Raw genomic sequence first — 252896 nt, forward strand, 5'->3', positions numbered from 1 at the left:
TGCGCCTCTGGCAGGAAGTGATAGTCCTTTACTATAGCTAGCAGGAGAAAGAGCTTTTCTCTGCCTGGCAACAGTTTTGCCAATGAGAAACAGTCACACCTCAGCCAATGAACTCTCAGCTTCCTCCCATGGACTTTTAGTTTATAATAGCCCCTCCCAATTTTCCATGCTTCTCAAAAAGGAGTTTTCTCTCTTTCGCTTTATAGGGTTTTTCACAGTTGTATGTCCCAATTTGCAATTCTCTACTGCTCCCAAATAAACCAGTTTTGCTGATAAAATAACTGGGCATTTTTTGTTTTAGGTTAACACTATATATTTAATAAGGGGTTAATATCCAAAATATATAAAGAGCTCATTACAACTCAATAGCAAAAAGCCAAATAATCAGATTTTTTAAATGGACAGAGGGAAAATAGACATTTTTTTCCAAAGAAGACATTCAAATGGCCAATAGGTAATCAACTTCATTAATAAGGGAGATGCGAATTAAAATCACCATAAAGGATTTCCCTGATGGTCCAGTGGTTAAGACTCTGTACTTCTACTGCAGGGGGGCACAGGTTCAATCCCTGGTCAAGGATCTGAGATCCTACATGCAGGGTAGTGAGGCCAAATAAAACATAAATAAGTAGATAAATGATAGATAGATTAAAAATAAAGCCACCATGAGATATCACTGAACACCTGTTAAGATGGCTATTATCAAAAATACAAGAGATAAAAAATGTTGGTGAGGATGAGAAGGAAAGGGGACCCTTATCCATTGTTGGTTGGAATGTACAGCAATAGTGGAAAATAATATGTGGTTCCTGAAAAAATTAAGTGAACTACCAGACGACTCAACAATCCCACTCCTGGATGTATATCCAAAGGAAATAAGATCAAAATCTCAAAGGGCTATCTGCACATCCATGTTCATTGTGGCATTATTTACAGTGGCTAATATATGAAAACAGGCTACATATCCATTAATGGATGAATGGATAAAGATGTGATGAATATACAATGGAATATTATTCAGCCAGGAGAAAAAAAGGAAGTCCTGACATTTGCAACAGCATGGCTGAAACTGAAGGACATGATATGAGTGAAATAAGCAAGACAGAGAAAGACAAATACTGTATGACATCACTTACATGTGGAATTTTTTATTAAAAAGAGTCAAGCTCATAGGAATAGAAAGTAGAATGGTAGTAACCAGGACCTGGGGGTGGGGCAGGGGAGGGAGTATGGTGAAGAAATTGAGATATGTTGATAAAAGGGTACATGCCTTTGGTTATAACATGAAGAGTTTCTGAAGACTGAGGGTATAACATAGTGACTACAGTTAACACTGCTGCATTGTATAGGGCTTCCCAGGTGACACAGTGGTAAAGAATCCACCTGCCAATTCAGGAGATGCAAGACATGCAGGCTTGATCCCTGGGTTGGGAAGATCCCCCAGTGTAGTAAATGGCAACCCACTCCAGTATTCTTGCCTGGAAAATTCCTTGTACAGAGGATCCTGGCTGGTTACAGTCCATGGGGTCACAAAGAGCTGGACACAACTGAGCCACTGAGAGCACACACACTGTATTACATATTTGGAATTCAGTAATAAAGTAGATCTCAACTGTTCTCAGATGCACACACACACACACATGGTAGTTATGTGAGGTGGTGAATGTGTTAATTAAATCCATTGTGGTCATCATTGCATAATGCATACCAGTATCAAAGCATCATATTTTATAGCTAAGAAATGGAAGCAACCTAAACGTTCATCAACAAAGGAGTGGATAAGGAAGATGTGGTACATATATACAATGGAATAATACTCAGCCGTTAAAAAGCATGAAATAATGCCATTTGTAGCAACATGGATGGACCTAGAGATTATCATACTGAGTGAAGTAAGTCAGAGAACAAATATTGTATGACACCCCTTATACGGGAAATCTAAAAAGAAATGATACAAATGAACTTACAAACTAGAAAGAGACTCACAAACTTGGAGAACAAACTTATGACTGTTGAGGGGAAGGATAGGGAGACGGGATAGCTAGGAAGCATGGGATGGTCACGTCCACACAGCTACATTTAAAATGGATAACCAACAAGGATCTACTGTATAGCACATGGATCTCTGTTCAATGTTATGTGGCAGCCTTTTTTGAAGGAGAGTTTGGGGAAGAATTGATACATGTATGTGTATGGCTGAATCCCTTCACTGCTCATCTGAAACTATATTGTTAACCAAATACAAAATAAGAACCTTAAATTTAAAAAGACATCATATAATCCACCTTTAAATATATGCAATTTTTATTCGTCAACACAAATTTTTTAAATGAAAGAAACCATTTTGCTAAGTGTAAGAAGCCAGTCACAAAGATGATGTACTGTATGATTCCATCTATAGGAAATACCCAGGATAGGCAAATCCATAAAGACAGAAGGTCGATTACCGGTTTCTTAGGGCTCCGTGGTGTGGTAGTGGGGGTGTGGGATGGGTGGCTGTCACTGTGTACAGGATTCCTTTTGGAGTGATGAAAATGTTTTAAAATTGACTGCAGTGATGGCTGTACAACTCTGTGAATAGATTAAAAACCACTGAATTACACACTCTAAATAGGCAAATTGTATGATATGTGAATTATGTCTCAATAAAACATTTATTTAAGAAAGTTAAAAAGACAGTACAACAAATCATGTATGCAAACCAGTCTATCTGTGAGTTAATTTAACTCAGTTATCAACTCAGACTCTGTTTATTCCCATTTACTTAGAATGTGTCAAACCCAAACAAGCTAGAAGAAGGAACTTGAGAATTTCTCATTGGGGTGAAAGAGGCAAACTTGAAAATCAATTAAAAATACTTTTAATAAGAAACCACAGTTCTAAATTGCCAAGGACTGAAAAGCAGAGGCTCAAATATAGGTCACAATCTAATCTCTTGAAACAAAATAAACCTATTTTTAGCTAAAGCTACTTAATCTTACTCTACTAACCCTTCTCTAAGAAAGTCCTAATATTGTTTTTTTATTTAAAAAAAAGAAGAAAAATTGTTGTTGTTGTTTAGTTGTTAAGTCATATTTGACTCTTTTGTGATCCTGTGGACTATATAGTCCACCAGGCTCCTCTGTCCATGGGATTTCCCAGAAAAAAATGCCGCCATTTTCTTCTCCAGGGAATCTTCCCAACCCAGAGATCAAACACGTATCTCCTGCACTGAAGGCAGATTATTTATGCAAATTTATTCTATCAAATTTAAAAGTGCTCTTAAAAAAAAATTACTATTTATGTATTTGGCTGGGTCGGATCTTAGCTGTGGCACACAGGATCTTCAATCTTCATTGCAGCATATGGGATCTAGTTCCCTGACCAGAAATCCAGCCCAGGTCCCCTGTATTAGCAAGCACAGAGCCTTAGCCACTGGATCACCAGGGAAGTCCCAAAAGTGTTCTTGTTATAAAGCTACACATTTTTTAAATGTAGTACCAGACCCAGGTGGCTCAGTGGTAAAGAATCAGCCTGCCAGTGCAGGAGATAGAGGTTCCATCCCTGAATTGGAAAGATCCCCTGGAGAAGGAAATGGCAACCCACTCCAGTATTCTTGCCTAGGTAATCCCATGGACAAAAGAGCGTGTCAAGCTATAATCCATAAAGTCGCAAAGAGTTGGAAACTCCTGAAGCAACGGCATGCATGCACACCAGTTCAGGAAGAGATAAGTCAAAAAGAAAAAGTGAAAGTCGCGTCCGACTCTTTGTGACCCCATGGACTACACATACAATCCATGGAATTTTCCAGGCCAGAATACTGGAGTGGGAAGCCTTTTCCTTCTCCAAACGATCTTCCCAACCCGGGGATCAAACACAGGTCTCCAGCATTGCAGGTGAATTCTTTACCAGCTGAGCCATAATGGAAGCCCAAGAATATTGGAGTGGGTAGCCAGGGGATCTTCCCGAACCAGGAATCGATCTGGGGTCTCCTGCATTACAGGCGGATTCATTACCAGCTGTGCTATGACGGAAGCCCAAATCAAAAAGAACAGAAGAGAAAATTCTAGACACAAACTTTTGCTGTTCAGTTGCTAAGTTGTGTCCAACTTTTTGTGACCCCATGGAATGTAGCCCAGCCAGGTTCCTCTCTCCATGGGGTTTCTCAGGCAAGAATGCTGGAGAGGGTTGCCATTTCCTTCTCCAGGGGATCTTGCTGACCTAGGGATCAAACTCACATCTCCTGGCACATACACCATTGGCACATGTATTCTTTAACACTGAGTCACCTGGGAAGCCCCAGAAATAAGCTAGGTGGATATAAAGTTTTACTATATGTTAAAAGTGATATTTGAAATTAAATCATTTAACCAACTTACTAGCCAATGGAGCTACCTAGCTAAAAATATCAGGAGAAATACTCTTGGTTGATACCATTTACCAAAGTAAATTCTAAGTGAATGAATGAAGCTATGATAGCTCTAGGAGGGAATATTTTTCTTCTCTTAGAGTAGAGGAGACATTTCTAGGAATACATACAAATTCAAATTTTTAGGAAAAAGTAATATCTTTGGCTACACAAAATTCAGAAAATTCTACAGGTAGGAAATTCACAGGACTATCTCTTGCTAGTCTTTTATATGATACCATCTGATTAAAAATATACATATGTAATATAAAAGACAGTGTTTAGAATCTTAGTATGTAAAGAACTCTTACAAATCAATAAAAAAGATAAATGTTCTAAAAGACATGTAGGCAATTCATAAAAGAGAGCAAGGTTTTAGAAAAAAAGTATGAAAAAGAATTCAACATCACCAGTTTCTAAATATACAATTTTATGTAAACATTCAATTAAAAATAACAATGAAGTTGGAGTGGTTTTTTTTTCTGAACAAATTAGCAATTCTGTTAAAATATAAAGGCATATTTTTTAGGCAGGGGGCAGAGCATTCTCAAGAACTGCTGAGCAGGAAGACGCGTTGGCACCATGAAACATGTGTTTACTCTTCAACCCAACTTTGCACTTCTAGAAAAGCATCTTAAAGAGCTAATTAAGGATCTGTACAAAGACTGACTCCTCCCTCACATCCACACAGCTCTCTTTCTCATCTCCTTTAGGTCTGAACTCAGATGCCTTTTTCACAGTGAGGTCTATGTCACCCAATCTGACATTGCAAGGACCCACATACTACTTATACCCCTCCCCTTCTGTATTTTCCCCTATGGCACCTGTCATATCATGTATTTTGTTTTTATCTAGCTTTTAATTTTCTTTTCCCACTGAAATGTGAGTCCTATGTATGGCCAGAGATAGTCCTACATTTTACGGCTCCTGACACATGATTTGGGGGTTCTCCTTTTAAAAAAAAAGTGTTTTCCAAAAAAAACATCACATTTTAAGAATCTGATAAATAAAATAAATACTATAAAATCTAGAAAACTGATAATGCTGGTAAATTAAAGCTCAGCATTTGAGTTGTTTTATTATTGGCTGGATTTCTAAAGATATTCCTAAAGGCAAGTATGGGAATAACTGATGCACCTTCACTTTTCTGTAGTTCAAAAAGTTCATCCACTCATTCATTATGTTTTGTAGATTACTAAAATACAGTTCACACACCATAATATGCATTTCAAGAGTCCAGTTCAGTAGTTGATAGCATAGTCAACAAGGTGTTCAAACATCACCACAATCAATCTAGAATATCTTCATCACCCAAGGTAAGTCTGCAGCATACTTTTCAGGTGATAGACATTGAGGTTGCTTCCTCTTTTCATTTGTTTGTTTGACTTTTTGTTTTCTGTGTTTTCTTATTGAGATGAAATTTACCTTCTGCACAATTCACCTTTGCGAAGTGTGCAGTCCACTGGTTTCTAGTATATTCAAAAGCTGTGCAACTATCGCAACTAATTCCCCACCATTTTCATCACCCCAAAAAACAAGCCCATACCCATGAGCAATCATTCTTCATTTCCTCTTCCCTCAGCCCCTGGCAACTACATATCTACACTGTTTCTACGGCTTTGCTTATTCTGGATATTTCATACAGATAGAATTATATTTTATATGGGCTTTTGTGACTTTTTTCCCACTTAACATGATGCTTTCAAATTTTATCCATGTTGTAGCATTTATTGATACTTCCTCTCTTTTTATGGCTGAAAAATATTCCACTTTATGGATAGACCACTGTATCCATTGATCAGTTAATAGACATTTGGATTGTTTCCACTTTGGGGCTATTATGAATAATGCTGCTATGAGCATTTGTATACAAGTTTTTGTGTGATATATGTTTTCATCTGTCTTGATATATGCTTAGAAATGGGTTTGCTGGGTCAGATGGCAACTCAGTGTTTAACACCTTGAGGAACTTTCAAAATTTTCTATAGTGGCTACACCATTTTACATTCCCCCAGCAATTTACAAGGGCTCTGACTGTATCCTATCCTTGCCAACACTAGTTACTGCCTGTCTTTTTGTTTCTAGCCATTCTAGTGGATGTGAAATGAAAGCTCATACTGGTTTTCGATTTCCATTTCCCTGATGTCTAGTGATATTGAGCATCTTTTCATGTGCTTATTGGCCATCTGCACATCTTTGGAGAAATACCTATTCAGAAGCTTTGTCCATTTCTCAACTGGATTGTCATTTTACTATTGAAGTGAAGTCAGTGGACAGAGGGATAACTTGATCTGATTTACATTTTACAGGTTGACTCTTACGGCTCTGTTGAAACTAGTCTGAAGTGGGGTGGGGAAGGGCAAAAGCAGTGAGACCAGTTAGGAGGCCAGAGCAATAACCCAAATAAGACCATAGTGACTTGAACCTTTGGTAGTAGCAAGAATATAAGACATGTTTTGACGCAGGATACATGTTGAAGATAGAAGCAACATGATTCCCTGATGGAGTACCTGGGCGATATGCAGTAATGAGATGTTTTGAAATACTCCAGGTCTTTTGTTCTGGAGAAACAGGAATAATAGGAAGTGTCAGGAGCTTTGATTCTGGACATGCTAAATTTGAGATGCCTGTTAAGCATCCAAGTAGAGAGATGATATTGGCAGTCAGATGCACAGTTCTGGGATTTAGTGAAGTCTGGGCTAGAGAAACACACATGAGTTAGCTGCTTAGAAAGGTAACTAAAGCCAGGAAGTAGCATGAGATCATCAAGTCTGATACAGAATAGAAAAGATTTTTGTTGAACAAATGATGTTTACTATTTATCTATGATTTACATATATAGGTGTTATAAAAGCATCTAGCACTAGCAACCCACTCCAGTATTCTTGCCTGGGAAATCCCATGGACAGAGGAGACTGGTGGGCTATAGTCTCTGGGGTTGCAAAGAGTCAGACATGACTTAGCAAATAAATGATAAAGGCAACATAAATTTCACATTTGATTTGTGGGAAGTATATTAACCCTGTAGCTACTTATGCCTCTAATTAGCTTTCATAAATATGTTTTATGTGACATCTCACATTCATCTGTCAAAGGGGGGTCCAAATAGTCTCATCTTCACACAGCCTGTGTACCTGTCTTATAATCTCAATCTCCCCTTATTGATAAGCTACAGAAAAAGAGGAGATAAATATTGATGTTAGTTGTTTAGGGGGACCCTTGGTTTCAGAGCCTCTAACTAAATGGCCTCAGAATGACAGAAAACATCCATAAAAGAGGACACAGGCACAAGCAAAGTGAATAGATTACAGAGGTGTAATCTAAGGTGTAGATTAAGTTCATTCGACTCATTTTCATCAGCAGCAAGCGGATTTTAGCAAGAGCATCACCAAGAAAGCTCAAATGGTTAGGATGCAGCAATGATAGAACTGCTGGAGAATTCTGGATTTGTCAGCAGGACAAGCATAATTTTGGGGGCAGGGCAGTAAAGATCATTAAATTTTACAGAATGTGGTAGCAAAATTTGTTTTTCAACTGCAGATGACATTAAAGTATTGAGACAGAAGCATAGATGTACATTTATGCTTTAAATTATTAAATGAAATAATTATCCAGCTAAGATCAAATTGATAATCTTATTTAATTATTCTGAGGACAGAAAGGGAATGAGCAACTTTTAATAATATCTAGTAATTAATTTGTAAGTATACAAAACAGCTGTAACTATTCAATTTTAATAGATAAGTCAACAGTAGCTCATCACTATTGATTTATTTATGCCAAGTCTTTAAGTGTGTCCTTTTCCAAGTGAGTAATTTCAAAGATTAAGACCACTTTGCCTATATGCTCAGTATTGAAGATGAATCCTTATTCCAAAGTGAAAGTGAAAGCTGCTCTGTTGTGTCCAACTCTTTGCAACTCCATGGACTCCATGGAATTCTCCAGGCCAGAATACTGCAGTGGGTAGCCTTTCCCTTCTGCAGGGGATCTTCCCAATCCAGGGATTGAACCCAGGTCTCCCACATTGCAGGTGGATTGTTTATAGCTGAGCTACCAGGAAAGTGGTCATCTATTAATTCTGCACTGTGCTTCATAACTACAGGGAAATGAATTGAAATTTATTTTCTACCAAGTTACACTTTTTTAAAACGTGGGGAAATGCTTGAAATTTAAACTCTTTGTAACTTTCATTTGTTTTAAAGAACAAAGAGGTGTTTTCTACTTCTGCAAAAGCAAAGAAAAGATGAAATTTGACTGATAACCTAAATAGAGATTTCTGAGAGCCATTGTAGGAAGAAAAGAAAATAACTTACAAATTATAATTACTGGATACTGGATAAAACATTTTTATTTACATTTAACTGACAAAAATAATAGGCAGGCATTAAAAAAAAAAAATCTCAAGACAGAAGATACTATGTTTAAATAGCAGGTACATGATTTCTCAAGACACATCAATTCTCAGTCCCAGAGGAGGTCTCTCAACGCACCCAGCATGTTTTTTTGAATGAATATGCATGTGTTCAACCCCTTGAACCAGAAAGGCTTCCTTGGGAACTGTTTTTCTCTTACAGGCATTTTATAGTTATGTTGTATTACCCAATTTCTATTAAGAATTTAATTTCATGCTTAGTTTGACAATGCAATGAAATAGCTAGCTCAGTTTCTTTATAATCTAACTGCTTCAATCCACCTTGAAAACATCAGATCATCCCCAAATGCTTTGTGTATAAGGGGGACACATTACTCCTTAAGTGGTACTTAAGAATGTGTGCATTCTTTTATGCAGTGCACAAAACAACTCTATAGAATACGTACAGCACTATTTTCAAGTGTTGACTTTTTCTTTCTTTTTCAATACAGCAAATTCTTGATTAACCATGCCCCACATAACCCAGCTCCAACCCTGGAATGTTAGCAAAACTGTAAGTAGGAACTGGAGTTCTCCCAGTTACACGTTTCCTGAATAAATATAGGAACTACAATAAATATGGCTCAAAACTAGTCAAATTCTCCAAATTTGATTAAGATTATCCAAACAAAAAACTTGGAAAAGAAATCTGCTGGTCTCCTGTCCAAATATAATGCATCCCACGGTAGTAATACCATATAAGAATTTTTGTTTAATAATGTACACAAAAGTCTTTGTTCAACGGTAAATGACAAGCTTTATTTTAAAGGAAATCATCCTCGGGCAACCCTGCTGGAGGAAAGAGAAAAAGAGATTCATTCTCATCATATGTATATAACTGCATTCTAAAGCAGCCTCGGGGATTTTTCACATCAAGTCTGGGGTCATGTGTCATTGCTCTACTCCAGGAGCGTGGCCACATGAAAGCAGATTGCAACGCATGAGTCATTATACACTGGGATTTTTGCGAATAAGGTACTTCGTGAGGAAGAATGTCAAAAGAACATTTAAACACACAACTTATATTCATCTACAGAAATACTGATTTCCCAGTTGTGAGTTAATTACAATACTTGGAAAATGCTAAAATCCTCATAAATATTTTGAGTAAATTATGGTGCAAAATCTGAATTTTGAAAAGGCACATTTTCATGACATCTCCTAAGCATTTCTGAGAGCCTAAAGCTATTAACTTCATGAAAACTTTTCAATCTCTAGAAGGGTCTTCATCAAGAAGATACCCCAGAGGTAGATTTCTGGGGGACCATAAGAAAAATCTGCAGATTCCTAAGTGGAGGAAAAGAAACAACTATGAAATGTGGAACCAACTGAGAACTCACCGAGGAAGGGATGATGTGTGATGGGGTGGCTCAAAATATCACATGCTTCTATAAACTGCTGGAGTACTTTCTTCACTCTACTTTGAAACATTACCATCTCTGCGAATGGGTTCCAAGGCACACCCTTGTAACAACGCAGCTGCAGCCTTACGTGGTAACTGCACTGGGCAGGCATGGATGTGTTCCAGATGTCGGGAGAATAATCACCATCCTTCATTCTCTCTAGGGAAGAGCATGAGCAGGCCACTTTCCCCTTACACATCCCAAGATGTCAGCACTAAGAAACCTGATCAGTAGGAGTAGTACGGTGGGTGACTTTGGAATAAGAAGAACCTCAGGATATGGGGCAGACTAGGAGGATGCCTCTAAGCCAGGAGAGGAGGCCAGCAAACATCACAGGTTTAATGGACCCCAAGGGCATTAGGGGATGCAGAAGGCTGCAAAAACCAAAGTGAGAAAGACCTTGTTCTTGGGAAAGGAGGTGGAAATTCACACTTCCTTTCCTTCAAACTGCTCACACTGAGGCAGGAGATAGATGGGCCCCCGACTGAACAATCTCTTCCCTGTGGACGAAACTCCTTAATAGCAGAAGCTCCATAAAAGCAGGATGATGAAGGAGGCTGAGCCCTGCCCAGACAAGAGATAAAAAGACCACATACTTCTCATTCTTGAAGTGAAGGACACCTCCCTGACTACGCAAGTCTCCTTGGAGGTCAAAAAGGGAGAGGGCATCACCTCATAGTAAGTGATGCTGACTACCCATAGGCCTCTTCACTAGAATCTATCTTGACTAAGAGATGAGCTCACACACGTGGGAGGACCTGAGACATATCAACATGGACTAAAGAACTGGGCAAGTCAAAATGATTGGCACAGGAAAACCGGCAGAAATGCCCCATAAAAGTGATCCAAACCACCACCAGGGCATGACTCTCTGAGCCCACCTGTGTGTCTATCCACACGTGCTGGACTCTTTTTCCTAATAGATACTTTGTTTCACTACTTTCTATCTTTCTGGGAATTGTTTTTCTAAAAGCCAAAGGGCCAAGGCCTTGTCACTGAGCACTAGTCTAGTGACTAGGATTCCGTGTTCTCAACCTCCACAACCTGACCTCAATCTCTGGCCAGGAACCAAAGCCCTGCTTCAGGCTGCTGCAGACCAAGGCCACTCGAGATCAGCACGACCCCAGTGCCAAGACCCAAATCTCAGGCAGGTACCTTGAGTATTCAAGGTCAGCTATGTTAGGGTTTGGCATTTCTAATATTGTTTCTGTGGGAAAAGCGTTTCAAGATGTAAGCCAGTTGTTTGGAACATGATAGAAAATTTCTTTTCTGGGCAATTCTTTATGTGCATTCTCAGTTTTAGAATATTATTAATGTGCTTTGAATTTCCAAAATATATTATAATATATAAAGGGAGAAAAAATGAACTTTTTATGAGGATGAAAAGTGCCGAAGATTTGGGTTACCAAGGTGAAACTTTTGTACCATACATTCATATCAAGCAATACTTCTTACCGACATTTATTTCTTAAATAATACTGAAGTTTATTACTTACATGACACTTAGGTGCTGCAGAATAAATGCCCGTTTCAGACACTTAGCAAATCCAATAACCTATCATTTCGATAAACCATTCCATTAGTAGCCACATTAGTGTTTCCAACACATTAGTCTTTCCATTCCACAAATACTCTACATGAAGGACTTTATATCATCCTGGAAAAATAATCAAGAAGCAATGCTGGAAGACTACACATTAAAGCTACACTGGTTATTTAAAATGTGTACAAGCAACAAAGGAACTTTTGCAAAATGTAGTATTAACAGTATCTCCATCTTAGGAAAAGAAAAGCTATTACAAGCCAACTACACATCCAAAATGGTACCTTACAACTTATTGCTATTATTCTGATGCAGGACAGATTATTGCTTAAAACTGCACATTTCAGAACACCAAGAAATTTTCATTGTTTTGGTTACCATTTATGCAAATCAACATCAGAATAAAGACTTTCAGTTAAAACTTTTGTGTTAAAAGTGAAGTTTATTACAATACAGTAAGTGCAAATGTTATTAAAAATGCTGGTTAAAATCATAAAGTGTCTATACAATTTTTCTAGTATAAATATTGGAAATAACAACTTTAACAATTCTGTAAGTACACAGTACACTGAAAACATAAAATCACGCACAAAGCTAAGTATCACTGCACATTATCATTTTAGGTATCACTCTTCTGATCCCAACATCATTCCAGAATACGAAGGGGTTACAAACATCAAGGTTTCAGTGTTTTGAATGTATGTCAGTTATCACACATTAATAATGCTTTAAAATCATTGCTTATATTCTAATCAAGTGGTTCTAGTTCCAATAATCCCTTTTCTCAATAGGTCTTGGACAAAAAGTTGAGCTAGAAAAACTGAGATTACAGAACCTAGCATCACACTAATTCTCAATGATTCATTTAAAAGTAGCATAACGTGTTATTAAAAGTCCTATAGGACGTGGAAGACAGTAAGTACATCACATGGAAATACAATTAAGCAGCTCACCCTCTGCTTGCTTACTTGGCTCCATGTCTCTGTAGAAAGGAGAAGCCGAGCCATAAAGAAGTGTGGGCCAATCAGAACCGCTGGGAGTGTGTTTAGGGGGTTTAGGGGGACTGGTGAAGGTGGAGGGAAACAGCACAGGGAAATAACTGGGGAGAAATGTCAGACTATAAAGGGAAATTAAACAGTATTACTAGTCCACTCCTCCCCATCCTGCTGAAGCAAGGGACAGCTCCAGTCCAGCCTCCATCCACTGTCTCCCAGCAGGGGCTCTGTTCCCCTCCACTGTGAAGACAGCATTTGCTTTTCAGACAATGTGAAGCCATGGCTGTTCGCTATTCAGAACACTTCACAAACCTGAGGAACAGCCTATAAATTATAGGTTTGGACACTGCACAAACATCAAGGAGAATCTGAACTAGGCCTCAACATGAGGGGAAGGGGAAACAGCTTTTACAAGCCGCTAATGCCCACACAGGCTAAGTGGTTCCGCCAAGGGGACGGCAATGCTTATTTCTTCATGAACATGCTTCTCAAACTTTCATGTGCATTGGATTCACATGGGATCTCACCAAAGCGAGCTGGGTTGGGGCTGGGGCCACAGATTCTGCATTTGTAGTTAAGCTCCTATGGACCACACTTTGAGAAGCAAGAGTCTGCAACACAAAGAGGGGGCCACCTCCTTCTCTCTGGGCCACGAGTATATGTTGGAAGTCCTGAGGAGAGTTGAGATAACCCCAGTGTTATGGACCCACCCAAGCACATCCCTGGGCTGCAGCTGGAGATGTGGCACACTGAGTGGGCAATGCATGTTAACATATTTTCTGACAGCACCATACTATGACTATATGAACAGCTGAACAACATAACTCAACTTGAGTGAATGGAGAAGTCTACTCGTTGGGAATAAAACTAACCCTTTCCCCCATGTAGTCCTCCTTAAAGTGATTACATGATTACAAAGGTATAAAAAACCAGCGTATTAAATTTCATAGTAAAAGGCCACATGTGCACACATATACATACAACATGGATTCTAAGAAATTAAATGCATTTTTGTCAGGATAAAACACGGGCTACCACTGCTCCCAGCTAAAATCATCTCCTCTTCCAAATACAAGGAAGAAACCTTGAATTGTAAGGAAAATCACTGCATTGCCTGCCAGCACCAGGCCACAGGCTCCCCATTTGATCTGAAACACAAGAGGATTAAAAAGAGGATTAAATCTTTACTTTATACTGTACTCTTTGCAAACATTATTTTTTACATCAGAAACAGCTAATGAAATACTAAATAAAACTGCTAAAAGGCTTAACAATGTAATAGGAGACAGTTCAGTAATTAGTCCAATCACTTTGTGACGCTTGTTAATTAAGTCTGGTATCATCTTTAACATTTTCCCCATTAGACATACTTCTCTACGTGTTTTCATGAGACAATGACTGCCTTCAGTAAAATACACAAAGCAAGATTAGAAAGGGTCCAATTACAATATTGGTTACCGGAAGTCCTGGATAGATTGCCTTTTTTCATGAAAATAGGAATTGGAGAGTTACAGACTGATTTGTTTCTTTTCCAGGCAAAAGATTTTAAATAATACTCGGGATACAACTAAAAAGAGCTTTCCAGCGTGGCAGATGGTTTTCCAGAGGCACAGTTGGGGATGAGAGTACCCTCTAGTGGGCATATTTTGTTTTAACAAGCAGAGAACATCAGTGAAAATTTTTTCATAAAACATGATGCAGCATTTGAAAGGTAAAAATAGAAATCCTTAAAGAAAAATTTAAGAAGTACTAGTCTAAGGCACAAGAGGGATAAGATCATGACAATCTTACATTGAAAAACCTTCCATGCTTCTGTTATCTAAAAAGAGTTCACACTGGCCTGGCATTCCAGACCTTCCCCAGTCAGGCTTCCCCAGCCTTTCTAGCCTCAATCTCAACCTCTCCCTTTTTGCTCCATCATATTGGACTACTCTTTAGTCCATACATTTCATTTTTGCATTTGAGAACCATTCCATATGATTGTCTTTTCTACTTTAATCAAAATAGTATTTATCCATAGAAGCCACACCAAATACCAGAGGTAATTTCTCTCCTTGGTGCACCTATGGCATTCTGATCATGTTTTAATGACCACATATAGTACACTTATACTATACTTACCCATCAGGCTAATTTCTGTTCTTTTGAGAACAGAGACAGTATCTAGTTCTTATTCCGAGTGCCCTACAAATAGCATATGCTGTTTACTGTACGAACAAATAGCACTTGTGTAGGTCTGATATTCAACGTCCCAAATAGGAGTCTCATGAAATTGAAACAGTATGTAATTAGGGGAAATAAAAGCAAACAGTATGGAAGACAGTGAATATCAAAGAACTGAATAAATTATACCCATAATGTGTATTTTGGAGATAAAAACTTTATATTGGATACTGATTAAATAAAGTGCATATTTATGGCAAGACAAGAAAAACTTAAACATAAAATTTTCTCTTCTTGTTCAGGCCTCCTCCCTCCCCTTTGTGTACTTTGCATCTGTATTAACCAGACCTCCTTAGGAGATAACATTGCTTCCTAACACGCCTTCCTAATCTCATGAACGTCATAACTGCTTAGGAGATAATCTTTCTTCTTAATGATGTAGTGGGCCATGACGACCCACTGCTCACTTCATACATGTCAATCTGGATTGCGTAAATGGCCAATAGTATGCCATCTGACATATAACCATTTGTCTCTAAAACTTATGCAGCTGTGGTCTGATCTCTTACAGAAGGAACAGTCATCTCCCAGGGTATGATCCTCAGGTTAGGGGAAATAACATTTTCTATTTCTTTGATTGAGTGAGTGAGTCATTAATTTCCTCATTGACAATATGAAGATGTCATATTACTCACTGTATCTTCCAGTAGCTATATAGTTTTCCCTCAATATGTAACTATTGTGTTGAGAATTAGGTCCATGATCCTATTTGCAGAAGAATTGGGTATGATGTTGTGATTTATATTAAAAAATATATATTTGATCAGTCCCCATATTCTGCAAAGAGCTTCTAAAATCCTTGCAACTTCATAAGTGATGAGAGTGACTATTTTTATGGTGGAAACCTCTGATTTACAGCCAGTCAGTCAGAAGCATGAGACTTGTGATTGGCATCTGAAGAGGGAGGTAGTCTTGTGGGACTGAGCCCTGAACCAGTAGAATCTGCTGCTGTCTCCAGGTAGATGGAATCAGACTTGAGCTGAATTGTAGGATACTCACCTGGTGTGGAAGAACTGCTCCTTAATGGTGTAGGGAACAACCCGACCCCCACCCCCCGCCACCACACACACACATACACACACTGGAATTAGGTGACCAGGACCCCTTTTGATATTTATTTTGGAACTAGAAAAGTATTGCTACATGAGACTCTAGATTGCCCTACAAGAAGAGGCAAGGATTTCAGAATACTTCCAGAAAATAGCTTACAACAGAAAAAGCAAGAAATCACTTGGTCTGGCTAAAAATCACAAGAGGAACAAAGAAAGCATTCTGAAAGCATGCGCAAGATACTGATAGGTAGATCTAAATCAGGGGAATACAGAAACTAAAAACATGTCTGGCTTTGAGTATGACGTCTAAGCAGTGGAAATGAAACTGTGGTTCCAGACACAGGCCTGTGAAGTAACCTCAGCGATAGCTGGGCAGAACAATAGACAAGACTTACCACAGACACACGAGCAAGAATAACAGGAAATCCAAAGGCAGAGACAACAATTCCTGTAGTGAAAAAATAAGCCAGTTCCCGACAGGCGCTACTTGTTGCATCGGAGTCGTATGTTGCTCGTTTGGCAATGAAATGGGGGATGGGAGAGATGGCGTGGAAAATCAGGACAAACAAGGGCCAGTAAACGCTGTTGGTCGGACCCAGGAGAAACCCAAAAGGGAAAGTTAGTTACATCGTAATTAAAGATACACTCCTGTTTCAAAGTTTATATTATTCTAAATGTCTAGGTCAACAATTATTTATTCAGTTGTCAACATTAGTGCATGAGATGATTATTTTCCAGGAACAGCTGATGATTAAGTAGTGATGATTAAAAATTACCAGTACATTAATACGCAGACAGCTTATTCTGTGTTAAGAAACAATGACACAATGTAAAGTCTAGAATCTTCATGGTTTTCTGTGTTACTGAGCTGTAGTTTCTTTAGGGACAGAATCCTAACTTAGTCATCTTTGCTTTCCATATAGAACACAGCACAGTGCCTTGCACATGTTCATTCAGGAGAAATTATCTGAGTGTGCGCAGGTTGGAAAACTTTCAATTTCTTGGAGTAAAACTCAAGATTCCTTGCCCTGGACTACAAAGCCTCACATGATCTGGCCAACTTCTTCCATTCATTCTGTGCCATCTTCCCTCATTTGCTTCATCTGTAGCCACATTAGTTTTTCTATTTCTTAAATACTCCCTCTGCCTGGAATGCCCGCTCTTGACTCATTGACCTGATAAACTTATTTATCCACAAAGTCTCAGGTTAAGGACAACCTCTTCTATGCAGTTCTCCCTGACTTTACCAGGGAAATTCGGGTTCCCTTTCTGGACGCTCTCACTGTACTTTGTACACATCTCTCCTGACTGGACTGTCTGCCTGTCTCTTACTCATAGCTAGAACTGCAAGCTCCCTGAGGACAGGATTGTGTCTCATCATTCTTGTATCCTCAGCTGGTCTGGAGGAAGTCTTCAATAAATTCTCATTAAATGAACACATCAATTTTGAAAAGAGCTTTTCTCTGTACAAATACAACTAACTAAGGGACTGGCTTTGTAATTTGGGCTTCATTAATTCATTCATTAGAGCTTGGTGCTAAATTGACCAAATTCTCTAACACCCATACTAATAGTGACAAAGACATAAAAAGAATAGTTCTTTCTGAAATAACTTACCCATAATCCTCTAAGGCACATCCCAGCATCAGAAAAGTCAGCCCAATAGCCCCACTGAAAGATAAGGCCACAAGAGCTGGGAAAAATAAAATCAAGAGTTATAGGTTCCAATGGTTATCAGGGACTGGGGGAGGGGGAGAGGAATGGAGAAGGATTTTTCTGGGATGGATGAAATGTCCTGGAATTAGAAAGTAGTAATGGTTGTACAACCTTGTGTATATATTAAAAACCACTGAAAGAATTTTTAGAGTGTAAAGAATTTTACACTTGAAAAAGGCTAATTTTTGATATGTGAATGATAGCTCAATTTTAAATTTTTTAACAAAAAAATTGCTTATTTCATTGAAAGAGATTTACTTATTTCATTGGTTGATGTTACATTTGACTAGCAAATGACAGCCTATGTCTGTTACTCTTAAATCTTCAGGTGGAGAAAGAGCTCAAGCCTTTCCAGGACTCAGCCCCTGTCTAATGTATGAATTCCCTAACACCCATACTAAGAGGCCAGATAGTCAGTTGATACAATACCAGTGAAGGGAAACTCACTATCTCCTGAGGCAGATTATTTCATTCTGACAGTTTTCAAATGCTGAAAACCCTCTTTCCTTAAACTGTACCCCAAACTGTCTCCCTGTAATATAAACCCTTTGATCACTGTGCCTCCCCACACCACAGGGCTTCAAGTATTTGAAGATTACTTTCATGTCTTCCTAGAAAATTCTTCCCAACTAGTATCCCCTGAATATCGATTCCCTGCATCTGTTGGACACTAATCTTTGAGGAGGTAGAAATGTGTTTGCTTTGTCCACTGCTGAGTGAGAGAATAACAGAGTTGTTTAAAAACTCTTGCGCTGCTCTGGGTCGCCAACATGGGTTCATGTTGGTAACTCTGTCCCTGACTGGTTGTGTGACTGTGGTAGAAGCTGAACCTCCTTAAACCGGATTATGCAGCTGTAAAATGGGAATAACGAAGCCAACTTATTAGGGAGTTTATGGGACTCAAATGAGATAACCTATATAAAGTGACTGGCAAAGGCAGGAGCTCAGTAAGCAAATGCTGATATAAGTATATGCTCATTTTAGCAACGGTCTTCGGTAAAGGTAGCAATCACAAGCACCGGATACTGAATTATCCGAGTACTCCTCTGAAAAAAATCCATAATACTCAAAATTAGTCATTAGGTAAACCAATTAACATTTTGATTGCTTCCTTTTACTTTAAGAGGCAATCTGGGGAGACTTTTATGGGAAGATACCTAGGTGATTTTTAAAAACATCTGGGAGCATACAGATGTTAGAGGACAAGGAAGGACAGTCAGTTTTATATATTTTTCCATTTAGTACATGTCACTTTTGGGGGGAAAAAATGGACAAAAGTAACTTTTCCCATATTGTTTCACTACAGACGATCCTTTCCTCATCGGTTCTGTCCCCTGCCTGTGCCTAAGCACCTGCACCACTCTGTCCTACAGGAGACCATTCAGAGCTATGAACCATAGACCTCTTCCTTCTGTTCTGGGACACCAATCACTCAAAGTTCACAACTGTATCTCCAACTGATGCTCTTTACCTCCTTTTTCTTTTTCAGGAATTGCATCCTCGGCCATCTGTCAAACTTGGAGCTAACCAGAAATCCAAATTCACCTATCACTCCACACTCTTGCTGGGATACTGCATTCAACACAAAGCTCCCTGGTACCACAAGGACCCAGCTACATCTAATGCTGCAGTTTGAAGTAACTCCTAAGAACTCAGCCTGCACCTCCAACTCCAATCTGGATTTCTCTGGGTAGTCAACACAGAACTCAACTTCAACATGTGTAAAACTGAAACATCTCCCCTTATCCTCCCAAACACACACTTCTTCCTTTCCACGGTTCTATCTTGAAAGACTAACACCAGCCCTACACTCCACTTTCTAGAAAATCAGTAAGTCAGGGTGACTCAATCTCCCAGACCTCACTCAAACCCACTGCAAAAGACTAAGTGATTATGTCCCCACTCCCCAAATTCATCTATTAAATTTTCACATCCAGTGAGATGGTGGTAGGAGGTGATTAGATCACGACAGGATTAGGACCCTTATAAAGGGACTCCACAGAGCTTCCTAATCCCTTCTGTTGTGTGGGGACACAGCAAAAAGATACCTGTCCAGGAACCAGGAAGCAAGCCTTCACCAGACAACAAATCTGCTGGCACCTTGATTGTGGAGATCCCAGCCCCTCAAACTAAGAAATAAATGTATTTAAGCCACCCAGCTTATGGTATTTTTGTCCTGCAGCCTTAAAGGATTAAGACAACCACCTCTTCTCTCGTGCCCTCAGCTACTTATCATCTGTGTGCAGACCCTTATCATCTCAGGCCCGCCTTCACCTCATGACTCTTCCAATCTATCCTCCGCACAGCAGACGGTGACCTCTCGAATATACAAAGCTGGTGTCACCTGCACAGTTGCTTTCACAGCCTATGAGCTGTTCTAGCACTGGAGGCGCACCTCTGCCCCGTCTCACATGTTCTCTCCATTAGAATAAACTCTGCCCTCAACCCCAATCCTTTGCCAGGTAAAGTCTTATTGATCCTTTTAGATTCAGAGCAAGGAATGCCTCTTTTGGGAGACTGGTCCTCTTCCTCCCTGGAGCAGGGTTTGGTAATGCCATCTGTATTAGTTTCCTAGACCTGCTATTAAAAATGTATCACAAACTGGGTGGCTTAGAAGAACAGAAATTTACTCTCTCATATCTAGAAAGGACATCTGCTCCCTCTGAAGACTCTAAGGGAAGAATCCTTTCTTGCCTCTTTTTAACTAGTGGCAGTTGCCTGCCATCTCTGGTCCTCTCTAGCTCACAGTTGCATCATTCCAAGTTCTGCCTCTGTCCTCCTATGCTGTTCTCCCTATATTTATCCATGTCTAAATTTCCCTTTTCTTACAAGGACACTAGTCATTGGGTTGCTGCGGCTGCTGCTGCTAAGTCGCTTCAGTCATGTCCAACTCTGTGCGATCCCATAGACGGCAGCCCACCAGGCTCCCCCGTCCCTGGGATTCTCCAGGCAAGGACGCTGGAGTGGGTTGCCATTTCCTTCTCCAGTGCATGAAAGTGAAAGTGAAGTCACTCAGTCGTGTCGGACTCCTCGCGACCCCATGGACTGCAGCCTACCAGGCTCTTCCATCCATGGATTTTCCAGGCAAGAGTACTGGAGTGGGGTGCCATTGCCTTCTCCGAGTCATTGGGTTAGAGTCCAACTAATCCGATATCATCCTAACTTGATTATATCTGCAAAGACCCTATTTCCAAATAAGGTCAAATTCACAGACACTGGGGAGTTGGAACTTGAATGTATTTATTTGGGGGATACGGTCAGCCTGCAATACCATCTTGGTCCTCACACTGTATCTGAGCACACCTTAGACATTTAAACAGTAACACAATTATTTCCAGCCCTGTCACACAATAACTGATCATTTAACCTTTTATCCCAAGCCTCAGGCACACAGCAGTTCTTCTTTAAAAGTTATCTGCAAAACACTTCCTTAGTCCTTTTCCATTTCATAACCTATCTTCTTTTTTTTACTACAATGCAATTTCTAACACATTCACACATAAACATTATTATTTGATAGTTTCCGGACACGACTAAACAAAGCATAGTGGTGCTACTTCTTATCGGTTTTCTGCACTGGCTTCAGGTGGAATATTACAAAATGAACACTGTCCAAGTAAATCATGTTTACTATATTAATGCCAATTATAAAAGTCCGCCAGAAATAATTTTAAAATATGTCTGCTAACAGTTTACACACTCAGATAAATTTCATAGCAAACACATGCATGTGTACAAATATACCCGTATGCATGTTTACAGCATATGTTGATTAACCAGAGAAGGAAGATCTTTGTGTACAAATTTCAAGGGCAGGGGCTCCAACATGGAAACAGGTTATCCTACTCTATTCAAAAGATTAGACATCTAATGGGGTGGGTCCTACCACCTAAGGAAGCCTTCCAATAACCTCTCCCACTGCTGGCATTCCCCTTCACTCTGAAGGTGCACAGATGAGGGAACTGGTGTTCTTGGTACCCCCTTTTTAAAAATCAACTGTCCCATGCAAAAACACTCACTGCACGAAGTGAAGTTGCTCAGTCGTGTCCGACTCTTTGTGATCCCATGGACTGTACCCTACTAGCCTTCTCAGTCCATGGAATTTTTCAGACAAGAGTACTGGATTGCGTTGCCATTTCCTGCTCCAGAGGATCTTCCCGACCCAAGGATCGAACCCAGGTCTCACACATTGCAAGCAGACAGTTTACTGTCTGAGCCACCAGGAAAGCCCCACTGCACAAAGACCTACTGTATAGCATAGGGAACTATATTCAATATTTTGTAATAACCTATAAGGGAAGAGAATCTGAAGTATATATGTGTGTGTGTGTCTGAATTGTTGTGCTGTACACCTGAAATTAACACGATATTGTAAATAAACTACATTTGTTTTTTTTTTTTTTTTTAAGTACTATACAAACACCACCCTCCTGTCTGTCCATAAAGGAATAAACACTGATGAAAGTAACGATAAAATCCCACCTAATCTACTCTGTGCAATTAAGACAAATACAGCATTTCAGGGTGCTTTTCGCTGACACCCGCCTGCAGCCAACTCTGCCCAATTGTAAAAATCAATTTACACGACAGGACAGATGTAAGGGTTCTAATGCCGAGAACACTGGAGACAATGGCTCGTCTGGAAAAAGTGGGAAACTCGGCAAAGTGGCAGGAAAAGCAGGGCATTAGGGTGAACATGACGGGAAGTGAAAGCCCAGTCTAAAACTAGGCAGAGGAGGGGGTGGGAACTGCTTCCCGAAGAACTGGGAAGCAATCCGGGAGGTGATGCCCCACCCGGGCTAGCCGGTGATTCCCAGGGAAGGAATGCTCCCGGCGAGGGCTTCGCCTGCAGCGACCCGGACACGCCGGGTGAAAGAGTGAAGACTAGTAGCCTTGCAGAAAAAGGTTGAGGTTCCCCAAAACACGCCTCCACCCGTACCCCAAGGAGCGAAGAGAGCAGGGGAACTCCTTCCCACCAGGAAAGGAGAAAACGATGGCACATCTGGGGAGGCCGTTTCCAGCCCATGCGCTAAAGGCGCAGCTTCAGGATTAGCCCAGAGCCAAGGCGGCGACCCCACCGCAGGACTAGCGAGCTAGGAACCTAGGATGTACCTTTAACGCCAGCCATGTCTCCCGAGCTGGGGCCGCGGCTGCTTCCGGCTTCCTGCCACGGCCCCAGCCCCGCCCGAGGCCGGGTCCAGGGCCGTACCTAGGCTCGCGACCCCGCCCCGCCTCGCAGAGCCCCGCCCCTGACGGCTCCGATCTCCCCAGGCCTAGCCACTCAGGGCCCCGCCCCTGCCAGTCCCCGCCCCCACTACGCATAGCCACGCCCCTGCTCGTCTCTGCCCCTGACACTCAGAGCCCCGCCCCTGTCCCCGCCACTCAGAACCGTCCCAGACCAGACCGCATCTCCTCCCGCCCACCCAAGGAGATCCCCGCTCCTACCCACCCGTCACGCTGATGGGAGTGTACCGCAAACCCGCTTTCTCAGGATAGCGGCGACGATGCTCCCTTAGGTCCTGAGCTTCTGCATAATCCTCGAAATTGCCCCACGCTCCTCCTTTCCATCGGTTGGCCGGAATCCCGGCTCTGCCGAATCGCTGGGTCCACGGGCCCAGAGCTCCCCAACACAGCCCACTAGGGACGCGTCCACCATAGCACGGAAGGGCGGGAACCGCGATTCCTGGCTGCAAGGAATTTCTGCGTGAGGATAGCGAAAATAGAGAGGGGAGGGGGAAAATTATAGTCGGTAGAGCAGGGATACCTGCTTTCTCTGGCATTACTTTCTCTAAGGCCTAGACTGCGTTTGTGTGCCTGTCTGCGTTTACGTAGCTGTGGCGGAGGAAGGGATGGGGACACCGGAGAAGAGGCCCCAAGGAGCCTGGCCTGGCCTTGCTTAATAATACCAACTTGAGCGCTTTTCGGGCACTAGCGTTTTCTCCTTTACACTCAGGTGTATCTATAGAAACGAAAAACAAGCTATTTTGTGCTTGAGGCTTTCATGAACATTTAAATAAACAGCTATTATTTCTATATCATGGGCCTCGAGGTCTGCAGGTAGGCAAGGCTAGTTTAGACTTCACTGGACCACTTCGTAGTCTGCTCACAGGACAGAGTTTTGGCTTCGTGGGTACAATCTGGAAGAGATTAAAAACCATCTGGTCCAAAGGCTTCATTTTACCTCTACAGAAAGAGGCCCAGAAAGATTAGGACTTCCCTGCTCACACAACTCTTTGGGGAAGGTTGGATTATGGGTCACTTATCCCTCTTTCTAGCTGAGAACCCCTACACCTTATGATGCTGCTCCTTTTCTTTCGCTTTTTAAAATTTTTCAACAGGACTGAAAGCTAAAGGAGTTCTGGGGAATCCAGGTTCCCCTGACGATAGAAACACAAAATCTCACTACCACCACCTTTCAGGACCCCTGCTTGGTTTCCTTTTTTAAATTGTACACTGAGCATATTATTGTCTCAACACGTTTAATTACTTGTGAGTTTATGTTTCTAGATCCTCCCATTTCTCCTCCTAGATAGAAGGTATACTTATTAAAAACTTTGTTGCTAGTCCCTAGCTCACTGCACAACTTGCAGATCCAGAATTACACTGCATTCTTTACTTTGTAGCCTGTGATCTATCCAAGATCACTGAGAACTTCTCTTTCCCTATTCTGAGTTCCCTATATTGGGTGGCAGTGAAAACTGCCCACCACCCAAACTCTGGCAGCCTGGGTTTTTAGCTCGCTTGGTGGTGATGGTGGTTCAGCCACTAAGTCATGTCTGGCTCTTGCGACCCCATGGAATTGTAGCCAGGCTCCTCTGTCCATGGGATTTCTCAGGCAAGAATACTACAGAAGGTTGGCATTTCCTTCTCCAGGGGATCTTCCCAACCCAGGGATTGAATACACATCTGCATTGCAGACAGATTCTTTACCGCTGAGCTACCAGGGAAGCCCCTTTTTTAGCTCCCTTACTGAAGTGCAAAGCTGCACTCATGAGGAAAATTCTCCTTAATTGATGAGGATTTTCTATGGGGTCAAATCTCACATTTTCCCTTCGATTTCCAACCACCTGCCAAATGTGTGTGATTTCCCTGGTGGCACAAGATGGTAAAAGTCCACCTGCAATCCAGGAGACCTGGGTTTGATCCCTGGGTTGGGAAGATCTCCTGGAGGAGGAAATGGCAACCCACTTCTATATTCTTGCCTGGAGAATCCCATAGATAGAGGAATCTGGTAGGCTATGCAGTCTATGGGGTTGCACAGAGTTGGACATGACTGGGAGACTGAGCACAGCACCAGGTGTGTAGAAAACTATATATAAGGGCTTGCTGGAGCCTCCCATATCACCCTAAGGCTAGTCCCATAGGCAAAGCTTGGTTTGAGTGCCTTGGACTCAGCAGTAAGAAACTGGAAGATGGCAAAAAGATGAGGAGTTTGCCCCAGGGTGATGTCCAGAATCAGAAAAATGCAGAGACAGTATTTGTCTCCAGTTAACTTTCCTGTCCACACCAGCCGTTCTTCCCAGTTTATGCAACACTTTAAAGAGGAACTTAGCCATCTTACCAGAGGCTTTAACCATCTTCTGAGAAAATCTGCTTTCCTCTTACCAGAGGTTCACTGAAAAACTGTTCTTCTACTACCCCATTCTGTATTTCCTCAAGAATAAAGAAGACTTTCAATCAAAAACAGAAAGTAAAAACCTTAGAAGCCGAACCCTTTCCCAACTTGCTGTCAGTGTGTTACCTGGAAATATAAGATCCACGTCCTCTGTCAAACTGGCTAGGACTAAACAGGACCTCTTAGGGTAAATTTTTTATATTCTCTCCTTGCATTCAATTCTCACACTATGAACTAGGTTTTATTATCTTCACTTTACAGATGAGAAAACTGAGGCTCAGATGGTACCTACTGAGTAGGAAAGCTGAGATCAAACCTTAAACAGTTTAAATGTGAAGTCAGAAAATCAGCACTTGAATTGTTCCCCATTTTAAATCGTAGAACAACCAAAACCTGTCTACTTGACCTAAATTCCCCAGTAGATGTTGTCAGCAGGGAAACTGTCCTGTTGCTGTGATAACTGGCTCTGGAATTCAACTTGCATGTTCATTCCTTACACAGTGTTTTGTCAATAGTGTGCTAAGTTGCTTGAGTTGTGTCTGACTCTTTCTAACCCCATGGACTATAGTCCGCCAGGCTCCTCTGTCCACGGGATTTCCCAGGCAAGAATACTGGAGTGGTTTGCCATTTCCTACTCCAGGGAATCTTCTCCACCCAGGGACGGAACCCACCTCTCTTAAGTTTCGTGCATTGGCAGGAGCGTTATTTACCACTAGCGCCACCTAGGGTCCAACTTGAAGATTCTTCTAGACAGGGTACAGCAATGATAATTCAAATACTTTGGATTTGCAACATTTGTTTCCAAGTAAACATGCTGCTTCTCTTCTTAAAGAGCTAAATGATCTGTTTTATGCAACAAAGTCTCAGACTCCCAGGATCAAACCCTTTGCCTCAGCACAAAAATGCATTAATATCCTAGCTAGAGCCAGGATTCCTGTGCTGATTCTTTTAGGGACACAGCATTCATGCAGCATGATCAAAAGTGTGTCTGTATATGGAGGCAAGGGTGGTAAGGGGGGTGGTTAAAGTATAAATCAATAAATTCTATCAGATTATGTTTTGGTGCAAATGTATTATATGTGCAGCAGCAGCAGCATATTCTTTCCCCATAACTTTTCTTAAAAGTGAATCATGTCAGAAGGTGTAATTCAAGCTTGTTGTTGCATTCCTATGAGTGAAAAAATAACTTATGTTTCTACAAATATTTTTGAGCCTTTTAATATACATTACAAATATTTTAGACCAATCACATTTTGTTGAGTGTAACATATTTACAAAACAAAAATATATTACAGTAAATATGAATGAAACAGTGAATCCGATCAACAACAAGCTCTGTCACAACCAGATATTTAAAAGGAATGCGAAAACCTGTTGGTCTGTATATGTTAAGAGCTTTGAGATAAATAGGGGTCCAGAATTATAATGTATCCGGAAAAGAGACAGGGAGCATCCCAAATTTAAGTTAGATAAGATTCTTTCTCATTGCTAATTACATAATGTTTAATGATGTTTTAAACTGTGAACATGGATGAATTATCCAAACATGATACCAAGCTAATATAGTTCTATCATTTCAAAATGTACGTGACATTCACATAGTATCCTTTTAATTATTATTATATACTGTAGTTCACACAATATCTACAGATGTGAATGAGAAAAAAAGTCACAGCAACATGTCTCACATTCCAATTTTAAATAAGACAAGCACATACTGCAAACATTATTTTATAATATGTTAATAAATAACACCTAGTTTTTTATGGTTACTTTGAACAGTTTACAGCTGTATATTTAAAAAGAGAATATTTGAGGCGAGTTTCACATTGTCAGCAAAAGGTAAAATAAATAATGAACCTTTATAACAACAACAACAAAAAGAATGAAGGAAAGAAAGGAAGAAAGAGAGAAAGAAAGAAGAGAGTTGTATATAGAACATAAAGTATTTTTGACATGCTGCTTTTCCAGTACAGTTTGCCACAAGAAAATGAAAAACAGAAAGAAACAACAAAAAAGATTGTCTTTTAAAAACAATTTTTGAAAGCTTTTCACAATACTGAGCACAAACCTTTTAAGATTAGATCAAGATCTTTCTGCCCATCTGCCTTGTATGAATATCCTCTGCACACCGTGTACCTGCACACCCAAAGAGATCTACCAAAGTCATGGAAAACAATCACTTGCCCCTTAAAGTGAGAAACAGCCAAAATACTGAACTGAAATCCAACCAGTCTGAAGTCTGCAAAGGTTTCACTCCTGCTTTATTTTCACAGACGTTCCTGTGCAACTGTTATTCCTGTGGACCCCCAACAACTTTTAGAACAATAAACCCCACTGTAATAATCCAAGAGGTCCTATTTCATCAGGTGGGAAGAGGAACCTGGTTCCTCAGAGAAGCCAGTCTTGATAAGCCATGTGACTTGGTCTGAAGTGGCCTCTCTCTGTCTCTCGCTGCAATTGCCCCTGTCACTGTGGTCATCGATTTCCTTTCCCCAGCCAATCACAAACCTGGAGGACAGGGGATCCATACTAGACAGTCTTCCTGATCAACTGTGAACACGCCAAACTGCCTTACAATCTGTTCCCAGCTAAGAGCATTTTCTCTGCTAAGAAAGAGGAGGAGCATTAAGCCTTACAGGAAAAATTAGAAGTTTCATCAAATCAGGTTGTTGTTATGGCATTAAGACATTCTTCAAGCTACCACATCTTTCTAAAGGGAAAAGAAGATAGTAGCCCAACTCTCTGACCGGAATACAGATTTCTACAGCTTTAGCGTCCCTATTTTTCTTCAGTCAGCATTTTCACTAAATTTTAGCTTATCCAGGAAGGAAGTGTTGGTAGTAATCACTGGATTATAATAGAATTACTTCCCACAGTTCAGGTTCTTTTACATCTGTTAGTCCTCTTGACCAAAAGAAGTGTACAGTATTATACTATAGACCATAGTAAATTTCTGTTAAAACAAACAAACAAACAAAACTTAATGGTCATGTTCCTGAAGTCTACGTAAAGCCATGGCTCAAATTTTATCTTTCCAAGAAAATCTCAAAACTATTAGTTAAAATCCATCATGTAATCCTATTATTATAACTTTGGCTCATTATCCTATCCTCAGACAATGAGATGGGTGCTATGCCTTTGGTAGCCTTTATTTTCAATTTCCCCACAAATTGCTGAGTAGGCTCCCCACAGGGCAGGCTGGAATGTTGTAAAAATACTCTGCAAGGTCATCTGACTAAAAGTTCCTTTCCTGTTTTGGACTTTTTATGGTGGGGACTTGAGAAAACAAACATCCACATTCCTTATTAAAGAGGAATTAATTCACAAGTAACTTAACAGTTAAGTACTGGATACACATTGCTGGAGTTTTTGGTTCACCTGCAAAAACCTCAGAACTGTGACACACACTAAGCATTAGCACGGGTCTGCAGCAGAAATGGAAAAGCTCATAAGTTAATACAAGGGCTTTTGGCCTTGATTTTCAAATTCTGACCAGGCATCATTGAGCTCCATGAAAATCATCTTTGCATATTGTTCATAGGGTTGCCCAGTAGCCTACAGAAAAAAAAAAAAAAACAAAAATACACATTAGATACCACAGACCAAAATTTTATTTATATTAAAATTTTCATTGCTAATGTGGGCTCTGAGTAATTGAAATCTTTTTCTGTTAGACCATTTCTCTCTTTACAGCCCCATCTTGCTGCTGTTGCTGTTTGGTCACTAAGTCATGTCCAGTTCTTTGTGACTCCACAGAGCCCAACAGGCTCTTCTGTCCATGGGATTTCCCAGTTAAGAATACTGGATTGGGTTGCCATTTCTTTCTTCAGGGGATCTTCCTGACCCAGGGATTAAACCCGCATCTCCTGCATGGGCAGGCAGATTCTATACCGCTTGAGACACTAAGGAAGCCAATAGCCCCATCTACATGACCCTAATTACTATGACCTCTCCACAAAGCCCTCCCCCAGGAATTCACATATGGTAGTAGTGATCAGTCACTGAGTAGGTAACAGAATTTATTGGTCAGCACAAGATGTATCTCCATTCTCCAGAGTTACCTACCAAATGACAAAGACTGCATAGCTCTGATTAATGGACTGCATTTTGAAACACTCTTTATTCTATTTCTTAAAAAAATTTTCTTGGAGACCCATAACACAGGCATACAGTTTGTGGGTTTTTCTGGGCTCTTTCCCTTTCTCTTCAAGTCACTGAAATACATCATTTCTTTACTACTATCTGGATTGTCACCAAAAGTTTAGAGAGATGAAAATCTAAGACATCAAATTCAAGTGTGTGTTCTCAAGTAGGATTCAGTCACAGCCTCACACTGTAGGACTCACACGGTCCATATGATGGGGCTTCCCTGGTGGCTCAGCAGTAAAGAATCTGCCCACAATGCGTGTTCACTCCCTGGGTAGGGACGAACCCCTGGAGAAGGGAATGGCAACCCACTCTACTATCCTTGCCTAGGAAATCCCATGGACAGAGGAGGCTGGTGGGCTACAGTCCATGGGATCACAAAGAGTCAGAACCAGCTTAGTGACTAGTCAACAATAACAAAGTCCATATGATGGCAAGTGATCCAATTCTGTCAAGGAGGTTTCTGTGTGTTATGGTGATCTCAACCGGGCCATCCACTGGTTGAAGTCTCTGACAGTGCAGAGCATGTATGTGTGTGTGTGTGTGTGTGTGTACTTCAGTGAAAATAAACTGCCATAATCAATATAGTAATGAATTTAGCTCCATTTTCAATATTTTGTTGATTCTCACCAATTTTACCAACTACATTCTAAAGTTTTTTCACTGTATAATCCTGGCTGAATATACTGCCATATTACTGTAGGAGAAAATTTTCCTCTGTCCAACTCTGAGTTCATCCTTTAGTCAGGCACAACTTCTATCTGATCCCTGAAAATTAGTCAGTAATGAATCTCATACCTAAGTAAAGCCCTCATTCCGTTATTTGTAATGTATAGCTTGACTTCTTTGCTTCTGTGTCATAAAGTATAACTGTTTGTTTAAGTACCTTTTTGAGCCTATGAAATTTATTTTATCATATAAATGGCCTAATAAGAAGCAAGTTGAAAGTATGACTCCTTGACACACGCTTATAAACCAAGGACAGGAGGACCAGACACCCCCAGGGGTGCAGGAGGACAGGTTGTACTCACTTTATCCGGGTGCACCACTAGCACAGCCTTCCTGTACACCTTCTTCACCTGCTCCGGGGTGACCAGGTCTGCCATGCCAACAGGTTTCCACTTAGTCTCCCCAGCCCACAGCACAGTGTGCATTGTGGACAGAAGGGCTCTGATATTCCTCTCTTTGCCTTCAATCCATTCTAGAATCTGTAAACACAGGGGCAGTTAAGAAATTCAAATGCTTCTGAGTCCAGAGCATCTCCACTGTGACTCTGGAAACCCCTCCAGCTCCAGCAACATCAGGTACCTGCCTAGGTCATCCTTCCCACTACCAGGACGGCTCTTCTTCCTCCGCCCCCTACACCTCTTCTTTCTGGTTAACTCCTTATCAGCCTTCAAAAGCCTGCTCAGGAATTTCACACTGTTCCACCTTGGAAAGTCTAAACACCTTCCTTCCTCTCTGAGTTAATGACTTATGCCTAATGTATGAACTCCACGAGGGCACACATCATGTCTGTCTGGGTCCCTGCTATCTGCTATGTCTAGTAGAGTGTCTGACATGTGTACACACACACACACACACACACACACACACACACACAAATTCCTTGAAAAAAACAAAAACAAATTTCTCCAGGCTACCTTTTAAACATATTTCTATCATAAAATGTGCTATACTTCACCATAATAGTGCATTTGTTTTCCCCTCGCCATTAGGCAGACCTGTTTGAAGAAGGATAGTGTTTCTTACATATCATTCTAACTCAGAAACAGTATGCCTGGCAGGAAAAGAGCTTGAAAAGGTCTGTTAAATGAATCAATACATTTAGTCATTCATTCCAACTATGACCATTCATAGTTTGCATCACCATAGTTGGAACAAATGAGGTCACTAAATTGAAAGGTTTGTAACAATGAATCAGCAGTTAGCACTTAACAGAAGCTTAGTCAAAGTGAATGATGACTACTCTCCCAAGCAATTAAATACTCCATACCAACTAAACAACCAAGCATGGTTTAAAAGACATAAACCACTTTCTTTTCCAGAAAATTGTCAGAGTTTACCTAATACACAAAGGCTCTTGAGATGGAGCACAGTGTTTATGGCAGATAAAACCTTTATAACACTGCATGAAGTGAATAGCAAATGTAAACAGAGCATCATATATTGTACTGCAAATTGTATCGCTGCATCTTCAACAAATTATGGAAAACAACAGTGGTATGTTTTTCAACATGTGTAACATTGAGTGGTTGTGCCATTCTGGTTTTGGAGCACTAGATTAGACTCTCATCTTCCAGGCTGGAATAGTGTCAGTGTATTTTGTCACGTGGGAATTCAGCCTGTCTGTGACAAGCTTTCCAGTTCTCTTGATCTTCACAAACTGTTTCACTACCTCACACCATTCATCAACATAACCATCCTTTTGTCCCCCAACTAACCATTGTCCAGATAATATCTTCAGCTATGAAGTAACATGTCTGTTTTCTCATCTATGAAACAATGAAGTTATAGACACTGGTTTGCAAACCTTAGAAGAAAAGAATATGAAAACATTCTCTTTTTCCAAATAAAATCTTACCTAGACATCCAAGAATCAGAAACAGATAAAAGTAGAAATGCTCTGGTTAGAAGTGAAGTGAAGCAGTGTAAAAGCCAGAGACCCCACTTCCCTTAGCCTCCATCCCTTTCACGTTCCCAAACCTCTAGGTCTAACATTATGGGAGTGAGTAATTCTCAGGCACATCAATCAATAGCTCCCTCTCTATCAGCAAAGAAGAGATCCTGAGGGCATCAGCCAATCTAGTCCTATATAAAGCTACCAAAGCAGAAACAGAGAATATAAATAATGCATTCTTCTTACCACCAAATCATAATGACTTACCTACAGATTGCAATGCCATCTGAATAATAAGATCACATCTTAAAGAGTGCCATTGCTTATTTGAAAATGTGAATGAAGAAAATCTACACTATATATTATGGAATAAGTGCATTGTACTAAAGAAATGAAACAACATATACAGCACTCCCTGAAAGTATTTTTCTATTAAAGGACACAGCTATACTCAAATCAGAACTACAAGAACCAAATGAAATATGGTAGATGCTAGAAACTTAGCATGGCACCTTCTATAGGTTAGTCCCACACTGACGGTTCCACACAACACGATAGTCACTGCGGGCCTGGGGCTCACTCACCTTTAACTTCTCAGGATCCATCTCCTTAGCCATTTCCTCCTTTCTCATCTCAGCTATTGTTCGAGGTCCCTTTTTGTCTTTGTGAGCATTAAAACCTTGACCAGAGAGCAGGTCTTCAAAGTCAGCTGCTTTTTGTTTCCCCTCTGCAACATAGTATTTTTAAAATTATTATAGTGTTTACTCATAAACATAGTATCATAACACTTAGGCACACTGCATAGGGCTTTCACAGGCACCATGCCCCTTAATCCTCTCACTTAGCCTGTGAGTAGAGTATGAGACTGTCATGTCCATTTTATAGATGAGAAAGTGAAGTCTGGAAAACTTAAGAGATCTGTTCAGGATCACATGCAGTGTCCACGGCCAAGCTCAGACTCGAGGTTGGGTTGTTGCACTAACCTAATTCCATGATTCCATGTCCACCGTTCCAGCCTTTCACAGATGAGGACAGTCACGATTGTACCCACTGCTCCCTCCCCACCTCAGGCCCCAGTCATACAACTGGCAAGCAGCAGTGATTGGCCTATGACCTGGGTTTCGGTGCTTGAAATGCACGCACACTGCTGCTTTCCTGCCCACACTCGGGACACTTTTAGTCCATCACAGAACTCTTTTCCCCTAAGTCTGGTTTTGGCCTCACAATCTTTATCAATCTGCTTGGAAAAGCAGCCTAGCGTGGTAGTAGCAAATGGCAAGGGCTCTGGAGACAGACCCCCAGGTTTGAATTCCAGCTCTGCCTTTATTAGCAATGTGACCTTGGGACAAGTTCCTTACCATCTTCCTGCCTCAGTGTCCTCATCTGTCAACCAGGCGTGGTGTTAATAACATGACTTATCTCATAAGGTTGTTGTGAAAATTGGCGAGTTAAATATTTTTAAGTGCTCAAAACAGTGCCTGGCTATTAAATGTTTGCTGTTAAAACAGAACCACAACACAAGAGTCCATTCAGTCCATGCCTTCAACCAACACTGTTGTCTCACTTGAAACTTTCTGTCAGGCATCCTGAACATACACTGTCACACACACACACTCAAATGTGGGTGCTCTGAGATTAGGGGTTTTGTCTGTCTTGTTTGCAGCTGTATCCCCAATGTTTTCTACACTGAAGATACTCCGTAAGTGTTTATTGATTGACAACACTCACCCCATATCTACTCAGAATAAAAATGGAGGGGAAGCCAAATGACTCTACGGAATTACCAGAGAATATCCACTGCTAACCAAAGAACAAACACAATGTTACAAAGACCTAAAAAAGACTCCTTGCCATGTAAGTATCGTGAGAAGCAGGGTGTGGTGGTGAATGGTAGGGGCTCTGGAGTCACATTGCCCTGGTAGATCTTGGCTCTGTCACTTACAAGCTGTATGGACTAAGAAAACTATTGATCTCTGTCTACAACAAGGGTTTGGAGATTATATGAAATAATATGTGAAAACTGCTTAGAATAGCACCTGACATATAATAAGCCCTCAAAAGATGTCAGCTAAAGCTACTAGGAAAAGTAGAGGAATTTCCTTTAACATGTTCCATAGAAAGGTCCGTTTCCTCATCATGTCCCTATACATTCCATTCTTGGGTATAATGAAATCAACTGAGATGTAAAACATATCATTACAGGCCTTTTAGAAAATTCAAATGTAACCATCCCTTCTATGAAAAATATATTATTTTCCACTTGCTATCAAGAACCCCATTTGAAAAAAGAAAGAATCCCATCCAGAGTTATCCTCCAGCCTTAGCTTTTGGGCCACTTTGTGTTCTTTTAACTTTCTTCTCAGAAGAGAGGGAAAAACCATCACAGGAAACCCAAAGATCTCAGGAACATCCCCCAGCCAGAGCATAATCAAGACCAAATGTCCAAGACATGTACACTCCTCTAACTGGGAGCCAAGAGAAAACGTGAACACAGTGCTTGAAATGTTTCCAACTTTTGTCTTCCACCCCCTCTTTCAAAGGGATGGCAGTTTCAAGATCCATCCACCCATCCACTCACTTCCATTCAATACTCCTTTAGTGCCTCCTACCTGTCTAGTGTTCTGCTAGGTGCTAATGCTAATGAGTCAAAAAAAGACCCAGTCCCTGCCCACCATTTGGTCTCAGTGTGGAGAGAGGCAGACAGGTGAGCCAGCACTCACAAAACCACAGTGTGTGGGGAGAATGATAAACCTAGGAGCTCCAGGCACAGCACTGGGAGGGATCGTGCTGCGTCATTACAATTCAAAGACTGCCTCAGAAACTGCCAAATTCCCTGTGTCCTTCTTCAGACATGCATACCGCTGGGTACCCTCTAGCCAGGCCCCATACCATCATCCTTACCCAAATTAGCTGCTGCTTTCCCACGTTCGTTCTGGCCCCCAGGCATGGATGAGAAGCTCACGTTGTAGTTGGGCCGGTTCTGGGGAGAGGAGTGGGGCATGCTGGACTGTGGCTTGGACTGTGTCTGCTGCCAGCTGTAGCCCCCTCCCTGCTGCCACCCCCCACCCATGGGCTGGGGAGATGCTTTCTGTGGCGAGCTGAGAGGTGGAAATCCACCACCCAATCCAGTTGGTGTGGAAGGTTTGCTGGCAAATGAAGAACCACCTACAGGAAAAACAGAAAGAGAAAGAGAGAAAGAAGGTAATGCTATTGTGAGTAGCCTCTAACTCCTGTGTCCCAAGTCACTGCTTACAAAGACTTTAGTGGAACCTCCCTTGACTAGTGGCATAATTAGCCTTCCTACCCTGTCCATTCTAAAGGAGATCAGTCCTGGGTGTTCTTTGGAAGGAATGATGCTAAAGCTGAAACTCCAGTACTTTGGCCACCTCATGCGAAGAGTTGACCCATTGGAAAAGACTCTGATGCTGGGAAGGATTGGGGGCAGGAGGAGAAGGGGACAGCAGAGGATGAGATGGCTGGATGGCATCACCGACTCGATGGACGTGAGTTTGAGTAAACTCCAGGAGTTGGTGATGGACAGGGAGGCCTGGCATCCTGCAATTGATGGGGTCGCAAAGAGTCGCACCGACTGAGACTGAACTGAACTGAACTGAATAGCTAAATAAATTGCATTCATATATTTTCCTTTAATCCTCACAATGACATTTTTAGGTATTTACTAACAGTTCCATTTTTCCTTCTGATAAACAAACTGTAGCTCAGAATAGGTAAGCGATTTTCTGAAAGTTACACAGCCAGAAAGTGGCAGAACTGGGACCCGCGTCCAAGTCTGACTCCAAGCCAGACGAGCCCTGGCTCCTCCACAGTGCCATTGCAGCTCTCCCTCCCACCCTCTCAGAAGATTCTATTTCTTAACTTGAGCAAAATCTATCAAATGACAAGAACAGGGAATAAAACAAAAATACATTCACTGGTGAAGCTGCTACTTAAACATCAACGATCGGGATTATTCACTGTCTGTTATAAATACCAGCATGGTTAGTGCCCACGAGTAAACAAAGGTGTTTTAAAATTTCATAACTAGGTTTCAATTTCACACTACTTGCATTTCATTGCAGGAGAGTAAACACAGCTAACACTCTGACAACTCTGAATAGGGTAAAGAAACTTATTCAAGCTTTAAAAAATGATATTACTCTGTCCTGGGAATTTAAGTAGAATCCTGACTCTGTAACTCCTAACTCCTAAGTACTCACTGCATAAATGCTGGGCTTTTCCCAAAATATGAAGACTAGCTGTGACTCATGTTTGAAGAGGTGATCTCCAGGAACCCTTTCAGGCACCAATACCGAAGCAACAGTGATAATAAAATAGCATTTATATAGCTCTTTTAGAATTTACAAAATATGTTTATGACTATTACTGCCTTTAATCTACACACATCCTTAGGAAATAGGTAGTATTACTGGTTCCACTTTATTTATTTTTCTTTGTCAAAATTACCATTTATTTTTTCATTTTCATACAATTTTTAAAGGTTACTTTCCATTTAGTTATTACAAAATCTTAGCTATATTCCCAATGTTTTACAGTACATCCCTGAGCCTATCTTATACCCAATAATTTGTACCTCCCATTTCCTCACCCCTCTCTTGCCCTCCCCCTAATCCCCACTGGTAAGCTCTAACTTGTTTTCTATATCTGTGAGTCTGCTTCTTATCTGCTGTATTTCTTGTATTTTTCAGGTTCCACATATAAATGATATCATACAGTATTTGTCATTCTCTCTCTGACATACATCGCTTAGCATAATGCCCTCCAAATCCATCCATGTTGCTATTAACGGCAAAAATTTTTGTTCTTTTTATGACTGAATAGTATTCCACTGTGTATACTGCCATATGCCATATCCTCTTTAACCACTCCTCTGCTGACGGACACTTGGTCACTTCCATATCTTGGTAATTGTAAATAATGTTGCTATGAACATTGGGGTGCACATATCTTTTCAAATTAGTGGGGTTTTTTTCCAGATGTATACCCAAGAGTGGAATTGCTAGGTCATAAGTTAGTTCTATTTTCAGTTTTTTGAAAAATGTCCATACCATTTTCCACAGTTTGGCCCCACTTTAAAGATAAGGAAATAAAGGAGGTATACTTGGTATACTTACAGGCTTATGGTCACACATCTAGTTCATGGAGCTGGGACTTGACTATGAACTTCCCATCTCCACATGTCATGTTCATTTCCTGCATCCATAATCTCAAATTCCTCTCCAAATCTCTGAGTCTTTTACTACAAATCTCTGAGTAAGTGAGTCATCCCTCACTTACTGTCTCTTCTTTCTATCAGTATTGTTCCTCTGGTCTGATGTGGGTTCCTCTTCCCACTCCCACTGGGAATGCTGTGTTATGACCAGCAGACTTGGAACCAATCTGTCTCTGCTCCATCACACATTCATGCATTCATTCTTACATTCGTTTATTTATTCATTCATTCATATATTCATTCATCAGTATTTGTTGAGCATTACCAAGTACCAGAAAGCAAAAAGATTTTCTTAGGCTCCAAAATCACTGAGGATGATAAGTACAGCTAAGAAATTATAAAGAAATTAAAAGACACTTGCTCCTTGGAAGAACAGCTATGACAAACCTAGATAGTATATTAAAAAAGCAAGGACATCAGTTTGCCAACAAAGGTCCGTATAGTCAAAGCTATGTTTTTTTCCAGTAGTCATGTACATATGTGACAGTTGAACTATAAGGAAGGCTGAGTGCCAAAGAATTGATGCTTTTGAACTGTGGTGCTGGAGAAGGCTCTTAAGAGTCTCTTGGACTGCAAGGAGGTAAAACCAGTCAATCCTAAAAGAAATCAACCCTGAATATTCATTGGAAAGATGGATGCTGAAACTGAAGCTTCAACACTTTGGGTACCTGATGCAAAGAGCCAATTCGCTGGAAAAGACCCAGATCCTGGGAAAGATTGAGGGCAGGAGGGAAGGGGATGACAGAGGGTGAGATGGTTGGATGGCATCATTGTCTCAATGGACATGAGTTTGAGCAAACTCTGGGAGACAGTGAAAGACAGAAGAGCCTGGCATGCTGCAGTCCCTGAGGTCGCAAAGAGTCAGACACAACTTAGTAACTAAACAACAACAACTAGGTACCAGATACAGTGCCCCAGGAAAATAGCCGAAAACAGCCTACGGAGAATCCTCGCTTTTCTGAAGTTCAGTGAAAAACTTATCTCCTTGACCTCAGTGTTATCACCTGTAAAATCAGAACTATGTCTACATCGCAGAAAAAACATAAAGGCACAATGACTATGTGAAAGCTCTTCACAATTCCTGAACTAAGCAAATAAGAGGCACCATTTTAAAATAATGCAAATTCATATTCCCAGCATGTACCCATCCACCATAAAGGCTCAATAAATACTTGGTAATAGAAAAAGGGAATGGCACTGTTGCGCACTACAGGCTGGCATCGCCCCTGTCGTGAAGCCCTTCTTTGTGAGCCTCTGGGCCCCTCTGCCAACAGCACCTCAACATACCTGAGGTTGGGTAGACATTCCACACTGGAATTTCATCTTTTATTTTAAGGATGCTTACAATCTTCTTTCTGAATATATTACGTTTATTATTTAAAAAGTCAGTAACTACAGAAAGACCTGAAAAACTTAAAAAATTCTTCCATGTTCCCACCGCTTTGCCATTTATTTGTTCATTTATAATACACTATTGAGCGTCTTCTCCACATGAGGCTGCAGATACAGTGGTGAAATGGCAGATGCTGCCTCTGATCTCAAGCTGCTCATCAACATTGCAGGGCTTTCTGATGTTACCCTTTCAGAATTCTTTCCTAAATATTTTTTAGACTGGTTAGCAATTCTAATTTTTAAAGCCACTGAAGCAGAGAACTGACGGAAATATAGAGTAGTAGCTAAACCCAGAGCCCACAGCTATTCTCATTAAAAGCAAAAGCAGTGGTTGTCAAACTTGGCTGTGCATTAGACTCACTTGGGGAGCTTTAAAAATTCTCTATACCCAAGCCACAACCAAACTAATTAAATCGGAATCTATGGGAAAAACTATGGTGTTTGTATCAGAATTGTTCAATGTGAAAATACCTAAAGGAGAAGCATGCTATCTTTTTTTAATTGCAGCTATATAACTTAGAAGTTTAATTTTTACTCTAAAGCAATTGCCTAGGAGTCAAAAATTTTAGTGTGTAAGTAGCCCTTGCTTATATACTCATTTGCTGTACAGTTTCAGGAAAATCACTTACCTTTCCTAAATTATGTGACTCGAAAATGAGGCAAAAGGAAACTAGTTTCCCCAGCAGTTTTTAAGAATTATTGCATTTCAAAAACAAGTAACTCTTCAAAAAAATATTTTTGAATTTCCCTGGTGCCTAGTGGTTTGGATTCATGGGCTTTCACTGTGGTGGCCTGGATTCAATCCCTGGTTGGGAAAAGTCCTGCAAGCTATGAGGCGTGGCAAAAAAAAACAAAAATAACCACTACTCTTGAACTCCTCCAAGTAGGTATATTGTTGTAGTAATAAAGATGCAGCTATTCTAAAACTATTTTTGGTTGTCTATTAATGTTGTTGAGATCCAAGGAAATGCAAGACACAGATGTGGAACAGGGGAAGGCAAGGAAGACCCTGTGGCCGTGGATGGGAGTAAATTATGTGTTAATATCCACTGATCACCTATCTCCATCTCCTGGAAGGCAGAGCAGTGACACCCACCCCAGAGCAAAAAAAAACAAACTTATAGCAGAGATTTTGGTTTCTAAATACCATTCCCCACAAAAAGGAATGAGATTTCTCAGAAATGCTGGATTATAGGACAGGCATGTAAGAAGTTCAAGAGAAGCCTAGGAAACCTTGTGCCATAAAGAAAGCTCTCAAAAATGATGGAATCAAGTGAAAATAATATAGAAGTCAGAAGAAAGGAGCTTTCACAAATCAAATGTGGGACCATGTGAACATTAAATAATAACAGTAATAGATGATAACCAACTGAGTCAAAAAAGAATCCGTTAGCCATTATGATGTGAGAGATGGAGGGAGTCAGAAAGGAAGGAAGGGGATGGGAGAGGGAGAGACAGGAGATTCTTCCTTAGAATGAAATGCCAATTAATATATACAGAAAGAAGAAGGGAATCAGAAAAGCACAGTTTTGTAGATATCATGGCAATAACTGCTTTAGGCAAGAATCACCAATGAATGCTAAAACCAGCGGGTAAAGGTCAGATGGAGAATTGGATAATCTCAAATTCTCTCTCCAGCTTACTCATTAATTACTGAAGGGAAAAATGGTAACTTCATGGTGAAGCAAACCTGGCAGACATCACCTTAACCAAGTGATCAAAGTTAACAAATCAAGACTTTGGCAACTGGCCTGTACCCTTCAAATATCAATGTCATGAATGGTTGAGGAATGATTCCAGGTGAAAGGCGTCTAAAAGGACATGACAACTAGATGCAAGACATGATGCTGAATTTTTTAAAAGAACTTCTTATAAAGGTCACCTATTCAGTAAGGCCCTTCCCTAACCACTCGATATTTAAAATAACACCCTGGCCCATCCCCCACGCGCCATCACTTTCTGCCTGATTTTTTCACAGGACTCCTCATGGGGTCATAGTGCAAGCCACAGACCTAGAGTTCATGGTGCTGAAACCCTGTGATTTGGGCGTGTTCCTGAAACTTCCGTGTCCGTTTCTTCATCTGTAAAATGAGGATTATAATAGTTTCTACTTCAAAAAATATTGGGAAGATTAAATGAAATGATATATGTAATGCACTTAAAATAGACCCTGGTACAGAGTAAAATGTCCAGCTAAACATTAATTGCTTTTATTGGTTGACATTATATTGTATATTTATTCATTTAATGTTTATTTCCCCTTCTAGAATATCAACTTTAAGAAGAAGGAATTTAGTTTTGGTTTTGTTAGTTTGGCTGGTTGGTTTTCACTAAAACAATGTTAGAACACAGAAGGCACTTAATAATTAATTGTGGGATGAATAAATGGGTAAAAAATGAACACTGAAAAGATTGTACTTGAAATAGAACTTTGACTGTTTTATAGAATGTTATTATTCTAAAATTTGAACTTTAAGATACAAAAAAAGGGAAAATAATTTGAGAAATTCTTAAAAGGAAAGAAGATCTAAATTATATAAAAGGAAAGGTCAAGATTCTAACATAACTACTAAGAAAAATAAAACGGTAGCATGTTCTCATTCCCTGCAGATAATTCAGCTCTAAATGCTTCCGGAGGCCTTTTGGGGAAACTAAAATATCAAGTTGGCTTATTTAAACCTTTGTGTCAGAGCTACCTCATCCTTATTTAACAACTCTGCACTTCACGGGAGAGGATGGAAAAGGAGGAGGGAAAAAGTTTCAAAACACACTAGTCCAATCAACTACACCTTGAAGAGAGATTTCTTGGTAAAACAGAACCTTGCACACTGTACCCCTCTCTAGGGAGCATCAGCACGAGCACCGATGCAGGGAGGCCTGGCGTGCTGCGATTCATGGGGTCGCAAACAGTTGGACACGACTGAGTGACTGAACTGAACTGAACTGAAGTGCTTTATGAGCAAGTAATTTTGGAAACACTGGGTTCAGTGAACTTCAATTACGTGTTTTATGAGTGAGTAGTTTTGGAAACACCAGCTTCCGTGGACTTTGATTATTGCAGTCGTGTCCGACTCTTTGCGACCCCATGAATTGCAGCACGCCAGGCCTCCCTGTCCATCATCAACTCCCTGAGTTCACTCAAACCCACGTCCATCGAGTCAGTGATGCCATCCAGCCATCTCATCCTCTGTCGTCCCCTTCTCCTCCTGCCCCCAATCCCTCCCAGCATCAGAGTCTTTTCCAATGAGTCAACTCTTCGCATGAGGTGGCCTAAGTACTGGAGTTTCAGCTTCAGCCTCATTCCTTCCAAAGAAATCCCAGGGCTGATCTCCTTCAGAATGGACTGGTTGGATAAAACACTTATCCTATAATAATAATAATAATAATTAACATCTGATGAAAAAACTCTTTAGAAATACTCTCCAGAGGGTCTATTTTCTGTATGGAAGATTACAAACTGACCAGAGAGGACTGTGGCCCATGGAGAGAAGAGAGGCACAGTGTGAGGACCTCACTGGCAACTTCAGAATAAGACCTGCACACAGCAGGCCCCTCGTGGCACAGCTCTATTTGACCACCCTTGTCTCTCACTGTTTCCCTACATAGTCACTACTTTCGGTGCAAACTCTATTTTCAGATGCTCCCAGAAGTTCTAACTTTATTTACACTACTACTACTCCAAACTCAGGGATTGGAGAAATGCATTAATAGGGGTTAGCTCCAACCCAGTATTTGAAGCCTGTTTCCTTTTCTAAAAAGACAGCTTTAGGTTTTAGAATATAGCTTAAAAATACAGATTATTTTAGATCCCAGGTAAACACTACAGCTTATTTTTAACCCCAAAGATTTAGATTTGAGGCTTTGTAGCCAAAATAAGTATGTATCTTCATTTGTTATGTGTATACCTAATGTCCCAAGGTCAGCAAAAGGGTCCAGAGTCTGGGGTTTGTTTTGATGGGTGGGAGTACCATGCGAGGAGCCTGTTGGGCTGGTGGCAGCTGATTTGCTTCCCATTCCAAAACCTCCTGAAAAAAATAAGAAGGTCATTGCAAATGAATTAGTTGTCTGAGGCTGAATTCTGAAGTTCAGAAATCTAGAGCTACTGCTCACCTCATCTCTAAGGGCAAATTAGGACAAGGTTTGCAAATATGTTAGAAGTAGCTAGACCCCATTTCCCTAATTTAAGGGAGTAGTGACCTGGAGCAAGGACAGGGAACAGAAAAGGTATAAGTCATTACCAAGCAATGGCACCCCACTCCAGTACTCTTGCCTGGAAAACCCCATGGACGGAGGAGCCTGGTAGGCTGCAGTCCATGGGGTCGCTAACAGTCGGACACAACTGATCGACTTCACTTTCACTTTTCACTTTCATGCATTGGAGAAGGAAATGGCAACCCACTCCAGTGTTCTTGCCTGGAGAATCCCAGGGATGGGGGAGCCTGGTGGGCTGCCGTCTATGGGTCGCACACAGTCAGACACAACTGAAGTGACTTAGCAGTAGCAGCCACTCCTCTAAACCATTACATCTGGTGCTTACCTCATGTCACCTGACTCCATTCTTTCCTATGGGATTTCCTATGAGAGGAGTCAGAGTTGAATTCTGGTTCTGCCACTTCCTAGCTGAGTGACCTTTGACACGTTGCTTAACTTTTCTGAGTGTCGATATTTTCTCATTGGTTACATAAGGAAACAGCAACTGCTTTAGAAAGTTGCTGTGACAGACATAGTGTGTGTGTGTGTGTGTGTGTGTGTGTGTAACTTGCACAGTGTCAGAAAGATAATCACACAAGATGGCTCTCAAAAAATACAATACTAGCCATAAGAAAGAGAATTTATTTACTATAGACAAATTCAGATCTAAAACAAGTTCTCTGTAAGAGAGAAAACCATTCAGATTATGCAACACCTACTCTATACCAGAAAATTTCATGTAAGTAATTTCACTTAAACTGTGTGGGATAAGAATTGTGAATTCCATTTTACAGATAAGAAAACTGAAGTTCAGACTGGTAAAAAAAAATTCAAGAGCTTCTAAATGGTTGAGTTAGATGTATACCCAGATCTGTCTAACTCTATTGTCACGGCAAACATTTAGCAAATTGAGACTTAGAGAAATTATCATAAGACATGCAGCACTACCATGTCATCAAGGGCAATGTGAAAAGCTTTCTCAGATTGGGAACCTTTAGTAACTTCCATAAATGGGGCTAGCACTCTGCAAGTACTCACTTCACCTTGGGTGAAGGATTATGCTCCAGTGACCAATTATGTGGCACAAAATTCATCTGCTGATCTTTACCTGGTTTGGTATGCCAGTCCCAGGCTCCTGAAACATCTGGCTGAATGTTCACAGCAGGGGTACTAGAAGCTGCAAACGAGGAGAAGAAAAAGAATCAGGACAAAATAGCTCAGAATCCACTTTTCTGAGTTCACAAAAGAAAATGCTCTCCCTCTCATGATATGCCCATGTCTCACGTGATTCTACTCTCCCTCTGAGCTCTCTCCACATTCTGCAACATTGGTATTTTCTGCCTTCATCTGTACTTACTTATATGAGCACTGGTGGAAGCCATATACTGTTTGTCTCTGTTACTTCCTTGTTCGCCTTTATTTTACCTCCAAAGGTACACTCTGAATTGTAACTGTGCATATATCTGTCTCAAGTACGCTGTGAAAGCAAGAATTATCTTATCCATCTGCATGGGTCCCACCTCTACCCTTAACACAAAGTCAGTAGGCAATAGAAAAAAGGTGAAATGAAACTCAAACTCAATTTGCCTTAAGCTGGCATAAACTGCATGAGCAACTTAGAACAAAAATGTTGTTTTATCATTTGGGGGAGAATGGATCCATGTATATGTGTGGCTGAGTCCCTTCACTGTTCACCTGAAATTATTGCAACATTGTTGTATCCCAATAGGAAATGTATTTTGCATTAAAAAATGAATAAAAATTAAATTTTTTTTGTTTTTGTCTCCTCTGCTGGGACATTAACAGAGAATATGAGTCAATCAGAACACTTACTAGGAACTGACTAGATACCATCCACCCACCATGCTGCTGTCAGGGATGTATCTACTGTCACTAAAACAACAAACTCACTACAGCTTCAAAATAGATCATTCTGACCACTCTCAAGGGAGGTCAAGGGATTACATCTGATAGAGTGCTGGAAGAACTATGGACGGAGGTTCATGACATTGTACAGGAGGCAGTGATCAAGACTATTCCCAAGAAAAAGAAATGCAAAAAGGCAAAATGGTTGTCTTAGAAGGCATTACAAACAGCTAGCTGAGAAAAGAAGAGAAGTGAAAGGCAAAGGAGAAAAAGAAAGATATACCCATTTGAATGCAGAGTTCCAAAGAACAGCAAGGAGAGATAAGAAAGCCATCCAGTGATCAATGCAAAGAAATAGACGGAAACAATATAATGGGAAAGACTAGAGATCTCTTCAAGAAAATTAGAGATACCAAGGGGACATTTCATGCAAAGATGGGCTCAATAAAGGACAGAAAATGGTATGGACCTAACAGAAGCAGAAGATACTAAGAAGAGATGACAAGAATACACAGAAGAACTATACAAAAAAGATCTTCATGACCCAGATAACCATGATGGTGTGATCACCCACCTAGAGCCAGACATCCTGGAATGTGAAGTCAGGTGGGCCTTAGGAAATATCTCTATGAACAAAGCTAGTGGAGGTGATAAAATTCCAGTTGAGCTATTTCAAATCCTAAAAGATGATGCTGTGAAAGTACTGCACTCAATATGCCAGCAAGTTTGGAAAACTCAGCAGTGGCCACAGGACTGGAAAAGGTCAGTTTTCATTCCAATCCCAAAGAAAGGCAATGTCAAAGAATGTTCAAACTATTGCACAATTGCACTCATCTCACACACTAGCAAAGTTATGCTCAAAATTCTCCAAGCCAGGTTTCAACAGTACGTGAACTGTGAATTTCCAGATGTTCAAGCTGCATTTAGGCAGAGGAACCAGAGATAAAACTGCCCACATCCATTAGATCATCGAAAAAGCAAGAGAGTTCCAGAAAAACATCTACTTCTGCTTTATTGACTACGCCAAAATCTTTGACTGTGTGGCTCACAAAAAAACTGTGGAAAATTCTCAAACAGATGGGAATACCAGATCACCTTACCTGTCTCCTGAGAAATCTGCATGAAGGTCAAGAAGCAACAGTTAGAACTGGACATGGAATGACAGACAGACTGGCTCAAAATTGGGAAAAGAGTACATCAAGGCTGTATGTTTTCACCCTGCTTCTTTAACTTATATGCAGAGCACATCATGAGAAATGCTGGGCTGGACGAAGCACAAGCTAGAATCAAGATTGCCAGGAAAAATATCAATAACCTCAGATATGCAGATGACACCACTCTTATGGCAGAATGTGATAAACTGAAAGAGGAGAGTGAAAAAGCTGGCTCAAAACTCAACATTCAAAAAACTAAAATCATAGCATCTGGTCTCATCACTTCATGGCAAATAGATGGGGAAACAGTGGAATCAGTGACAGACTTTATCTTCTTGGGCTCCAAAATCACTGCAGATAGTGACTGCAGCCATGAAATTAAAAGATTCTTACTCCTTGGAGAAAAAGATATGACCAACCTAGACAGCATATTAAAAAGGAGAGACATTACCTCACCAACAAAGGTCCATCTAGTCAAAGCTATGATTTTTCCAGTGGTCATGTATGGATGTGAGAGTTGGACTGTAAAGAAAGCTGAGTGCAAAGAATTGATGCTTTTGAACTGTGGTGTTGGAGAAGACTCTTGAGAATCCCTTGGACTGCAAGGAGACCCAACCAGTCCATACTAAAGGAAATCAGTCCTGAATATTCATTGGAAGGACCAATGCTGAAGCTGAAACTCCAAAACTTTGGCCACCTGATGCAAAAATCTGACTTATTGGAAAAGACCCTGATGCTGGGAAAGGTTGAAGGCAGGCAGAGAAGGAAACAACAAAGGATGAGATGGTTGGATGGCATCACCGACTCAATGGACATGTATTTGAGCAAGCTCCAGGAGTTAGTGAAAGACAGGGAAGCCTGGCATGCTGCAGTCCATGGGGTAAGAAAGAGTCATACACAACTGAGCAACTGAACTGACTGACCCTTCTCAAAGTTTCAAGTGGAGAATTTAAAAGAAATGTTCAGTTAAATATAATCAGGTATATTAGAGTACACATTGGTAGAGTAAACTTTTTCTGCATCTGTAGAATGCAAATAAGAAACTGGATGCCATAAGAAAGAACTTCTTTCTAAGACTCTTCTAGGTTCTGTTCATTAAATCAAAGAATACAAAGCAAATACTAAAATAACACTGCAAGTAGGATTTAAGACACAGTACACATATCACCACCAAAAGGTTCATCAAGGCACCAAGCCATCCTTATCAAGCCTTATATTTACCTGTTTTATTTCCTTAGTACGAACCAAGACACTGTACGTTCCCATCATTGAATTAAATAGAATATAACATTATCAGAAATAACAGTTCTTTTCTTTCAGTTTTCCCTTCTCTTTTTCCACAGTAATCCATGAAAACTGAGGTGGAAACTAGATAATTTTGCTAACTTTTTCTGTTTGACTTCCTTTAAACTCTGACCTTAGTCTTACACCCAACTAGGATGCAGAACTAGGAATTAGTACTTCAACTGTATTACTAATCAAACCCACAAACCTACCACACACAAGTCACCATCAGGGAACAGAGAGCTAAAGGACAAGTGCCTATCCTCCAGAAATTTAAAATCTGCTGGAGAGAAAGGAATAAACAAATGAAAAGATAATACCCAGTATTTTAAACTTCTACTTAGCTTTTTATTATGGTTACTTGTTCAGTTTTTCTTCTCAGATTAAGCCCTAAATAATTATTCTCTTCAGAGAAAATGTTCAGTAAATATTCATAGAACTTGAAGGCAACATTTCTTGATTTTCACAAGTGATGGATAGTGCCTTGTAGAAACTAGAGGTGGGCAATCTGACCTCCCAAACTGATGCCTGAGTCTCATCTATATATGAAGAGGATGCAACTGACCCACTAACAATGGAATAATTCCCTTCTCAGCAAGGACAGTGGAACATTCTTTCACACACTAGCATCACACAGATCAAAATCAGCAGCACAGCCACGAAAGAAAAGAGTTCTAACTGGCTGAAACGGAGGGATAAACATCTAGCCAACTCACAAGGTAGAACCAAGTCCGTACTGCCATGCTCAAGTACAAACATCCATACCCACGGGACATAAAAGGTGGTACTCACATGAAAACAGTAAATTCAAAGTATTAAAGTCAGGACAATAGATAACCTTATTAATATTATCAGTATGCATCAAAGAGATTTATATAGGAAAAAATATAATTCATTTTATATGGAAAGACAGGTAGATAATACAACACATCATATAGATCTTGTAGGCACTAGGAAAGCATTCGTAAACAAAACTAACAAAAGTCTCTGCCTCTGAACTCATGTTCTAGTGGGGAAAGATAGACAGGAGGAGAAGTTTCCATGTGAAATAGAGCAGTCAGAGGAGACCCCACTGAGAAGCTGATTGCTGAGCAAAGATAAAAGAGGAGAAGGAATTAGCCATGCCATGGTCTGGGGAAGAGACGACGGCCAGTGCAACGGTGGAGAGCCATGTGACTGGAATGGAATGAGCAGAGGGAGCAAGTAGGGAAGGAGGTCACAGCCCTGGGTATTCGAGCACAGAGGGCCAACCAAGGCCATCCCAATGACTTTGGCTTCCATGCTGAGTGAAGGAGGGAGCCACTGCAGGGACAGCAATGACATAACCTACATTTTAAATAAGTGAACAAAAACAACAGCTTTAACCTATCACCCTGCATCTTTCCTCTTGGGGTAGCCAACTTCCAATCCAGAGATTCTTTTAAGTGGGCATGGCACAAGGGTCAGAGGTGAATTTCTTGCATATCGTCCTGTGGATCCACTTCATACAGTTTGAGATTTAAGAGCAATAGGAAATCACCCATAAAGTTTGTTCCTGGACTGCTTCCTCATTTTCTGTCATTGCAGTTTGACCAGAGTTGCACAACTCAACTCAGTGTTGCACAGTTTCCTTTTGCATTTGCATAGCTCCCATGAAGTCAAGCTGATCACTACACTGTGTTCCCCAGAGGGGCTCAGGGGGCCTTCAACTATAAATACATCGTCCTCTAAGTCTAGGCCACTTGGGTTCAGCATCCTTCAGCATCAAGAAGGAGCTTCATTTCTCCAGCTCAAAGCCATATATCCTTCACTGAAGACCTTCAGTTTTAATCAGTGTTACCTAAGTGATACCTTTTTGCTCTTACAAACAGATGTGATTATGATTCTTTCCACAAAGTTTGTCTCTAACTTAGAAATATAATGTGGGCCTTGTATAATTTAAAATTTTTCTAGTAGTCACATTAAAAAAGGTAAAAAGACACTGGCAAAATTAATATTAATATAACATTTTATTTAACCTAATATATTCAAAATATTATATTAAATGACTAATATAAATATATTAATGACATGTTACATTGCTTTTTTGTACTAAGTTTTGAATTCTGGTATGCACTTTACACTTAGTATGTTTCAAATCAGACTGGCACATTTTAAGTGCTCAACAGTCGAGTGTGGTTAGTGGCTTCATCTTAGAACTAGTTTAATATATCGGGATATTGTATTCTAAACTGCTCTGTGGAATACTAATTTTGTGGAATGCTTGTCATATTGCATTTTATTAACTCAAGACACATATTTTTTCATAATTCAAAGATTTCAACTAGTAGGCATCCTCCAATCAACTGAAAGTGACAGCACATAAAATAAAGATATGTCCTACAACTGGTGGTACCCTATGCATTTTGTGCATGTAGCTCTAATGCAAAAAAAATTTCCAAATTAAATTTTAGGGAAGCTGAGTAAAAGTTAAGCAGGCTTCTTTACTGTAAAACACTGCAGAACTTTTAATATGTTAACATGAATTGTTAATTTTTAAGAGATATGTAGCTTTTCAAAAACAAAAGCCAATATTGGAAATAAATGCAAAAATAAACAAATGGGACCTAATTAAACTTAAAAGCTTCCGCACAACAAAGGAAACTATTAGCAAGGTGAAAAGACAATGGGAGAAAATAATAGCAAATGAAGCAACGGACAAACAACTAATCTCAAAAATATACAAGCAACTCCTACAGCTCAACTCCAGAAAAATAAATGACCCAATCAAAAAATGGGCCAAAGAACTAAATAGACATTTCTCCAAGGAAGACATACAGATGGCTAACAAACACATGAAAAGATGCTCAACATCACTCATTATCAGAGAAATGCAAATCAAAACCACTATGAGGTACCATTTCACACCAGTCAGAATGGCTGCGATCCAAAAGTCTACAAGCAATAAATGCTGGAGAGGGTGTGGAGAAAAGGGAACTCTCTTACACTGTTGGTGGGAGTGCAAACTAGTACAGCCACTATGGAGAACAGTGTGGAGATTCTTTAAAAAACTGGAAATAGAACTGCCCTATGATCCAGCAATCCCACTGCTGGGCATACACACTGAGGAAACCAGAAGGGAAAGAGACACATGTACCCCAATGTTCATCGCAGCACTGTTTATAATAGCCAGGACATGGAAGCAACCTAGATGCCCATCAGCAGATGAATGGATAAGAAAGCTATGGTACATATACACAATGGAGTATTACTCAGCCATTAAAAAGAATACATTTGAATCAGTTCTAATGAGATGGATGAAACTGGAACCTATTATACAGAGTGAAGTAAGCCAGAAAGAAAAACACCAATACAGTATACTAACGCATATATATGGAATTTAGAAAGATGGTAACAATAACCCTGTGTACGAGACAGCAAAAGAGACACCAATGTATAGATCAGTCTTATGGACTCTGTGGGAGAGGGAGAGGGTGGGGAGATTTGGGAGAATAGCATTGAAACATGTATAATATCATGTATGAAACGAGTCGCCAGTCCAGGTTCGATGCATGGTACTGGATGCTTGGGGCTGGTGCACTGGGACGACCCAAAGGGAGGGTAGGGGAGGGAGGAGGGAGGAGGGTTCAGGATGGGGAACGCAGGTATACCTGTGGCGGATTCATTTCGATATTTGGCAAAACTAATACAATATTGTAAAGTTTAAAAATAAAATAAAATTTTAAAAAAATGTATGCAGATTCAAAGGAGAAAAAACAAAAACAAAAGCCAAAACAAAACCCTGCCTACAAGATGTTTTTATATCTGAACACCTACTGATGTCTTGTAGGGAACCCTGTTCCACTAAACACAGCATAAATACTTCCTTACCATGCACTGTAGGAGAAGGACTCCTCGTAGGCTGAAGAAAGGGGTCACTGGAAGCACTGGCTGTGTTCAAAAAAGAACCCAGCAAATCTTGACCTGATGGTTTAGAAGGTGCTCCAAATGGGTCAAAGGTGGCACCTAGAAAACAGGAAAAAGGTGTTTCTTTGTCCTATGGGTTCACTCATTCCATAAATATTGGACAGCTGTCACTCCAGTATTGGCCCTAGGCCAAATACTGGAAAAGTCAGGATGACACCTGCCTCATGGGCTGCTCCACAGGCCCATCCTATCCTTAAAACTTCCTTCAGGGTTAACAGTGAAGCCCAAGGATTTCTGACTACATGTGAATAACCCTTTCTTTGAGGACAAAGGAGAACTCCTGATTTACTTGTAGGATGATCCATAAACTCTATAAACAAGGGCCCTGTGGGCCTTTGGACATCTTAATAACATGAAATAAATCAAGCAAGTTTATAGACTAATAGATAAGTGGTGAAACCATGGCCTGGATCACAAGAGATGATCAATGAATGAACTGTGATCATGTTCAGTGAATTAGTGAACAAACGCCAGGCACGAGGAGCTTTGCTATTAAGGTGAACAGTAGAAAACCTCACTGACCAGGTTTTGCTTAGTTTTGTGTTTTTAGTGGTCCTGGCACATCAAAAGTTAAAAAGAAAAGAAAATGAGTGTGACAAAAACTGAGCTCTCATCACACCTTATGTTCTATGACACAAAATGCTTTCAAAACATTGCTTGCTTACAACTTGCTAGAAACCAGGTGCAGATGTAGTAAAATGCAAAAAAGTTTGTGAATGAACCAAGAAAACTACAACAAAGTGGCAGCTGAGGTTTCCAGCAACAACACAATAATAGTATTTTTAAATTTTATTTATTTATTTTGAGTATGTTGGATCTTCATTGCTGTGCAGGCTTTTCTCTTGTTATGGTGCCTGGGCTTCTCATTACAGTGGCTGCACTTGCTGTGGAGGGCATGTGGGCTTCAACAGTTGCAGCGTATGGGCTCAGTAGTTGCGATTCCTGGGCTCTAGAGCACAGGCTCAACAGTTGTGACACACGGGCTTAGTTGCTTTGTGGCATGTGGGATCTTCCCAGACCAGGGATCAAACCCATGTCTTCTGCATTGGCAGGAGAATTCGTAACCACTGAGCCATCAGGGAAGCCCAACAATGCCGTAACTTAGTATTGCATCATTTCTTTAGGGTTTATGTTGCCTTTCATAAAGAGTACATCAGATGATCCTGTTAGCTGTCAGACAGAAGTGATAGCATTTTCATTCTATAGACAATAAAACTGAGGTTCAGAGAGCCGAGTTTCTTGCCCAATATCAAGTAAATGATAAGACTGGACTCATGTTCAAGTTTTTGGACTTCAAATTCCAGGAATTTCCCAAAGGCATGTCACATTCTTCACAGACGTGAGATAAATGTGATGAAAATGACAGAGTGGCATATATATAACTGGACTTTAATTTTGCATTAATGGGCAAGGGAATTAGCTCCCTATAATGAGATGTCACTTCCTAATTTGTAAGCATCAAGCTAATGGGCTGACTGCTTCCTGGAGTAGGAGTGACCTATTCTAGGAATAGATAACTACAGTCAAACAAGTTAATGAATAAACCCCATTCTCAAAACCCAGGGAGGGATATGATTTAATATGTGTTCAGCTACAACTTCATTGGCATAGTGCTCTCCTAATGTCTGCCGGGCAGTAGATTAGCCTTACATAGCAGCAATGAATCAACTATACATCAGGCACTCTATTACATGATGTGTGTCATTTAGCTCATTTAATACTAACCAAACTTTATCCCTTCTATAAAATGAGAATACTGAGATTTATAGAATACCTGCAAGCAGACACCTAACTTTGATGTCCACCAGTAGAGAATGCTAAAATCTTCTCACTATTACTTGGGACACTTTTAATACCAACCTATGTTAAATTAGGCTTCCCTGGTGGCTCAGATGTTAAAGAGTCTGCCTGCAAACGTCAAAAAAATGTGGGTGGCCAGCCACAAGAAGGATTGAGTCTGTGGCAATGAGCGGAGTGAAGCTGACTGAGCCTCATGGGGCTCAAACTCTTCATCTGGCACCAACTGCTCCACTCCATCAGCTGTGCTGCTGGCAGGGGTCCCTTAAATATATCTTAAATTAATTAAGTGCTTCTCTGCACAGCAAAAACGTATTCAGAAAACTACAGTTTCAAGAAGCCATTACAGGAAAACTGAGGGAAAGCTCAGGAGTCAAATGACCTAGTTTTGGGCCCAGGGACTCGCTATATAAAAGTACATTACTAATTTGACTCTAAGCCTCTGTTTCCTCAACTAGAAAATGCAGATAACAATAGCACCTTATTTACTGTGTTTTTATAAAGACTGAATTCATGGCTGGTGTTAAATTCCATGTTTGGCAAATAGTGAGTACCCCACAAATAGTTGCTGTTATTATTAATAACAATTCATCAATCTATACCTCCAAGAAGAAATAAATAAGCAGCTGAGGGATTGAAGCCTTAAAAAAAAAGTAAGGGTGATGAACTCAAATATTCTTTCTTAGACTGTCCTACCAAAATGGACAGTATTTCTATTTCCTCTTGTGGTTCCCACTGACATGAAGATACAGACCTTCTGCAGACTTTTAGGGAGATCAGAAAAGGCTAGATTATGAGGAAAGTTCGATTCCACCTGCTTGGCCCAAAAGTTATAATTCAACACTGAGAAGTACACCACAATATGGAAACAATTACCTTCTCCTACTCTCAGTGTTGGAGATGCAGACGTGGAGGTGGCAGATCGGCGTGGTGTGGACTGGGTGGATGTAGGTCCACTCGGGTGAAACACGTCGTCCACCCCTGACTGTCCAGACTGGACGGGACCGGCTGCACCTCCGCCCCCGAACAGGTCACTCAGAAGTTCGGAATTGGAGGGAGGAGCTGCCGGCGAAGAGAAGTTCTTACTCACAGCAGACCCTTCTAGACCCAGAAGATCCACATCCTCAGGGGGTGCAGGGGCAGCTGGCTCCTGCTGCTTTTTGCTGGGCTTCCTGGCTGCGTGAGGTTTGTCACCATTGGCATTGCCATGTGGGCTGGACAGCGTCAGAAGCTCATCGTCTGACTGCTCACTCTCCTGATTCACTAGGGCAGCGTGGTCCTCCTCGCAGAATGACTTCTCCGATTTCTGATCTAAGGAAGGCCAGTATGCCAGAAACAGTCAGTCACCAGCCACAGAATTACTGCTTTTTGTTAGAGTCTACACACTTAAGTTCAGAAAGAGAGAAAGAGCAGCCTGGAAAAAACAATGCTTTTAGACTCTTACTGATGGAAAACTTGATGTATTTCACATAACATTCAATTACTATCTGATGAGCATTTGAGAGGAATATAGCATAGGCATGAAGACCAAAAACTCTAGAATCAGCCCAAGTTTGAATCTCATCTCTGCTACTTACTGGCTCTGTGCTGAGAAAGTGGCTTTACTTCTCTGTGCCTTGGTTTTCCCCTCTGCAAAACGGGAGTAGTAAATAGAACCTAGCTCCCATTGAGTGTTGTGAAAATTACATGAGATTCGATATGGAAAGTGCTCAGATCAATAGTAAGTAGTACTTAAGTGGTTTTTCTTATTTTTAAAATTACTACTACCACCATCCTCTTTTTCTTCCCAGCACTATGCTAGGTGCTTTGAAAAAAAACAAAACATCGTTTCCTAGTCCTTGCTGCCTCCTCTCATGGTCTTTTTCTTCTTCAAATGACCTGCAGCCAAAAGCAGGGCCTTTCTCCCACAGTCTGGAGCAGAAGTGAACCCCATGCCTAATAAGTGACCAGAGGAAATGGCTCTGGTGTTAGGATGGCCCTTTACACCAACTGGGAGGAGCTACTTTCAGCGTAAAATGGGCAGCCGGAAAGATTTGCAGCAGGAAATTCCTTTCTTCTGGGGAAGGAATGGAGAGGCTGGTGAGTGACATTCCAGGCCCTCCATGGGGCAGATGGCCCTATGGAACTTCATCTCCTGGCAGCTAGATCCCTGTTCCAAACCAAGTGCAGATCCACATCCCTCCTCCCCAGTTCTGAAAAGCAAAAAGCTGTGAAAAACTAAAGGTTTCCCTACGTTTGTGGGAAAATCTGACTAGAACTGATGTGAAAGTTACTTATAAATGTCTTCATTGATTTCACTCAGGGCTATGAGTTATGTTTCACTGCAGACATTTTTTTTTTCTTTTTCTTTTTTTATTGAAGGATAATTGCTTTACAGAATTCTGTTGTTTTCTGTCAAACTTCAACATGTATCAGCCATAGGTATACATATATCCCCTCCCTTTTGAACCTCCCTCCCATCTCCCTCCCCATCCCACCCCTCTAGGTTGATACAGAGCCTGTTTGAGTTTCCTGAGCCATACAGCAAATTCCCATTGGCTATCTATTTTACATATGGTAATGTAAGTTTCCATGTTACTCTTTCCATACATCTCACCCTCTCCTCCTCTCTCTCCATGTCCATAAGTCTATTCTCTATGTCTGTTTCTCCACTGCTGCCCTGTAAATAAATTCTTCAGTACCATTTTTCTAGATTCTGTACATGTGCATTAGAATATGATATTTATCTTTCTGACTCACTTCACTCTGTATAATAGGTTCTAGGTTCATCCACCTCATCAGAACTGACTCAAATGGGTTCCTTTTTATGGCCTGAGTAATATTCCGTTGTGTATATGTACCACAAATTTTATCTATTCATCTGTTGATGGGCATCTAGGTTGCTTCCATGTTCTAGCTATTGTAAATAGTGCTGCAATGAACATTAGGATACATGCATCTTTTCAATTTTGGTTTCCTCAGGGTATATGCCTAGGCATGGAATTTCTAGGTCATATGGTGGGTTTATTTCTAGTTTTTTAAGGAATCTCCATACCATCTTCTACAGTAGCTGTATCAATCTACATTCCCACTAACAGTGCAAGAGCATTCCTTCTCCATACCCTCTCCAGCATCTATTGTTTGTAGACTTTTTGATGATGGCCATTCTGACTGGTGTGAGGTGATATTTCATTGTAGTTTTGATTTGCATTTTCTAATAATGAGTGATGTTGAGCATCTTTTCATGTGTTTGTTAGTATGTCTTCTTTGGAGAAATGTCTGTTTAGATCTTTTTTCCACTTTTTAATTGGGTTGTTTTTCCTGGCATGAACTGCTTGTATATTTTGGAAATTAATCCTTTGTCAGTTGTTTCATTTGCTGTTATTTTCTCCCATTCTGAGGGCTGTCTTTTCACCTTGCTTATAATTTCCTTTGCTGTTCTAAAGCTTTTCAGTTTAATCGGTCCCACTTATTTACTTTGGTTTTTATTTCCATTACTCTAGGAGGTGGGTCATAGAGGATCTTGCTTTGATTTATGTCATCCAGCGTTCTGCCTATGTTTTCCTCCTAAGAGTTTTATAGTTTCTGGTCTTACATTCAGGTCTTTAGGAAGTGTTCTAATTTCATTCTTTTACATGCAGCTGTCCAGTTTTCCCAGCACCATTTATTAAAGAGGCTGTCTTTGCCCCATTGTATATTCCTACCTCCTTGTCAAAAATAAGGTACCCATAGGTGCATGGGTTTATTTCTGGGCTTTCTATCTTGTTCCATTGGTCTATATTTCTGTTTTTGTGCCAGTACCGTACTGTCTTGATGACTGTAAGTTTGTAGTATAATCTGAAGTCAGGAAGGTTGATTCCTCCAGCTCCATTCTTCTTTCTCAAGACTACTTTGGCTATTTGGGGTCTTTCGTGTTTCCATGTGAATTGTGAAATTTTTTGTTCCAGTTCTGTGAAAAATACCATTGGTAATTTGATAGGGATTACATTGAATCTGTCCGACTCTGTGTGACCCCATAGACAGCAGCCCAACAGGCTCCTCTGTCGCTGGGATTCTCCAGGCAAGAATACTGGAGTGGGTTGCCACTTCCTTCTCCAATGCATGAATGTGAAAAGTGAAAGTGAAGTCGCTCAGTCATGTCTAACCCTCAGCGACCCCATGGACTGTAGCCTACCAGGCTCCTCCATCCATGGGATTCTCCAGGCAAGAGTACTGGAGTGGGGTGCCATTGCCTGTAGATTGCATTTGGTAGTATTGTCATTTTCACAGTATTGATTCTTCCTACCCAGGAACATGGAATATCTCCCCATCTGTTTATATCATCTTTGATTTCTTTCATTAGTGTCTTATAATTTTCTGTGTATAGCTCTTTTGTCTCCTTAGGTAAGTTTAGTCCTAGATATTTAATTCTTTTTGTTGTAATGGTGAATGGGATTGACTCCTTCATTTACTCTTTCTGATTTTTCATTGTTAGTATACCGAAATACAAGTGATTTCTGTGTATTGATTTTGTATCCTGCAACTTTGCTAAATTCACTGATTAGCTCTAGTAATTTTCTGATACTATCTTTAAGGGTTTCTATGTACAGTATCATGTCATCTGCAAACAGTGAGACTTTACTTCTTTTCTGATCTGGATTCCTTTTATTTCTTTTTCTTCTCTGATTGTGGTAGCTAGGACTTGAATAATAGTGGTGAAAGTGGACTATTGAATAATAGTGGTGAAAGTGGACACCCTTGTCTTGTTTCTGATCTTAGGGGGAATGCTTTCAGTTTCCCAACATTGAGAATAATGTTTGCTGTAGGTTCATCATATATGCCCTTTACTATGTTGAGGTAGGTTCCTTCTATGCCCATTTTTTGAAGAGTTTAAACCATAAATGGGTGCTGAATTTTGTCAAAGGCTTTTTCTGCATTTATTGAGATTATCACATGATTTTTATCTTTCAATTTGTTAATATGGTGTAGAGTCCTTGCATTCTTGGAATAACTCAACTTGATCACAGTGTATGAGCTTTGTGTGTTACTGAATTCTGTTTGCTAAAATTTTGTTGAGGATTTTTGCATCTATGTTCTTCAGTGATATTGGCCTGTAGTTTTCATCTTTTGTGTTATCTTTGACTGGTTTTGGTATCAGGGTGATGGCAGCCTTGTAGAATGAGTTTGGAAGTGTTCTTTCCTCTGACATTTTTTGTAAGAGTTTTAGAAGGATAGGCATTAGCTCTTCTCTAAATATTTGACAGAATCTTCCTGTGAAGCCATCTGGTCCTGGGCTCTTGTTTTTTGGGAGATATTTGATCACAGCTTCAATTTCTGTACTTATAATTGGGTTGTTCATAATTTCTATTTCTTCCTGGTTCAGTCTTGGAAGATTGAACTTTTCTAATAATCTGTCCATTTCTTCCAGGTTATCCATTTTATTGCCATATAGTTGTTCATAATAGTCTCTTCTAATCCTTTGTATTTCTGCATTGTCTGTTGTAACCTCTCCTTTTTTATTTCTAATTTTATTGATTTGATTCTTCTCTCTTTTTTTTTTTTTTTTGATGAATCTGGCTAAAGGTTTGCTAATTTTATCTTCTCAAAGAACTAGCTTTTGGTTTTATTAATCTTTACTATTGTTTCTTTCATTTCTTTTTCATTTATTTCTGCTCAGATCTTTATGATTTCTTTCCTTCTACTAAGTTTTTTGGGGTTTTGTTCTTCCTTTTTCAGCTGTTTTAGGTATAAAGTTAGGTTGTCTATTCGATGAGCTTCTTATTTGTTGAGGTAGGATTGTATTGCTATAAACTTCCCTCTTAGAACTGGTTTTGCTGCATCCCACAGGTTTTGAGTTGTTGTGTTTTCATTGTCATTTGTCTCTCGCAATTTATTTCTTTTTTGATTTTTTCAGTAACCTGTTGGTTATTTAGAAATGTGTTGTTTAATTTCCATGTGTTTGTGTTTCTTTTCTTATAATTGATACCTAGTCTCATAGCTCTGTGATTGGAGAAGATGCTTGCTATGATTTCAATTTTCTTAAATTAATTGAGGTTTGATTTGGGACCCAAGATGTGGTCTATCCTGGAGAATGTTCCATGTGCACTTGAGAAGAAGGTGTATTCTTCTGCATTTGGATGCAAATGTCCTGAAGATATCAATGAGATCCATCTCATCTAATGTGTCATTTAAGACTTGTGTTTTCTTATTAATTTTCTGTTTTGATAATCTGTTCATTGGTGTGAGTGGAGTGTTAAAGTCTCCTACTATTATTGTTACTGTCAATTTCTCCTTTATGTCTGTTACTATTTGTCTTATGTATTGAGGTGCTCCTATGTTAGGTGCATAGATATTTATAATTGTTGTGTCTTCCTCTTGTATTGATCCCTTGATCATTAAAGAATGTCCTTCCTTATCTCTTGTAATATTCTTTATATTAAGGTCTATTTTTTTGGATAGGAGGATTGCTACTCCAGCTTTCTTTTGCTTCCCATTTGCATGGAACATATTTTTCCTTCCTCTCACTTTCAGTCTACATGTGTCTTTAGGTCTGAAGCAGGTTTCTTGTAGACAGCATATATATGGGTCTTGTTTTTGTATCCATTCAGCCAGTCTGTTTCTTTTTGTTGGAGCATTTAATCCATTTACATTTAAAGTAATTATCATGTTCCTATTGCCATTTTCTTGACTGTTTGGGGTTGATTTGTAGATCCTTTTTCTTCTCTTGTATTTCTTGACTATGTCAGTCACTTTAACATTTGTTGTAAAGCTGGTTTGGTGGTACTGAATTCTCTTAACTTTGGCTTGTCTGAAAAGCTTTTCATTTTTCCATCAATTTTGAGTGAGATCCTTGCTGGGTACAGTAATCTTGATTGTAGATTTTTCCCTTTCAGTACTTTAAATATACCCTGCCATTCCCTTCTGGCCTGCAGAGTTTCTGCTGAAAGATCAACTGTTAAGTGTATGGGGTTTCCCCTGTATGTTACTTGTTGCTTCTTCCTTGCTGCTTTTAATATTCTTTGTGTTTAGTCTTGCTAGTTTAATTAGTATGTGTCTTGGCATGTTTCTTCTTGGGTTTATCCTGTATGGGCTCTTTGTGCCTCTTAGACTTGATTGACTATTTCCTTTTCCATGTTGGGGAAATTTTCAACTATAATCTCTTCAAAATTTTTACCTTATTCTGCTCTTCAGAAGTTATTTCCACCATTTTATCTTCCAGCTCACTGATTCGTTCTTCTGTTTCAGATATTCTGCTATTGATTGCTTCTAGAGTTTTTTTAATTTCAGTAATTGTGTTGTTTGTCTCTGTATGTTTATTCTTTAATTCTCCTAGGTCTTTGTCAATTGATTCTTGCATTTTCTCCATTCTGTTTTCAAGTTTTTGATCATTTTTACTATCATTATTCTGAATTCTTTTTCATGTAGTTTGCTTATTTCCTCTTCATTAATTTGGACTTCTGTATTTCTAGTTTGTTCCTTCCTTTGCATAGTATTTCTCTCCCTTCTCATTATTATTTTTTTTAACTTATTGTGTTTGAGGTCTCCTTTTCCCAGGCTTGAAGGAAAGTTGAATTCTTTCCTTGAAGAAGGTTGAATTCTTTCTTCCTTTTTGTTTCTGCCCTCCTAAGGTTGGTCCAGTGGTCTGTGTAAGCTTCGTACAGGGTGAGAATTGTGCTGAGTTTTTGTTTGTTTGTTTTTCCTCTGATGGGCAAAGCTGAGTGAGGTGGTAATTCTGTCTGCTGATGATTGGGTTTTTATTTTTGTCTTTTTGTTGTTTATGTGAGGCATCCTGCACAGGGTACTACTGGTGGTTGGGTGATGCCAGGCCTTGTATTCAAGTAGTTTCCTTTGTGTGAATTCTCACTATTTGACACTCCCTAGGGTTAGTTCTCTGGTACTCTAGGTCTTGGAGTCAGTGCTCCCACTCCAAATGCTCAGGGCTTGATCTACAATGTTGCAAACTTTATGAGGGCAGTGAGGCCAACAGAGAGTACCAGGACCTCAGCGTTTGACTTTTCTACTTTTCTGATGTTTCACCTCCCCAAATTTCACAATATAGCCATTTCCTCGCAAACCAGAAGGGAAGATCCTTGAGGACTGGGGATATCCTTGTTTCTCTAGCCCCTATTACAATGCCTGGTCCATTGCAAAAGCTCAATGTGTGATCTGGTCTGCCTAAAGCTGGGACACCTACAGCAGCAACTTCTTCCAGCCCCTCACTGCAGACATTTTAACATATTTAATGACATGCTGTTGTCTGAGATACACTCAGGGGTGCTAAGTAATATGCAGTTTATTTATCATATTGACTTTCTAACGTGCAAAAAATTCTTCATTCCTAAATCCATCTGGCTCTGTGCAGTTCAGTTAAAAGACTGTGCATTTGTGCTAAACCTATTTTATAGCCTGATAAGAAGATTTCTCAAGTACTTACTAAAATAGCAGAGGAAAGTAAAAGTAAAGTCTTATTAAAAGCTCTTATGTGAAGAAGCAAGATGAAGGAAAAACCAAGAGGGGACTGGGAAATCTACCTGCTATCTAGATTTCATTGGGTTTTCCCATTTTTAAAATGTTTTTGATCCCAATTCTCAGTAGAAAATTCTGAAAGAATCTAAAAAGGGTGGATATATGTACAACAGATTCACTTTATAGTACACCTGAAAACACCACAACATTGTAAATCAACTATTTCCCAATAAAAATTTTAAAAAAAGAAAATTCTGAAAGTAAACCTTTCAATTCAAAGGAATTCTATAAACAACTTTTTCATCACACATGGAAAACTCTGTGTAGGCAATGGGAATAGTGTGTTATATTGACACGGAAAGGAAAGTCAACCAAGAGGATTTTAAGTACACTATTGCCAGAGGCAGGTTCCTACCCCTTTCTTAAGAAAGTCCTTACCATGGAATTCCGAATTCAATCTTGCAGTTAACCTCAGCAAACTCTAAAGCAAAGGGGTGTTGCTGCTGCTGCTGCTAAGTCGCGTCAGTCGTGTCCGACTCTGTGTGACCGCATAGACGGCAGCCCACCAGGCTCCTCCGTCCCTGGGATTCTCCAGGCAAGAACACTGGAATGGGTTGCCATTTCCTTCTCCAATGCACGAAAGTGAAAAGTGAAAGTGAGGTCGATCAGTTGTGTCCGACTCCTAGCGACCCACGGACTGAAGCACGCCAGGCTCCTCCGTCCATGGGATTTTCCAGGCAAGAGTACTGGAGTGGGGTGCCGTTGCCTTCTCCCAAGCAAAGGGGTATCAATCAGAATACCAATGCTAATCTACTGGGAGCTGTCCAGAGTTTTATGTTGGGAAAGATTCTAATATCTCCAGGTTCTGCAAAAAAGGATATTGCAATCAAGTCCAACCTCTGTCAAGGTTTTTAAAGCAAGTAGCAGACATATAAGAATCACAGGGATGGCAGAGCCTGGTGGGCTGCCATCTATGGGGTCGCGCAGAGTCAGACACAAATGAATCGACTTAGCAGCAGCCGCAGCAGCAGCAGAGATATGTAGGTAGTGTTTGCCTTCCCTGCACCAGGGAAGCTCAGCTCTGCTCTGCTAGTGGTCAAAGCCCTGGGCAGGGTGGAGGTGGGTGTTGCCAGATTTTTTATTTTTGGAGAATTTAGTTAAGGCCGTGAGATAGAGTTCTTTGCTAATTTTTTGTGTGTGTCAGCAGTGTAAATGGAGATCCTAGAAAATACCATGATTATTCATAAACCCAGTGCTGTGAGCCAAAACACCGCATAATAGAAAAGGTAGAGTTCAGCTTAAAATGGCCTTTTGCATCAGTCTAATAGCATCCATGGAGTTCAGAGTAGGAAAGTTGCCTCATATGGAAAAGGAATGAGCAGGAAGAATGTGAAATAACATGTTAGATAGATGACTTCTTAGTGTTGTTTTTACTTTAGACTGTTTCAAGGACTAATCATTTTTATAGAAGAACCATGTGATTTAACCATCTAACCATGTAACTTAAAGAAATGCTTGGAAATAAATACCTTGCCAGCAGAGAGTGGAAAAGAAGCCACCTTGCCCAAAATGTCTGGGATTATCTGGAGGGATATCTATTGGAGCCTGTCCTGCAAGACAAAAGATATCAAGGAAACACGGGAAATAAATCAATGAGATAAATAACACAGAGGCTTCATTCTGAAAACTAAACCACTGGATGACTCATACCTCCTAAGACCAGAGTATCTTGATGCTCCTGGTGAGAAGAGAAGAGGATGCTGGGGTTGACATCTTTTGTGCAGTAATGTTCCCACGGTGGGGTTAGCTCCATCACTTTGTCGTGAGGCTGTAGTTCTACATCCAGAGTTACCTGAAATAGCTGAGGATATTTTTCTGGTACATCACATGCATCCAACTCAGGCCTAAATAGGAATTTAGAAGAATAAGGTCAGTGAAAAACAATGGAACCAGTATGACGTTCAATGCAGAAACCATTGTAGATGGATTCTGAGGTTCAGACTGAGACTCATTTCTAAGGAAAAATCAACCATTACCACATAAGAGACTTTACTGTTCTGAGCCTCAGTTTCCTCATCGAGATAAAAGAGGAGAGGAATGCCTACTTGTAGAATTTAGATACTACTGCTTGTGAAAGCATTCCAGATAGCAGGGCAGATATATCCTGACGGTGTACACTGGCATGTCCAAATCAGTTGTTAAAATAGTGAAAAAGGCTCACAGCCACCATCCTGAGCTCCTGAATGTCTACTCCTAACCTGGCTCTAGCAATTCCCACCTATCACCCCAGTTTCAGCCACTCTCGTGGGTCCCCTAGACTGCACTATAATACAGCAACTAATATCTGATGCAGAGGTCCCAGGGGACTCTGCTTCAGTGCTACCGCCAGGCATCCATTCTGATGGGTCTTTGTTGATTCCATTTCCTTCCCTGTTGCAAAACACAAAGAAATACAGATGCAAAGGATGACCATACTGAAACTCTGTTCCTTCTCTGCTCACTTCTGTTCCCCCACAAGGTATTTCAGATCTTTTCATTTGAAGTCTGATCCATTTGTGTTTATGACAAATTATATCCAACTGAGAGTTGTAAAATGCAACCAGCCTCCAGTATGTTGCTAAGCCACAGGCACAGGATTTGGGGTGACGGGGAAGCTGTCACATGGGCACTAATTGCTGGCACTAACTGCCAGAATTTCACAGCTCCTTGGATTGAAAAGGCAGGTTGGCCCAAGTAGCACTTACTTGGTGAACTTTAAAACTGTTGTGTCCAGTGGAATGAATCCAGTATGAAACTGAAGCTGAAATATTTGAGTGTTGGTCACCTAAAAAATACAAAAGCAGCACATTACAATCAATCAGTGAAGAGGGAACCAGATCAAATGATTATATTTGGGGGAGTCATACATCATCAACTGCTTCTATATCTGCACTTTGAATTTTTAGTTTACTAGTTACTTTGAAGTTTACTATGAATATTAAACAACCTCATTTGGATCTAGCCCAGCTTCACTTCCAACCTCTCCTCTCCATAAACTCTTTTGTGGCAAGCCATTCCCTCATCTCTGAGACCCTATGTTCTTGCACCTTGCCATACTTTGACTCATCTCATTCCTTCTGTCCAGGATGCCCCTGTTCCAACCTGATGAACTTTCCTTCTGTCCAGGATGCCCCTATTCCAACCTGATGAACTAATCCTTCAAGATCCACCTTCACATCTTCTGTAGCCTTTCTGAGCCACCACTGGATAGAATAAACTGCTACCTTTATGCCATCTCATCCTACCTCTATAATGGTAGTGGATACTCATACATGTGTGAATTTCCCCTGAACTCCTAAAAGGCAGTCTTACTTTTGTCAATCCTAAACCCCTAGGCAATGACTGCCATAGAACATGTACTTAGAAAATACTTGGTGACTTAAAATACGAACATTTGCTATGAACATTAGGGTGCATATATATTTTCAAATTAGTGTTTTCATTTTCTTCAGACAGATACCCAAGTGTGAAATTGCAGGATCAGTTGGATAGTATCACTGACTCAATGAACATGAGTTTGAGCAAACTCCAGGAGATAGTGAAGGACAAGGAAGCCTGACATGCTGCAGTCCACGGAGTCACAAAGAGTCAGACACAACTTAGTGACCGAGCAACGACAACAACATGGTAGCTACTCTTCACTTGAGGGGGAGGGAAACGCTATATTGCTTTCCATATTGCTGTAGCAACTTACATCCCCACCAGCTGTGTATTAGGGTTCCCTTTCCTCCACATCACTGCCACAATAACACTTGATATTTCTTGTCTTTTTGACAATAGCCATTCTATTCTGATGGGTGTGAGGTGATATCTCAGCGTGGTTTTGAGTTGCATTTCCCTGATGATTAGTGATGTTGAGCATCTTTTCATGAGTCTGTTGGCCATCTGTATGTTTCTTTGGGGGAAAAAAAATGTCTGTTTAGGTCTTGTGCCCATTTTTAAATTGGATTGTTTGTTTTCTTAATATTGAGTTCATAGCAGTATTATTCACAATAGATATGGAAGAATCTGAGTGCCCATTGACAGATGAATGAATAATGTGATATATGTTAATCATATACATATATATGTGTATATATATACACACATACACATATACATATATATTTATGTAGCATAAAAAAAGAATAAAATCTTGCCATTTGTAGCACCATGCACGGACCTGAAGGGTATTATGCTTAGTGAGATAAGTCAGACAGAGAAAGAGAAATACTGTATGCTTTCACTTATATGTGGACTATAAAAAACAAACAAACAAAAATGAACAATAAAACAGGAACAGACTCACACACACATGGAACAAACCAGTGGTTGTCACAGGGGAGAAATGTGAAATAGGTGAAGGAGACTAAGAGATACAAGTTGCCAGTTACAAAATAAAGTCACAAGAATGTAGTATATGGCACACGAGGGAGCATAGTCAATATTTTATAACAACTCTGTATGGTGTATACTCTATAAAAATAACAAATCACTATGCTGGACACTTGAAATAATATAACATTTTAAGTCAACTGTACTTCAATACATAATTTTTTTTAATGCAATTACTTGTAGCGTCATTTGTGATATCCCAACAGTGGCAATAACTCAAATGTTCACCAAATGATGAAGGGATGAACAAAAGCTATATAATCATAAAACGGAACACTGTCTGGCTATGTAAAGTACTGATACAGCAAGGATGAACCTTGAAAACATTAGGCTAAGTGGAAGAAGCCAGCCACAAAAGAGCATACATTGTACGGTTCCATTTATATGAAATGTCTAAAATAGGCAAGTCCATAGAAATAGAAAGCAGATTCCTGGTTGCCTAGGGGATGGAAGAGGAGGAATGGACTGCTGCTAATTAGTGGCTGCTAATATACATAGAGTTTCCTTTGTGGGTGATGAAAACGTTTGGGAATCAGACCGCAGTCCTGTACAGCTCTTTGACAGTACTAAAGATAAGAGCGCTGCATACTTCAAAAGGGTGAATTTTATGTTATATCAAATGTATTCCAATTGAAAAATTGAAAAAATGTAATTACTTAATCCCACGTTCTTAACAGAGATATCTCCTCTCACAGTGATCCAAACAGGGCACTGTAAAGAAAGACAGGCTGCTACAGAGCAAGATTTGCTCTTCCGCTTCAGGGCTGCTGTCTCCCGGCAACACCACCTGGGCAGTCACAACTTCCAAGTCTTAGTTTTCTCCCCGGTAGAAAGAGGGCAATGGGCATAAGTTTTTTTTTTGTTTGTTTTCTTTTTTTTTTATTGAAGTATAGTTGATTTAGAAGGTTGTGTTAATTTCTGCTGCACAGCAAAGTGATTCAGTTATATATATATATGTATACGTATATTTATATATAAATATACACACATTCTTTTTTATATTCTTTCCCATTACAGTTTATCACAGGGTATTAAATATAGTTCCCTGTGGTATTCAGTGGGACACTGTTGTTCATCTATTCTATATACAATAGTTTGCATCTGTTAAGCGCAAACTCCCAATCCATCTCCCTCTCTGCCTTGACAACCACAAGTCTGTTCTCTCCATGAGTCTGTCTGTGTTTTGTGGATAAGCTCATTTGTATCATATTTTAGATTCCATATATAAGTGATGTGTGTGTGCATGCTAAGTCGCTTCAGTCATGTCTGACTCTTTGCGACTCTATCAACTGTAGCCCTCCAGGATCCTCTCTGTCCACGGGATTCTCCAGGCAAGAATACTGGAGTGGGTTGCCATGCCCTCCTCCAGGGGATCTTCCTGACCCAGGGATTGAACCCGAGTCTCCTATGTCTCCTGCACTGGCAGGCGGGTTCTTTACCACTAGTGCCACCTGGGAAGCCCAAATAAGTGACAGCACATGGTATTTGTCTTTCTCTTTCTGACTTACTTTATTTAGTATGATAATCTCTAATTCCATCCATGTTGCTGCAAATGCCATTATTTGACGGTTTTTATCTGAATAATACTCCATTGTATGTATGTATATATGTACATACAACATCTTCATCCATTCATCTATTGATGGACATATACGTCATTTCCGTAAGTAATCTTTAAATGTTTTTTCTAACTCTAAAACCAGAAGTTATTCAAGCCCAACGTGATACAGAAAAAATACTGAAATGCTCCTGTTAAAGGGTCAGCTGAGCTTAAGTCATGATTCTTTCTGAAACCATACCTTAGCCTGTAGCCTGCTTCCAATTGTTGACCTCAAGTGATACATGGAAACAACCACATCTCCTTGCACAGTGATGCTCAAAGGAATGAAGATTTTTCCATCTTGGACACGGTATTCCCTTTAAACAGAGACAAAAACATACTGAAAGGGAGTCTAATTTGGCACAATAACATAGATTTACAGGTATAGTCCTCTGTGACTCTGGTCAAAGCATCTGTTTGTGCAGGCCTGAGCCCAGGAACTATTTCCTAACTTAAGCACAGTTAGGAGAACAGTCTATGCCAACTGGATGCAAAGTGGTTCTGCCATGAGATGCCACTGGTCTTCTGCCAGGTCCTCCCTCTTCATCCCATCCTGATTTGTAGATCAATCAATTGCCCATTAGCAGAAATCACTCTCTTCAAATATGGGTAGTCTTAATGTATTTACCTTTCCCTAATTGTAATTTTATGGTAAGAACAGAGAGAGAGAACAAAAACTTCAATGGAGATCAATATAGAAACAGCAGTGAAATACTCTGTGAAGGTCTTGTATAGCAATCTTGAAATTCAATCTATTTCAAATTAACTTCACTTCCTGTTATCACACAGTCCCTTTTCTCCATATCCCCTACCACTTCCCACTGGCACCTGCTCTTTATAATAGGTTCTGAAACATTTTAGTTACATCACCATCCACCTAGTTGCTCACATAGAAACCTCATTCATTTCCAATTCCTCCACTGTCCTCACAAATTCTTATCAAGGTCATCTCCTTTAATGTCCAGGCCTTGTGCCCACACCACTTTCTTAACCCTCATTATAACTCATGTGAGTCCCTTAGCTTGTATCACCACTTGAAGGGGGCTACAGCATCCCTTGATTTCACTGTGCTTTTCTATGATTACCACCTATGTTGAACATTTTTTTTAAATTACCGGCCATTTCACAATGATATAGTCCTCAAAGGAAGAATAGGATCCAACTTACACAGGAATGGAGCAGTTCACAAGGAGAAATGAAGAAAGGCATCACGACTTACTTCATTCGTTCAAAATCTGCACAGGTTGTATATATTTTGGTTTCTCCAATCAGTACATCGCAGTAAGGGCGACATCCATTTCTCTGTTTGTTGAAAAAAGGAACTGGACTGACAGTGATCGACTTAATTGTGAGAGGCTTGAAGTGAGGGCGGTAGGGTTTGTCTGCTAGGAGGTCACACATGTAGCCCAGGTACCTAAAACACAAGACTGACATTCTGTTGGTGGCAACAACACCAGAAGAAATAAGCAATCGATTTGCTATAAAGTTTATTGTCATATGTTATTAACCTACAGTAAAAATTTACTGTGTTAGTCCCTTAGACATTAACTGGCAAAAGAGAAATGTTGCCAATGATTTAGGAAAGCTTTTATCTAATGACACTGCTGTACTTCCCTCCAAAGATCTCATAGTGAGATATTTATTAAATAAAAAAAGTTTACGGGAGCTTTACACTTTACTCAATATTTGATCTAGCAGGTTAAATTTGTTATCAGCTGAAGGCTGGCTTTGGGGGGGAAGTCAGAATTTATCATCAGAAGCAATTTTTTTAGTCTTTTGGCCATACTGCATGACATGTGGGATCTTATTCCCCTACCGGGGATCGAACCTGTGCCTCCTGCACTTGAGGCAGGGAGTCTTAACCAGTGAACCACCAGGGAAGTCTCCAGAAGCAATTTTTAATCCAAAAGGAAGCAAAAAGATACAATGTAAATAAGAGAAACAAGACACTCTGACTAAAGAAAAGATAATATGTCAGTTATTTAAAGATCTTTATCTTTTTTACGGACATGATACTAGTTAGACCATGCCTGTGCCAAGAGCTGACTTTACCTCCTGTGGGATGGTGAAAGTCCAATTCCTGGTCGCTTTGCGTAGAGCAATCGAACGGCTGGGCCAGGAGTAGAGTAGAGATTACAGAAAATGAACATAGCACCAACCAGAATCGATGATGCTGCCCGTCCATCCTATCAAAGAAAATGTATAAACTTGTCACAAATATGCGCCAGTCAGGCAACTCAGCACCTGCAGTGTGATTAAAAGAGACATGTCAGGGTGGGAAGTCTGGGGGCGGTGGGATGTGGAGGAGAGAAGACCTAATTGGAGGTACTCATCAATTCAAAAATTGTTCACTTGAAAACCAAAATCTGTTCCAATTATTTAAATCACAAAGCAGCAAGGGAAGGCTTGTTCTTAGGATATGATTGACTCTGCTAACCTAAGAAACCCAGCAATATAAATTTGATTTGTACTTACTTACTGAAAAATAATCTAGTCTTCAAAGTAACTTTGGACTGGAAGGATGAGAACAGTTGAGGTCTCTCAGTTTAGGGTGAAGGTAAAGAGTTCTCAGGTTAGGCAAATACTGCTTGTTGGACTATGCCTGGTGTACATTTTATCCAAAGTATGTTCTCAGATTGATATAAAATAAAGAAGTTTCACGTGATTCAACCATGTTTGGTAAAGGAATGCACGCAGTAACATTCCTGACAGATGGTAAGCCAGCTTCTTCTAGAATACTTTAAGTGACAGGGATCATCCTGTTTCAGGAAGAACTCCAAGTTCTTCCTTATACTGAGTATGTTGAAGTTGCAATGTATTCCACTCAATGATCCTCGTTCTTCCTTCTGTCAGGACAAAGAGGAAACCTACTCCTTTCTCCCAGGACAACCCTTCACATATTTGAAATACTCTCAATCAACTTTTCTATTTTCCAGGTTGAAAACACACCTGAACTGTGACGGTTAATTTTATGTGTCAACTGATTGGGCTAAGAGATGCCCAGAGAACTGGTAAGACATTATTTCTGTGTGTGCCCGGGGCGTTCGGTGTCGGGGGTGGGGCGGTGCGTTTCTGCAAGAGATCAGCATTGAATCAGTAGACTGAGTAGAGGTATATACCCTCACCACAGTGGGCTGGCATCACCCAATCTACCAAGGGCCCAAACAGAACAAAAAGGCAAAGGAAGGAAGAATTTTCTTTGTCGTCTTAAGCTGGGACCTCCATCTTCTGTTCTTGGACATCGGAACTCTTGGTTTTTGAGCCAACACCAGTGGCCTCCTCGGTTTTCGGGTCTTTGGACATAGACTAAATGTTACTACTCCCTTTCTTGATCCACCATCTTCCAGCAGGTGGACTGTGGGACTTCTAGGCTTCCAGAATCCCTTGAGCCAATTCCTATAATAAATCGCCTCTTGCATATGTATCTCTGTATCATCCCATCAGTTCTGAGAATCTTGACTACCACACCATTTCTTCGATTCTTCCTCATTTGATGTTTCATTTTAAGAGAGATCATCATTTGATGGACTTCCTCTGAACAGACTCCAGTTTAAAAACAACAGCCTTAAATGTGCTGCCCAGATGTGAAATGCAAGATATAAGATGTGTTCTGACCAAACTAGAGAGGAAATACCATTTTCCTTTGTGTGGTAAGAACACTATGCTTTTATTAACATAGCCCCACACTAAACTAAATGCAAGCTAAATCATACCATAAGCTTTTATTGATCTTTCTATCCAGTAGAACTGTGAGCCCTTTTTCAGATGATGTGATAATAGATAAATATACTTAATCTTTAAGAACCAGAATTCAGGACTTTACATTTATCCTGTATTTAATTTCACATTAGTGGTTTCTATTAACCTGTAAAAACTTCCAAGATCCAGATTCATTATGTGACCTTCCTAGCCTGAGAAAGCTGATAAGCTTATCTCCACATTTTCAAAGTTGTTAATTAAAAGGACAACCAAATGCAACGTTTTCCTGGGAAGATGCTGATCCATTAATCACCCTTCTTTGGAAGCAATATTCAGCCAATTTTTAACTAAATGTATAACAATTTAGCCCAAATTTTTCTATCTTGAATATAAGACATAGGGAAATACCTCTACTAATCTATTAGTCTTATTCCAAAAGTTCAGTTGCTTTGACATGTAGGTTTATAATGAATCAGCATGGACTTCTTTATTCTAAGAGTTTAAAATTATCTACGCAAAAATTGTATTAGAATTTCACCTTGAATCACCATCAGGCTCACCAGTCTGTAACTTTTCAAGGTCAACTCCTCTGTCTTTTGGGGAAAAAACCTCCTTTCCTTGCCTGCCTGGCACTCTTTTTCCTGTTTCCTGATAACATATAAGGAACCCATATTTTCTTCTCCAAGTGCTTTTAGCATTCTGTCACATAATTTAAGTCTAGAGAGAGGATTATTGTTAAGTACTGTGATGCGATTTACTATCTCACTACCTCTCAGCTTTGTTTTAATTATCATTGTCCCTCCCTTTCTAGCTTGACATCTGTTCCCCTGAGGAAGGAACAGAATAAAGGATTGACAGTTTTACTGTGTGCCTCAAGCATTTGTTGCTGTCCTTACTCCAAGGACAGTTTTTTTAAAAGACATACTTCTCAATCTTAATTCTAGAATTTTAGAATTTAGTCTTCCTGACACTCTTTTAACAGGTTCATGGCTCTTAGATATGTGTTCGCTCCCTTTATCTGCTATCCAGGTCTTTTAAAAGTTTTATTCGTTTTTTTTTTTTTTTTTTTAATTAAAAGACGAATATATGCTTTTAAATTTTATTTATTTATTTATTTATTTATTTTTGACCGTGCTGGGTCTTCACTGCTTTGCTCAGGCTTCCTCTAGTTGTGGCAAGAGGGCTTCTCATCGCAGTGGCTTCCCTTGTGGAGTGCACGCTTAGTAGTTTTGGTTCACGGGCTTAGCTGAACCAACTAAGTTCTGCGGCACGCAAGATCTTCCTGGGCTGGGGATGGAACCCATGTCCTCTGCATTGGCAGGCAGATTCTTATCCACTGTGTCACCAAGGAAGTCCATGTGCTTATTTTTAATAATAATAAAAAAAGGAGTATATAGAATAAAAATAAGTGCTCCCACCTCCAGCTTCAATTCCATTTCTGAAGACTTAGTGCAGACTTCCAACTCATACATGTCCAACACATGAAAGCCTGGAGAGCAGACTATAGGGTCTTAACTCTTTGTCTGCCTCTTTTTTTTTCTTCTTTCATTGGGTTTTTATTTGTCATGATTGTATCATCAGAACTGGGAGCCTCTGGTCTCTCTCAAGCCATCTCCTCTTACAAAGCCACCAGACCTAGGCTTGTTGAACTTTTAGAAAGTTTCTAAGTGAAGAGAAAAATCACCAAAGTGCCTAAAGGCTGCTTGGTCTCTAAAATAATCTGTCTTTTAAACAATCTGTTCTGCCTCTAAAAGGAAAACTCTTCGGCCTTTCACATTAAACTGCTATGAACACCAAGTGTTTTTCCTTTATTACCAAGACTTTGGGGATGTGAAATGGAAAGAAGAAAAAATGTTCTCAGCTTTCATCCCTTTTTTAGCCAACTGACTCTTAAGAAAGAGGGGAAAAGTCATCAACTAAGATTATAGCAAAATATATACCCTAAAGTTTATCAACATAATGAATAGTTCTAATACTTGAGCTCAGATTTCACTTTTGTGCTCCTTTCTTCACGTAGTCCATCACTTATTCTTATCTCTAGTACCTGGGATACAGAGGTAAAAAAGGCACAGTTCTTGCCCACAAGATGCTTGTAGTCTAGTGGGAAAACAGGCAGGTCACCAGGTCATGATGATGCGGTACATTAAATGCCACCAAAGATATTTAGATATATAATCGAATGTCCATATTGTGAAAAAGAAGACTTTACCTAAAGTTGAGTTTAAAGCAATATGCAAAAGCCCTCCAGAGGGAAGGTTGAGTAAAGGGACTCTAGGAGGTCAGTGGTCAGAAAAATCATCAGTCCCTCTAGAACTGCTATAAAATATCGTCAATCTATGTGACTGCATACAAGGGCATAAATGTCTTTTAATTTTGTTTTTATTCAAACATAAAGGTAAGAGAATAAAATATTCCAATATGCTTATGTCAATTCTATTCACCCAAAACTCTGGCATTTTTGCCTGGGCATCCATAGCTCTTGTTTCTACCTCTTTTATATTAGTAATAGCATATTTCAGAGGCTCTGTGCTATGGGGGTTGTATACATATCTGCCTCTCCCACTGGCATTCGAGTTTTAAGGCAAGAATAATGCGTTCCCCTCATTTATAACCCTTACATCATGTAATTTCTAAGGAGGTTCTTAATAAATGTTTATTCAATATAAGCATTACCTGCTCACTAGTCTATATAAGGCCATTTGTATTTGACCAAACCAAACCAGCAAACACGACAGCCACGTCAGCAACATGAAAAGGTTACTCACCAAGCAGTGGACAACACAGACGTTTTTGGGATTCTGTAGTAGCCAGTTATACATATTCCGACACACAGCAAAGAGGTTGTGCAGGCTGGGGGCCTGCCTGATGGGCCAACTGCATTCTGAGACCTAAAGGAACACAGCAGAAAGGAATGAATTCCCAAGCAACTCCCTCTCCATGAGCAGGTATCACACCAAACAACTTCTGGAAGTGACACAGTGGGAAGAGTTGGGAACAGGGTCCAAACACAGAAGAGTTTAATCTTGTAATTTTTTTTACTTTAAAAATTCTGTTTCAGTAAATGGTATGAAAACACAGTTTGAAATACATTTTAAATTAAACTGGATGATTTAAACTACCTATTTGGATTTTTAAAAATTCTGTGGGGTTACACTGAATTTAACTTCTATTTAGTACAAAATGTTTTGATCTGCCTACTAGATGCTTAATTATAGGGTTACATTATAAATCCTGCACTACCCTTAATTGTATCCAAGCTGATAAAAGTGAAAACATGAAAAAGTGCTGCTGAGTAAGCCAAAGATAAGCTTTTTCAGGGGTCTTATTTCTTTCTCTTTTAATGAAGGAACCCACAACTCCATGGGGTGATATCTGGCATTTTCATTCATTTAACACATACAATCATTTAGCACATTATAGAACACTGACTACATATGTAGAATTCTGCTTGGCTCTGATCTGAAAAATCATGTAAGATGGGTACTAATACGATTCCCATTTTGCAAATGAGAATACTGACTCTCAGAGGTCGTCTTATCTAAAGTCACACCACTGGTTAGCACCAGGATTGCAACCAAGGTCTTCTGAATGTAAGTCACTTTGCTGCAACAGTATACTGGCTGAGACTGTTATTTGCCTCAAAATTCTAGGTACGAGTCTCAGTAGGGAAAAGCTTAGATTTAGGCAAACTCATGAAAACAGAGAAGCCTGGAGGGCTCCAGTTCATGGGGTGGCAAAGAGTCAGACATGACCGAGCTACTTTCACTTTCACTTTTCTTCTCAATGAGCTCTCTGGTCTTTCCTGGTGGCTCAGATGGTAAAGGATCTGCCTGTAATGCAGGAGACCTGGGTTCAATCCCTGGGTCAGGAAGATCCCCTGGAGGAGGGCATGGCAACCCACTCCAGTATTCTTGCCTGTGGAGAACTCCATGGACTGAGGAGAGTCGGACATGACTCAATGACTAACACCTTCACTTTTCTTCAATGACCTCGCTAAGCCTTTCTCCATAAAATATTGTGAATGATAATCACCTACCTACCTTATAGGATTGTGGCTACCACATGAGACTGTATTTCAAAGGCTTAGCTCAGTATTTGACACACACAAAATGATCAACAAATACTGGCTATCACTATTATTATTTTTAATCAGGTAACTGTAGTGCAAATCCTTAAGGTCAGATAGAGGCAACTATGGTTGAAAAAAATGAATAAAACCCTTTTGGGCAAAAGTTTAGACTGAAGGATCAGATCATACAAGGCCTTGTTAAGAACTGAGAGAAATATTTAAGAAGGAAAGTAACTCTTATTAGATTTCAGTATGAAGAAAGGATATAGATGACAAAAGACAAAGTCAGAAAGAACAGTCAGATGGCTGTAAGTGGAATCTAAGTAAGAAACGATGGTGGCTTAGGCTAGATGAGTGGTAGTAGGACACACAAAGACTTGAGGAATTCAAAAAATAGACAGGAAGTGGAATGCCTGTATACAAGACTTAGTGATCAATCAGAGGGTGGCAGTGCATGAGTGTAGACGGGGATGTGCAGACAGAGGACACAAAAATGACTGCCAGATTTCCCGCCTGAATGGCTGGATAAAAGGATGGGAGGTGCCATTATTGAGACAGGGAATTCTGGTCAAAGGAACAGGCTTTTACAGACGCTGTCATTAAAAAGTGCTCTGCAACACTAACAATACTGGTCTAAGAAAACCCATATGTCCCCAGTTCTTTACATTTAACAGTAGGGAAAGAGAGGTAGGAATAATCTGTTTGGTTCACGCTTTTCTAGTAACCATATAGTAACTAGTCAAAATATGGGTGGGAAATTATCTGTGCTGTCTAGAGTTGACACCCGAAAGCAAACACAGAGTTTCTCTCTCTGTGGATGCCAAAAACCCCATTCTTTTTGGTTAGTTTGTAACTTTTTTTCCTGTAAAATGATCATAGGTGGCATCAGAAGACTTTCCAGGTTGTTAATTATCCTAGACCTTTGGGAATGACAGGTGCAATTTATCTTTATTAAACAAAATAGACAAAACACCTAATAAAGGTACCGAACAACTCAGGGTAGCCAGTGTTGAGCCTCTGTCAATTTAAACTCCATAAAGCTTGCCGCTGTCACCTAATATGATTTAAGGCTGTTTCTGGCCCATTCTTTATCCTCAAAGAGATTCCCCATTGATGTGCTCTCAAGGTATGGAAATAATGATTAAAAATAGAATAATTGGGAAGAAAAGATCTGCCATCAGAGGAATTGCAAAATGTACATTTATACAAACTGCTTCCTGTCTGTGATGTTTTTCCTTCCCTTGGTAAATTTCTATTCACAATACAAAGCCCAAGTTCAAGTGTTCTCCTGTCTCTGACAGTTTCTCTTAACACTCACAGGCAGAAATGCTTAGTCATCCTGATCATCAGAGCAACATGGTGAAGCCCACAGGTTGGATTTTCACCTTAGCTTTACCACTTACTACCTAATTAACTTTTGGCAAGGTGCTAACCTCTCCAAGCGGAGAAGGCAATGGCACCCCACTCCAGTACTCTTGCCTGGAAAACCCCATGGATGGAGGAGCCTCGTAGGCTGCAGTCCATGGGGTTGCTAAGAGTCAGACACAACTGAGTGACTTCACTTTCACTTTTCACTTTCATGCATTGGAGAAGGAAATGGCAACCCACTCCAGTGTTCTTGCCTGGAGAATCCCAGGGACGGGGGAGCCTGGTGGGCTGCCGTCTATGGGGTCGCACAGAGTCGGACACGACTGAAGCGACTTAGCAGCAGCAGCAGCAGCAACCTCTCCAAGACTCAAGTCTCTTGTGTGTGAAGTAAAAATGGGCATTACAAGGCAGCTGTAAGAATTAAGGAGCATGACATAAACACAGTAAGTGCCAGCTAACTGACAAGCCGTATTCAAATTAAGTGTTTATATCTATCTCCCCATTTAGACACTAAGCTCCAGGAGAAGAGAGACCATTTTTTGTTTTTGTAACCCAAGTACAGAACCCACACGCTAGTCCAATGGAAGGCACTCAGTAGGTATTTGCTGAGTGAATGAACGAATGAAAGAACCAAGGAAGGAACCCTATGTGGTAATCTCTTCTTATAATATGATTTATCTTTGTCTATGTGTAAAAGATCTTGAAGAAGCAATGGTGAATTAATTTTGTTGAATTTTTAGATTATGACTATGTAAAAGTGTAGAAAATTTATTTTCTCAGGTAGTATTCAGGCAGCATTTTTAAACCTTTTAGAAATTATATGTCACCCCTACAAATACTAAATGTCAGTATCTATAATGAGTCTCAGCTAAAAGCTGGCTAAATTGTTCTTAGCACAATACACCAATTGTTCAGAATCATTAAATAGATCAAGTAAATAATATTAATTTAAAGTACTCCATAATTACATATTTACTTGATATATAATTACACACCATTAGACAAACATACAATTAGAATTTTTTAAAAGCATGTGCTCTGTCTAAAGGGGAAAAACATTAAGGCGTAAAAAAAAATACAAAAAAATTTTTAAACAAAATCAATCACTGCAAGAGGTTTTTGTAGCTCTGTGAGGTTCACAGCTTTGTGCGATAAGCACAATCCTTGGGCAGGTGACACTTCATCATGCTGCCTCCAGTCTCTCTGAACCCCTCCCGGAGTAGCAGACAGCAGAAAACGCCATATGGATTACAGGCTGCCATGATACCACCCGGAGGGAAAGGAGGCCAAAGCAGCACAGGGCTGAATGCTATTCGGTTTTCATCTTTCTGTCTCCCCAGGCAAGAGAGGAGATGACAGAAGCATCCCATTTGCTGAGCATAAGAGCAAAAGATGCTATAGAGAATCAGACTGAAGAGTCATATCCAGTGTTTTAAGAATCTGATTCCATTTTTGGAGGACAGAGGTACTTCAGGCAATTGGGACTGCAGCCTACCAGGCTCCTCCATCCATGGGATTTTCCAGCCAAGAGTACTGGAGTGGGTTGCCATTGCCTTCTCCAAATGGTGATTATAGCTTCCCCTTACTGAAGGCTTACTCTAAGCCAGACACTGGTGTCAAATGTATTCCTTATAGCACACCCACAGAAAAATATTCTAAGTATTTGTGAGATAGAAATCCTTATTGTCATCTCCACTCACTACAGGAGGATGAGTTTTAGATGACATGAAGTGACTTACCCAAGAAGCGGAAGAGTTGAGATGTGAATCTAGGATAATTTTTGTGCACATCATATGAATTTCACCTCAGTAAAAAATAATAAAAATTTGTACACTGTCTGATGATTATTAACTACAATTCCATACATTTCTGAGGCAGTTATGGCACCACATGGGGGCTATTTTTTTTTTTTTACCAAGGTTAATAAGACAGTCAAGTCACTGAAGGCTGCAAAACTAGAATGTGGGACTTTGAGGTTCTCTGGCTCCCAGGCCAGGGGTATTTTTCTGCCCCATTATTTCCTACCCTTACATTGATGCACAGTGACAGAGGAGAGATGAAGATAATCTATAAAGTCATTCCTCTATGGCCAACTCCCCTCACCATCCAGAAAACCAGCAGAGAAACAACTAGGAGCTATGGTGACCTCTTTAGTGAGTTCTGGAAGGAAAAAGGAAAAAAACGGGACCTTCAAAAAAAATCACAAACCCTTTAAGAAACCCAACTTGATCATGTATTTTCCTAAAATTAAATTATTTGCAAAGAGGAAGAAATTCTATAAGATTATACAGTTTAGAAATACTGGAAATAAAATAAGATTCTAAAAGAACTAGCTGGGTTTATCTTTTCTATGTTACTAACTGGGCTCCTTCAGCTTGCTCCTTCCTGGTTGCACAGAGGGAGAAGCAGGCTCAAAGTGGCACTTACATTCACATTATCAGGATGTAAGAACTTTAGGGCAGCCTAGATTTGCTGGCCATTCATCCACTTTTCCATTTATTGCCAACAATAACACCAAGAAATGTGTAAAGCAGTGGTTCCTGAAACTAGGACATAGCTACAAAACTGTGCAGAAATGGAACCAGTACACACACACATACACTCACTCAGAGTGAATGAGTACAGTGTATATTTGGGGGACGATGAAAAAGGTTGGGTATAGATACTGGTGGTGATTATACACTATTATGAGTGTATTTAATGCTGCTGAATTGTACCCTTACAAATGTCTAAAATGGTATGTTTATGTTATATGTCTTCTATCATAATAAAGAAAAAATAGGAGTGAAAATACATGGTTAAACTCTGAAGTCCATGCATGAATCAAAATATACAATGGATTCATGTCTGTTTAACTTAGATTCAGAACATCTGGTTTAGATGATGCATCTCACTGGTCTCCAGGACTTCGCTGTCAATAGCATGACTTTTATTTCCTCAAGGAGGATACTGGCTAAGAAGAGGAAAAAAATTGACATTCAACACCTCCTCTTCAGTCCTGAATAGGAATTCTAACACTATGAACACAGGGCTATCAGCTATGCTTTGTTTTGAGTCAAGATCAGATCAGATCAGATCAGTCGCTCAGTCATGTCTGACTCTTTGCGACCCCATGAATCGCAGCATGCCAGGCCTCCCTGTCCATCACTAACTCCCGGAGTTCACTCAGACTCACGTCCATTGAGTCAGTGATGCCATCCAGCCATCTCATCCTCTGTTGTCCCCTTCTCCTCTTGCCCCCAATCCCTCCCAGCATCAGAGTCTTTTCCAATGAGTCAACTCTTCACATGAGGTGGCCAAAGTACTGGAATTTCAGCTTTAGCATCATTTCTTCCAAAGAAATCCCAGGGCTGATCTCCTTCAGAATGCACTGGTTGGATCTCCTTGCAGTCCAAGGGACTCTCAAGAGTCTTCTCCAACACCACACTTCAAAAGCATCAATTCTTCAGTGCTCAGCCTTCTTCACAGTCCAACTCTCACATCCATACATGACCACAGGAAAAACCATAGCCTTGACTAGACGAACCTTTGTTGGCAAAGTAATGTCTCTGCTTTTGAATATGCTATCTAGGTTGGTCATAACTTTCCTTCCAAGGAGTAAGCGTCTTTTAATTTCATGGCTGCAGTCACCATCTGCAGTGATTTTGGAGCTCAAAAAAAATAAAGTCTGACACTGTTTCCACTGTTTCCTCATCTATTTCCCATGAAGTGATGGGACCGGATGCCATGATCTTCATTTTCTGAATGTTGAGTTTTAAGCCAACTTTTTCACTCTCCTCTTTCACTTTCATCAAGAGGCTTTTTAGTTCCTCTTCACTTTCTGCCATAAGGGTGATGTCATCTGCATATCTGAGGTTATTGATATTTCTCCTGGCAATCTTGATTCCAGCTTGTGTTTCTTCCAGTCCAGCGTTTTTCATGATGTACTCTGCATATAAGTTAAATAAACAGGGTGACAATATACAGCCTTGATGAACTCCTTTTCCTATTTGTAACCAGTCTGTCCTTCCATGTCCAGTTCTAACTGCTGCTTCCTGACCTGCATACAGGTTTCTCAAGAGGCAGGTCAGGTGGTCTGGTATTCCCATTTCTTTCAGAATTTTCCACAATTTATTGTGATCCACATAGTCAAAGGCTTTGGCATAGTCAATAAAGCAGAAATAGATGTTTTTCTGGAACTCTCTTGCTTTATCCATGATCCAGCGGATGTTGGCAATTTGATCTCTGGTTCCTCTGCCTTTTCTAAAACCAGCTTGAACATCAGGAAGTTCACGGTTCACATATTGCTGAAGCCTGGCTTGGAGAATTTTGAGCATTACTTTACTAGCGTGTGAGATGAGTGCAATTGTGCGGATCCTCTGCTAAAACTGAAACTAAACACAGAGTCCTATTTTAATATTCTGTGCATGGGGTCACAAAGAGTCAGACACGGCTGAGCAACTAACACTTTCATACATACCTACATACGCAAATGCTAAGAAACTGCTATTTAATTATTTCATATGATTCCTGTCAACCCATGTGGTTTCTAAGCATAAAAGTTAATCAAAATAAAGAATGATGCCCGTCAGCAAAATAAGATCATCTTAGAAACAGCCTGTCTCTTGTCATCACCACCTTTATCTCCAAACACACATCACATAATAAAAAGGTAAAATGGCTGAGTTCAGGATTCAAGATACAGAGATATAGACAGAGCTCCATTCATGTGAGTCCCTACACAAAACTGGTCTTGTGTTTGGTCTCTTCCAGCAGTGGTATCCATGGAAGCCTTGGCCATCTACATTTATTAAAATAAGACTTAACTGCAGACCTAGTCCTCCACTGGTCTGGAAGGAGGAGAAAATGATTTCAGTCCTTGAAGACAGGAAGATGAGAACCAAGAACATGTTTCTAAGTCATGCAACAATATGATGCAAATCAGCTTGTAGTGTTAGTGTTGGGAAGAGAAAGGACTAGGGACTTGGAAAGATATGCAGTCTGATCAAAAGCAGAGCTATGCTGAAAATTCTAAGGCCGTGGGACTGTCTTCCTGAGATGCACCTAAGGGTTGAGTGAAGTCAGAGGGTCTAGTCCCATTCTGTGGAGTTCTGGGACCATCTGTAAAGGGCTAACGATGTAGTGCAGTTCTGTCTTTTAGGGGAAAGAATTGGAATTGGCACGCAGAAATCCTCGTGTTAGTGAAGCTAGGCGAACAAAGAAAGAGTGGGGCTGTGGAATGGGTGGCCTGTCAAGGAGTGGGAGCAGCTCATGGATGAGACAATGTGTCTCCCCTGGTGGGAGCATGGGTTCTCAGGACATGAAGAACAGTGAAAGATGAGCTAGAGAGCACAGAGGCCAGATCATGAAAAGACAGGTAAGATACCCTCTACAGTTTGCATGGAGAAGAAATAACCCCACCCCTTTCACCTAGATGAGATTTACTCATGCTTTGGGGTCCAGCTCTCACTACTGTCTCCCTTCACTAAACTTCCTCAGTATGTATTGTAAATATTATTTCCATTTGTCTTGAGAACATCCTGGCTTCTTTCTCCAGCTAGGCTGAGGTGCCTTGAGAACAAGAATCAAATTTTTATTCGATATCTACATATTCAACAATACTTGGCACATTTGATCATCTGAGAAACCTTTCCTAGCCAGGCCAGGCATCACTCTAGGCAGCAAATTAAAAAACGTGCTCTCTGCTCTTTGACCCAGATAACCACAATGGTGTGATCACTCACCTAGAACCAGACATCCTGGAGTCCGAAGTCAAGTGGGCCTTAAGAAGCATCACAATGAACAAAGCCAGTGGAGGTGGTGGAATTCCAGCTGAGCTATTTCAAGTCCTAAAAGATGATACTGTTAAAGTGCTACACTCAATATGCCAGCAAATTTGGAAAACTCAGCAGTGGCCACAGGATTGGAAAAGGTCAGTTTTCATTCCAATCCCAAAGAAAGACAATGCCAAAGAATGTTCAAACTACTGCACAATTGTACTCATCTCACACACTAGCAAAGTAATGCTCAAAATTCTCCAAGTGAGGCATGAACAGTACATGAACCAAGAACTTCTGGATGTACAAGCTGGATTTAGAAAAGGCAGAGGAGCCAGAGATCAAATTGCCAACATCCACTGGGTCATCAAAATAGCAAGAGAGTTCCAGAAAAACATCTACTTCTGCTTTACTGACTATGCCAAAGCCTTTGACTGTGTAGACAGGATAAAGCACGAGTTGGAATCAAGATTGCCGGGGGAAATATCAATAACCTCAGATACGCAGATGACACCACCTTTATGGCAGAAAGTGAAGAGGAACTGAGGAGGCTCTTGATGAAAGTGAAAGAGGAGAGTGAAAGAGCTGGCTTAAAACTCAACATTCAAAAGACGAAGATCATGGCATCTGGTCCCATTACTTCATGGCAAATAGATGAGGAAACAGTGAGAGACTTTATTCTGGGGGGCTCTAAAATCACTGCAGATGGTGACTGCAGCCATGAAATTAAAAGATGCTCCTTGGAAGAAAAGCTATGACAAACTTAGACAGCATATTAAAAAGCAGAGACATTACCTTGCCAACAAAGGTCCATCTAGTCAAAGCTATGGTTTTTCCAGTAATCAAGTATGGATGTGAGAGTTGGACTATAAAGAAAGCTGAGTGCCAAAGAATTGATGCTCTTGAACTGTTGTGTTGGAATAGACTCTTGAGAGTCCCTTGGTCTGCAAGGAGATCCAACCAGTCCATCCTAAAGGAAATCAGTCCTAAATATTCATTGGAAGGACTGATCTTGAAGCTGAAACTCCAATACTTTGGCCACCGATGCGAAGAACTGATTCATTGGAAAAGACCCTGATGCTGGAAAAGATTGAAGGCAGGGGGAGAAGGGGATGACAGAGGATGAGATGGTTGGATGGCATCACTAACTCGATGGACATGAGTTTGAGCAGGCTCCGGGAGTTGGTGATGGAAGGGGGACCTGGCATGCTGCAGTCCACGCGGTTGCAAAGAGTAGAACATGACTGAGCGACTGAACTGAACTGCTCTTTGAGGGCAGTGAGAACAGCCCAAGGCAGGTGGTCCATGTTCAGTTTCTTGTTCCTTTGGTAAGACTGCTAAGTCTGGTCACAAAATATGTGCTTATACTAATTGATGCCTTTCTTTAAATGTCTTTATAGAGATTGCTTTTATAAATCATATATGTATATATGCATAATCATATATGCATATGTTAATATGCATGAATACTTCTATAATGATATTATATCTTTATTTACTTCCAGAGGGAAAATTTTTCAGACGATCACAAATATTTCAAGATGAAATAAAATTTCTATGGAATATTATGCAGGATGTTTCATGGTCCTTCAATTATGAAAATAATGGCATTTTATGTATAACTGAGTCACTTTGCTATAAAGCAGAGACTGGCACAACACTGAAAATCAACTATACTTCAATAAAAACAAAGAAGAAAGAAAATGATGGCACTGAGTTTTTAAACCAAAAAGATCAATTCGAAAGATTTGTTGAATTATAAATAAAATATCTACCCACATTTTTGTGGATGCTAATTTACTTGCTCTCAATAAGGTAATAGATGGAATAAGAGTTGGAAGGGCAGTTAATTATAGTGAAATTTTAAAGAGCTGCATTTAAAATCTGTTATAGAATGGGAATTTAGAGCAAACCACTTGAGAACAGTTTTATCAGTGCTTCTCAGAAAGTGGTCCCCAGGGCAACAGCAGGAGTATCCAGGAAGTTGTGACCACAGCAGCTTGTCATCACACCCCTCTGCCAAAGCAGAAGGGCCAGGTCTGGGTGTTTAAAAGCCCTCTAGGAGATTCTGATGTATATTAAATCTTGAGAACCACTGGGTGACCTCTTGCCTTATTTGGAAACACTCTGAGAAAAGAGAATCCTTCACAAAATTCTCCCTTATCTTATTGAACATTAGGCTAGGAAGTGGTCTAAGAGAGCATACAGAATAATTTCTAGATTTTACAGATCAGGAAACTGAGGCCCAGAGATCATTAATGGCAACTAAAGTTTGGAGCAAAATGCTTTCTGGCATCAAAACTGAGATCCTTGATGCAGAGTAAACACAGCCAGGTATTATTTTGCATATTTGAAATCAAGTTTCACTTTTACAGGACTTCCCTGGTGGCTCAGACAGTAAAGAATCCATCTGCAATGCAGGAGACATGGGTTCGATCCTTGGATTGGGAAGATCCCCTGGAGAAGGAAATGGCAACCCACTCCAGTATTCTTGCTTGGAGAATCCCATGGACAGAGGAGCCTGGTGAGCTATAGTCCATGGTGTCACAAACAGTCAGACATGACCGAGTGACTAACACTTCACTTTTACAAGGTCCAATGTGTAAAAAACCCTTTCTATTTATTCAGAAATCCAGATGCAGCTGCAGAACCAATCATAGCTAAAGGCTAAGTTGAGATATTTGAAAATGTTCTTGAGAGAGAAAAAGCCTTATTATTTTAGTGAGTAAATTGAATTCAGTGGCCAGAAATATTAGACTTGGCATTAGATTCAAACCAAAGCCAGCTCGCATCACTCCTTAACCAGCCTGAAACTAGAACTCTTTCTGTGCCCAGTCCCAAAAGCTCCTTGAGAGGATAAATCTGTTTTCTAGGTAATACTCTCAGCCCAGAGCAATGGCTAAGTTACCTCACTTCTCTGTACCTCAGTTTTTCCATCTACTTCAGAGGACTGTTGAGAGAATTAATAATGTCTTGCATGTAAAGTTCCCGGCACACTGGAAATGCTCTAAAAATGTGCTGCCGGTGTCAGCACTATAAATACGAGCAATTGCATCACGAAACCCACAGTGTGGCTTTTACGTGCTACACCTCACCTATGAAAAATGTACCTCTACCAAAAGTCAGAAAGCTCTTTCCATTAAAACTGGTGTGTCTCTACTGGTCCCACCACACTGCTTCAACGTGATGCCAAAGCAGCAGTAAGGAAGGGTGAAAGGCGTCATTAGTGCTCCAGTAGGAGGGTCTCCAACTGCCCTACAGAGCAGTCCAGTCTTCACTGAGCCACACAGCAACGTGCCCTAACAACTGAGCAGCCAGTCACAGCTGATTTGAGGCCCCCAATTAGCCGGTACCTCACTGACACAGAAACTTTCCTGCAAACATCGTCACCCAAGGAAAAGCTTCAGAATATGTTATAGTAGCCTAGTAAGAATTTTACAGACAGAGAAGTATAGACAGTGCATAGTTTTTCAGCTCCATGTGCCTCGGGGCACAGGCTTTGAGAATAGCTCTTTAAGGGTAAAATACCCTGTTTTAACCTTGTGATCAGGTCTAAAATTCCTTACCCTGCTGTGAAACTTGGCAGTTCGATAAGACTTGGGCGACAGATTGTATACCGTGTAGTGGTCAAGATGTCTGGAATCCAAAAAGCTTCGAATATCATCAACCTGATTCCTGAATCCTATGTCAACACTGTCCAGAGGAAAGGACATCACTGGGAAGGTGAACACAGAAAGAAAATAGGTTAAACAGGTGTGCGGTCACAACGGGCAGCCGTTGAGAGCTGAGCCACTGAGCTGTTAATAAACGTGAGGAACTTACCAATAATTCTGGAGGTAACATAAGTGAAGTCTAAATCTCCTTTCGTGTAGCTAAAAGCAAGACAGGAAAGGGCATTCATTAAAATGATCCAAATATCCCAAGATCTCTCTCTCTCTCTCAGCCACCTGTGCATCACATCCCTGGACATTTCCATCCAGTAGCCACATTTTTATTTCCCTCAAGGCCGCCTTCTCTCTACCAAGGAAGCATTGTTGACAGAAGACAACCCGCACGCTCGGGAGCACACATCTACCCCTCCAAACAGGGCACCCCAAAATCCTTTGTAGATGCCACTTCATGAACAGAATCCATCTCAGAGGAGAAAACACTGCTAATTTATTAACACTGATTGTCTCAGCCTCTTCACCTACAGGAAGACAGCTCCCCTAAGTGTCCCCTAAGATTTCCTCTGGGATGGACTGGTTGGATCTCCTTGCAGTCCAAAAGACTCTCAAGAGTCTTCTCAAGCAGGTAGAAGAGGAAGTGATGGAGGAAAAACAGAGGACCCTTTGTTGAGGTCTATAAGGTGTTAGGTGGAGACTGAAGGTAAAGGATAAAATTATATGTGAACAAAAATTAAAATGCTGATTAATATACTGGACTACACACATGGATTTCTGCTTTAAAACCACATTTTGTAACTAAATGGCAACCCACTCCAGTATTCTTGCCTGGAAAATCCCATGGACAGAGGAGCCTGGAGGGCTTCAGTCCATAGCGTCACAAAGAATCAGACACAACTGAAGCGACTTAGCCTAGCACAGCACACTGTAACTTAAAAGGACCCTAGAACTTTCGAATTCCTAATGTTAAAAAAAATATATGGCCCGCTTGTAAAAGTTTCATACAGGAGAAAGGTAGGAAACTTCTCCCAGTAAATAAATGTTAAAGGGCTATTAAAATATAAAAACAAAATTCTGTTTTGAATACAATCCATAAGTACTGCTTACTTGGATTGCATGTGCATTATTACCTCACTTAATTCCTGAACCACTGAAGACATAAACCTTAGCAGAGTATAAAAGTAGAGCTCCAAGAGGTTAGTTAATGTGCCTTAGGTTAACAAGGGCAGGTACTGCGTTAAAATCCAGAATAATGGATTTGAAAGCCAGGGATGGCAACCACTATCCTCTAATGTACAGTGAGCCAAGTCCTCCTAGCCTGTGCCTGTAGCTTCTCAAAGACTCAATCTGATGACTTCAATGGCATTCCTCAATCAGACCCCATGTGACTGCATCACAAAATTGATAGTCTTTGAGGCAGATAAGCAGTTGGCAGGTAACCAGATCCTCTGGGGGCACAAAGTCCATTAACGTAAAGGGAAGAACGCACATACCTGGTAACAGATTGTATAACTCTGGAAGACGTGTCTTTGAGAGTGTCTTTCAAGTTGTCCTTTAGGTTGCTAAAGAGCCTCCCTGCCCCTCCTTTCACCATGTCAAAAAGACCTCCGCCATAGCTGGGCTCCATGTCTGGAGATGAGGCACCTGCCAACGGAAATCAGAAAAAGAAGTAATAGCAGAAAAAGAGGTAATGGGTTTCCCAGGTGGCTCGAAAGTAAGGAGAAAAAAAAAAAAATCTGCGTGCCAATGTAAGAAATGCAGAAGAACGCGGGTTCAACCTCTGGGTCTGGAAGATACCCTGGAGAAGGAAATGGCAACCCACTCCAGTATTCTTGCCTGGAGAATCCCATGGACAGAGGAGCCTGGTAGGCTATAGTCCATGGGGTCACAAAGAGTTGGACACGACTTAGCAACTAAGCGTGATGAATATGTGGCATGGATGAGGAATATCCCCTTATTATTAGAAGCTACCCACCAGTCCATTCTGAAGGAGATCAGCCCTGGGATTTCTTTGGAAGGAATGATGCTAAAGCTGAAACTCCAATACTTTGGCCACCTCATGCGAAGAGTTGACTCATTGGAAAAGACTCTGATGCTGGGAGGGATTGGGGGCAGGAGGAGAAGGGGACGACAGGATGAGATGGCTGGATGGCATCACTGACTCGATGGACGTGAGTCAGAGTGAACTCCGGGAGTTGGTGATGGACAGGGAGGCCTGGCATGGTGCGATTCATGGGGTTGCAAGGAGTCGGACACGACTGAGAGACTGAACTGAACTGAACTGAACCCTGTTCCCATTTGGGGACTGTTTCTTACCATAGCATAACTTAGCTTATCAAGATTGATACATGAAGCAAGTAGGAATCTGTGCTGCTAAGTCACTTCAGTCGTGTCCGACTCTGTGCAACCCCACAGTCGGCAGCCCACCAGGCTTCCCCGTCCCTGGGATTCTCCAGGTAAGAACACCGGAGTGGGTTGCCATTTCCTTCTCCAATGCATGAAAGTGAAAAGTGAAAGTGAAGTTGCTCAGTCGTGTCTGACTCTAGCGACCCCATGGACTGCAGCCTACCAGGCTCCTCCGTCCATGGGATTTTCCAGGCAAAAGTACTGGAGTAGGGTGCCATTGCCTTCTCCGAGGAATCTGTGCAGAGGAAGCTAATATAAACAACAGCCAGGCAGGTTGTACAGAACAGCAGGTATGAGTCTGAGTCCCTCTCACTGGGTTCTGGCCCAGCCTTGCTATTCCTAACTGTAAGAACTTGGGAAGCCTTTCTAAGCCTCTTTCTTGGTGTCTATAAAATTGGGATAAAAATAATGCCTACTTCATCAGAAAACCTTAAATAAGTGTATTTTAAGCTATTCGAATGCTGCTGCTGCTAAGTCACTTCAGTCGTGTCCGACTCTGTGCGACCCCACAGTCGGCGGCCCACCAAGGCTTCCCCGTCCCTGGGATTCTCCAGGCAAGAAAACTGGAGTGGGTTGCCATTTCCTTCTCCAATGCATGAAAGGGAAAAGTGAAAGTGAAGTCGCTCAGTCGTGTCCGACTCTTTGCGACCCCATGGACTGCAGCCTACCAGGTCCTCCATCCATGGGATTTTCTAGGCAAGAATAGTACCTACTATATTAAGGAGTCAACAGATTTGCAGCTATACTATTTCTATGCTGCACCCTGAAATTCCTATGTTGATATTTTTTCATCTTTGTTCACTTTTCAACTCTATGATGACAAAGGGCAAGAATGGCATCTCTAGTTTTTTATTTTTTAAATGCAGTATTTGTTGTATACTTCAAAATATGTTAAGAGGATAGATCTCTGGATCTCAGGTACAGTAGAACACAGGACCTTATTTAGCTTACAGGAGCAAACCTCTGTAACTCTGAATCTGTTGCTGACTGAGTTTCCCTTCATACCTCCCTCAGGACAGGGGGATGGATGCACATCTATGTTCCAACCTGATCAGTTATTTTAAGCGACAAGTAGATACATGCGTGTGGACAATGGCTAAATGTGTCTGTGCGAAGTCTGGAGAGAAAATTTAAAAAAACACAAACAAAAAAAGACGGATCTCATGTTAAGTGTTCTTACAAAACAAAAAGCAAGCCACACAAAAGAACACAGGAAAATTTTTGGAGGTTGTGGTAATAGTATCATGACTATATGCATATATCTAAACTCATCAAGATGTATACATTAAATATGGTGATGTTGTATATATCAATGATACCTCAATAAAGCTTAAAAATTAACTGCCAGAAAAAGGAAAGTTGGAGGAGGAATTTATAAATGAAAATGTCTTAAAAGACCAATCAACCAAGTACAATGCATGGAACTTAATCTGAACAAACCATAAAAAGTGAATGACAGTTCTCTAGTGGTCCAGTGATTGGGACTCTTGAGCTTCCACTGAAGCAGACACGGGTTGGAGCCCTCATCAGAGCCAAAAAAATTACATAAATAAATAAAAAGTTAATGACATTTATGGGCAATAAGGATTTGAACAATTAACTGGGTATTCAACATTAAGGATTTATTGTTAATTTTTAGGTATAATAATGATATTGTAGTTATATTACATGTAGTCCTTATCTTCTAGAATACTGAAATATTTATAAATTTTAAATTGCAGTGCTTTATATTTTAAAAAACAAATAGAGAATAATAAAATATTCATGTAATAAAACCCTGAATTGTTAACATATACAGCACTATTTGCTAGGTATTATTTTAAACATCTTACCTATGTTTACTCATCCCAAAAGCATACTTATGAGGTAGATAATATTATTTTTCCATTTCATACATCAAAAATACCAAGGCATAGAGGTTAAGCCACTTGTCTAAGTGTATATGGCTCATTGGCTAATAAGTCTTGGGCAGATTTTGGGATTTAAGCCCTATGCAACCTGGACAAAAGTATCCCTCTTTCTTCTCCTAATACTATCTTGAATTTAATATTTATCATTCCAAATAATTTCTTTAAACTTTTCTTACATATGTAGGTATCCACAGGTAATACATTAATATTATTTTTCATGTTTTCAAACTGCATTCTCCTTAGCACTTAGTATGGTCAGACTTTAACATTTTTACCAACCTGGTGAATGAGACAACATCTCCTTTTGGTCTTATTTGTGGTTTCCCTAATTATCAGAAGAGGAGGTATCTTTTCTTGTGTTTACTGGCCAGGTAGGTGTTCTTTAAACCATACTTCACTATATCTACTAAACTCCTCCGAGCTGTAGGAGTTCAAACACATACCTATAAATACATGCTGACTGTAATGTGCTTATCCCTTGATCACAAGAGCTTTTGATGGCCAAGTCACCATTAGCCATCTATTTGAAAACAAGGCTCTATTAGAAATTGCAAAGAGCAATCAATGAATAGACACACGAATAAACACTTATAAAGTCTACCACTTACCAAGTTCTCTCAAGCACTAGACTCCACTTGGACTTTTATGTTAGTACAGTTTCATGTTGTGGGAGATAAGGAGGGTGTTTATTATCCCCATTTTAAAGGCAAAGAAACAGAGGCTCAAACAGGGTAGCAACTCACCTAAGATCTCAGCTAATGAGCAATAGAGCCAGGGATTCAAGCTCAAGTCTGTACCCTTCCGAAGTCTATGCCACCCCTACCATTGCACACTCCTCCACAGCTCCATTCCAGTCCACAGTTTCAACAGCTGTATTCAGGAGGATCCTCAGCTGCCTCACACACAGCCATCCCTCTCCAACTCTTTGCTCCTCTCCACCTCCCACATGTCTGCCTTTATCTGGCTGCTCTCGGCAGCAGCTGTCCTCCCAACAAGCTCTCTCACAAATCACTGCATCTGTCAGACCAACCAAACCAATCTCATTACTCCGGCAGCTAAGCCTCTGTCACCCTCACTGCTTCACAGCCCTACATAATTGCCAGGAGCCAGCCCAATGAGCAGCTCCTCCTAGGCGAGGGCTAGGGCCACAGATCTAAGAATGTTCTCTTGTGTTCTGCTTCTGTGAGAAAAAGGGCATATTATTTCCCTTTAAACACACTCACACATAAAAGGCTGTATCGTGTTTTCATTTTAAATACAATAAGGATAGGGCAACATATGCTTATAAATCCTCATTTCCACCCCAAGTTCCCATTCCAGCCTGAATACCATTCTCATATATGATTGTTCCAAGAGATGACACCAAATTGATTATTCAGACCTCTCTCTGACTCTCGATTTCCTGCTGGAATAGAACTCCAAGACACCAACCTATTAAAAGATATAAATACCCTTGATTATCTAAAAATCAGGCTCTTATCATCACTCAGGCTGCATGCTCTGTTCATTAGAGCCTTGGAACCCTGCAGAAACCAGAACCATTTGGCAGAGCTACAACGTCTGTAACCTCTATATACCCAACTTATATGTCAAACTAACCAGGACACAAAAAAGAAAAGAAAGACACTATCTGACATTACAGGGCTTTGAGGAGTGTATTTTGGCTTTCCTTAATCAGCTATATGAGTGTCAGAAGCACAGAATCTAAAAAGGATTTTGGAGACTCAGCTTGTTAAGAGGAAAAGCAGAAAGTCTTCGAAAAGTGACATAACAGAGAGAGAAACAGTGACATGCAGGAGGAAGACAGTGACTAATAGATCAGGGGTCGACAAACCACAGCCCACAGGCCAAACCCAGTCTGCTGTCTGTTTTTACACAGTCTGTGAAATAAGTATGGCTTTTACCACTTTTAAATGATTGGAAAAAAAAGTCAAAAGAAGAATAATGTTAAACACACTTAAAAACTACATGAAGGTCAAACTCCAACGTTTATAAGTATAGTCTTAGTAGAAAACACCTATACTCATTCATTTACACACTGTCTATGGCTTCTCTCATGCTACGATGGCCAAGATGAAGAGCTGTGATGGAGACCTTATGGCTCATAAAATCCAATGTACTTACTATCTGGTCCTTTATAGAAAAAGTTTTTTAATCCCTGCACTAAATGGCTGAAAGATTCTGCATTCTTAGGAATCCAGATCTTGCCACCTCTAACACTTTTCTAAATGCTTCATGTGAAAAACACACACCCTGGGCTTAGAAAGAGTCTTTGGAGATTTGAAGGTCTAAGAGGGTGGGAGCGGGGACGTCAGAGTTGAGACAGCATGAGAGTGCCACCCAAGGAGAAAGAGTCCAGGTCTGTGCCCCTAAGCCTCCAGGTAGAATCCTGTCTTGTGATGTCTTTTCATTTTAAAATCTAATCCCACCTAAGATAAGCACAAGAGAACTACACTTTGCTCCCTGTGTCATTTCTAAGATGTGATAAACAAGTTTTTCTTGGGATTCCTAATGTTTAGGAAACTAGAAACAGCATCCTATCTCTCCCAAGTCATGAGAACTCACCATGGCTATGACTTGACCTGTTCTTACTCCCAGAGTGACACCAAATTTATCTCTCCTAGGAGAGAGTCTCTTCCCATGGGTCTATTAGTCAGCTGTTTGCTCATTTACTTATACTAAGCATCAGTCCAAAAAAGATTTGAGATGATCTGATAGTTATTTAGAATTTAAAAAATAAATGTATTTTTCAGTCCAGTTCAGTCACTCAGTCATGTCCAACTCTTTGTGACCCCATGAACAGCAGCACACCAGGCCTCCTTGTCCATCACCAACTCCTGGAGTTTACCCAAACTTATGTCCATTGAGTCAGTGATGCCATCCAACCATCTTATCCTCTGTCGTCCCCTTCTCCTCCTGCCCTCAATCTTTCCCAGCATCAGGGTCTTTTCAAATGAGTCAATTCTTCGCATCAGGTGGACAAAGCATTGGAGTTTCAGCTTCAACATCAGTCCTTCCAATGAACACCCAGGACTGGTCTCCTTTAGGATGGACTGCTTGGATCTCCTTGCAGTCCAAGGGACTCTCAAGAGTCTTCTCCAACACCACAGTTCAAAAGCATCAATTCTTCTGCACTCAGCTTTCTTTATAGTCCAACTCTCACATCCATACATGACTACTAAGAAGACCAAAAAAATGTTAAGATTGGTCTTAACTGCCTTAACGTAACTAGAAATAAAAGAAAAGTAAGTGTGGGTATTTTTCATAAACATCTAATTGATTTTTCAGCTGTGGGCAAAACACCCTGAGAAACACTGTGAAATAAGAAGGCAGATGTTGACAGAGGCCTTATCTTGGAAAGTCCATAATGGACGGTGGGCATTCCCCATATATGCTTTCACTGCTAATGCAATATATATATATGCTTATGACACTCTAGGCTGCGTATATTTTCACTTGGTAACCCCTAAGAAAGGATGTTCCTCCATAAAGTACTGTCACCAAAAGAAAAAGAAGGTATGCAAATATTTATGCATAAAGATGTTCACTGAGACTTCAGTGGTTAAAAATCTGCCTTCCCACGCAGGGGACGTTGGTTTGATCCCTGGTGAGGGAACTAAGATCCCACAAGCCATGGGGCAACTAAGCCCACCTGCTGCGAGACAGCCTGAGCGCTGCAACTAGAGAAGCCTGCAAGCTGCAGGCTGCAGTGAAGACCCAGTGCAGCCAAAAAAAAAAGATGTTCACTGAGGTACTGCCTACAATGGCAAGAGACAATAAAGGATGTATTGTCCCACAGTAAGAGATTGATTGAGTATCTCTAAGAATGCAACTAGCTCCTAGTTATTAAATTAGCTATTAATATCACTTTGTAGAAGAGTACAGATGCTCATGACAAAAGGCTAAGTGAGAGATAAAGAGGATACAAAAACGCACAGTACAATCTAATTTTTACAAAAGAAAAATATTTGAGTTCAGAGAAAGAATTCAGATGATTTATTAAACACAAATAGTAAACAGAAAATAAAAATTCAAACTTTCTGAATTGCTGGCACCAATCTAAACTCTTTATGCAGTGTGTGTGCTCAGTCGTGTCTGACTCTTTGTGACTCCATAGACTGTAGTCTGCCAGGCTCTTGTGTCCATGGGATTTCCCAGGCATGAATACTGGAGTGGGTTGCCATTTCCTACTCCAGGGGATCTTCCTGACCCAGGGATTGAACCCACGTCTCCTGTGTCTCCTGCACTGGCAGATAGATTCTTTACCACTGTGCCACCTGGGAAGCTCAAATTCTTTATACTGTGCTGTGCTTAGTTGCTCAGTTGTGTCTGACTCTTTGCAACCCCATGGACAGTAGCCTGCCAGGCTCCTCTGCCCATGGGGATTCTCCAGGCAAGAATACTGGATTGGGTAGCCTATCCCTTCTCCAGGGAATCTTCCTGACTCAGGATTCAAACCAGGGGTCTCCTGCATTGCAGACGGATTCTTTACCAGCTGTACTACCAGGGGAGCCCCAAATTCTTTATAGAGAGTATTTAATCTTCACAATTATCCTATGAAGGAGATACCAGACTATCTCAATTTTCCACAGGAGGAAACTGAAGCAAAGACACATCAGTGACTTAACCCAGGTCCCACAGTTAGTAAACCAGGATTTTACTCAGGCAGGCTGCTCCAGAGTCTAGGCTCTTAGTGGCAACATTTTCAATTTTATTTTAATACATTTATTTTTGGGCTATGCTTCAAGGCATGTGGGATCTTAGCTCCCCAACCAGGGATGGAACCCAGGCCCCCTGCAATGGAAGCACTGGACCACCAGAAAGCCCAAGCTGCTACATTTTCAAAATAGTTACAGCAATTATATCTAAGTGGGAGAATGATAAGTGATTTTTTGTTGCTAGACTATAACTTCTAAGCTTTCTATATTTTATATTCATTAGGTTTATAATTTAAAATGTTATATAAAATAAAGACAACAGCCAAGTGATCCAATGTTAAAATTCAGTTTGTCCTTCAATAGAGACCTCCCTCCTCTGCATGTAATTCATATTAGTTCACAGTCACACAGGAGTTTCTCATCCCAGCCTGTGAGATATAAGCAAATGTTGCCCATAAGCCCTTGAGTATTTGCAGGCAGATTCTTTACCGTCTGAGCCACCAAGGAAACCCCTGAGCAGCCCTATATAGATCTTTAACTCCAATCAGGCTGGGAACCTACCACAAACATTTTTCAGTACTTGACTCTATTTCTAAGACCTAAGACCCACTCCATCATGGTAGTAGCTGTCTCAGCTCTGGTAAGATAATCCAGTACATTAAGAACAAGGAAAAGATGGCAAAGGACTCTTGGCAACAGTTAAAGTTCTTGGGACACCAGCCTTCCCCAGTGGGTTCTTTGGGCCTCCACAAAGACATTTCTACACAGCATCGCCTTTCCCACCTCTGGAAGTCTTTGTCATTCAGTTCTAGTAATTATGAATTATTCCATAGTGTTCAGGATCAGCCAGTATGAGGGATAACTGATAATCCAAATTCTGACATGTTTATCTTTTCATATTCCCATTCTTTTGCACCAACAGGGCATTTTCCTCTGTACTTATTTAAGTGCCATCAAACTACAAATGTCCTTTCCTGGCTTCTACAAAGTTGGGATAGAAATTCCCAAAACTAAAGGGACCTTGAAGAGATGCACCATTAGCCCTTATGCTAGGATATTACTATTTCTTCTCCTCAATACTTGGCAAAGGGGCAAAGAACCAGTGTCATCACCACAGAAGGCTTTATCATCCCTGTTTTATAGTAGATTCTTCAAATTCTTGGCTTCCATCATTCAAGAAATGGATCACATGGGGATAACAACTAGATATATCATGAAAAATCCTGCTACCTTGGCTTCTAAAATCAAAGGCTGCTTAAACCTCATTCCCAATTCATCTCAGTTCAAAGAATCTTAAAGAAAACAGGATGGACTTTGGGCAGAGAGATCTTAGACTGAAGACTTAATTTTTTCACTTAAATCTGTGTGACTCTACACATGATTTTTCACTCTTTTAAAGCTGCTTCTGCCTTTGCAAATTGGAACAAATTAAGAAAAAAAGCTTGCCTACATGTCTCATGGTGTCAAAAAGATCAAATGTGATCATGTATGTCAAAGTGATTTTTAAATAATAAGATTTTCTAAAGCAATCAGGAATTTTTATTTTAATTCTTATAAATTCAGTTCTTATACAAATGAGTCAGTGGACTGGATTCAGTTCATTCCAGTCACTCAGTTGTGTCCGACTCTTTGCAACCCCATGGACTGCAGCATGCCAGGCTTCCCTGTCCATCACCAACTCCTGGAGTTTACTCAAACTCATGTCCTTTGAGTCAGTGATGCCATCCAACTATCTCATCCTCTGTCGTCCCCTTCTTCTCCTGCCTTCAATCTTTCCCAGCATCAGGGTCTTTTAAGATGAGTCAGTTCTTTGCATCAGGTGGCCAAAGTATTGGAGTTTCAGCTTCACCATCAGTTCTTCCAATGAACACCCAGGACTGATCTCCTTTAGGATGGACTGGTTGTATCTCCTTGCAGTCCAAGGGACTCTCAAGAGTCTTCTCCAACACCACCATTCAAAGGCATAAATTCTGCTGCACTCAGCCTTCTTTATAGTCCAACTCTCACATCCATACATGACTACTGGAAAACCCAAAGCTTTGACTAGACGGACCTTTGTTGGACAAGTAATGTCTCTGCTTTCTAATATGCTGTCTAGGTTAGTTATAACTTTTTTCCCAAGGAGGAAGCATCTTTTAATTTCATGGCTGCAGTAACCAGAGGGCTCAGACACACCTTTTGCACACAAGGACCCAGAGACCCCACAGAGACTGAGACAGAACTGTGTTTGAGTGTCTCCTGCGGAGGTATGGGTCAGCAGTGGACTGCTGCAGGGGCAGGGGCTCTGGGTACAGTAGACCAGGGGATGGCATAAGCCCTCTTGGAGGAGGTCACCATTAAGCCCACCATAGAGCCACCAGAACTTAAACAGGACTGGGGAAACAGACTCATGGAGGATACAAACAAAACCTGTGTGTGCCAGGATTCAGGAGAAAGGAGCAGTAACCCCACAAGAGACTGACCCAGACTTGCCATGAGTGTCCAGGAGTCTCCAGTGGAGGCGTGGGTCGGTGGTGGCCTGCTGCAAGGTTGGGGGCACTGAAAGAAGCAGTGGACCTTTGGAAGGAGGTCACCATTATCTTCATTACAGCCACCATAGTTTGGTCAAATAACGGGGAGGGAACACAGCCCCACCCATCAATAGAAAATTGGATTAAAGATTTACTGAGCATGGCCCCACCCATCAGAACAAGACCCAGTTTCACCCACAGTCAGTCTCTCCCATCAGGAAGCTTCCATAAGCCTCTTGTCCTTCTCCATCAGAGGGCAGACAGACTGAAAACCACAATCACAGAAAACTAACCAATCTGATCACACAGACCACAACCTTGTCTAACTGAATGAAACTATGAGCCACGCCGTGTGGGGCCACCCAAGATGGATGGGTCATGGTGGAGAGTTCTGACAAAACGTGGTCCACTGGAGAAGAAAATGGCAAACCACTTCAGTATTCTTGCCTTGAGAACCCCATGAACAGTATGAAAAGGCAAAAAGGTAGGACTGGATTAGAGATAACAAATTTCATAGAAAAAAAAGTAAGTGAAAAAACTGACACACCCTATGCCAAACAAAGTTTTAAGAGTCAAAGCCACCACACTCAAAATATGGTGCTTAAGTCAAAACAGGGATAGGAGTCAACTTCTGCTACTAGCTGGATATATAGCCTATTGAAGTTAAACAATTTATCAGGATCTTGATATCCTTATCTGCAAACTGGAAGCTTTAATAGAATCTCACACAGGATCTCAGTGAGGATTATATAAGTCAAAGTTCTACAAACTCTCAGCACAGTGCCTGGAGTGCTGTGCACACTTATTAAATGATAGCTACAAGGTGGCTCTGGGGAATGAAAAGAATAAAGCCATGAAAATGCTGTCTCCAGCAGAGTTAAGCAGCCTCAGAAATTAAAAAAAAAAAGGCCACACTCTTCAGTTTCAGGTTTGATGAAGACAGACAGTAGGGACATGTGCGACAAGGACAGCATCTCTTTCTAAAGCTTCTGCTACAGCACATGTTAATTCTTCACATTTGATGGTCCAGAATCATGAGTGTTTAACAGAGGTGAACCTCTTTATAGTTCTGGTGTTTCTTCTTCCCACCCTGAAATAATCTGGTATGTAATATGGGGAACAATTATATGCTGTTTGCACGACTAATATTCAAGTTCACACAGAATCAAAAATACTGCTTTTGAAATACTGAAATACTTCTGTACTACTTGGCACATAACATGAGCTACGAAACTATAAGGCACTTGATGACATTGCACAGCGGTGGCCCTAGATGTGGACCAGTCTGGCAGCTGCTCGACAGACCAAGAGGGCAGAAGGCCTCGGTGTGTGCGGCATTCACCAGCAGTTCTAAAGGAACTCAGCACTGGCAGGCACAGGTCACAGAGCAGGTGAAGTCAATGATGCTGGCTTTGAGCATCCAAACCAGGAAGGGCCCTCAAAGTGCAGCACAGTCCTGACATGTCAGCAGCACACTCAGGCCTTCTTGTACTGAAATAATGTGCCCCTTTGACAGTCAATTTATCAGGGATGTTGCAGAAAGGACCCGATGCCATTCCCTACATCTAGTCAACACTTGTAAATGGGATCATTTAGCTAGTGAAAAAGATACTCCAGAGAATGTCCCAAATCAACACAAAAGATGGACATTTGAATGATAAATAATGTGTGCTATAAACACTATCACATAGTAAACAGTTATATGTGCACATGTATATTTACTTGTTTAGAGAATATACTTCATACTATATATTTATATTTTATATTTATATTTCATACTTTATATTTTAGAGAATATATTATATATTTATTTATATATTAACTTATCTCATCATGACAGTTATTAAAGATTTTACTATCACTTCTGATACCATCAAACCAGTATATACAATATTTCTGCACCCACTTTCAGGACTTCGATAGGAGGGGCAACCCCAGCTCCTCACGGAGCTAACAGGCCATAACAGAATCATAGACTCAAGGTCTCAAAGAAGATGGAAATGGATGATTCGTTAAGTCTCTTTCAGTTGTAAAATTCTTGGAGACTATCATCATTGTAAAAAGGTCATCTGTGAAGCACATGCCTTAGACAAGGCACACTGCTAAGCAGTTTCCATACACTACTAGATTAGGCCTTCACAGTAAGCCTGATGGTCCTTGGGAGTCCCACTGAGGAAACTGAGGCTTTGGTAAAGTTTAGTAACCATGGTGGCAGAACGAAAGTGAATCTAGGTTTAGCTGGATTCAAAGCCTCTGCTTTTTTATTTATTTGGCTGCACTGGTCTTTGTGGCAGCATATAGGTTTAAACAAAAATTTAAAATTTATATATATATATTTTGTTGCTGTTATTAGTTGAATTATTCAGGATCTAGTTTCCTGACCAAGGCTTGAATCTGGGCCCTCTGCATTGTGGCCCAGAGTCTTAGCCACTAGACCACTACAGAAGTCCCCAAAGCCTCTGCCCTTAGCCCCCTTCCCATTCTGAAGTCTTGCATAAGGACTCTGTCCCTACTCTTGCACCTCACTTTGCACCTCCATCCTAAGATGTGGAGTAGTTTGAACAACACAAAATTATTTGTGAATGAGTCTGACCCACGCACCTTAATCCCAGCACTTTGGGTCTTCAGTAACAGGGAAAATGTTCCACACTTCCTCATACCTTCCTAAAATCTTAGCACGATACCTGGCACACAGTAAACACTCAATAAATAGACATGAAACTGGGCTGCTGCAGAATGCAAGAATCAGAGAGAAGATGGCAGAGGTGGCAAGGAAGACCAAACAGATCAACCTTGGGAAAGACTTTGTCTTGGCATTATTGTAGGCTGCAAATATAACCAGATGCTTTCATTGTCTCCTCGTATTTCTCTAATTTCTGATTGTAGCACTGTATCATCCAGCACCCACTCAGCATGCTTGCCTAAAAGATGAAGATTTCATGAAACTTAACAAGAGCTGGTTGTATTTGCTGCCTACAGTTTTTATATTCAGATAAAATAAGCTAATTAAGTAACCATCTCTAGCTCCTCTTTCCTGAAAGGATCCAAGATATTAAAAAAGGATGATAAGAGTGCAAAGAATGAGAAATAGAGTCAAAGTGAAGACCACAGTGAGACTGAAATTGACTCTGCTGTAGAAAAAGGCAAGGCACAGTGATCACAAACTGGTTGGTAATGCTAGGAAAACCCCAGTAAAATGGATGTAACATTTTGTTCATTCAGGGACTGATTGTCAGAGTCAGGCTACATTTGTCAATCCAAATTCTACACAGTAAATTCTCATAAAAACAATGCATGGATATTGCTTACTTTGATTCAACAAATATTTTAAGCACTCATGGTATACCAGGGGAACAGATCTGTCTAGGAGATCTTTACTCTCCAAAACTTGGGCCAAATAGAGGTTCCCCTTTATGAAACAATAATGATCAAATCTAATGAGATCAGAACTCTCAGTGGAATTCTGAAGAAACAGAAAATGTTCTGCCCACCACAAGGCCTCTCAACTCCAGGAAGTGAGGGACCATCACATTTTTACCTCTTTAACAAAAGGTCAAGGCTTAAATTGCATTAAATGGACTATGACATTTCCCTTCTAATGACTAGTCCTGTTGCCTGGAACAGAGAAAACAACACTGTCCATGACAGAGTCCAGAGAAAGCAAAAGACTGATGGCCTGCTGAAAGTATACTGCCAAGAAAAAAAATCAAGCAAAATCTTCTTTTCATCATGTGGGTTCCATTTAATGTGGAAAGGGGAGGCAATAGAGTCCTCAAAGGGTGACTAAGAACCCAACTTTCCTCCCAAACAACTCCCGTGTTGAGTCATTCAGTCATGTCCAACTCTTTGTGACCCTATGGACTGCAGCCCACCAGGCTCCTCTGCCCATGGGATTCTCCAGGCAAGAATACTGGAGTGGGTTGTCATTTCCTCCTCCAGGAGATCTTCCCGACCCAGGGATCAAACCCACATCTCCTGCATCTCCAGCACTGCAGACGGATTCTTTATCAGCTGAGCCGTTTTCCCAGATACACCAAGAATCTTAGGAAAGTGCTGTCTATTATGCAGATGAAGTTCTAAGAGGACTCTCTCAACCCTCCTCCTTCCAATAAGACTGTCCTCTCTTAGCTCCTCATTGATGGAAATTCTAAAACTATCACTATAAGCAGACTTCTGAGAGAATGCTCCCACCACTGCTCTCCAAAGGTGCAGCACTATTGTGGACAGATCTTATTTGTTGTTTACAAACTCAGAGCAGATGCACACATACTACACACAACACAGATGCTGCACATACACCAAAGGAGCCTCACTACATGCAAAGCATCATGTGAGGAAGATGCAGTACCCCACACAATAGACTGACTGATGTTGTTGCTCTTATTTTTCAGATAAGGCAAGTGGGTCTCAAGGAGGCAGATTAAGTCATGCAAGGAATATATTTCATAGGAAATATATAATGCCTATGTGATGCCAAGACCCATGCTTTCTTCATTTCATCAGTCACGTCAGTACATTCAACCACAGGGGTTGAAGTTCTGCTTGAACCATGAGAGGAAGCAGTACAGATTCATAACATTTCAAAACTCAACAGGATATCAGTGACATATTCTTATGCTTCATACAGATACACCGCAAAGACAAAATTATTCTCCACAAAGTATTAATATTAAAAAGAACAGCTCTACTGACGCATACAAAACTGACATACAATAAACTATACATATTTAAAATGTAAACATTCAGTAAGTATTCACACATGTATGTATGGATACATCATAACCATACACACACACACAGTACTAACTCCAAAGCCTGGGTCTCTCTCTTTCAATACCTTCCAACAGAGTCCAGACTGATTGGAGAGAAGATGAGACAACACATGAATCACCACAAATTACCATCCTTGGTCCCTCAAAGTCGTCCCAATTGTCATGGCCATTCTCTGCTAAACCTCTGTGCTGTGCTAAGAACTAGGAGCCTAGATCAATTGCTTGGGACAATTCAAAGAAAAGGCCATGCACAGCCATGTATGTATCTCAGAGCTCAAGGGAGGCATTAACCAACAGATGCACCATTGTTAACTGCTTTTTCTTTTGCTTAGACTTGTCCACTATTACATACATATATTATATAATATAAATGGTGCAGTTCTATAAGGGATGTTAGAGAAAAAAATAGCCATGACTTTGAAGACTACTTTTTAGTGTAAATTGGAAAAAAATGGCAAATCCAAACTATGTCATATGGCAAATCCAAACTATTTCGTAGTATGACCCTTTTCTTGTGTAACTGTACATAGAACACATAATATATATGCATGCACGCCCAAAAAACACAGAACTAAAAAATGCAAAGATGTACATTTCTCCAAAAATGTAAACAGTGGTCACCCCTGTTTGTTTTCTTGCTTATTTTATTCTCTGTTTTCACTCCATTTTCTTTGGTTTTAGAGGACCTCAGATATAGAGAAGTAACTTAATCATACTACACTGCACAGGCCCCTCTCTGGTTTTATCCTAGATTTTCTTTTTTTCTCCTTTCATCTCCCATCCTGGTGATATAGAGTAAACAGGAGTTCAGAGGAGCTTACTTCCAGCTTGAGGAGAGGGATGCAGGTTGCTGGAAGCAGCAAAGAAGACAGGTTTATGGAAGAAGGAGTATTTGAATTGCAGCTTAGGTAGAAATGGACATTTCAGGTGGAGGGAGGACAGAAAGCTCAGACCAAGAGAACACCAAGTCAAGGATATACACAAGAAGGGAAAGGACCATACCTGAGTACCAGTTATAACTGTACTGGGGACCATATTCCATACTAAGAACACTGAGTGATGGGTTTTTAGTTGCTGTTGCTGCTGTTCAGTCGCTAAGTTATGCCTGACTCTTTGCCACCCAGGGACTACAGCATGCCAGGCTTCCCTGTCCTTCACTATCTCCCAGAGTTTGCTCAAACTCATGCCCACTGAGTCTGTGATGCCATCCAACCATCTCATCCCCTGTCGTCCCCTTCTCCTGCCCTCAATCTTTCCCAGCATCAGGGTCTTTTCCAATGAGTCAGCTCTTAATGGCCAAAGTACTGGAGCTTCAGCTTCAGCATCAGTCCTTCCAATGAATATTCAGGGTAGACTTCCTTTAGGATTGACTGGTTTGATTTCCTTGCTGTCCAAGAGACTTTCAAGAAATTTCACAGTTTTTAGGTTTTTAGAGTCTCCACTAAATGGAGAGGGAGGAGGGGGATGTTGAGGTGGTCCGTCATTTGTCGAAGGGACCAAGTACAGTGCACACTGCAGCAGAATATCACGCTGTTTCCTCAGGGAACTGGGAGGAGGCAGAAGGTGTGTTGGGGCTTCCCTGGTAGCTCAGTGGTAAAGAATCCGCCTACAATGCAGGAGACCCAGGTTCAATCCCTGGAATTGGGAAGATCCCATGGAGAAGGGTATGGACACCCACTCCAGCATTCTCTTTATTTTTTTATTATTTTTTATTTTTTCCACTTCAACATTCTTGCCTGGAGGATTCCATAGACAGAGGAGCCTGGTGGGTTACAGTTCATAGGGCTGCACAGAGTCAGATATGAATGAAGCAACTAAGGAGCAACGGAGGGTGTGTTACAAAAAGGAGGGGGGTGAGCTCGGGAAGGTGAGAGGGCCTCAGAACCCAGGAGGACTGAAGGTCAAGCGAAAGACCAAGAACTTTTGCCTGTTCTCTATACAACTGCCTGTGGGATTTGGTCCTCACACTGACATAACAAATGACAAAAAAGCAGTTATCAGCAGATTTCAAAGAAGCAGATTTCTAATGACTTCTTAGGAAAAAAATCTGCAGAGCAGATTAATGCTGCCTCAGACCAGTGGAATTCCCCAGGGCTAGCACACACACTTTAGGACACATTTCAAAAAGCCAGAATTCCATCTGAGGGCACCTGAAGGAAATTTCAAGGCAGTACCTTCAGCATCTAATCATCAGATAAATGTATTAGTAGGAGTCTGTGATGGGCAGCCTCTGGAGTAAGCCGTGCCCAGCATAAAAATGCTCAGTGAGGCTCAGTGAACTCAGAGTGAGGATACATCTAAATGCTAACTCAACAGGGAACGTGGAAATGCTTTGAAAGTGAATCCTGGGACAAAAAAAAAAACAGCAAAACAAAACCCCACAGCAAGCTATCGGAGGAAAATCTGCTAGTTAAGTGCAAAGAGAACCGACGACTCCTCATTTCACTGGTCCCAGGACAAAACTGGCATGGACTTGTCTAGGAGACATTCTCATAAAGGCCTCACCCCTACCCTCTCCTTTGGGAAAACCAAACACTGAGCAAATTCAATCAAAGGTAATGATGGGAGATACCTAGATCTGGCCTCAGCATGCAGCAGATGTGAGCTGGAGCTCAAGGACACCTTTACCTGATGAGTATAGTTTGTTTTCCAGTATTTCTTCAGATCCCTCCCCAACTCAAAAAATGCCTGTCCACATCTTGCTTGTCCAGAGAGTCTCAACAATAAGCACTCCCAGAAAATCAGGAAAAGAGAAGCATTTGGTACCAGCATAATGTAATTGAAAGGACCAAGGCTTTGCAAATACGCAGACCTGGCTTCGTGACACTCACCTTCCTTTCTTATCACCTGTGTAACAGGCGGCCTTATTAATCTAAGCCTCAGTTTCCTCAACTGTAAAATGGGGACAGAGAATATCTTCCTCCCATGTATGTGGTGGAGTTTAAACAACATAATGACGGACAAACATCTGTCACTGGGAAGGCAATCATAATCAGTATTTTCCTATGCATGCCTGTCTTCTTATCCCCTGTGGGAAACTGGAAGAGATCCTCCTGAGCAGAACCACCATGAGAAAGGGAAGGAAACAGGACTTAGAAATGGTCTATATCTAGGAACTGCGACATTCTTCCATCCATTCAGTGACCTTTGCCTATCTGTATGATCTCATGCAAAGAGAAAGCCTATGACACCTTCCTCATAGAATGATAAAGATTAAATCCTTCATCTATAAAAAACACACTGTTACATTTACAACTTAGCAAATGGCAACTTAAGGTGGAGGTGCATAAGGTGGTACTGAATTAACTAGAACACTGTTCACAATGGATCACCAATGGGGGCTCTGAAATCCTTTGTCTGGAGTTTTTTCTTATTGTATGAGGATTTGAACTGCAGAGATCAGACATGCAGGAGAATTGTCCTCAGATAAAATCCTCACATGTGGCCCCATGCTGCCTGAGGCAGGCTTACCAAGCAAAGGGAAGGGGCCCTCCCTGGCTCCCATATTAACTAGTTGCTCTGGCTGTCTTTCAGGCTCAATTATGCACCGATAATCCTGACAAGACTGGCGGGGCTGCATTGTAAATCACGACGGTGGAAATTCTAAAATAAAAGCAAGATTAATGATATGACCTCAATCTTAGCATGAGGGCCCATTAATTAGAAATCATGGACTTAATTGAATTCTGGGCATAGCACAGCCAGCTGGATCAAATTTTATGAGACCTGTTTCTTCAAGCACATGAAGATAACTGAAATGCACCAATGATAGCAAAGTCAAACATCGGGTGTTGCTGAGGAGACAGACAGTTGATTATTTCCCTGGCATAGAGCTCCCAATTCTGTCATGCTTTGAAGGGACCATCACCACCATTTCAGCCACCTCCCTGTCTTCTACACGCTTAAGCATGCTGTGTACCCTCTTTGAGTCTCTGTTTTGCAATCACTGTGAATGCACACACACATAGCTCAATAAGAAGTAGTCATTATCATCATCCCATGTTTATCATCATCTGCTATCATAAGCGGGGCTTGCCAGGTGGCTCAGTGGTAAAGAATCCACCTGCCAATGCAAGAGACCCAGGTTTTATCCTTAGGTCAGGAAGAGACTCTGGAGAAGGAAATGACAACCCACTCCAGTATTCTTGTCTGGGAAATTCCACAGATAGAGGAGCTTGACAGGCTACAGTCCATGGTGTCCGAAAAGAGTTGGACACGAACTAGCAACTCAACAACTCTTATAAGGAGCCTGGAGGTGCAGAAGGGAACAAGAAAGAGTTGTGTGGCTTTTCTTCTCAGGTTGCAGAAGTGGAACCACAAATGACCAGACGAATCACTGTACATTCAGAGCCTCCCTACACTCGAGGCAGCTTCTACCTCTCCTTGGCATCTGACATAGCAGATTCCAGCATGTCTCTTCTACTTCCTTCGCTCTAGTCTGTGTGAGGCTACCTGCTCTCGGGACAAAGATTACAGGCATGAATCCCCACCCAACACTGAGATGGGTATCACACTCTCCTCTACAGAGAAGGAAGGAGGGAACTCTTGAGATGCTGGGTAATGTGTCTAAGGCTTGCCTACAGAACATTCTGGAACCAGGATATCATGCTGTTTCCTCAGGGAATTGTGAGGATGTAGACAGTGTGTTACAGAGGATGGAAGACAAGATGAATAAAGTAAATGGTCCTCAAATTCCAAAAGGCTTGAGGGTCAAACTAACCTTCCACAGAACAGAGTGATTTAGTTACTGGGAGAGAGGTGAGAATGCTTTTGCTGGAAGCTGCAAACAGACAAATTAATGTGCAAGAAAAGCTTAGTGAGAACAGAGATGGTGCTTCATTTGTGTCTGTAGGAAACACCCAGCAGGAGGCCTACCAAGGTAAACAGTTCAAGATAGGATGCCGAATCTAATGGAATCAAATCTGTCAAGAAACCAAGAGCGCCACTTGGCTCTTATACCAACTGCAAATTGCTTTGAAGTGCTGCATGGTGACAATGGCAGGGGTTATCATTTATCACTCACCTTCTGATGGCTGGGAACTGGGACTCCATTATCTCATTTAATCCTTACAACGACGTTGCCAAGTTAGCTCTATCGTCCCCCTTCTTCAGATGGGCAAAGTGAGGACCCAAGACATAGATACAGTTACACAGCCAGGGTTCTTCCCCAGATGTGTCTCCCTCCAAAGCCCATGTTCTTCTCATGACACTTTATATATTAGTTAAAAGCTTAAAACATAAAGGGAAACACTCAAACCAGCAAGTGTTGTAGGAGCGGAGAAGCCAGGTCCTGTGATGTCAGCTCTGTAGATGATCTAAGGATATTCTTAGGACCAGATGTTAAGGAGGGGAAACCTCTAAACATCACTTGCTGGGAAGGCACAAATGAATGAAAACTACATGCTGAGTCTTTAGCAGGCAGGAGAGGAAAGCTGAGGCCAGCTCAGCTCGTGGTCCTTCGTGCAGAGTGAGTGATCACACACTGGGGTGGGGGCAGTGCCTTCAGAGGCTCTTTATATACAGACTGTAAAAAAGCCAAACTTGTAAAAAAAGAGAGTGAAACGGTGGTTACCAGGGTCTGGAGGGTGGGGAGACAGGACTGAGATTTTAAGGGTACAAACTTACAATGAGCTGAAAATAAGTCCTAGTGATCCAATATGAACAAAGCGAGTGGAGGTGATGGAATTCCAGTTGAGCTCTTTCAAATCCTGAAAGATGATGCTGTGAAAGTGCTGCACTCAATACGCCAGCAAATTTGGAAAACTCAGCAGTGGCCACAGGACTGGAAAAGGTCCGTTTTCATTCCAATCCCAAAGAAAAGCAATCAAAGAATGCTCAAACTACTGCACAATTGTACTCATCTCATACGCTAGTAAAGTAATGCTCAAAATTCTCTAAGCCAGCCTTCAGCAATATGTGAACCGTGAACTTCCAAATGTTCAAGCAGGTTTTAGAAAAGGCAGAGGAACCAGAGGTCAAATTGCCAATATCTGCTAGATCATCGAAAAAGCAAGAGCGTTATAGAAAAACATCTATTTCTGCTTTATTGACTATGCCAAAGCCTTTGACTGTGTGGATCACAATAAACTATGGAAAATTCTGAAAGAGATGGGAATACCAGATCACCTGATCTGCCTCTTGAGAAACCTGTATGCAGGTCAGGAAGCAACAGTTAGAACTGGACATGGAATGACAGACTGGTTCCAAATAGGAAAAGGAGTATGTCAAGGCTATATATTGTCAACCTGCTTATTTAACTTATATACAGAGTACATCATGAGAAATGCTGGGCTGGAAGAAGCACAAGCTGGAATCAAGATTGCCAGGAGAAGTATCAATAACCTCAGATACGCAGATGACATCACCCTTATGGCAGAAAGTGAAGAAGAACTAAAGAGCCTCTTGATGAAAGTGAAAGAGGAGAGTGAAAAAGTTGGCTTAAAGCTCAACATTCAGAAAACTAAGATCACAGCATCCAGTCCCATCACTTCATGGCAAATAGACAGGGAAACAGTGGACACAGTGGCTGACTTTATTTTTGGGGGCTCCAAAATCACTGCAGATGGTGACTGCAGCCATGAAATTAAAAGACGCTTACTCCTTGGAAGGAAAGTTATGTCCAACCTAGATAGCATATTCAAAAGCAGAGACATTACTTTGCCAACAAAAGTCTGTCTAGTCAAGGCTATGGTTTTTCTAGTGGTCATGTATGGATGTGAGAGTTGGACTATAAAGAAAGCTGAGCACTGAAGAATTGATGCTTTTGAACTGTGGTGTTGGAGAAGACTCTGGAGAGTCCCTTGGACTGCAAGGAGATCCAACCAGTCCATCCTCCAAGCAGATCAGTCCTGGGTGTTCATTGGAGGGACTGATGTTGAAGCTGAAACTCCAATACTTTGACCACCTGATGAGAAGAGCTGACTCATTTGAAAAGACCCTGAGGCTGGGAAAGATTGAGGGCAGGAGGAGAAGGGGATGACAAAGGATGAGATGGTTAGATGGCATCACTGACTCAATGGACATCTATTTCTGCTTTATTGACTATGCCAAAGCCTTTGACTGCGTGGATCACAATAAACTATGGAAAATTCTGAAAGAGATGGGAATACCAGACCACCTGACCTGCAGCAGGGAAAGCTGCCTGCTTCAGGACACACTAGTGTGGACTCTGGGAGTTGGTGATGGACAAGGAGGCCTGGCGTGCTGTGATTCATGGGGTCGCAAACAGTCGGACACAACTGAGTGACTCAACTGAACTGATCTAATGCACAAAAGAGTGAACACAAACAACATAATTGTCAAACCTGCTATGATACTATATCTTCATTATTTTAACAACAAAAAAAGAAATAATAATTATGTGATGTGATAGAGGTGCTAACGAATGCTATAATGGCAATCATATGACAGCATAGAAACATATCTAATTAACATGTTGTACACTTTACAGTTATATAATGTTATATGTTAAATATATTTCAATTTAAAAAAGATGTTCTTTCCTAAATTGGTCTCTTCATGCTGCCCAATCCCACCCACCCTTACAGGCAGAGGCACTCTTTAGGGTCAGCAGCTGCTCAGATTTTAATCCTCCCATTCACTAGTATGTGTACAAGTGTCCCCAGCAATGGCATCAGAGGTCACATATGTAACAAACAGCAGGGTGAAACATGAAGCGGATCTGCCTGGTTCTAAACCTCACGCCCTCTCATCATCACATTCTTCATTTCCCACTAGAGAGAAGAGCAGGGGTCTCAGTGTAATCGCCAACAGGGCATGGGTGGATGTACCTCTGAAAAAGCCCCAAGATGACCGCGCCCAATATAAATCGGACATCAGAACTGCCTAGGACCAAGATGCCCAACTCTTCCCCTAGCAGCCACTGTCACTGCGCCTCCCACGAGAGCAGGTGCCTGGACTCACTGAGGACAGTGGGGGGCACCACATGAGTACGACCAGTGGCTCTCCTCCCCACACACCTACACGTTTGAGCCCACTTCCGCACGTGAGTCCAGGCCTTCTGGAATCTGCATTATCTGACCCATGAGAGTAATCAAAGGAGTTCAGTTTCAAACACCAGTATGTCCTGAAGCAGGAGGCTTTCCCTCCACAGGCAAAGCCACTTCCTCTGTAAAATGCTGCTCCCTTAGGTTCCAAGACACAGGAGACTCCATGATTCACAGACTCTCTAAAACATGAGTGTTAAACTGTCATTTATGCAAACTGCTATAAGACAAGGCACTGGTAGGAACCCCACCAAACTGGACAGGGAGCTGAAGTCTTAACTGCCACTAAAGCTTGTGGGGGGTGAAGGGGGGGTGCAGGGGGCACTGCTCAGTCATGTCTGACTCTTTGCAATCCCATGGACTGGAGCCCACCAGGCTCCTCTGTCTGTGGAATTTTCCAGGCAAGAATACTGGAGTGGGTTGCCATTTCCTACTTCACAGCACTGGTCAAACAAAAAACATCCCTATCTCCACCATGCCTTCCGTTTTCTATTTCTGTCCGGGAAGACCTGGAGTGGGCTGTTATGTAATAGGCTGGCCAGCTGCAAGCTACTTCTGTCCTTTTTTCTCTGCCTTGGCATTAATCTCAAAGGGACTGATCTCTACCAGGGTGCCCTTCTTTGTAACCTTTAAACATTTGCATCTTACCTTGACAACTGTAAGCTCCTGGAAGGCAAGTTGGGTGGGTTAGATGAGACTGAATACGCAGTGCAGAGCACAGAGCTGTGGACACAGCAGTGGTAAGAAGATTCTAGTATTCCACTACTAAAAATAACAAACAGTAACTAAAGTAGGCTAATATCTGAGAACCTATTCTGTACCAGACATTGTTCTAAATGCTTTACAACTCTATGAGATATTACCGCTATCCTATATTTTATTTGTGTGGAAACAGATAGAGCCTCTCTCACCTGCTGAGGTCACAGAGTTAATAAAAGCCAAATGTGGACAGTCTCCCACAGCCATCTCCTGAATGAAATTACACAGACCACAGTTGGGACTGTGTTCCTTTGGCATCAGACAGACAGACCTGGGTCCAAACTCTAGCTCAGCCATTTATTGGCTATTTCTTTGGATAAGCTGCTTAAACCTTTCTGAACCTCAGTAACTTCATCTGTAAAATGGGATAACAGTATCTATTTTATGGGGTTATTCTGAAGATCAGAGGCAAATTCCTATAAAAGAACCCTGGCCTACTCATCTACTCATATATTTACTAAGCTCCTACTGTGTAAAAGGCTCTGTGGCAGGTGGTAGGAAAACAGAAGAAACCACAATCCCTGCCCTCAAGCTGCTCAGGCAAACATACACAAAACAGTATACACCAGGAGGGAAAGATGGTGCGATGCACTGGATCCCACTGGAAACAGCGGGAAGCGCCTGAGGGCAAGGAGAGCTGACCAGAATCCGCAAGGATGAGTGAGGCTAGCCAGGCGCACTTGGATAGATGATTTCATTCCCAGCTGATGAGGGTACTGACCTTGACCCTGTTCTCACATCTCACACTCAGTCTTTCAGAAAACACTCACTGTGCTGCCTTCGAATTCTTCTAGAATCCAAACCATGTGCAGAGCTTCCACTTATCTAAGAGAAAATGGAGGAGACTTGGCAGTGGGGATATATTTTATTACATACACATATACTTACATATACAAGGTGAAAAGATAAACCCAAAGCCACCTATGAGGCAGGAAACAGGATATAGGGGGCAGGGATAGAAGTTGAATTTTTTTTAATACAACTTGTTTTATAGATTTGAATTTGAAACTATGTAAATATTCTTTGTAATTGGAAACATAAAAGTAACCCGTAAAAAGTGAAAGCAAAATGAAGCAAATTAACCCAACTAAGTACCAAACTGATGAGATAACCACATATTATGCTATGCTATATGCTAAGTCACTTCAGTCGTGTCCGACTCTGTGCGACCCCATAGACGGCAGCCCACCAGGCTCCCCCATCCCTGGGATTCTCCAGGCAAGAACACTGGAGTGGGTTGCCATTTCCTTCTCCAATGCATGAAAGTGAAAAGTGAAAGTGAAGTCGCTCAGTCGTGTCTGACTCTTAGCAACCCCATGGATTGCAGCCTAACAGGCTCCTCCATCCATGGGATTTTCCAAGCAAGAGTACTGGAGTGGGGTGCCATTGCCTTCTCCGAACCACATATTAAAGTAACCTTAAAACACAAAGTAATTATCTTAAAGTGAAATCTATCCAAACCCTCCCCCGCCTGCCAAAAACTTAAAAAACCCAACAATTTTACATCCTTAAACTGGTTTTGGTGGTAGTGCTGGTATTATTGTTCTGTGATTATTATTATGGCATAAAGCGAATAAGAAATTATATTTGTATAATTGAGAACCAGGGTTTTGGGCATGGGAGAAAAGGAAAAACAGACATAAGAGGTACTGATATTTAAAAATTAATCAAATGAAGTTTAAAAAAGAAACCCATGTCCCTGAATCTGAGTTTAAATTAGCATTATGAATCCATGTTATATTCTATTTTTTAATTGTTTCTAGCTCTGGCTAATGAAAAGAGCTAGACAGAGACCAACCCAGTAGCAAAGAGAACCTATCACACACAGACTTGACACAATACTCCCTGCTGAAAATAATTAGGGCCCTTTGAAAAGTGCCTGATTCTAAGACTGAGGCAGAAAATATACAAGATGAGCCCAGTTTGTGATACCAGAAACCAAGGAAAGAGAAAATGAATATTGAGATGTGTGAAAAGGACTCAGATGCCAACTGAAGGGGCTCCCACTGGCCAAGGATGGGTCCATTTGAACATCAGTAAGAATAATATAATAACTGCAATGGATTGAAACATAAATATATGTTTACAAACATGAGTTTATAATAAGATAATAAAGAAAAGAGAGAAAAACTTCATTAGTCACCTTTGGAGAAGGATAGGGAACCAATATGGCTTCCCTAGTGGCTTAGAGGTTAAAGCGTCTGCCTCCAATGTGGGAGACCCAGGTTCGATCCCTGGGTCGGGAAGATCCCCTGGAGAAGGAAATGGTAACCCACTCCAATATTCTTGCCTGGAGAATCCCATGGACCGAGAAGCCTGGTAGGCTACAGTCCATGGGGTCACAAAGAGTCGGGCACGGCTGAGCGACTTCACTTTCACTTTCACAAAAGAGAAGAATCTGCTTTTTTCCTGACTTAGCTATATGAACTATACTTCAAGATAAGGATTTCTCTCTTCATGGAAGTATTTCGAGCTAACAAAGCAAGAATGAAAAGAATGAAATTTACCCTTTGCAAGTCCTGATAGCATAATGTAACAAGGTAGTGATCACAAAAACAGAAGCAACCATGTATTACGTACCCCTATGGAAATATAAAACAAAATCTAATCTGAATCTAAATCTCATCAAGCTTCTACATCTAAGTATCAGGGAACATAGGGGACATGGGAATGGATTAAGTGCCACCACGTTGATACAGTCAGCAAAATCCAGACTTCGGGGAAAACATACAGTGCAAATTACCTGATTTATGTCAACATACATATGCAAGGGGACAAAAAAACAGATGGAAAGAAAGCTTTGAAAAATAAAGAGAATTAAGAGACATGTCAACCAACTTCAATGTATGAATATTATATTAAAATGGATCTTTCTTCAAGCAAACTGTAGAAAGGAAAAAAAAAATAAGACCCTCACTTTAAAAACTGGAAAATTTTAAACAGACTAGATATTTTATAATATTAAGGAATTAACAATATTTTAGATAACATGAAGTATTGTGATCACATTTTTAAAAGAAGCCCTTCTATCTTAGAGACACCTTGGATGAACTGATTATTATGGTTGAGATTTACTTCATAATAATCCAGAGGGGCAGGTAGATACAAAAGAAATGAGACTGTTCATGGGCAGATAATTGCTGAAGTTAGGTGACAAGGACATGGGTTTCCACTCTTTACTTATGTTGTCTCCCCTTCCTACCTTTATATATATTTGAAATTTAAAATCATGTATTTTTATATATCATACACATTATAGGTCACAATATATAACGTATATATTTTTATATACACACATTTAGATATAACTCACCTTTCCTCACTACCTGTGGTACAACCAGCCGTGAATCTAAGTCATCACCATTTATCACCTGAATTATGGCAACAGTCTCTTAACTGGTGCTTTTGCCTCCACTCTTACGTCCCTGTAGTCTGGTATATAAAGAGCAATAAAAGTGTTCTTTTAAGAAATAAGGCGGGTCGTGTTACTCTTCTGCTTAAAATCTTCCAATGGATTCCCATCTTGCCTGGAGTAAAAAGCAAAGTTCTCACTATGGCCTAAAGTAGGGCCACAGAGCAGTCTGGGTCCTGGACACAAGGACACACAGCAAGAGATGAGTAGCAGGCAAGCAAGTGAAGATCCATCTGTGTTTCTAGCCACTCCCCATCCCTCACATCACCACAGTGTCACAATATAACAATAACAGAAATAAAGTGCACAGTAAGCGTAATGTCGGAGAAGGCAATGGCACCCTACTCCAGTACTCTTGCTTGGAAAATCCCATGGATGGAGGAGCCTGGTAGGCTGCAGTCCATGGGGTCGAGAAGCGACTTCACTTTCACTTTTCACTTTCATGCATTGGAGAAGGAGATGGCAACCCACTCCAGTGTTCTTGCCTGGAGAATCCCAGGGACGGCAGAGCCTGATGGGCTGCCATCTATGGGGTCGCACAGAGTCGGACACGACTGAAGCGACATAGCAGCAGCAGCAGCAAGCGTAATGTGCTTGAACTATTCTGAAACCACCCCCCCCACCACTGGTTCATGGAAAAAAAATGTGATCCAAGAAACCAGTCCCTGGTGCCAAAGAGGTTGGGGACCGCTGGCCTAAAGGCTCTATAGGAGCTGACCTCTGTACTCATCTCTGGCTTATATCTCACACCTCTCTTTCCCCGTCTCTTTGCTGTAGACAAACTATTCATTCTTCTATTCAACACATACCTGCCTCAGGGCCTTGACATTTACTATCCCACTGTCCCCTCAGATATCCACATGGCTTACTTCCTCACTTCCTACAGGTCTCTGCTTAAATGCTTTTTCAGAGTTTTCCAGATCACCCTATATAAAGTGGCATCCCCAGTCCTCTTATTTTAGTTTATTTGTCCTCATGGTACTCTTGATTTTTTCTTCCACCTACTAAAAAGGAAGCTCTATAAAAGAATGTATATAGTTTGCTTGGGCACTGTTATTTCCCATAGTGTCTGGCTCATTACATATTGTTGACTTTGACCTTAAATTCTGAACTGAAGGGAATTACCTGGAGACCCAGAGGTTAGGACTCAGTGCTCTTACTGCCAAGGGCCTGGGTTCAATCCCTAGTTGGGGAACTAAAATCCCACAAGCCACTAGGTGTAATCAAAAGCAAAACAAAACAAAATTCTGAACTATAAACTAGCCACCAACACTGCACAGGGAGTGCTGAGCAAGGAGTAGTGCAGGAGGTAGGAATCGCAGCTTGAAAGGCTGTGAGCCTTTTTAAGACACGGAGTTTTGTCTTGCAGGTGATTGTTGTTGTTGTTCGGTTGCTCAGTCGTGTCCAACTCTTTGCAACCCCATGGACTACAACACGCCAGGCTTCCCTGTCCATCACCATCTCCTGGAGCTTGCTCAAACTCAGGTCCATTGAATCAGAGACGCCATCCAACCATCACATCCTCTGTCGTCCCCTTCTCCTTCTGCCTTCAATCTTTCCCAGCATCAGTGACTTTTCTAATAGTTGGCTCTTCGCATCAGGTGGCCAAAGTATTGGAGCTTCAATTTCAGCATCAGTTCTTCAGAGAATACCAGGGACAGGGGAGCCTGGTGGGCTGCAGTCTATGGGGTCGCACAGAGTTGGACACGACTGACGCGACTTAGCAGCAGCAGCAACAGCCTTCTAATGAATATTCAGGACTGATTTCCTTTAGGATTGACTGGTTTGATCTCTTTGTAGTCCAAGGGACTCACTCTTAAGAGTCTTCTCCAACACCATAGTTCAAAAGCATCAATTCTTCAGCACTCGGCTTTCTTTATGGTTCAACTCTCACATCCATACATGACCACTGGAAAAATCATAGCTTTGACCAGATGGACCTTTGTCAGCAAAGTAACATCTGTAGCTTTTTAATACACTGTCTAAGTTTGTCATAGCTTTTCTTCCAAGGAGTAAATGTGTTTTAATTGCATGGCTGCAGTCACCATCTGCAGTGATTTGGAAAACCAAGAAAATAAAGTCTGTCACTGCTTCCATTGTTTCCCCATCTATTTTCCATGAAGCGATGGGACTGGATGTCAGGATCTTAGTTTTCTGAATGTTGAGTTTTAAGCCAGCTTTTTCACTCTTGTCTTTCATCTTCATAAAGAGGTTCTTTAGTTTCTTTTCACTTCCTGACATAAGGGTGGTGTCATCTGCACATCTAAGGTTATTGATATTTCTTCCAACAATCTTGATTCCAGCTTGTGCTTCATCCTGCGTGGCATTTCACATGATGTACTCTGCATAGAAGTTAAATAAGCAGGATGACAATATACAGCCTTGACGTACTCCATTCCCAATTTGGAACCAGTCTGTTGTTCCATGTTCAGTTCTAACTGGTGCCTCTTGACCTGCATACAGACGATGGGGAGTCTAAAACCATAGACAACAAGCCCTCAAATTTTAATTACAGGGCTTCCCCTGGTGATCTAGTGGTTAAAAATATGCCTTGTGATGCAAGGGACATCTGTTCAATCCCTGGTCTGGGAAGATCCCCTGGGCCACAGGACAACTGAGGCCATGGGCCACAACTAATGAGCCCGAGCCCTGCGGCCTAGGAGCTGCAACTACTGAGCCCACACACCACCACCACTGAAACGTGCACGCCGAGAGCCTGCGCTCCACCGAAGTGAGACGCACCCACAGGCCACAGCTAGACGGTGGTCCCCACTCCCGGCAACTAGAGAAACTCCACATGCAGCAATGAAGACCCAGCACAGCCAAAAATATATAACTTTTAAAAAATTTTAATTATAGTCATTCTTGCCACCATCATTATTACATTAAAGGAAATAAATGTGTTTTGAGTCTTTATATGGTTTATACATTACAAGGTTTATCATCTTCCAATTAAAAAAGCTGAATCACCATACTTGTGGTTAGCTACTTAAAACAACTGGATCCTCCTGAATTAGAATTAAATGCCCCCAGACAAAGAGATATGGGCATGTAAAAAAGAGACAATCATTTGCCTGCAAGATTTTTTGAATAAAAAGGTCCCAAGGACATTAGCAACTTAGGGTATAAGGGGTTATTTGGGAGCAAACTGTTTAAGAAACAAAACTCTCACTCTGTGTGTGTGTGTGTGTGTGTGTGTGTGTATGTTAGTCACTCAGTCGTGTCTCTTTGTGACCCCACAGATTAAAGCCCACCAGGCTCCTTGTCCATGGAATTTTCCAGGCAAGAATACTGGAGTGGGTTGCCATTCCCTTCTCCAGGGGATCTTCCTGACCCAGGGATTGAACCCAGGTCTCCCACATTGCAGGCAGATTCTTTACTATCTGAGCAACCAAGGAAGCCTTGATCGGCCACAAAAGCCCTTGTACCCTTGTGACTTTATAGCATAGAAAGTTATGAGGTAAGAAAGAGTGGATACAAAGAAATCTAAGAGTCACCTTGTCTCCTCCTGCCCCCGGCCCCTGTTCCCACAGGCAGGCACCAAACGCATCCATCCTGTCTAAGTACCCACTACTAGCTAGCACCTTGGTTCAGGTCCCTTTCATCTCTAGTCTCCTGATTTCCTGTAACTGATCTTCCTACCACCAGGCTTGAATCTCTTTGATTCCCTCCAGAGGGATGTTGTTATTAATAATATGCAAATTTAATCTTATCACTCCACTTCTAAAAAACATTTAGGTGCTTCAGGTAACAGGGTTTACAAGCCTTGAATGATGGGAGCCGCTTGCCTCTACAGTCTCATCTCCCACGTTCCCTCATTCATCCTGGATTCTCTGGCTCTTTGTTCCAGCCCCAGGGAACCACCTGCAGCTCTCCCAACAGCCTATGTTCTCACTTACCGGAACTCTGCATAAGCTTTCCTAGGTATCCTTTGCTGTCTCAAGAGTATTTTTCTATCTCTTCTCCAGCAACAATTCTGCATGTGTTAGATGTACTACATTTGGTGTGCTATATCCCCCCAAGAAACTACTCTAAAAAACCTCATATTATTTACCACCTTGCCAGAGGCTGTCAGGCTTCAGCGTTTGAAGTCTATGTTCTCCTAGTTCTTGCATTAAACATGATTGCATCTTATACTTGCAGTTTTCATGTAAGCCTAGAAAATTTTGCAAGTATAATCTCAACTGGGAGCCCTTTTTTTCATTTGCTATTATGTTTTGTTATTGCCTTCTCCTAAAGCAGGGATAGTTAAAAGTAACATAACTGCCACCTTTCTTTCAATTATCTAGTCCAAGAGATTCAAAATATATCTTCAGAAGAATTTCTTATAATAAATAGATCAGATATGAACATGGCTAAAGCCTTGGTTACTTTGCAAAATAATTTTTATTTATATTCATAACTATGTTTCTTCCTTTAAAAAAAAAAAAGTCCCTTAAACAACCTACAAATCCTTGATGATTGTCCAGGCTCTGCCTTCAATATGGTATAATCAAACACAAGGTGATAGTAAAGACTGAAGCTTGGGGAAAAAAATAGTCCTGAAGAATTCTGGACTCAAGGATGTTATAGAATGCATTATTAGGGTTAGTATAAAATAGAATTTGCAGTTATTTCCCAAAAGTATTTACAATAATATTCAAGGAGAAAAAATCCCTAAGTTATTATCCTACAGATGGCACCAATGCTTTTTAAGATTTTAAAGCTACTGTATTTTTCAGGAACTCTGACTATACATACAACAATATCTGGGTTGGAGTCCTGGTTCTGTCACCTGCCAGCTATGTTGTGATCTTGGGCAAGTTACCCCTTTTGAGCCTCAGACTCCTCAGCCATAAAACCAAGATAATTAAACTCAGCTCAAAGGCAGTTGTAAAAAGGGAGTAAAATTATGCCTGTGGAAGCGCTTTGTAAACTAAAAATAAGGCATTGATGGCGTGTACTGATGGCCAATGCCGAAGAGTAATGTGATTAAAAGATAATGCTCTTCCAAGAACTTCAGTTCTCCACCTAACAGTCTGCTGCTTATTTCTCCAAGCTATTATTTTTATTGTTATTGGAAGTACATCAGAAGGATCTCTTCTAAGCCTGGGCAAATACCAAACAAGTCCAGAATGTACTATTAAGTTCCCACAATTAATTACTGAGCTTGTGTTCTTTTCCTTTCTTTAAAGAACCTCTTAGTATATTACAAACCTTAACATGAATAGATGAATTAGCACTAGATTAAGACCCAAGTGCCCAAACTGGAACCATGTGCAAATCTGCTAGTTCTGTTAGTGATGGATGGATTGCTGCCAGTGGATGCACATCTGTGAGGCTCTAGTCACTGTAAATCAAAGAATCTGTCATTGTTTCCAGAGCAGCTCAGCCCCTCTGCCAACAGAATACCCTTTGAGTACCCTCCAATTTTCTATAAATTCCAGGTTTCAGGTTCTGATGTAATCATCTGATTTTCAACCATTTAAGTGCTTGAATGGGTTTTAAGAGGAAAGAGTGATCTAAATATCTTTATAAATCACTGCTAACATCAAAAACATCAGTGCTTTCTTATGTTCAAAGCCCCTGGGAGATCTCAAAAGATTTCTGAAGGAATACTGTCAGTGTAACCACTTCTAAAAGTTAGGTTAATGAAGCCAAAAAAAAAAAACCACTTCATCAAGGAAGTTGTTGATCTCTCTTCCAAAGGTACCTAGGCAAGGTAGGGTCTGACAAGCATGAAGGTGTTTGCCCCAGCATCATTGAAGATTGTCCAAAAATAAGCCATTGATTCTCCATGATGGGGTGGGATAGGCAACACTGACAATGAGCTTCTGACTCCCCTTTGGTAACAAACTCTAAAGTATACAAGGCTCTGAATGGGAGGGGAGTCTAGGGGAGAATGGACACATAGATGTGTATGGCTGAGTCCTTTTCTGCCTACCTAAAATTATCACATTGTTAATCAGCTACATTCCAATACAAAATAAAAAGTTACAAAATATATATAAAGTATACAAGGCTCAAACATACTAGTTTATTTCTTGCCTCTTTCCCACTTCCCCACTCAGGGCATTTGCCTTTACTATTCCTTCCACTAGGAAGCTCTTCCTGGCTCTTTGTATGGTTGATTCCTTCTCATTCTCCAGGAGATCCTACTACAAATGCTACCCATTCAGACAGGTGCCCTCTCCTATCAGTTCTAAAGCAGCCCCTATCACTACCCCACAAGTCACCAAATATTTGTGATTCTGAAATATCCAGGTTACAAGGGCCCCCCTCCTGTTGTCTACATATGCTGATTTGGGGGTGAAAAAGAAGTTTAACCACAGACACATGGATTCCTCATGGAGTGCCCTATTGTTAATATGTACACATATAAACCATCTGCGATACTGTTAAGAGGGAAAAAATAAATGATAAAAGGCAAGACTATCCCCAATAAAGACCTGGAAACATCTGTGTTAAATCAGAGCCTACAATCTCTAACCAAGTACAACAAAGCTAGCAAACTGAGGCTTGGTACCAGGTCCTAAGATACATTGAGACGCTCCAGAACATAAGGAAGCAGGGTTCATGCTCACCAAAGCAATGAACACGAGGCAGAAGACAAATTCAGAGTTCCTGCTTGGCATCAGACCCACATGGAGGCAAATCCCAACTCTACCACATGTCGTAAGCTCTGTGATATTTCTGTGCATCTGCTTCCTCAGGCAAAAGAAAATACCCTAAGGAGCACTGATGATGGCAAGATGGCACACAAGGACAACAGCTTGTGCCAATGTGGTGACCAAATATTTCTCTGTGATCCAAGCTCATACTCAGCCAGCAAGATGTTGAACCTGTCCTGTCAACTTGGGGCTCATAACCTACTTACAACAACTCTTCCTGCTCAGGTTATAATTAGGAATGTCTGACTATTATGAGGAACATGAGAGAACTTCATAAAGTGTTAATGAGCATCCTTGATTTGTCTGGCATCAGAGTGAAGGGACAATGACCTCAGGCCACCAGCATACTAACATAAACAGGTGGCAGTTTCATTACGTGTGACCTTAGGAAAGTGAATTCATCTCTCTGGAAAATTTGATCTGTAAATTGGGGATTAATAATAGTACTTGCCTCCTAGAAATCTTCTCAACATTAAATAATACAATTAATATTAAATATTTAAAACCTGCATGGCAGATAAATAGTAAGTCGTAAACAATGACAGCTATTTGTACTAGTGTGACCTTCTCATCAAGGATTCTGAACTTGTCTTTCACGAAATTCTGAAATTTCTCTTGTCCACAGTAGGAGGTCCTGCTTTGCCATATTTCCTTGAAATGGAACTTCATAAGCCTGGGAGGACAGTCGCTATAGAGTACCAAACTGGGACTTCTTTTTTTGGAGCTGGAATACAAAGAGGGATATGACAGAGACTGCTATTTGTCACACTAATATCAGTTTTCCCCTTCTTCCTTGGGAATACTTTTTATCTGGTCACATGGCCTCCCAGAATAAAAGATTACATTCCCAGGCTCCCCTTCAGCAAATTGTGACCATGTGACTAAGTTCTGACCAATGAGATGTGAGTGGCAGTGAGTGCAGTTTCTAGGGTATGTCTTAGAGAGAAGAGGTATGCTGGAACATAACAGTGTTAGTTGGTCATCTTAGGCAATGAAGAAGAGCGTAAAACCCTAGGAGCATAAAGCAGCCAGATAGAAGGGACCTGAGACCCTAGTTATTCCAAAGAGTAAAGCTGCCATTGCAGATCAGGCTTTATGAGTAAGAGATAAGCTTCCATCTATTGAAGCCATTGTTATGACGGCCTTTGTTACCTGCAGCCAAACCTGTACTTCCACAAATATTGTAGACAATGTGGAGAAAGGAATAAAGACGGCAGAACGTGATGGAGGCCTACAACATGCCCCTGCCATACAGAATGCTCTCGTATTTACTTGCAGAACTAAACACTCTCTCCAGAGCTCCAGGCAATCAAATCAAATTTGGAATATTGAGATCAATTCCAAAATCAAGAGGGACAGTGGCCAGCTGAAAAGTATTCATGGGAGAATGACTAGGGCAAAGGAAGGCTGAAAGAATCTGTCTCACAAGGAAAGACTATAAGCTAGGAGAAAAAAGATAAACCAGAGCATTAGGATTAGGCTTTAAGCAACTTGGGAGTAGTTGAGCAGGGCTCCACTCTTTCAGAGAGGGTGGTTAATTCTGCAAGTAAATATTAGAGCCTACTATGTGCCAGGGACAGGTTGTAACACTCCATCACATTCTGCCTTAACTGCCTTAATACATTGTACTAAAAGAGAATAATACATATCAAGCATGTAGCACAGTGCTAGGCTCATAGATACTTATAAAGGTCATTAACATCATATTAACTGTAGATACGGAGAAGGAAAAGAGAAAAGTTCCTCCTTTTGTGAGGAGCTAAGAAGATGAGAGTTATTTATCCTGGTGACAGCATCAGCAGGTAGAAGCCTGGAATTTGTGGACTGGGCAAGTAGTTGCACGGCCAAAATAAACTAGGGCTTGCCGTATAAATGCTGCAAAGTGCAGCAGGATCAAACATCACTGAAAGAGTAGGAGAGGAAGGAGAGCTGGCAGATAGAGTCTCATCAGAACCTGGGGAAGGACCCATCCAGACATCATGTACTTATCCAACATTTATTGATTATCTATGAGCAATTATAATGTGAGAAAAGTACTCCAATGAGGAAAATACAGAGAATAATCAGGGCACAGAGGAGAAGCATCTGACCCAGAGTTAGAGGGTCAGATGAGGGTTTCCAGAGAAAATGAGAGATAACCTAAGACTTACACTTCTGAGGCAAAGGTGTCTGGAGTGAAGGGTGGGGAGAGAGCTCAAGCTCATATGTGTTTGAAGGAGGCCAGAGGATCATAAACCTCTTCACCATTCCTCTAAGATCACTGCATGCTGAGTAACCAATCAGATGGCCAAGTCACTTCCAATCCTAAAGTTCTACAATGAAGAAGCAAAATTAAATAAATTTCCCTACACATCAGAGCTGACTACATTTTTAAAAGAATAGTGGGGGGTGTGGATATGATTATAAAAGGACAATATGAGGGCTTCTGGTGGTATGTTGTAACTGTTCAGTATCTTGACTATGGTGGTTGATTTCAGAACCCACTCAGGTGACAAATAGTATAGAACTTATACTCCCCCATACACACACACACACACACACGCACACACACACACACACACACACACATGCACACACACGCACACGCACACACACGCGCACACGCACATGCACACGCACACGCACACGCACACACACACACACACACACACGCACGCACACACACACGCACACAATGTACAGATAATACCAGGAAATTATGTCAGTATCTTGGCTGTGATAAAATACTCCAGTATTGCAAAATATTGGGAGAAATAGGCAAAGTCTACAAAGACCTCTCTCTACTGTTTCTTACAACTGCATGTCAATCTATAATTACTTAAATAAAAATTTAGCCACAAAATTAGCTACAGAAAAAGAACACAGTTATATAAAATTGTAGTTATGAAATGCAAATTTATTGCTAAAACTATAGCAAAACCCTTAAAAATGATATGTTAAAATTACTAGTACCCTACAATCCAAATATCCTTTTATAACATTTAAATCTAGTTCCTTCACTTTTAGCCTATTACATAAACTTATAATGATTTTTCTGTGTGTATATAAATATATATTTGTGTTTTTATATAGTTTAATTCAGCATATAGTTTTACTTATTCCATGAATTTTATATTTTAAAGACCTTCTCATTACATTAAAATTCTTTGAACAATTATTTTAATGGCTGTTTAGAAATATCATATAGTCACATCATAACAATCTGAACCAATCTTCTTAATGGAACATTTTAGGTAGCTTTAAATTTTTTCCTATTATAAGTAATTTTGCAATAAATTAAGTCTAACTGGTTGCCAACATTACTGAGATGAAGGAGAGCCAGCCCCTGAACACTGAAATATTAGAGTTAGAAAAGATCTTAGAAATTATATGCCCAAACAATCCCCTGAAACAAACAGATCAGATCAGATCAGTCACTCAGTCGTGTCCGACTCTTTGCGACCCCATGAATCGCAGCACGCCAGGCCTCCCTGTCCATCACCAACTCCCGGAGTTCACTCAGACTCACGTCCATCGAGTCAGTGATGCCATCCAGCCCTCTCATCCTCTGTCTTCCCCTTCTCCTCCTGCCCACAATCCCTCCCAGCATCAGAGTCTTTTCCAATGAGTCAACTCTTCGCATGAGGTGGCCAAAGTACTGGAGTTTCAGCTTTTAGCATCATTCCTTCCCCACGTTTAATAGTTATAGAAATTATGTGCCTATTCCCACTTTAAAAAGAAAAGGACAATGCACAATTTCAACAGCTATCCTTTTTTTAAAAAAGCATGAGCAGCCAACCTTGCTCCAAGTCATTTTTGACCTTGTAGGAATAAGTAGAAAAATCATAAATGAAGAAAACTATAGAGGAAAAAATTTTTAAGATTAAAATATTCTAGATATGGTTCATATTCTCATTCTCTATGACACTGGGGAAGCAATTTAAGTATTTTAATTTTGTTTCTTCATCCATTAACATAAACTCCTTCTAGCAAGTCCTCAATAAATATTTGCCATGTAAATGAATGACTGAACTTACTGATGCATATATAGTTACTCAACGCTCACTATTCCTCAAATACTCCATATTCTTCTACCTTTCCAGTCAGCTCCTATGCAGAATGTCTTCCTCAGCTCCTTCTCGCCAACACTTCAGAGCCGGCACTATGGTCCCTCCTCAGAAAAGCCTTCATTAACCCCCCTTAACTTGCTTTGTGCCCATATTCTTTACCTCATACTTTGTTATAGATACGCAGACGTCTGTCCACAGTGATGTAAAGGAGAAACTTGTGGGTCAAGCTGTTTCTTTTTCAAGTTTGAGTAGGGCTTTGCCAAACGTGTTGACATAAAACAGGTTCATCACATCTCCTACTTTAGTTATAGCTACTGGATGAGAGGTACACAGGTAACACCTATTAAGCCAACAGGATCCTCTCCTTCTGAAACTTAGGATTTGGGGTTCAGAGACAGACGATCAGCAAAGACTGAATGCTTGAATCAGCAACAGGTACATTGGGAACTCTGGGGAAGCCACACACACAGAGAAGACAAGAAATCTGATCTACAGAGAGAACAAAGGAAAAGCAAAGGCACAAAAGGAAGCAAAACAAGAACCATGAGGCACTAGACAGAGTGGCTGCCAGGAATCTCTCAGCTCTGGAGTTCCAGGCACCAATGAAGCAGGGCTCCACTCTGACCCTGGGACTTTATAACAACTTCCTTCCCTTTGGTTTTAATTACTTGCAACCAAAGATAATTCAGCAAGACATGGAGCCTTCACTAAAGACTCTAATAATGATTTTTCCTCCTTCCCTTTATCACCTACTTCTTCCTCTGAAAATGTTCTTTCCAACTTGATCTGAAACGTTCAAAGTCTACCCATCCTTCAAGACCAGACCTAAGTACAACCTAACCACAGAGAAGTCTGTCTCTGCCTTCTCAAAAAGCCCCTCCTAGAGCACAACAGTGCTTGGCACATGCTCATCACAGTGATGCCTGTACTTACCTTATCCGCCCTTTAAGTCACTTCCTCTCTCCAGGTCTCAATGTCCTCACTCTTAAAAGGAGTGGACTAGATGAGCTTAGTGGTTGTCAACTGAATTCTACTCAGCCCCAGGTTCTTCAGTTATGCACAAGAAACCACTTCTGGGCAGGAGAGGCAAGTGGTCCCAAGGAAGCAGTGTGCCAGCCCCCCATCCTTACTTGAACCAGAGTTGCTCTGTTCTCATGTATTTCATATAGTAGGATTCTGGGTAAGGCTTTATTGAAAAAGGAACATAGTGCTAATTTGAAAAGCCTAAACAAGATAACCCATGCTGCTGCTGTTGCTGCTGCTGCTGCTAAGTCGCTTCAGTCGTGTCTGACTCTGTGTGACCCCATAGACAACAGCCAACCAGGCTCCCCCATCCCTGGGATTCTCCAGGCAAGAACACTGGAGTGGGTTGCCATTTCCTTCTCCAATGCATGAAAGTGAAGAGTGAAAGTGAAGTCGCTCAGTCATGTCCGACTCTTAGCAACCCCATGGACTGCAGCCCACCAGGCTCCTCCATCCATGGGATTTTCCAGGCAAGAGTACTGGAGTGGGGTGCCATTGCCTCCTCCGAAGATAACCCATAGGGCTCCAAAATTCCAATGATAGTGAAAGAAAAATAAAATGTTATTGAGTGAGACACTGTTCTAAACATCCTATGTTTGTCAACATTTTGATCATCACAATATTCCTGTGAGGTAGATATTACTAACTCCATCCAAAAATGATGACCAGAGTCACATAAATCACAAGTGGCAGAGGCAGGATTTGAGCCCAGAACACAATCCAGATCCAGACCCAAGTTCTGAACCACAATACTGTCTTCTATGCTCCCCCAGGGTAGACACTGTGACTTCTGTTCCTTTCTCTCTTTGATTTCACACCAGTTACTTGGCTGGTAGTTATTTAATAGTGTTTGATGAATGAATAAATGCTTGAATGAACAAAGGAAGTTTCTCGTGGATTCCATGGAAACTGAGACACAAACTTGAGCTTTCTAGGACTTCGGCTGCCTCTAGGTAATGTGTATGTGTGTGTTAAGTAGCTCAGTCATGTCTCTCTTTGTGACCTCATGGACCATAGCCCACCAGGCTCCTCTGTCCATTGGATTCTCCAGACAAGAATACTCGAGCGGATTGCCATTCTCTTCTCCAGGAGATCTTCCCAACCCAGGGATTGAACCCGAGTCTCCTACATTGCTGACGGATTCTTTACCATCTGAGGCAACAGGGACGCCTTCCAGGTAATAACCGTAGCCGAAGAGAACCATTTTATAACTTAGGCCTTTCCCACAACATCTTCCTGAAAAGCAAAGAACCTTTTTGCATCCAGGAAGAAATTCCTTTCAGGTACAGCTTCATCTGTAGCCTAGCACTGACCAGTTTGATGAATCCATGAATGCACACCTCACCACATTCGCTAACTTTAACTCATAAACAAATATATTCATCCCATTAATATCAGAGCTTCTCAGCCTTCAAACTATTGATATTTTAGGTCAGATAATTCTTCACTGTGTAGAGCTGTCTGGTGCATTGTAAGATGTTTAGCAGTATCCTGGCCTCTATCCACTTGATGCCAGGAACAACCCCTCCCCCAACACTGTGACACCAAAAATGTCTCCAAACATTGCCAAGTGTCAGGGGCAGAGGCAGTGGGACACAGAGTCACTGGGAACCAGCTTTACATGAACTAGCTTCGATAGCAACACAGAAAAAAAAATAAACAAAAATAAGCATTGACTAATCATGATTAGAACCTAAATAGTAGATCCCTTTCATCCTTGGAAAGTTCCTGGGTTTCATCCTTCACCCTGAAAATTCTCCTTAGACTAGGCTGTCCTGAGCACCGGATAATGTCTCAAACCTGCTGATAGCCTCGTCCAAGAGTTCTGCTGATAACCCCACATACTTATAAGTACTACATGCTAACCACACATTGTCCTTAAAAAAAAATGCTCAGAACATTGTAAAATGAAAAAACTCAAGATAATAAAACATGCCCAACACGGACTCACTTAGCTTAAACCTCTTAACGTAGCCAACACTTAGCAAGAACCTACTATCAGGCTGGGAAGGCACTAGGCACTTTTATATACCATATACCATTTCGCTCTCCTAACAATTGGATGAGAAAAGCACTGTCCGAAGTCCCAAAGATAGTCAGTGATTTCAAAACTTGACTCTAGAACAACCACTAGCTCCAACACCAGGGCTCTCTCCACGATGCACTGCAGTATCTACGGGAAAACTAGAAGCCACAGTTGATGGAGAGCCAAGAAGGTAACTTGTCATTCATATTTTCACATAAGAGACAAAAGGGCAAATTCAAAAATGCTAACAATGGCCATCCACGGAAAATAACTTTACCAGCTATTCTCTGTGTATGTCTGTTTGTATGCATGCACTTTTCTGCATTTCTAAACTGTTTTGCCCTAAATATGTATTATCTGGGCTTCCCTGGTAGCTCAGCTGGTAAAGAATCCACCCACAATGAAGGAGACCCTGGTTCAATTCCTGGGTCAGGAGGATCCCCTGGAGAAAGGATAGGCTACCCACTCCAGTATTCTTGGGCTTCCCTGGTGGCTCAGACAGTAAAGAATCCTCCTGCAAAGGGGAGACCTGGGTTTGACCCCTGGATTGGGAAGATCCCTTGGAGCAGGGCATGGCAACCCACTCCAATATTCTGGCCTGGAGACTCCCATGGACAGAGGGGTCCGGCAAGCTACAGTCCATGGGGTCAGAAAAGAATGAGATATGGCTGAACGACTAAGCACAGCGCAGCACAGAATGTATTACCTATGAAATAAAAAAGTAATCACATCCCATTTCAAAAACCAAAAATAACTTATGGAAGTATCAAGATGCAATGCTAGTTTTAAACAAACAACTATCACTATTTCTCATTTATGAGATTGCCAAAAATTAAAATGTTTGATAATACTTAGACTTGACAAGGATGTGGGGAAAAAAGTAATCTCACACATTGTTAGTAGAAATCTAAGTTGGTACAAGGTTCTTAGAAAGCACTCTGGCAAGATCTACCATAATGTGAAATTAATATGCTCTTTCTTAGAAATTGCCATTTCTAAGAATTTACCCCATAAGTATACCACACGTACACAAAAATATATATTCAAAGATATTTACTACCTATCACTTGAGGACCTTGCACAGTGGAATTCAAAGCAGTCATTACAGAAAATGAGTTACATCTCTAAGTACCAACGTATAAAGTTATCCAAGACATAGTATTAAATAAAAATCAAGTTTCCTAAGAGCAGGAATAGAAGGATTCCAGAATATACAGGTGTACATTGTATATGAATATGTGTATACGTGTGTGTGGGTATGTAGGAATCTGCATGTGTCTATGTGGTTGTATATAAACTTGCATATGCGTGAATCTTCTATAAGTATATGCAGGAAATTATTAAATATTCATTATACCTGGAAAGTAAGACTATACAAGCTGAAAGAAAATGGACTTTTGATTTCATTTTTCTACCACTCTCTGAATTGCTTTAAATTTTCTTTTCACAAACATGTATTACTGCTATACACAAGAACAGGGGCTTTTATTTTGGTTTGGTTTTGGTTTTTAAGAGACAAGAAGCACAGCTCTCATGCAAAGGCTTGAAAACAAAGCAACATATGAAATAGAACTGTCTTCTGTTACGACTGCAAATGCTCACAAAACAAGACAGTGTGAAAGCCTGCCAGGCTCTGTGTGCCAGTGAGAGGCATAATGGAGACAGTTCTCTCCTGGCACACTGAGAGACAAAGCCAGCCTCCTACCATGGGAGGGGATTTAATGGCTGGATTTTAAGACCAAAAATTAAAATGAAATCCTGCTATATACTTTTTTGAGGCAACCTAAGCCAATTTCCCTAACAGCTAAAATCCAATTTTTCCTCTTCTCTCCCTCCAGCTTGTCTCCAGCCTGTCTAGGATGTAAAGTAGCTGATACATCTTGGCCCTCACAGCCCTCCCCCTTTGCAATCTCGGTCACACTCCGATATGTCAGAAGACCTGGACCCTGCTGCTGGCTTGGCTGTGTATCAGCTCACTGAACATAGCATCATCTCTAAAACATTTTATAAATGCCGCCTACTCCAGTGGATAATTATAAACATTATAAAAATAAATATGAGAGGGTATTTTTAAAAAACATGTAGTCAACACTAGGATGCTGTGAACATGTCACTTGAACCTGGAAAAGAAAAAAAGGCTGGCTATTAATGTTGAACAGATAGTTACTGACCTCACCTATGGTGAATAGGCTGGGCTTACAGTCTGGAATACTTATGAAGCCACCTCAAATTCTTTCTCAACACAAGCAGACAAACAGTTTCTCAGAAACACAACTCAGATTTCATTCGCTGTCACTCCCTCCTGGCTCCCTAAGTACCAGTCACACCACTACTCCTCTCTGCAGAGCTTTCTCCCCCTTCCACATCTTTTGCATTTGCTGTATGCTGTACTAAAATCTCTTTATCCAGCTCTCCATTTTTTTTTTTTTTTGGCCATGTCACGCAGTATGTGGGATCTCAGTTCCCCACCCACGGACTGAATCTGCATTCCCTACATTGGAAACAGAGGGTCTTAACCACTAGACTGCCAGGGAAGTCCCAGTTCTTCTTATTTTTTTCCTGCTTGCATCTGTTTCTTCAGGTGTCAGCTCAAATGTCATCTCCTCAGAAAGGCATTCCTGGTCATGCTCTGTAAGACAGGCCTCCACCACCCGAAGTTCTCTCTTCCCACTCTGGTCCTTCCATGGCATTTGACACACCATATAATCCTTTCTCTTTGCTTACTGGATGGTGGTATGTCTTCTGCAATATAATATAAGTTTATAAGTGTTGAGGTCTTAGCTGTCTCATCCTATGCCTAGAATAGTGCCAGCACATAGCAGGCAGTCTGGAGACACTGGTGAAGTGAATAAATGAAGGGTTATTCACGACATGGTGCTTTCATCTACATGCCACTGTGCCTGTGAAACAGCCAGGGTCAGTATGACTTTTCTCACTTGGATTACCTGCCCAAGGTCACAGCTTGTAATGGCAGAGCCAGAGCATAAATCTGGGGTTTCTGTGTCATGACTCCCTAATACCCCCACTGCTCAACAGCACTGACAAACTGAATTTGGAAATAATGAAAACAGAGCAATTTATCTAGGCTTCAGCATCAGGGGAAGGGAAGGGCCGAAGTAGGAGAGAGGGGCAGGGGGAAACGGCAAGGTATGATCTTGTACTCCCTCCCTGCGAATTACTAAGTAAAATTCTTTCCTTCATCTGAATGAAATAAAGTTACCTTTGGGATGGAGGCTTCTGAAACCTCTCATCACCAAGTCACAGCATGGAATACGTTGCTAATTGAAACAGTAAGTGAAATTTTAGGTAGGTCAGATGCATTTACCCAAACTGGAAAGTGACACCACTGTTCACACCTATTGGACAACATGCAGCAGGCTGGATCTAAGTCACACACATACACACACACACACACACACACACACACACACACACACACACAAAACTACAGTCATCCACACACTTCCTATGGCATGGGGCTCCAAGTTTCCCGACCATGCTGACTCACTGACTGGGAAGAAGGGAGGAGATCCAGACAGAAAAGGGGAAAGGAGAGAGAATGGAACAGAAGTATAGCAGAGGCAAAGAAGGAAAGAGGGAGCTGAAGAAGTTGAAGATGGAAGGAAAGGAGAAAGACAAAGGAAGAAGCAAAAAGAGGGAAGGAGGACTGCAGAGGAGGAGAGAGGAGGAGAAACGGGGGTTTCTGTGCTGCGAGAACTCGTGCTGCAATGCTCAAGTGGCCCAGTGCTGGTACACGGCAGGCCTGGAGAACTACCAGGGTCAGGTTTTTTTCAGGTCCTTGTCTGTTTCCATAGAGACCAAGAGTTCCTGCTGTGGTAACATCTTCCAAGCTTCTCTGGTATCTGAACTTTCTTCCTGGGCCTCCATCACACAGCAATGAACCAGAGTCGAGGGCTCTGCAGGTGAGAAGGGGCATAAGGGCAGGCTGGCTACCCTACACCATCCTGGCCTCCAGCCTGGGTCCTGGACTCCGCCCAGTGGCATAGAGCTACAGTTCTAGCATTTCCAGTGAGTACCTTACTCCTCCCCCAGGTAAACATGGGTTCTGCTCCTGCCTCCTGTCCTCTCCCCTCCATAGTACTCCCCTGGAGATCTGCAGAGCCCAATGGGCAGCCTACCGAAATGCTGAGAGCCTGGTGAAAGCTTGTGCCAAGCTGACAGTAGATTCAGCCCTTCCACAAGCGTACCCACGGGGCATCTACAGCAGAGAAAACCAGTTGGTCGTATTTGCCACTTTTGCCCAAGACCAGAAGTACTACCTCCTCCCCTCCTGCCATCTGTGCCTCCAACCCCACATCTCATCAGAGTCCATTCTTTTTCTTTTTTTTTTAAACTTGGCTGCATCAGGTCTTAGTTACAGCAGGTGGGATCTTTCATTCCAGCACATGCACTTACCTAGTTGTGGCACTCGGGCTTAGCTACTCCATGGCATGTGGGATTTAAATCCCCAACCAGGGATCAAACCTGAGTCCCTTGCATTGCAAGGCAAATTCTTAACCACAGGGACCATCAGGAAAGTCCCTGTCCATTTTTCTGTGTAATACTTTTGGGAGCGGCCTCTTCCTTCCAGTTTCATTGGCACTGCCCTGACTTGGGCCTTAGTTATTTCTCAGGTCATCAACTAAACTGCCCCGTAACTGTTCTCCCAGTCCTCCAGGTGTATGCTTGCTCTCAGTGCACCCCCTCCCTCCCTTTAGTAATTCCTTACTAAATCAGGAATTCCTGGAGCCTAGGAACCAGTGCTTTCAACCAGCACTCCAGGAACATCTGATGCAGCCAGGACACAGGTAGGAACCATGTACACAGATGCAAATTCTCCCAGCTTCCACACATTACACTCCTCTCTGGAGCTGCAGGAGACTCTGTGGGCCCTTTGCCTTCCTGCACCCACTCCTCCATTTTTAAAAAAGTTTATGTATTTTTTAACCGCACTGATACCAAGATGAACTGCTTACTTACATACTCATTTATTTTATGCTAGGTTTTTAAAAGAAATTGAAATCAAGATATTTTTATGGGCCTTCAAATTATTGTAGTCTCCAGGCACAATGCCTGTTGGATAAGTCAGGCTTGCCTCAGCCAGATTCCCAAATCTTCAGCACCCTCTTACAGCCTACAAAGTAAAGTCCAACCTCGTCAGCAGGCTCAGTTGGAACTCTCTTCCAGCACCATCCACTAGAGCATCTTCCACCCACTTGGGCTTCAGCTTCCAGGTCTAAATGCAGGTCTCTCAACACACCGTGCACGATGGTACCACTGTGTCTTGGGCCTCAGCTCCAACCAATTTTCCTTTCCTTCTCCACCTGCTGACTTCAGGCTCAGACATCACTTTCCACTGTGGCCTTAGTCCTCCTGGCTCAAATTATGGCTCCTTCTTCTGCACCCCCTTCACACTTTCTCCATCTCTTATTATACCACCTATACGCCTGGTTCCAACGTGCACATCTTTCACAGCATAATATTTGTAAAATCATGAAAAGACTAACAACATATGCCAAACAAACCTGCAAGCCACCAGGTAGAGTACTCTAGTTGTAACATGCCAACAGTCATTTTCCACAAATACCAACCCAACACTACACAGAAGATACTGGGTCATCTGATTGCTTCCATGGTGGGGTTATCTGCATTGTTAACAGCTCATACAGTTGAACTTTAATATTTATCCCCAGCACCTAAAATATTATGCTTTGATGCATTAATGAAATAAGAAGATATCTGGATCTACACTATAGCCTGTGACATGTCAGGTAAAGTAATTAAAGGTAATAGAGACTGCCAGATCTCTTAACATGTCATGACATTTCCTAATTCCTTTGACTGTGAGGGACTAATTCTCATACACTGAGCTGCTCTGTCGAAAGCTTCCAAGTAGATTTTAAGAGAAATTATTTAATATACACTAACTGTAATTTAGTTTTTTCCTGAGTTACAAGTTTTGCCAACAAGAAAATGCACAATCTGAACTACAGGATTCTTTAAGTTACCTCAAAAGTATAGATTCTTTCCAAAAGGAGTTCAAGATGATGAATACAGGTTATAAAAAGCAGTAAGTCACCATAAAGTTTGTCTATTACTATTAACACACATGGTCAAAGGTGATACCAAAAACGTATTTAACACTAAACCTGAAAATGGCAAATATTCAAACCTTGGGATACTGATGAAGAAACATGCAGGTCTACAGAAAACAGTTGTCTAGTGTTAGTCTATTTTTTTTAATTATATATGTTTAATGTTTCTGTTTTTCTGCTGAAAAAGATACCTTGAGGAATCATACAATACATTATATTTTTTGGTCAAGAAAGCAGTCTTTTGTAAAGCTATTAATCTCCACATTAGAAAATTCTTGGGAGTCTGAGAAATGTATTTAATCATCTTTCTCCCTGGTCTGATTTCCTTGCATATGAAAAATGCTCATTATTGAATTAGTCTAGCTTTTTGCCAACAGTTTAATTTTTTTCAAGTCTGGCCTCATTTCTGTGAAAATCTAGCTGTTTGCTTATTTTTAGGTTTAGATGGGCATATTTCATTATAAATGCCCTTTTTAAAAATTCAAATCCGTTCATGCTTTCAGTCATTCAAAGAATATCTATCAAGCTCCTAATAAATGCCAAGCAGTGACAAGAGTACAAAGGTGAATAAGACACAGGCTTGTTCTGAACTTTACTTAGTGTCTAGAGGGACAGACAGACTAGGCAACATATCACAATTCAATGTGATGAGAGCTATGACAGGGATGTGCGAGCCACTGAAGGAGCATGGAGATTGCTTCAACTCATGTAGCCTATCAGTTCAGTTTACTCGATCAGTCGTATCTGACTCATTGCGACCCCATGGACTGCAGCATGCCAGTCTTCCCTGTCCATCACCAACTCCCAAAGTTTGCTCAAACTCATGTCCATCGACTCAGTGATGCCATCCAACCACTGCATTCTCTGTCATCCCCTTCTTCTCTGCCTTTAATCTTTCCCAGCATCAGCATCTTTTCTAATGAGTCAGTTTTTTGCAACAGGTGGCCAAAGCATTGGAACTTCAGCTTCAGCATCAGTCCTTCCAATGAATATTCAGGACTGATCTCCTCTAGGATTGACTGCTTTGATCTCCTTGTAGTCCAACGGACTCTCAAGAGTCTTTTCCAACACCACAGTTCAAAGGCATCAGTTCTTCAGTGCTCAGCTTTCTTTATGGTCCAACTCTCACATCCATATATGACTACTGGAAAAACCACAGCTTTGACTAGATGAACCATTGTTGGCAAAGTAATGTCTCTGTTTTTTAATATGCTATCTAGGTTTGTTTTCTACCAAGGAGTAAGGGTCTTTTAATTTCATGGCTGTAGTCACCATCTGCAGTGATTTTGGAGCCCAAGAAAATAAAGTCTGTGGCTGTTTCCATTGTTTCCCCACCTATTTGTCATGAAGTGATGGAACTGGAAGCCATGATCTTCATTTTTTGAATCTTGAGTTAAGCCAGCTTTTTCACTCTCCTCTTTTACCTTCTTCAAGAGGCTCTTTTGTTTCTCTTCACTTTCTGCCATAAGGGTGATGTCATCTGCATATCTGAGATTATTGATATTTCTCCCAGCAATCTTGATTCCAGCTTATGCTTTATCCAGCCCAGCATTTCATATGATGTACTTTGCATATAAGTTAAATAAGCAGGGTGACAATATACACCCTTAGGCAGTACATCAACTGCCTTGATGTACTTCTTTCCCAATTTGGAACCATACAGCCTATAGGGTTTTAAAATATGGAAGCCATGTCTTGAAGAATGAGTAGAAGATAAAATGGAAAAGTAGATATCTAGATGGCTTTGGGATAAGCTAGCCAAAGCTGAGTGAACAGTATATGCAGAAACAGAGATGGAGGTGGGAGGCAGGGGACCTACCAGTAGAGAAAGGAAACAAAGCTCTACTGGGATGGCTTTCTGACGTACTACAATGGGCTTCTGATGTCCAGTTGAGAACACTCTGGACCTAATTCCCAGAGCAGTAAAGACTCATATCCATTGACAAGATTTTGCTGTTCAGTCACTCAGTCGTGGCCAACTCTTTTTGACCCCATGGACTGCAGCATGCCAGGCTTCCCTGTCCTTCACCATCTCCCGTATTTGCTCAAACTCATGTCCATCAAGTTGGTGATGCCATCCAACCATCTCGTCCTCTGTTGCTCCCTTCTCCTCCTGCCCTCAATCTTTCCCAGCATCAGAGTCTTTTCCAATGAGTTGGCTCTTTGCATCAGGTGGCCAAAGTATTGGGGCTTCAATTGACAAGATATTGTTCCATAAATTTATGAAGCTCCACCAATTACACTCTTTTTCAGTGTTATATCAGGATTTAATAACCCTTCTCCAATACTCCTTTTGTTCTATCTCCTTTGTTTCCAGCATTTAAAAATTCCTTATATTTAATACAAAAGGAGACATTTGTCTTGTTTCACGAGGTTCAACGTGAAAAAAAATACACTCATTTCAGCTCTCTCAGATACTTTTATTCCTTCTTACCTCAGGAAAAGAAGCAGATAGAAACATTTACTAATAAATTCTTCATTTCCAGTCTTATAGGCATTCCTCTATGGAATTTTACACAATATACTATGAGGAGAGCTTGTGTAACCTCAGGTAACTTGCTTGAGCTCTCTGTGCCTCAGTTTAACCAACTATAAGAGGAAAATAACCATCAACCACCTTAAAGAATTCATATGAGCGTTAAACAAGATGGCATATGCACAATGCTTAGCACAATGCCTGGATTATAATCGCTAAATTGTAGCTATTTTATCATTAAGAGTTATTAAACAATTTTATATAAAGTATATGGTTACAACTTTTAATTTGTATTACAAATTATTATTATAATTTTAATCTTATATAGGCACACATGGTGGTGGTGATTTAGTTGCTAAGTCATGTCTGATTCTTGTGACCCCCTGGACTGTACCCACCAGGCTTCCCTGTCCATGGGATTTCCCAAATAAGAATAACGAAGTAGGTTGCCATCTCCTTCTCCAATATGCATACATATATACACACAATATATATTTATTTACATAAACTTTCAATAGGGATTATCTCCGGAGCAAGGGCCTATCCGAGAGGGGGAGATGGTACATTTCTACATTTTTCATTTTGTTCCTTAATGAAATCTTTTATTCTTTTTTAGTCAAGGGCATGGAAAACTTTTATAATAAAAACTGATGGAAAAAAAATCTTTGGAAGGAGGTTGGATTTATTTTGAAATGTAAAAGGCAGATAGGCTGAGTTTTGCCCAGATAAGAGAAAGGACGCTGTACCAAGGAGAACAGTCCAAAGGTACTCTCTCAGGAGGCAGTGAACGCTTCCTCACAGAAAGCCTACATCATAGGCTACATGGCTTCCCCTTCTAAGTCTATGAAACATAGCAGTCTCTAAGCATTTGAAATTTGACACAGATGCATCGTTAAATGGTTATCCAGAGTCACTCAAACTTTAGCCACAACTAAATAAGTTGGATGAATCAATTGTGCCTTCAACCTTCAAAACCCTTAAATGGGCAGGTATTCCTAAGTAAGTACTATCAGTACCTATATGTTGATGATATTTCAGTAATGAATTATGAAGTTATCCAAGTAAATATTTCATAAAGTTAAAGCCAGATTCAAATTGTGAATCCTGGGTTTGCTGCTGCTGCTGCTAAGTCGCTTCAGTCGTGTCCGACTCTGTGTGATCCCATAGATGGCAGCCCACCAGGCTCCCCCGTCCCTGGGGTTCTCCAGGCAAGAACACTGGAGTGGGTTGCCATTTCCTTCTCCAATGCATGAAAGTGAAAAGTGAAAGTGAAGTAGCTCAGTCGTGTCCGACTCTTAGCAACCCCATGGACTACAGCCTACCAGGCTCCTCCGTCCATGGGATTTTTCAGGCTGGAGTGGGGTGCCATTGCCTTCTCCGGAATCCTGGGTTTAAACACTACCTAAAACAGTATTTGTTGAAAGTAACTTCTATTTTCAAGTCAGATTCATATAAAGCAAGAAAACATTTTAGCATTCTTCATCATCCTTATACTTCATTAAATCATTGTAGCAGTTCTCATTATCCTTATACTTTTAAATCCCATTAAAATCTGGATTTTAATTGGTCTGTTTTATGACTTATCATTATGAATTTTTTAAGTAAAGCCTAATGTTGGAACATTTTTGTGGATTCTACTTTCCATGGAAGGTAAAATACACATAAGAGAAATATGGAGTTTCTGAGATAATGAGTTGGGATAGCTGCAATGCCATTTGGGATATGAGAGGATGACCTTTGAATGACAATCTTCTAGAGAATAATTTAAATGAAGAGAAAGTGAGCCAGGACAGACAGAGAGCTCTGCAGAACAAACCCAGCAAGGAGACTGCTCTGGAATCTACCTGGAGTCTGTTAACTTAGAAAGTCATTACACTTCTCTGAACATCTATCGGTCTTTCATCTAAGAACAGAGGGGAAAATCAAAGTAGACAAGGTTGCTTCCATTTCAACAATGATAGTATGCCTACATAGAAAGACAGCTTGGTTCAATGGGGAAACACTTAGACCTTAGAGTCAGAAGACGTGAATCTAGCTGTCACTAACTTGCTATTTTACCTTGAGCAAGTCTCCTGCCATCTGTAGGAGTATTTCCTCATCTCATAAATTGGAAGGGCACAGATAGTAAAAAGAAGAAAAACTGCAAAACTATTCTTACATTGTTTCAAGTCTCAGACTTAAGCTCTATGGTCAGAACTCTATGAGGATTCTCCTTTTGTAAATGGAGAACAAGTTTAAAGCATTTCTATATTTTCCATCTAGTAACAATAGTGCAGAGGTTTGATCCCAAATCTCTAGACATGGACACATGCTGCTTACCCTATCTAACAGAATTCTGGGGAAATAAAATAAGTGTACAAGTATTCTATTATAAATAGCTATAAAAGTGTAAGGCATTATTAAGACTAAGCTTTACATTCTCTAAGGGATCTTGACATATTTTTTTTTCATTCTTAAACATTTTCATTAAAGCAAAAGCCCCATGAACCACATATCCTATTCAGCACGTCAGTACAATCAGTTGAATAAATGGGCAAACTATTGCTAGTTTAGAAGTGATCCATAAGTTTAATTAAATACCTTAAACAAATGGACATATTTATACTGCACAAGGCCACTCTTCGAAAATCTTAGATGCTAGAACTATAATTAGATAAACAGGTATAGTTTCCCTGGTAAATGAAACTTCCTACCCACTACAGGAAAGCCCATTCTCAGAGACCAATCCCTCACCAAACAGCACTCTCCTGAAATGAATGCTAAAACAAAGCCACAATATTCTCCTAGCCTAAAGTGGGTGGGTGTAGATCTAGCAACCTCTTCATATAGTGCTAGTTTGATCAAGTTGAACAATCAACTCCTAGCAATAGCACTTTAGAAATTACAGTATTCTTAATAAAAATGGTTTTTCATTACAATAATTTATCAAAGCAATTCATTATTTTTCTCTAAAGCTATTAAAAAATCTGATTTCATAATGATAGGGGGAAAAAATCCTCAAAAATCCAGAATTTAGCAGAATTTAGTAACTGTGTCCAAGTTACTGCCCCTATTGTAGGATGGCGCCCTAGAGATCAGAGGTGTCTCATTTACTACTGCATTCCATACAGTGCTTCCCTGGTGGCCCAGGCGGAAAAGCATCTGTCTACAATGTGGGAGACCTGGGTTCGTACAATGTGGGATCCCCTGAAGAAGGAAATGGAGATCCATTCCAGTACTATTGCCTGGAAAATCCCATGGACAGAGGAGCCTGGTAGGCTACAGTCCACGGGGTCGCAAAGAGTCAAACACGACTGAGCAACTTCACTTTCACTTTCCTTTTCCCTACAGTGCTTACTTAGCACAGTGCCTAGCACATATACAACCAGGCTCAGAAAATACATGTAGAATTTATTCTAGAAGGTAATATACTTTCAAAAACAAATTCCAATTTTAAAATGAAAATCTCTATAAAAATTAAATTACTTGGAATTTCATATTTCATTTCCTTGAAGTGAGGCTCCTCTGAACACATTTGGAAATGTTCATTTTCATTGCATTTATCTGTTATATGTACATTATGTTCCAAAAGAATTATAGTAGCATCATTTAGAGTATGGATCTTTTTTTAAGATTTAAAAGACACTACATCCTGTCAAAAGGTAGTTTGTACCTTGATATAACACAGATTTGGAAAAACATAAATCAAATAATCATGTAAAACATCATACCAAAGCCCTTGAAACCATCAGTCCCTTAGGGATAATTTTAGCTTTAGTTTAAAACTGTCATGAAACAACATCCCATCAATACCTTATTTAACGTCAATAAGAACTTATATGGATAAAATCAGTTCTCAGCCTGGACACTTGAACACCTGTGGACAATATTTCATCACGCTATTAGGATGAAGAAAATAGAAAATGGTAGCCCAAGAAGAGTCATTACACAATTAAAAGAAAAGAAGCTTTTTTTTTTGCAAAGTGCTGGAATTAAATTCAGCTTGGTTTCATTATCTCCCAAACAACTCAACACAAATCTTTCCTCCCAGAGTTCTCAGTTGTCCAGTATTAAAGTTACCAATATAGAACAAACCAAAGAGCACCTCAATTATACATTATCTTTACGTACACAGTCGTCCTATTTTGGCTCCTTGAAAAGGTAAGCAAACCACTATAATGACATTCCAGGTCAAATGTGGATATATTAAATAACTGTTCTACTATGGAAATCGCTAAAAGAGCATCTCCAAGAGAAAATCCAACTTGCTAAAACGCTTTCTAAAAGACGGCTGCAAGCCCAGATGCAAAGTTTAGAGACATTTCCATTTTCTTTACATGTAGAGGTTCATGAAATATTAATAAACTCACTGCAAAAGTATAAAGATAAACAAGATCAAAGCCAACAACAGATGAAAACATTTTCATTGTGCAAAACGGCTCTAGATCCCAGGTAAAATTTGCTCAAGAAAGGTAACAGCATTAACCTTGGCACACAGCAGAGTGCAGAAGAGGCAGAGCTTTACAGAATTGTAAATAAGATCAGCACTGCAAGAATAATAATTGGAATAAATACCTTCGGCAGGCTGCAAAAGCAATCAGCACACTCGGCCCTTCACCTCTCCCCCTCATCCAGCTGGAGAGTGAAAGCCGCTGCCACTCCCCGCCTTCTTCCCAACCGCTCCTCGCGCCACCCCTCCCCAATCCTGTCCACCCTTACGCTCCCCTTTCCCCTTCTCTCCCCGCCCCCCAGCTGGTGTATCCAGCAGCCTAGAGAGATTAAGAGGCGCTCGCTACGGTCACCGGGCCTCCGGACTGATCTAACGTTTCCTAGCTCCCTGGACTAGAGAAATTAGAGACGCGACACCCTAGTGGTATTAGGTGCCTTCGCCTTCATCCTGTCCTCTCCCAAGCCCGGACTGGGTTGAGAGCTAGTGAACCGGGCCGCAACTGGAGGACCCTGCAGAGTTCAGCGGGGCGCTGCCCTCCCGCGGCGCTACCTGAGCTGTCCATGGTGCTGGCGCGGTCCTGAGGCTGCCGGGCGGGACTCCGCGCCGCTGCCGCCCCGGCGTTCACTCTCTGTTTGCCGCCGCCCCCGCCGCTCCCCGCACTTAGGTCCCCGTTACTGTCCACCAGCTGCAAGGATTCATAACCATCGTTGCTGGTCTTTTTCCGGTAGCTTCCGAGAAGGCTCATGAGCAAGCTCAGAGAAGGGGGGGGCGGGGGGGAAATCAACCTGAGAAGACGAAGGGGTGGGGGTGGAAGGTGGAAAGGGCTAAAGGAGGAATTTTTTTTTTAAAGGGGGAAAAAAAAAATCAAGTGTCCCACATGACGCAAATAGGAAGGAAAGGGGGAGCGGCCGGCGGAGAGGAGCTTTGCGGGGCCCGGCGAAGCCACCGCCCTGGGCAGAGCGCGGCTCTGGGCGCCGGGCGCGAGGGCGCAGGGGAGGAGGGACGCGGGCGGGCGGGCGGGCGGGTGCGCGCGTCCCTGGTGCAGCCGCGGTGGAGCCGCCGGCCCTGCCGAGCTCCCGACCCGGGCCAGCCACCCTCTGTCTGGGGAGTGCCCGGAAGCAGTCCTATAGGTGTCGCCGCGTCGCCCCGCGCCGCGCGGCAGGGCAACTCCAAGCGCGGCTGGCCTGCGGGGAGGGAAGGAAAGAGAGAGTAAGGGAGGAGAGATTCTCGGGGAGGGGGCTGTTGAAGGCGGAAAATGGGGCGGGGTGGGAGGGGGAGGGGACTACTACGACTAGAGAGAAGGGTGTTTTCGCGCACGTGAGGTGAAGAAGAAAGGGGCTGGGTGTCTCAGCCTGGTAAGCTTTGGGGAGGAGAGGTTCTCTTGGTAAGATCCAGACACGCCCATTTTGTATAACTTAACCTATATTTGCTGGAAGATTCGGCGAGTCAAAGCCATCCCAACAGTTGCCCTCCGGGAGGACTGACTTAACTCAACTGAACAGAAAAAGAACGCATGTTATGCCAGGATAGAAAGAAACAGCAGTATTTTGCACATTTCCCGGAATGGGTAAAATCCCTAAGGGAGACAGCAAAGACCTGGCTATTCTAACGCTAGGAGGCAGTTACAGCCTATTCCACCTAGGGAGGAGATGTGACTGTTTAGTAACTCTTTGTTGAACGAAAATATTGGCGGGGTGAGGCGGAGAGGGGACAAGGTTCAATCAGGTGCAGTTTCAGTTCTGACATCATTTACCTTGGGACCTAGAGCTAAGGAGTCTGCACCACTCAGCTATCGTGAGGGGATGGGTGGGAAGAAAGCTAGACAAGGATTTTCTTCCTAGTCTCTAGCTCCTCCCCCTTTTTTCTCTCATAGTGCGGAACACAAAGGGTAGTCACTAATTAATCAGAGGAGAATTAAGAAGCTAATGAAACCTAAGAGTCAGGACTCATTTTTTGGAGAAGCCCCTTTCAGGACTAATGCACCTAATTTTATATCCGTGATTTTGTTTTCTTATTCTTAAACAGGGCCTCAACATTATATATTTCAAGCCTTATGAAACCAAGGCTTAACTCTGTTAAGTCTCAAAATGCAATTACCAAATGCTCACTTTCACCTGGAATAAGATTGCAGAAGTATCCCCTTCATTCTCATCGGTTTAGGTGAAGACCAGGTGAAAATCTTGGCTTAAAATTATTTTTCCCTATTAAGATTTGGGATTACTGAGGTGTCTTCAAGTCATCTGATGGACTTTCATCACCAAAACAACAAGAAAAAAGTTCATGCGTGTAAAACTTGCTTAACCCCATACACAAACCTAAATTTGCCATCTCACTTTTCATGACTTTCTCTTGCTGTTATTATTTTGATATCTTTAACAACACAAAGTCAAACTGTAGCATCTAAGAGACTTCAGTCTAAATTATTTGGGATCCAAGGAGTTTCCTGGGAGCTCTAGCTCTACACGTCTACATAAAATAAATTAATTGGATTGAAACAAATTTTCCTCTTCAAGGATTACTCAAATGCAAATTCCTGTAGGAAGGGGATAAATCAGTAAAAGCCAAGAGTGTTTGCTGTCTTCTAGACCCTTCCAGTCCCTCTGGGAAAAGGTGGATTATCAGCCAGTTGCTTTCCTAACTGCATTATCTAATGAACATGTGTTCTTACCCAAATCACAAATCACAGTTAATGCTCATTTACAGGATCAAACAATTTGAGTGGTGACAGTTAAAACTGTAATAAAATTTAAACACAAGTTTTATACTTTCAATTTTCCCAATCTGTCAGTTTGACATTATTTTAGATACTTGACTAGTACTCCCTAAAGTTTAGGAAGTAAATCTTTTCCAATAACATTTTAGATCATCTTTTTCTGCACCCTTCCTCGTCTTTTAATTTATTACTGACCCACAGGGAGAGGAAAATACTTAATATCTGTCATATGCCTTGACAAATTCTGGATTTATACCCTGGATTAAGAGAATTTAGAAAATACCATTTTGAAAAGTGAGAATTATTATTTTCCAAAAAAAGCACTCAGTTATTTTCACTCAACTTTTCAAAGTTGCAGATATACTGCTGGAATAAATTATAAACACATGCCTTGTATTTTGTGACATCTATTTAATCACTTTGTAAATTTAAAGAAAAACATGAATGGAATACAGGGGGCATTTTATTTTTATATTTACACTTAATTTAACATAATTACAACCAATCAGAATAGTTATTAATAAATAACCCTACAAAATTCAGAATATAAAGAACGTAAAAGGCAGGAAAATACAGTAACTAGATTAATTTACAACAGCTTAAAAGTTAGTTTAGGGCTTAAATTAGAATATACACAAATTTCATCACTAAAATTTTCTTTACTATCCTAAAGATCAAATTCACAGAGTTCACATAAAGTTTGCATAAAGATACCACTTTTGTATTCTATAAAATAAAGCATAATAAAACTACCATCGTTATACAGTTGAATTAAGAATTAAATTAGTACCTAACACATATAGAGAAAGTTCTTAACAAATGTTCTCTATTATTACTCTTAGTGATATGGCTTGGGCACAACTCTATCCTTAGTGCTAATTGTCTAACTTCCTCTCATGATAGGAGCTCAGTAAAGGCTAAGTATTATTTTCTCCAGGACTATACTCATGGAAACTTGTCTATGTGATTTTGAATGCAGGCTTGGGCTTAAGGAAGAAAGGTGGTACTGGTAAAATCCAAGGTGAACATTTACAATCAAACTCTGTTTTTCCAAAATGATTGTTTCATAATTTATTTTATCTCAAGAATATCACACTATTTGCAATAGCCAAAACATGGAAACAACCTAAATGTCCATCAACAGATGACTGGATAAAGATGTAGTACATACATACAATGGAGTATTACTCAGCCATAAGAAAATAACAAAACAATGCCATTTGCAGCAACATAGGTGCATTTAAAGATTATTATACTGAGTCGGAAAGGAAAAACAAATACTATATGACATCACTTGCATGTACAATCTAAAATATGGCACAAATGCACCTATCTACCAGACAGATCACAGAAGTAGAGAACAGACAGGCATGGGGAGGGAGAGGGATGGCTGGGAGCTGGGGCTGGCAACTGCATACTGGGACATTTAGAACGGATAAACTACAAGGTCCTAAAGTATACCACAGGGAACTAGATTCAATACCATGTGATAAGTCATAATGGAAAAGAATATAAAAAAGAATGCTCATATATAAATAATTGAGTCACTTTGCTGTACAGCAGAGACTGGCATAACACTGTAAATCAACTATACTTCAATACAAAATACATTTAAAAAAGAAAAAAAGAATATCACACCCCATACGGGGCAGAGCCAAAGGATTAGATGCCCTTTGGGAGAGAGTTCTCTTCACCTTTTCTGTTGCTGACTTCAGTCAGTTTTATTAACTTGATGAAGATGATCCATACTGAGGAATGTTTGAGAAGCAGACTCTATTCTCCATCATCCCCCAAATGCTCTCTTAACACAGCAGATGTCACACAACTTTTGTGTGATACAACCTATCTGGGATTATGATCTATACCAAGAACTAGAAAATCTGTTTCCAGGAACTAGACAACATTGCTTATGACTGAGATTCTAGCACCATATTTCCCAGGACTGAATCCTAGTTCCATGGACTGTTAGCTCTACAAGCTTGCGCAAGTTACTTACTCTTTCTGCCTCACTTTTCTCATCCATATATAGTGAATAGTGAATAGTGAAAACAGAATAATAGTGTCATCATAATAAAATTGTAGTGAGAAATAAATTAGTACATAACATATAGTAAGAGCTTAGCAAATACCATTATCAGTATCATCAATGTATTTTTATAAGTCACTTTTTTCAAAAACATAATTTCCTATCTGTAAAATTAAGTTAAAATAGGTCTTGCATACTTAAGAGATTGATTGTCATTATGATTTATGATAATATAAAAGCATTATGTATAATGTGAAGTGATTATTCTGCCTTGAGTTTTTAGATAATTTAATGCATGTCTATCCTGTTAGATTTTGGACTCCTTAAACACAAACATCCATATTTTGCTCATGTCTGTACCCTCATGACACCAAAGAGAATTTCATACTCATTAGATATTAAGTACCTGCTGAATTTTAAAACTAGTGAATAAATAAAAATGTATTATTATCACCTAGCCTAGTGATTTTTTAAACTACATATTGTGGCCTACTAGTGGACTATAAAATAAACAGCAATTTATGACTATTATTTTCATAAAAATGAAGTAGGTTGGAAAATATCAGTTTTTACCACATGGTAAGATGTTATCTTTTTGAAATATTGTTTTGGGCTTATAACACAAAACCTCCAGTATTGAGACTGGTGAATTCCCAGCTGTGACTGTCCTACACACTGTAACATCTGAATTCACCTGGATAATCAGACAACAAAGAATTCTAGCTAACCAAACTGTATCGAGGGCAGAGCTTCTGCCTTCTGTTAAAGATGTATTATGATTTGGTTTCTGAAATAAACTTCTTCAGTATTCAACTAACATAAATCAACGAACAGCACTAAAACTTTCTTTGGCAGCATGCCTCAGCTACATGACTCGATTATCTTCCTAGTGAATATGGCCTACGGATACAAACACTGCAAGGCATTCAAACTGGGGACCAGGAGGCCACATTTAGCCCCAGATATTTTGTTTGTCCTGTCGTTTAAAAAAAAAAATTCAGCTTAGATGCCTTTACAAAAGATACACAGGCTCCAGTTGGAGTGTGGCTGTTGACCACCACTTCCCCGTGTATGATCCCCAGCCTGCCCAACTCTTCACCACTGACACCCCTGCGGGCAGACATATTTGAGACCTGTCATGTAGCAGCACACCTGGAAGATTAACATTAAGAGGGATGCTAAGGTCACATCTTCAAGCCACAGTCCAGAATAAAAACCAACAGACTGGGAATTCTCTTCCAACTCTGTAACTATCTGACTGAGTAATGAATCGATAGCATCACCAACTCAATGGACGTGAATTTGAGAAAACTCCGGGAGATAGTGGAGGACAGAGGAACCTGGCATGCTGCATCCATGGGGTCACAGAATCAGACACGACTTAGGGACTGAACAACAACAACAAATTATGAGTCAGAAGAGAGGCCTTGGTTGCTTCTCCTTCTCTCAGCAGTAAAATGAAGGTGCTGAATTACAAGATTCTCTCTAGTTCTTAAATGTTCCTATTTTTCTCAACACTTGGATTGTCATTTCTTCTTTCTCCTCCAAATGAAGCCCAGAGGGAAAAACCATGGCCATTGAAATGTTCCAGTTGCCAAGTCCCATTTAATTAAGGTTTTACCATAGAATGCATCCATAAATAATGGCAGCTGTCAGGAGCTACACTTAGAGCAATACTCAAGAGAAAAGAGGAAGTATGCTGGGGAAAAAAGTATGCTGAGAAGAAAATCTCAGTTATCCCCGTGAAATTCTTCAGGAATGAGGTGGTCTGTTGTTGGTGCTTGGTGGAATGCTGGAGCTCCTAGAAAATACGACAATTTTTCCAGGAAGGGCATATTTTTAAAGATAACTCAATATCCTAAGGCCTGTTCCTCCTTGAAGCTCTAGTCTAGTCCTAATAAAAATAACTGCCATTGATTACTTGTGCTGCTATGCTGTGCTCAGTCACTCAGTTGTGACTGACTCTTATGTACTGCAGCCCACCAGGCTCCTCAGTCCAAGGGATTTTCTAGGCAAGAATCCTGAGTGGGTTGCCATCTTCTCCTCCAGGGGGTCTTCCCAACCCAGGAATCTAACCTGCATTTCCTTTGTCTCTTCTGTCTCCTGCACTGGCAGGCAGATTTATTACCATTGAGCCACCAGGAAGCTCCACTGATTACTTACCATTTGCCATTTATCTAACCCACCTTAACTCTCACCTTCCCAACATCCCTGCAAAGGTGTTATCCTTATTTTCAGGCAAGCCTGGCAATGGTAAATAACTTGCCAAAACTCACACAGCTAGCTACTGATTGAGATTAAAATTCATCAAGAAGAATCATGCTTTGGCCCCTGTTCTAGTCACAGCTGACTCATTGGAAAAGTCCCTGATGCTGGGAAAGATTGAGGGCAGGGGAAGAGGGCATCAGAGGATGAGATGTCTGGATGGCATCACTGATGCAATGGACATGAACTTGGGCAAATTTTGGGAGATGGTGAGGGACAGAGAGGTCTGACATGCTGCGGTCCATGGGTTCACAAAGAGTCGGACATGACTGGGCGGCTGAACAACAACAACCAGTCAGAAGAGGTAATTTTAGAGGTCAAAGTGAAAGCTGGAAGACATTTAGGTCATTCCTTGGCTCTGACCTGCCTTACAAAGTGTGGTCAGTGAAAATGGATTGGGTACCTTATTGAAACCTGCTGCTAAGTCGCTTCAGTCATGTCCGACTCTGTGCGACCCCGTAGACGGCAGCCCACTAGGCTTCCCCGTCCCTGGGATTCTCCAGGCAAGAACACTGGAGTGGGTTGCCATTTCCTTCTCCAATGCATGAAAGTGAAAAGTGAAAGTGAAGTTGCTCAGTCGTGTCTGACCCTCAGCGACCCCATGGACTGCAGCCTACCAGGCTCCTCTATCCATGGGATTTTCCAGGCAAGAATACTGGAGTGGGGTGCCATTGCCTTCTCCGCAATGAAACCTGAAAGGTTTTAATTAATGTGTCTTCACAACAAGCAAGCTTGTTTTGTAACCATCTGAGTTAGAAAGACTTTTTATGTTGTGTTCCTGAAAATTGATATGTGGCTATTGTTTGGCCTAGTTTTAAACCACTAGAAGGAAAAAAAAAACACTTTGTTTTCATTAAAAGCAAGCTCCATACTTTAAAAGAAGCTTGACTTTCACTGTGTTCACACATGTGTATGTGTATACGTATATGTATTTGCAGATTAAAGAGACATCACATATGGTTGAAAACCACTAGCTTTGGGAGAAAAAAAAATACAACCTATGTTTGAGTCCTAGACTTGCCACAAGTTTTCCTCAGTCTCATAGCCATATTCCCTTTCTATGAAGTGGACCACTCACCCTTTCTCACAGGAAAAAAATAAAATGAAATAAGGCACATAAAAGCACACAATAAACACAAAAGCCCTACTTACCAAATCTATGAAATCATCCAGCTTAAGTTGCAGCATTAAAATACATTTATTACTGGTGAAGTATGACACACAATATACTATCAATTTAGAGAGCTTCGAGGTTTTATACATGTTTATGTATTTTTAAACAGTTTTAGAATTGATGAAACAAACACTATTATTTGACTATAAGTTAGCCTGAGAGTACTATTTGTCAGTTTATAATTGAGCAACCCTGGTAGGTAAAGGCAATATTCACCGTGTTTTGCCAGGTCTAGCACAGTGCCTACCAAGCAGTACATGCTTAATAAGTATTTGCTAACTGAATGAAAGAAAATGCAAAAACTTGTTTGGGAGGCCATCTTTAACTTACAGGAAAATTCACCAAAGGTTCTCCTTTAGTAAGCTCACTGAAAATATAGTTCCATTTGCTAACATTCAACTTACCCTTGACTTTGCAAGGGCATGGTCATGGTATAATAATGTTACACATTCATTACCATTTCAAGAGTAATTCATGGAAGCACCAGCCCCTTTTATCTGTCACTTTACAAGCTGGAAAACTTCAGCTTCCTGGACAGACCCTGACAGACTACCACGAGCTGGCCCTGTGATCAGTTACTCTCAGTCTTAGGGAAAACAGACTGAAAAATTCTGTGTGGTAAAGAGTTCCCCAAAGTCAGGTGAAAATCTACACTGAAGTAAACCAGTGAACCAGTGAAGTTGCTCAGTCGTGTCTGACTCTTTGCGATCCCTGTAGCCTACCAGGCTCCTCCGTCCATGGGATTTTCCAGGCAAGAATGTTGGAGTGGGTTGCCATTTCCTTCTCCAGGGGATCTTCCCAACCCAGGGATTGAACCCAGGTCCCCTGCATTGCAGGCAGATGCTTTACCATCTGAACCACCAGGGAAGCTACACTGAAGTAAAAGTTTCCCTAAATCCTAGATATCCCCATATTTGGCTCTGAGCTCCTTATATATGATTTTATGCTCAAGATCATTGAAATATGGAGGCTTATTCTTTGTAATCCCATTGTGCCTAAAGGTTGTTGGCCCTAGAGTATGTGGCAAATCCTCTGTGATGGTGAAGCGGAAGGCAGTGACCACAGAAGATGCAGGTAAAGCCCACTCTCAGGGTGCTGAATCTCCAGGCAGAATCTCCTTGGCACCCAACCACTGCTGCCCACTTGACCAAATCTACCTGGAGGAAACAAACTAGCATTTTCTAAGCTCTAAATTAAGTGCCTGGGTTTTTTCATTTATTTACCCATTTAAATGTGAAAGGTCTTTTGATAAGAATTACCATGTCCATTTAATACCCAAGGAGACCAGAGCTCTGAAATGCAGCTGAGTAAGAGCTAAGCAGTGATTGTGAGTCGTCCTCAATATTCATTATCCTCTTTTATGCTAACAGAACCCCTGAGCGTCAGCTGGGCACAGGGTTACAGTTTTATAAAGAATATATTTCTCAGTCTTCTTTCATGTCTTGGGCCTGCCATATGCAAGGTTTCTATAATCTACTAGGTATGTACATGGGACTAAGTAAAGGTCATTATAATATAGGCAGAAATGATGTGTGTAATTTCTGGTATTTATCCTTAAAAAGGAAGATTGATGGTATGCCCTTCTTCCATTCCTTTTCCCTTTCTTCTGGTTGGAATATGGCATTCCAGTAGGTATCTTGGACCATGAAGTGACCTTGAGGATGGGAGACTTTCACAGGGAAACAACAGGATAGAAGGACTGTGATCCCCAAAGAACCATGGCAGCCTGAAGCGATTTTCTCTAGACTTTTTCAAGGTGAGAAACAAACTATTAAAAGTCATTGATTTTTTTTTCTGTTATGTTCATCAAAACCTAATCCTCACTGGGATACCAACTACAACCTAACCACTGGATTTCAATTTTTATTTATCATAACATTTACTGGGAATTACATAAAATCTCTATGATCATGGACAAATCATATAACTTCTTTATGCCTCAATTCCTAGTCTGTAAAATAGTGGCACTGAACTAACAGGATAGCTATTAAAATTCTATGATATAAAAAGCACACAGAGCTTGATACAGCACCTAGCATAAAGTGAGAGTTCAATGAACATAGTTATCTATTTTCTTTTTTGTCATTGTCCTTCAAGTGATAATTTCGCTGAGTCTATTATGTTGTTGTTGCTGTTCAGTTGCTAAGTCATGTCCAGCTCTTTGCAACCCCATGAACTGCAGCACTCCAGGCTGCCCTGTCTTTCACTATCACCTGGAGTTTGCTGTAAGTCATGCCCATTGAGTCGGTGATGCCATCCAACCATCTCATCCTCTGTCACCCCCTTCTCCTCCTGCCCTCAATCCTTCAGGGTCTTTTTCAATGAGTCAGCTCTTCACATCAGGTGGCCAAAGTATTGGAGCTTGGAGTCTATTACGCCTGACTTCAAAACGAGTAACCTCTCCACCTCACCCTGCTATCCAGAGACTGCCTTCCTGGGTAGATCAAGCCCAGAGCAGCAGAGCCCTTGCCTATGTCATCAACAAAATCCCTAAAAGAGTCACCCCTGTCCTTAGAGTATAATTCTCTTTCTTTGATCTGCCTACAGAAACTCAATGCAGTCTGGAATATTTTAAGCCACCGAAGTTGATACAAAACTTAAAGCAAAGTGTCAGTATTTATGACACAGCAGTTCTAAGTCTATTTATTTCAATATGGCCAAAATGAGAGTCTGACTGTTTCTCCATTTGTGCTAAAAGTAAATAAAGAACTTGAGTAATAAATTGGAGCACTTTTATATTGTTATTGTATCTTTAATTTCCTGTTATGAAATTTTTCAAACATATACAAAATTAAATTATATAATGGACCTTTGATAGCCATCATTCAGCATTTACAATAACTAAGTTACAGCCAACCATGTTTTATATGTATAAACCCCTAATTTAAGCAAATTCCAGATTTCATCAGCAAATATCATTTTATCAGTAAATATCTCAGTATGTAGCACTTTGATTTTTGGAGAACAACTATCAGATTTCATCTGTAGTAGAAGTAGGGCAAGGTGCCATTCCATCTGTCTGCTGAGAGGCTAAAGTCCACTAGCTCCCTCTCAGGAGACTGACAGAGGAATCTGCATAACCTTCCCGTTTCCTTATTTCTCAGTGGAAATGATGTATTATTCATTCAGCTTTCTGCCTGCCCTCTCACCCACCCCTATTCCCACAAAATCACCCCTTTAAGCACTAGTTGTAATCTCACTACCCAAGAGTTCTAAAAGTCAGCATGGAATTAAATTTTTTCATAACAGCTGAAATTTTTGTAATATTAAACCTGGAAGGAGCTGTAAAGAGGAGACTATCCATTTCAATTTAGAGATAAGAAAACTGAGAAACAGGAGTGAACTGATTCATGTTAGAGCTTTCTAAAATGCAGATCCAATTATGTGACTCAGATGCTTAAAAACCATCCAAGGATTTCCCACTGCCCTCAGTCTAAGGTATTCAGCACAATGGAACCTCCACATTCCAATACCAGCTACTTTCCTCTGGAGAGAAGCATCACCATTTCCGCTTTCCCCATCCTCTAAGTCCAAACACTGAGCTTCTTTAAGAAAACCTGCCTGAGTCACCAGCTACATGTGGCTTGGAGCATGTGAAATATGGCAATTATGACTAAGGAGCTAAGTTTCAAATTTAATTTAAAATCATTTACATTTAAAAATCTGTATTGACTAGGGCTTCCCTGGTGCCTCAGACAGTAAAGCATCCGCCTGCAATGCAGGAGACCTGGGATCAATCCCTGGGTTGGAAAACCCCCTGGATAAGGGCATGGCAACGAATCCCCATGGACAGAGGAGCCTGGCAGGCTACAGTCCATGGGGTCGCAAAGAGTCAGACACAACTGAGTGACTAAGCACATATGTGACTGACTGCTGCTGCTGCTGCTGCTAAGTCGCTTCAGTCGTGTCCAACTCTGTGCGACCCCATAGACAGCAGCCCACCAGGCTTCCCCGTCCCTGGGATTCTCCAGGCCAGAACACTGGAGTGGGTTGCCATTTCCTTCTCTAATGCATGAAAGTAAAAAGTGAAAGTGAAGTCTCTCAGTCATGTCCGACTCTTAGCGACCCCATGGACTGCAGCCTACCAGGCTCCTCCATCCATGGGATTTTCCAGGCAAGAGTACTGGAGTGGGGTGCCATTGACTGACTGCTGCTGCTGCTGCTAAGTTGCTTCAGTCATGTCCGACTCTGTGCGACCCCATAGACGGCAGCCCACCAGGCTCCCCCATCCCTGGGATTCTCCAGGCAAGAACACTGGAGTGGGTTGCCATTTCCTCCTCCAATGCTTGAAAGTGAAAAGTCAAAGTGAAGTCACTCAGTCGTGTCCAACTCTTCTCGACCCCATGGACCCCACGTCCAACTCTTCGCAGCCCACCAGGCTCCTCCATGCATGGGATTTTCCAGGCAAGAGTACTGGAGTGGGGTGCCGTTGCAGCTCCCAAATGACAACATCATTTAAAATTCACACATGTGCATGGTAAACCATCAATGAAGGATTGCATTCAAATGTGGAGATACATCACATGAGCATATTCCTATATTACTTGTCTCACTGGAAATATAATGTTTAAAGAGCAAAATAAAAGAAATAGCTTCTCAAAAACAGCCAAAAAGAAAAAAACCCTGCCTGAACAACCTTGCTGGTCCTTCAGACCCCCTACATAGAAAGCACTTCCCCCAGAAAACCATCAAAGTTCTTAAAACCAAGTTAGATATAATCCCATGTAGTCCCACAGAACATCATATGTCTTCTAACATAACACTTGCAACACATTACATGAAATTTCCTGTTACATGTACGATTTCTCATATCAGATTGTAAGCTCCATGATGGCAGGATCATGCTTGGTACCTAACTCTGTGCCTGACACAACGCAGACCCCTGGTAAATACTGAATGACTACTGGCACTAGGAAGAGTCCATGAAAGACTTAAGGGAAGAGGGTTCTAAATACTGTTTAGCACCCAACAAAGATTAGCCATTACATTTATTCTTGCCTAAGGCCACACAGCTGCATATAAGAAACCGGTTTCCTGACCAGTCCAGGGCAGAGATCTTAGTATTCCATCACTGCACTAATATGAATTCAGCCGTTAACACTGTCACTTATTTCTCTTTTCCTATGTAAATGAAACCATATCTACTGGATTAAGAAAAACAGACTTAGACTTGTAGCCTTTTGAAGTCATTTTTGTTTGACAGTATTTACTTTTTGACCTAAGCAAGAGATTAATATACTCTGGATAATCTTTTTCTGAAAGACTTATAGATCATTATTTCTAAAGAATATTTCCTTTGGGACAGATACTGTTTATGAATCATAGAAAACAACTCTTTCATCTTTGCCTCTGAAATCACTATGCCCATGTGGTATAAAAAAAATGGAACCATATGTTGATGACAAATGAGATAGAGAAGTTTTTAAAAGAAGGTAGATGATCACAAATTACAAAACAAAATGCCCAAGTGGTGGTAAGTACGTTTTAAGCTTATTACTGCAAAGATAATTACGGTAAAGTTTTTCTATCACCTTTAAAGTTTTGGCTGAAAGATCAAAAAGCATAAATATGTTGGTTTTCAATTCAAGAAAGATTTACTGAGTGGGTGTTACCATGAGACCAGTTTCCTTACACTTATTCCCATCATAAGTTTCAAGGGGAAGCAATCTGGAACAGGGTAAAAAAACAGCAAATTGTATAATTTGGGAAAACTTAACTCTGTTTTCAGAACCTGGGCTTTAGAGATAGATCTGTGCTTCCAGCTGGATGTTTGTACTTGGACAAAATATGTAACTTCTTTTTAGTTAATTGGGGTATTACCCCGCACAGAGTGGCTGTACCTACTAAATTAGTTAGGGTAGGTATGGTGTATATTTATTCTCTTATCAGACAAGAGCAGCACTTCCTTTTTCTGAGATATCCTCTCTGTGGTTGACATTAGAGCTGCCATGGCCCAGGGGTGGGTACCTGAAACCAAACTAGGCCAACCATGGCCTTTTCAGAGGATGTTTCCATTTAAAACCAGACACAGAGTAAGTCCATCCCTAGAGCAAGGAGAGCTGTAGAAGACCTGCTTTCTGACAAGGGGAGATACATAATCTAAGAGAAAAACGCTGCCAAGGAGAGAGAAATACGTATGGGAGAGGAGGAGAGAGAGCAAGAGAAAATAGCATTTATATCCTAGGAATTCAGGAAACTCAGATGCGCTTCTCCCCTTTCCATGGTGACAAGATTCCCCTTTTTTAAGTTCAGTTAATTCAAACTGGTTCCTGTCATTTGTAACCAAAGGAATCCTACATACTGCAGTACCTAGCACAACCCTGTGTCACCTTAACTCAATGCACTGAAATTATTTGCTTACGTAATTGGATTCTAACAATTCTCGTCTACTCCCCTACTACACTTACAGAGGAAATATTAATACGTCTAAACAAAAGCTTGCTTGGAAACCTAGTAAAAATAATAAGCTCCCTGCTATTAGAATCATCCATTCAATTAAACCTTCTACATTTTCTGGCTATAACTAACATTTTTTCTATATGTATGCTATGTTCTGCAAAGAACTGCCATGTAGTGTAGCACTGCCCAACAAAAACATAATGCAAGCCACAAATATATGTAATTTTAAATTTTCTAGTAGACACATTCTAAAAAACTAATAAGAAACAAGTAAATTAACTTTAATAATGTATTTTGTTTAATTCAATGAATACAAAATACTGCCATTTCAACATGCAGTCAATGGGAAAAAAAAGTAATCAATGAGCTATTTTATACTTTTCAAATGAAATCTTCAAAATCCAGTGTGTGATTTACACTTACAGCACATGTCATTTTGGACTAGGCACATTTTAAGTACTCAAAGGCTACTTATAGTAGTGGTGACTATATTAGACAGTGCAGATGAAAAAACGTCTCAATCTTTACAACAACTCTAAAAAGACTAAGGCTTCTGTCATTGAAACGCAAAGAAATCAAGTACAGTTGACCCTAGAACAACAATCCCCAACACAGTCGAGAAGCCACATATAACTTTATAGTGAGCCCTCCACATAGGCAGTTCCTGCACTGCCTGTGGGTTCAACCAACCACGAATCCTGTAGTACTGCAGCATGTATTTATTTATTAAAATCTCTGTATAAGTGGACCTGCCCAGTTCACACCCACGTTGTTGAAGGGTCAACTGTAATTTGTTCGTAGTCAACAGCTAGACAGTGCAAAACCAGACACAAACCTTGAACTTTGGCCTCCCAATTTTATTCTCCTTATCACATTATGCTGACTGTACAATAAGAACACAATCCCATTTTTCAAATACAGCCAGATCAATCAAATAAATTAAGAGTGATGTGGCTTCACCTATAAAATGGAAGGTTTGGACAGGTGGTCTCTACATATAAGGGTTATATTTTGTGATTCACCACTAGGACAGAGAGTCTACCAAGGGGACAGAGGAGGTCAAATGGGAGGAATAGCCCCAAATCCACCGTTCTCTATATCAACTGGTTCATAAGATTCTTACTGTCACAAATCACTGAGTTTCCTCCGTCACGCCTTCTTCTCTAGCAAGCTATTACTCTATTCACAAAATCAAAATCAAAATCATTGCAAATAAAACTGTTCACTGAAACAGCTGTTTAACAGTCTTCAGTGGAGCTTTAACATGAGAGCTAGTCCAGCAAAACCATTTCTTTAAGCAACAGGGAGAAACAGAAAGCACACAGCCTCATCTACTGCCAATGGCCCAACCCTCCCATTATTGACAACAGGGAGACAGCTATTTCCTTAACAGCTAGAGCTGACAGGTCAGGATCTCAAGACAAAAAGAGGCATTTGTTGATGTATCTTAACCATTATAATTTTCTCTGGATCTTTTCATACAAAACCTATTGCTTTTTTTTTTGCAGCAACAAATGGATTCTTTGTTTGGTAGTAGAATGTCAATCCTGCAAATTAACAAGAAACTTGTTTTACAGTGAAGATAACTGTGTGAAAATGTTCAATATTGTGCCTGGAACATAGCAATTTATGTTGGTTTCCTCTACATCACAGAGTAAATGACATTGTCAACGAATACTTAATGTCTGAGAAAATACCTACAATATAATGTTAAGAGAAATGAACAAATACAAACCTGATTCTAAAATGCGAATCACATTCTTAAAAAAAAAAGAAAAAGTCTACCTCTATATGTGCATAGACAAAATGATGGAGGAAATTAACATATTTAACAATGGTTATCTCTTGATGGTGATATTAGGGATGATTTAAAGCTTTGCATGTTCTGGAAGACTGTTTATAAAAATGGCTCCAGTCATTCACCTCCCCCACCTCCCACCCCTTGCCATCCACATTACTTTGTAATATTACTTCACATTTGCTCTCATCAAGAAATCGTTTACTTCCACATTCCTAGATTCTGGGCTGGTCTTGTAACTTGCTTTGAACAACAGAGTGTTATGGACTGAATGTTTGTGTCCCTCCCCACAATCCATATTTGTAGCCCTAAACCCTAATGTTACAGGAGATGGGGGATTTGCAAGATAATTAGATACCTGAAATTAGGAGGGTGAGGCCCCGGGGACTAGTGTCCTTATAAGACAAAGACATTCTCTCTGTGTCGTGTGAAGATGCAGCAAGATGGTAGCCACCTGCAAGCCAGGAAGAGGGCCCTCACCAGGAATGGAATCAGCAGGCACCTTGTTCTTAAAATTCTCAGTCTCCCAAACTGTGAGAAATGCATGTCTGTTATTTAAGCCACCCAATCTATGGCTGGACTAAGACGGAGGGAAAGTGACACTGTACCAGCTCCAAGCGCAGGCCCAGACCTTGTGGAATTCTGCTTGCTCTCTTGGCTTCCTTTTCCTTCCCTAGGTTATCCTGCCACAGGATGGGAGACCACAGGGAGAACCTGGTTCAGTCACTCTAGATATGTGAGCAAACTTCACCGACAACAGCAGATTTTTTGGCCCAGATCAGAACTGCCCAGCTGAGCCCACTCACTAACCAAAATAATTGTGAGCTGAATAAATGTATACTGTCTTAAGCCACTAAGTCTGGGGTTGGTTTACTATGTAGCAAACCTAATTGATAAATTTTTATTTTCCAGAGTTTCTACAACTAAAAGCATAACATTCATTTAAAGGACAAAAAGCAACCTTTTTGGACAAATCAGTCATAGTCATTGACAGGAGGAGCTTACAGTCTAAGAACAAAAGAGTGGATCGATACTCTGATGGAAGTATCTTTTGGGTACACTGGAGGTCCACAGAACAGAGCTGTCAAATCATGGGGGTGGGGGAGGCTAGCATACTTGATTTGGATACTAGTTTCAAGAATGTGTTAACTTTATAAAAATTCATCAACTGTATACTTAGAAATTGTGTGTACTTTTCCATATATTTAAAAGCTTAAAAATTCAATTATTTTTAGGGCTTTATCATACTCACAAATCAATATGAAGAATTCTGATGCCAAAGTTTACCAGTTTATCTCCTGAGAACACTCTAAGTTTCCTATTCATGTAATGTTCTTACTTTTATATATTGCCAATTTGGCCTTTTCCCAATGTTGTCATTAGTTATAAATTTCTCATGTTGGAGTTAAGCTTTTTAAAAAATGATATGTTTCAGTTGTACAACACTATAATTTGATATCTATACACACTACATAGGAATAACTCCCCAAAATCTAGTTCCCATCCATCACCATACAGTTAACTCTCTGCACCCCTTTCACCCACACATCAGTTCTCTGTATTTATCTTTGTTTTTGCTTTGTTTTATTTGTACATCTTTTTGCTTTTTGTTCCACATGAGTGAAATCATATTTGTCTTTTTCTTTCTGACTGATTTCACTTAGCAAAATACCCATAAGTACATCCTTACTGTCACAAATGGCAAAGATTTTATTGTTTTTATAACTGAGTAGTATTCCTGTGTTTGTGTGTGTGTGAGTGTGTGTGTGTGTGTGTGTGTGTGTGTGTGTGTACACACACCATATTTTCCTTATCCATTTATCCATGAATGAAAACTTAGGTTATTTTCATATTTTGGCTATAGTAAATAATGCTGCTATGTACATAGGGATAGAAGAATCTTATTGAATTAGTATTTTCCTATTCTTTGAAGAAATACCCCAAAGTAGATTCGCTGGATCATATGATAATTCTATTCTTGATTTTTCAAGGTCTCTCCATAATGTTTTACATAGCGGCTGCACCAATTCAAAATCCCACAAACAGTATACAAGTTCCCTTTTCTCTACATCTTCTCCAATATTTGTTATTGTCTTTTTGATAATAGCCATTCTAACCGGTGTAAGGTGATATACCCTTGTGGTTTTACTAGAACTTTATTAATATTTACTAATGTTGAACATACTTATTGTGCTTATTGGCCAGCTCTATGTCTTCTTTGGAAAAATGTCTATACAGAGCCTCCACTAATTTTTCAATCAGGTTGTTTGGTATTTTGTTGTGGAGGTGTATGAGTTCTTTATATTAGATATTAAGTACAAATCAGGTATATGATTGAAAATATATTCACTCATTGAGTAGGTTGCCGTCTCACTTTGATGATGGTTGCTTTTGCTGTGCAGGAGCTTTTCATACTTTGATGTACTCTCATTTGTTTATTTTTGCCCTTGGTTCCCTTGCCTTTAGAGGCAGATCCACAGAAACATCACTAAGACTAATGTCAATGAGGTTACTACCTATGTTTTCTTCCATCACTTTTATGATTTCAGGTCTTACATTTGAGTCAATCCATTTTGAATTATTTTTTGTGTGATATAGTTTTAGTCTTTTGCATGTGGCTGTCCAGTTTTCACGCCATTTATTGAAGAGACTTCCCTTTCTCCATTTTATATTCTTGGCTCTTCTGTAAAATAATTGTCAGTATACATATGGCTTTAGTCCTGGGCTCTCAACTTGGTTCCATTGATCTGTGAGTCCATTTTTGTGTCAAACCTATACTGTTTTGATTACTATAGCTTTGTAATATAGTTTGAAATCAGAGCGCATGATACCTCCAGGTTTGTTCTTTTTTCTCAATATTGCTTTGAATATTTGGGATCTTTTATGGTTCCATACAGTTTTGTGAAATATGCCATGGAATTTTGATATGGATTTCTTTCAACCTGTGGATTGTTTTGGGTAGTATGGACATTTTAACAACATTAATTCTTCCAATCCATGAAGACAAAATATCTGCCCATTTATTTGTGTCTTCTTCTATTCCTTTCACCAATGTACAAGTGTTCCACCGCTGTGGTTAGATTTATAGCCAACTATTTTATTCCTGTCAATGCAATTGTAAATGTAAATGCCTAATTTTTCTTTCTGATAGTATATTATTGGCATATAGAAATATCACATATTTCTACATATTAAATTTGTATCCTGCAACTTTACTGATTCATTGATAAGTTCTAATGGCTCTTTGGTGGAGTCTTTAATGTATAATATCATGTAATCTACAAATAGTAACAGTTTTACTTCTTTTCTGATTTGCATGCCTTCTATTTCTTTTTCTTGCCTAACTGCTGTAACTAGGTCTTCCAAAACTATGTTGAATAAAAGCGATGAGAGTGGGCATATTTGCCTTATTCCTGATTTTAGAAAAAATCCTTGACTATGATATGATGTTAGCTGTCTGTTTCTTATATATGGCTTTTATTATGTTGAGGAACATTTCCTCTATGCCTACTTTATTGAGAATTTTTATCATTAATGGTTGAATTTTATCAAATGCTTTTTTCTTCTTCTACTGAGATAATCATTTGATTTTTATCCTTCATTTTGTTAATGTAGTGTATCATGTTGATTTGCAAATGTTGAACCATCCCTGCACTCCTGGAATAAGTTCCATCTGAGCACAGTATATGACACTTCCAATGTATTGTTGAAATTGGTTTACTGATATTCTTTTGAAGATTTACATCTATGTTCATCAAGAATATTGACCTGTAATTTTCTTTTGTGGTGTCCTTGTCCAGTTTTGATATCAGGATAATGCTGGCCTCATAAAATGTGTTTTGAAGCATTCCCTTCTCTTCAATTTTTTTTTCAGAGTTTGAGAAGGATAGTTGTTAAATTCTTTGAATATCTGTCTGGTGACAGATTTCTGCTTTTTGGGAAGTTTTTGATTACTGATTCAAATTCCTTACTCCTTACTAGTAATTGGTCTATTCAGGTTTTCTATTTCCTTATTTCAGTTTGGGTAGACTACAAGTTTCTAGGAATTTGTCCATTTCTTTTTATCCAATTTGTTGGCGTTTAATTGTTCACAGTACTCTTATGATCCTTTATATTTCTGTGGTATCAGCTGTAACTTACACTCTTTCATTCCGATTTTATTTATCTGAGCACTCTCTTTTTTTTTTCTTGGTTAGTCTAAATAAAGCCTTGTCTATTTTGTTTATCTTTTCAAAGAACCAGCTCTTACTTTCATGGATCTTTTCTACCTTCTTTCTAGGCTCCATTTTATTTCTGCTTTGATTTTTATTTCCACTCTGATCCCTCCTTCTACTATTAGTAACTTTGGGCTTCATTTGTTCTTCTAGTTCCTTGAGGTGTACAAATTGTTTATTTGAGATTTTTCTTGTTTCTTGAGGTAAGCCTTTATTGCTGTGAACTTCTCTCTCAGAACTGCTCTTGCTGTATCCTGTATAATTTAGTATGTCATATTTCTGTTGTCATTTGTCACTATGCCTAGATATTTTTTCTCTTTTAATCTGCATACTTTTGTGGGTTTTCCAGTTTTCTTCTTGTATTTCATTTTTAGTTTCATACCACTTTGGAAGGAAAAAATGTTTGAAATTATTTCAGTTTTCTTGAATGTATTGACATTTGTTCTTGGGGTGAAACTGTGATCTATCCTGGAGAACATTCTAGGTGCACTTGAGAAGAATGTGTATTCTGATGTTCTATACATATCTATTAAGTCAATCTAGTCTAATGTGTCATTTAAGGCTGATGTTTCTTTATTGATTTTCTGTCAGAATGATCTATCCATTACTGTAAGTGGGTTTAAACTCCCCTACCAATATTATGCTGTTTTCAATTTCTCCCTTTAAGCCTGTTAATGTTTGCTTTATATATTTTGGTCCTTCTATGTAGGGTACATATATTTTTATATATGGTACATTTTCTTGCTGAGTCCCCTAATTATTGTAATTTTAGTTAATCTTACTACTTTGTCTTTTAATGTTCATACTTGCTTTATAAGTGATTGATCCAATACCTTTACTATATATTTACCTTTCAAAAGAGATTTCTACTTTTGTATATTTTCTTACTAGTATTTCTAATACTATTATTAGAAAATTAGTATTTCTAATACTATTATTAGAAGAGTAGTATTTCTAATACTACTTAGAAACTTTAGTATTAGAAATACTAAGTAGTATTAGAGTATTAGAGTAGTACTATTAGAAATACTAAGTAGTATTAGAAATACTAAGTATTTCTAATAGTAGTAGTAGTACTAATACTTAGTAGTAGTATTAGAAATACTAATTAGTATTAGAAATACTAAGTATTAGAAATACTAATTAGCATTAGAAATACTAAGTATTTCTAATATTTAGTAGTAGTAGTACTAATACTTAGTAGTAGTATTAGAAATACTAAGTAGTATTTCTAATACTACTTAGAAATACTAAGTAGTATTTCTAATACTACTTAGAAATTACTACTTAGAAATACTTTTAAGAAATACTTAAAAGTATTTCTAATACTATTATTAAAAAAGTAGAAATTAATATTTCTACTTTTGTATATCTTCTTCTTTCAGCTTAGAGAAGCTGGAATTTCATGTCAGACCAATTTAGTGGTAATGAACTCCTTCAGGTTTTGCTTATCTGTAACTCATCTTTCCTTCAATTCCAGATGATAATGCTTCCAGGTAGAAAATTCTTGGTTGGAATTTTTCTTCCTTTCTTCCCTTTGAATATGTTATGCTACTCCCTTGTGACCTGTAAAGATTCTGCTAAAATATCTGAGAAGCCTTATGGAATTTCCCTTGTATATAAGTTGTTTTTCTCTTGCTGTTTTTAAAATTCTCTCTTTACCCTTTATTTTTATCATTGTAATTATAAAGTATCTTGATGTAGTTCTCTTTGGGTTCATCTTATTTGGAACTTTCTGGGTTTCCTGGAGCTGGATGTCTGTTTCTTTCCTCAAATTAAGGAAGTTTACAACCATTATTTCTTCAATTAATTTTTCTCCCTTTTTCTGTCTTCTCCTTCTGGGACTCCTATAATGCAAATGTTACTCTGCTTGATGTTGTTCCAGAGGTCTCTTAAGGAGCCTTCTTTTTAAATTGTTTTTTCAATTTGCAGCTCTGTCCGAGTGATTTCCATTGATTTGTCTCACTGATTCATTCTTCCACTTCATCCAGTCTGCTGTTAAACACTTAAAGTGTATTTTCCAGTTCAGTTATGACTTCTGTTTGATGCCTCCTTATATTTTCCATCTCTTTGTTGAAGTTCTCACTATGTTCAACCATTTGTCTCCCAAAGTTGGTGAGCATCTTTATAATCATTATTTTGAACTCTTCATCAGATAGGCCGCTTATCTTCCCATTTCTGCAGTGGCAGTTCCCTTTCTGTTTGAAAATCAGTCTGCAGACCCCAGTTTGTTGATTACTGCTGGTATATTAATGTGCCCAAGAGGTAAAGGATATTGCTAATGGGCATCTCACAGGTCAAAAAGCTGTAATATTGGTGGGCACAGATTAAGCATTTAGAAGCTGTTAGGGCACTCACCCCCTAACCCAAAGACTCCCATTCTAGAATAAGTTGGTCATGGAATGGGTTAGATTGACACTAGGTCACCCTCCAACTTGAGAAGATTTCTGTGCAATGAGGTACACTGTAAAATACCACACAATCCCCAACCACATGGCACATCACTCTCATGTATTAATTTGGCTCCAAAAGACCCAAACTTGGCTAAAAGATATGAGATCCTTAAAAATCCAAAGAGTTAAATATACCATCTTTCAGCACAACTGCTTATTTTATTTCTAAGAATTATATGGTCTCAGAAACTCAAGATATCTACAAAAATAGCAAAATCTTACTTAAAACAACCTAGAGTTACAATAGCCACTATGAGGACTGTTACATTTAGACAAGATCATTCATTTACGATGTACACTTGACAGTAAGGATTCCCATATCAAGCAAACACAATGGAATTCCTAGTTTAATCTGGTATGTGAAGTGAAAGTGACAGTGAAGTTGCTCAGTCGTGTCTGACTCTTTGCGACCCCATGGACTACCAGGCTCCTCCCTCCATGGGATTCTCCAGGCAAGAGTACTGGAGTGGGTTGCCATTTCCTTCTCCAGGGGATCTTCCCGATCCAGGGATCAAACCCGGGTGTCCTGCATTCCAGGCAGACGCTTTAACCTCTCAGCCACCAGGGAAGCCACCAGGGAATCTGGTATGTAGAGAATTCTAAAAAGCTCCAAGATTCAAAATAGCTTCATTGAAAGTGTTAGTCACTCGGTCGTGCCCAACTCTTTGCGACCCCATGGACTGCAGCCCACCAGGCTCCTCTGTCCATGAGATTTTCCAGGCAAGGATGCTGGAGTGGGTTGCCATTTCCTTCTCCAGGGGATCTTCCCAACCCAGGGATCAAACCCTGGTCTCCTGCATGGCAGGCAGATTCTTTACCGAGTGAGCTACAAGGGAAGCCCATTGAAAGGTCTGTCGCAAAAAGGTAATGAAAAATTAAAGATATAAAAGATACCCAAAGTAAAATAATCTAATACTGAGATAAACTCCTACTGCTCCCCTCTATCCTTTTTTGAGTACTCATTCTAGTAATCCTTTGTCTGAATTGCCTTTCACTTTAAAGAGACTGTAAAACAGTTACTTTTTAATCCCTGGTCAAATACAAAACTCAGGGCTACAGTTAAAGAATTTCCAAAACCCAAGGAGGACACTCAAAAGTTTTTGTAAATGGATTATATTCAGAGTCTGATATTAAAAAAAAAAAAAAAATGAGGCCTTCTCCCTTAAGCTAAAATAAAACTATGTACCCAGAGAGGAATTTTTTTCCCCTAAAGCCCTTGTGAACCAACCTATGATGTCTTTCAAGTTGCAAAAGATTTCTTTAAGAAATTAAAAGCGACTATCCTTGTCTTATGAATCAAGTCTTTATAAGACCCAAGATGGAACTCCAGAAACAACTAAAAAATCTTCAACCTTCCCCTGTGTATCTCAAAAGGTTATTGTGGTAAGCATTGTTAAAATTCTGGTCTTAGTGAATAAAAGTCCTTCTTGAAAGAGTCTGCTTTCTTTCCCTGAGCTTTTGAGATATAAATGTTCTACTTGGTATTCTCAGAAAACTCTTATATTCCTATCTAGGTCATTTGTTTAAAATGCAGACTTCAAGGAGGTAATTCTTATCAGAAGAAAAACAAAAAGGAGGGAAGGTTATTTGGAAGTTGGGCAAAAGAAAAATCTTTAATTTCTACTCCACAAATATTAGTAGAAAGCTGTAGCTCTGAGCAAGTGAACTTAACTTATTCCAACTGCCAAACATAATTTGGATCCAACTGTTCTTTTATAAACTAAGTTTTGTAAGTTTTGTATTATCATACCTGTCTTATGTCTAAAATTTTAAAACAAAGGCTATATGGTCACTATTTGCATTTGTGTCTATATGTTAATATGTTTATAGATGTGTGATATTTTTCTACCTCTGAATGGTATTGCCAAAATTGATCTGCTAAAGAGCTCTATTTAGTTGGGTTGAAGGTCAAGCACTTTTAAGGATTGAGTACTTGAAAACTCTCAGAAATACAAAAACAAACCAAAACGTTTTTCAAGTTCACATGATTTGGAATAATCTTGGTTAAATAAAAACTAGTTTTTCTGCTGCATTAATTAAAATAAGTATATATTCAGAATTATCAGCATTAAAAACAACACAGGTTAATGCTCAATATCACTCATTATTAGAGAAATGCAAATCAAAACTACAATGAGATATCACCTCACACTGGTCAGAATGACCATCATCAAAAAAATCTACAAACCATAAATGCTGGAGAGGGTATGGAGAAAAGGGAACCCTCTTGTACTGTTGGTGGGAATGTAAATTGATACAGCCACTATGGAAAACAGTAGAGATTCCTTAAAAAACTAGGAATAAAACCACCATATGATCCAACAACCCCACTACTAGGCATATACACTAAGGAAACCAAAACTGAAAAAGACACATGTACCACAGTGTTTGTTGCAGCTCTGTTTACAACTGCTGGGACATGGAAGCAACCTCGATGTCCATCAACAGACGAACAGATAAAGAGGCTGTGGTACATATGTACAATGGAATATTACTCAGCCGTAAAAAGGAATGCATTTGAGTCAGAACTAATGAGGTGGATGAATCTAGAGCCTATTATACACAGTGAAGTAAGTCAGAAAGAGAAAAACAAATATCATATACTAATGCATTGGAAACTTAAAACTTCAGAATTTCACTAAGTTAAATGATGGAAATTTATTGAGTATCAAGGTCATTTCCAAACAAGACAAACTAATAAAAAATTAACTACTAAACAGTAGTTATGTCTTGGCTTTCTACTGTAGAGAAACTAAAACTACATTTGAGTTTATTAGTAAACATGTCTCAAGCCACATTAAAAGCTGCATATGAGGAAACATATGTTTCTAGAAATTACAAAATGTACGCATAAGTTTGCCAATGTAAATGATGTTGGCATAACATACAGTTCATAATTGTCTACTTATTTGTTTTCAGTAAAAAAAAAAAAAAAAAGCTTTTTAAGGTTAAAATGGGGAAGGAAATGGAAACCCACTCCAGTTATTCTTGCCCAGATAATCCCATGAACAGAGGAACCTGGCAATCTACAATCCATGGGGTCGCAAAAGAGTTGGACACAACTTAGTGACGAAACAACAAACAAGGGTTAAAATTTCTAGTATATGTATTTAAAACTACTAAAAATAATATGAAAACCACTTCCATATACAAGGAAAGTAGGATGTGTGTTTTCAGTAGGAGAAGGTATGAGAAGTAGAGATGTACTTTTTGTTAAAGAAAAAAAAGTTAAGGAAATCTCTTCTCTTAAGCTATCTATGATTTATCTCAGTTTAGTTAAGTGCATCTTTGCTCATGGGCTTCCCAGGTGGTGCCAGGGGTAAATGAAGGAGACACACAAGATGCAGGTTCAGTCCCTGGGTCGGCAGGATCCCCTGGAGGAGGGCATAGCAACACACTCCAGTATTCTTGCCTGGAGAAGCCCATGGACAGAGAAACCTGGCAAGCTGCAGTCCACAGCGTTGCAAAGAGTCAGACATGACTGAAGTGACTTAGCATGCATGCATGCATAGTTGCTGTGTGGGCTTTGGGCCTATAAATGCCTTGACGGCTGGTGCATAATGAGCAATGCCTCTTAGGTCATCTAACTGTGCCCTAACTGTTCACAAACTGGAACACCTCCCTGGTCAACTCCCCTGAATTTACACTGCCAAGTTAGAAAGGACCTCATGATTCAGAATTAGCTCCCATTTGCAGGGCCCCAATGCCTCAGTTAGGAATAAATAAAAATAAGGCTATAATTAGGAATATCTCCTTAACTCCTGAAACCACTGCAGAATCCTATGCTAAAGCAATAACTGCCCCCAAAACTCCTTAGACTCTCTGGCCAAAGTTGTTCCTGATAACTGGATAGTCCTTGATTGCCTGGACTTAGGGAAACTTCATAATCAAATACAGACCCTGGAACACTCTCAACTGGATTTTACCGCCGCTGGAGCAGCTAATGACTTTTTTCACACTTTCTGTAACTTCATTTCAGGAAAAAACATTCTGTCTAATCTGTTGGTGCTTTAATTTTGCTTCTCATGATCATTCTTCCTTGTATTGTCAAGATTCTTTGGCAGAACATTCAGAAGCTCGCAACTGAGCTGCATCTGGCTGTTTTAAGAAATAAAAAAGGGGGAGATGCCAGGAGCAGGAGCTCCGCCCATGGCAAAGGTCATGAGGAAGGAGGCTCGGCATACACAAAGGCTGGATGGAGCCTCAGGAGTCCCCCTGGAAATTCTCGAGCATCTACCCCCAAAACCAGAGTCTGCCTACTTTCTGCTTTGTGCTCTCACCTACACCTCTGACTTTACAGGGGGCTGTCCCCCACTACCTCTCTGTGAAAAAAAGACTTAACTTACAGCTCCAGTTAATAAAGTTCCCGGGTGTGATAGTGTTTCAACCTACAAACTCCTTTGGAAGTCCTCTAGCCTGCCTGAATATGTTTTTCCGGCCGGCCACATGTGATTGTTCAGAGGCTCCCAACTGTGAGAGGCATGAGATGTTCTAAACTGTCTAAATACAGATTCCTTTGAGCAGTTAAAAGATTGATTAGAAATTGTATTGGTGAGGGGTTTTTCACTTGTTGGGCCAATGTTTGCTGCTCAATTTCCATATCCCCTACCTGCTGTGTCCCTGGCAGTGTATTGATTAATATAATTGGTGTAAGTAGTAGCTTTAATGTTTGTAACCTTGGACCCTTGAGTTAATTCTTTTTCTTGTTATAGCCCACCACACCTTTGCCCTGTAGGAATGCAACTTTATCTAATGCTTTTGGAGGGTGGCGCCTGACTAATCACCTTTAGAGAAAAATAAGTTTTCTGAAGAAAGGGTCTTAAAATGTTAACAGGCCTCTGGGCCAGAAGATGATGCAAACCACCTAAACTTTTGCATATGATAAGTTTGCAGGAAGAAAGCCTGGCTTACTGCTTGACTCTACCCCTTCCCCCATTATCCTCTATGCATAACTTAAGGTATAAAAACTACTTTGGAAAATAAAGTGCGGGCCTTGTTCACCAAAGCTTGGTCTCCCCATGTCGTTCTTTCTCTCACCTTCTGGCTGAATTATTCAGCCTCTTTTCTCCACTGAATTTCCTCACTGAGCTATCCTTATTTAACCACTCTTTTTATCTTTAATTCTCATTTAAATAAGCTGTTGTTTCCTGATCGCAGATGCCATCTCCCCTTCAAATTCCCTGGATCCACCGGGGCTGGACCCCGGCACTTGATTATCTTTCAGCTGAGCAAAGAGATATCTGTGCTATGGTCAACACCACCTGTTGTACCTGGATTAACACTTCTGTGGAAACTGAAACTCAGTTACTATGGATCACTGAGCAAGCCACCTGGCTTAGAAAGGTAACTCCTTCGATGAGATCTTTCTTTAACTTAATTAATTTTGATTGATTTATGTCTTGGGGACCATGGCTCCAAAGGGCATCCAGACATTGGGAATTACCCTGCTTATAATAGTGGTATCAGTCCTCCTGGTATGCTGTATTCTTTCAAAATCTTTAAAGGCATGTTTGCAGCCTGGCGCTAGTAGTAAAGAACCTACCTGTCAATACAGGAGACGCATAAGACACTGGTTCAATCACCAGGTCAGGAAGACCCCTCGGACTACTCCAAGTAGGAAATGGCAACCTCATCAGTATTCTTGCCTGGAAGATCAATGGGCAGAGGAGCCTGGCAGACTATAGTCCATGGGGCTGCAAAGAGTTAGACAGAATTGAGTACCACCACCACCACTCTAGGAGCTGCTGACCACCAAGCAAATGGTCTTCATAAGACTAGAACATCAGAAAAGGAACAAAGAAAATGACTGACTTTAAAAATGTAAACCTGAAATCATGACCTGTGAATACCACAGAAATTCAGCAAAAAACAGTTATGACCTGTGAATATCACACAGAGGATCAAATAAGCTATGAGAACCACAGAGCAGTGACTAAGAGTGGTGCTTTGAATTTTGATCTCATCTTTCAGGCTAAGAGTCTGAACAAAAAGGTGAAATCATTAAAAAGAAACAACACGCCCAAAATGGAATCACTTATGCTAAGCCCCATGTCAACAAACTAAGATGATATCTAACCTGATGGCAGCTTCGGCCTCTCCCAGGAATGTGACCTTTAATCAATCAATCTGGGATTACCTGGTTGGCAATAGGGAGGTAATCTGCCAGACAGATCCCACCTTTCCCCAAAGAAAGGTGACCCTGCCTGAAATAACCTGCTCTTTAGAAACTTCCTTTTTCCATCCCCTTCTGCCTATAAAAGTCTTTCATTTTGTACAGCTCCTCCGAGCTCCTTTCCAATTGTTAGACGGAGTACTTCCCGATTCATGAATCACTGAATAAAGCCAAATAGAGCTTCAAATTTACTCAGATGGATTTTGGTGTTTTTTAAAAAACAAAGTCAATTTATACCCTAGTCACTATATTATTTATTTTCTTCAGATTTGAATTATCGTCCTAAATCATAAACACTGCCCAGTTAAAGGTAAAGTTGAAATTGTTGAAATGTCAGTTTCTAGATCTTTTTTTGTTTTGGCTGTACCACACGGTTTGTGAGACCTCAGTCCCCCAAACAGGGACTGAACCCAGATCACGGCAGTGAGAGCACAGTATTCTAACTACCAGATCACCAGGGAACTCCCCTAGATCTTCTTTTAATAGCTGAAGGCCTGGTTATTATTATGAAATATTATGACTATACCAGTATTTCACAAACACTAAAAAATATGGAAAGCAGGCAGTCACGTGTGAAAAAGAAAATATGACCTCAGCAAGGTAAAGCACATACATGGAAAAATAAAGATACAGAAAAGGAATACACTTTCTGTTGTCACTGTTGTTTAGTTGCCCAGCCATGTCTGACTCTGTGACCCCCTGGACAGCAGCACATCAGGCCTCCCTGACCTCACCATCTCCTGAAGTTTGCCCAAGTTCATGCCCATTGCATTGGTGATGCCATCCAGCCATCTCATCCTCTGACACCCTCTTCTCCTTCTGCCCTCAATCTTTCCCAGCATCAGGGACTTTTCCAATGAGTCGTCTGTTTGCATCAGATGACCAAAATACTGGCTCTTCAGCTTCAGCATCAGTCCTTCCAATGAATATTCAGGGTTGATTTCCTTTAAGATTGACTGGCTTGATCTCCATACTGTCCTATGGACTCTCAGGCGTCTTCTCCAGCACCACAGTTGGAAGGCATCAATTATTTGGTGCTCTGCTTTCTTCATGGTCCAGCTCTCACAACTGTACATGACCGCTGGGAAGACCATAGCCTTGACTATATGGACCTTTGTTGGCAGAGAAATGTCTCTGCTTTTCAACACACTGTCTAGGTTTGTCATAGCTTTCCTGCCAAGAAGCAATTGTCTTCTGATTTCAAGCCTGCAGTCACCATCCACAGTGATTTTAGAGCCCAAGAAGAGGAAATCTGTCACTACTTCCACCTTTTCCCCTTCTATTTGCCATTAAGTAATGGGGCCAGATGCCATGATCTTAGTTTTTCTAATATTTAGTTTCAAGCCAGCTCTTTCACTCTCCTCCTCCACCCTCATCAAGAGGCTCTTTAGTTCCTCTTCTCTTTCTGACATTAGAGTGGTATCACCATACCACTCTATATACATACATAGAAAGTGTATACCACTTTCTACGGGGATACAATTATTTTAAGAAAACTTATCTCTAAAGCATGGGTTAATGAACATATTACAGGCTTCCTCTGTGCTTTCCCTAACTTCTTTGGGGGAGCATATACTCTTTTTAGTTACACAGTACTGAGTACCTCTATGTGTCAGGCACAATACTAGGTGCTTTGTACACACTATTTCTAATCTCACAATAACCCTTTGAGTTGACTATAGGCATACCTCAGAGATGTCACAGGTGTGGCTCCAGGATGACTCCAATAAAGTGAATATCAAAATAAAGCAAGTCATACAATTTTCACATAAAAGTTGTATTTACACTATACCATAACCTATTAAGTGTACAATAGCAGTATGTCTTAAAAAACAATGTAGTTTAAAAGGTACTTTATTGCTAAAACAAAAAATGCTAATCACCATCTGAGCCTTCAGCATGTTGTAATACTTTTGCAAGAGCAACATCAAAGATCATTGACCACATAGTACCATAGCAAATACAATAAAAATGAAAAAAGTTCAAAATATTGCAAAATGTGACACAAAAACACAAAGTGAGCAAATGCTGCTGGGAAAATGCTGCTCAACCCAGGGTTGCTGCCAACTTTCAACTTGAAAAAAAAAAAAATACACAGTATCTGCATAGTGCAATAAAATGAAGCATACCTGAATTACTCTTTCAGTTTTGAAAATGAGAAGACTGAGACTCAGAGACTCAAACTGCCCATCTTGCCAGTCTCTGAGAGGAGGGATGCAAACACGGCTGTCTTCTTTCACCTCTATCCCTCCTTTCTTCTCTTCTTTCCTTTTTTCTTCTCCTTTCCTGCTTTTTACAGTATATTTTGAAGGTCTGTGATCTGCCTGAATTTAATATAGTAATTTAAAGTATTGGAAGTGACATGAAAGGGAAAACAGAACGCTCTGAGGGCACGTTATAAGGCAGGGCATGGGGAGGGGCCTAGGGTGAGAGAAACTCTTCCTGAGGAAGCTATTACTTAAAAGAGGAGCAGAAGAACGGATGGCTGGGCAAGAGGAAGGTAAGTAGATTCCAGGCAGAAGGAACAGCATTTGGGGAACTCAAGATTTAGCCTTTAAGAAAGTAAAATGCATCCGTGACTTAATGATTCACTACCAAGTCCAAGGTGTATGTGTCTGAGTGTACGCCTGTGTGTGTGTGTGTGTATACATAAAATACCCTCACCACATCCTCAGTAGGCCAAGTCTTGTAGAAGCAGGAGGGGAAACGGAGATATCTCCCACTGCTTCTTTCTTCTTACCGGTCCACCCGACCCCAATTAAGGCAAGTACCCTGCCCTGCCACCTTCTTTCTTGAGTCCTCTTTTTTAAACATGAGTTCCCAGATTTTCCCCCATTCATTTCACAGCAGAACTCACAGCTGGGTTCAATCTCTGCACCATCACCCCCAGTTTGAAAAAAAAAAAAGTATTCTAAATTTAAACTATACAGCATCAAACTAAAAATGGCTTAGAAATGGGAACAGATGTACCTTGTGCTGGGCCCTTGTTAGATTTCACAGGCACAAATTACCCTCTTTCCTAAGCATACATAGTCAAATGATTCTTAGGTGATAAAATAACCATCTCCAAGTATGCCTGAGATAAAAGGATCTGTTTTTAAATGACCAGAGACGAGGGTAGAAAAAGAGTAGGAAGTGCTGACTCACACAAGCTGCATTTGGGGTTCTGAGAATATCATCAAGCTCCAATGTTGCTGCATGCTGAGTTTCTCTTCCTTCTGCTTTTCCTGAACCAACCAGTTAGAAAAGTAAGACAGAACTAGGACTCAGAGCCTGAGTGTCCATCTTTGTTCCATGAGACACTCCCTTTACTAAGTTTCAGTCTTCTCTTCCCTTATCACCCTAGGGATTAGATTGATAAACTAGATCAATGGTTTTCAAGCTTTCTTGTCTTTGGCACTTTCTTTAGATGTGACATTACAGTATTCAGTTCAATCGCTCAGCGGTGTCCAACTCTTTGCAACCCCATGAACAGCAGCAGGCCAGGCCTCCCTGTCCATCACTAACTCCCGGAGTTTACCCAAACTCATGTCCATTGGGTCAGTGATGCCATCCAACCATCTTATCCTCCATCGTCCCCTTCTCCTCCTGCCCTCAATCTTTCCCAGAATCACGGTCTTTTCAAATTAGTCAGCTCTTCTCATCGGGTGGCCAAAGTATTGGAGTTTCAGCTTCAACATCAGTCCTTCCAATGAACACCTAGGACTGATCTCCTTTGGGATGCACTGTTTGGATCTCCTTGCAGTCCAAGGGACTCTCAAGAGTCTTCTCCAACACCCAGTTCAAAAGCACCAATTCTTCGGTGCTCAGCTTTCTTTACAGTCCAACTCACATCCATACACGACCACTGGAAAAACCATAGCCTTGACTAGACGGACCTTTGTTGACAAAGTAATGTCTCTGCTTTTTAATATGCTGTTTAGGTTGGTCGTAACTTTCCTTCCAAGGAGTAAGTGTCTTTTAACTTCATGGCTGCAACCACTATCTGCAGTGATTTTGGAGCCCCCCAAAAGAAAGTCAGCCACTGTTTCCACTGTTTCCCCATCTATTTCCCATGAAGTGATGGGACCAGATGCCATGATCTTAGTTTCCTGAATGTTGAGCTTTAAGCCAACTTTTTCACTCTCCTCTTTCACTTTCATCAAGAGGCTTTTTAGTTCTTCCTCACTTTCTGTCATAAGGGTGGTGTCATCTGCATATCTGAGGTTATTGATATTTCTCCCGGCAATCTTGATTCCAGCTTATGTTTCTTCCAGCCCAGTGTTTCTCATGATATACTCTGCATATAAGTTAATAAGCAGGGTGACAATATATAGCCTTGATGTACCCCTTCTCCTATTTGGAACCAGTCTGTTGTTCCATGTCCAGTTCTAACTGTTGCTTCTTGACCTGCATACAGGTTTCTCAAGAGGCAGGTCAGGTGGTCTGGTATTCCAATTGCTTTCAGAATTTTCCAGTTTATTGTGATCCACACAGTCAAAGGCTTTGGCATAATCAATAAAGCAGAAATAGATGTTTTTCTGGAACTCTCTTGCTTTTTCGATGATCCAGTGGATGTTGGCAATTTGATCTCTGGTTCCTCTCCCTTTTCTAAAACCAGCTTGAACATCTGGAATTTCACAGTTCACATATTGCCAAAGCCTGGCTTGGAGAACTTTGAGCATTACTAGTGCGTGAGATGAGTGCAACTGTGCAGTAGTTTGTGCATTCTTTGGCATTGCCTTTCTTTGGGATTGGAATGAAAACTGACCTTTTCCAGTCCTGTGGCCACTGCTGAGTTTTCCAGATTTGCTGACATATTGAGTGCAGCACTTTCACAGTTCGTTCTTTTTAAAATTTTTACTGAAGTACAAAAATGATAATACTAAAAACTGATCAAATTATGTGTTGAGCCCAGTGAATTTTCACAAACTGAATATATCTAAAAAACCAGCAGCCAGATTTAGTAACAGAACACTACCAGCAATTGAGTAGGAAAACACTGCAAAGACTGAAAAATAAGCACTATTTTGTTTCATTTTAAAAGAAAATTTGGAAACACATAGAAAACATTTCCACAAGTGAGTAATGCACCAATCATCTGGTCACCTTTTTGTTTTATGTCACATGTGAGTAGAATTATTTATTGCCCTACTTAACTCCTAAAACTATAGGAAAGTCTAGTACATAAGTGCTCAAAAAGTATGAGATTATCAAGTGAATGAACTGAACTTGTCCTTGAAAGACTAAGGACACAGCAAAATTAAATCATGGGTGCAACTACACTATAAATAACCTGCATCCTGGGAAGGATGTTGGGAAAAAAAAAAAGTACTCATCTACAGTACAAAGGTTTGAATCAAGTGTTCTAAAATTTATTGTAATTCAATAATTCAAATTACTTTGTAAATTTCAGAATTATATCTGAACTTAGGAAGTGAGAGTTGACAATTTCAAGTCATAAAAATCACAAAAGTAGTAAACAATTGGATGGAGGGCCAGACTTAGGAAAATGAAAAAGTCATTTAGTAATACATTTTCTCTAGAACAAAGCAACAACAAAAAACATGTAGGTGTTCCAGAGAAATATGAGGAAAGAAGACACAAGCTTTTAATAAGCAAGAAACAGAATAACTAGAATAAAAAGCAGTAACTAGAAATCAACTGCACATATCTCTTATACTTTGTATAAGATGTTTAATATCGTCTACACTAAAAAGAAAAAAGATCTGGTTCAATGTCTAGCTAAAATAGAGTAGAATGTAGAAGACTAATATGTCTGCTGAGGGCAATTAAAAAAGCCAGATAAAATCCAAAAACATCTGTTGACGTAACCAGAGAGTTGCTGAGTAGTCAGGATTTGAGGAGCCAGATCCTGGAGAAATAGAAAGCTCACTAAGGTTAAGTCCAACTTTCTGAAAGCTCATTTTTCCCTCAAGTGTTATTTGCTGATTCTTGGCATGGGGAAAGAAGTTGAGAAGCCAGGAAGAGAGCAGATGCTAAGAGACAGAAAAGACTGCAGGACTTTAGCCACTCTTGTGGGGCTGTAAAAACACAAGTGGAGTTCAGAACTGAAAAGGCACATCCTGCAGGGGCCCAGAGAAGTGAGTCTGATATAAACTTTTTCCCAGGAGTATTGCTAACTCAGCTGTACAAGGCTAAGGGCTCAGAGCCAAGGAGGAAGGAAATGAAAAGCAGAATGAGCATTTTTGCAGAGTAGAGCTTCCAATGGACTCACAGTATAGGAACACAAAAACTGTAGTTTAGGACCTGCTGAGGTTCTCATCTCAGGTGCTCAGTCAGCATTCCTGGGGATCTAGAATTGGGTAAACCCAAAACAGACCAAATTTTGCATGTCTGCAAAACATCCTTAACTGAACTGAGTGTCTGACTGGACTGAGGCAATTTCCTTTCTACTGTGGGCAAGTGAGTGTGTTAGTCACCCAGTCGTGTCTGACACTTTGCAACCCCATGAACTGTACCCTGTCAGGTAAGAATATTGAAGTGGGTTGCCATTTCCTTCTCCAGGGGATCTTCCGACCCAGGGATCAAACCCAGGTCTCCTGCACTGTAGGCATATTCGTTACCATCTTAGCCATGAAAGGGTAGCAGAAATACTCTCATAAAACAGAAGATATCATTCAGATCATCTTTATACATTAATGCTCAACATTCAATAAAATATTGTCAGGCATATGAAGAAAGAAGTCAAGAAGGAAAAACAGAAAAGGTAAACATACAAGTGACCCATACACCGGAGTTGTATTAAAGATGGTCTTTAATAAAGTTGTATTAAACATGGTCTTTAAAATGACTGTGATTATATATTTGAGAAAATAGATTACAAGATGGTGAACCTACTTTTTAATAACAAAAACTTTAAAACTGAAAAATATAAAATGAAATTAATAAATTGCATAATAATACATTAGACACAACAAAGAGAGCTAGTTAGTAAACCTTAAAACAGCAAAAAATAATCAAACTGAAAAAGAGAAAGAGTAAGAATACAGATAATAAAGTAAGGAATACATTAAAGAGAGTAAAAATTTCTAACATAAAAGAACCCAAAAGAGAGGAAAAAAGGAGCAAAAATAATATTTGAAAATATAATAGCAGAGAATTACAAAAAACATCATCTCACAAATTAAAGAAAGGTCGAAAATTCCAAGTTGGATAAACAGAAGGAAAAAAATCATGCCTAAAAAAGCTACCACAAATGAAATACATAAACTCTTAAAAGTAGGCAGAGAAAAAAGACATCACATCAAATAGCAATAAGACTGACAGCCAACATTGCCAAGAAAAGATAAAAGCCAAAGACAATGGAATGGCATCTTTAAAGTGTGTATTGGGGGGTGAAAGGGGGTGTACTGCATCCTCCATTCATCCAACGAAATTATCGTCAAAAGCAAAGGTAAAGATAATTCATTTCCAGAAAAAAAAAAAAAACACAGAATATTCTTTCATAGAAAATATGTATTACAAGTAATACAAAGGAAGTCTTTTTTTTTTTTTTTAATTAGGAAAGGAAGATCCCTAGAGAAAAACACATAAATTCAGAAAATAGCAAAAAGCAAGGGATAGGGAAAATATGTGAGTACATCTAAGTGAAAATTGATTGTAAAAAACAATGATGCTGCATGGGGGAGAGGGTGGTGGTGACAGGGAGGCTCAAGAGGGAGAGGATATGTGGATATTTATAGTTGATTTATGTTATAAGCAGAAACCAACACAACATTGTAAAGTATTTATACTCCAGTTTAAAAAACTTTAATGAAACAATGATGCTAGTGTCTCATGGGGGCTCAAATAAAATTTAACTGAATAATAATAATGACACAAGAGGCAGAAGGTGGGGGAGGGAGGATGGGTAAGGGGAGGACACAGGATGAAGTAAAAGTGTTGCCAGAGTCTAATGTTGTCTGAGTGTGATAAGTAGAACTGGGATAATCACATATACACAAAATGAAAAGTAAAATGAGAAAAAATATGCAACATGCTCATAGTGAAAAAAAGGGAAAGTTAAAAATAATGCTTGATTAGTCCAAAAAACAGCAAAAAAGAAGAAAGTGGTGCAAAAAACAGAACACAAAGAGGAAACAAACATGAATAATTATAATAAAAGCTTTAAATACTCAAACTGAAGACCAGAACTGTCAGACTGGATTTTTTAAAACTTTATATGTTTCTCAAGAAGATTCATATTAAAACATAAGAGCATAGAAAAACTTAAATATAAATATGAAAAAAGATATACCATGTACATATTAGCCCATAGAAAGCTGATATGGTTCTATTAGTTTCAGAAAGGTAGACTTTAAAGTAGGAAGCATTACTTGAGAAAAGAAGAAACATTTCATAATACAGATATATCAACTCTATATGGCAGGCACCTAAAAACAGAGTCTCAAAGTTAATAAAAGCAAAACTTAGCAAATATAAAAAGAGAAACAGGAAATCTAAAGTCATAATGGGAGTTTAATCCCCTCTCAGTAACAAATAGATGGGAAAAAAGTTAGTGGGGATACAGAAGACTTGCAGTATAAGATTTTAAAAACTGACATGATGGCATATATATAGAATGTGAAACAATCTCAGAATGTGCATTCTTTGAAAGTATACATATATTAACATATAAATTGACAATACGCAGGACCCTAAAGTAAGTTAGCAACACATTCTAAGAACTAAATCATCCAAAGTATATTCTCTGGAAAAAGAAATAAAGGGAATCCAAATTAGAAAAGTAGTAAAACTGTCACTGTTTGCACATGATATGATACTATACATAGAAAATCCTACCAGAAAAGAAGCTACTAGAGAAGTACTAAAGATCATCAACAAATTCAGTAAAGTTGAAGGATACAAAATAAATACACAAAAATCTGCTGCACTTTTACACACTAACAGTGAAAGATCAGAAAGAGATGTTAAAAAAACAATCCCATTTTCAGTTCAGTTCAGTTCAGTCGCTCAGTTGTGTCCCACTCTTTGTGACCACATGGACTACAGCACGCCAGGCATCCTTGTCCATCACCAACTCCCAAAGTTTACTCAAACTCATGTATATTGAGTCAGTGATGCCACGCAACCATCTCATCCTCTGTCGTCCCCTTCTTTCACCCTCAATCTTTCCCAGCATCAGGGTTATTCAAATGAGTCAGTTCTTTGCATCAGGTGGCCAAAGTATTGGAGTTGCAGCTTCAACGTCAGTCCTTTCAATGAATATTCAGGACTGACTTCATTTAGGATGGACTGGTTGGATCTCCTTGCAGTCCAAGGGACTCTCAAGAGTCTTCTCCAACACCACAGTTCAAAAACATTAATTCTTCGGCGCTCAGCTTTCTTTACAGTCCAACTCTCACATCCATACGTGACTACTAGAAAAACCATAGCCTTGACTAGATGGACCTTTGTTGACAATGTCTCTGCTTTTTAATAGCATCTAGGTTGGTTATAACTCTTCTTCAAGGAGCAAGCATCTTTTAATTTCATGGCTGCAATCACCATCTGCAGTGATTTTGGAGCCCCCCAAAATAAATTCTCTCACTGTTCACATTGTTTCCCCAACTATTTGCCATGAAGTGATGGGACCAGATGACATGATCTTCATTTTTTGAATGTTGAGTTTTAAGCCAGCTTTTTCACTCTCCTCTTTCACTTTCATCAAGAGGCTCTTCAGTTCCTCTTCACTTTCTGCCATAAAGGTGATGTCATCTGCATATCTGAGGTTATTTATATTTTTCCCAGAAATCTTGATTCCAGCTTGTGCTTCTTCCAGCCCAGCGTTTCTCATGATGTATTCTGCATACAAGTTAAATAAGCACGGTGAAAATATATAGCCTTGACATACTCCTTTCCCAATATGGAACCAGTCTGTTGTTCCATGTTCAGTTCTAACTGTTGCTTCTTGACCTGCATACAGATTTCTCAGGAGGCAGATCAGGTGGTCTGATATTCCCATCTATTTCAGAATTTTCCACAGTTTATTGTGACCCACACAGTCTAAGGTTTTGGCATAGTCAATAAAGCAGAAGTAGATGTTTTTCTGGATTTCTCTTGCTTTTTTGATGATCCAATAGATGCTGGCAATTTGATCTCTGGTTCCTCTGCCTTCTCTAAATGCAGCCTGAACATCTGGAAGTTCACGGTTCATGCGGTTCACATACTGTTGAAGCCTGGCTTGGAGAATTTTAGCATTACTTTGCTAGTGTGTGAGATGAGTGCAATTGTGTGGTAGTTTGAGCATTCTTTGGCATTGCCTTTTTTTGGGGATTGGAAGGAAAACCAACCTTTCCAGTCCTGTGGCCACTGTTGAGTTTTCCAAATTTGCTGGCATATTGAGTGCAGCACTTTCACAGCATCATCTTTTAGGATTTGAAATAGCTCAAGTAGAATTAGCTCAAGTAGCTAATTAGAATTTAGCTCAAGTAGAATTTAGCTCAAGTAGAATTCCATCACCTCCACTAGCTTTGTTCATAATGATGCTTCCTAAAGCCCACTTGACTTCACATTCTAGGATGTCTGGCTCTAGGTGAGTCATCACACCATTGTGATTATCAGGGTTGTAAAAGATCTTTTTTGTATAGTTCTTCTGTGTATTCTTGCCACCTTTTCTAAATATCTCTGCTTCTGTTCGGTCCATACCATTTCTGTCCTTTATTGAGTCCATCTTTGCATGAAAATTTCCCTCGGTATCTCTAATTTTCTTGAAAAGATCTCTAGTCTTTCCCATTCTATTGTTTTCCTCTATTTCTTTGCATTGATCACTTAGGAAAGTTTTCTTATCTCTCCTTGCCATTCTTTGGAATGCTGCATATATCTTTCCTTTTCTCCTTTGTCTTTTGCTTCTCTTCTTTTCATAGCTGTTTGTAAGACCTCTTCAGACAATCATTTTGCCTTTTTGCATTTCTTTTTCTTGGGGATGGTCTTGATCACTGCCTCCTGTATAATGACACAAATCTCTGTCGATAGTTCATCAGGCTCTCTGTCTATCAGATCTAATCCCTTGAATCTATTTCTCACTCCCACTGTATAATCGTAAGGGATTTGATTTAGGTCATACCTGAATAGTCTAGTTGTTTTCCCTACTTTCTTCAATTGAAGTCTGAATTCGGCAATAAGGAGTTCATGATCTGAGCCACAGTCAGCTCCCAGTCTTGTTTTTGCTGACTGTATACAGCTTCTCCTTCTTTGGCTGCAAAGAATATAATCAATCTGATTTCGGTATTGACCATCTGGTGATGTCCATGTGTAGAGTCTTCTCCTATGTTGTTGGAAGAGGGTGTTTGCTATGACCAGTGTGTTCTCTTGGCAAAGCTCTATTAGACTTTGCCCTGCTTCATTCTGTACTCAAAGGCCAAATTTTCCTGTTACTCCCGGTATTTCTTGATTTCCTACTTTTTCACTCCAGTCCCCTATAGTGAAAAGGATATCTTTTTTGGGTGTGAATTCTAGAAGGTCTTGTAGGTCTTCATAGGAACTGTTAAGCTTCTTTAGCAGTATTCATTGGGGCATAGACTTGGATTACTGTGATATTGAATGGTTTACCTTGGAAACAGAGACCATTCTGTCATTTTTGAGATTGCCTCCAAGTACTGCATTTTGGACTCTCTTGTTGACTATGATGGCTACTCCATTTCTTCTAAGGGATTCTTGCTCAGAGTAGTCGATATAATGGTCATTTGAGTTAAAACCCATTCCAATCCATTTTATTTCGCTGATTCCTAAATTGTTGATGTTCACTCTTGCCATCTCCTGTCTGACCACTTCCAATTTGCCTTGATTCATGGACCTAACATTCCAGGTTCCTATGGAATATTGTTCTTTACAGCATCAGACTTTACTTCCATCACCAGTCACATCCACAACTGGATGTTGTTTTTGCTTTGGCTCCATCTCTTCATTCTTTCTGGAGTTAGTTCTCCACTGATCTCCAGGAGCATACTGGGCACCTACCAATCTGGGGCGTTCATCTTTCAGTGTCCTATCTTTTTGCCTTTTCTTTCTGTTCATGGGGTTCTCAAGGCAAGGATGCTGAAGTGGTTTGCCATTCCCTTCTCCAGTGGACCACGTTTTGTCAGAACTCTCCACCATGGCCCGTCTGTCTTGGGCAACCCTACACAGCATGGCTCATAGTTTCATTGAGTTAGACAAGGCTGTGGACCATGTGACAATCCCATTTACCATCACATTAAAAAGAATAAAATACCTAGGAATAAACTTACCTAAGGAGGCAAAAGACCTGAACTACAAAAACTATAAGATGCTGATGGAAGAAAGCAAAGGTGACACAAACAGATGGGAAGATATACCATGTTCTTGGATTTGAAGAACTGATATTGTTAAAATGACTATACCATCCAAAACAATCTACAGATTCAATGCAAAATGGCATTTTTCACAGAACTAAAACAAAAAAAATCTTTAAATTTCTATGGAGACACAAAAGACCCTGAAGAGCCAAAGCAAATTTGAAAAAAGAAAAATGGAGCTGGAGGAATCAGGCTCCCTGATTTTAGGCTATGTGCTGCGATGCATGGGGTCGCAAAGAGTCGGTCACGACTGAGCGACTGATCTGATCTGATCTGATAAAGATACAATCATCAAAAAGTAGGATACTGGCACAAAAACAAACATTTAAATCCACAGAACATGATAGAAAGCCCAGAAATAAACGCACACACTTATCGTGAATTAATCTATGAAAGAGGAGGCAAGACTATACAATAGAGAAAAGACAGTCTCTTCAACAAGTGGTACCGGGAAAACTGGACATTTACATGTGAAAAAAAAATGGAATTAGAACATTCTTTAAGGGATGTTATGTATATCACACATATCACACATATGTATCACATCATATGATCATATGATGTGACATCATATGTATCATATGTAACATCATATGTATCACACGTAAGGGATGTTATGTGTAACACACACCGTATATGTGTGTTAAGTCTCTCAGTTGTATCCAACTTTTTGTGACCCCACAGACCTGCCAGGCTCTTCTCTCCATGGAATTCTCTAGGCAAGAATACTGGAATAGGTTGCCATTTCCTCCTCCAGGGGATCTTCCCCACCCAGGGGTCGAACCCAGGTTGCAGGCAGATTCTTTACTGTCTGAGCTACCAGGGAAGCCCCCTTTAACACCATACACAAAAATAAACTCAAAATGGATTAAAGAATTAAATGTAAGACCAGATACTCAAAGATCTTAGAGGAAAACATAGGCAGAATACTCAACATAAATCTCAGCAATATCTTTTTTAATGTCTCCTAGCAAAATGGACAGAGAAGGCAATGGCACCCCACTCCAGTACTCTTGCCTGGAAAATCCATGGATGGAGAAGCCTGGTAGGCTGCAGTCCATGGGGTCACTAAGAGTCAGACACAACTGAAGCGACTTAGCAGCACCAGCATCAGCAGCAGCATAATGGAAATAAATACAAAAATGAACAAATGGGACCTATTAAAGCTCAAAAGTTTTTCACAGCAAAGGAAACCATAAACAAACAAAAGACAACTCAGAGTGGGAAAAAATATTTGTAAACGATGCTACCAACAAGAGATTCACCTCCAAAATTTATAAACAGCTCACGTGGCTCAATATCAAAACAAACAACCCAAACAAAAAATGGGCAGAAGACCTAAAGAGACATTTCTTCAGCCAAGAGGCACATGAAAAGATGCTCAACATCACTAATTATTCAGTTCAGTTCAGTTCAGTTCAGTCACTCAGTCGTGTCTGACTCTTTGCAACCCCATGAATCGCAGCACGCCAGGCCTCCCTGTCCATCACCAACTCCCGGAGTTCACTCAGACTCACATCCATCAAGTCAGTGATGCCATCCAGCCATCTCATCCTCTGTCGTCCCCTTCTCCTCCTGACCCCAATCCCTCCCAGCATCAGAGTCTTTTCCAATGAGTCAACTCTTCGCATGAGGTGGCCAAAGGACTGGAGTTTCAGCTTTAGCATCATTCCTTCCAAAGAAATCCCAGGGCTGATCTCCTTCAGAATGGAATGGTTGGATCTCCTTGCAGTCCAAGGGACTCTCAAGAGTCTTCTCCAACACCACACTTCAAAAGCATCAATTCTTCGGCGCTCAGCCTTCTTCACAGTCCAACTCTCACATCCATACATGACCACAGGAAAAACTATAGCCTTGACTAGACGGACCTTTGTTAGCAAAGTAATGTCTCTGCTTTTGAATATGCTATCTAGGTTGGTCATAACTTTCCTTCCAAGGAGTAAGCGTCTTTTAATTTCATGGCTGCAGTCACCCTCTGCAGTGATTTTGGAGCCCAGAAAAATAAAGTCTGACACTGTTTCCACTGTTTCCCCGTCTATTTCCCATGAAGTGATGGGACCAGGTGCCATGATCTTCGTTTTCTGAATGTTGAGCTTTAAGCCAACTTTTTCACTCTCCATTTTCACTTTCATCAAGAGGCTTTTGAGTTCCTCTTCACTTTCTGCCATAAGGGTGGTGTCATCTGCATATCTGAGGTTATTGAGATTTCTCCCGGCAATCTTGATTCTAGCTTGTGTTTCTTCCAGTCCAGCGTTTCTCATGATGTGCTCTGCATATAAGTTAAATAAGCAGGGTGACAATATACAGCCTTGACGGACTCCTTTTCCTATTTGGAACCAGTCTGTTGTTCCATGTCCAGTTCTAACTGTTGCTTCCTGACCTGCATACAGATTTCTCAAGAGGCAGGTCAGGTGGTCTGATATTCCCATCTCTTTCAGAATTTCCCACAGTTTATTGTGATCCACACAGTCAAAGGCTTTGGCATAGTCAATAAAGCAGAAATAGATGTTTTTCTGGAACTCTTGCTTTTTCCATGATCCAGCGGATGTTGGCAATTTGATCTCTGGTTCCTCTGCCTTTTCTAAAACCAGCTTGAACATCAGGAAGTTCACCGTTCACATATTGCTGAACCCTGGCTTGGAGAATTTTGAGCATTACTTTACTAGCATGTGAGATGAGTGCAATTGTGCAGTAGTTTGAGCATTCTTTGGCATTGCCTTTCTTTGGGATTGGAATGAAAACTGGCCTTTTCCAGTCCTGTGGCCACTGCTGAGTTTTCCAAATTTGCTGGCATATTGAATGCAGCACTTTCACAGCATCATCTTTCAGGATTTGAAATAGCTCAACTGGAATTCCATCACCTCCACTAGCTTTGTTCATAGTGATGCTATCTAAGGCCCACTTGACTTCACATTCCAGGATGTCTGGCTCTAGGTGAGTGATCACATCATTGTGATTATCTGGGTCATGAAGATCTTTTTTGTACAGTTCTGTGTATTCTTGCCACCTCTTCTTAATATCTTTTGCTTTATTAGGTCCATACCATTTCTGTCCTTTATTGAGCCCATCTATAATTATTAGGGAAATGCAAATCAAAAGTACAATCAGATATCACCTCACACCAGTCAGAACGGCCATCACCAAAAGTCTACAAACAATAAATGTTGGCAAGCAAATGGAGAAAAGGGAACTCTTCTACACTGCTGGTGGGAATGTAAGTTGGTACAGCCACTATAGAGAACAGTGTGGAGGTTCCTTAAGAAACTAAAACCAGAACACATGTATGATTCAGCAATCCCACTCCTGGGCATACAGTCAGGGACAAATGTGGTTCAAAAGAATACATGCACCCCAATGTTCTCTGCAGCACTATTCACAATAGCCAAGAACCAGAAGCAACCTGAGTGTCCACAGACAGATGAATGGACAAAGAAGCTGTGGTACGTATATACAATGAAATAGTACTCAGTCATTAAAAAGAATGAAATAATGCCAATTGCAGCAACATGAATGGACCTGGAGATTATCATAGTAAATGAAGAAAATCAGATTGAGAGAGACAAATATCATATGATATCACTTATAAGTGGAATAAAAAAAAAAGATACAAATGAACTTATTACAAAACAGAAACAGACTCACAGACTTAAAGAAATTTACGATTATGGGGGAGGGAGCAGGAGTGGGGGTAGGGATAGATTAGGAGTTTGGAACAAACATGTACACACTGTTACATTTAAAATAGAAAACCAACATGGGCCGACTGTATAGCACATGGATCTCTGCTCAATACTCTGTAACAACCTAAATGCAAAAAGAATTTTTAGAAGAACAGATGCATAATACGTATAACAATCACTCCACTGTACACCTGCAACTAACACAACACTGTTAATCAAATCTACTCCAATATAAAATTTAAAATTTTTAAATAATAAAAGTACAAGAAATAAACAAAGTGCATTCTCTGACCACAGTAAAAGTAAGCTAGAAACAAAGAGCAAGGGACTTTGCTGGCAGTCCAGTGTTTAGGACTCCCTGCTTCCACTGCAGGGGGAGAGTGTTTGATCCCTGCTCAGGAAACTAAGATCCTGCAAGCCATGGGGCCCATCCAAAAACACCAGCTCTTTGCAAAGAATTAATACAATTTATAAAATCTTTGTAATATGCATGCAAAAACTGAGAACTACCAGTATAAAAAATACAAAATCAATATCAGGAATAAAAGTAGGGAAAATACCAGGCAACCTACAGGTATTAGAAAGATCATAAGAGGATGTAAAGAAAACCTTATGCCAATAAATTTGAAAGTTCAGGTAAAATGGACAAATTCTTAGAAAAACACTTACTAAAAAAACACCAATACAGTATACTAACGCATATATATGGAATTTAGAAAGATGGTAACAATAACCCTGTGTACGAGACAGCAAAAGAGACACCGATGTATAGATCAGTCTTATGGACTCTGTGGGAGAGGAAGAGGGTGGGGAGATTTGGGAGAATGGCATTGAAACATGTATAATATCATGTATGAAACGAGTCGCCAGTCCAGGTTCGATGCACAATACTGGATGCTTGGGGCTGGTGCACTGGGACGACCCAGAGGGAGGGTACGGGGAGGGAGGAGGGAGGAGGGTTCAGGATGGGGAACACAGGTATACCTGTGGCGGATTCATTTCGATATTTGGCAAAACTAATACAATATTGTAAAGTTTAAAAATAAAATAAAATTTAAAAAATAAATAAATAAATAAAACATATATATACACACACACAAAAAAAAAACACTAAAAAAAACTTCCTAAAACACAAAAAGAAATAAGAAATCTAAATAAATCTATACCTATTACAATAAATGAATCCATATTTTAAAGCTTTCCCACAACAAAATTTCCAGACACAAATGGTTTCCACCAGTGAATTTTTAGAGAATAACTCTAAAAAGGAGTCAGAACTCTCACAGAACTCTTCAGGAGAACAGACTGAAGAATTACTTCTTAACTTGTTTTATAAGTTCAGCAAAACCTTCACGTCCAAACCAGGCAAGGACACCACCACAATAGAAAATTACAGGTTAATCTCTCTTGTGAACAAAAACACTCCACCACAAAACATTAGCAAGTGAAATCCAGCAAATATATGCAAAGGATAATATGCCACAACTAAAGTGAGTTTATTAAGTAATGCAAAGTTAGTTTAACCCTCAAAATATAAATGTAAAAGTAAAACAAACAAATAAATATAACAAAACAGATTCACAGATACAGAGAACAAACTAGCAGTTACCAGTGGGGAGAGGGAAGAAGAGAGGAGGAAGATAGGAGTAGGGGGATTAAGAGGTGCAAACACTGTGGATAAAAAGCTCTAAGTATAAGTGTTACATTGTACAGCACTGGAAATATAGCCAACATTTTATAACAAGTATAAACGGGGTATAATCTATACTCTACAAAAATTTTGAAACACTATGCTATACATCTTTATCATATAATATTGTAAACCAGCTATACTTCAAACTTTAAAAAGATCGTTCAAAAAGAAAAAATCAATGTAATTATCATATTAACAGAATAAATATAGAACAGTCATATGATCATCACAAAACAGGGAAACATTTTTATCTTTTTTTTTAATTGGAGGATAATTTCTTTACAATGTTGTGTTGGTTTCTGCTGTTCAACAATAGGAATCAGTCATCAGTTTATATATATAAAATTTCCCCTCCCTCTGAAGTCTCCCTCCTTCCTCCCATCCCACCCCTCTAGGTCATCATAGAGCACAAGGCTGGGCTCCCCAAAACAGGAAAGCATTTGATAAAACTCAGCACCAAGTCATGATAACAACCTGGCACACTAGGAACAGAAGTTAACTTTCTTAATCTGATATAAAAATGTCTATGTAAGCCCTACATCAAATAATGTATTTAGTGGTGAAAGATAGCTTTTTCTCTGAGATTAAGGAACAAGATAAGGATGCTCACCATCACCACTTCTATTAAACATTTTAAGAGAACATAGCCAGTGCAATAATACTGGCTATTAAAGGGATAAAAAGTATAAGGACTGGAAAGTAAGAAATACAACGTCTTTATTCATAGAAAACCTACTATCTACAAAAATCTAAAAACTATTTTATAAATGAATTTAGCAAGGTCACGGAAATAAAGTCAACAATAAAAATCAACTATATTTTTACATCCTAACAGCAAACAATTACAAAGTGAAATTTTAAAATTCCAGTTACAGTAACACAACTATATATTACCAGTGACATTATTTTTCAGAAGATTTATAATGCCTATATCTCAGTATTTCTGCCCTTAAAGAGGTCAGTTAATGCTCAGCTCAAACTCATTGTTGTAGACTACTCTAATTTTTTTTAAGAATAAGAAAAGTAAAATTGAATATACGGTATCCAAAAGTTTTAATGTTTGCTGAAATTCTTTTAAATTATTAAAGAGGTAAAAATAAAGTCATTTGTACACTCTAACATGTGTGTGTGTGTGTCAGTTGCTCAATCATGTCTGACTCTTTGCAACCCCATGGACTATAGTCTGCCAGGCTGCTCTGTCCATGGGATTCTCCAGGCAAGAATACTGGAGTGAGTAGCCATTCCCTTTTTCCAGGGTATCCTCCTAACCCAGGGATCAGACCGGGTCTCCTGAATTGCACGCAGATTCTTTACCATCTGAGCCACCAGGGAAGCCCTACACTCTAACATACATATATACAAATATAAAAATATCCTATATTTCCTTGTTTAGCATCTCAAGATAAAATTTAAAGATAAAATAATCTACCCAACACAATTAAACAATAACTATATGTATATATCAACAATAACATAAAAGAGAATAACAAAACAATATGGATTTCAATATACAAATACTCAAGCAAGATATAATATTCATACCCATACAGGTACATATACTGAATGAGACGGGTATGTTGTATTGATGTCTCAAACCAATTGGTGCTTTGGACAAGTGATTTTTCTAAACACAATTAAGTACTAAATAAAATCTTTCCTTGCTTTACACAGCATTTTTAATCCTGGAAATTTCAGTGCAAATGTAAAACCAATAAATATGTTCTAGGCTCAGAAAAGTATAGAGAGTTTTTCAACTTACCTCTTCAGCAAAACATCTGAAAATTGCACAGGACCCAGGAATAATTCATCATTAAACGGAACAATCAGGAACATTGCCAGCCATCGAGCAGTTCCAGTTTCTGCCCAGGGAATGCTGCTAGAGCCCCTTGCATATTTCTAGTATGTTCTACAGGAAGCACATAACGACTGGAAGCAGTATCGTGTGCATTTGAGAACCACTGACATAGTCCAGGCTCTAAACCCAGCTTTATCTCATGCTAGCCATGAAAGCTGAAAATTCATTCAACCATGTATAGATCACCCCAACCAACATACATCATTTGCCTAACCTACACAGTCCCAAGTAGCAAGGACAAAAATCTTGAAAGAATTGAGTTTTCTCTAAAAGTATCACTTTTTCTAAAAATAGTCATGGTTGTTAAAACACACACACACACACACACACACACACAACATTAAGGGGGTTTCCCTGGTAGCTCAGCTGGTAAAGAATCCACCTGCAGTGCAGGAGATCCTGGTTCGATTACTGGGTCAGGAAGTTCCCCTGGAGAAGAGACAGGCTACCCACTCCAATATTCTTGGGCTTTCCTGGTGGCTCAGATGGTAAAGAATCTGCCTACAATGTGGGAGACCTGGGTTCAGTCCCTGGGTTAGGAAGATCCCCTGGAGGAGGGCATGGCAACCCACTCCAGTATTCTTGCCTGGAGAATCCCTATGGACAGAGAAGCCTGGCAGGCTACCTTCTATGGGGTCACAAAGAGTCGGATATGACTTGAGTGACTAAGCACAGCACTGATTTCATTTTGAACTGCTGATTGGGGAATGAACACCATAGTCTTTTAAATATTTAGGGTTTAGAAGTCTGGATCTGACAATATTCAAACTCCCAATCAGATTCTGTAATAACTTTCAGTAAAAAATCAAAATCTGTCAGGAAAGAGTGTGCTCTAATCCTAGTCTTACCGTGTTACAATGTCACGCATAATTTTATTTGCTCACAAAATGTCATGCTTGTTATTTTGAAATAAAACATAGAAAAAAAAAAATGAAAAAAGAACTACTTACCCTAAACTGTTGTAGGAAAAAAAATGTTTCCACTCAAATTTTCAAACTCTGCACTATTCTTTTTTATTTCTGTTTCTAAAATCTTGTTGTACAAAATACTCAGAGAACTTAAAAGGAAAATTTGTAGCTGAACTTAAGAGTTAAAATGGTGCCTGAGGATGCACATACATGAATGACTGCCGTTCTTGTATATAATAGTTTTCCAAAATAGATTCTTGTTGGGAGGGAGAATTAAACAGCCAGAGAGATGAACATTACTTTTACAAGTGTTCTACAAAGTGTTTGCTTCCTTCAGAGTTCTCCTGAATTCTTTTTACTATTGCAGTCACTTTAACTTTTAAAAATTTATAATTCCATTAGAAAAGATTGTTACAATAAACAACCATGTGTGACGTCAGTTTTGCATGATGTGTGTAATCAAGAAAGTTTTAAGTGTGTGCTTACCAATAAAGAATGTTTTCACTGGAAAAAAAAAAAAGAGTTAAAATGCCTATTTTCCAAATAAACACAGTCTAGAAAATTATGCAAAAGCCAGCATTTTCTACAGTTCACATTTCCCTTTTTATAATAAGTAAATTAATCCAGCAATAAATAATGCTAAAAATTTTATTAAAAATTCTATTTTCCCATGCTACTTACTCTCAAGCCCTTGCACACCATGTGAATGATTCTGAAGATAAAATGAAGATAAAAGGTCTGCCACTTACTAGCTATGTGTCCCTGCACAAATTCTTAATTCAGTTCTTTACACATAAAATACCTCCAGCCTTGCAGTGTTGTGACAATGTGTAAAGCACCTTGCAGAGAGCTTTTCACATATTACTTGTTCATTAAATAGGAGCTATGGTTGTTATTATTATAATTAGCTGTCATGTTTGCCAATACCTAGTCATTAACTCATTCAACTATTTTCTTCTGAGTTGCCCCATACAAAGTTTTTTCCTGGCTTGCAGAGCATTTTGAGATGTTGGGTAAATGCTATACAATGCTGTTTGTGTTTAAAAGTCTCATCAGACTGTCTTAAGATGTACTTAAAAGAGGAAAAAGAAAGCATTTATTAAACCACAGCTCAACATTTAGAGAACACTAGTCACGTGATGGCAGCTTATAAAAATTCTGTTTCTGCCTACCAACATTCTGATGATTTATTTGTCCCTGTCAGTTTCTTGAGATTTTACCTGGTTCTTGTTTTCAATCTTTTCAAGGAGAGCTAACTTCCAAACAAAGCACAACATTTTGATGGTTTTCCTGTGGTACTTTTCAGCACAAAGACTAATTTTTAGATATTTATGTTTCATATTTAGGTCACCAACTGGCACTTTGGAATCTACAAATAGCTCTCGTGGTCTGGTTACCATGGTCACAGTTTCTCTTTAACATGCTCACACAGTCCATCTCACATCTCACATTTAACTGGTCCTGTCAACACACACCCATCTCCCAGCCCTGAAAGGATTCTTTGATCTCTAAGAAGTTAGCTTGTGAGGGACTTAGTGGAAACAGAATGATTCATAACCTATTTGGGATCTCAAACCCCTTCAAAATTTTGAGGAAAAACTACTGACATTCTCATCATACACAAACAAAAGTGGACATGCATATAAAACCACATTTCACAGACTTCTTGACAAACTAGGAAGCTATGATTGATTTCAGTGTTTCTCAAACTCTTTTGAGTAAGATTTGCAATAAGAAACAGATCTGACATTAATACAGCCCATATCTACATAAACATAGATACCTAAAACAGAAGTTACAGGAAACAATTATTTACACTTAGCATACACAATGGTTTCTGATATTTTCTATCCTATTACATTTTTCTACAAGGTTGCTTGAGATTCACTAAATTGCTTTCTTATGACCCACAACCTGAAGAACAGTGCTCTGATCTAACATCACTCCGTTTTCGATATAAGAAAATAGATCCAAAATGTTTTGTGCTAGGTCACTAATGAGTTAAGTGACAAAACAAGCAAGAACCTAACCATTCTCACTTCCAACCAAGGCTTTTTCCAAAATAAAGTGGAACAAAATTCTAAATACCATTGAAGTTTAAAGCATCCCGATACACTTGAGAAACTGAGAGTGTTTCCTTTCCAAATGATGGTAAATATTAACCTAACCTGAGCCTCCAGCTCAGTCTTAATTTTTTCTAAACCATGCCTCTGGCCTAGCATGACAGGGCATATAAGCACATTTTTTTTCTTTCCAGAAACCTTTCTCCAGCTACTGAAAACAACACATGAAAGGCCACCATTCTCCTGAGTTCATTTAAAATATTTTAAACAAACACACACATGTTTTATTTGTCCATGAGAGCCTGGCTTACAAATAGCAGTGGGCAGGTCCTCTTTGATTTACCAGGGACATGCAAATCTCCCCTCTCAGGCTGTTTAGTTAAAATTTAAACATCAAAACCAGAGATCGATATGTGGACATGAATGATCCAGAGCCTATTAGACCTAAATCTACAAACACCAGCTACCCCGGCTCCTTTTAAAGCCTCAATAAGACAAAGTGAGATGGTTTAAGAGCCTTCCTTACAAACAGTGTGATAGATTAAAATACCAGCCCCCCTACCCGCATCAGGCTGTGTGTTTTTGATTTGTTCGGTTGGTAGGTTTTTGTTTATTTTTAATATGGAACAAACATCACTGTCCATTACAAGTAAGACTGCACGCCAGAAAGTGTTGCCGAGAACTGGGCTGAAGAAGGCCAAGCAAGCAGTCCTGCGCACGGTAGAGTCAGGAGGATTGGGGCCTGTGCGGGTCTCACTGATCACGCAAACAACTCATCTCGGGCGTTGGGGAGGGTCGGTGGTTTCGAGTAACCCGCCCGGAGTTGCGTGCCACGCATCAGCTGGGCATCCAAGCCCTGTGCCCAGAGGCAAAGTGCTGCGGTGTACTTAAAGCACTCGCTCTTGGAGGAGAGAGTGGAGTGCAAATTGCTGCGCAGAGGCTTGGGGTGAGATCAGCGAACGCCTGCTGCGGGCGGAGGGCGGTGGGGGGCGCCGCGATGCAGCAGGCAAACCCTAAAATTAGCGCTGGGGAGGCTGGGGCTGGCCCAGGTGGCGCGATGATGGCGCGGCGGCTGTCCTGGAGCTTTACCCGGGAGCCTTGCTGCCTGCATACCCTGCACCTTCCTCCTGCACCCAACCGGGAGCAGCACCTACGCAGCACCAAGGACGGGCTTCCTTCCTGGGAACAGGATTGGGGTACGCCCTGTAGCCTCCCGAGCCTTGAGTTCTAGAGCTCCTCCCCCGTTTGCGGATGAAAATGTAAGGAGCCTCGGAATTCAAAACCTCAGTATGCTCCAGAATCGTTGTTGAGCTTAATATTTGTCTGGCTCACTTTAGAGACCCCGGTCCTTTCCTGAATTTTCCTTTAAATCCGTTCTGTCTTCCCCCATGCCTCAACAGAATTGGGGGATGTAGGGGGAAGGTGCTGGGGGAGGGCCCAGGGATCTAGGGACAGAGGCTAGGGTTGGGGTGGGGGGAGAGTTTGCATCTGAAAATCTCTCTGCAAGATAAACACTTCTGAAGGTCAGTGACAGCTCCCCGTTGGATCCTCCTGAAAAGGTGAATCTTCATTAAAGGATTCTTGGCCCACATTTTTCTTGAGAACCCAGACTGTAAAAAGTCTTCAGTATTTCAGATATTGCAATTCCAATAATGTATTGAAGACCTATATATTAAGTACTGTGAACACTCTTGAAATAAAAGCAAGCTATTATAAGGAAATTTGTGAAATGTAAATATGTGTTTCTCAGCCAGGATTAAATGAAGAATGCAAAAATGTTGTTATATTTAGTAGCACAAAAATGGATAACTGAATGACACAGTATTTGGAAACCAGAAACCAGTTAATTTTAAAAGTCATGTTTATTATATAACTAGACTTTTTAAATAATATATGCACACTACTTTTAAACCAGCCATTTAATATACACTCAGCATGTCCATGGAGTGACCTCTTAACCCTAGCATCTTTTAGCCTTCCCTCTGCAGTCAGCCTCTTACCTTTATTTTCAGAATCTTTCATTCTCTCCCTCCTGCCTCTGCTGCAAAGGAGCAGGAAAGTCCGGCTGATTCTGCAACTCTGACTTTAGATCTGTCATTCAGACAGTCAGCAGTCTCGGGGACAAAGTCCCCCAACGGAGGAGCACCAGGGCTCTGATAATTGCATGCAAGTCAGTGTGTTGGGTTATAATTTTGCTTATACTGAAGCGGAAAGGATGGAGATGAAGGCAGACGTAAACACAAATTCCAAAACATGGCATGGAACTGGATCTGGAGCCTAGGCTTGCCATTCCTTGCAGTAGGTTAGGGCACTGTTTAGTGCCTCCTTCTCTCCAGAGAGATTTGATTCAAATTGAAAGGGGAATGTGTGTGCCATGCAGCAAGCTTATCCTCAAATGGAGACCTTCATTTTGGAGGTGGATTAAGAGCCCTGTGCCATTTCTTCTTACATATTCTTTCATTCAGCAAACATTTCTTTTACCTTTCTGTGGACCAGGCTCTGTGCCAAGTACTGGGGATAAAACAGTAACAGAACCAGCCCCAGTCTTCAGGCCACTCACCAGCTGTTACAATGCAGCATACAGTGCCATACAATGACCTATATCTGCTGTATGGACCTAGATTATTGAACCCATTTCACCCAGGCGTAAGTTGGTACTCAAGGCTTTAAAGCCACTGGATGGCTGAGACAGAAATGATCTGTGGAAAGCCAGACCCAAGACCCCTCTGTTAGATAGCCAGGAATACTCAAGCAAACCTTTCAATCATCCAGTTCCAGCTTACTTTCAATCATTACATAGCTCCAATTCATCCCTTCATTCATTCACTCAACAAATGGTTATCAGTGCCAGGCACAACTCCACCTGCTAGTGACTCAGGAGTGCAGGAAAACAGACCAAGTACCTGCTCTCCTGGCTGTCACATTTGGGTGGGAGGCTTCAGACAGGTCATAAACAAATAAATACAAACATATAATTAATGGCAGTGAATGCTGTGAATAAAACTGAAGCATGATAATAAGGTAAAAGAGGTGCTTTTTAGATAGCGTGGCCAGGGGAGGTGCCACTTAGCATACTTTTGTGGGAAATGGATCAGAGTTAACACAGTCCCTTCCAAAAGTCTTCACTCAGAAATTGTTTTAAAAGTTCTGAACTCTCACAACCTCCTTAGCTCCAAGTGCACTCACTAATGGGCAGTATTTATTCCCCATTATACAGATTGGTAAACTGAATTTCAGAAAGATTAACTGACCCAATCCAGGCCCTCACTAAGTTGGAAGAACAACAAAAAGAAAGACACCCTTTGCCATACAGCAGAAACTAACACATCTTTGTATATCAACTATAGTCCAATAAAAAATTATTAAAAAAAATAAACCAACCCATTGCTTTCATCCCCAGTACAATACTGACATGGAAGTTTTGCTGGAGGGAGGAGAGGTAAGAAGGTGAAGGCCTATCTCTACCACTATTACCTGAGTTGTGTAGGGCAGGTGATTTAACCTCTCTGTCATCAGTTTACTCATCTGTAAAGTGGGGCTAATCATTCCAGCCCTGTGTATATTCCAGGCTGTTCAGGAGATCAAAAGAGAGAATAGACATGCCACTTTGTAAACCAAGTTCTATATAAATATAAAGTATAATTATCAACATACTTGGGCACTTTAAGAGAACTAATTACTAGTATTTACCTGCTCATTACTGCAGCCCAAGTTAAACACAGCTATGGAGCAAAAGCTTGTCATGGCCACTAGGGGTCCTGGAGTTCACTGCTGCTGCTACTGCTGCTGCTAAGTCGCGTTAGTCGTGTCCGACTCTGTGTGACCCCATAGATGGCAGCCCACCAGGCTCACCCATCCCTGGGATTCTCCAGGCAAGAATTCTGGAGTGGGTTGCCATTTCCTTCTCCAATGCATGAAAGTGAAAGTGAAGTCACTCAGTCGTGTCTGACCCTCAGCGACCCCATGGACTGCAGCCTACCAGGCTCCTCCGTCCATGGGATTTTTCAGGCAACAGTACTGGAGTGGGGTGCCATTGCCTTCTCCAAGAGTTGACTGCTAGCCGCCACAATTTAAAGACTCCTCCAAAGTGTGGGGTAATTTTATTTTTTTTTCCATCCTTCCTTGACAGCGCATAATAACTTTATGCTCATCTTTGAAAAAAAGGCCAATGAGAAAAATCTGCCTTCACTGGAATTCCTCACTGCCCACCAAATGGGCCAGGCTGGCCCATAAATCACCTCAAAGAAACAGGCATCTCCATCTCCAAGGACCAAGGCCAGGGCAGCCAAAAAGTGCCCAGTTCAGAGCTCCTTTAGGGGCAGATAGGGTGAAGAAGGAGGTGCTAAGAGCCACCATCCAGGTACTCTTTCATCCAATAATATTCATTATGCCAGACACTGCTCTGAACACAAAGAATAACACAGTGTTGAACAGAACATTCTGTTCTTAAAGAGCCTGTGGTCTCAGAACAAGAGCTTTCCACAAGGCTTGCTGATTTACTCCATTAGGCCAAGGCTTGGGTTTGAATAGGACAGCAGAAGAGGCTGGGTCCAAACACAAGCTCTACCATTTCCTGGCTCCTGAGGTAGCTGGGATACGTTCCTGCGCCTCTCTCAGTCTCTATTGCCTGATCTGTAAGATGCAGACAATAAGGCACCTACTTCCTAGGGCAGGATGAGGCTCAAGTGTGCCTCTTTCTTCCATTTCCTTCCTTTTATTTTTATTATTATTATTTTTTTAAGAAAAACGCTGTTATCAGTTCGGACGTAGGCAGCAACCCAGGACTGGGGGGTTGAGACCCTCCTCCTCTCAAGGGAGCACAAAAAAAAAAAGAAAAAAGAAAAAAAAAAAGCCCCTCCCCTACAGAACCCACAACGAGCATCCTCAGCCTTGTAAAATGCAAAAATGTCTAAGAATATTTATATATGTACCATTTTTTATAAATAAAGCTGGTCACTCAAGTAAGTCAGTGCATGTCAAGTACATAGCACAAAACTATGACGCATAAAGGGAGGGCTCCATAAATGCTGTTAAGACTAGTATTATCACCTACTGATCTGGATCAAGCATACCCCTCAGCACCTCAGTTTCCTCTTAAAATGAAGAAAATAATAAACAGCTAATATGGCTATTGTGAGAGTTACATATCAGGAAAACTATATAGCCCTGGCATACAGGATCAGCTCAAGCCCTGCCAGGCTCACTTCAGGCCCCTTTTAATCAAGCAGGTTTTCCAAGAAAAAAAAAAACTAAAGCTGGGAGGATTGAGGAAGAGGGAGAGGGGCTGGGATTCATATTAACAAGGAAACAATTTTCTTCCCAAGAGTGTGGTCTTTTCTAGGGTTACATGCATTTTACTCAACACTGTATTTTGAAAAGTTTCAAAATACAAAAAGTTGAAAGAATTGCATGGCAAACATTTTCAAGTATATTTACTAAATTTGCTTTATCACATATATGCTTATCTTTCTATTCATCCTTACTTGATTTTTTAAATTAAGTCAAAAGAGATCTGGTCTTCTTCAGATAAAACAAGTCTTTATTTTCCCTCATGATACAGATTTTACAGAAGCATTAGACTGTTTGATTCTGTGGCCATTCTAAGCAGTGTTTGGTAATTCTCAGAAGTCTTATCTGGCCTGCAGTAAACAAGGATGTGGCCACATCAAGGCCACACACAGTTGAGGAACAAGGATGAACTCAAGTCTTGGAGCTTTCCAGAACAAGGCAGTGTCTCTGGCAGATCCTACGCTCCTATTAAACTGGTACCAACAACCATTAATGGAAATGACGCTCCATCTCAATAACCAAGTTTAGGGAAAGCGTCAGGCAGGCTCCACTGGCCACAAGTCCCTTCACAGCTCTGCCCAGTCCTTGTCTTCTCAGATGCCACTTCTGAGTCATTAGACTGGTGAGTCATCCCCAGGGAGGGAGGCCATCTTGAGAGCAAAACCAAAAAGAATTTTCAAGAACAATGAGTGACACCCTGAATTGAAAGAGAATAAGGCTTTTCATTGTCCTAGCAAAATAACAATGAAAAAAAAAAACAAACATGCTGCTGTTAACACTGTGGGTTCAACTGCCCAGCTGTAAATTGTACTGAGAAGAAAAACTCAGCAAAAAAAGCTTTCACATTCCCTTGGAAATCTGAGAGCAAAAGAGACTTGGAGGCTATGTCTCAAATTAGGCAAACCTAATGATCTTTCAGTAACTTGCCTGGACCTCTTCTGGCTTAGTCATTCATTTCCCAAACATGGCAGGGTAGGGTGACAGGAGGGTGACTTCACCTGCACCACCACATTTTGTCCTCCCCCAGCCAAGCCTCTGTTTGGTTTGCTCAGCCGCGAGAGAGATGTCTAGAGTGAGAAAACTGCTGCCTGGGAGTGGGTTTGTGATTAGGGGCACCGCAGAGGAAGGCAGCATGACTATAAGAAAAGCTGGGTGGGCTCTGATGAAGCCAAGCCACAAGGCAAGGGGAAGAGAATTCACACATGCAGTGCCTACTGTGTGCCAAGCACTCTTCTCATCAGCAGCACCATACATTTGAAGAGAACTTATTTGCCAAGCATGGCCTTTAAAGCAAGGACTTTCACAGCACACTGCCTAGGTTTGAATCCAAGCTTACTAGTTGTGTAACTTTGAATACGTTACTTACCCTTTTTGTGCTGCAGTTTTCTCATTCATAAAATAGACTGTAAAACAGGGTTATTGTAAGAACTAAACAAAATTAAAATATTCACATGTTTAGGACAAGAGCTGGCACACAATAAGCTGTGCAGCATGCATGTTAACACTTGCTGGTCCATCTCTTTTTTGTAATTTTTTTTTCTGGACATGCCGCAAGACGTGCAGGATCTTTGTTCCCAGACCAGGAATTGAACCTGTGCCTCCTGCAGTGGAAGCAAGGAGCCTTAACCACTGGACCACCAGGGAAGTCCCAGCCCATCTTTTTCAGATGAGAAAACTGAGGCAGAAAGAAGAAAGGAGACTTGCTGAAGGACACACAGCTACATGGTGGCAGAACCTGGATACTGCCTGTCATTGACTTCTCACAAACCCTGGGAGGGAAGTGACATCCTCTTCCTTCTATCAGTGAGAGCCTGGAAGGCAGACAGCTTAGTAACCTGCTCATCACACAAGCTGGCAAATAGGAGAGTTAAGATTGAAAATCCCACATTCGCTGTCTTTAAAGCCTTTGCACATCCCACTAGGCTGTTCTCAAGCATTAGCGTACATCAGAATGACTGCTGGGGTTGGTTAAGCATAGGCCGCTGGGCCCTACCTCCAGAGTTTCTGATTGGGTAGCTCTGTGGTGGGGGGCCAGGGATTGGCATTTCTGACAAGTTCTGGAGAGACTGTTGCTGCTAGTCTGGAGCCTGCATTGCCTACAATCAGGCACCTGTATGCAGAACAGAGAGTAGAAGGGATGGGGCCCAAAGGTTATGGGTCCCACCCCAGCAAAGGCTTGGTTACTCTCCTGGGCCTAGCAAACATACTTTGCATTTACATGGTCCTTTGATAGTTATGATCTCATCTGATCTTTCCAACATCCCTACGTAGTGATCATTATCCCCATTCATTGTGATTTGTTTGTAGGGACATATGGTTAAGAAAATGGCAGTGAGAGCATAAACCACAGGTCACCTGACAAGTGTTCTGTTCTTCCCTCCAAGTAACTGATCCTGGAAACACTACCTGCTGATGGAGACTGACTCCAGTTCCAACTTGTGACTTTACAAAGAATAACTTCAATTCAGGCAAGGGCACTTCGGCCCACCACAGTTTGTGGGAGGTAATTTCTGGTGGGAAGAGCATAAGACCCATTTTCTACCATCATTTCAAGGACTAGGAAAGTCTACTGCTCACAAAATACTTCCACCAACTATTTGCTCCCTGCTTGATAGCCTAAAAGCTTTGATATTTGACTAAAATGTGATTCTCTATAAAAGATGAAAGCAATTTGGGGGGTTAATTTCTACTGGAGCACAGCTTGTTCATTTAGAACAGCTTGCATGGTTAGTATAGTTTTTAAAGTTGCTTGGACATATAAGCCAATAACTCATTAGTATCTAGAATATTTCAAGAACTTCTATAAGTAGATAAGAAAAAAACAAACCCCCAAGAAAAAAATGGGAAAAGACATAAACAGGCATTCACACATGTCTTAGTCACATATGGCCAATATTCATATGAAAAAATCCTCAGCTTCATTATTTGTCAATATAATGAATTTGTCAAATTCAATATAAAACAACCAGGCAGTACACTTCATACCCATCAAAAAGGCAGACATCACTGAGTGTTAGCAAGGAAGTAAGGAATCGATATATATATATATCCTAGAGGATTCAATTATTACTTATCCATTCATGTATTGTTACCCAATAAATAAATAAACATATTTACATTCATCTTCTACATTCAGGATACAATGTTAAGCTGAAAAGATGCCAGGGATTCACAGAAGCTATGCTACTTCTCACCTGTAATCTCCTGGTGGAAAAAAAGGGGGTAAGGGGAGAGAAGGATACTGACATGGAAGGCCTTCCAGTTGGCCCAGAAGGGACTGCTGCCCCTAAGGAGCTTCCAGTCATGTTTCACCCCACCACCCACTGAACTTCCCATATTTGGGGTGTGATCATATGGTTGAATATCTGGACTAAAATTAATAAAAATAACCACCACCTGTGAGCTACTATGTACCAAGCACTTTATATACATTAACCCATTTAATCATCACAGTAACCTAAGACAGGAATATCATTCCTACCTTACATATGATAGATAAATGAGCTTTAGAAAGATTCAGCACCCGGCCCAAGATCACACCATTTATTAGTGTGCCACTCATCAGTGGCAGCTTTAAATCACAGTCTGTCTGGCACCAAACCATATGATTATAGATGCCCTAAGTGATGTTGACATCATCATGAGAAATTCAGGCCACCTTTAAGGAAAATTTAATAAAGTTTGGATATGGATTTCACTCATTGCATAATATTCATTCATTTTACTTCTTCCTTCTATGAGTATAGATATTGGAACATGTTTATTTTGTCTGACGTGGAAGAAAGGAAGCTGTGTGGATAACCAGGCCTAAAACAGCCACATACCAGTCCTATGAACTTCTGCAAGTTACCCAGTCTCTTGCTTCACTTTCCTCATCTCTAAAATGGGGGAAATAAATACCATCCATCCTCCTTCTTTCCAAGGTTTGTTAACATCTAAACAAGACCTCATAGTTGAGCTATTCTGTAAACTGTAAAGTATCATATAAGACATTTTAATGGCCTCATCTCCAGGTTGGGGTGGGGGGAAATAGGGAAATACAGTGATCAGCCAAGATCCTACTGAAGAAGAGAGGTGTGGCATGGCAGTGGGCCCTGGGAATCCACGGGTGAAGTCTAGGGTGGGAACAGAGAAGAGGAGAGGGTGGCTGTGTACACAGTATACACCTGGGTTTAAAAACTGTAAAACTAGAAAACTTATCCTCACCCAATTCACTGCAGTGGGAATATCGGTTTATTCCTCTTTTGTAAAACATTCACACAATACCCGGAGTAACATTATGCATGTAAGTATCACTAAAGCAATACTTGTTGCAATTCCCAATCTATTCAACTACTCAGGCAAGCTAAAAAAAAAAGGGGGGGGGTCAGCTTTCAGACCTACTAAGTTTCAGCAACCGTTTGATGCAAGGGGAAAGGAATTTAATTGGCATACTGACTAAAAGTAAGAATACATCCTTTGAAAGCTCGCAAGATGACAATGCCAAGCCACAGAGTCTCCCTAACTTGAAAAGCTTGTTTCTAACACAATAAATAAATATTTGAAAATTGTTTTTGCCCTTTGTCAAATTTCTCTTTAGAATGCTTACTATGTGCCCGCACTTTACAATTATTAACTCATTAATTCATTTAATCTTCCAAACAACCCTGGGGTGGAGGGGGGTGGTGACGCCAACACCAGTGACAGGGCCCTGGTGCAGCCTGCCTCTGGCCCTGGTCGGCCATTTTAGAGCTCAAGGCATGTTAGCCTCGGAAGAAGAATGCTCACATGATGGAAACAGATGAAAAGGACAAGACAGGACACACACACACACAAGCAAACAGGTATCTTAAAAGTACCAAATCCTGACTTAGCTTGGTGGGAGATGCAAAGATGAAGCGGATGAGAACTTGCCTACATGGAACCTATAACAGCAGATGAACAGTGACGAATGCCCTATGGATGACAAAATTCCAAAAGAGAGGCTACAGGTGGCATGAACCCCAGGAAAGGCTTCCCAGAGGAGATGGCATTTGTGCTAGTCCTGAGGGATGGGTAGGAACTGGCCAGGCTGAGAGACCAACGCATGGCCACTGCAGATAGAGAGAACGCAGTGAGCCAGCATATCGGATCAGGCCCCTGTGCTCAGAACATGCCGGCAACGTGCAGTGCCTTCCCAGCTCACTTGGAATAAAATCCCAACTCCTTGTCACATCCTACTCAGACCCTGAACAGGCCCTGTCGCCCTTACTTTCCCCTTGCTAAGCTCAGGCACTGGGATGCTTTCCACCTGTTATTGCCTCTGGCAGGATGCTCTAACCCTGGCTCCATGCTGGAGTAACTCCGGATCAGTCTTCAGGCTCCACTGCAATGGCACCGCCTCAGAGACCCTCCCTGGCCACCTTCCATGTAAGCCAGGGCCCCTCTACCTTTTTGCCTCTCCCAGCAGATGATCTGATTCCTGCCAAGTACACACGGCAATTTGTAATGGGGATTTTTACCGGTCTGACGTGTGTAATGTCGGTTCCCCCTCTGGAAGTAGTTCCATGAGCTGCGGCCTTGTCTATTTGGTTCTCTCCCGGCCCTGACACACTGGAGAGCTCAATAAACATTTTGGAATGAATGAAAGCAGTAAGTCAGTGATTGAATACATGTGAGTGAAGGCCTAGTTGAGGACAAGGTAGAATGTGTTTGGGAAATAGGTAATCGTTACTAGAGTGTACATGATAACAGGTTGGAAAGGGGGTGGGTCCAGATAGGGAGGACCTCAAACGCAGACCTGGATCGGATTAATTCCCCCAAAGGGTACTGCATTGCAGGTGCGGGCCAGGTGTTCGGGGGTGGGGGATACAAACTGTTTCTCCGAGGCACCCCGGATTCTCTCTGCTCAGAGCCAAACGGACACACAGGGACTTCTTCGGGAAATAAACAAGCTGCAACCACCTGAGCCAAGGGGAGATGCTCAGGGGTGGAGGGGGATGGAGGGGCGTGAAGAGGACTGTCTTTGAGCGACCCCGGGGGAGCTCCGGTACTGGTCTAGTCCCTGCGGCCAAGGATCAGGGTGGAGGGTCGCCCAGGCAGGGCCAGACATCCAGGCGGCGTCGCCCCCGCCCGTGGGCCCCGGGGAGTTCAGGGGGGTGAGTTGGGGGCCGAGAACCCAGCGGGAGATGCCACCTACGGCCTTCGGGGCCACCACAGCCCCCCAGCAGTCGAAGGCCGGCGCCCGCAGAGCGCAGTAACAGGTCCGGCGGCCGCGCCCACACTCACCCTGCGCAGCCTTGGAAGCCGAGCGCGTCCGCCAGAGCCGCCGGGTCGCCTTCCACGGCCGCAGCGAAGAAAACAGCCTCCGGCTCTTCTTGCCGCTCTTCTCAGTTGCTCCCATCTGTGCGCCCGCACCCCTCCCCCGCCGCCCGCCGCCCGCCGCCGCCCGAGGGTCGCCTCCCGCTTCCCCGGCTGCCGCGCGTCTGCCAGGTGCCTGGCCGTCGCGGGGGAGGACGCGGCCGCGGGGGGAGGAGCTTGCGGTCGGGTTGGGGACGGGGGCGGGGGATCGGGTGGGGGGGGCACCGCGCTCGCGCCGAGCCTGAGGGCGCTGTCGGCCGAGGCGGGGGCGCTGTCGGGATGCGCCAGCCGGGGGAAGCGCTCAGCAGCTCACGGCTCAATGCTTGTCATTCGTCCTTGATTCCGGAGGTGTCGACAGATTGCCCGACTACAGCTCGGCATTATTAATTAACACAAAAACCCCTGGAATATGCGCTGATTTTTATCCCCAGATTACAAATGAGAAGATTGAAGCTCCGAAAGGTCAGGTAATTGACCGGGAGATCACAGTCTCTAAACCATGCAGATTCCTAAGTCCTCGGCTCTAACTGCATTTGTTCATTCCTTTCTACTTCCTCAGGATGATTCCACGTTATGTTCGAATTTTTTTTTTAAGTGTGATAGATATTCCTGTTTTCTTCATATAACAGATTAAGAATCACCTGTTTCTCTCTCTCTTTTTTAAGAACCTAGTCTATGTCCAGGGACTTTTACACACATGCCATTAAACCTCATAGTACCGCTGTGGGTAGGAAGCATTTACCCATTTGCCAGATGAGGAAACTGAAATGTCAGAGCTGAGGTCGCCCAGCCTTCTCACCACTTTGTCTCTGGAGTGATTTTGCTTGCAGTTGGGGGAGTCCAAGAGAAGAAGAGCAAAACCAAGATTACTTAACAGGGCCTGGCTGCAATAGTAATAGCTCATGTGTATAGAATGCCTTTCATGTGTCGGGTTTTGCATACTTTATTTAACTCTCCCAATGATACTCATGGGAGAGAAATTATTAATATCTATGCTTAACAGAGGGCTTCCCAGGTGGAGCTAGTGGTAAAGAATCCACCTGCCAGTGCTGGAGACACAAGAGTCAGTGTTTGGTCCCTGGGTGGGGAAGATCCTCTGGAGTAGGGAATGGCAACCTATACCAGTATTCTTGCCTCAAAAATTCCATGGGCAGAGGAGCCTGGCAGGCTACAGTCCCTGGGGTGGCAAACAACTGGACAGGACCGAGCACATATATCCATATATACACTTAACAGATGGGGGAAACTGAGCATCAGAGAGGTCAGGTTACATATATAAAGCCTTAATAAAGTTTCTATGTTAGGCTGAATCATGCCATTTTTGTAGGTTCAAACAAAAAGCTCAATTTATTATAGGATAGTTTCACCAAATGATCAAAATTTAAATAACCAAAGGAGGCAACTGATAACTCAATGCATCTAGATGATACACTGAGAAACATATATATATATACATATATATATATATATGTTTCAGGACTTCCCTGGTGGCCACCTTCCATCCCTGAGTTGGGAAGATTCCCCTGGAGAAGGGTATGGCAACCTACTCCAGTATTATTGCCTGGAGAATTCCATGGACAAAGGGGCCTAATGGGCTACAGTCCATGGGGATTGCAAAGAGTAAGACACAACTAAGCAACTAACGCTTTCATTTTTTTCATATATGTTTAAGAGTCTTTGTCAGTGATAAACTGTTGAAGTTGATTTTATATTGGTAAGAAAATATCCAAGTTTTAGAAAATACATACTAAGATATTTATGAGTAAATAGTCATGATACATTTAATTTTCCTTCAAGTGCTTTACCAAAGAAGTTTCATATATATGTTTGCGGAGAGGGGAGAAGCAAATGATAAGGCAAATACAGGAAAATCATAATAATACATGAATCTGTATAAAGAGTATATGGGTGTGCTTTGTACTATTCTTTATTCTTGCAACTTTTCTGTAAGATTTCGATTTATTCCCAGGTGAAAGGGTAAAACAACCTTTGTTGCATAGAAAAAGAAAATAAAGTGGGAAGACTCACTGTACCTGATATTAAGGCCTACTATAAGGCTATATTTATCAAAACAATGTGGTCTTGCCAGAGGGATAGATGCATAGATCAGTAAATAACTCGAAAAACAGGCCTATACATGTATACCCAACAGATTTTTGACAAGGATGCAAAAGCAGTGCAATGGAGGACAAACAGCTGTTTCAACAAATAAGGCTGAAGCAAATGGACATGTGTTGGCAAAAAAAAAAAAAATTACCTTGACGTAACCTCACACCTTATATGAAAGTCTAGAAAATGGATTATAGACTTAAATGTAGAATTATAAAACTTCTAGGGACAAATAAGAGTAAATCATCTGTGATCTGGAATACAACAGAGAGGTATCACCAAATGCATGATCCATACAAGAAAAGGCTGATAAATTGGATTCTATAAAAATTAAATACTTTTGCTCTGTGAAAGACCCTTTTAAGAGGATGAAAATACAAGCTACAAAATGGACAAAAAATCCTTATCCAACAAAGGACTAGTATTTATAATATATAAAGAATCTCAAAACTCAGCATTAAAAAATCCAATTAGAAAACATGCGGGACTTACTTTCCTCATAGTTCAGAGGTTAACAATCCACCTGCCAAAGCAGGGGACACAGGTTTAATACTTGGTCCAGGAAGATCCCGCATGTCACGGGGCAACAAAGTCCATGTTCCATAACTACTGAACTTGCACTCTAGAGCCCATGCTCTGCAACAGGAGAAGCCACCACAATGAGAAGCATGCATACCACATTGAAAAATACCCCTGCTGGCTACAACTACGGAAAGCCCGTGCAACAGTGAAGATCCAGCACAGTCAAATATAAATAAATTTTTAAAAAATTTAATTGGAAATGTGCAAAAGACTTGAGCAGATATTTCAGTAGAGAGGATGGACATACAAATGTCAAATAAGCACATGAAAAGCTACCCAGAACCATTAGCTATTAAGGAAATACAAATTAAAACCACAATGATATATTAGTGCATACATGAAGATCTTTTTTCTACAGTTCTTCTGTGTATTCTTGCCACCTCTTCTTGATATCTTCTGCTTCTGTTAGGTCCATACAATTTCTGTCCTTTATCGAGCCCATCTTTGCATGAAATGTTCCCTTGATATCTCTGATTTTCTTGAAGAGATCTCTAGTCTTTCCCATTCTGTTGTTTTCCTCTATTTCTTTGCATTGATTGCTGAGGAAGGCTTTCTTATCTCTTCTTGCTATTCTTTGGAACTCTGCATTCAGATGCTTATATCTTTCCTTTTCTCCTTTGCTTTTCGCTTCTCTTCTTTTCACAGCTATTTGTAAGGCGTCCCCAGACAGCCATTTTGCTTTTTTGCATTTCTTTTCCATGGGAATGGTCTTGATCCCTGTCTCCTGTACAATGTCACGAATCTCATTCCATAGTTCATCAGGTACTCTATCAGATCTAGGCCCTTAAATCTATTTCTCACTTCTACTGTATAATCATAAGGGATTTGTTTAGGTCATACCTGAATGGTCTAGTGGTTTTCCCTACTTTCTTCAATTAAAGTCTGAATTTGGTAATAAGGAGTTCATGATCTGAGCCACAGTCAGCTCCTGGTCTTATTTTTACTGACTGTATAGAGCTTCTCCATCTTTGGCTGCAAAGAATATAATCAGTCTGATTTTGGTGTTGACCATCTGGTGATGTCCATGTGTAGAGTCTTCTCTTGTGTTGTTAGAAGAGGGTGTTTGCTATGACCAGTGTGTTCTCTTGGCAAAACTCTATTAGTCTTTGCCCTGCTTCATTCCGTATTCCAAGGCCAAATTTGCCTGTTACTCCAGGTGTTTCTTGACTTCCTACTTTTGCATTCCAGTCACCTATAATACAAAAAAGATCTTCATGTCCCAGATAATCACGATGCTGTGATCACTGACCTAGAGCCAGACATCCTGGAATGTGAAGTCAAGTGGGCCTTAGAAAGCATCACTACGAACAAAGCTAGTGGAGGTGATGGAATTCCAGTTGAGCTATTTCAAATCCTGAAAGATGATGCTGTGAAAGTGCTGCACTCAACATGCCAGCAAATTTGGAAAACTCAGCAGTGGCCACAGGACTGGAAAAGGTCGGTTTTCATTCCAATCCCAAAGAAAGGCAATGCCAAAGAATGCTCAAACTACCGCACAATTGCACTCATCTCACATGCTAGTAAAGTAATGCTCAAAATTCTCCAAGCCAGGCTTCAGCAACATGTGAACCATGAATTTCCTGATGTTCAAGCTGGTTTTAGAAAAGGCAGAGGAACCAGAGATCAAATTGCCAACATCTGCTGGATCATGAAAAAAGCAAGAGAGTTCCAGAAAAACATCTAGTTCTGCTTATTGACTATGCCAAAGCCTTTGTGTGGATCACAATAAACTGTGGGAAATTCTGAAAGAGATGGGAATACCAGACCACCTGACCTGCCTCTTGAGAAATCTGTATGCAGGTCAGTTAGAACTGGACATGGAACAACAGACTGGTTCCAAATAGGAAAAGGAGTACGTCAAGGCTGTATATTGTCACCCTGCTTGTTTAACTTATATGCAGAGTACACCATGAGAAACGCTAGACTGGAAGAAACACAAGCTGGAATCAAGATTGCCAGGAGAAATATCAATAACCTCAGATATACAGATGACACCACCCTTATGGCAGAAAGTGAAGAGGAACTCAAAAGCCTCTTGATGAAAGTGAAAGTGGAGAGTGAAAAAGTTGGCTTAAAGCTCAACATTCAGAAAACGAAGATCATGGCATCTGGTACCATCACTTCATGGGCAATAGACGGGGAAACAGTGGAAACAGTGTCAGACTTTATTTTTCTGGGCTCCAAAATCACTGCAGATGGTGACTGCAGCCATAAAATTAAAAGACTCTTACTCCTTGGAAGGAAAGTTATGTCCAACCTAGATAGCATATTCAAAAGCAGAGACATTACTTTGCCAACAAATGTCCGTCTAGTCAAGGCTATGGTTTTTCCAGTGGTCATGTATGGAAGTAAGAGTTGGACTGTGAAGAAGGCTGAGTGCCGAAGAATTGATGCTTTTGAACTGTGGTGTTGGAGAAGACTCTTGAGAGTCCCTTGGACTGCAAGGAGATCCAACCAGTCCATTCTGAAGGAGATCAGCCCTGGGATTTCTTTGGAAGGAATGATGCTAAAGCTGAAACTCCAGTCCTTTGGCCACCTCATGCGAAGAGTTGACTCATTGGAAAAGACTCTGATGCTGGGAGGGATTGGGGGCAAGAGGAAAAGGGGACGACAGAGGATGAGATGGCTGGATGGCATCACTGACTCGATGGACGTGAGTCTGAATGAACTCCGGGAGTTGGTGATGGACAGGGAGGCCTGGCGTGCTGCAATTCATGGGGTCACAAAGAGTCAGACACGACTGAGCAACTGAACTCAACTGATTAGAATAGCTAAAATGAAAAATAATGATAACACCAAATGCTGGTGAGGATGCAGAGGGAGAAACTGGATCATTTATACATTGCTGGTAGGAATATAAATGGCACAGCCACTTTGGAAAATAATTTGGCAATTTCTTATAAAACTAAACTTGGGCTCTAAAATCACTGCCGACTGTGACTGCAACCATGAAGTTAAAAGACACTTGCTTCTTTGAAGAAAAACTATGACAAACCTAGACAGCATATTAAAAAGCAGAGATATCACTTTGCCAACAAAGGTCCACATAGTCACAGCTATGGTTTGTCCAGAAGTCATGTACATATGTGAGAGGTGAACTGTAAAGAAGGCCAAGCACCAAAGAATTGATGCTTTCAAACTGTGTGCTGAAGACTCAAGTCTTGAGAGTCCCTTGGACAACAAGGAGATCAAACCAGTCAATCCTGAAGGAAATCAACCCTGAATATTCATTGCAAGGACTGATGCTGAAACTCTAATACTTTGGCCACGTGATGTGAAGAGCCGACTCATTGGAAAAGGCCATGATGCTTGGAAAGATTGAGGGCAAGAGGAGAAGGAGGCAACAGAGGATGAAATGATTGGATGGCATCACCAATTCAATGGACTTGAGTTTGAGCAAACTCAGGGAAATAGCGAAGGACAGAGAAATCTGGCGGTTCATGCGGTTGCAAAAAGTGAGACATGACTTGGCAACTGAACAACAGCAACAAATAAAACTAAACACAACTACCATAAGACCCGACAATTACACTCTTGGGTACTTATCCCAGAAAAAAGTGAAAACTTATGTTCACACAAAAACATATACAACAATGTTTATAGTAGCTTTATTTGTAATAGCCCCAAACTAGAAACAACCCAGATATCAGATATCCTTTGATGGGTAAATGGTTAAACAAACTGTGGTATATCCCTGGCAAGGAATGCTAAGCAATAAAAAGTAACAAAGCTAGTGCTACAGGCAATAAGCTAAATGAATCTCCAGGGAATTATGCTGAGTGACTAAAACCAATCCCCAAAGTTACATACTATATGGTTCCATTTATGTAGTATTCTTGAAATGGCAAAAATTATGTAAATCAGAGACAGATCATGGTTGCCAGGGATGAGGGAGGTGAGTATGGCTATGAAAGTACAACAAGAGGGACTTTGCTGGTGGTCCAGTGGCTAAGACTCTGGGTTCCAAATGCAGGGACCCTGAGTTCAATCCCTGGTCAGGGAGCTAGATCCCACAGATGCTGCAACTCAGAGTTTGTGTGCTACACCTAAGACCCAGCACAGCTAAATAAATTTAAAAAGAAAATTTTTTTAAGTACAGCAGGAGAGAGAGACCTGTGGTGATGGAACTGTTCTGTATCTTGTCTATATCAGTGTCTATACTGTGATATTAGACTACAGTTTTGCACAATGTTCCCACTAGGGGCAATGCATAAAGCTGTACATAGAATCTCTGTATTATTTTTTACAACTGCATGTGAATCTACAATATTTTTAAATTAAAAGTTTCATTTTTAAAAAATGACAGGTCTGCAATTCATATAGTTCACTCTAATGTCTAAATCGTGATTGAACCAAGATTCCACCAAGGTCCACACCTTCATGGCCACACTAGGCTTTCTCTTGACTGCTGGCTCACTGTGAAAGGCCAAGGATCTGCTGCTAGGTTCCAGGGAGGAGGGAAGGAGGACTCAGAAAGGTCACAGGAGCATGGAGACCCAGGTCAGTCAGGGAGTGTTAAACGACTCTCTTGGGTTTGTTTTTATTTAACGTATTTATTTGGCTACGCCACGTCTTAGCTGTGACACATGGGATCTTCCTTGTGTTAACTCAGAATCTTTCCTTGTGGTGCTCAGGCTACTTTCTAGTCGTGGCACGCTGGCTCCAGAGCACAGGCTCCGTAGTTGTGGTGCATAGGCTTAGTTTCCCTGACATATGTGGGATCTTAGTTCCCTGACCTGGAATCACTGGAAGGCAGATTCTTAACCACTGGAGCACCAGGGAACAAACAGGATTCTCCTGTTTGAAATGAGTTCCTTGGAGGTAAGCGACACTGTGAAAGTAATTATGGGCCAGATCTATTCTGTTCTTTCTTGAATCCAAAAAGAGTAGGAAGATATAAATATGAAATAAAGAAGGGAGGTGGGAGAAACCACGAAGAGGGTAGAAATCAAGAGGTATCCTCTCTCTTAGCAATGAGCTGCATTTTTCTGTACATCAGCCTTCATTCTCCATAGCACCTAAAGTCTAAACAAATAATTCCTTAGAAGAAATGATCTAATGAACAAAGCTACTTAGAAATAGCAGACACGTGCCAGCAACTCACACCCTAGAGAAGGGTTACCTCTGCTCCTAGGACTTCTTACTTGCCTTGGGGTTCAGTTCAGTTCAGTTCAGTCGCTCAGTCATGTCCAGCTCTTCGCAACCCCATGAATCGCAGCACGCCAGGCCTCCCTGTCCATCACCAACTCCCGGAGTTCACTCAGACTCATGTCCATCGAGTCAGTGATGCCATCGAGCCATCTCATCCTCTGCTGTCCCCTTCTCCTTCTGCCCTCAATCCCTCCCAGCATCAGAGTCTTTTCCAATGAGTCAACTCTTCGCATGAGGTGGCCAAAGGACTGGAGTTTCAGCTTTAGCATCATTCCTTCCAAAGAAATCCCAGGGCTGATCTCCTTCAGAATGGACTGGTTGAATCTCCTTGCAGTCCAAGAGACTCTCAAGAGTCTTCTCCAACACCACACTTCAAAAGCATCAATTCTTCGGCACTCAGCCTTCTTCACAGTCCAACTCTGACTTCCATACATGACCACTGGAAAAACCATAGCCTTGACTAGACGGACCTTTGTTGGCAAAGTAATGTCTCTGCTTTTGAATATGCTATCTAGGTTGGTCATAACTTGCCTTCCAAGGAGTAAGCGTGTTTTAATTTCATGGCTGCAGTCACCATCTGCAGTGATTTTGGAGCCCAGAAAAATAAAGTCTGACCCTGTTTCCACTGTTTCCCCATCTATTTCCCATGAAGTGATGGGACCGGATGCCATGATCTTCGTTTTCTGAAAGTTCAGCTTTAAGCCAACTTTTTCACTCTCCACTTTCACTTTCATCAAGAGGCTTTTTAGTTCCTCTTCACTTTCTGCCATAAGGGTTGTGTCATCTGCATATCTGAGGTTATTGATATTTCTCCCGGCAATCTTGATTCCAGTTGTGCTTCTTCCAGCCCAGCGTTTCTCATGATGTACTCTGCATAGAAGTTAAATAAGCAGGGTGATAATATACAGCCTTGACGAACTCCTTTTCCTATTTGGAACCAGTCTGTTGTTTCATGTCCAGTTCTAACTGTTGCTTCCTGATCTGCATACAGATTTCTCAAGAGGCAGGTCAGGTGGTCTGGTATTCCCATCTCTTTCAGAATTTTCCACAGTTTATTGTGATCCACACAGTCAAAGGTTTTGGCATAGTCAATAAAGCAGAACTAGATGTTTTTCTGGAACTCTCTTGCTTTTTCCATGATCCAGCAGATGTTGGCAATTTGATCTCTGGTTCCTCTGCCTTTTCTAAAACCAGCTTGAACATTAGGAAATTCACGGTTCACATGTTGCTGAAGCCTGGCTTGGAGAATTTTGAGCATTACTTTACTAGCATGTGAGATGAGTGCAATTGTGTGGTAGTTTGAGCATTCTTTGGCATTACCTTTCTTTGGGATTGGAATGAAAACTGACCTTTTCCAGTCCTGTGGCCACTGCTGAGTTTTCCAAATTTGCTGGCATATTGAGTGCAGCACTTTCACAGCATCATCTTTCAGGATTTGAAATAGCTCAACTGGAATTCCATCACCTCCACTAGCTTTGTTCATAGTGATGCTTTCTAAGGCCCACTTGACTTCACATTCCAGGGTGTCTGGCTCTAGATGAGTGATCACACCACTGTGATTATCTGGGTCGTGAAGATCTTTATTGTACAGTTCTTCTGTGTATTTTTGGGGTAAGGACACTTAAATCTAATCCTGAATACTCGAACCATCTGCAAAATACTAGTTATGTCCCTCCCCCTCATGGCTTACTATTTTAATCACCACCACATCCACCCCCATTCATTAATGGAATTTAACCAGACGACCTAGAAGTTTCCTTCCAGGGCTTCTCACCATCCTTCCCTGCACGTGTCCCACTGGTCTTAGAATACTGCTAAGCATCAGTAACCCAAGTTGGCCTGGCTTGGAGACTTACCTTTTCTTCTGTTCTTTGGCATATCCAGTGGATTATAGTTGCTCCTTGGAGGGGTACATTTGCTCGCTGCTTAGATTCACAAGTCAGGACAGCATGAGGGAGACATTCTTCAGCTTGCCCTTTTAGTCCAAATGTCATGTGATTTCATGACACCCCTCCAGCTTGGAGCTGGAACCAGGTCAAAAGTCTCTGGCTCCCAAAGTCACAGACTGCTTCAGGCAGATCCAGTGGGAAGCCTTATCTGCAGTCCCTGGAGCCCATGGGGAAAGAATTTAGTCTGGGAGAAGATCTTCCACCCTAGTAGAAACACTCAAGTGCCCTGGGCACATTCATGAGCACTAGCAACATAGAATTTCTTTTCAAATGTCAAAAGTGCAAAACAAATGTTGGGCATAGGACAGAAAGAAAAGAACCTCCCCCAAAGCCTGAATTTCATTCATGTCATTGGATTTACAAAGCTAAGTCCAGCAATGCTCAAAGTTGATAGGATACAAGATTCTATGTGTGTATGTGTGGAGAGGGGGCTAACAGAAAGGACCTACACTTCCCAGCTAGGCAGAGCTGTGTGAATCCTGGCTCTGCCACTTACTGTATATGTCACCTTATCCAACTTGCCTAACTTCTCTAAGTCTCAGTTTCCCCATCTGTAAAATGGATTTAGTAAATAGTACCATATCACAACTCACAGGGTTGTGATATGTTTTATTATCATATATAAAGAATTGAATAGGCTCAATGACAAGAAAGGAGCTTATTATAATACTATGTCCACTTAGAGATACAACAGATAAAAAAGAATAGCATCTTCTTTCACAATTAATAAGTGTGTGTGTGTGTTTGTGTGCATGAGTCTCAAGAGAGAGAAATGAAACGATTGATTCTTGGTGAAGATTACATCCTTCAGACTTCATAATTTAACTCTATGTCTGTCTTCTTTTATGTCTGAAGTGTCCTGTTACTCACCCTTCCTTACAGAAAGTTCCAGAATGTAAACTAAACTGTATAACCTAAAAACATCTCAGGTGCCTTTGGAACCACTGGGCGCTGTTTCACGTCACCCCAGTGGCAGTGCCAATAGGACCGTTATTAGCCCAGGAAACAATTCAGAGCAGTCTCCACTTTACACTTATTTTTCAATCTGAAGTTCTGAAGTTCATATTATATTGAAAATAGGTGCTTAAAAGTCTTTCTCACTCCACAGATTAGCGCTCTCATTTTTGCATCTGACTCCTGACTTATTAATCACAAAATTCTCTACGCCCAGCACAGACTTGGTAAAGTAGAGGTTCTCATCAAATGTATACTCATTCTGGTTTTGGTTTATGTCAGAACCAAAGGACTTTATTGCAGGGGAGTGGTGATCGTGAAGTAGTCCAGAGAATGTTGTTGTTTAGTTGCTAAGTTGTGTCTGACTCTTTGTGAACCGATGGAATGTAGCCTGCCAGGCTCTTCCATGGAAATCCAGGAAATCCTCCAGGAAATCCATGGGATTTCCCAGGCAAGAATACTGGAGTGGGTTGCCATTTCCTTCTCCAGGGAATCTTCCCAACCCAGGGATCAAAACTGGGTCTCTTACCATGACAGGTGGATTCTTTGCCACTGAGGCCCAGGGAAGCCCACAGTCCAGAAAACAGGCATAGTAAAAAGTCATTACCACTCTAGGCTGGACTGACAGAAGGAGAAGACATTACAGCAGCCCAGGGGTGGAGTCACTAGAGACTGGAACCAAGGAGATGCCCAGAAGAAACAGCCTCAGCAGAGATTTCAGGAAAATGTTTCCTGACCTGTAACACAATGTGCAGCCCCACATAATCCAGACATCCCACACTTGCAAGGAGTTTTTCCAGAAATCCTCCTTCTCTGTCTCCCTTATGATATGTGGGATTTCAGAGCAGTGGAGAAGAGTGATTAAAGTCACAGAACTTATCACTTCTGGGTAACTAGCTTCTGTGTGCCTTCGTTTTCTCCTCTGTAAAGTTGGGAAATTCGTATATATCTCGAGGGGTAAAAGTTGAAGAAGAAATGTGAGATTACATTTACAAAGCATCTAGGCTTGTCTGGCACAAAGCAAACATTCAAATTATGCTAATCCTCACCCTCCCTTTTTAAATGACACAGAACATGCTATAACAAAAGGCTTTTGTATTCCACCCCTTTCTATTAGAGAAAAACTTTTGTGTGGAGACTAGAAAATCTGTCAAAGGGCAAGGGATCTTTCTGGAAATGTTGGCCATGGCTTAGAGTTTAACTGTATGCCTTGGTGGATGGGAAATGAAATATAAGGTGAATGGTTATCTATAGATGCGTAGTTGGAAAGCCTTCAAGTAGAGAAGGGAAGGGCCATGGGAATGGCTGACGGGTTGAGGGAGGGTGACTTGAGGGTCCCTCCTCTTCTTTCTCCGATCTCCTTGTCAGAGACTTTGGTGAAAATGACAGTCCAATTGTGTAAATTATTTTTTTCCTCACGTCTTTCTATTTTTCTTTTTTCAAGCTTTCTATGTGTGGATCTTGTATAATAAGAAAGATAAATTAAGCACCAACTTTTAGGTCAACTAACAAAGCTGACTCTATTGGCAAGGCTTTAAAATGAATGAGGGACTTCCCCGGCAGTCCAGTGGTTAAGACTCAGATCTTCTACTTCAGGGGACACAGATTCAATCCCTGGTCAGGGAAATAAGATCCCATATGCCAGATGATGTGGCCAAATAAATAAGTATTGTAGTTGCTGGTTAGTTGCTCAGTCATGTCTAACTCTTTTGCAACCCCATGAACTGTATGCAGCCTGCCAGGGTCCTCTGTCCATGGGATTTCCCAGGCAACAATATTGGAGTGGGTTGTCATTTCCTTCTCAAGGGGATCTTCCCAATCTAGGGATCGAACACGTGTTTCCTGCATTGGCAGATGGATTCCTCACCACTGAGCCACCAGAGCAGCCCTAAATAAATTAATAAATAATAAAATGAGTGGTAATAGGAAAATGGAAATAATATGGGTTCCACTGGGGATTCAGCTCTAACCACATGGGATGGTGGTGGCTGTTTCAAACCAGTGTCACCAGCTGGGTCTGCAATCCTGACATCTTTTGTTCTCCTGGAGAGTTCCTTTGCAACACTTAGAATTGTGGTGTAATGCCCTCAGGGAAGGCCTGCATGCTTTTAAATCTTAGAATGTGAAGATACTCCTTTTTTTGTTTGTTTGAGGTATGCTATGCTATGCTATGCTAAGTCGCTTCAGTCATGTCCGACTCTGTGTGACCCCATAGACGGCAGCCCACCAGGCTCTGTCGTCCGTGGGATTCTCCAGGCAAGAACACTGGAGTGGGTTGCCATTTCCTTCCCCAGTGCATGAAAAGAGAAAAGTGAAAGTGAAGTCACTCAGTCGTGTCTGACTCTTAACAACCCCATGGACTGCAGCCCACCAGGCTCCTCCATCCATGGGATTTTCCAGGCAAGAGTACTGGAGTGGGGTGCCATTGCCTTCTCCATGTTTGAGGTATAATTATAGTTAAAATTGGAGTTCTTAACTTCTCTTCTACTTGCTGTTAATCTTGGTTATCAAAGTATCAGTTTGCTTTTGTGACAGAGATGGGTGGTGCTCACCATATCCTCTTCTTCCTGGGCCCCAGCTAGACTACTTTCACAGCCTAACTTGCAGCTGGTCATGGCCAAGTGACTGAGTCTGGCCAAAGGAATGGGGAATAATGATGTACATCACTCAGAAGCCTGGCCTCTGACCGTTCTCACATAACCCTCCATGCTCTCTTTCTTCACAGATCAGCTGACTGGAAGCTGAAGATCCACTGACTGATTTTTGAAGCCCAGAGCTTTCAGAAGGAGGGAGCTGGGTCCCTGAATGACTGCGTGAAACAAATTCCTTCTGCTCTTCCATCAATCACATTGAACTGCAGTGTAAGCAAGGAACACCTTTGCTATGTCTGGCATTGAGATTCTGCAGTTGTTTGTTACAGCAGTCAGAGTACTCTTATAAATACCCCTACAGAGAAGGCATACTGGGGGAGAAATATCTAACTCTGAATGGTATCCCTGGCAACATGGTGCCAGATGGACACTTCCAAGGAAGATTAGCTGGAGCTGCATATCACCATCTCCCAAGGGGCCACAAAAAGCAAATCAGATCATTGGATGTAACCTCTAAGGATAATTTTCTCTCAATTACATTTGCTGGCTTATGTTTCCCTCTTCCACGAATAATTACCTTGGCTTCTTATTTTCAACTGCGGGTTGTTAATGATGATGGAAGGACCTGAACAGGGTGGATACTAAAAGCTGTTACAAAATGGAGAAGGTTTTTGAAAATTTCAGAGGGTTTGCTTCTGTGAGCTTGGCTTGAAATATTACATTGCCTTATCCTGTGATACTAACAGGCCTCCTTTAATTCTTTCTTTCATTAAACAATTACTTTGAACAAATATCCCACTAGTCCCTGATACAGTGGGATATAACTCTGAAAAACTGAACAACTGTGGTTCTTTTACTCAAGGAGTTTATGGTCTAATGGAGAAGAAAGACATTAAATAACCAATTACCCAAACAGATAATCACACAAGTGGAATAGGTGCTATGAAGGAAAAGCCCAGTGTACCAGCAGTGTTAGAACATATAACGGTGGGGGTGGGGGTGTGGTGGCTAAATTCACTGAAAGGGAAACCGCTCCCTGAGAAAATGATGTGAACTTTAAGACCTGTAGGATGACCAGTTGTCCAGGGGAAAAATATATAAGGTATGGGAAGCAGATCTTAATGTAGGAGAACTACAACCTAGATAGCATATTGAAAAGCAGAGACATTACTTTGCCAACAAAGGTCCATCTAGTCAAGGCTATGGTTGTTCTGTGGTCATGTATGGATGTGAGAGTTGGACTGTGAAGAAAGCTGAGTGCCGAAGAATTGATGCTTTTGAACTGTGGTGTTGGAGAAGACTCTTGAGAGTCCCTTGGACTGCAAGGAGATCCAACCAGTCCATTCTGAAGGAGATCAGCCCTGGGATTTCTTTGGAAGGAATGATGCTAAAGCTGAAACTCCAGTCCTTTGGCCACCTCATGCAAAGAGTTGACTCATTGGAAAAGACTCTGATGCTGGGAGGGATTGGGGGCAGGAGGAGAAGGGGACAACAGAGGATGAGATGGCTGGATGGCATCACTGACTCGATGGATGTGAGTCTAAGCAAACTCTGGGAGTTGGTGATGGACAGGGAGGCCTGGCGTGCTGTGATTCATGGGGTCGCAAAGAGTCGGACACAACTGAGTGACTGAACTGAACTGAACATTAATATTACTGATAATATTAACCAATGGTTTTATAATACTTATTATGGCTCAGGTAATACTCTAAGTACTTTACATATGTTCATACATTTAATCCTTTCAGCAATCCTATAAGGTAAGTACTATTATTATTTTCATTTTGCAAATGAAAAAACTGAGGCATAGAAATGTTAATAAGTTGCTAATAAACAGCAAGGGAAGAATTTTCACTCCAACTACCTGGCTCCAGAATTTTGTACTCTTAGTCACAATAGTCTGCTGAGATTTGGTAGATTCTGGGCAGGAACACAGAGGACAGGCATAACTGAAACTTGGTGAGCAAAGGAGAAGATGGCACAAGGTAAAACAGTGAGATGGACTTGGGAATTCTTTCAGGGTAGGGCTTCCCTGGTGGCTCAGTCAATAAAGAATCCGCCTGCAATGCAGGAGACGTGGGTTCGATCCCTGGGTTGGGAAGATCCCCTGGAGGAGGAAATGGCAACCCAATCCAGTATCCTTGCCTGGGAAAATCCATAGACAGAGGAGCCTGGGTGGGCTACAGTCCATGGGGTTACAAGAGTCAGACATGATTTAGGGAGTAAATCACCACCATGGCATACACTAAGAGGTCAATAAAGTCCCCTAAAATTCTGAGCAATCTTGATCTTTATTTTCTCCACGTGAATTTGGTGACCCATGAACTTTGGGGGTCATGACCCTGGGGGATAGAGAGGTGGTCCTGCCCCATTAGCAGCTTGCACATCCTATCAGCCATGATTCTTCCCTATGGAGTTCAGTTCTTTCTTCTGGATAATCGGCCTGGGGGCCACCAGGACATCCTACCCATGGGTTCAATGTACCTGCTTCTTTAATTAGTGTTTTGCTCATGATGCCTGTGACTTCTCAGCCAGCCTGATACACCTCGGTGAGCCCAAGACAAGCTGACTTCATCTAACTCAGTACAATCATTATCCTTGTATACCCTCCTCACACAATTCACCCCTCTTGCAGTCAAGTACAGGAAATGCAAAAAAAAAAGATCAAAGCTTCTAGAGTTATTTTGTTCATTACAGCATCCACTAGACACATGTAGCTATTTGCCTTTACACTTAATTAATAACATTTGATTGAATAAAAATTCCTCAGTTGAACTAGCCACATTTATTTTTGGCTGCACCATGCAGCATATGGGATCTTAGATCCCAGACCAGGGATAGACCCCATGCCCCCTGCATTGGAAGCAGGGAGTTTTAACCCCTGGATCACCAGGGAAGTCCAAACTTGCCACATTAAAAATATTCAGTTATCACAAGTGCCTTGTGGCTACTATATTGCCAGCATAGTTAAAGAACATAGTTAAGGTTTCTATTGTTGCAGAAAGTTCTATTAGACAATGTAGAAACATGCTTTATGCTTATTGGGTTCATCTTAAGATCTGTAACCATAGCAGAGTGCATTTTATTCCAGAATCCATTCATAATACATGATACCCCATTCATATTCATAGATTATTCATCCTCATTCAACTAATGCACACTAATGTACATTGAACATCTACTGCTATCAGATTCTATACCGTATACTGAAAAAGGCTGAACGATCATGTTGTTAAAAAGTCTTAGATGACTAGAGCAAAGAGTGTTTGAAATATGGATGCACTGGACTATCCCAATTTGGGGGGGTTTGTAGGTAGACAATCAAACCTTGGGAAAGGTACTTAAGCTCTCTGAGCCTCATAGCACTGTTGTGGGTATTAAATGAAGGTATTAAATATATGAAAAACACTTAGTAAACATTCAATAAATAATAACTGTTATTGTTCACATCATCATCATCTTCCCAGTTGACAGGCAACACAGTGGGAAGGCAACTCAGCCTTATTCATTTTGGGATAGTAATAAATGGTATAGACCTTCTTTGTGTTGATCACAGATTACCCTCTTTATGACACCTAGCTCTGCCGTGGACTGTTCATTAGATATCTGAAGACTATGCCTGCTTATCCCCTCCCCACACTCAGCCCTGGGTCCTTCACCTACCTACCCCACTTCTGCAACTCCTCCTTTCATTTCTGAATATTTTCTTCTTTCACAATACTTTTCTAAAAAGTAGAACTCAGAACGTCTCCAGGTACTTCAGGTATTGCCCAAATACTATACATTAGTGACTACTAAAATGTGTGCCATGAGGAGGAATTCATTTAATAATTTTTTAACATTTAAAAAATTTATTTAAAAATCATTTATGAGGGTTTACTCCTATAACTGAATTTTGAAAGTTAAATACAAGACTTAGTTCATATCCACTACACACTTGCACACACACATTTTTTATACAAGTGGTATCATAGTCTATGTTTTGTTCATATTTTTCATTAACAAGAAATCTGGAAATATCTCCAATGCTGAGTACAATATGATGCCTCCATTAATCTGAACACAAAACTGTATTTCTATTATAAGTGAAGATCCTGTTAGTTGTCTTTTTAGAGGGTGGAAGATTTTTTAACAGTAGATTAGGCTAGTATATAGTTACCTAAAATTTCAGAATTTTTTTCATAAAATTATTAAGCCAAGTTCCTCCCATTCTATACTTATGCAACTGCTGAATATTTTAAGCCTAAATGTAGGACTTGGCATTCATTTCCATTAAACTGCATTTTGTTGTTTTGACCTAACTTCAAGGTCTTTCAAAATCTTGAGTGCTTTATCCAAAGCCAATCCCTCCCACCTATAAATCTAATAAATATAATTTTACTTCCACTAAATCACTGCAGCATCTAAGGCCAAAAGCAGAGGCCTATAAAACAGATGTGACCTTGCTTCAAATACACAGATCTGCTTCCGCTGGTTTTTGCAGGTGACTTGCCTTGGGACTGTGTGTTTAACCTGTCGCTTTCCCCCTTCCTCCACTTTAGGTCTTCTTCTTTATTATTTTTTTTAATGTTTATTTATTTGGCTGCGTCAGGTCTTGGTTGTGGCACGTGGGATCTTTCATTGTATGTGGACTTCTCTTTAGTTGTGGCACACGGGCTCAGTAGTTGTGGTACACTGGCTTAGCTGCCCCGTGGCATGTAGGATCTTAGTTCCCTGACCAGGGATCGAACCCACTACCCTGCATTGGAAAGGAGATTCTTACACACTGGACCACCAAGAAAGCCCCTAGGCTTTCCTCTTTATATTTGAACCAAAAGACTGTCAAGCATGATAAATCAACGAGTGATTCATTTACTACTCCTTAACAGATTTGGTGACAAAAACAAAATTCATTGCAAGAATTTGAAACAGCAGAGATAAAATAGAGTTTTATTTTATTTTATTCGGATTCTCCGAAGATTCCAATTGGAAATTAAATATAGATCAGAAACTCATTTGATGAATCCATATTTATTAATCCTATCCATTAGGAGGGGATAAATGAGAGGTGACATCCGATCTGCTTATAAAAAGTCAGCCAACAAGGAGGGATTAAAAGGAGCATCCCGTACACATCACTTTTTCTGAACCTCTAGTTTGGAGTGTGTGGAGTCATTAGTGGGTTCACAAATGTCATTCTCTGTCACCTTCCAGGCACATAGCAAGGTTGCAGCTCCCCATTTTTTACAGCCTTCCCCAGAGGAAGTCACTCTCAATTGTTTGACATACCTTTCAAGATATTTCTTCTACATTTCCACATATGAATAAATATGAGTAAAAATATCACTATAAGATATTTAGAAATATCGACCAAATTCCTTTCTTTTTATTTTTTGTTTTCAAAATTGACAAGGTTTAAAAATTTTTTTTATTGGAGTATAGTTGCTTTACAATGTTGTATTTGTTTCTACTGTACATTAAAGTGGATCAGCTAAATGTATACATATATCCCCTCTTTTTTGGATTTTTGGATTTCCTTCCCCTTTAGATCACCACAGTGCATCAAATAGAGTTCCATCAAATAGTGTTTTGCAATCAGAGAAGGCAATGGCACCCCACTCCAGTACTCTTGCCTGCAGTAGGCTGCAGTCCATGGGGTCATTAAGAGTCAGACACGATTGAGTGACTGCACTTTCATGTTTTCACTTTCATGCTTTGGAGAAGGAAATGGCAACCCACTCCAGTGTTCTTGCCTGGAGAATCCCAGGGACGGTGGAGCCTGGAGGGCTGCCATCTATGGGGTCGCACAGAGTCGGACACGACTGAAGGGACTTAGCAGCAGCAGTGCTTTGCAATAGGTTATCATCGGTTATCTATTTTATTCATAGTATCAATAGTGTATATATGTCCATCCCAACCTCCCAATTCATCCTATCACCTCCCTTCCCCTTTGGTATCCATGTTTGTTCTCTACATCTGTCTCTATTTCTGCTTTGTAAGTAAGATTGTCATACCAATTTTTTTGGATTCCACATCTATGCATTACTATACAATATTTATTTTTCTCTTTCTGGTTTACTTCTTCCTTTCTTGCTGTAAGTCTCCAGTTAAACAGCATGGCTTTTTTGTGCTCACTGAGGGAAGGATGACAAAAGACAAGTATGGGTGTTGTGAGGGTCTTTCCTTGGCTTTGGTTTTCCAAAGTCTAAAACCCTTGGAATGAGGATGAATCTTAGAAAATTAAGGACAGAGGGATTGCTGACTCATCATTTCTTCTCCCTTGGATATTTCCCTGGGAGGAGGGGAGCAGAGAGTCTGAAAGAAAGTAGTGAGGACAGATTTCAGACAGTTCTGGAGCGAGAGTCTTGGTAGATTGCCTCTGAGGCAGCATTCTGAGATGTTGCTCGTAGACTGTCCAGTACCCTGGCAGGGAATAAAAACACCAAAACAAGTCTTGGGCCTGACAAATGACTTCTGTGCCCAGGAACAAGATGGAGCAGCAGCAGGGAGAAACTCTTGCCGACAGGATGGAAACACCCAGGGGACTGATGACCACAAATCAGGAGGATGGATATCTTGGCAGGTGCCTGTGTTGACAATGGACCTTGAGTATCAGAGGGACCAATAGCCACCCCTATCTCCCAGTTCCTTGAAACTCAGATGCACCCCTGGAGAAAAGGAATGATAAACTTCAAATTCATTGAGAGTATATCTACAGAGTTGATACGGTGAGGATTCAAAATAGAAATTAGACCAAATTATAAAAATAAAAGAAGTTCCTTTTCTTGTATACCTGAGTAATGGACTTACTATCCATCACACACACAAACACACACATACTAGTTTTTATATAAATGGTATAATCTACAATTGTTTATATTTTTTATTAATGGACTTCCCTAGGGGTCCAGTGGTTAAGAATCTCCCTGCCAATGCAGGGGACACAAGTTTCATCCTTGGTATGAGAAGATTCCGCATGCCACAGGGCAACTGAGCCCACACGCCACAAGCACTGAAGCCCACGCACCCTAGAGCCTGTGCTCCGCAACAAGAGAAGCTCCACAATGAGAAGCCCGCTCATCTCAACTAGAGAGTAGCCCCTGCTCACTGAAACTAGAGAAAGCCCGCATGCAACAACAAAGACTCAGTGCAGCCAAAAATAAACGAACAAACAATACATCTGGAAAATTATTCAGTGCATAATGGTCCATATATGGATAGACTATGATTTATTATTTACTACTGAACCATACCCTTACTGTAAGATATTCAGGTTGTTTCAAGTATTTGCTGTTTCAAACAAGACTTCAACATATACTCTACATAATTTTGTGCACATATGTATTTCTGTAGAAAGGAGTCCTTGAAATAAATAGAATACAGGATCAAAAGACATGTGAATTTTTAATATTGATAAGATATATACTAGCAATTTGCCTTCCATAGTGACCCTATCGATTTGTATATCCTGTGACAGTATATAAATTTCCCTTTACATTATAACTTCACAATCCTGAATATCATTAGTCTTTTAAATTTTTGAGAGTTTGATAGTTAAAAGTATTTTTCATTGGTCACTTCAGGGTAATTGAAAAGTAAGAAATTTTCCTCCTCTTTCCAGCTTTGGCCAACTGGCATATCCCATTTTAGGAGATTAAGAAGCAGGGATTTCTTGGATTTCCCCAGTGGTCCAACAGTTAAGACTCCATGCTTCCAATGCAGGAGGTGCAGGTTCCAGTTGGGGTACTAAGATCCCACATGCCGCACTGTGTGGCCAAAAAAAAGTACAGACTTCTAAAAGAAACAAGTGATTAATCAGATTTCTAGTAGAATCTTACTTAAATATATCATAATGTAATCCTGATTAACGATCTCATTTTTCTCAGATATAACACTTAATAAATTTAATGATGAAACTCTTTTAAAACTCATTATTAATAAATAATGCAGATATGGAATAATAGAGAATTTAGCTTCTTTTCAAGCATTCATGGAGAGTCACAAAGCTTGACAAAAGAATATTCAAAAGTACAGTAAGGTAGAAATCATACCCCCCAATTTTTTTTTCTTAACTTTAGGCCCCATTGTGCAGCATGTGAGATTAGTTCCCCAGCCAGGGATGGAACCCATGTCTCCTACATTGGGAGCACAGACTCTTAACCACTGGACCAACAGGGAAGTCCAATACTAAAAAAAAAATTTGACCACAATGCAATAATACTATAAATTAATATCAAAATTGAAAAATCAAAAACCCTTCTGCATAGGATATGAAAGAAAAACTATTAAACAGCCTTTGTGTAAAGAGAATATACAAACAAAATCAAAAAATTTCTATAAGTACTATAATGAAAGCATTGCATGTCAGAATTTGTGAGATGCTGCTATGAAAATAATCAGAGGAAAACTCACAGTCTTAAACATGTATAAAAATCATAAAATGAACATAAAGGTATTAAACTTTCAACTTAAACAGCTAGGGAAAAAATCAACAAACTGAATCAAGAATTCCAAGGAAGGAGATAATAAGGAGAAAAAATATAAATCAATGGAATATGACATAGACACATAATTAAAATATCTCAGGAAAGAATCAGTGAAAGGAACATAGCTACCTTTTAAACTGCAGGAAATTTAAGAAGTCTTATTTATGGAGAAACATGAGACAGATTCCTTCTAAGGCCAGAAACAAGATAAAGGAATGTATTGTCTCCACTACTACTTAACACTGTTGGAAATATTAACCAATGCAGAAAGAGAAACAATTAGAAACAAAAGAGAAAATAATTAGAACTAAAAAAGTGGAAAATAGGTAAAACTATTCTTATGTACAGATATTAAACATGGAAGAACCAACAGAATCAGTATTATATCATAGAAATAATAAAAGAATTCCCTAATATAGCAGAATGTAAAACTGACATATGAAAATTAATAGCCAACTGTCTGTCAGTCAACTGCTTGCTACTGGTCTTCAAGAAAATAAGGAGCTAGTACCAGAATGTAAATCAGCTAGGCCACTAAATACGCTACTGAACTAGACTGGCAACTTTTTAAAAAGAAAAACTTCCTAGTACCTGAAGAACACAATGAGTTGATTTACATAATACAGAGAGTAGCACTGGGACAAAGCAGATAAATATATCAAATGTGAATAGGAAACAAGATTTTCAGTTTGAGAAGAAAATATAAAATAAAAGAGGTATGGAAAAATCTTGCAATGTTTAAATTTGAATTACAAACATCAGTATGAACTTATAACTTAAAATATATACATTTCTTAATTCTATCTAATGTCACCACAATGACAATGAGCATACTCGGTGCCAGGGCCCTGGTGGCTTCTAAATACTCCATTATCCCACTGAAAGAGGCCAGAACTCTGTGGAGAATTGACTAATTCCAGGTCTTGGAAGGGAAAGTTGAGATGACACTGTGAAATCTTATGCCAACAATCAAGTAAGTATTCAAATACTGATGGAGCCTCATTAAAAAGAAACAAGAACAACTTGAAGAGGATCCTACTTGCCAAATTTGGGACAATTTGAACATGAGGAAATAATTGTTAGAGCTAAAAAGGCGGTTAGCAAGACATGAGGTTACAAGATGAGTACACAAAAATCAATTGCATATCTGTACTAGCAACAAACAATATGAAAATGAAATTAAGAAAAAAATTTCATTTACAATAACATCAAAAGAATGTAATACTTAGCAACAGTATTTTCTAAAAACCTTAGCAAAAGATATGTACACAAAAAACTACAAAACTTTATTGAGAGAAATTGGAAAATAATTAAATAAATAGAAAGGCATCACATGGTCATAGGAGCGAAGACTTAATATTGTTAAAATGGCAATATACCCGAAATAAGGAGTTCATGGTCTGAGCCACAGTCAGCTCCTAGTCTTGTTTTTGCTGACTGTATAGAGCTTCTCCATCTTTGGCTGCAAAGAATATAATCGATCTGATTTCGGTGTTGACCATCCGCTGATGTCCATGTATAGAGTCTTCTCTTGTGTTGTTGGAAGAGGGTGTTTGCTATGACCAGTGTATTTTCTTGGCAAAACTCTATAGTCTTTGCCCTGCTTCATTCCGTATTCCAAGGCCAAATTTGCCTGTTACTCCAGGTGTTTCTTGACTTCCTACTTTTGCATTCCAGTCCCCTATAATGAAAAGGACATCTTTTTTGGGTGTTAGTTCTAAAAGGTCTTGCAGGTCTTCACAGAACCATTCAACTTCAGCTTCTTCAGCATTACTGGTTGGGGGATAGGCTTGGATTACTGTGATATTGAATGGTTTGCCTTGGAAACAAACAGATTATTCTGTCGTTTTTGAGATTGCATCCAAGTACAGCATTTCGGACTCTTGTGTTGACCATGATGGCCACTACATTTCTTTTGAGGTATTCCTGCCTGCAATACTAGATATAGTGGTCATCTGAGTTAAATTCACCCATTCCAGTCCATTTCAGTTTGCTGATTCCTAGAAGGTCGCCATTCACTCTTGCCATCTCTTGTTTGACCACTTCCAATTTGCCTTGATTCATGGACCTGATATTCCAGGTTCCTATGCAATATTGCTCTTTACAGCATTGGACCTTGCTTCTATCACCAGTCACATCCACAGCTGGGTATTCTTTTTGCTTTGGCTCCATCCCTTCATTCTTTCTGGAGTTATTTCTCCACTGATCTCCAGTAGCATATTGGGCACCTACTGACCTGGGGAGTTCCTCTTTCAGTATCCTATCATTGTGCCTTTTCATACTGTTCATGGGGTTCTCAAGGCAAGAATACTGAAGTGGTTTGCCATTCCCTTCTCCAGTGGACCACATTCTGTCAGAATGAAGAGAGTTCAATCTGTCTTAGATTGAAGAGAGTAGGGAAAACCACTAGACCATTCAGGTATGACCTAAATCAAATCCCTTATGATTATACAGTGGAAGTGAGAAATAGATTTAAGGGCCTAGATCTGATAGATAGAGTGCCTGATGAACTATGGAATGAGGTTCATGACATTGGACAGGAGACAGGGATCAAGACCATTCCCATGGAAAAGAAATGCAAAAAAGCAAAATGGCTGTCTGGGGAGGCCTTACAAATAGCTGTGAAAAGAAGAGAAGCAAAAAGCAAAGGAGAAAAGGAAAGATATAAACATCTGAATGCAGAGTTCCAAAGAATAGCAGGAAGAGATAAGAAAGCCTTTTTCAGGGATCAGTGCAAAGAAATAGAGGAAAACAACAGAATGGGAAAGACTAGGGATCTCTTCAAGAAAATCAGAGATACCAAAGGAACATTTCATGCAAAGATGGGCTCGATAAAGGACTGAAATGGTATGGACCTAACAGAAGAAGAAGATATCAAGAAGAGGTGGCAAGAATACACAGAAGAACTGTACAAAAAAGATCTTCATGACCCAGATACTCACGATGGTGTGATCACTGACCTAGAGCCAGACATCCTGGAATGAGAAGTCAAGTGGGCCTTAGAAAGCATCACTATGAACAAAGCTAGTGGAGGTGATGGAATTCCAGTTGAGCTATTCCAAATCCTGAAAGATGATGCTGTGAAAGTGCTGCACTCAACATGCCAGCAAATTTGGAAAACTCAGCAGTGGCCACAGGACTGGAAAAGGTCAGTTTTCATTCCAATCCCAAAGAAAGGTAATGCCAAAGAATGCTCAAACTACCACACAATTGCACTCATCTCACATGCTAGTAAAGTAATGCTCAAAATTCTCCAAGCCAGGCTTCAGCAGTACATGAACCGTGAACTTCCTGATGTTCAAGCTGGTTTTAGAAAAGGCAGAGGAATCAGAGATCAAATTGCTAACATCTGCTGGATCATGGAAAAAGCAAGAGAGTTCCAGAAAAGCATCTATTTCTGCTTTATTGACTATGCCAAAGCCTTTGACTGTGTGGATCACAATAAACTGTGGAAAATTCAGAAAGAGATGGGAATACCAGACCACCTGACCTGCCTCTTGAGAAATCTGTATGCAGGTCAGGAAGCAACAGTTAGAACTGGACATGGAACAACAGACTGGTTCCAAATAGGGAAAGGAGTACGTCAAGGCTGTATATTGTCACCCTGCTTATTTAACTTCTATGCAGAGTACATCATGAGAAACACTGGACTGGAAGAAACACAAACTGGAATCAAGATTGCCGGGAGAAATATCAATAACCTCAGATATGCAGATGACACCACCCTTATGGCAGAAAGCGAAGAGGAACTAAAAAGCCTCTTGATGAAAGTGAAAGTGGAGAGTGAAAAAGTTGGCTTAAAGCTCAACATTCAGAAAACAAAGATCATGGCATCTGGTCCCATCACTTCATGGCAAATAGATAGAGAAACAATGGAAACAGTGTCACACTTTATTTTTCTGGGCTCCAAAACCACTACAGATGGTGACTGAAGCCATGAAATTAAAAGACGCTTACTCCTTGGAAGGAAAGTTATGACCAACCTAGACAGCATATTGAAAAGCAGAGACATTACTTTGCCAACAAAGGTTCGTCTAGTCAAGGCTATGGTTTTTCCTGTGGTCATGTATGGACGTGAGAGTTGGACTGTGAAGAAGGCTGAGTGCCAAAGAATTGATGCTTCTGAACTGTGGTGTTGGAGAAGACTCTTGAAAGTCTTTGGACTGCAAGGAGATCCAACCAGTCCATTCTGAAGGAGATCAGCCCTGGGATTTCTTTGGAAGGAATGATGCTAAAGCTGAAACTCCAGTCCTTTGGCCACCTCATGCGAAGAGTTGACTCATTGGAAAAGACTCTGATGCTGGGAGGGATTGGGGGCAGGAGGAGAAGGGGACGACAGAGGATGAGATGGCTGGATGGCATCACTGACTCAATGGACGTGAGTCTGAGTGAACTCCAGGAGTTGGTGATGGACAGGGAGGCCTGGCGTGCTGCGATTCATGGGGTCGCAAAGAGTCGGACACGACTGAGCAACTGATCTAATCTGATCTGATACCCGAAATTGACCTACAGATTAAATGTAATCTCTAGCAACAAATCCCAGATGTCATTTTTTGCAAAATTGACCAGTTGACCTTAAAATTCATATTGAAAGTAAAGGCAGGCAGGAAAGGTCCCTTCTTGAAAGAGAAGATCAAATTTGGAGACTTGTGTTTTCTATTTCAAAATGTACTTACTACAAGACAGTGTAATCAAGATTGTAGTGATGGCATAAGGAGAGATACATAGATCAATAGGAGAGAATTGAGAATCCAGGAATAAAAGCATTTATGTATTTTTAGTTGATTTTAACAAAAGTACCAAGACAATTCAATTAAGAAAGAATAGCCACTCTAACAAAAGTTGCTGCACAACTGCATGTCCACATGCAAAAGAATTGTTGGAGCCCCACCTTATGCCATACACAAAAATTAACTCAAAATAGACCAAAGACCTAAAAAGGATTATAAAATTCTTAGAAGAAAGCATAGGGGTAAATCTTTGTGACTGTGGATTAGGTAATTGTTTCTTAGATATGACACCAAAACACAAACAACACAAGAAAAAAAATGGTAACTTGTACTTCAGTGTTACTGTTGTTCAGTCGCTGAGTCGTGTCCACCTCTTTGTGACCCCATGAACTGCAGCACTCCAGGCTTCCCTGTCCTTCACTATCTCTCGGAGTTTGCTCAGATTCATATCCATTGAGTTGGTGATGCTATAACCATCTCATCCTCTGCTGTCCTCTTCTCCTTGCCTTCAATCTTTCCCAGCATCTGGGTCTTTTCCAATGAGTTGGCTCATCACATCTGGTGGCCAAAGTATTGGAGCTTCAGCTTCAGCATCAGTTCTTCAAATAAATATTCAGGGTTGTACTTCACCAAAATTAAAAACTGTGGGGACATTCCTCGTGGTCCAGTGGCTAAAACTTCACACTCTCAATGCAGGGGTCCTGAGATTTAATTACTGGTCAGGAAACTAAAAGATCTGTGCCACAATTAAAAGATCCTGTATGCCACAGCTAAGATCCAGCACAGCCAAAAAAGTAAACATTAAAAAAAAAAAAAAACCTGTTGTGCTTCAAAGGACATTATCAAAGTAAGTGGAAAAACCAGCCCATATAATGGGAGAAAATTGTACAAATCTTATATCTGATTAAAGTCTAGTATGCAATATATAAAGAACACTTACAACTCAACAATAAGACAAATAACCCAGTTTTTAAGTGGGCAAATGGTAAACCTAGAATAAATAGACATTTTTCTAAAGAAGATGTACAAATGGCCAATAATTAAATATGAAAGATGCTTGACTTTATTAGGGAGATGTAAATCAAAATCACAAGAACATTCCACTTCACATCCATAAGAATAGATATAATCAAAAAGACACAATAGGACCTGGGAGAACAAGATGGTGGAGGAGTAGTGGACGTGGAGTACATCTCTCTCCACGGATGCATCAGGAATACACCTTCAGACACAGAAGTGCATGCAGAACACCAGCTGAGAGCGGACAGGAGTGCCTGACCAGTGGAAAAGAATACATAGAACCACGCAAAACTCGGTAAGAGGAAGGAACTAGGGGGGAAAACAGGAGTGTTAGTAGGACTGGACCTGTCCTCGGTGGGTGGGGGAACTGAAGCAGGGGTCCAATCCCCATGTCGGGGCAACTGTCTGAGTCAGAGGAGAAACATTTAAGGCTGAGAGTGAAACAGCTGATTTGTGGCAGCCTAAATGGAATGAGAATCAGACAGTCCTTGCCACAGCCATACATACCCCAGACAGGGACGCAGCTCCCCTGGAAGGCAAAGCAGCTAGGAGCTGGAGTTTAGGGATTGTGGAGCAATCCCAGAGTGAGGGCTGCTGTTGACTGAGGAGAGATGGATCAAGGGAATGTGAGGGAGGAGATTGTGATGGGAAATGCCTGTGGAGGAAAGCAGGGCAGCCATGGAAGCAAGGCGATACTGCTGAGTCATGTGTAGGGGGTGGAGCCATCACCATGGCCTCTCTTCCCCCACACGCCAGCATCAGCAGCTGAACAATAGAGAGGCTGGGCCATCAAATGCCTGACATAGGGAACTAGAGTAGGACCCCACCCAGAGTGCTCCTTTAAGTGCCCGACACGCTAATCTATAGATTAGGACCCCAGTCAGGGGGGACCCTCTATGTGCCTGCTGCACTAAACAGAGAAGGACCCCAGGCAAGGGAGCCCTCTAAGTGCCTGAATGGGCAGAGCTACAGAGAAAGACTGGCTAAAGAGGCCTTCTGATCGCCAGCTACCAGAGGCTCGAAAAAGACGCTGATAAGAGCCATAACTCCTGTGGCAGAGACCGTCCCTGTCCCTGAACACTTGGTGCCGCCAAGGTCCCTGCCAGCCAAGCAGCGGCGTCACCGTCACACTCAACTCTCACTGGGGCAGAGCTGCCACAGGCAAAAAAACCTCGCTTCTATATGTGCAGGGTCACTTCTGTAGTGTCTGACTCTTTGCGACCCTATAGACTGTGGCCTGCCAGGCTTCTCTGTCAGGGAGTGGGGTTCTCCAGGCAAGAATACTGGAGCGTATTGGCCAATACACACACAGACACACACACACACAGAAGTCGCTCAGTTGTGTCCGACTCTTTGCGACCCCATGGATTGTAGCCCACCAGGCTCCTCGGTCCATGGGATTTTCCAGGCATAAATACTGGAGTGGGTTGCCATTTCCTTCTCTGGTTGCCAAACCCTTCTAGAGCACTATATTTCCTGCTGCCCTAGCTGCCATCTCCCCTCAGTATCTGGTGCTGCCAGAACCCCTGCAATCCAAGCAGCTGCACCACCTCCACACTGGCCCTCACAGGGGCAAACCCAAGTCCTCCAGGGAAGCCCCAAGAGCAAACCCCAGTGGACGACCCACATGCAGAGGTGGAAATAAAACCAAAATTGAAACCAAGGGTCAGTGTGGGTAAGTCAGAAGACTCAAAACCTTCCCACCAGCTGTACAAGCTGCAGAATAAATCCACATGATCAACTGAGCAGACTCTGTGTCTATTAAATATATAAATGGTAATTGAGAGATCCCATAAAAGAAAACACACTAGTTCTGATAGCTGTGGACATTGGAGGCGAGAACACACAGGAGTAGGACCAGAATAGAATCTGAGCTGCCCTCACAGTGGGTCCAGAGATCAGCACAGTGTTGGAGGGCATCCTAGGGAAGTGAAGTGGACTGTGAATCCCAGTGAGGAGAGGGACTCTGACAGCAGTGACTCAAGAAAAACATTTATTATTCTTATGTTTTGACTTGTTCTGTACATTCTTTTCAGAGAAGGCAATGGCACCCCACTCCAGTACCCTTGCCTGGAAAATCCCATGGATGGAGGAGCCTGGTGGGCTGCAGTCCATGGGGTCGCTACAAGTCGGACACGACTGAGTGACTTCACTTTCATTTTTCACTTTCATGCATTGGAGGATGAAATGGCAACCCACTCCAGAATTCTTGCCTGGAGAATCCCAGGGACGGGGGAGCCTGGTGGGCTGCTGTCTATGGGGTCGCACAGAGTCGGACACAACTGAAGCGACTTAGCAGCAGCAGCAGTACATTCTTTTGGATTTGTCTTTTCCTTTTTTTCCCCCTCTGTTGTAGTTCTTGATTTTATTGGCACTATGAAATCTAGTTAAGCTTTTGAGCTTTTTTTCCCCTCAGTCACATTTTTATTGTTCTTATAAACCTCTGCTTCTATGTTGGGCTTTTGCAGTTCTGTGGCATTTTCCTCCTTTATTTTTTTTTCTTTTCTTTTTTTAATTTTAATTTTTAAAACTTATGGTTATTTTTTCTACATTTACTCCTTTGTTTGCTTTTCCTACTGTTCTTTTCCCCTTGAAGTTAATCTTTAATGTATATAAATCTTCTTTATATACGTCTATTTAACTATGCATCCAGCAGTGATCTGTTGCAAGGGGAGAGGCTCTAGTGTGGCAGTGTCTGCATGGGATCTTTTGAAGGAGGTCCCCATTATCTTCATTCAGTTTAGTTCAGTTCAGTCATTCAGTCGTGTCCGACCCTTTGAGACCCCATAAATCACAGCACGCCAGGCCTCCCTGTCCATCACCGACTCCTGGAGTTCACTCAGACTCATGTCCATCAAGTCAGTGATGCCATCCAGCCATCTCATCCTCTGCCGTCCCCTTCTCCTCCTGCCCCCAATCCCTCCCAGCATCAGAGTCTTTTCCAATGAGTCAACTCTTTGCATGAGGTGGCCAAAGGACTGGAGTTTCAGCTTTAGCATCATTCCTTCCAAAGAAATCCCAGGGCTGATCTCCTTCAGAATGGACTGGTTGAATATCCTTGCAGTCCAAGGGACTCCCAAGAGTCTTCTCCAACACTACAGCTCAAAAGCATCAATTCTTCAGCACTCAGCTTTCTTCACAGTCCAACTCTCACATCCATACATGACCACTGGAAAAACCATAGCCTTGACTAGATGGACCTTTGTTGGCAAAGTAATGTCTCTGCTTTTCAATATGCTATCTAGGTTGGTCATAACTTTCCTTCCAAGGAGTAAGCGTCTTTTAATTTCATGGCTGCAGTCACCATCTGCAATGATTTTGGAGCCCTCAAAAATAAAGTCTGACACTGTTTCCACTGTTTCCCCATCTATTTCCCATGAAGTGATGCGACCAGATGCCATGATCTTCGTTTTCTGAATGTTGAGCTTTAAGCCAACTTTTTCACTCTCCACTTTCACTTTCATCAAGAGGCTTTTGAGTTCCTCTTCACTTTCTGCCATAAGGGTGGTGTCATCTGCATATCTGAGGTTATTGATATTTCTCCCGGCAATCTTGATTCCAGCTTGTGTTTCTTCCAGTCCAGCGTTTCTCATGATGTACTCTGCATAGAAGTTAAATAAGCAGGGTGACAATATACAGCCTTGACGGACTCCTTTTCCTATTTGGAACCAGTCTGTTGTTCCATGTCCAGTTCTAACTGTTGCTTCCTGACCTGCATACAGATTTCTCAAGAGGCAGGTCAGGTGGTCTGGTATTCCCGTCTCTTTCAGAATTTTCCACAGTTTATTGTGATCCACACAGTCAAAGGCTTTGGCATAGTCAATAAAGTAGAACTAGATGTTTTTCTGGAACTCTCTTGCTTTTTCCATGATCCAGCGGATGTTGGCAATTTGATCTCTGATTCCACTGCCTTTTCTAAAACCAGCTTGAACATCAGGAAGTTCACGGTTCACGTACTGCTGAAGCCTGGCTTGGAGAATTTTGAGCATTACTTTACTAGCATGTGAGATGAGTGCAGTTGTGCGGTAGTTTGAGCATTCTTTGGCATTGCCTTTCTTTGGGATTGGAATGAAAACCGACCTTTTCCAGTCCTGTGGCCACTGCTGAGTTTTCCAAATTTGCTGGCATATTGAGTGCAGCACTTTCACAGCATCATCTTTAGGATTTGAAATAGCTCAACTGGAATTCCATCACCTCCACTAGCTTTGTTCGTAGTGATGCTATCTAAGGCCCACTTGACTTCACATTCCAGGAGGTCTGGCTCTAGGTCAGTGATCACACCATGGTGATTATCTGGGTCGTGAAGCTCTTTTTTGTACAGTTCTTCTGTGTATTCTTGCCACCTCTTCTTAATATCTTCTGCTTCTGTTAGGTCCATACCATTTCTGTCCTTTATCGAGCCCATCTTTGCATGAAATGTTCCCTTGGTATCTCTGATTTTCTTGAAGAGATCTCTAGTCTTTCCCATTCTGTTGTTTTTCTCTATAAAGCATTGATAGCTGAGGAAGGCTTTCTTATCTCTTCTTGCTATTCTTTGGAACTCTGCATTCAGATGCTTATATCTTTCCTTTTCTCCTCTGCTTTTTGCTTCTCTTCTTTTCACAGCTATTTGTAAGACCTCCCCAGACAGCCATTTTGCTTTTTTATCTTCATTACCTCCACCATAGTCTGGCTTCAGGTCAAACAACAGGGTGGAAACACAGCCCCAGCCATCAACAGAAAATTGGATTAAAGATTTACTGAGCATGGCCTATCAGAACGAGACCCAGTATCCCCCTCAGTCAGTCTCTCCCAAAAGAAGCTTCCACAAGCCTCTTATCCTTATCCATCAAAGGGCAGACAGAATGAAAACCACAATCACAGAAAACTAACTAAACTGATCACACAGCCTTGTCTAACTCAATGAAACCATGAGCCATGCATGGAAGGCTACCCAAGATGGATGAGTCATGGTGGAGAGTTCTGACAAAACCTGGTCCACTGGAGAAGGGAATGGCAAACAGTTTCAGTATGCTTCCCTTGAGAACCCCATGAACAGCATGAAAAGGCAAAAAGATAGGACACTGAAAGATGAACTCCTCAGGTCGGTAGGTGCCCAATAGGTTACTGCAGATAAGTGGAGAACTAACTCCAGAAAGAATAGAGATGGAGCCAAAGCAAAAACGACACCCAGTTGTGGATGTGACTCATGATGGAAGTAAAGTCTGATGTTGTAAGAGCAATATTGTATAGGAACCTGGAATGTCAGGTCCATGAATCAAGGCAAATTGGAAGTGGTCAAACAGGAGATGGCAAGAGTTAACATCAACATTTTAGGAATCAGTGAAATAAAATGGACGGGAATGGGTGAATTTAACTCAGATGATCATTATATCTACTACTGTGGGCAGGAATCCCTTAGAAGAAATGGAGTAGCCATCACAGTAAACAGAAGAGTCCAAAATGCAGTACTTGGATGCAATCTCAAAAACGGCAGAATGATCTCTGTTCATTTCCAAGGCAAACCATTCAATATCTCAGTAATCCAAGTCTATGCTCTGACCAGTAATGCTGCAGAAGCTGACATTGAATGGTTCTATGAAGACCTACAAGACCTTCTAGAACTCACACCCCAAAAAGATGTCCTTTTCATTATAGGGGACTGGAATGAAAAAGTAGGAAGTCAAGAGATACCTGGAGTGACAGGCAAATTTGGCCTTGGAGTACAAAATGAAGTAGGGCAAAGTCTAACACAGTTTTGCCAAAAGAACACATTGGTCATAGCAAACACACTCTTCCAACAACACAAGAGAAGACTCTACACATAGACTTCACCAGATGGTCAATACCAAAATCAGACTGATTATATTCTTTGCAGCCAAAGAAGGAGAAGCTGTATACAGTCAGCAGTTTTGTATACAACAAGACCAGGAGCTGAGTATAGCTCAGATCATGAACTTCTTATTACTAAACTCAGACTTCAATTGAATAAAGTAGGGAAAACCACTAGACCATTCAAGTATGACCTAAATCAACCCTTATGATTATACAGTGGACATGACAAATAGATTCAAGGGATTAGACCTGATAGACAGAGTGCCTGAAGAACTATGGATGGAGGTTTGTGACACTGTATAAGAGGCAGTGATAAAGAACATCCCTAAGAAAAAGAAATGCAAAAAGGCAACATGGTTGTCTGAGGAGACCTTACAAATAGTTGAGAAAGAAAGAGAAGCTAAAAGCAAAGGAGAAAAGGAAAGATATACCCATTTGAATGCAGAGTTCCAAAGAATAGCAAGGAGAGATAAGTAATAAATGCAAATAAATAGAAGAAAATAATAGAATGGGAAAGACTAAAGATCTCTTCAAAAAAATTCGAGATACCAAGGGAACATTTCATGAAAAGATGGGCACAATAAAGGACAGAAATTGTATGGACTTAACAGAAGCAGAAGATATTAAGAAGAGGTGGCAAGAATACACAGAAGAACAATACAAAAAAGATCTTCATGAACCGGATTACCATGATGGTGTGATCACTCACCAAGAGCCAGTCATCCTGGAATGTGAAGTCAAGTGGAACTTAGGAAGCATCACTATGAATAAAACTAGTGGAGGTGATGGAATTCCAGTTGAGCTATTTCAAATCCTAAAGATGATGCTGTGAAAGTGCTGCACTCAATATGCCAGCAAATTTGGAAAACTCAGCAGTGGCCACAGGACTGGAAAAGATCAGTTTTCATTCCAATCCCAAAGAAAGGCAGTGCCAAAGAATATTCAAACTACCGCACAATTGCAATCATCTCACATGCTATCAAAGTAATGCTCAAAATTCTCCAAGCCAGGCTTCAACAGTATGTGAACTGTGATTTCCAGTTGTTCAGGCTGCACTTAGAAAAGGCAGATCAAGCTGCCTTTAGAAAAAGCAGAGGAACCACAGATCAAATTGCCAACATCCATTGGATCATCAAAAAGCAAGAGAGTTCCAGAAAAACATCTACTTCTGCTTTATTGACTATGCCAAAGACTTTGTGTGGATCACAACAAACTGTGGAAAATTCTGAAAGAGATGGCAATACCAGAGCACCTTACCTGCCTCCTGAGAAATCTGTATGCAGGTCAAGAAGCAACAGTTAGAACTGGACATGGAACAGACTGATTCCAAATCGGGAAAGGAGTACGTCAAGGCTGTATATTGTTACCCTGTTTATTTAACTTATATCAGAGTACATCATGCAAAATGCCAGGCTAGATGAAGCACAAGCTAGATTCAAGATCTCTGGGAGAAATATCAATAACCTCAGATATGCAGATGATACCACCCTCATGGCAGAAAGTAAAGATGAACTAAATTAGAGCCTCTTGATGAAACTTAAAGAGGAGAGTGAAAAAGTTGGCTTAAAACTCAACATTCAAAAAATGAAGATCATGGCATCCAGTACCATCACTTCATGGCAAATAGTTGGGGAAATAATGGAAACAGTGAGAAACTTTATTTTCTTGGGTTGCAAAATCACTGCAGATGATGACTGCAGCCATGAAATTAAAAGAAACTTGCTCCTTGGAAGAAAAGCTATGACCAACCTAGATAGGATATTAAAAAGCAGAGCCATTATTTTGCCAACAAAAGTTCATCTAGTCAATGCTTCATGTATGGATATGAGAGTTGGACTATAAAGAAGGCTGAATGGTGAAGAATTGATGCTTTTGAACTGTGGTGTTGGAGAAGACTCTTGAGTCTCTTGGACTTCAAGGAGATCCACCCAGTCAATCCTAAAGGAAATCAGTTCTGAAACTCCAATACTTTGGCTACCTGATGCGTAGCCTGGAAAAGACCCTGGTGCTGGGAAAGACTGAAGGTAGAAGGAGAAGGGGATGACAGAGGATGAGATGGTTGGATGTCATCACCAACTTGATGGACATGAGTTTGAGCAAGCTCCATGAGTTGGTAAAGGCAGGGAAGCCTGGTGTGCTGCAGTCCATGGGGTGGCAAAGAGCTGGACATGACTGCCTGAGCAAGTGAACTGAACTAAACTGATCTACTACTCTTTCTTTTCTTTCTTTCCTTTCCACTCAACAATTTGTTAGTTTTATTTTCATGGCTTTATTCCCCACCTTGCTTTAGTTTTGTTTTCTGGTTTGTGCTTTAGTTAGTTTTGTTCTTAACTGGTAAATATAATTTTTTATTTCCTTTGTTCGCTGGGTCAATCTACTGTACTTTAGTTTTGTTGGGCTGTTTTGACCCTGCTCATGGGTATATATGTATATGTGTATATTCCATTATTTTAATTATTATTTGCCTAATTTTGTAACTGCCATTTGCCTGGGGTTCATCTTTGGTTTCTCATCTTTGGATATTTGTTTTAATATCACTTAATGCCATAACAAATCACTTATGGTATCTTCATTCCTGACCAGAGATCAAGTCTCGAGCCTTTGGAGTGGGAGCACTGGCTCCAAGACCCCAGACTATCAGAGAACTAACCCTAGGGAGTATCAAACAGTGAGAACTCATGCAAAGCAATCCAGTTGAATACAAGACCCAGCATCACCCAACCACCAGTAACACCCTGTGGTGATACTAAACAACAAACAAAACAAAAATACAAACCCAATCATCAGCAGACATGATTACCACCTCACTCGGCTTTGCCCATCAAAGGAAAAACAAACAAACACAGCACAAATCTCACCCTATACCAAGCTTACACAAACCACTGGACCAACCTTAGGAGGGCAGAAAAAAAAAGGAAGAAAGAATTCAACCTTCTTCAAGGAAAGAATTGAACTTTCCTTGAAGTCTGGGAAATGGAGACCTCAACAACAATAAGTTAACAAAAATAACAAAAAGACAGAGAAATACTACACAAATGAAGGAACAAACTATAAACACAAAAGTCCAAATAAATGAAGAGGAAATAGGCAAACTACCTGAAAAAGAAATCAGAATAATGATAGTAAAGATGACCAAAAACCTTGAAAACAAAATGGAGAAAATGCAAGAATCAATTAACAAAGACCTAGAAGAATTAAAGAGTAAACGTACAGAGACAAACAACACAACTACTGAAACTAAAAATACTCTAGAAGGAATCAATGCAGAATATCTGAAGCAGAACAAATCAGTGAGCTGGAAGACAAAAAAGTAGAAATAACTTTTGAAGAGCAGAATAAAGCAAAAAGAATGAAAAGAACTGAGGATAGTCTCCGAGACCTCTGGGACAATATCAAACGTACCAACATTTGAATTATAGGGGTCCCAGAAGAAGAAGAGAAAAAGAAAGGGTATGAGAAAATTTTTGAAGAGACTATAGTTGAAAATTTCCCCAACATGGAAAAGGAAATAGTCAATCAAGTCCAAGAGGCACAAAGAGTCCCATACAGGATAAATCCAAGGAGAAACATGCCAAAGACACATACTAATCAAACTAACAAAGACTAAACACAAAGAAAGAATATTAAAAGCAGCAAGGGAGAAGCAACAAGTAATATACAAGGGAAACCCCATATGCTTAACAGCTGATCTTTCAGCAGAAATTCTGCAGGCCAGAAGGGAATGACAGGATATATTTAAAGTACTGAAAGGGAAAAATCTACAACCAAGATTACTGTACCCGGCAAGGATCTCATTCAAAATTGATGGAGAAATAAAAAGCTTTTTGGACAAGCCAAAGTTAAGAGAATTCAGTACCACCAAATCAGCTTTACAACAAATCTTAAAGGGACTTATACAGGCAAGAAACACAGGAGAAGAAAAAAGATCTACAAAATCAACCCCAAATAGTTAAGAAAATGGCAATAGGAACATATATATCAATAATTACTTTCATTGTAAATGGATTAAATCCTCCAACCAAAAGACACAGACTGGCTGAATGGATACAAAAACAAGACCAATATATATGCTGTCTATAAGAAACCCACTTCAGACCTAAAGACACATATAGACTGACAGTGAGAGGATGGAAAAATATATTCCATGCAAATGGGAAGCAAAAGAATGCTGGAGTAGCAATCCTCCTATCATACAAAATAGACCTTATAATAAAGAATATTACAAGAGATAAGGAAGGACACTACATAATGATCAAGAGATCAATCCAAGAGGGAGACAACAATTGTAACTATCTATGCACCCAACATAGGAGCACCTCAGTACATAAGACAGACATAAAAGGAGAGATTGACAGTAACACAATAAGAGTAGGAGACTCTAACACCCCACTCACACCAACGGACAGATCATCAAAACAGAAAATTAATAAGGAAACACATGTCTTAAGTGATACATTAGATGAGATGGATCTCATTGATATCTTCAGGACATTTCCATCCAAATGCAGAAGAATATACCTTCTTCTCAAGTGCACATGGAACATTCTCCAGGATAGACCACATCTTGGGTCCCAAATCAAACCTCAATAAATTTAAGAAAATTGAAATCATATCAAGCATCTTCTCTGACCACAATGTTATGAGACTAGATATCAATTATAGGAAAAGAAAAAAAAAACAACTGTAAGAAATACATGAAGATTAAACAGCATGTTTCTAAATAACCAACAGGTTACTAAAGAAATCAAAAGGGAAATCAAAAAATTTCTAGAAACAAATTACAATGAAAACACAACAACTCAAAACCTATAGGATGCAGCAAAAGCAGTTCTAAGAGGGAATTTTATAGCAATACAATCCTACCTCAAGAAACAAGAAAAACATCAAATAGACAACCTAACTTTACACCTAAAACAACTGGAAAAAGAAGAAAAAAAAAAAAACAAAAATTAATAGAAGGAAAGAAATTAGAAAGATCTGAGCAGACATAAATGAAAAAGAAATGAAAGAAACAATAGTAAAGATTAATAAAACTAAAAGCTGGTTCTTTGAGAAGATAAACAAAATTGACAAACCTTCAGCCAGACTCATCAAGAAAAAAAAGAGAGAAGAATCATTTCAACAAAATTAGAAATGAAAAAGGAGAGGTTACAACAGACAATGCAGAAATACAAAGGAATAGAAGAGACTATAATGAACAACTATAGTGCAATAAAATGGATAACCTGGAAGAAATGGACAGGTTCTTAGAAAAGTTCAAACTTCCAAGACTAAACCAGGAAGAGATAGAAATTATGAACAACCCAATTACAAGTACTGAAATTGAAGCTGTGATCAAAAATCTCCCAAGAAACAAAAGTCCAGGACCAAATGACTTCACAGGAGAATTCTAACAAGCATTTAGAGAAGAGCTAATGCCTATCCTTCTAAAATTCTTTCAGAAAATTACAGAGGAAGGAACACTTCCAAACTCATTCTATGATGCCACCATCACCCTGGTACCAAAACCAGACAAAGATAACACAAAAAATGAAAACTACAGGCTAATATCACTGAAGAACATAGATACAAAAATCCTCAACAAAATTTTAGCAAACAGAATTCAGCAACACGTCAAAAAGCTCATACACCATGATCAAGTTGAGTTTATTCCAGGACTGCAAGGATTCTCCAATGAACGCAAATCAATCAATGTGATACACCATATTAACAAATTGAAAGGTAAAAGTCATATGATAATCTCAGAAGATTCAGAAAAAGCCTTTGACAAAATTCAGTACCCATTTATGAATAAAACCCTTCAAAAAATGGGCATAGAAGGAACCTACCTCAACACAGTAAAGGCCATATATGATAAGCCTATGGCAAACATTATTCTCAATGGTGAAAAACTGAAAGCATTCCCCCTAAGATCATAAACAAGACAAGGGTGTCCACTTTCACCATTATTATTCAACATAGTTTTGGAAGTCCTAGCTACCACAATCGGAGAAGAAAAAGAAATAAAATGAATACAGATCAGAAAAGAAGAAGTAAAGCTCTCACTGTTTGCAGATGACATGATACTGTACATAGAAAACCCTAAAGATAGTATCAGAAAATTACTAGAGCTAATCAGTGAATTTAGCAAAGTTGCAGGATACAAAATCAATACACAGAAATCACTTGCATTTCTATATACTAACAATGAAAAATCAGAAAGAGAAATTAAAGAATCAATCCCATTCACCATTGCAAACAAAAAGAATTAAATATCTAGGACTAAACTTACCTAAAGAGACAAAAGAACTATACACAGAAAATTATAAGACACTAATGAAAGAAACCAAAGATGACATAAACAGATGGAGAGATATTCCATGTTCCTGGGTAGGAAGAATCAATATTGTGAAAATGACTATGCTACCAAACACAATCCACAGATTTAATGTGATCCCTATCAAATTACCAATGGTATTTTTCACAGAACTGAAACAAAAAATTTCACAATTCATATGGAAACACAAAAGACCCCGAATAGCCAAAGCAGTCTTGAGAAAGAAGAATGGAGCTGGAGGAATCAGCCTTCCTGACTTTAGATTATACTACAAAGCTACAGGCATCAAGACAGTACAGTACTGGCACAAAAACAGAAATATAGACCAATGGAACAAGATAGAAAGCCCAGAAATAAATCCATGTACCTATGGGTACCTTATTTTTTACAAAGGAGGCGGGAATATACAATAGGGCAAAGACAACCTCTTCAATAAATGGTGCTGGGAAAACTGGACAGCTACATGTAGAAGAATGAAATTAGAACACTTCCTAACATCATGCCCAAAGATAAACTCAAACTGGATTAAAGACCTAAATGTAAGAATATGCTATGCTATGCTAAGTCACTTCAGTCGTGTCCGACTCTGTGTGACCCCATAGATGGCAGCCCTCCAGGCTCCCCCGTTCCTGGGATTCTCCAGGCAAGAACACTGGAGTGGGTTGCCATTTCCTTCTCCAGTGCATGAAAGTGAAAAGTGAAAGTGAAGTTGCTCAGTACTGTCCGACTCCTAGCAACCCCGTGGACTGCAGCCTACCAGGCTCCTCCATCCATGGGATTTTCCAGGCAAGAGTACTGTAGTGGGGTGCCATTGCCTTCTCTGAAATGTAAGAATAGAAACTATAAAACTCTTAGGAGGAAAACATAGGCAGAACACTCAGTAGCATAAATCAAAACAAGATCCTTTATGACCCACCTCCTAGAGTAATGGAAATAAAAACAAATGTAAACAAGTGGGACCTGATTAAACTGAAAAGCTTTTGCACAGCAAAGGAAACTATAAGCAAGGTGAAAAGACAACCCTCAGAATGGGAAAAAATAATATCAAATGAAACAACTGACAAAGGATTAATTTCCAAAATATACAAGCAGCTCATACAACTCAATGCCAGAAAAATAAACAACCCAATCAAAAAGTGGGAAAAAGATCTAAACAGACATTTCTCCAAAGAAGCCATACAGATGGCTAACAAACCCATGAAAAGATGCTCGACATCAGTATTAGAGAAATGCAAATCAAAACCACAATGAGATATCACCTCACACTAGTCAGAATGGCCATCAAATAGTCTACAAAAAATAAATGCTGGAGATGGTGCAGAGAAATGAACATTCTTGCACTGTTGGTGGGAATATAAATTGATACAGCCACTATGGAAGATGGAATGGAGATTCCTTTAAAAACTAGGAATAAAACCACCATTTGACCCAGCAATCCCATTCCTTGACATATACCCTGAGGAAACCAAAATTGAAAAGGACACATGTATCCCATTGTTCATTGCAGCACTATTTACAATAGCTAGAACATAGAAGCAACCAAGATGTCCATCAGCAGATGAATGGATAAAAAAGTTGTGCTACATATACACAAGGGAATATTACTCAGCCATAAAAAGGAATGCATTTGAGTTAGTTCTGATGAGGTGGATGAACCTAGAACCTATTATACAGAGTGAAGTGAATCAGGAAGAGAAAGGAAATACCGTATTTGAATGCACATATACAGAATCTAGAAAAATGGTACTGAAGAATTTATTTACAGGGAAGCAATGGAGAAGGCAATGGCACCCCAATCCAGTACTCTTGCCTGGAAAATCCTGTGGATGGAGGAGCCTGGTGGGCTGCAGTCCATGGGGTCGCTAAGAGTCGGACATGACTGAGCGACGTCACTTTCACTTTTCACTTTCATGCATTGGAGAAGGAAATGGCAACCCACTCCAGTGTTCTTGCCTGGAGAATCCCAGGAACTGGGGAGCCTGGTGGGCTGCAGTCTATGCGGTCACGCAGGGTCGGGCACAACTGGAGCGACTTAGCAGCAATGGAGAAACAGACATAGAGAATAGACTTATGGACATGGGGAGAGGGGAGAAGAGGGTGAGATAGATATATGGAAAGAGTAACATGGAAACTTACATTACCATATGTAAAATAGATACCCAATGGGAATTTGCTGTATGGCTCAGGAAACTCAACCAGGGGCTCTGTATCAACCTAGAGGGGTGGGATGGGGAGGGAGATGGGAGGGAGGTTCGTATTCCTATGGCTGATTCATGTTGAGGTTTGACAGAAAACAACAAAATTCTGTAAAGCAATTATCCTTCAATAAAAAAAAAAAAAAAAAGACACAATAGCAAATGTTGGTAAGAGCATGAAGAAATTGGAACCCACTGGAATGCACTGCTGGTGAGAATGTAAAATTCTCACCTTCGAAAACACTTTGGCCATTTGTTAAAAAGTTAAACATAGGATTACCATATGCCCTAGTAACTTAATTCTTAAGTATTAATATATAACCAAGTGAATTGAAAACATCGATCCACACAAAAACTTATACACAAGTGTTTGTTGCAGCATTGTTCTTTATAACCAAAACATGAAAACTACCCAAGTGATGAATAAACAAAATGTGGTACATCCTATATTAATAGAATATTTTCCCCCACAAAAAAAAGAATTAAGCACTGATTCACGTACAACATGGATGAACCTTAAAAAAAAAAAAAGCTAAATAAAAAAGCCAGGCATAAAAAGGCCTCTTACACGGTTCCATTTACAATGAATGCCCAGAATAGTCAAATTCATAGACAGAAAGTAGATGAGTGGTTACCAGGGGCTGGGGAGAGGAAGAAATTAAGAAATCAATAAATATTCAAAACAGTAAATACATTTTAAAACTTTTTTTTAATGTAGCAACTTAGTAATTAAAGTATTTCCCAACTAAATAAAAGTTAAAAGAATACTACTCCTGATGCCTTTCACCCAGAGTCAACAACTATACCCTTTTTTTCTTTTTTGCCACATTTGCTTAATAACTGAAAATGAGCTTGGCTAGATACAAAATCCTTGGCTCACACTTTGTTTCCTTGAAAATATTACTCAATTGTTGGTTTGATTTGTAAAATGAATCACTCAGTCTTTTTGACTTAAAGTTTAGAGGCGTTTTTCTGGACATATAAGAATATGTCTTAGGCTTTTCTGGTGGCTCCGTGGTAAAGAATCTGCCCATTCATGCAGTAAACACATGATCCTAGAAGATCCCTGATCCTAGAAGATCCCACATGCCGAGGAGTAATTAAGCCCACGAGCCACAACTATTGAGACTGCGCTCTAGAGCCCGAGCTCCGCAACGAGAGAAGCCACGGCAGTGAGAAGCCCGAGCACCACAACTAGAGAGAAGCCCCCTCACAGCAACTACAGAAAAGCCCCTGCAGCAACGAAGGCTCAGCACAACCAAACACATAAAGAGTATGTCTTGACATTGACTATTCTGAGTCAATTTTCAAAATTCCACAGTGTAACTTTCAACATACAATACCCCTTTCAATATATAGATTCAGGGTTTGCTTATTTATTGGTAAGTTTTTATTGCATTACAGCTTTAAATGTTGGCTTTATTTTTTTTCTTCTTTACAGACTCAGTTATAGGTATATTAGATCTTCTTTGTCAGACTGCTATAGCTATTTTTTTTTTTCTGAGTGTCTTACTTTTTCTTATTTTGTTTCATTGTCTTGGAAATTTTCATCTCACTTTCCCACATCTCCTTTGTGTACTTTGATGAATCTATTCCTTCTCGTGCATCTTGTAATTTAGTCCTAATTTTGGAGATGGTGGATTTCATTCACTTTCTTTTCTGTGTTCAGTCAATTCTTACTTCACACCTTTTTGCTTTGTGCCCACTGCTCGTCTGCATTTATGGATTACTGATTTGTGATGTTTTTTCATATCTTTTATGGCTTGTCTAACAATATTTGATTCAGGTTGGAGTGTTGTGCTACAGCTTCTTCTGCTTTTAGATTGGGCCTTGAATGCTTTCATCAGCTGAAGAATTTTGATTCTCAATTGATTCCCTTTTGAAACTAACTTTCTGTGGATATTGGCTGCTTTCACCTGTTCATTTTCAAGACATTCGGATTTTCAAGACTTTTGGATTTTCCTGGACCAGATGTTTCCATGGATAGGGTTGAAGGATGAGTGACTTACTAGTTTCTCAGTTCAAGAGTGCCCTCTTCAGTTGGTACAGTGAAATACAGTTTCTTTAATGACTAGCCTTTTGGAGGATAGGGGAGGAGGATTAAGGAGAGTTTAGGATGATTAGATTTAATGAAACTCTCATTTCTCTAGAAACTGTAATTTCTACTAACTTCTTTATTTTTCCCACTTGTTACTGTATCTCTAAGAGATGTATCCTCCTTCTAAGTTCCTTGTTTTCTCCCAGAAGCTGCACTTTTACACACGTTTATTAGACTCTATCTTCCCCCATTAGTGAGAGCCCTAATCCAGCATGGCTCTTCTCAGTATTTTTCCACTTAGTGTTGGGACTTTCTAAATGTCACTGCACTCTTTTTCCAAATAATCCCAGCCTCACTCTCCATTTTCAAATGGGCTCCATAGGCAGTGCTCTTAATTAGAGATATTTCTCCACTCAAATACAATAAGAGTTTGTTTTCTGGTTATGTAGTAGATATAATTGTGTTATGTAGTGAGTTAATTGTGATTTTATTTGCTTTCCTTGATCTGTATAGTTTGGGGAAGATATATAGAAAGGGTAAGACTTAGGCAACTGTCATCTTCAAAGAGTCCTCACCATCTAACTTCAATTGATAAACGCCAACAGGCATAAATTTTTAGGTAATGTTTGCATGTATGCATGCATGCAAAGTCACTTCAATCATGCCCAACTCTGCAACCCTATGGACTATACCCTGCCAGGCTCCTCTGTCCATGGGATTCTCCAGGTAAGAATACTGGAGAGGATTGCCATGCTTCCTCCAGGAGATCTTCCCAAACCAAAGATTGAACCTGCGTCTCTTATGTCTCCTGCATTGACAGGCAGGTTCTTTACCATTAGTGCCACCTGGGAAGCCCAAGGTTTTCAGGAGCACTAAGTTGAGTTGCTTTATTGGCTTAATATGGGCTTCCCTGGTGGCTCAGATGGTGAAGAATCCACCTGCAATGCAAGACACACAGGTTCAATCCCTGGGTTGGGAAGATCCCCTGGAGGAGGGCATGGCAACCCATTCCAGTATTCTAGCCTGGAGAATCCTGGTTGACAGAGGTACCTGGCAGGCTACATACAGTCTGTGAGGTCGCAGAGTCGGACACAACTGAGCAACTAAGCACAGCACACTGCCTTAATACAGGGGGAACATAACAGTTTAATACAGATGAAATACAGATGATTCGTTCAGGTCTTTAAGGAACGCTAGCCTGTACCCTCTTCTCCCCTACTGTTGGACCCAGGGTGGTTGATGTAATATAACACAGTCAGTGGATCTAGGGTGGTCAGTGTGTTGGGGCCATTACTGTGAAGAGAATGACTGATCCGTCTTGACTAATCTGGACACAGACCATTCCTTTTTGTATCCCCGATTCTCCCTTGACAGGAAATCACTTTCTCAGGGTGCATAGACTTAGAATGGAGGGTGCAAGATGGCAACTCCTGATGGGATAGAAGATTTAATCCCTCCATGGGAGCTCTTTCTTCCTTGTAAGGGGACTGATGCTAGGATCCTGGCTGGGAGAAAAGCTGGCCACAGGAAAGACTCAACACTGCTCAGGTCCTAGTCACTCCCAAGTGGCAAGGCTCTCCACCCTGACTCTTGCAAGTCCTGCCCAAGGCCAAAGGAGCCTTGACTGCAGGGCCCTTAACTGGTTATGTGGTAGATATAATTGTGTTATGTAGTGAGTTAATTGTAATTTTATTTGCTTTCCTTGATCTGTATAGTTTGGGGAAGATATAGAGAAAGGGTAAGACTTAGGCAACTGTCATCTTCAGAGTCCTCACCATCTAACTTCAATTGATAAATGTCAACATGTATAAATTTTTAGGTCTCTCTGGATCTTTGGCTAGTGAGAGTCAGCTGAATAATCATATGTGAGCACTGGAGTTGAAGTCTTCCGTTCCCTAATCCTGAGGTTCATCATCTATAACTGGTGTACAATGCCTGGCCCATTGTGTGACACCAGGGTCTATCTTCAGTAACTGCAATCTTCTGTTATACATGCATATATGTACACACATATAATATTTACATATACATGTACATGTGTGTGTGTGTACGTGTGTGTGTGTGTGTGTGTGTGCTTCCGTGGTGACTCAACAGTAAAGAGTCCACCTGTCAATGCAGGGGTCAGGGATTCAATCCCTGGGTTGGGAAGATCCCCTGGAGTAGGAATGGCAACCCACTCCAGTACTCTTGCCTGGAAAATCCCATGGACAGAGGAGCCTAGCAGGGTCACAAATGAGTTGGACACAACTAAGTGACTACATAATACATATATTTATATGCACATATAAAATATGCACATATATAAAATACATATACAACGTATCTAGTTTAGGTAGGTTTCCTCAAGTATGGGCATGGTTTTCATTTAATTATTAGTTGCTTACATATTCACTGGCTGAAATGAATATGGGGAAAATTAAATCAAATTGAACGCTGGGGAAAAAACCTCAAGTTATTTAAACAGGTAATGTTCTCTGATACATCAGAATTCTATATAAATAAGATTTTATTTGGTCATCAAAATGATAAATCCTCTCCTCCATACCCCTTTGTCCTTGTATACGCTACCCCCTCACTTCATGGACATCCAGCCACTAAGACCCTCTTTTCTACCTCCTGTATTCTTCTCATCCAGAAGTCTCATATCAGCTTAAACAGATATGCTCTTCAGCCTGTGCAGTGTTTTTAAAAAGTTTAAATTGCCAAGATTTCACACAGTGGCTCCCCTCCCAGAAAAATATAATACAACCACCCCTTTTCTGAACTCTACTATCACATCTTAGTTCAGACCTGTAGTACAATTACATCATGCAAATCGGATGAGTCTCTTCTCAGTGTAAAGTCTGCTGTGAATTTTGAGACCAGGTCAATACAACTTCCCAATTCAAGTTGGTCTTATCTTTGTCTCCCCAGTCCTGCCTCACACGGTTTTGGCATCCATCTGGCATATGTACTTGTATTTTTATATACATCCCATTCCCTTGGCCTGGGTTCCCTCTTTTCCTGCATCACTCAACTCAAATATTAGCTCTCCTTCTCTGCTTGGTTAGCCAAGAGTCACTCCCTCTGTGTTCTTTCAAGTATAATCCAGTGATTTAACTCCAACAGTTACATAAAGAGTTATTTAATCATATGTCCATCCCCTCCAGGAAACTGTAAGGAAGTCAAGGACAAAAACTGGGTCTTCCTCATCTTTGCAGCCCCAGAGCCTAATAGTATTAGAGAAGTGAAAGTTGGAACTGAATGACATACTCATCTTGGACCCATTTCTATCAGTCAGCTTGGGTTAAATCAAGCTGTGATACCAGCTCCACCCAAATCTTAGTGGCTTATAAAACCAAAGGTTTGTTTTTCATGCATACTACCCATCCATCATGGACTGGCCACATCCCTGCTCCACATCTTCACTTTCAGTTCAGTTCAGTTGCTCAGTCGTGTCCGACTCTTTGCAACCCCATGACTGCAGTATGCGAGGCCTCCATGTCCATTGCCGACTCCCAGTTTACCCAAAATCACATCAATTGAGTCGGTGATACCATCCAACCATTTCATCCTCTGTCATCCCCTTCTCCTCCCACCTTCAATCTTTCCCAGAATCAAGGTCTTTTCCAATGAGTCAGCTCTTCACGTCAGGTGGCCAAAGTATTGGAGTTTCAGCTTCAACATCAGTCCTTCCAATGAATACTCAGGACTGATCTCCTTTAGGGTGGACTGGTTGGATCCCCTTGCAGTCCAAGGGACTCTCAAAAGTCTTCTCCAACCCCAGAGTTCAAAAGCATCAATTCTTTAGTGCTCAGCTTTCTTTATAGTCCAACTCTCACATCCATACATGACTACTGGAAAAACCATAGCCTTGACTAGATGGACATTTGTTGGCAAAGTAATGTCTCTGCTTCTTCACTTTAGGATTCAGGTAAAAGAAAAGCCCCATAAAGCTGCCAAGTTTCAATGCAGATGGAGAGATAGGTACCCATCCTCTGGTCCTAAGGCTTCTACTCAGAAGCAACACCTTCATTTCTGCTTACCTCTAGTGGTTAAAGCATATTATATACCCAAATGTTAAGCCAATGAGACCAAGATATAAAATCCTCCTAAAAAGTGAATGGTTTTGAACTTTAAAACAATGTCACACATTGCCATTAGGTCCAGTTCACCTTTCAGGGACACGGAAGCCTGGAGAACAAGTTGCTGTGTCAGCTGGCGTCTGACTTCAGCTAACGGAAAGTCCCTGCAGGAGATAGGAGTGGGCGAGGTTGGGAGAAGCCAGGGCATGTGCCCCTGTCCCTGTCACAGGAAGACTCTCCTTCAGAGGCTCTGTTTCCTCTACACCTCAAGCTCCCACCAGGGAGGTCTGCTGGACTACTGCTTACTGTTGAGTAAGCCTGGACGGGATGACCTTAGAGTCAGGCACTCTGATCCAGTCTCCTTACCTGTAGGATAGGATCTACTTACATCATCCAGTTACTTCAAAAATAAAGAATGTCCATGGAAATAGGTAAAAAGTAAAGTACTGGAAAA

The 252896-nt window shown here is 40.6% G+C and overlaps 2 protein-coding genes across 6 annotated transcripts; both read right to left on the reverse strand.

Annotated features, from left to right (window-relative positions):
- Positions 1–11646: 11646 nt before the first annotated feature.
- Positions 11647–24527, reverse strand: LEPROT. Of its 2 annotated transcripts, none has more exons than XM_027537006.1 (4): positions 23180–24527; positions 17632–17707; positions 16410–16596; positions 11647–13887 (listed from the first exon to the last, which is right to left on the reverse strand). In XM_027537006.1, the coding sequence occupies exons 1-4, from the start codon at positions 23508–23510 to the stop codon at positions 13771–13773; spliced, it is 711 nt and encodes a 236-aa protein (XP_027392807.1). In that variant the 5' UTR covers positions 23511–24527; the 3' UTR covers positions 11647–13770. The 2 variants fall into 2 exon arrangements, with proteins under 2 accessions (XP_027392807.1, XP_027392808.1); XM_027537007.1 differs by lacking the exon at positions 23180–24527 and adding an exon at positions 22843–22970.
- Positions 24528–26547: 2020 nt separating this feature from the next.
- DNAJC6 (DnaJ heat shock protein family (Hsp40) member C6) lies at positions 26548–204587 on the reverse strand. 4 transcript variants are annotated; one of them, XM_027537009.1, is made up of 19 exons: positions 204393–204587; positions 87461–87611; positions 86125–86174; positions 85869–86017; positions 73875–73997; positions 69463–69596; positions 68630–68824; positions 67610–67727; positions 64142–64221; positions 63108–63301; positions 62927–63007; positions 53850–54284; positions 51081–51215; positions 44036–44104; positions 42642–42761; positions 35016–35279; positions 32699–32841; positions 30526–30702; positions 26548–28903 (listed from the first exon to the last, which is right to left on the reverse strand). In XM_027537009.1, exons 1-19 carry the CDS (start codon positions 204505–204507, stop codon positions 28802–28804), a joined length of 2835 nt encoding a protein of 944 aa, XP_027392810.1. In that variant the 5' UTR covers positions 204508–204587; the 3' UTR covers positions 26548–28801. The 4 variants fall into 4 exon arrangements, with proteins under 4 accessions (XP_027392810.1, XP_027392811.1, XP_027392809.1 ...); XM_027537010.1 differs by lacking the exon at positions 204393–204587 and adding an exon at positions 194858–195075; XM_027537008.1 differs by lacking the exon at positions 204393–204587 and adding an exon at positions 141698–142331.
- Between the last annotated feature and the right edge of the window lie 48309 nt (positions 204588–252896).

This window comes from Bos indicus x Bos taurus, chromosome 3 (assembly GCF_003369695.1).
Source record: "Bos indicus x Bos taurus breed Angus x Brahman F1 hybrid chromosome 3, Bos_hybrid_MaternalHap_v2.0, whole genome shotgun sequence".
In the NCBI taxonomy this organism is placed as follows: Eukaryota; Metazoa; Chordata; class Mammalia; order Artiodactyla; family Bovidae; genus Bos; species Bos indicus x Bos taurus.

Coding starts and splice junctions, on each gene's coding strand:
- LEPROT (XM_027537006.1), bottom strand. CDS start 23,510: ATGCCAGAGAAAGCAGGTATCCCTGCTCTACCGACTATAATTTTCCCC. Junction 17,708..23,179: donor CACTCCCATCAGCGTGACGG/GTGGGTAGGAGC, acceptor TATTTTTCCCAG/CTCTTGTGGCCTTATCTTTC. Junction 16,597..17,631: donor TGTGCCTTAGAGGATTATGG/GTAAGTTATTTC, acceptor TCCGACCAACAG/CGTTTACTGGCCCTTGTTTG.
- DNAJC6 (XM_027537008.1), bottom strand. CDS start 141,893: ATGAGCCTTCTCGGAAGCTACCGGAAAAAGACCAGCAACGATGGTTAT. Junction 35,280..42,641: donor TGCTGACCTTGGGACATTAG/GTATACACATAA, acceptor TTTTTCCTGTAG/GTGGTTCTTCATTTGCCAGC. Junction 32,842..35,015: donor GAAAGCAGCAGCTAATTTGG/GTAAGGATGATG, acceptor ACTATGTTGCAG/AGGGGAAACAAAAAGCAGCT.